The 248,854-nt window shown below is 44.6% G+C and overlaps 5 protein-coding genes and 2 pseudogenes across 11 annotated transcripts; 5 read left to right on the top strand and 2 right to left on the bottom strand.

The window, feature by feature from the left end:
* Window positions 1-76,969: 76,969 nt before the first annotated feature.
* LOC143439519 (importin subunit alpha-1 pseudogene) lies at window positions 76,970-80,151 on the top strand (annotated as a pseudogene).
* An 8,042-nt stretch (window positions 80,152-88,193) lies between these two features.
* On the top strand, window positions 88,194-90,291 carry Izumo1r (IZUMO1 receptor, JUNO). Its single transcript, XM_076925896.1, is given in 4 exon segments — window positions 88,194-88,331; window positions 88,934-89,122; window positions 89,745-89,883; window positions 89,993-90,291. Coding segments are annotated over 4 exon segments (765 nt in total).
* A 32,584-nt stretch (window positions 90,292-122,875) lies between these two features.
* Window positions 122,876-135,404, bottom strand: Gpr83 (G protein-coupled receptor 83). Its single transcript, XM_076926032.1, has 4 exons — window positions 131,852-135,404; window positions 128,742-128,867; window positions 126,671-126,804; window positions 122,876-125,449 (listed from the first exon to the last, which is right to left on the bottom strand). The coding sequence occupies exons 1-4, from the start codon at window positions 132,227-132,229 to the stop codon at window positions 124,825-124,827; spliced, it is 1,263 nt and encodes a 420-aa protein (XP_076782147.1). The 5' UTR covers window positions 132,230-135,404; the 3' UTR covers window positions 122,876-124,824.
* Window positions 135,405-146,682: 11,278 nt separating this feature from the next.
* Mre11 (MRE11 double strand break repair nuclease) lies at window positions 146,683-209,622 on the bottom strand. Of its 5 annotated transcripts, none has more exons than XM_076926033.1 (20): window positions 209,520-209,622; window positions 208,725-208,835; window positions 207,232-207,364; window positions 203,421-203,581; window positions 198,416-198,503; window positions 197,124-197,265; window positions 194,948-195,062; window positions 192,588-192,773; window positions 190,434-190,605; window positions 184,265-184,345; window positions 181,843-181,969; window positions 179,472-179,575; window positions 177,853-178,026; window positions 175,357-175,419; window positions 170,120-170,336; window positions 168,874-168,954; window positions 166,137-166,195; window positions 164,874-164,938; window positions 160,584-160,659; window positions 146,683-156,956 (listed from the first exon to the last, which is right to left on the bottom strand). In XM_076926033.1, exons 2-20 carry the CDS (start codon window positions 208,742-208,744, stop codon window positions 156,900-156,902), a joined length of 2,121 nt encoding a protein of 706 aa, XP_076782148.1. In that variant the 5' UTR covers window positions 208,745-208,835; window positions 209,520-209,622; the 3' UTR covers window positions 146,683-156,899. The 5 variants fall into 5 exon arrangements, with proteins under 5 accessions (XP_076782148.1, XP_076782149.1, XP_076782151.1 ...); XM_076926034.1 differs by having other exon boundaries at window positions 209,475-209,600; XM_076926036.1 differs by having other exon boundaries at window positions 209,469-209,600.
* Window positions 209,623-209,627: 5 nt separating this feature from the next.
* On the top strand, window positions 209,628-214,589 carry Ankrd49 (ankyrin repeat domain 49). Of its 3 annotated transcripts, none has more exons than XM_076926039.1 (3): window positions 209,628-209,760; window positions 211,416-211,766; window positions 212,782-214,589. In XM_076926039.1, the coding sequence occupies exons 2-3, from the start codon at window positions 211,509-211,511 to the stop codon at window positions 213,241-213,243; spliced, it is 720 nt and encodes a 239-aa protein (XP_076782154.1). In that variant the 5' UTR covers window positions 209,628-209,760; window positions 211,416-211,508; the 3' UTR covers window positions 213,244-214,589. The 3 variants fall into 3 exon arrangements, with proteins under 3 accessions (XP_076782154.1, XP_076782153.1, XP_076782155.1); XM_076926038.1 differs by having other exon boundaries at window positions 209,707-209,819; XM_076926040.1 differs by lacking the exon at window positions 209,628-209,760 and adding an exon at window positions 210,526-210,599.
* Window positions 214,590-221,054: 6,465 nt separating this feature from the next.
* On the top strand, window positions 221,055-221,387 carry LOC143439521 (large ribosomal subunit protein eL33 pseudogene; annotated as a pseudogene).
* Window positions 221,388-224,240: 2,853 nt separating this feature from the next.
* C27H11orf97 (chromosome 27 C11orf97 homolog) lies at window positions 224,241-238,316 on the top strand. Its single transcript, XM_076926041.1, has 4 exons — window positions 224,241-224,464; window positions 228,318-228,422; window positions 235,384-235,509; window positions 238,055-238,316. The coding sequence occupies exons 1-4, from the start codon at window positions 224,323-224,325 to the stop codon at window positions 238,057-238,059; spliced, it is 378 nt and encodes a 125-aa protein (XP_076782156.1). The 5' UTR covers window positions 224,241-224,322; the 3' UTR covers window positions 238,060-238,316.
* Window positions 238,317-248,854: the final 10,538 nt, after the last annotated feature.

Here is a 248,854-nt window from a genome sequence, read left to right on the forward strand (position 1 = left end):
TGTACTGTCTGGTGGGGAGCTATTTGGACCATGTGCTAATGGACATGAGCTGGCCTGCTCACCTCTGCTTAAAAGGAGAACGCATCTGCAATAGAAATGAATGCATCTCATGGGTTTAATAAACCATAGCTGTAACGTCTTAGAGTTCCTAGCATGCGCTTCCCGGTCCTCAGCTGGTCCCCAGGGATCTGGATGTTGTGTTCATCTTCTATTGCTCCACAACAAATACCTGTGTACATAAACGCTCAAAGCACCCATTGCTTATCTTGCAGCCTTCTGTATTGAGAGTTTGGACAGAGCTTAGCCAGGCCCTCAGCTCAGGGTCACACAGTGTGCGTCTATGAGCGTGACAGGTAGTGTTACCTGGAAGAGACTGAGCTGGAGAAACTGCTGACTAGTCCCTGGCCAGCCTCAGCAGTTGTTGGTCTTGGGCCAGGCCCACCCTCCTATCTGAAATAGCCGTGTGCTCTGTTCCTCAATGGCCTTTCAGCCTTGGATACTGTGCTGCCTTCTCTTTTCTATCCAACAATCAGCTCTAACTAATAACCCTTGAGGGAAGTGCGGCCACTTTCCCACTAACCTCTGCTGACGCCCAGGAAGCAGGTTGGCTCCTTGTCCCTACATTCCAGCATCTAGTCCACTGCAAGGGTTCCATGCCTGATTGCTGTGAACCCTGAGAGTGCTAGGTGCAGAGGGAAGCATGGATTAGATGTGGACTTTCTTAGACCAATTACTCATCTCTACTACACAACTTGGCCAGTTTAAGGCAGCCAAGTACACACCCCTCTTTCGTCTGTCCCCCTACATTAGGGATTGAGAACCTAAGCCAGAGCCTTTCTGAAACTCTGTACAGTACTGCTTGGTGGTAGAGTCTCCCACTCACACTTGCGCTTGCTGACCCATGCAGCCAGGCTCGTTCTCCTCTGAGGTTTTAATATTCCATGCTGTTAGGTGCAGCTGCGTGCTCAAGTTTCTTCTGTTGCCGTGATAAAATCACCCTGACAAAAAGCAACATGCGGAAGAAAGGGTTTGCTTGGGCTTACAGTTCCAGAGGGAGGCAGTCTATTGTGAAGTCATGGCAACAGGCAGGGAAGGTGTCTTGGCAGGAGAAGGGGTCCAACTGATCCTAGCTCATCTGCAGGGGCAGGGCAACAGAATTGGGAATGGGAGGGGCTATACAGCCCCTTCTCTTCCTGAACACCTCACCGGCTGGGGAGCAAGTGGGGGACAGCTCTCCAAACCACAGCAGAGTGCTGACTCTTATAATAAGAAAGGGGAAGCCTGTTCTTTTTATGTATCCATCCAAGAAAGAGGTTTATTCTATGATACTCCCTCCCGTCACCTGGGGTCTAGCAGGGAACGGAGCTGCTGATTGGCTGACCTGGGCCCGCAGCTCTCTGGGGTTTTCCAGATGAAGCTGGGTGATAGCAGCTAAACTATAGGATTGAGAAATTGTTCACAATCTGTTTCATATGCCCTCTGATAGCACCCGTGTTCTGGCAGGCTCTTCATGAAAGCAAAGCAGAGGAAGGGTATACAGTGTTCCTTTGTGTCATTGCAGTGATGGGACAGGTAGGCCCCTCAGGGAAATGAGGAGGCTGGCCTGTCAGTGAAAGACAGAAAAGCATCCCTTTCAAGAGCCAATTTCTAAAGTTTCCGTGTGTCTTTTCTCAGACACACAAAAAATGAGAAACAAGAGGAACTAAAGTGCTGTCAAAAATCACTCCCAAACCCCAGAAATGAAATCTGCATCACCTCTAAGTGAAGACAGTCTTATAGAGCCCAGGCTTCCATGGAAACTTCAGGAACATAAAAGGAAATTCTGATGGTAATTTCAGAGGTAAGAAACCTCAGATTTTAGCGTTCATCTCATTTGTTCTTTCTGAATATGAGAAGTGCCTGTTATAAAGGAAACATTGCTAAGTACAGAGGCCCTCGAGGCTCTTCCCACATTGTCTAAGTACTTTATAATACCAGCATCACTGGAGAGAAGAAGTTTCATTTTAGAAAAAAGATACCAAAACTCTGGCTGCTGCAAGAGGAGAGAGAGAGAGAGAGAGAGAGAGAGAGAGAGAGAGAGAGAGAGAGAGAGAGAGAGAGAGGAGACGGGCCAGGAGGGAGCCATATGCAAACATCAGGTTTGGACAACTTGTCCGGTGGGATACAATGGAAGGCATTTATGTGATTTTCAAAATTGTTTATCTAGACTTGAAATGGGCAAAATGAATGTTAGCCATCATTCCCAACCATCTTAGTAACCCAGATTAGCTCAGCATGACATTCATTATAAAAATGCTGAGGTGTTTTACATCTTTCATACTACATTTTTTGAAGTTCACGTACAGTCCCCTCTCAGATCTTCCGAGGACACTGGGCCTGTAGTTGATGCCAGCTAGTGGATCTCCCACATGGCCCCCAGCTCATCTGCAGAGCACTTTGCTGGGATCCTGACCCACTTAGTTACCCAGGGGCAGTGACTGAGTTGGTGTGGCGAGGCAGGATGCTTGGTTTCTCCTAGACACCAAGAGCCCATGAGGAAAAACCTCCAGTACTTTCAACTCTATCCAAAGATGAGATTAACATTCATTTTACAGATTTTTTTCAAACCCCTCCTGTACCAAGCTCATCGTGTTTCCTAGGAACAATGGCGGAGAAAGTAAGAAGGCTGGGGAGATGGCTCAGCTACAAAAGCCTGGCCACCTGAGTCCATTTCCTGGGATCCATGTGAAAAGCTAGATCTGGTGGCATGAATATGTGATCCCAGCACTCCTAAGGCAAGATGAGAGATGAGAAGCAGCCAATCAGCTGAGAGCATGCAGCCTAGACACAGAACAGAAGAGACCCTACCTCAAGATGGAAGGCAAGAAATGACTTCCGAAACGTCTGAGGGCTGTGATGTGTTCATGTGCATGCACATATATACTGCTTTTTCTAAGTAAGAAGAAGGCCAAGGAGGGCAAATGCCTGGTTTTCATCTATAATTACACCGAGAAGTAGTTTTCCCAGTGAAGCAGCTTGAACAAAGTCTCTGTAGTGCACTAGTCTGTGCTGTGGGTCTCTTTTTTCTTCAGACAGAGGGAAGAAAGGAAAACAGCATTTCCTGAGTGCTGATGTGCCAGGCATTTACACACACGTATTAGGTCTCCCAGTCTCTGCTATCCAGTAAGCTTATTCCCCTCATTTTGGGGTGAAGCACCCTAGGAATGTGTTCTCATGATAGGCTGCCTGTGATTGCAGGGTAACCTTAGCTCCTGACTCTTGTAGGCTCCACTTTCTTCTTGAGTCTCACAAGAATTAAGGGTACAGTTGATAATTAAAGTAGATTAAATAGAGACAGTAAGCCCAGAGCCAGCACTCACCAAGCACTCGGGAGCTGCTGTAGAAAATATTTGATTTGACTAGAAGATCTCAAGTTAGGGGAGCATAATGGAAAATGCCTCATATGTGGCAGAAAAGGGCTCAGTTTGGGTTTTGACACTGGAAAATCTGGTTTGGGGTCTTCTCTCTAATACCTGGGCTGGCCTTGGGAATCACTCTGTCTCGGTTTTTCAGGGTGGTTGTTGGGAGCTCTTCAGATAGGAGCCGTTTGTTTTTGTTTGTTTGTTTGTTTGTTTGTTTAGAGAAAGGGCATCAGGTAGTCCAGACTGGTTTCAAAATTACTGTGCAACTAAAGATGACTTTGAACTACACTGGGATTACTGGCATGGAGGACCATTCCGGGTTTATGCAGTGCTAAGCAGCAGATTTAGGGTATTGTACATGCCAGACACGCACTGTACTGAGCTGCATCCTCAGAAAGTAGCTTCCTGTTGGCTTCAGAAATAACTGTAAATGCAAAGAAAGGCATTTGAAGGGTGGGAAGTCCATCTTCAGGAAGAACCCTGGAAGGGGCAGTTGCTAAGAGAGACCTCTACTCCTTAGAAACCCACAGCCCTGTTGTATTCAGGGCTCTAGCTCCCAGTCCTGCACAGGTGGAAGCAAAGATTGGGCATATGGATGAGGGTGGTGTGGGTATTGTCAAACCGACCCAGGAATATTCTTGACTCAGAGAACCCCAGAGAATAAACCAGATGGGCAGGAACCTCCCCCAGCCTGAGATGGAAGGGTGAAGGGGTTGGGGAATGGGAAAGCCCACCCTCCAGGACTTGCACAATACTGCCTGGATGATGCGCCTGGCCTTTATCATGCAGGATCCAGGCCTACGCCCCCTGGCATCCTTCCCTGCCTGTTGACTTGGCCAAGCCGTGGCTGCCCAGATAATCTTACTTTATTTTTAATTTTGAAGGATGAGACAACATGACATATTCACTGCAATAATAATAATTTTTTTAAAAAGGCACAAGGAAATTCAGGGAATACCAAAATAAATGGAGCTCTGAGGCTCTCTCTATTCTTTGCTGCTTCTGCTCTGCTCAGGCACAGAGACCATGCGACTTCCCTGCTTCCTGGTCACATGGTTTTCTGTACTTTGTCCTAAGTGGGTACCCCAGACACTTGCCTTGATTGGCCCTGAATAACTTAAGTCTAAACTGCTTTGGAAGGGAGAGAATGTCAGAATTCTCTATGCACATATTAAAGAACATTTTCTACCAGGGTACAGTGGTCCTGGACTGAGGGGGACATAAGAGGGGATAAAGGAGGATGGGAAGAAAGGAGGAGGAAGGCAAAGATTGGTGAGGAAAGAAGAGATGTAAAAAGGAAAAAAATGAAAGGAGGAAGGAAGAGAGGAAGGGAGGAAATGGAAAAGATCAGCCAGGAAGCCAGATTGTAATCCAGGAATAAGGCTGAGCTTCTCTGACAATTCACTCTTGTGAGAATCAACACAGATGCCCCACAAGTCTAGCTGGTCCCTCTAGAGGGCAGCACCTGAGTGACCTAAGGATCTCCCACCAGACCCACCTAGAAGGCCAGCGCAGCGCAGGGAAGAGGCCCCACAAATGATACCACTGAACCACTGTCTGCTCATCTACCCATGGACACCTGTCCAGTCCTGGAAAGGCCAGATACCTATGGCAACCGATGTGGTCTGTGGCAGCCGGAGACCTGGGAGGGGGTCACACCGAAGACTCCAGGGCAGCTTTGGGAAAAGCCCTGGAGTCAAGTTTGAGTCCCACTCTACCATGGTGAGGAACAGGCTTTGGGTGGCCACCACCTGCCCATTGAAGGTGTCTTGTTCCCACTTTGCATTGAGAGGATGAAAGCGAAGTGCAAGTGATGCAAAGGCTCACTGTCCTGGCTAAGAATCCCTGCTCCCGACTGCCTGGCTTGCCCAGAGTGTTGGAGAGGAAAGGTTTCAGGCTCATCCTCTGACTTGTGAAGGACGCCTCTGTAGTGAGCCCTGGAAAAAGCATGTTTCACCACTCTGCATGTACTTCTGATGGGTGAGGAGGCTGGAAGAACCATTCTCAGCTGCCTCGGGGATATTTAATCCCCAGAGTGTGCTGGGTCTTCATAGTACCATTAGCAAAGGCCGTGTACCCTAAAACTAATGGCACAAGAGCTGCCTCGATGGCTGGTATGACCACAGGAAGTGGCCGAACACCCATGTGATCAGCAGCAGTGACAGAGGACAAGGCACTGCCTTTACTGCCGAGAGTTTTCACAGCCTCTTCAGAGCTGCCTAATGCCTACCCTACTGTTCAATCTTGCCGCTTTAGCTATGACTCTGCTACATTCACCATTTGTTACAGAACACTCAGTTCTGTCCTGTCTTTGAACGAGCTGATGACAAAGACTGTGGAAAGCAACTGTGCTGTGTGATTAAAACATCTTACATGGTCAGGGGCAAAGGGAAATGAGGCTTCATCTCCCATAATCTTCCTCAGATTCACCATTCTCAGTAGACTCATACTTACACCACGATTTAAGTAAAAGTATGCTCTCTATATAAATTCAGTTTTTTTAAAACAAACCTTCCATGCATACTTACCTGACTACAGATGCTTCAGATTCATCCAACAATATTCAGAAGCTCACAGGGTTCTGTTAAGATAGACACAATAGGCCAGCCAGCAATTGCTGTGCTTCGAGGTGGGTGGCAGTTGAGAAAGCTGTCTACCCATCTGAACCACATTCAACTTTGCCCTCTTGCAGAATAAATTTGTCACAGGGAAGTAGCCACATCTATACCACATCAGTACTGCACCCTGGGTCACCTTCATCTTTGAATGACACCTGCACCCTCTGCCTGCTGCTCTGCTTCTCTGATGAGCTCAGCTGCAACGCTAGGCTGAGGTCCCAAATGATGCACAGTAACTCCTTATTGGTTGACTCATTGATTCTGTTACTATGGAAGCCAGTCAGACATCGGTTCACATCTTGGTGAGCCAACACAGCAGACCCATATTGACTGAATGACTAAGCCCTCAGAACAATCTAGGGCACTGTTTCATTATCTGGTAGCTTAGAGACACTGGTATCTCTGTATTTATTGGGATGGGATCTTTATAGTTCATTTCTTTCTTCCTTCCTTCAGTCCTTTGACCCAAGATGTCATCCACATCCATCATGGATTATCGCTACATCTTAAGCAGCATTTCTGACTCACTCCTCCATCCTCCTGTCCACTCCCACACTTACATACATAATCATGTCTTCATTAAAGTGTCTAAATGTTACAGTGTCCCAAGGACAGTGTTATCATATAGGAATATAAAGATGAATAAAACAGTTATCTTTCCCTCTCATCCATGTGATCATAAGCAAGAAAATGGCCTTCCACAAGGCAGAAATTGGGTCCTCAGCAGGCACCACACAGTGTCTCCTGGTGCTTTGATTTTGGAATTTCCAGCATCTGAGCTGTGAAAAAATAAATGTTTGCTGGTTAGCAACCTGAACAAAGTAGGTAAGCAAAGAGATACAAGAAAAACACCATCACATAACAACAACAAAGTATGTATGTGCCAATGGTAGGAGATTCCTTTTCATAGAAAAGAATAGCTTCAATTAAAAAAAAAAAAAAAAAAAAAAAAAAAAAAAAAAACTCTAGCCCTTCCACTCCTGTGCCACGAGATGGGCATGGGTGGAAAAGTGATCCTCTTCTCCCACTCAACTTTGCCATCTGTGCTGGTTGGGAGAGCTGGCCCCAAGGCCATGAGGGCAGGAGAGCTAGCTCTGCCCTTCACTGGCTGTAGAACTCAGGAGAGCTGGCCCCATCCCTTGCTGGCTGCAGCACTTGGGAGTCCTAGTGCCTTGACTGGGCAGCGCAGTGGAGCTGGCTCTGGAGGCATGGGTGTGAGTGAGCCAGCCCAAGGGTCATGAGAGCAGAAGGGCTGACCCTGCATTCTGCCAATGGAGGCATTGGTTGGCCTTAGCTGGAGCAGTGCCAGAGAGCTCACCCTAGTAGTGTAGATATGAAAGAGCTGGCAGACTGACCAGCTCTGCTATCACCCAGGTCCAGATCCAGGGCTCTGAGACAACCTACCTCAAAATCTATATCATCTAGGAATGGTTGGGACTCGTGAAAGGGCTAGTCCTGCTGTTCCAAAACTGCAGGATCCCCATAACACAGGGCTACAGCAGGATAACTGGAAGGAGTCTAAATCAGGATCTAATATTGATGGTATCACAGAAGCCAGAGCAATGACTCATTGCAGTGAACATTTACAAGTGAAGATGTGTGAACAGAGGGGTATATGGTGGGACACACTGACACGCTACAGCTTCTACAATGAGTTGGTTTTTTATATCTCTCTCTCTCCCTCTCCCCCCCCCCCCAGTGTTTATTTTGGGAGGGGGGTTGCAAAGGCAAATATTGATATGAGGGTTGGGGAGGTGAGTGGGACTGAGGTGTATAACGTGAAACTCACAAGGAGTCAACAAAAAGTTTTAAGAATACAATTCTAATTAATCTTATTTAAACAAAAACCAAAAAAGCAAGAAGTTGTTGGGCAAAGAATTTGCCTTTTCCTAGTACCTTGCTCGGTGGCAAGGTACTATGTTTTGCCTGGCCCCAAAAGTCCAGTGCTTGGAGCCACATTCCAGTGTGCATCATTCTGGTTCTCCAAGGTCCTGTCTTCAAGACAATAGTGGGTTTCTGGGGCAATTCAAAGGCAAGGGCCAGACTGATAGCTTAATAAGCCCAGGACCCCACCTGTAAAGAAACACTCCTGGGGACTGACAGTTTTACTTGTGTGAGACAGAAAACTGGAACTGACCATAGGGGTAGAGGAGGGATGGCTCAGCTAATGGAAGGCTGGCTGCCGTAGGCCCAGAATGCATAAGTGTAGAGCCTATGTATCTCCACGTGTTGGGATGAGGGCAGTGTTAGGCCTAGATTGACTTGCATTCTCTGATCTTCTGCCATTAAAGGAAGCTAAAGTCACTCAGTAAGTAGAATGGGGGTCTGGTCCAGGTATACCGAGATGATCCATTGAGTAACCCACATACAGCAGAGAGGCTAGGGCATGAAATACTTGTCTTATAAATCGTATTGCTCTCAGTAGTGATAAAAGAAACTCGGGTTACAGATGGTCAACACGAATCTTCTGTGAGTGTTTTCATTATAAGTGTTAAATAGAGAGAATGACTTAAAAGGCAGCTTTGGTAAAAAATATGGTAGAATGGGTGGTTTTACTTCCTGTACCTGGTCTCCATGTGACAACTACCCATGACCATTAATAGCTCTGCAGAATCTGGGAGACCAGCAGAGATGCCCTGGCATACCATTGCAGCAACAACAACATTTGACACCAGATCTTTTGCAGTGAGTCAGAGGGATCTTTTCACTGCAGCCACATGGTCACTAAGGTAGTGTGGTTCTGTATCGGCAGAGACACTCTTGGCCTGAAGTGTCTTCTGTAGTGAACAAGTGTCCAGCTCCCTCAGCCACGCTGCCCTCACTTACTCCCTCTCACCTCGCCCAGATTACTCAGAACTGAGACCCTAGAAGCAAGCATATGAGGCTGCAGATCTGAATTACTTCCCAGAATCCACCAGGAAAAAAAGCCTGATACTGTGGGTGGGAGATCTTACCTGTGTTTTCCCACTCAAAAATGGCCTATTAGGGTATCATTGATAGATATCCTAAGTGCCCAGCACACTTCACCTTCCCTTCAGTGATGGTTAATTATGACGGTCAACTGGAGGGGATATAGAATCAACCAAGAGAGATGCTTCTGGGTGGCTCTGTGAGGACATTTTCAGGAAAGAGTCACTGAGGGGAGAAGACGAGACTGGGCAGCACCTCTGGGAGGTGGGAGGCAGCCAATAAACAAAGAGGTCTTAGGGATAATCCATGATGCTTGCCCTTGCTTCTTCCTGGTGAGTGCATCTTACCTTTGGTGACATTAGACTCCAGCTTCTTCAGCCTTCTAAAGTGGATGCAGGACAGCTTCTATCCAGGACTCCTCCAGTCCCTCTGCACCAGATTAGGACTATGGCAGTGTTCAGCTTTGTGGACTGAGCAGTTGCTGGGTTACCACCAGTCTCTCCAGAGCTTAGATAGCTGTTGTTGAACTACCCAGTCCTGTCAGTTGTAAGACATTCTAGTAAATTCCATCTTATAATAAATAGACATTCTGCTGCTGGTGTTATTCCCAGGCCATCTCCTCAAATGTACCCTGTCATACTGAGTGTGTCTTAGAGTGGCTGAAGTCAGGGAATCGGTCACAAAATTGAGCATTTTAAAGCCATCATCCTGAGAGAACCAAATGAGAGGCTCTCTGTACTTTGCTTGGCTTTGTGGGATCAAGGGACACACAAACATAATTTCCTTCCAAGAAAAAGAAACATTCAGTGTGGACTGGGCACATCCATTAAAAAGGTTGGAGAGAGTCTCAGAATGGTTACTTAGCTGAGATGATTGGTATGTTCCGCTACTGAAGACAGTAAAGAGTAAAAAGAGGGGATGGAAAGATGGCTCTGCAGTTAAGAGCACTGACTGCTCCCAGAAGTCCTGAGTTCAATTCCCAGCCACCACATGGTGGCTCACAACCATCTGTAATGGGATCTGATGCCCTCTTCTGGTGTGTCTGAAGACAGATACATTGCACTCACATGCATAAAACAAGTAAGAGAGAGAGAGAGAGACACAGACACAGAGAGAGAGAGAGAGAGAGAGAAGGATTTCTTCAACTGTATAGACAGTAACACAACTTCTCAGGAACATGGACCATCAACAGAAATGACACTATCAAGGTAACCTAATACTGTGACCAGTAACACTCAAAGAATAAGAATGGAGAGCTAGTGGATGACAGACAACACATTGAGAACAATTGCTTTCAGGCAGCCCAGCAAGCTGCAAGAGAACACAAGTAGTTGTGCAAGCTCATGTCACAGATTGGGAAGTAGAAATGGCCAGGGGCCAGGACCAGGCTGTGTAACCTCAGGGCTGATCCCCACAGTCCAATGTACTTTGGCAACTCTCCAAAACTATGTGCCTTCAAATGAAAGGTTACAGAAATATTGGTAGGTACGTAGGTAGATGGAGCAACACCATCAGGTAAACAATGTTTGAGCAAAAATAACAGTTCAACAAAGGGTTAAACAAATTCTGGAGCTGAAGAATATGTGGCATTATCTTAGGGTTTCTATTGCAGTGATAAAACACCATGACCAAGAGCAAATTGAGGAGGAAACGGTCTGTTTGACTTAGGTTTCCAAATCACTGTTCATCACTGAAGAAAGTCAGAATAAGAACTCAAGCAGGACAGGAATCTGGAGTCAGCCACTAATGCCCAGACTTCCTGGCTTACTGTAAGCCAGTGCTGCTTACTGGCTTGCTCAGCCTGCTTTCTTATAGAACCCAGGACTGTGAGCCCAAGGATAGAACCACCCACAATAGGCTGGGCCCACTCCCATCTATCACTAATTAAGAAAATGCCTAAAAGGCTTGCCTACAGCCTGGTCTTATGGAGGCATTTTCTCAATTGACAGTTCCTCCTTTTAGTGACTCTAGCTTGTGTCAAGTCAACATAAAACTAGCCAGGACAGTCATAAAATTAAAAAGTACAGGATTTAATCTCAATAATGCACTTGGTGAAGCAAGAGGGAGAAAGTGAAGATGGGTCATGTGACAGTATCCAGTCGGAAGAAAGAAAAGAAAAAGGAAAAAACCTGAATGAACACAGTTGCAAGAAGCCTCCAGGAAGAATGGTGTGTGATCACAGGTAGCATACACTGTGGAGGTCTGGGGGGGGGGGGGGGGGGAGAATGGAGGAAGCAGGTGCAGAGCTTACTTAAGAGAAATGATGGCCAGCACGCTCCTAAATCTAGGGAGAGCTGTAAGCCAGAAGTACTGAAAATCAAAAAGACCCAAATGGGTTTCAGGCAAAGAAGATACTGCAGACATGATAACTAACACATTTTTATAAAGAGAGACTATTGACAGCAACGAGAGGAGAGAGCCCGGTCAAATATAAAGGACTCTTCAGCTGACACCTCACTGGTCAGTGGACGGTCAGTGATGCTCAGCCTACCGAGACCCCCCTACCTGATCTTTCCAAATCAAAAGATCTAAAGACTTCTCCAGACAGACAAATGTCAAAGCTCATTGCAAATTCCAGCATATCTCCTTAGGGCAAACTGTGTGGCTTTGGGAAGATTGCACCAGACACTCATGCACACAGTTAGCAGACCCTGCTGAATCCGCCAAGCAAGGAAATCAAGTGGTAAAGGTCTGCTGTGTTTTATGGGGCTCCAAAGCCCAGACTGTCTGTAGATAGCAGTTTTTTATGTCCCTAACGTGTCCTATCACCAGGATAGGAAAATAAATTCAGGCAGTTCTATCACAGAACCTGGAGAACCTGGACAGCATTTGTCTTCCCATGTTAAGCCATACACTGCTATAAAATGAAGGAAACCCCCAGAAACAATTTTGACAGAGGCTGGAATTGTCTGCAACAAAAAAAGATCTGACCATGTTTGACAAACCTTTGCTGTTGTCTTGGTTCTCAGAACCACTGTGTTGCCCCAGTTTTCTTCCTGTCGTTGGGAGCAGGCTGGAACAGAATCCACTGTTCTGTGCCAGGGACCTCGCAGTGCTTCCTGTCCTGCAGGGGCTTGTGTTAACCTTTGTCCCCCTCCACCCCCAACCCCGTGCACAGCTTTGGGAGGCTGTGGAAACCTTGGGCTCAGACTTCTTAAACTTTTTTTGACTTGAACCTCTTTTTATCCAAGAAATTTCAATAGAACCCCTTGTACATAGGTATATAAATTGGCATACAAACCAAACATTTGTAGTAACAAATTGCAAAAAAAAATATTTTTTAACATTTCTGTGGTGTACATGTAATTTTACCATATATTGAAAATGAAAGGAAATTCATGTACAACACAATGGATGTGCTTGTTTGTCTGTTTTTAGAAATAATTTGTTTCTATTTTATGTACATTAGTATTTTGCCCACATGTGTGTCTAACTTCCCTGGGACTGGAGTTACAGGCAGGTGTAAGCTGCCATGTGAGTGTGGAAAATTGAACTCGGGTCCTCTGGAAAAACAGCCAGGGCTCTTAATCACTGAGCTATCTCTCCAGTCCACTTGTTTGTCTTAATGCAAGGCCAAGATCCTTACATGCTGCGGAATGATAATAGAAAAATATTAAAAGTCTATTTCCCATAATTAAACCATATGTTTCTATAACAGCAGAAAATGTGAAGCATTCAGCAAAAATACTGCAGTTGGCAACATGATTGTTTTAAGTCTGAGCTGAGGTGGTACTGCATGGCATGACGGTGTGTGCAGTGCATCATGTATGCAGTGCATGGCATGACGGTGTGTGCAGTGCATCATGTATGCAGTGCATGGCATGACGGTGTGTGCAGTGCATGGTGTATGCAATGCATGGCATGATGGTGTGTGCAGTGCATCATGTATGCAGTTCATGACATGATGGTGTGTGCAGTGCATGGTGTATGCAATGCATGGCATGATGGTGTATGCAATGCATGGCATGATGGTGTGTGCAGTGCATGGCATGATGGTGTGTGCAGTGCATGACATGATGGTGTGTGCATGCATGGTGTGATGGTGTGTGCAGTACATGATGTGGTGTGTGCAGTGCATGGCATGATGGTGTGTGCAGTACATGACGTGATGGTGTGTATAGTGCATGGTATATGCAATGCATGGCATGATGGTGTATGCAATGCATGGCATGATGGTGTGTGCAGTGCATGGCATGATGGTTGTGTGTGCAGTGCATGACATGATGGTGTGTGCATGCATGGTGTGATGGTGTGTGCAGTACATGATGTGGTGTGTATAGTGCATGGTGTATGCAATGCATGGCATGATGGTGTGTGAAGTGCATGACATGATGTTGTGTGCATGCATGGTGTGATGGTATGTGAAGTGCATGGTGTGATGGTGTGTGCAGTGTATCATGTATGCAGGGCATGACATGATGGTGTGTGCAGTGCATGGCATGATGGTGTGTGCATGCATGGTGTGATGGTGTGTGCCGTGTATCATATATGCAGGGCATGACATGATGGTGTGTGCAGTGCATGGCATGATGGTGTGTGCATGCATGGTGTGATGGTATGTGAAGTGCATGGTGTGATGGTGTGTGCAGTGCATCATGTATGCAATGCATGACATGATGGTGTGTGCAGTGCATAGTGTGATGGTGTGTGCATGCATGGTGTGATGGTGTGTGCAGTGCATGACATGATGGTGTGTCCAGTGCATGACATGATGGTATATGTAGTACAGGTGTATGCAATGCATAGTGTGATGGTGTGTGCAATGCATGGCATGATGATGTGTGCAGTACATAATATATGCAGTGTGTGACATGATGGTGTGTGCAGTGCATGGTGTGATGGTGTATGCAGTGCATGGCATGATGGTGTGTGCAGTGCATGGTGTGATGGTGTGTGTATGCATAGTGTGATGGTGTGTGCAGTGCATGGTATGTGTACTTTATGGTGTGATGGTGTGTGTATGCATGATGTGATGGTGTGTGAAGTGTAGTCTAAGTGTTGTTTGTCCAGAACCAAGTCTGCTAAAAGTCACACATTAGGACATAGGTGAGCACTCCCAGAACACCCAGACTCATTCTGTGTTTTAGCTGAATTTGGTTGTTGCACACTGAGAAACCTCTTTTGTTATTTTTTATAACTTCACACTTACGACCCACAGCTTGGGGGAGTTGTATTTGGAGTTGTTCAAGGACATGAAACTCTGGAGATCAGCCCTGATGTTGTAATGCTGGCTCTAGCTCTGGTCCACTCTCTGCCTCCTGATCTGTGCCATGAGCAGCCTTGTGTTCCCTCCACTGTGAAGTCACCTGGTGCAGGCCTTCCCCACCACAATGGCCGAGATAAATCTGTAACTAAGCCATTTTTCTTTTAAGCTGTTCCTTGTCAGGAACGTGGTCACAGTGATGAAGATGGTAGCCAGTACAAGTCTAAAAGCAAGCTGAGGCTCATGTGAGGGATGTAGATGGGAATAAGAGCACCCCTGAGCATCTACGTGGTCAAAATCAAGTATCCAGCCCCAGCATCCACAGCACAGTGGCTTGAAGAGGCAGCCTTTTAAAAGGGCAAGCCAGGAAGGGAGGCAGATCTTCCCTCCCGGTATAGTCAATGCCAGCCCAGAAATGGTAACAGCTCAGAAGTCACACTAAATATTTACATTTACCTCGCTCTTCTTTCCCTTTGAATATAAAAATGGCCCAGCAATTTTTAAATGTCAAAGAGAGAAACAAAGGCACCTATCATCCCAAACATGACCCCATGACCACTGTAACTTTTCGACTGAGCTGTCAGACCTGGCCCCTTGAGTCTTTGTTCAGAAGGTTCCTTTATTTTCACCTTATTGTGCAAGTGCTTTCTGTAGGATGCTTCAAGAACCCCCTGAAATGCTAGCAGAATGCTGTCTGAGCTTTATAGAACGTCGGTGTTCTCCACCTTCTAAAGGGATTCTTACAGCTCTGCAGAGATGGGCTCCAGGCCGTTCACACCACCCCTGAAGTTGTTTGTATAATTCTGCTGTGGGTGTGCACATTTCTATAGAGCTAATGATTGTCTTACATTAGCATTTTAGGGCAGTTTACACTCCAAAAGTTTTATCCATGTTTCTGTTCAGGAGGAGTGTTGTCAGTTAATGGTGTCTCACTGGACTTGACAGGTTTGGGATACGTTGATAGCAATGGGATAACACAGAGACTGTAGGTGCTCTTGAGTTGAGATTATACACACCTGTACATGCAGGTCTTCATTCTGTGTCCATACAATGCATAGATGACAGCACAGAACTGAGAAGTGATTTGTCATCTCTCTTTTCTGCATCCACTTCTTTCAACACATAGAGATGAGACGCATTCCATTCAATTCTAGATTCAGCATTGAGAAATCCACTATTGTTCACCCCAATGCCATGTTTTGCAATCTCAGCTAACTGCTAACAGAAAAGGCATTTCATCCCCCTTGCATGATTCACTTCTGTTGACTGTCCCTGAACCTTCAACATAAGCAACAATAAATCAGCAATTCGTGAACAATAAAACAAGCCAAGGCTTGGTGGCACAATCTGCCCTACTAGCTACTCAGAAGGCTGAGGTAGGAGGATTATAAATTCAGTAACTTAGTGAGACTCTCTCTCAAATAAAAAAAGTTTAAAAGGTCTGGGTGATATAACTCAGTGGTGGAGTACTTACCTACATGAATAAAGCCCAGAGTATAACCCTCAATATCACGCACACGCACATGCACACGCACACACACACACTAATGTGGCCCTGTGTTAGACTAAGTGGAAAATGGACCTGCTCTAATCTTCACTTCCAGAACTATTTCCTGAGGGTGTTTTGTGCTTTGCTCTTCCTCTGTTTAGAAACCCAAGAGTCCTTGTCTATCCAATTCTGAAGGGCTTCCAATACTTCTGAAAATTAACAACTGATGCTTAGAGTTCTCAACACATTGCAAGTACCTTTAGTTCATTTGAGTCTCATCAACAAGAAGGGTAGGTGTCCACTCAACCATCCTCCAGAGAGAGAGAGAACTGGCCCGGGAGACTGACATTTCTGTGAAGGCAGAGGGCAGCTCAGGGTATACATGGCCAGAATGGATCATGGCTCCGGGACAGGCCCTGTGTACACAGCACAGAAACATAGCATCTCCTTACCCTCTACTTCCATGTAGCCTGCACTGTGTGCTCCCCTGTGTGATCCGTGGTGGCCAATCAAATAAGAGCACAAAGGATGTGGGGAGTTTAAGACCAAAGCATTATGGTTTTAGTCCACTCCCCAGCTCTTTCTCTCTCAGTAACAGTTCCTAATACTCAGAAGCACCGTTTTGTATGCAGGAGCATAAAGCCTGTGGTGGCGAGACCCTAGTCACAGTCCTGTCTGGTGAGCCTCGCAGTCTCGCACTAGACTTTGCTTGATCAAGAACTTAGCTGTGGTCAGCTGCAGTCAGTTAGAATATTACAGTTGTGCCTCAGTTTGACCCTACCTGGAGCTTCCTAAACTTTCTCCACTCACAACCCTACTTCTGTCCAAGAACAATAATTCTAAGTGATAGACTACTTTAAGGTAAATTCATTCTAAGTAATGATTTAGATGGTGAGTGACAGAAAGGCATCAGCTCTTGGGTTTGAAGACAGTCAATGTGGTTGTTTCACTTTCTTTTATCTCCGGGTCTGTTCAGCAGTAATTTGGTAAGTTCCCTTTTCAGTCAGTGTAAAGGCTTTTCTGTGTCTGAGGAAGTGACCATTGAATGTCCAGGACCCCTCTGGTGCTCTTGTAGGTGGAGGTATCCCCACTCATAGTATTTAAGGCTACGGCTAGTCTTCTTTACTACCCTGTCCGTCCCTCCACCCCCACTCTAGGAGCCAAAATCCTGCAGCTTCCTTCAGTTGACTGGGCTATTATGACCCTTTCTTTCCCCTTCCCTTTTAATACCTGTGCTCCCACAGCTTTTTCTGTGCCCTTATGGCTTTTAGGATTCTATGCAACCCCGTTCCCTGTCCCTTTACTGTGGATGAGACCTCATTCCTGAGCTCACTTTTTCATTGTCTTCTGCCAAGCCTTCAGGTGTCATTCAGAAGCCCTGGTACACCCTGACCCTGTTGAGTGTGGTGATGACCTGCTAAATGGCTTGATCTCATTCAATCCTTCCTGAGTCTAGGGATGCAATTGACCACAGGCTGCTGTGACCTTCTCCCACTCCCATGCCCCCATCCATACCCTCTCATCTCCCCTTGGGATGCCTCTTAGAAAACCTCCAGCCTCTCCAGAAATGACACCTGACCCGAAGGGGCTCGAATTTATTTGCTTTTGAAACCAAATCTGGCCTCAATATCCCTTGTTGCTGATGTGGGAGCCAGGAGCTGGACAGAGAAGGTGAGGGAGAAAGCCAAGTATCGGCATTCAGCACTCCCGGCTGGCTGGTGCTTCTCTTGGCTCCCTCCTGCAACAGCCTCTATACTTAGGGCTCAAAAAAAAAAAATGTCTTCTCTCTAAGCCCTCTCTGTTCTCAACTTACTGGGCTCAGTTTTACAAAAATGAGGGTATGTTTTAGGATGGGTAACATTAAGGTGTTGTTTTGTGTTACTCCACTTCACTGAAAAGTTGGCTGTGGAGCTGTGTTATGGCCCCCCCTTCTTCTAGACTCATGCTTGTTTAAAGGTTTCCTCCAACGTCTCACTCCTGTGTCAGGCAGGCCACCTGACTGAGAAGGGAGTGTCATGTGACAGAGAAGGGAGAGACAAACAGAAGACTGTTCCCAATGGGGACTATTCCTACCCATCTCATACTCTTTTGGTTTTGGTCTAACCCTGTAAAACGCTTGTTAAGGTATGAATCTTATTTCAAGATTTGTAAGACTATTATGTAAACTTTCTGTACATAAAGATTTGTAAGTATATTGGGTATGGTTAAAAATCCGCAGCAAAAGAGTTAATGTAAAAATCATAACATGGGGTTGATAGTTAAAAATCTATACATAGGTTGGCTTTTGTTTTGTTTTTTTGTTTTTGTTTTTTTTCGAGACAGGGTTTCTCTGTGTAGTCCTGGCTGTCCTGGAACTCACTTTGTAGACCAGGCTGGCCTCGAACTCAGAAATCCGCCTGCCTCTGCCTCCCAAGTGCTGGGATTAAAGGCGTGCGCCACCACTGCCTGGCTAAAAATCTATGCATAGGTTATTTTAAAGGAACCATGTGAGGTTATAGCAAAAGGAACCATTTTGGGATATAGCAACATGTGGCTTGCTACAATCTTAGCTGCTGTCTCCTATCAGGATGGAGGCAGCCACATGGCTAGCAGCCATCTTCGTTAGGGTTAGAGAGGGCGGATGTCATGTAATTTCACTACATCTTAAATAAAGGTGAGCACATGGTGTAAGCTACCCAAGGAGGCACCAACAGGGCTCCGAGATGTTTTAGATCAAGATGGATCTTTGTGTGGTGACTCTTGTCCTGAGAGTAACAAATGAGGGAAAATCATACAAACAAGGCTTACTAAAAATTAAGATTTAGAAACAGTATCTTATACCACTAATCCCTCCACCTTTGGTAAAGAATTCCAGTATATTAATCAATCTTACAGCCTCATCTTTCATGACATTTATATAATTCTCACTAAGAATCTTCTCCCAAAGAGCACAGGTGAATCTAGGTACAGGCAGGGCACATGCAGATGAAATCCACCAGACTAATGCTGCTTACCCAGTCAGGGCCAAGGTGGTCCCCAACCAGGATGCCAAATGGAACTACAATATTCCATGAGGGCATTTTAGGTAGAGATCAGTGTATAACTTGCCTCCTGGCTGGTCTCCACAAAGCTGCCCTTGAAGTGGTAAATTATAAAAATTCCAAGAGGTCATCCTGGACAAATACAAAATCATATACCAGTTCCTAGAGTGCCTTACTTCCCAGGCTCCCAAAGCCTGAGAACCTCCAGTTCTTTGCTTCAGATGTGGTCAAGAGGGTCACAGCATGCTGGCCTGCCTGGCCCTTGTAACCCACCCCAACTATGTCCAAGATGTCATCAAGAGAGATTGGCCTGTCCCTGTGTCTCTCATGGTATAGGGACATCTGGCCCAAATCACCCTATAGCTGACCTCTGAGGCCTAGCCATGGGTGACTGGGAGGACCCCAGCTCCCTTGGCCCAACCACCTCCATCTCTGACAGGGAGCCCTGGATGGTTATCATAGTATCAGAGAGACCCATATCCTTCCTTTGATCACCAAGATCACCTACTCAGTCCTGATGGACTTTTGAGGAGCCATATCACCTTGTTCCCCTATTCTCAGAGTAGGAAAACGGCCTTATCAACGTCAACAAACTCATCACTTAGTTACATCTTTTATGGGTATTCACCTTACCCACTCACTCCTTCCTAGTGGTGCCAACCTGTCCTGTCCTCTAGCTTGGGAGCATCCTCTTAGCCAAAGTGGAAGCCTCTACTTCCTTTACTCCCCAAATCTGCTTGAGCAAGGATTTCCAGCCTTTTCCCTCCTTCTTTTCCAAACCATGTGGTCTGAAACACCTTTCCACCCTGGGAGTGGGATATCCCAAAACTCTTCTATAGTCAAACATCATCCCCTTCTCGCCATTCAGCTATAAAAGTCTACCAATTATATCACCAGGCTCAACACCCACTCTCTGACCTCTTAAGAAAAGGCCTCTGCAACCCATGTTGTCTCCCTTTAACACCTCTATCCTTGCCATTCAAACACCCAGTGGGACCTACTGCTAGTTCCAGACCTCCATTGTTTAACTCTGCAGTGGTTCCTTTCTACCCCACAGTACCCGATTCCTATACTCTCCTTTCTCCCATCTCCCTCAGGGACTACTCATGTTTCTGTCCTAGACCGCACAGGTTCCCTCCCTTTCGATCCCCAGTCACAAAATATTTTTGCTTTACTTGGACTAATTCAGACCCATCTTTCTAGCCAACTCATCTACACCAGCCTATCCCAGGGATTCTGGGACAGTTCACAACTATTTGGCCAGGGTCTGGCCTCAGACTTACTCTCTCTTGGTCTCTTCCTAAATCCAAGTTTACACAACACATTGATCTTCATCTCTGTAGTTTGTTCCTATAAATTAGCCAGAATGAGCCCTCTACTCCTCTAAACTTTCTGACTGGGAACATAGGGTTTTATCCTCTAAGATCCAGCTGTCCACTCCTCAGGTAACTTATCTGGAACTAGATATTACTTCAACTCACAAGGACATCACCCTAAATAGAAAACACTTAATCCAGTCACTCACAGTCCCTAGGAACAATAAAATCCTATCCTTCCTAGGGGTGGATGTCTTCATACATTCTTAGACCCCTTCTTTCTCCCTTCTTACTTATCCCCAAATGAGGCAGGCCTTGGTCTGTCAGATGAATTCCTCCTTGCACCCATTGCATGCTTTCCCATAAGCTTCAGTGGGCCCTCCTAGATCAAACCAGTAATCACCACAATGAACTAATAGCTCTTACCTGTACCTTACAACTAGCAAAGAGATTCAGCTGCTTCAAACCAAGCTTCTGATGTGAATCAGGCAGCTGATCTGACTCTCCTAAGGAGAGACACTGGGCTATAGAAAGAACTGTGGGATTAAGTCAGTCTATATTCCATGAGGATGGGTGACCATCAGAACGGAAGCCTGCAAAAGTTTGGGGTTGGGGATGAAGGTTTGTTTGTATTTTCACAGGAAATGAAAAGCTGTGAATACCATTGAAACAGATAAAGATTAGAATCGAGCAGAAGAGGTCTCCAAGAACCTTAGCCACTGATCCCCAAAAGTGATTATTACATTGCAAATGTCTCTGTTTATAATTTCCTGCTAAACACAACACAATAAAGGCTTAAAACAGAAGGAGGGAAATTTAGTGGGGGTTTTGGTTTATTTGAAAAACACAAAAGTAGTATGGGAATATGCTTTTGTTTTGTTTTAATTCTGGGTGTGGGAGATGGGGCTGTTTCAGACTGTCCACAGCAGCTGACTGTGATTTGTCTCGTGCTCTAGCAGCGGCGTGATTTTGCCAGCTGCGTGTAGTTTCTACAATTGTGTGATGTTTGGAATTCTGGGGACTTTTCAGAGGGTTTATAAATGCTAGGGCCCTGAGAGGTGTGGGTTGTTGTTTGTTTGTTGTTTGTTGCTGTTAGGCATGGTTTGTTAAGTAGTTGTGTACAGATAAGAAACAACAAGGAGAAATTCGATATCCTGACTATGAAGATCAAACTTGCCCCAAGGAACCTGACATCCCTAATCAGCAGGAAGTAGTCTGACAATAATGTTGCCCCCTTCCCGGCCCTGACTTTATTCAGGGATCTCTTTCCTTTCCTCTCTATCATTTTTCTCTCCTATCTAGTGTTAGGGAGTTGAAGGGGTGGAAGAAAAAAGGATAGAAAAAGATGGAAGAAAGAAGAACTCACCAAGTAGCCAAAGACAAGCAACAGTTGCTAGTAAGGGATCTTGGTAACAATTGCTAATATGAGATGTTCTAGGTTTGTGTTTGTTTGTTCATGTAGGCACTTAATGCTGTGATCTTTCCTCCGAGCACCACTTTCGTCTCACCCCATCAGTGTGGGTAAATTATGCCTTCCTTTTTATTGAATTCTAGAAAGTCTGGCAGTAGCCATGTAGCATCTGCTGGGGATGGCATATGTGTGCTTTGCTGATGAGACTCCATGTGGCAAGGCTCATGCAAACTCCTTCCCACTTGGCAAAGACCTGCGGTTGAATTTTGGTGGCCTCTGTGCTTATTACCTAGGTTGGTATGCTACAAGCTCTCTTAGCTTCTGCTACACTGTTTATACTCATAATGATATTTAGTTTCACTTTCTTGGTCACAGGCAAGGCTGGGATCACACAGGTTGAAAGCCCTGTGGATGATTCTATGTTTTTCTCAAAACTCTTTTGAGAGGTAAAACCCTCTTCTCCTCTCTCTACCTCTGTTGATCCTCTAGATGTGCCCATTAATCCCCGGTATTTTGGGCTATGTAATCATGTCCTTAGAGAAACAGCTACAGTCACACTGAGTAAGCCCGTAACAATTTTGGAGAGCAGTAGGTCCTGCTTGCTTAACTGTTCTGGGGAAGCTGTGTCTGATCAACAGAGACTTAAACAATGGTTCTTGGAAAGATGGTATCAGGAATTGATGGGTGCATATCAGGAAAGGTTGCTTGATACAATGAACAGGTCTCTGCAATTTAAAAAGTATTGTGACAGAGGGGTGCTATTTGAAAAGAATAACTTCAGATTGTAATTTCAAAGATAGAGAGGAATGGATTTAAACTCACAAATGGTTAATCCATCTCTCACCTTGCATAAAAGCGTAACTGCATTTGCCGCCAGCTGGGTATGCTGGTGTCCACAGGACACACCTGGCTAGACATTTATTGTTGGCTTGCTGAAATTGTGCTTTGTACTGTAAAGTAATGTTGGGGGGTGATTGACCCAGTAGGAGGGAAAAGAAAGAGGAGAAACTATTTGGGGAACATATGAGGCTTTTGCAAAGATGGGGCTTTTGTAATGCTGATGTTATGATTTCTTTAAAAAAATAATAACACTGCTCAGGCGAGCAGGCTTGTGATTGTAGAAATAAAGACAGCTTGAGCAGAGCCACTTGCTTGAACATCAACTGATGGTCAGTATCTTCATTCTCGCCTATGCCACACATCCATCCTCGATTTCAGAACCCTGCCATGGCGGTGATCACCAGCAAAAGTCCTTCATGTCTTTATTTTGGTCTTGACCAAATTTTCATTTATCCGATAGTTATTCCGTTTCCATGAGTTTGTAGGCTTTCTGTTGTTTTTGTTGTTGAAGCTCAGCTTTAGTCCACGGTCTGATAAGATACAGGAAGTTGTTTCAATTTTCTTGTATCCATGGAGACTTACTTTGTGACTGAGTGTATTGTCAATCTTGGAAAGGTTCTGTGATGTAATGAGAAGAAGGTGTATTCTTTTGTGTTTGGCTGACATGTTTTATAAATATCTGTTAGGTCCATTGGTTTTATGTTAGCTCCAGTATTTCTCTGTTTAGTTTTTGTCTTCATGACCTGTCCATTGGTGAGAGTGGGGTGTTGAAGTCTCCTACTGTCAGTGTGTGAGAGTTGATGTATAATTTAAGCTTTAGTAATGCTTTTTTTTTTTTTTTTTACAAATGTGGGTGCTCTTATGTTTGGAACCATATATATTAAATATTGACACATCATCTTGGTGGATTTTTCCTTTTATGAGAATGAGATATGCTTTCCTATCTCTTTTGATTAATTTTGGTTTGACATGTATTTTGCAGTTGTTAGAATGGCTACATCAGCTTGTTTCTTAGATCCATTTGCTTAGAAAATCTTATCAAGCCTCTGAGATAATGTCTATCTTTGATGTTGAGGTATCTTTCTTGAATGCAGCAGAAGAATGGATCCTGTTTTTACAGCCATTCTGTTACTCTTGCCTTCTTATTGGGGAATAGAGACCTTTGATATTGAGAGCTATTAATGACCAATGATTGTTAATTCCTATTATGTTGTTATTGTTATTGGTAGTGGTAGTATGTGTTTGTGACTGTGTATATGTGTGTGTATGTATGTGTGTGTATGTATGTGTGTGTATGTGTGTGTGTGTGTTTCCCTTCTTGTGGTTTTGCTAGTGTGAGATTATTCATTTCCTGTGTTTTCATGGAGTAGTTAACTTCCTTGGGTTGGAGTTTTCTTTCTAGTACCTTCTGTAGGGCTGTATTTGTAGATGTTATTTAAATTTGACTTTATCATGGAATATCTTATTTTTCTCCATCTATGGTGATTTAAAGTTTTGCTAGGTATAGTAGTTTAAGCTGACATGTGTGATCTCTTGGAGTCTGTAGTACATCTGTCCAGGTCCTCCTGGCTTTTAGAGTCTTCATTGAAAAGTTGCATGTAATTTGAATAGGTCTGTCTTTATATGTTACTTGGTATTTTGCCCTTGCAGCTTTTAATAGTCTTTCTTTGTTCAATATGTTTTATGTTTTGGTTATTATGTGAGGGACTTTTTTTTTTTCTGGTCCAATCTATTTGCTGTTCTATATGCTTTTTGTACCTTTATAGGTGTCTCCTTCTGTAGGTTAGGAAAATTCTCTTCTATTCCTATTATTTTTAGGTTTGGTCTTTTCATAGTGTCTCATATTCCCTGGATGTTTAATACTAAGAATTTTTTGGATGTAACATTTTATTTGAACAATGTATCAGTTTCTTCTACTGTATCTTCAACACCTGAGGTTCTCTCTTGCGTCTCTCCTATTCTGTTGGTGAAGCCTCTGTGGCTCTTGTTCTCTTACCTAGATTTTCCATCTCCAGGATTTCTTCAATTTCTGTTTTCTTTATCGCTTCTACTTCCATTGGTCTTGAACAACTTTTTCATTTTCTTCAACTGTTTGGGTTTTTTTTCCCTTGGCTTTCTGTGATCTAGCTGCACTGGACTGCTCAGGGCTTGCTATAATAGGCTGGATTCCAGCGGTGACATTGCCTTGTCTGTTGTTGTTTGTACTCTCTTGCTTGTATATTTGGGTTTGGGATGATTATAGGTTGTCGGTGCTGATTTCTGAGTTTGTCTTTGTTGGATAGGTGTTCTTTCCTTGATATCTCTTTCCTCTCTGGTCTTCTGGCTGGGATGGGCTATGGTTGAGCAGAGAGTCTTCACCAGTCGGGGGCTGGAACATGGTGATGAGGACAGAGGGTTGGGATAGTGTCAGGGAGGAGGGCACTGAGAAAGTGGGGGAGGTCTGCGGGCAGATGGTCTACCTGAAGTTCAGGCAGCCAGAGAGGCTTCTGGTCAAGCCTTCTGGTTCTTCTCTTGCAGCTTCCTTAGGCCCTTCTGGCCCTCTGCCACCTTTGCCTTCCTGTCTCTCAGCTCCTTCCTGAACGTCTCACAGCTTCTCTGTATCCTCCTGGGCTTCTTTCTAGACTCTCAACTCCCAGTTGTAGCTTCTAAAACTCCCTTCAGCAGAGTCTGTTTTATGACCTTTTCCTCTAAGTTCATGAACTCAGATTTATTGAAGCCTCACTCTGTTGCTAAAAGCTGCTTGGCGTCAATACGGCCCAATGACCGAAACTGGCATGTTCCATTTTTAAGTTCTCTTATACAGTAGCATCCTCTGCCACTACACAAACAAGTGATCTGAAATCTTTTATATCTAAACTTGGTCCCTCCCTCCTCTGTTTCTTCCTATTTCCAAGTATCCAGGGTCGCTCTTACATACGGATGTTTAACGTCCAGGACCCCCTCTAACACCGCTCGTCCTTATAGAGTTGGGAATTTGCTCTACAGCAGGCTGTCCAAGGCTGATCCAGTTCCTTATAACTCTGTTATCTGTCTCTCCTTCTCCAGGGCCTCCCCTCATGCCTGTTTCTTCTGTGACCACAGGGAAGATTACTGTAAGAAGTGGTCAGAAACGTATGGTGGTTTACCACACTGGTCCTGAAAATACCATGGGACAAATATGGGCTGTCCTGATTCCCCCTCTTATCTTTACATATAGGAGGGGTCCTTCCATGTCTACATTCAAGACCCATGAGACACCAAATGGGAGGAGGGTATCACTGGCAAATTGTTTTACATACGACCTTATGTTTATTTAGCAGGTGCCCAGTGGGCACAATCAAAATACAGAGTACACACCCCACTCTCCCAACATCTAGGTGCAGAAAATATGGATGTGATCTGACATTCATCGAAGGCTCTCACCTCCCCACCATCTCCCCTCTTGAACAACACTGGTTGATCCCACCTCTGTTCTCATGGTCACTTCCTCTCTTGTTCTAGACTTATCTCTGCAGATCAACGACTAACACTGTGCCCGGCTGCTTTGGAGTGTACAGGTTATGTGTCTCTTCCAGGTCAAACTCATGACTACCATTTGTAGCCTCCCCCATTGGTCTATTAGAATTTCTCACCTTACCTATCAGTAACTGCTCCGAGTCACGACAACCCCCTTTCTCTCCCACATTTTTCTGTTTGGTATCCCACACTGCTTTAGCTCCTCAGGGACACACTTTAGGGCACCCTGGAGTCCTCAGACTGTACTATCACCTTGGCCCTGAGCACTACCACCCAGGCAGGCCCTATGTCCAAATGTCCACAATGCCTGGACCTCTGCGCCACTCAGGTTTATTCCTGTCCACCCTCTGGGGGGCCCAAGACTTGTGTCCTACCGTTGTTTTTCCTAAAATTAGGGTGGTACTTAGGGAAGAGCCCTTGCCAGTCCCCATCATGGTTTATAACGGCATGGCATGATAAACGAATGGTTCAGGTCCTACCTCTTCTGGTAGTCTTGGGTATAACCTCTGCCGTTGCCCTGGAATAATGAGACGGACTATTTCCCTAATAGCCACTATCAGTTTTCCTCTCAGCTCATCCAGGACCTCCAACTCGTGGCTCAGACCATCCTCAAGCCTACAGGGACAAATGACTCACGGGCTGGTGTAGTGTTACAAAATTGGTAAGGATTAGATCTAATTAACAGCGGAGAAGGATGGACTTTTGCCTCTCCCCCAGGGAGGAACGTTGCTTCTGTGACAGCTAATCGTGTATCATTAAAGACAAACTCTAGACAGATTTCCAAAACCTTAAGGAATAGCTCGATGCGATCATTGAGAGTCCAATATGGAATGGGAGACTGCCTTTTTTTAAAAGCCCTTTCTCCTTTTCCTAAATCTACTAATTATACCCTGTCTTAAAAACTTCTTATCTAGATTTCCTCAACAACAATTTCAACAGATTTTTAACCAGACTTTTAATCAGCTCTTATTATGAGATTATTAGCTCATAACTATGGGACCAGAGGCCCACACTATCCCCCAACCCCATTATGTCCTGACGGTGACAATCAAGCTTGCCCCGTGGACTTCAATGCCACCATGCAGGAAGAAATAGTTCAATGGTAACATAGTCCTCTTTCCCAACTCCTGACTATCAACAGTAAACAAAAAGAGGAGGAATGTAGGGGAAAGAGACCAAGAAAAGAGCACCCTGACCCTGACTTGACCCCAAGCCTGAGACCAGGGCCAGGGAAAACCACCCTGATCTTAGCCTGACCCCAGCTTCACAACCTGGAAATCCTCACCCTTGTGACTCTGCCCTACCACCCCCATACTTTCTATTAGCTCACTGAGTGTCCTCTACTGGCTGGCTCACTGAGCATGCTCCAGACCCCTGTAAAAGCTCCTCCCCTCTTTCCCAGCCCTCTGCAGTCTCTTCCCATTCAGAGACAGCAGCCTCTCTGTTCTCCTCAGTAAATCTTGTGTGAGGTTTGGTGTGTGGTATAACTTTGTGGTATACCTTGGCTTCCAACTGCCAGATACCTTTGCACACTAGAAAACTCCGGTAGAGTCGTGTTGTCAATTTATACATTTGCGCCATTTATTTATTTAAAGACAGGCTCTCTCACTGAACCCAGAGCTTTCGACTTCAACTAAACTGGCTGGTCCAGGATCCATCTGTCTTCTACTCCCTGGTACAGGGATTACAGGTCAAACTGAGGCCTTCATAACCACACAGCAAACACTTTACCCCCTTCCCTAGCCCAAGCCACACTCATTTTTATGGTTCATCTCTTGTTTGACCTAGAAATGTTTCCTTTGTCTATAAGGTATAAAGCCCAAGCTTAGGACATAAAAACCCATTGATCTCTCAGCTCGACTCCCACTAAGCTCAAGCTCAGGACTTGAAAGCTCAGAACTTAAAACCTCACCAATCCCCACCCTGGAAATCTCTGTCCCCAAGAAGTCCCATATAAAGCCTGCCTCCTGCTCGGTTCCTTGTTGCTTCTCTCTCCCAAGCAGAGGCAGACACCCTCCGGTGTTCTTCCCAATAACTCTCGTGAGTGAGGATTGTTGTGCAATGTGACTTTGTGATGTTTCTTGCTGATGATGACTGGTGGATACCTTTCCCTTCAGTACAGTAACGCTTGCATTGGGAATACCTTTCCCTTCGCAATTACTTGTCATTTCTATATCATTTCTCCGTCTTGATTTGACTAGCAGCGTCGTTAGGATGCCACCTAGCATATTTCCTTGGATCCCTTTTTGCTCTCCTGCCAGTAACAAGACAGCTGAGATTAGGTCCATGCTTGTGAGCGTCTGAGGCTGTTTCACAGTTGAGTGGAGTCCTGCAGCTTCCCAGATCTGCCCTTAGCTCTGTAGTATTATTTATTGAGCATTGTCTATGAGCCTAGCTCTACCGTTACCAGGGACAGAATCATGAAAAAAACTGAAGAATCTCTGCCCCTGGGAACTGCATGACCCAGGGAGTCATAAACCGCAAGGTAAATCACAAACAGTTGCCAGATGCGAAAGGCCCCACAAGTTAAATTCCTGTCTCTAGGGCTGACAATGGTCATATTCAGAAGTTGCCAAAACCACCAACTTGCTATGACTTCTGGGAGTGACACCCTTCCAAAAAGAAAGCCAGTTACCTGGGACCCCGGCACTTTCTTGGGGAAGAGAACAAAGAAAAGCAAGGGTCACTTGAAAGAAACCCAGAGCTGCTTCTTTGAGAGAAAATGGGGGCATTTTGTTTTAACCTTTGGGAAATTTTTGTTTTGTTTTGTTTTGTTCCAGTGTCCAAGAGTGGTTTCTGAGGAGGCAGCATGTGGAGAATTTCCTGGTAAGATACTGTTATACTCTTCTCTCTCAGAAACATATTGGCTACCTGTAAAGTGTCTGCAGTCCCCACTGATACACTGTGTATGTCTCTCATTCTAGAGCTGGGGGTCCTCCCAGGTCAATGCCTAAGGAGCAAAATCCAGAAGTGGAGGATGGATTTTTTTTTTTTTTATGGCATCTCCACAGGGCAGATGATGAGTGATTGCTGGAACTGAGAAAGGTTCTAGTCTCCAGAGCTTTGAGTATTCAGAAGGGTCTTGCAGAAGCCCTGGGCAGAGACTCTGGAGCCTTCAACAGGCATGAAGTATCCTAAAGAGAGCTTGTCTTCAGAGATCAGTAAATACCTGGAGGCTGACAACTCAGTCTTCGTCATCTGTGGATACTGTTTAAAAGAGGACTGTGGCCACCACTCTCAGCAGGGCACTATGGCACCGTCACACTGTTTTTGGCAACACTTCTGTGGAACACAAATTCTCTGGGAATAAGCTGGAGGAAGAGATAAAACTCAGTTTCTTGGTTCCAACTAGAAACTTTCACTTCAGGGCTCACACATATTAAGGGTAGGTATTATGAGGATTCTTGTTTTCCTAGAAAATGGAGTTACCACCAAAAACTAATGTTACATGCAAAAAAAAAAAAAAAAAGAGTGACAAGCATAGCATTAGGATACCACAAACAAATCCATGATCAAGAGAAAGATGGGAGGAAAAGGGGGAGGAAGAGGAGCAAGAAGAGGAAGAAAAAGAAGAGGAGGAGAGGAGGAGGAAGAAGAGGAAGAGGAGGAGGAGGAGGAGGAGTGAAGTGGTAACATTATTAATCTGCTCTGAACTCCCTGCTGGCAGCGTGAGATTCTCACTACTGTCCACCAAAATGCTCTGGATTTACAAATGAGAAACACAAATACTAAGCCTTATGTTTAATATGCCCAAAGAAGCTCAAAGGCTGGGCTACTCTTGCTACCCCAGACCCAGTTAGGGAAGTGACCCCTGGGGCTGCTTCTCTGACTCTTACATGGCTGGATGCTTTCTCTCCTGCTTCCTCAAGTCTGATCTTTCTGCTTCCCCATCATGGTGATTCTAAAAACTCCTCTCTCTGGCTCCCTTGCCTGGGAAACCTAAAGTCCTGCTTCTGTCTCCCTGCCCAGCTATTAGCCACAGACACCTTTATTTCACCAATCAAAGCCAGCTGGGGGCAGGAACCCTCAGCATCTCACATGCAGACCTGCAAATTCTCATGAAAGTTTTGGAGCCAAATGACACAAATAACATTACAACCAATCCACAAAGTAGGAAGAAGAGAAGGAGGAAGAAGAAGAAGAGGAGGAAGAGGAGAAGGAGGAGGAAGAGAAGGAAGAGGAGGAGAAGGAAGAGGAAGAGGAGAAAGAGGAGGAGGAAGAGGAGAAAGAGGAGGAGGAGGAGGAAGAAGGGGAGGAGGAGGAAGAGGAGGAGGAAGAGGAAGAAGAGGATGAGGAAGAGGAAGAGGAAGAAGAGGAGGAGGAAGAGGAGAAACTTAGTTTAGACTCAGAACTAAATGTGCAGCCACTACTTTTTGTCTCTGTGTGGATCTTATTGTTGGTGAGTATGGGAGTAACCAACAGCTTTCTGATTGGATTTAAAGCCTGTTACACAAGACAAAACTCATGCTTGCTGCCACTAACTGGACCAAATGCCTCTAGCTGGCTATGTCATCAGCCCTAAGGTAGGACCCATCATTATGATTCCACTAAATGACTATAACAATAAACTGTCCCTTTACCCTTAGAAGCCCGTTTTACAGTAGATAGAGATTAATACAGACACCCACAACTGACTGACAGGCAGAGAATAAGAGGCTGTTGGGTACTCAGCTTTAAATGGGACATCTGTATTACAAACTCTCCACCCAAGGCTCAGAGGTTATCACTGAAGAGGATAAAAAGACTTTAGGAGCCAGAGACAGTGAAACAGCATCTGCCTGACATGTAGGGCTGTTGTACATATGAGCTCCTCATAACTGTGACTTAACATGCAAGACCTGCACTGCATCAAGACAGCCAAAGTCTTACATGGATGAGGGAAGAGCTCTCCCATCTGAGGCTTTATTGGTAATTTATGGCTGCTGGGGGTCAGGGGGAGTAAGTTTTCTTCATAGATTTAGGACAGGAGAGACCACCCATGCTACAATAGATGGTCCTGCACCTGTGCACTTGGGTTGATGGGTTAAAAACAAAGAGACAAACAGAACAGAAAGCCATGAAATTGGAAGGGAAAGTGGTGGGAGTATGCAAGGAACCAGAGAATAAGGGGTGGGGTGCACTTGATTAAGAATGCATTACACACATGTATGAGATTCTCAGATGGCACTAAGTGAAAAGAAACCTCTGGAGCAGTGGTTCTCAGCCTTCCTAATGCTGCGGGCCCTTTAACACAGTGCCTCACGTTGTGGTGACCCCCATCATAAAATTATTTCATTGCTACTTCATAACTGTACTTTTGCTGCTGTTATGAATCATAATATAACTAAATGATATGCAGGACATATGATATGTGACCCCTGTGAAAATGTCATTTGACCCAGAAGGGGCTGCAACCCACAGGTCTAGAATGGCTGTGCTAGAGTATGGAGTCTGAAGCCTACCTATGAAAGCATTGGGAGGAGACTCTGTTTCTCTGGGTATTTTGAACAATCAGATGGGAGAGGAAATTTTCTGGTATGGTACCCAGCCCACTTCTGGGAAAAAGCAATAATTGGAAAAGCACAGTTACGTAGCACAAGCCTGAGGGAGCTTCAGTCTGTCTTCCTCCCCTGGCTGCTTCCCCGCACCCCATTCTGCCTCTAGAAAATGAAGAAACAAAGAGGTTGGCAGGGCAACCAAGGTCGTCTTTGTCTTAAAAATCTTTAAGCAAGCAACTCAAAGCCTTCTTTCCTACTCAAGTAAGAAATCATAGAGAAGAAGAAACAGGCTGGAGACGGCACTGAATTGTACCCCCGGGTGTTTAAAAATATCTTATATGTATTTTAATACAAAGGCTGACTGTGAATTAAAAAAAAGAGCTCTGCCTAGCTTTGAAGAATGGGCAGCAACTGTACTAAGGTAGCTGGAACTATGTAAATGGTTGCATCATTTATAGATACTTCTTGCTTGGAAGTTTGTTCTGCCGGACAGCATAGTAATTATTCATGGTAGTCATTTTAAAAGATTTACTAAGTCAGTATTTTATGTGTCTCCTATGTGTTGCTGTGGGACAACAGAGACAAATAGCCACCGACCTGGTCCCTGCCCTCGCTGCACTTACATTTGAGATATCGTAGTCGAGTGTGTCTATCAGGAAGGGCTCATGGGAAAGGATGGAGGGACACAGGCTTAGAAGAAGAAAGGTCCCAGCAGAGAAAGCAGTGTCTGCACATCCTAGGACCAGTCTACAGAAGCTACTGTGATACACAGATAGGAAGTGTTAGTTATACAACAGCAAGACACTGAGGACAAGGTGATGCCAAGAGTCCAATCCTGGCCTCAGCATCTTCCTTCGTAAAGTGGAGATGTATAGTATTAGGGTGGTAATGTGGATGCTTAAAAGTCTTAGTGCTGCTTCTGGGCCTCTGGTTACTGTTGTTCTCGTCCCACACTCTGCCTTACTGAATGACTTACACATTAAGTCACAGCCACTGTTCCAGGTTTTCACATATCTTGCCTTGTCTCTGACTGCATTATTGATTGCTTAAACTTAGGGATGCTCTGTCTTGCTCATCTTTGAATTTCTGAGGTCTTAGACATGATACAGCCATCATAAATAATTTCTGAATATAGAGTTTTATGAAACTACACAGCATGGTGTGGCTTCAACACCCCCTCTCCCCATTTTCATTTGAAGCCTTGTTTTAAAAAAAAAAATATTTCTTTTCAAAATATAGTACACTTAGAGAAAAAAACCTCACACATGGTCATTTTGATTCAGTGTCTACAAACACATCCTTATAACCAACTGTCATGGCCAGAATAGGCCTTCCTCCCACAGGAAACACCCCGGCCCCATTTCAGTTGCCCCCACCTCCAGCATAATCACCATCCTTACTCCAGTATTTTCACTTTTGTTCTCAAGCACTGCCTGCCCTTTGGTGTCTACCTGCCTGGGCTCATGTTCTGGTGGGAAGTCCATCTGTGTTGCTGTATGTAGCCAAACTTGGTTCATTCCCACTTCTGGTTAGAAGTGGAACTCACACTGCCGGCGCTGGGCATATAATTTACACCACAAATCATATATTCCATTCCTGATGCACCTTTGGGTCGTTCCCAATTTGGGGATACTGCAAATAGTAGTGCTTTCAACATTCTAGAACATGCCATGTGGTGAACAGGCATCTAATTCCTACCATATATGTAGGAGTGAAATTTCTGTTCCCAGACCACACGTGTTTAGCTTTAGATGTGGTTGACAGAGAGATTGTACCAACCAACACTTGGCATTTTCTTTTTCATCTCAACTGTGTAAAATGCACTTTGAGGGATGGGGAGATGACTCATTGGGTAAGAGTGCACACTGCTCTTGCAGAGACTGGTATGACCTCCTATGGGCAGCTTACAACCACCTGTAACTCTAGCTCCAGAGATCCAACAATTCCTTTGACATTCGTGCCACCTGCTTCTGTGTGTCTACGCATACACACTTAATTAAAACTTAAACCCATGTTTGGCTAGGGTAGGTATTTGTACCTGGGAAGTAGGAGAATCTGAGGAAGCCCAGGGAATTTCGCCTAAAAATATGTTACCCCAGTGATATGGCTTAGATTTTAAGTGTCCCAAAGTATATGTATGACTACATTACGGATTAACTTTCTCCATATAGATTCGGGATGGAGAGAAACATTTGGACCATAATACTCACTTACGGGTACCCATCAGTATCTTAACACTTCCATTGAGGCATGGCTCGGTAGTGTAGTAAGGTTTAGAGGCAAGATCTTTGGGAAGTGTTTGGGTCGTGAGGGCTCTGGCCTCATGAAAAGATTTGGTCATTTATGGTTCATACAGGGCTTCCAGGCTTTGTGAGTTTCTTTCCATTTGTTTCCTTGCTGCCATAAAGATCAGCTCTGTTCCCATCATGCTCACTGTGGTGGGCCTTACACAGGCCCAAAGCTAGACAGCCAATCAACCATAGATTGGATCCTTTGAAACTATGAGTCCAAATAGATTATTTTCCTTAAGAAATTATTATCTAATTATTATCTATGGCATTTTGTCACGGTGACAGGAAGCTAACATGCCTGGTATACTAATTATTTTAGATTAGTATCTTGGAGATCTGCAGACATTGGAGCAGGTCTTATTCCAGTGTCCCTTTATTTGCCCAAAACTAGATATGCCAAAGAGAAAAATAACTGTGTCTTGTCTGCTCCCCAAGGCTTTGTGTGATGGGAAGGGAGACTGAGGAATGTCGCCACACATGGGCAGGTGTTTTTAGAAGCTAGAGGACAATTTTAAGGGCTACTGCCTATCCCTTTGTTCAGCTTTTTACCCATAAAAAGTGACTCAATAAAACCCAATGTCCCCTACTTCCCTCTTGCCCATGAAAGAATGGTATACATGTACGTGAATTTCACAGAGGTACTGTGCAGTCACTTTCTCCTGATTAAGCTGTCAACTGTCACTTCATTCCAACCACAATTAGAAGGTACAGGGGATGCTGTCCAGTTGTCTGTCCCATAAGGACAGCCGGCTCTCTAGGACCTCATCTACCAACATCTCAGCCATGAGTACGGTATCCTCACAGTGTAATCAGTTGCTCCAGACATAAAATACATACTGTTGATATAGTCTGGGCATCTGATCATGTTCATATTCTCTGCCAGTCAAAGAATTAAAAGACAGGAAAAGTCTAGAGCACCACAGGTGGCAATGGAGAACTCTCAAGCACAGCAAGCAGAGTCAGCAGTTCAGGCTTTATTGGGGTGAGGAAATGCACACGTGCAGCAGAAGCACAGAAACACTCTGCTTTGCAACAGGGACTTGGAAAGCAGAAACCCAGTCTCTTCTTGAGAGCTGGGGACTTTAAGCCTCTGAAGAGTTGCTCTCGCCTACTTTAGGACTGGTCAGTTTGAAGGAAGCCAGGATGGTGGATTGGCCTGGAACTGTTCTGTGACATGTCCTGGGCAGGCTCGAACTTGTTGAGCTGGTCCATGGAGGTGGGGGCTGCTGGTGGGAGACCAAAGACTACAAAGCTTTTGTTTTGAGCTGCCAGGCTTTGGTCTCAAGTCAGGAGGGTAAGAAAGAGGCTGGTCATCTTGGAAATTTGCCACCTTTATTACCTAGCCATGGCCCTTCTCCCTGTGTGTCTGCCTGACAGGGAGTCTGCCTAACTCCTGGTCTCTTGTTCCCCACTCTCAGAGGTCTCCCTAACTCCTGCTAGGGGCTTCAGGGGTGATGAGCAGTCTTAGCTGAAAAAAGCTTGGCAGTGGAGGGGCAGTAGTCAGAGTGTCTCAGAGAAGGGTCCATCAGAGGGGCCACAGGAAAACTTAACTGATAGCAGTGGTCCAGAGCATAGGACAACCATTTGGTGATGGTTGATTATCACTGGATCTTGTCATACAAGTGAGAGAACATCTGTGACGTAGAAAATGGTATAAAAGGGAGACTGTTAGTAGTATTGTGAGATTCCTACTGAGAGCACAGCTAGAAAATTAGCTCAGGTTAGAGGAAGAGAATAAGCAAGAAAGCCACCCAAAGCAGCTTTAGCTTGTGTGTTCTGTCTGCACTGAATCATTCCTTTGACAATAGGACACTATGCATTGACAATAGGACACTATGCATGTGCCTCCCAACCTTTTGAGTGGCAGGTCAAGCCACCTGCCCAACACAAATCTAGAACAACAGTCCCTTTTCATCTTCTCAGAAGATCCCGGCAGGATGGAACAGGAGGGAGGGCCAACCCCAGCCACCTGCACCTCTCACAGAGGAAGTCAACCCCTGATCTGGCCTGAGGTCCCCATTGCTAAAACAGCTGTCTGATGGAGCCCTAAAAATCACTTCATTAGTGCTGTGAGTGGTTCATGTACCTTTATTTTCTGGTAGGTCACACTGACATAAAATACTTATGATAACCGCCTCAGGAAAACCACTGCTGAAAAGAATCATTTCCTAAGCACAGACTGCAATTAATAGCTGTCTATGAAGCCAGTCACTCCACACTCATCCATGACAACCTGGAGAGGTTTTCGTCTCGTGGTCATCGAGGTGAACGGTAGGCACGGTGCTGGGGATGCTGCAATACTGGGGACTCAGTTAATCCAACACGACTACGTTCTCTCCTCCCCAGATGATTTCGTGTTTTCCCTCTCATTTGAGGCACTTGATGCAGGTCACTTCAAATACCTCCTTTCAAATACAACATTAACTCATAATGGATTTTTTACATTGTCTTCTAGTTTTATAGGGGTTTTTGTAGACATGTTCATTTTACATAAAGATGTTAAGCTTTTTATCTACCATATGCTCAACAGCAAGCTACTCCCTCCTGGAAACAGACTACAGCCCTGACTTTAATACATTTGAAATCTCCTGAGGAAGATGTGGTGGTTTAAATAAGCTTGGCCCAGGGAGTAGCACTGTTAGGAGGTGTGGCCTTGTTGGAGGAAGTGTGTTAGGGTGGGAGTGGGCCTTGAGACCCTCCTCCTAGAAGCCTGGAAGCCAGTCTTCTCCTGGCTGCCTTTGGCTAAAGAAGCAGAACTCTCAGCTCCTTCTCCAGCACCATCTCCGCCTTCACTCAGCCATGCTCCCTGCCATGACTTCCTGGACTGAACCTCTGAAAGTATAAGCCAGCCCCAATTAAATATTGTCCTTTATAGGTCATGGAGTCTCGTCACAGCAATGGAAACCCTAACTAAGACAGAAGTGAATTTCCTGAACTAACCCGAGAGCTATGCTCATACAGAGCCAGGCGTGTTGTTAAGAGGATTAAGGCAAGATGGAGACGAAGGCTGTGGAGAGAGTGGAAGAGGTAAGAGGTCTAGCCAGGACTATAGGGGAAGTCAACCCAGTTGGACAAACGTGGGAGCTGAGTGAGAGCGGGTTATTGTGGAAGCGCATGGTTATGACCAAGGCACACACTGCAGCAGTCAGCACGGGAGGCTGGCAGGGAATATCAGGATGGCGCTCAGGACGGCTGTTTTGCTGAGCAGACAGCACAAGGCTATCCTTAGAGAGGTGTCTACGTGAGAGCCATGAGAGCCGCAATCCTAACACAACACACCTGACTCTTCTCTGGGGGATCCCAGACCCCACATCAACTACCTGAGGAATGTCACACATAGTTCTGCATCTGAGATTCATGGAATGCCTTCCCACACTAATGAGGCATCTCAATAGCCTTAGTCTTCAGCCAACACTGATATTCTCACCCCTCCCCAAAAACTTTATAACCCCTGGTTCACCCCAATAAAGTGTGTGTGTATAAACCCATCCAGAATAAAGGTATATGCACAAGCTAAAATCGTCTCAGCTATTACATTGAAGATGGTCATAGAAGGCCTTCTATTAAAGAGCCATAACACTAAAATCATCAGAGAACCTCACCCCCCAAACTCACTCCCAGCTGGACCAGGATCCTGCTCACTGCAGGGAACTGTTTCATCCTTCTAGCCCCGTGTGCAGGGGCGTCTAGACACCCTGAGAGGGAGAAAGTGGAAGATACATCTGACCCCTTGATTAAGCCTTGTTCTGGGTGTAACCTGGTCAGTAGAAGGAGTTATATGTTCAGCACTAATGAGCATTTAAGAAGCTCTTTGTGTTCTGCTAAGTTAAGTTAGATGGTGTTCTCTGTTATCCCATATCCTGGCTAATTCTGTCAATTTGACACAACCTAGAATTACCTAGGAAGAGAATTTGAGCTGAACTATTAACCTAAATCAAATTGGCCTGTGTTAATATTTCTTCTAGGCTCCACCCCACAGTTACATGGCAACAGCCAGGTATGCCTGACTCACTATAAAAGGGGCTGCTTGCCCCCTCCTCACTGTCTTCTCTTGCTCTCTTGCCCCTCTGTCCCTTCTCTCCCCATTCCCCTCCCCCTCTCTCTCCATAGGCTCATGGCTGGCCTCTACTCCTCTACTCCTCTTCTCCCTCTCCCTCTCCTTCTCCCTCTCCCTCTTTCTCTCTGCCTTTCTCTGTTTCTACTACCCCCTCAACTCCCCTCCCCATGTCCTAAATAAACTTTATTCTATACCATATTGTCATGAGGCTGGTACCTGGGGGGGGGAGGGGGGAGATGCCTCAGCATGAGCCCGCAGAGGCACCCCCCCCCCCGCACCATACTGTGCCTCTACCAAACATATCCCTGCCTTCTTTTTATTTTATTTTTTTAATAAAACACAACAGCCTATGTCTGGTGTGTCTACAGAGATCAATGTGGGAGTTCCCAGCCAACCCTGAGGAGCCGCATCCTTAGGCAGGTGGTCCTGAATGGTTTAAGAAAGCTAACAGATGTAAGCCTACCTACAGGCCAGACAGCAGCATCTCCCATGGTTCCTGCTGCTCTTCCTGGGCTGTGAAGTGAGTTCCCCTTAGAGATAATGGTGCATGGAGTTACAAGCAGGTCTGCCTGCAAGTTCCTGCCTTAATTTTCCTCAGTGGTGGCCTTGTACCCTGGAATTATAGGCCAAACAAACCTTTCTTCCCATGTTGTTTCTGGCCAGGGAGATTTATCAGTGACAAAAAGGAAGCTAGAGCATCACACAGAACATACAGGGAGCTTCACACTTTCCTTCTCCTTTCTATGTCCTTAGCACCTCTGTATAGCAGTGGGACCAGCCATATATGCAAGGAGGATCGGATGTGCCCTTTGGAGCTCAAAGGGAAGATAATAACAATGGTTGTTATAATTAATTCAGCATTTCCAATGTCCTGGGTACCTGAGGATGTACTTTAGAGGTTTTTTTTTCTTCCTTTTAATTATGTATGTATGATTGCATGTGTGTATACACAGGACTGCAGGTGCTCACACTTGTGGATTTGGAGTTAAAGACAGCTGTGAACTGTTAGCAGTGAGTGTTGAGACTAGAACTGGGGTCCTCCTTGAGAGCAGCAGGAGCTATTAAACGCTGAGCCATCTCTTCAGCTTGGCTATGACTTCAGGGTCCTGATGTTCCAACCAACTCTTGTAAGTCTAGGCCCCAGCGATTTGCCTTTCATACATTATAAGAACAGATAACCAGAGCTTTAAATGTCAAGCCTAGGTCTACCAGACCCAGAATTCTGATCTCTCTGAGTCCATATGGCTGCTATTCCCTGGAACTCACTATAGTTCTCAAATTTAGCGGAGTGTCAGTATCTCTGTTCACATCAGGGTACATCACAAGCACTTTAAAAATAAAGCCAAACAGGACTGGAGCAATGGCTCAACCCTTAAAGCTAGACTCACAACCAACAATAAAACCAAACAGACAGGGCTGAAGACATGGCTCCATGGAAAGATTATGTGCAGTGGAGGTGGGCCTGAGGGCGTTTCCAGAAACCACAGAAGAGCCCCGTGTAAGCACCTGTAGCCCCAGTGCGCTGGCACTCAGTAGCCAGCTAATGAGCTCCAGAGTCAGTGTGAAAATCTGGTTTCAAAAACATAAGGTAGAGAAGCACAGAGGGAAGATAACTTGATGTCAGCCCATGGCCTCGACATCCACATGCACAATACGCAGACATGGACACGCACATACACCATACACACAAACAAGCAGCCTTCTACTTGGGACAATTCTAAACGTTCTGACAAGTTGCAGAGAGTCAAGAGGGAGCCCATGTGCCACTCGGCCAGTTTCCCCAGCTGTAGGCTGTGACACCAACGTCAATATGTTGCTATGATTTAAACTCGGGTTTGTAGAGTCCACCAGGTCCCCATGGCCTGTCCCCTTTCTGATTCAGTATCCAGGCCATGGGATGTCACATATATAATGTCTGTGGTGTCTTCTGGTTATGGAGAGGAGACTCATGGACCTGGCTCACAACAGCATCGCATAAAATGCCCAACATGTGTTAGGCACTGAGAGTGTCCAAGACAAGAATTAGACAAAAGGCGAAAGAAACAGTAACTGCAATCACCAAACTATTACCTAAGTATAATTGGGTGCTGCCACAAAAATCTAACTAAGCACAGTGTCTTATATCCTAGACACAGGACAGAAGGGACACAAAGTTGGATAGTACTCCATGTTTAAATTAGGGTAAAAGCTGCCAGGAGCCAGGCCAGGTGATGCATGCCTGTCATCCCAGCATCGGAGAGGCTGACGCAGGAAGGTTGCAGGTTGGAGGACATCCTGGGCTGCAGAGTAAGTCTCAGAACAAACCAACAAGACAATACTTTAATGGGAATGTGGTTAAAGGTGGCATCGCCAACCTTTATGCTGAGCTTTAGAGGAAGGAAGGGGCAGAGAGGACACGAGGCACCTTGAAGGCAATAAACAAGGCATAGTTGGTGACCACTTTGTTGGCATGTTTGGGAGAGGATATATTTCCAGCCGGGTCTGAAGTATGGGTTCACGCTGGGAAGGCAGTTTGAAATCAAAACACTTTCCTGAATAGCATATTTACATGTGCACATTAGAATGGACCATAGCTCCAGAAAGGACCAGTGGTTCCCAGACCCAGCAGGTCTAGTACTGGCTGAATTCATCCTACTCTACAGGGCTGGCAATGGCATGCACATGAGTGTCCCTATCTACAATGTGGAGTACAAGTGTGACTTTATAACACATGATCTGAAAGTGGCCTTCTCTGTCCTACTAACTGCTATCAGGACCAGGGAGGGAGAGAGGAAGAAGGGGGTAGAGAAGGGGGAAGGAAGGAGAGAAGAAGGGGTTGTCAGTGCATAGGAGAGGAATGGTGGGGACCACAAGGGGACAGCCAGGCTAAGAAAACCTAGACAGGGAAATCTTCCAGATCCCACTTCGAGTGACATTTTGTGGTGTTTAGTGGTCAGAAGTTCCCCCCACACCTGAGAATTTGAGATCTGTCTATCTCAAGGTATGTGTATTAAACCAAGTGAGAGGTGGCTTCTAACTGATCCTGGGTCCCTGGCAGCCACACCCTGGCGTAATGTTCCACCCAGACTCTCTCTTCCTCTGCCGTTGCTTCCTTTGTCCATTCTGTAACTGGCTGCTGCTTGCTGTGATTAAGGCAATCTAGAGATTCACACATGGTAGCACTGGCTCCCACAACAGCCAGCAAGAGCCCAAGTCAGGAGCCAAACTTGAGCCTTGAGATGAGGACACAGTTCTCAGTCTTATTCTGGATGCAATCTTGTGAGAGACCTTGAGCCATTTTTACCCAATACGGCTGTATCTAGAGAGTCCTAACCCCAGTAACTGAGACTTAACAAGTAAAAATTTCAGTTTATGCACCATAGGGCCATTTTTTCTGTGGCAGTGGACAGGGAGTGTGCAAGTGGAAACTTAATTATATTGATTTTTTAAAATGCCATTAAAGAGCTAGCAAGAAGGTTCCACAGATAACATACTTGCTGTGCAAGCCAGACCACTTGAGTTTGAGCCCCCAAACTGTCATAAAGATAGAGGAGAGAATTGTCCTCTGAGCTCAGTACATGGGCCATAGCAAGTGTGCCCTGACCTGTCATGCATGTATGCACACTAATAAATAAGTTAATTAAATGCTATTAAAAGGAGAGCGAAACAGCTGTGGCACAGGCTCCTGCTCTTTTCTGGCAAGACAAGGCATTATACAAGCCAAATTTGTTTTTCTAACCCCCTTTTCCTCGGCCTCTAAGTCTGCTGCCAATGACTCACTACCTGGGCAGAACTGTGGCTTTGGACATACAGAGTCAGCCTCCAGAAGGACAAGTGACCAGAGTCAGTATTAAGACACAATGAACCAAGATGGCTATCACAGAGCTGAAATGAAATAACAGCCTGCCTGGGTCCCCAGGGTCAGCAGCAGCGAAGGAGCCTGGAGAGCCAGTGTTTCCATCCATCACCCGTATCTACAGGAGCCCAGAACCACTTCCACGTGTTTTGCTCCAAGCCAGCCAATATATATTGACATACCACAGAGCAGTGCGGTCCACAAATCAAATAGACTCCTGCTATGTTGCCTCCCAACTTAGTGAGATAAGTCCCTACCCTCTTTACCAGGAAAATGAAGAGCTGGAACGGTGAGCTTTTTCGTTGAACCAAAAGTGAGAAATGAACACACCAGACCAAGGGAGCCTGTTAATCTCCTTAAAGTTGCTTCAGGGATGGGCCCAGCCAGAAGCTTTCATCTCCATGGAAACCACAAAAGGCAATTGGGGCAAAAAGACAGGAAACCAGAGCAAGAAAAGGATTTGTTATGCTCTAAACAAGACTGAACTTCAAGGTTGGTCAACTAAAAGGTCCAGGGATCTTCAAAGCTTGAGAGCCAAGCCCTGAGTTATCCAGCACCAGGAAAAGCACCTTGCCCTGGGGAGGGTAGCTTGCCCAGCTATTGGATGCTGCTGCTTACATTCAGGGTTCGTTCTCCTCAGTCAAACCTTCCTATTAACAACATCATGAACACACCCCAAAGTGTGTTTCCATGGCGATTCTAAACTCAGCCAAGCTAACAATGAAGATTAACCATCCCTATCTAATGGCCACTGAATATGAGACCTAGTTTATAAAAAGGCCAAAGGCATAGAGAGTTTCAGAGGCTTGCCCAAGGCCATGCTCCCAGTAGGTGGCAAAGCTGGGATTTGAACCCAGGTCATCCAGACAATGTTCTTCAGCCAGTACTGATACTTTAGTTGAGAGAGATGCTTAAATATAGTTGTTAGTATTCTGTCTAAACTCTACTTCCACAGTTACCTGGCAACAGCCAGGTAGGACTAGCCCACTATAAAAGGGGCTGCTTGTCTCCTCCTCTCTGTCTTGATCTCTTGCCTCTAGCTTCTCTTTGTCCCCTCCTCCTCCCCTTCCCTTCCCCCCCCTCTCTCCATGTGGTCACGGCTGGCCTCTACTCCTCTACTTTTCTTCTTCTCTACGTCTCTTCTTCCTCTCTTCTTCCATCTTCTTCCCCCACCTTTGTCCTATCTCCTAAATACCCCCCCCCCCATACACACACACTTGGAACCGTTTGGTCTCGAGTGGTCTGTTCTGAGCTATGCATGGACGTCTAACACCGGAAGTCTAACAATAGTCATTCTTTCTTTGTCTTTCATTCATACATGTGCACGACTCTCAAGAGTCTTATTTTCTCCTCCCTGCAAGGTACAACTGAGAAGAAGATATGTTCTTCTTCCTTGTCCCTCCACCCAAAGTCCTCCTAAAATTCCTGCATTGAAAATGAAATCAGATTTTTAGGACAAATCCATAGACGAACTGGTCAATTTCTTCAGTCGGTCACCTAGTACAAAGTCTTCATTAATTCAGAACTCCAGTCCTGATATGTATCATTTTTCTTCCCAAACTGATACCAGCTCTGCCATAGGATCTGTGGACTAAAGTGGACACATTTCCTCATAAGATCCAAGGTCTTAATGTCTCATTCAAATGTTTCCCTGTACCTGAGCAGCCTATGTTGCCTCTCCCTGAAATCTCTTCCACCAGGAGAAAACACTCTTTGGAGGGCATTGGAATACTCAACTGGCCAATAGCAGCATCCCGTGCATCAGAGAGTTTAGTTGGCCAATAGCAGCATCCCGTGCATCAGAGAGTTTAGCTGGCCAATAGCAGCATCCCGTGCATCAGAGAGTTCAGTTGGCCAATAGCAGCATCTCGTGCATCAGAGAGTTCAGCTGGCCAATAGCAGAATCTTGTTCACTCATGCCTAACAAGTATCAGCTTCCCAGACGCTCTATGATCTGAGACGCCTGAATTGAGCTCATCCGTAATTTATAATTCATGAGCTCAAGCTTTTCCAAGCCCACATTAATGTGCTGGGGACTGAACACTGGGATTTTCTGAACAAAAGACATTTAACATGGCAAGCATTACCATGAGTGGTGAAGATGGCAGGCAGTAGAGGCAGAGGGATACTGCTCATGGTCCCTACATTTATGGTCTAGTAAAACAACTATGCATGCAGACAAGTGGTGGTTAGCCAGGGGTAAGAGCTATGTGCACACAGCTACAAGCAAAGCCATGAACTCCTCTTTGAGAAGCCCGTAGAAAAGCCAGAGCTATGCAGAGCCAGAAGACCCTGAACCCAGACTTTAAGGTCCAGGACCACTTCCCTGGAAGCATGCATTTGAATAGCTTTCTCCATGAGATTATTATACTCTCTCCTTTTCTGCATATTAATTAGCAAGTGCCCAAAACTTTTAAAAAGTTATATAGATGTTGGGATTTCTCTGTAGATTGCCCAAGTTTATTTTATTGAGTTTGTGAATATTTTGAAAAAAAAATTTTAAGTCGGTCTTTGGTGTTCCCTGTTCCCTGTGACACTGTTTGCCACAGAGACTTTCCCAGTTCAGCATGATCAGATTTAGCAATACCATGCTTTGTGGAAGAAACCCTCTACGTCTTAACAAAGCTCCAGCTCTGCTCTGTTAGGAGGTCTCCATAGCAACTTAAGCCTCATCTTCAACAGCATCACACATGGCTTCTTGGGGCTTCTTAGGGTTCCCTGGCTCCACCTGCTTTCCATGACTCCCTCAGTCTTGCATCTGTCATGTCTTCATCACTAGCATCGCCTGGAAAATGCTGTCAAGTTCCGCTGCCAGCTTGGGGTGTAGCCTGGCCCCTTTGAACCACACTGGTGTTAGCTTCTGTGTTGCTAACCCTGGGGAAATGCTCTCTCTTGCATTCTGAGTATAGACTCCCCCTTTTCAAGTGAATTTTCACTTTCACAAGTTGGAGCTTTTAGTGGGTAGGGTCTTCCCTGAAGATACCTTCTCTATTGTTCCCAGTGCAGAGCACCAGGCTTCTTTTAAATTTTATTGTATCATTTTAAATTATGTGTATGTGTGGGTATGTGCCTGTGCCCATGGAAGCCAGAGGCATTAAACCTGTCTGGAGCTAGAGTTGGAAGTGGTTGTGAGTCACTGGATTTGGGTGCTGAGAACTGACCATGAATCTCCCTCAAGAGGAGAGAGGGCATGCTCTTAACTGCTGACCGGCTCTGCAACCCTGTTAGGCTTCATTCTCAAAGCACTAATTAATCTCTTTAACAGTTATAGCTGACATGTTGTCTGAATGCCCCTTGTTTACAAGTTCTTAATTTAATTTACATGTGTCTCATGGTGCAGCTGTGGCAGGGAGTGCCGTGCACTGCCACACCCAGCTTCACATGGGTTCTGGGGACCTGAACTGAGGTTCTTCATCTGAGCATCGAGCACTTTACCCACTGAGCCATGGCCCCAGACCCTGCCTTTAAGTTTAACCTCGACTGCACACTTTCTGACCAAATCTCACAGCTTTTAGTTCTTTTGCTCCACGTGTTGCTCCCTCTCACAACAGAGCTAAGAGCAGTGAGCACCATGCACGCCCCAGCCTCGGTGTCCATCTTCACACTTCCTTCAGGACACAAATTAAGCCTTTACTCTGAGTTCAGCATCACTCAGATTCAAGTCAGGGGGCGAATGCAGCCAGATTCTTTGCCAGACTATAGTGTAAATGGCTTCCAGCCCACTTCCAAATAGAGCCTTTGATCCTCTCCAAGCCCTATTGAGCCAGCCTCCACAGTCTACATATTTCTCTGCCTTTTGGTCTTCCATACTACCACCAGAATGGTCCATTCAGCTGTTCACAGCATCCAAGGACTATTTTTTAAACTCAAAGTTCCTAAAAACTTTCCACATCCCTCCCACAAAACAGTCCTAAAGGCTTAAGAGCATCATCAGGTTAATCATAGTAACAGCCGCGCTTCCTAGCACCAATGTCCTGTCTTAATCATTTTTCCTGTTGCTGTGATAAAACATCCTGACAAAAGTAACTTAAGAGAGAAGAAGGGTTTGGACCTACAGTTCCAGATGAATACTATCCATCAATCCAGGGAAGGCATGGTGGTGGTAGCAGAGGCTGGTACCAGGAATGACAGAGTGAACAGGGAGCCAGGTTGGACTATTGAGTCTTAAGGCCTACCCCCAGTAACCCACTCCTACAGTGAGGCAACTCCCCTACTGGCTCCACGACCTTCCCAAACAGTGCCACTAGCTGGAGGCCAAGTGTTCAGATAGCTGGGCCTGTCTGTGAGGAAGTGCATGAACTTAAAGGAAAAATCCCATTGTACAATATTTTTGATGAATTGTTGAAGTCAACTGACAAAGTTCTATTTAGCATTGTTTCTTTCTTTCTCTTTTTTCTTTTTTTAGTTTTCAAGACAGGGTTTCTCTGTGTAGCTGTGGTTGTCCTAGAACTTGCTCTGTAAACCAGGCTGGCCTCAAACTCTCAGAGATCTATCTGCCTCTGCCTCCCGGGTACTGGGATTAAAGACATGTGCCAACGCCACCCGGCTTGTTTTACTTTTTCAATTGTTTTTATACAGTAGGAATAATTTTACTCTTAATGCACAGAACTTGATGGAAAAAATATATATACAATTTTAAAAAGGTCCTTTTTATGATTATTAACACAGATGTGAAATAAGACCCCTCAAATGAATACCATCCTGAGCAGTGGTTTACACACAGTACCGACTTGAGGCAGGCTCACCGTGTCACTTAATAAAGGAGCACCCTTCTTACCTCAGATGCCAGAAATACAACACATCACTGAAGAGCAAGAATCCTGTCTACTTCAGACAAGATCTACTCCAGGGGGACGTTCCATTCAGGGTTTACATGGGGGAGATGGTGTGAATTGTTACAGTGTAGCTGTCCCTGAGACACCAGGTGACCATAGAACTGTTTTTGCTTTCATTCATCTGGGAAACACATCACTGTGAAGTCACGACCACACAATTAATTTGACCTCAGGTGAATTCACAGGAATGAAACACTTTTCCTAAATATCAATTTCTCCCTGGTGTGAGTTTTGTTTATAACACCGTACTGCTCACAGCAGTGTGGCACATTTCCCATTTGCAGGGCTCATTATTTTAAGACAAGTGTTGGTGCTGGGACGGATGCTGTGTATACACCCTGCCCCAACATACTTGGCTTTGCCAATTTTATCTCCCAGATAAAGAATTCCTCCTAAAATATGACCAGGGAAGATACAGTGCTGATCAATACGGCTTCTAGAACAAGAACCTTTCAAAAAGAATAAAATGTAGGATGTTTAATATGTTCCCCAAGTGGGGAACGGGGAGGCTCTAGTATTAGTTCATCTTTCCTGGGTTTTGTTGTTGTTTTGTTTTTTTTTTAAAATCTGGTTTGGGCTCCTACATTCCTTTAAAAGATTCACATTTTTGCTTTCATGTTGCTGTTATTTCTTTTGTGTTTTTCCAAAAACTCTTCCTGTCTTCAGCACCTGGAACAGTCTATGTGTTTCTTCCCTTGGCATCTGTTTCCCCAAATCACATGGCGGCAGTGTCTAGTGAATCACTGAATCACTTCTGGGAGGTGATTCTCGAGTTCTCATCCAGGATGTAAGAGGTAATTTAGACAACCACGCAGGGGAACAGCTTGACCTTGTCACTCAGGTTTGTCCTTTTTTTTTTTTTTTTTTTTTACAGTTGAGAAGTATAGTATTCTGTGGTATGCAAATTTCACAGTTTGTGCATAGCTTCACCGAGGACTGAGGGGTGGTCCTGGGCTTTTGCTATCATAAATGAAGCTACCCTGAAGACCTGAAGCAGGTCTTCCTGTGGTCATGATTACTTATTTCTCTGGCTATTAGAATTTCTCATCCATATCATAAATGTGTTTAATTATATAAGAAGCATATATAATGTAATATATATTTTTCTTACAATATATATGAAAATATGTAGAAATTAGCTTTCATCAAAATTGGCTTCTGCACATCGACAGGTACTCTAACATTTTAAAGCAAGTGTCCAGATTGAGAAAAAAATTTCCCAATACAGAATCCTTCAACAGCAGAATTACACTGTGATTATGTTATTCTTACAACCCAACAGCAAGAAAACAGCACATACACACAAACAAAAGTATAATTTAGGTTATATCTTACATTCTTTTTAAAGATTCACATTTTTACTTTCATATTGCTGTTACATCTTTTGTGTTTTTCCAAAACTCTTCTTGTCTTCACCACCTGGAACAGGCTATGCATTTCTTCTCTTGGCGTCTCTGATTATAATTTGGACTATATTATGTATTATATATATGTATATTATATATTATATATTATGTATTATATATATATATTATATATTATATATATACATTATATATATGTATATATTATGTATTATAAATAAAATAAATTATATATAAAAAATTATATTCCAAGTTGTCATACTAACTTAAATTCTGGCTTGTAATGAGACTGGCAGTTTTTCCACCTCCTGAACAACCCATAGTATTGCTCATAAAATTTTAAGACAAGGTATTACTATGGAGACTATGCTGATCTTATCTCAAAATCACAGAGATCCTCCTGCCTTTGCCACCCAAGTGCTGAGATTAAAAGCATGTGACACCATAGCAAGCGTGCTCGCCAGCTTGCATGAAGTGACATCTTAGTACAGTTTGTTTTTTAAATTTTTTATTGGATACTTTATTTACATTTCAGATGTAATCCCCTTTCCCCATTCCCCCCCCAACCCAGGAACCCCCTATCCCATCCCCCTCCTCCTGCTTCTATGAGGATATGCCCCCACCCACCCTCCCACTCACACTTCCCCACCCATGATTTCCCCCACACTGAGGTGTCCAGCCTTCACTGAACCAAGGACTTCCTCACCCACCTATACCTGACAATGTCATCCTCCCCTACATATGTATCTGGAGCCATGGGTCCCTCCCTATGTGCTGGTGGTTTAGACCTGGGAGCTCTGGTAGTTTGGTATTGTTGCTCTCCCCATGGGGCCACAAACCCTTTCAGCTTCTTCAGTCTTCTCTCTCACTCCTCCATTGGGAACCATATGATTAGCAATGGTTGGCTGTGAGCATCTACCTCTGTATATTTCAGGCTCTGGCAGACCTCTAAGGAGACAGCTATATCAGGTTCCTGTCAGCATGCACTTCCTGGCATCCACATCAGCATCTACCTTTGGTGACTGCACAAGGGATGGATACCCAGGTGGAGCAGTCTCTGGATGGCCTCTCCTTCAGTTTCTGTCCCACGATTTGTCTCCATATTTGCTCCCATGAGTATTTTGTTACCCCTTCTAAGAAGGGCCAAAGCACCCACACTTTGGTCTTCCTTGTTCATATGCTTCATGTGGTCTGTGACTTGTATCTTGGATATTGCGAGCTTTTGGGCTAATATCCAATTATCAGTGAGTACATACCATGTGTGTTCTTTTGTGATTGGGTTACCTCACTCAGGATGATATTTTCTAGTCCCATCCATTTACCTAAGAATTTCTCAAATTCATTGTTTTTTTTATAGCTGGGTAATATTCTGTTGTGTACCTCATAAAATTGCAAAGCTTCTATAAGGCAAAGGACACTGTCAATAGGACAAAACAGCAACCAACAGATTGGGAAAAGATCTTTAGCAATCCTATATCCGATAGAGGATAATATCCAATATATACAAAGAACTCAAAAAATTAGACTCCAGACAACCAAATAACCCTATTAAAAATGGGGTACAGAGCTAAACAAAGAATCTCAACTGAGGAAATTCTAATGACCGAGAAGCACCTAAAGAAATGTTCAACATTCTTAGTCATCAGGGAAATGCAAATCAAAACAACCCTGAGATTCCACCTCACACTAGTCAGAATGGCTAAGATCAAAAACTCAGGTGATAGCAGATGCTGGCAAGGATGTGGAGAAAGAGGAACACTCCTGCATTGTTGGTGGGATTGCAAGCTGGTACAACCACTCTGGAAATCAGTCTGGCAGTTCCTCAGAAAATTGGACATAGTATAACTTTAGTACAGTTTTAATTTAGTTTGGTTGCTGATTATTTTGAACACATTCTCAATGGTGTGCGCATGCGTGTGTATGTGTGTATACGGATGCCCTTCGGTGTTGCTCATGTGTGTGTTTTTAGAGTTGATTACTTAGGATTGAAAAATCTATCGGGGGTTCTTCCCTGGAGAAGACTTACTCTCCCTCTCTTAGCACCATATTGGGCATCCATGTATCTTTTCTTTACAAAAGGTTAGAAGCCCTTGCATATATTTATTTGATCAAATTCTATTCAAGTATTTTGTCCATATTTATATACTGGTTTCTTACTGCTGAGTTGTAAGAATAACGTAACCACAATGTACTTTTTCTATTGAAAGACTCTGTATTGGGATTTTTTTTCCCAATCTGGACACTTGTTTTGAAATGTTACAGTACCTGTCAATGTGCATAAAACATTTTTGATGAAGGCTAAATTTTGCCTTCTTTCCTGCTTATGCTACATAGGAAACATTCCAACATACAGGGCAGTTCAAGTTTTTCTCTTGTATTTTCTTCTGGAAGTTTTATAACAAAAGCTTTTAGGTTTGGGATCATCAGTCATTCCCAGGTAACCTTTTAATTTTCAAATTAATTATTTTTTAGTTTCATACATGAGCACTATATTCACAATATTTCCACCCTCTTCTCCTAGTCAACTAGGATATCTTTGGTCCCTTTCAAATTCATAACCTCTCCTCTTTAGTTATTATTGTAAGTAGGTGTGTATGTGTGTGCGCACACACACATGTGTGTGTGTGCATACGTGTGTGTGTCTGTGTGTGCGTGTATGTATTGCTCATGTGTGTGTGTTTAGGGTTGACTATTTGGGATTGAAAAATCTATCAGGGGCTCTTCCCTGGAGGAACTTACTCTCCCTCTCTTAACACCATTCATTGCCTGTTGCTCTTCATCTGGGGGCAGCTGGCCTATGAGAGATTTCCCATCTGTGTTGACATGTCAAACAGTGATGTCATTTTGCAGGTCTTCTTTAGATGACCACATTCTTCAGATTTCATGGGGGCAACTTCTCTGTCATATATAGAAGACTCTGTCTCAAAACAGCCCTCAGGCTCCTATAATCTTTCTGTCTGCTTCTATGATAGTCCCTGAGCCTTACATGTAGGGATTGCACTGTAGATCTATTGGCTGCGCGAGTTTCAGTCTACATTTTGACAGCAACTGTCTGCTTCTGCTGCAGAAAGCAGCTTTGTTGGTGAGGGGTAAAAATTTCCTGTGAACACAAGGAAAGGATTTTAGAATGGAGTTTTAAGAAAGTGACAGGCAGCCAGACACTCGAGAGGCAGGGGCAGATAGATCTCTGAGCTCAAGGCCAGCCTAGTCTACAGATATAGTCAGGGCTACACGAAGAAAGCCTGTCTTGAATTCCTCTTCCCTACCCCAGCCAAAAGAAGTGTCAGGAATGTGGTCTACTCTAGGATCTGTGATCTCAAGAGGCTATATTTTACCATACATTGGTGAATATATTGGTGAGCTGGTCATTCTATCAATATATAATCCATGCAGAATTATTAATGAGGCATTTTTATTATTTTATGCTAATATTTGAAATCAATTTTATACTTAACGAACATCTCAGTTTGGATCAGTCATATTTCAAATCCCAGATACCTCTCTATGTGGACAGCAGAAACAATGGGTCTCTGATGTGAGAAATGCTGGCCCAAACATTCTCAGGAGTATTATTGAAGTATAATCTTATATATGTACAAATGTGTATATATATGTATGTATGTGTGTGTGTACAATTAAATATAATTATATATAGTATGAAAGATAATTAAGTAAAACTAAGGTGATATGTTATGGATATTTCATGTTGCCCAGTGAACAGAAAAATGATGGGCACAAAGGAGGAAGGCTAGTTAAATACAAGAAAACATGAATGATACATGGGCCAGAAGGCCATTGAAGTTTGCTGTACATGGAACAGGTTAGCCTCTGCCTATCTCTGAAATTCTTTCTTTTCTTTCTTTTTTTTTTTTTTAAATTTTACTTTGTTCACATCTCTTTGGGTTTTTTTTCTCCAAAATTACTCATAATTTTCTGTAGCATCAGAGACACGAGAAATAGCAAAACCGACCAGTGTAAGTCCTGCCCTTGGGAACACACTGTAGATAAAGTATTTTAAAAGGGACCACTTGGGTGATGAACATCACCCATTAAAAAATAACGTACATTTTAAAATACAAAACTAAGTAAGATCTGCCACCCAGCAGTTAAAGGGGAAACATCAGCTACTTTGGAGACCCAGGCAGACTGAATGAGGGAGGCCAGCAGGCTCCTATGGGACAGCCGAGCCCTGGGCTTGCTTTACATAGCTTTTGCCACTCTAAAATGTAGTCTTAAATCACTGCCCTTGTGTTCATCTTCCCATGGTGCTTCAGTGTGCTCGGTGAGGCCAGTTCATTTTGCTGTCTGTGGCACCGGTGCCCTGGCTCCACAGCGACTAGAGGCTCTAGTTTTAGGGAGTCTCAGATGACTGACAGCCACTGTCTACACCCAGAACTCTGTAGCCACTGTTGATCAGGGTCCTCACCTCAGACCCCTTCCACACAGCCCATGTGGTTAGACTGGGCTTCTCATAGGCTGTTCTTTCCTTCTTGAAGTTCATACTTCTCTCTGAAGAACCACCAAAATTTAGATTTTAGTCAGTGGTTCCTGAAATACTTCAAAAGAGCACTGACGGACCTCCTTACCTCAGCTCAGACATCACTCCCTACACACCACACTGATCTCTCAAGCTTGAGGCTCACAAACTGAGCTCCTCAGCTCAGAATCTTGTCCATTTTTAGGTTGGTCCATCTTGCCTTATAACCTGCTGAAGTCCAGCTCCTATGAGTGCTTCACTCAATCCTTCACAGGCTAAGTACCCACAAGCCCATTATCCAGATTAAATTTGATCCCCAAACTCCTGGTTTCCATAAATCTCATGTTATTTGGAAACAGTCTTTGCAGATATTATCAATTAAAGACAATGCTATAAGTGTGAGCCTTTGTACGATATGCTTGGCAACCTTATGAAGAGAGGAAGATATCACAAACAGACACATATGCAGAGAGAACACCCATTTGACAACAGAGACACCATTGCAAGCCAAGGGCCACTCAGTTCTGATGGCTGCTTCTAAACATCAGGAATAAAGAAGGATTCCCTCCCACAGCTTTCAGAGGGAACCCAGACTTGGCAACGCCTTGGCTTTGAACATCGAAGACTAAGACGTGATGGATTTCTGCTGTTTCTCAGCAGCCAGTTTGTGGTACACTATTAAGGCAGCCCTAGGAACAATGATTAATTTTTATTTGAACTCTAATGAATACTTCCTCCCATCCCTCATCCTCCTTAAATGCTGCCTCACCCCTTCTAATTTGCTCTTTAACACATCACAATCTTTTTTTTTTTTAAACCTAAACTCAACCCCTTTATGTCTGATTAATGACATTTACTGGTGCCACCTGTGCAGAGGATAACATCTGAGGTCCCCGGCCTGACCTTCCCTTCATGATTCAGATGCTCTCTGCCACATCTTATGCCTGTGCGAGTTCCCGTCTGGGGCTGTCTGCACTCCCCCTTTGCAGTCTACCTCCAACATGAGATGCACGATGTACCTTGTCTGCCTGGTGAGCTACAGCTTTTCCATATCAACAGTCGGGTGAGGCTTCACCTAGAAGTCTTTTCTAACCATTCCCTGCAACCCAAGAAGAACGTCTGCATTGTGCCCACACAGCGTCCTCCATATATCTCTGAGAACAACTCATGATGTCCTATACTGGCTCATTTGGCAGGAGACATGCCACTTTCCTGTCTACAACCTCAGGACCTCTATATGACCCATGGCAGATGCTTAGTGAATATCTCTTGAATGAGTGAATCAATGAGAGGGCAGAGAATGTCAAAGTCCACAATGAATATTGCAGTGATAAGCCTTCAAAAAAAATTTATCCAGCTGAGGTTATGTAATCCTTTGTACATAAACTTGTTGCAAAAATAAATCAGTATTTGTTGATATAAGCAAGGTAATAAAAATAGCACGGTTTCAACCATAAATTTGACTTCTTAGTCATATAATGAATGATACCTGCTTACCTGAGATATCCCTGAAACATTCTTACTTTGACACATAATCTGTTTAGAAATTTCTAGAACACAGGGACAGAGACTATCTCTTCATTTAAACACCAGGTGAATCAGACTTGACTCTGTCTTCAAACAAGGAAGCAGCTTCCTTTGGGTCACACCTAGAAGATGCCTGTGCTAGCATATGGCTGGGAGTGTGGTGGTTCTTGAGTACTAAACAGAACAGGATTAGTTCCAGACAAACACAAGGAGCTGTTCTATTTGGTTCTTTTCCAAAAATGAGGTGGATTGTCCTTCAGGTGCAATTTCATACTTGTGTGCTAACTATTTTCATAGATTTTATCATTTAATTACCCAGCCATGTGGTCATCTATGTGAGAAGAATGGTTCCTGCCAAGAAACAAAATTCCCCAACAGAGGAAGAGCAGCTGCTAGAATTTGTGTAGGTTAGGAATTTGGGCATCAAACGATTTTCAGGTAACTTTTCCATGTATGAGGTGCCAGATTTTCAGGCACCTCATTGTTTTGATTCTTCCTTGGGGGTATCTGTCCTTTCACTTACATGCAAGGATTATCAGATCAAACAACTGCAACGCAGTTTTAGATCCCAGTGGCCTTCAACAAAGGGATGATCACACGTGTGAAATATAAGTTGGAAAGTGTTAAGTGATCTCTCCCATGTGCCTTGCCTCTAGAAGAGCTGGCAGCAGACGGGCTCTCCACAGGGCACCTTTTGTCTTCACTGCATTGCAAGTCCACTCACAGCTGTCACTTTGTGCTCAGACAGGACAGTCACAGCACTGTGACCTGGGAACTCATTACAGAGAAGACTTGTGTGAATTTGATCCTCTGTGAACTACGGTCTACAGAGGTCCACAACAATCAGAAGGTGGAAGCTAGCAATGTCTCCAAGCTGCAGAGAAGCTAAAATGTAAATGTTTCCACCATGCCTATCAGATGGCTTCCGGGGTCAGACTAACACCTGATCAGAAATTGGAAACCTAATGCTAAGTGATTAAGGGCACAGGCTGCCCTTTCAGGGGACCTGCATTCAATTTGCAGCACCCACATGGAGGCTTCTATGTCCAGGTTCATGACCAGTCACTGGCTTCCACAGAGGTCACCTCAGAGCTAGGAAGTTTCTTCTCAAGGAATGCCTTGAAGCTTTTATCTCAAAGTGGGGCTAGGACCAGAATGTAGATGGAGAAGTGGGTGGGGCCAGACATGGAAGAGAAAGGTGATGGTCCATGTAGGGCAGCAGAACACTGTGTGGAATGTGCTGTTTGGCTAGAGAGTGAAAGACTAGGTATATCTATTACCTCCCTGGAGGATCTCAGCCCAGGTCTAAAGACAGCAAGGGGAGGGTCAAGATCTGGTGCCTTCTTTTGTGCTTTGTGAGCACCGTATGCGTGTAATACACAGAAGTACATGTAGGCCGACCTGCATTAAAGAGCTGAGGACCTGCATTAAAGAGCTGAAGCATTAGGAAGGTTGAGAACCACTGGTCTAGAAGGACATGCAGCCATGAAGAGGAGACACAGAATGTTGAATGAAGGGAGGTTCCAAGCCCTGGGAATTGTTATCCAGAGAAAAGACGATCCTGGGTACAGCTAGGACTCCCTGTGATGAGTGGAGCCACCACATGCAGCTCCAGAGACAGAAGCTGGACTCAACAGAATGCTAAAAGGAAAATGAGTCTGGCTCAGGAGAAGTAAAAATGTCCTGACAGCTCAGGCTTAATACAAATCTCACGCCAGCAGCTGTTTCCTGAATAGCTGTGATGTTGCCGACACCGAGTGAGGTGTTCTGTATGTTTTATTAAATCTACACTTTCAGTTCAGAACAACAAACACCTCTCAATTAAGCCCACTGGAATAACAGAAAGGAATTTTTCAAACAGGATAAATTTACAATACTCTGAAAGTCATGGAGTCTGGGTTTCAGTAGATTTCCAGGAGACACAAAGAAAGTAGTTCCCAACAAATGAAAGCCCCAGAACAGAGGATTCCACCAAAAGAACACACTTCAGGGAGTATGGGGCGGCAGAGTTGTCCCCCCCCAACCCCCATGGGGACTCATTAGCAGGAAAGAGATCAGGAGACAGATGTGGGCCCTAATCACTGAACAATCCAGCCACTCGCTCAAGCACATTTCTGCTTTCTAGGTTTATGGGGACAAATCATCTCCCAGCAGGCATAGATCTCAGTTTTGAACTTTGCTGCTGATCACAGTAAACCTCCTGTCAGATAACGAGAGTATTGATGCTCCTGTCTGGTTTTCACATGCCATATATGATCACCTTTCACCTAACATACTCTGTACATGCAAACAGCTCCCAGCCAGCCTTGTGCATGGGGGCAAGCACCCTGCTGGAGAAACAGTGGGGGACAAATGTGCCAATTGTCCCCCAAATAACCTTCTCCTTTCTTTCCTTAAGACACAAGGATCATAAGCATTTTTGAAGGACCAAGACAAGAAAACAAAGAATAAATTGAAGAGTCTGGAGAGGTGGCTGCAAGCATTAGGAACTGAGGCTGATACTCAGAACCCATGCCCAAAATAGAAAGGCATGGTGACTCAGAGATAGGCAGATCCCTGGGGTTGGCCAGCCATCATGGTCTACACGAGGGTCAGGCCAGCAAGAGATCCTGTTTCAAAACTAAGATGGATAAGAAATGACATTTGAAGTTGCCTTTTAATTTCTGTGTGTACCCATAAGTAGCAAATGCACACATGTGTAAACACACACACTCACACACACCCCAAAACAAGTATTCAAAGTTTGAAACAAAATTTTAAAAAGAAAATCTAGTATCAGAAGAAACAGAGTTCGGATGAGAGGGAAGAACTTAAAACCATTCTTATTAATAACTCAGAAATCTGAAGTGAGAAGTTTTTGTCTGTGGAACGTGAACAGGCTGAATTAAAAATAGGATATTCAGAAGGTAATTACTTGGGAATTAGAAGTATAATTTCTGCTATAAAAATCTAATAGCTATACTAGATAATAGTATTAAGAAAAACTGTCGAGAACATATGTATAAGAAAGTAGCTATAGAAAGAAGACATAACAGACCAAATAGGGTCTCAGCATCTGCCCCAGGAAAGTGTTCTAGTTAACAAAAAGAGCCTACAATGAAGGTAATTTCAAAAGAAAAAGAAAGGAAAGAGAGGGAGAGAGAGAGGGAGAGAGAGAGGGAGAGAGGGAGAGAGAGAGAGAGAGAGAGAGAGAGAGAGAGAAGATTCACATTTTTGGTATAAAATACCTTTTTCAGAAGCTACACAAATGGGGGCTCAGTGAGTACTGCACTTCCTTTATAAGCATGTGGGTGGGATGGTGACTCACTGGCAAGCCAATCTGGCCAAGTGATAAGATCCTGGTTCAGTAAGAGGCCCTGTGTAAAAGATAAGATAAAGAGTAATTGGGAGAGACGTCCAACAGTAACCTCTGACCTTCCCATGCGTATGGATGAGCTTACCTCTCCCATATGTGTATAGCACACATGTGCACATTTATTTTATTTCTATAAAAATAAATGAAAAATACACATACAGATGCAACTATGTAATTTTCCATTATTCCATTCCTTACACAAGGAAAAACAAGAGCTTCCATAAAAAGTAAAATAAGGCTCATAGAGAGTGAACCAACCCCCAAAGAGCATGCTCTAGACTGGTGGAACATTGTAGAGTAGTAACAGAGTCTAGCTACAGACAGCTACAGACAGCTACAGACAGCTTCAGACAGCTACAGCACAGCTACAGACAGACAGCACAGCTACAGACAGCACAGCTACAGACAGCACAGCTACAGACAGCACAGCTACAGACAGCACAGCTACAGACAGCACAGCTACAGACAGCACAGCTACAGACAGCACAGCTACAGACAGCACAGCTACAGACAGCACAGCTACAGACAGCACAGCTACAGACAGCTTCAGACAGCTTCAGACAGCTACAGACAGCACAGCTACAGACAGCACAGCTACAGACAGCTGCAGACAGCTGCAGACAGCTACAGCACAGCAGTCCCTCGGAAGTGCCGAGAGAAGGCACTGAGCTGCTATGTTTTGTGCTCAGACTCTCCTGACAAGTGCTTAGAGATATGAAGGAGACAGTAGAGCATCTAAGTCCCTCCACACCCAGGAAAGCCACAACTGACAGAATAAGGAGGGCCAAATGGAGCCAAGGAAGCCCTGCATCACACTCAGGCAGAACACAGGTCCCAGATCTTCCCAGTTCCCCAGAGGAACTGTTGTGCCTGTTCAGGTGAGTACTCCATTCACGAGGCTCGCTGACGTTTTTGTCCTCCTCCGTTCTCTAGTGTCTTTCTCAGAAGCCCACTCAGAACAAAGGAGTGGTTATAAGTACATCATGTTCCAGAATGTTCTGTGAAGAGCTAGGTGAACCTGAGCTTAGGCTCCCATGTGTACCTGCCCTTCAACATGTGTATAGCTCTTCTCTGAAGCCAGATCCACAACAAGCCAGTAAGACAAGGGCTTGTTTGAGGACTTTCAGGAGTCTCCTGAAAAAAAAAAAAAGTTTTCAGGACTCCCAGGGTCTTCATAAAACAAAACAAAACAAATTGAGGATTTACTTGGAAATTGAAAAATGAATCTAGAAAACAAATTAAGGAAAAAAAAAAAATAGAATTGTTCCAAGAAAGCAATGAGAAGGCCAGTTAGAAGCAGTTACATGGGAAGCTTTTGACCAACTGGTCCAAGCTACAATTGAAATCAGAAGACTCCATGAGACAAGGGGTTTTTTTATTCAACAAGTCGTACTGAAGCCTTGAAAGCATCTAGTCATTTAATAAGGAGGTCACGTGTTTAACTCAACAGGCTAGAGAGACAGAATGTTTAAAAGTCAAAGAAAGCAAAGACGAGGAAGACTCCCGCTGAGGAAAAGCAGAGAGCAGCGTGGTTCTGAGCAGCTGGAACTCAAGACGATGGATTTGCCTGGCGTGAATGAGAAAGTGCGGAAACCACACAAGGCTAATGCCATATGATTTCTCAAGTGTTTGGCTTTAGAATACGCTCTACACCAGCTATAACATTGGTCAAGACACTTTGTTTTTGGAATCACCCTATTGACAAAACAAGAGAGACTTAGTTCTAAGTGTAGAGAGGGCCAAGGAGATGGCTCAGCAGGTAAAGTGCCTGCTTCACAGATTGAGAATCAGAAAGTCCAGGGCGGGGCGTGGGAGAGGGTGTGGTAGCAGCTTAACCCAGTGGTTGCTATGGGGACAAGGAATTACCCAGGGCAAGGAAGCTAATCGAACCAGCTCAAATGAAGAGCTGAGTGAGAGACCCTGCCTCAATACACAATGTGGAAAGTGACAAGGAGATAGCCAAGGTCATCCTCAGGATACACATGAATGCATGCACACACGCGCGCGCGCGCACGCGCGCGCGCGCGCGCGCGCACACACACACACACACACACACACACACACACACGCATGGGCATGTGCATACATTATACACACAGAGATACAAAATGAGTAATACAAGCACTTATAAAACAAGAGCTCTTATAAGAATGATTACTTATAATTGACAAGAGAAGAGGCAGGAGATGGGACACTGGTCAACCCCGACGACCCCCTTACCTGGGGACAGTCATCTCGTGTGGATTAGTGCAGAAGTAAAATTTGGGTACACGAGTTCGTTCTGCAGCTATGCACCAAGTACATCCCATTCTCTCACTTCTGAACCAGGATTTGAGAAAATTGTGAGCCAGACAAACATGCCTCCCACCCTGAGCGACCTTGTAATATCTCAGCAGGAGCTGTGCCACCCTTTTTGGCAGAAGGAAGCAGAAATCCTAACTGTAGCTACAGCAAGAACTAAGACAAGAAGTGGGATGATAAATGGTGGAGAGTAAGTTCAAAGCCATCCTAGACCACATGAGACTCTGCTTGAAGGAAAAAAACACACACATAAAGAAGTCTAGCTGTTCAGAGCCCTTCTAGGACTGGCATCTCTCCCCTGTCCCCACTTGGTTGGTAGATTGCTTGCCTGGCATGCATGAAGTCCTGGGTTCATTCCTGGCACTATATAAACCAAGTATGGTTCTTGTACAGTGGGGGGCGGGGAAGAATTAACAAGAATATTAACAAGCACTTCAGTGGGATGTAATGAGAAATTATGATACAGGAAGTGTCTGATTCAGTGTCAGGCTCATGATTCAGAAATATATTGCTCGTGATTCCCAGCAGAGGCATAGTTTTCGTTGAATGAAACATAGTTTTGCCTTTGTTTCCCAGCAGAAAAAAATGTTCCAACTCCAAGAACTAGCTGTCTCCACGGTCTTTAGTCAAACCCAGTGTCTTGTCACCAGCTGTGTATTCTTCTTTGGGCAGTGGCTCAGGCAGGCAACCCTTCTTTCTAGTACATGTTAGTTTGCTGCAAGAACATAGAGTCCTTGGGGTTTCTTGTGTATCCCCCTCTCTCTGAGCAGTCAGATATCCAGAGGCCACTAGGTCCACGTTATAGTGGTTTTCAATCTAGCTGCAGAATAGCTCCCTGTACTACTTCACACCACCCCTACCAACCCAGCAAAACCTGCATCACCACCCCCAACACACAAATACGCATGGCTGCTTCTTGGCCTTCATACCCACCTGCCTCCCTAGGCTTGTGGAGAGGCTTCCTAGGATGAGAGCAGAAAAGGCCACAGCTCCTCACCAGGAGCAGCATCTCAGCCTTTGGGATCCTGAGATGCCTGGGATGGAAGACACGGTAGGAAGCCTGCTTCTTTGTTTCTCTCTATTCTTATAAGCAGTCTATTTTTGAGATGCCAGGAGTTTCAAGACATGCTTTGGCTAATAAGGCTAACAGTTTAAACACTGCATAGTACTTAAAGCAAGATTTGAATTTGGATAGAACTTGATGTTAATTTCATTTTACAGTTTATCAGTTGTGTGATCCTGGCTACTTAAATCTGTCTCATCTAATGTCAGTTAGGTTACATCTAAAGATAGGTAATTAATGTTGTTATAGGTGTATTAACTATTAAATTTCATAGTATTTATGACATTTCTAGCAAAATACTAGACTTAAAATTAATGTTTAATAAACTGTAAAGGTGTCCCTGCAGGTGTCAGACAGGGAAGCGAACCCTGCAAGAGATAAGAATGAAAACTCAGTGCAGATTGACTTTGTCAACCTGGATTAGGCTTTGGCAAGTCTAATAACAGGTAGTTTATTCCCAATGTATTTAAGATCAGAACAACTTGGGGAAAAAAAGATTCCAGGCATAATACAATCCCTGGTGCACAACAAAGCATAATTATATTGAAACTCAACTCAGGGCAGTGCCGTTTCTTCAAGAAGATGGGTTCTAGAGAGATGCTACCTGTACTAGCTTAAGCATTTAAGGGTCTGGCCTGGGTCATACAAATAGCATAGAGGTCATTTGGGCTGTCAATCATCTCTGGTCCTGGGTGTGGAAGCTTGATATGGCCTGGACCAAGAGATAACGCAGATCAGCAGGCAGTTAATCATTTCCAATTCTCAACTTTCCAGATGGAAAAACAGGTTTTTCATCTTTCCCATTGGAAAGACAATCCTCTGTGCTTAACATTCCTGGTTTTCCTGGAGATCCGCAGGCTCAAGGACCTTGGTGCTATGCTCCCAATAGTAGCTCCCAGTTATTAGCAATTGTTAGGAGCCGAAATATAATCTGCCACCCCAAGTTGGCGCTAACTTCATGTCTTCTCCAGATGTAAACAATTATCTGCGCAGTTGCTAGGCAAAAAGGCGTGCCAAAGTCACTGCCAATCCCGAGGCATAATATTGGGTGGTGAGCGAACACCCAATCAGAAGTGAATACGTCACTCTAGACTGTACTTAAGCGAGCCCCCTTCCTCAGCTCTCCCCTTCCGCGCCTCTCTGCGTTTCCCCACGTGTGTGAGACAGATTAAAGCCTCGTTTTGCAGTAACTACCTGATCTCTGCGTCTCGTGTTTTCTCTCCCATGGATGCAAGGCTCAGGGGGGCGCGTTAGAAGCAATGAAATGTATACATTTCCAAGTTGCTTGTCTGTGTCCGATGTGAAATTACTTCTAATGCAATGCTTTCAAAAAATATAAAATTGATAGAATGCAACCACTGTCATTTCAAGAGTATAGCCATTCCCACCAGCCCAGGACTTCCATAACACAAATGTTCTTTTAGTGCCAACTTTGTAACAAGGCACAAGAAATAAGCCATAGGGGGATCTCAGACCTCAGAAATTTCACTTACGATCATGTTCATTCTGAAGGGTCCTCCAGCCCAGTCTTGCAGAGCCATAGAAATGCAGGAGTCTTCTTCTTCTTTAACTTGCTGAGAATCAGCGATGAGGTACACTGAGGCTCCCAGTCTCATTTAGGGGTCTTGAGATCATCCAACTGGGAAGCAAATAAAAATCTCAAAATAGCTTCTAGAGAGCTCTGCACAAAGTCCACACCTCCTGGGAGGCAGCAAACCAAGAATTGTTATTGATGTTAGCAGATCCGTGGGCTGATGCAGGCTGACCTGCCTTGCTGACCCTGAGGACACAGAACACTGGAAGAACCACCAGGCACAGCTTCCTTTTGAGAAGCACCACATAGGCCCTGGAGCCAGGCATAGACCTCAATGTATTCCTAAAGAGCAGCTGAAGAACTTCCTAAAGAAAGCTACGCAAAGTTAACGCATGAAAGAGATCAGAAAACTGGAAGTGCATAGGAGAAAATCCCTCCGTATGAGATCACAGGAGAGGCAGGTGGCAGGTATAGGCCCCATCAAGAGCTATATTCTCTGCATGGCTGAATGCTTCTATGCTCTTTCCTCAGCTCTCTAGCCCACTCTCGCTCTTAGGCACACTTTCCTATTATTAGCAAACTTTCTCCATTTACAGACTATTCCATGGTACAGTCTTTTGTCATTTAACACAGGAGCCAAGAATGAGGTGCAATCTGAGTGTGGTCTTCAGCTCCACACTAAGCTGGTTTCCCTTTACTTCATCTTTTTTGGATACTGGCTGTAAGTCAAGGCATGCTCTCCTAGACACACTGGGCTCCCTCAGTGTTTCTCTGCCCTCCACGCCTAACCTAAAGGTGTTGTCCTCCATCTCCAGACCTCGAGCAGCTTCAGGGACTTTTAGCTTGGCCTTGCTATTGTCTTTCTCTCAAACTTTGATCAAATTGTTTTGGGGTTTCCATCTGAGTCTGTTCTTTAATTCTTTTATTAATGAGAAAGAGGTCTGTCTATAGCACCAGGCAAAGCCCAGAAGGGTTACTGATCAATGGTCAGACACGGAAGGACAAGCCCACAGATAGAATTTAAACATACAACTTCCGGTTCCACATGCTTCCCCTCCCCCTCCCCCCTGCCGCCGATGGATGGCCCATCACTACATGCGTTCATTGAGATGATCCATCAGTGATGAGTGGTTTTAGGCGTTCTGAATACACGTATTATAGAGAAAGTCTGCATAGAGTAAAATTGTCTGCTCTTTGATGGCTGTATTTTTTATGACCGAATGTGAAGAAGTCATCAAACTGCTTCATTCCAACTGCAATTACACATGCATTCCTTTGTCACTCCTACAGCAACTCTCACCTTGTGACCTGTCATTGACACTCTGTGCTGCCTTTTTTGCCAAGAAAGAGGAAGTCATCAGAGATGGTGTTAAGCTCGATGACCAGAACGTTACAGAGAGTCGCCGAATCTGCAGGGCCGGCTTCCTCACTCAACCTTCTTCACAGGGACAGATTATAAAAACACCAAAAATACCACGGAGAATATTCTGGTGAGAGGAGGGAAGAATGAAAATGGCAACTGTGGGGGTCCCTGCAAGCTTCACAACCAGCAGTGAAATTATCCGTGCAAGGTTCAGCAAGACTTAGCCAGGGCTAGCTCAAAACTTCTAGAGCCTGACACCAAGCTATTTATTTCTTACACATTTAAGCAGCAAAACTTCAGGGATAAGTTTCCTTGTGACAATTATCACAGCAAAGCATCAAGCACGGTTGCACTGAAACTCCCTTGAAAAGCACATCTCTTTAGTAAAGCACCTGTGACCTTTTCTACAAGAATGGGTTCTGTTGACTGAGAACACTGCTCAGGATTCTGGAGGATTCGATGGCTTTACAGAAGAACAAAGATTACCAGGTGTTAATACATCCACTCCCAGCCTTCTAGATGGAAAGCAGATGTTAAGTTCTTCTGTTAAAGAAAAAAGCCTGTGTATTTAACAAATCTGGTTTCTCTTGCAATATCTGCAAGCTCGTGCCCTCTACAGGAAACTGTGACTAACAGTCAGCATCTGAAATTGCACACAAAAGGAATCAAGACAAGAAACCCTAGAACAGATGCCAGATAGATTCATTTCCCTTCTCCCCGCCCCCCTTCACCCTTTCAGACTGATCATGAAACAAACTGTTCTCCTCTTGAGACCCTCCAGAGAGGTAGAGGAGCTTTGAGGAGTTGGGAAAAGAATGAAGAGGAGGAAGAGGAGGAGGAGGAGAAAGAAGAGGAGGAGGAGGAAAAAGAAGAGGAAGAGGAGAAGGAGGAAGAGGAGGAGGGGAAGAGGAGGAGGAGGAGGAGGAGGAGGAGGAGGAGGAGGAGGAGGAGGAATTATTTAATAAAGTTCAGGCGTGTGTATGTTTGTGTATGTCTGTGTATATGTCTGTGTGTATGAGCCTGTGCCTATATGTGTGCCTGTATGTGAGTCTGTGTGTGTGTGTGTGTGTCTATGTCTATGTGTCTGTCTGCTTGTGTGTGTATGTCTTTGTGTGCTTGTGTGAGTCTGTGCGTGTGTACTTGTGTATTTGTGTGTGTCTATGTCTTTGTATGTATCCGTGTCTGTATGTGGATATATGTCTTTGTGCATCTGTCTGTGTCTGTATATGTGTGCATGTATGTGGGTGATCCCATGTTTGTGTGTGTGCATGACTACCTATATGTCTGTTTGATTGTGCATTTGTGTGTGTGCTTAGGTGTGTGTGTGTGTGTTTGAGTATGTGACTCTGTGTATCTTTGAGTGTGTGTCTATGTGTGTCTATATGCTTCTGTGAGTGTGTGTGTGTGTGTGTGTGTGTGTGTGAAGGGCATGCATACTACAGCACACAAGTGGAAGTCTAAGGGTAACCTTCAGAAGACACATTTCCTCTTCACATGGGTCCTGAGGATCCAACTCAGGGTGTTAAGACTGATGGCGAATGTCTTTGCTTGCTAAATCAACTCCCATGTCCTTAAGGCTATTAAGTGAACTTTTAAGGCCTATATAATTAACTAATATTATAGGTGAGGACACCAAGCTCAGAGAGATCTAATAAACTTAACAATACTACTACATGTAACAAAAGTGGAATTAAAATCCAATCTGTGGTACCAGCACAGCTCAGATTGGCGCCTCTCAGAGCTGAATTGTGAACTGAAGGTCGGACTTTACACTGTTCCAGTGTTTGCTTCCTTTAGTCAGTGTGTCAGACTGAATTTGTCAGTCATGCCAGTAATTCTTCATTCTATATCTTACCATGTGCAGAGTTATAATCAAGGGCCATTGAAGTCACACAACAGCAAAGCACTTGGTGGCTGACATAACATCTCCATGTTTAGTCTTCCACCCTCCCGTTATCTGTTGTTCTGGGCATGTTGTCACTTCTTCCCCGGTACCTGGCAAGTTAGTGAGAAAAGGTATTTGAGTGTAGTGATTAACTTCCTATAGCTGTTCCAACTCTAATTCACCATGTTCTCCGCCCAGCTTACCTCTGCCTTCCTGCTGCAGGCTGTCAGACTGGGTCATAGCTTCCTTCCACAGTTAGACTATCAGAGAGGCAGATGAGCAGCTCTGTGCATCACTGCCACTCCCAATGAATGTGCCGCAACAGACAGAGCTTATGTCAGGCTGAAAGCCAATAGCAGAGCTCAGGAGGTCTCCCCACCCTCTGTCCTCACTGGAGATGATCTACCACTTGCAACACAACTCCCAGAGTGTCCACCAAGAAAATCAAGCCCTCAATCCATGCACATCCTACTTCATGGCAGTTCTCCAGGTTTTCTAGGAAGCAGAGTCAAGCACTGTCATCTCTGTTTATTCCTAGGACAGTGCCAGGGTCTGCTTCTCTGTGTTGGGCCGGTTGGGTGCCTGTTATGCTTTTGTGGAAACCTGAGGCCAGCTGTGGAGCAAGGCCTATGGACACATGGCTTTAGTAAAAATAATCACAGAGCATCCCTGAAGGCACAGCCCAGATGAAGAACCACATTTTGGGTATGTGAGGCAAAGAAACCCAAAGGTTGGTATAGTGACCCATAGACCTTCGTGGTGCATCTTTGGGTGAAGTAAGATGAAACCGTGGGAAGGGATGTGACTGCTTAACTTGTCCCAGCACCTGTAATAATAGTCTGTCTCATTATTCATTCACTCACTAATCCTTTCTTTTGTGAGCCCTTCCATCCATCCATTCTCTCCTCCATTCTACAGTCAGCACTATTATCTCTAGAGAGAAGCTGGGGAAAGCCTGAGGATGTGCCTATAATCTGTTCCTGGTGAGAGTTAAGGAATTCACAAAAGCTGTATCTTTTAGCTGATCCCTTCTCCCGCCTACATAAACCTGACAAGTATTCAGTTTATAATTCCCTGAACTTCATTCATCCATATTCAGAGTTCCATTTGAAATAATGATGGTCATTGATAACACTTAGTAAGCTATTCATGTGTTAAGCGGTGCCTTATTGTAAATCATTTTACTTCCATATTATAAGACTATAGGCAGACAGGCCCTGGTTTTGCACTCTTTCCTCAGCTAGGAAAGCGTAGGCATAGGGGCTTCTGCAAGCTGCCTGACATTCCATGGCTACTGTGAGTGAGGGCTGAGACTTGGATACAGGTCTATGGATTCAAAGCCCCATTCTTAGCCACTGCACTGTCTACATAATGAGGAAGCGTTGGCCATAGAGAACATGTGACTGTGGACAATGCTCTTTGCTGGCTCTAATGACAGGATTCAAACCTCCTAGAGCGGTCTCTAATGGAGACTGCTGAAGTCATTCATTCCTTCCCATACTCATTAGCGGCCATTCTTGAACTGAGCTATAACCAATCTCTGTTGGCAGGGAAGAAACCAATTTTGCCTGGAAGAGATAAAGGTGGAATCCTGTGAGAACTGTGGGAAATAGGATGTTCAGGGAATAGAATCTCTTTCATTTTCTGTCTCTGGAAGTAGCTTTTGTAAGGACAGGCAGAGTTGAACCAGTGCTAAGCAAGAAGCTGGAGTTTGCAGAAATGGAGGCAATGCCGAGAGAGAGAGCCAAGAAACACAAAGAAAGAAAACTGGCAAGGGGTGGGGCAGGGTGGGGGCTGCCATGTGCACAGCCATGAGAGGAAATGGGAGAAGGCAAACAGCTAAGGCTGACAGGAAATGAGAAGCAAGGCTTCAGTACATGGGCTTGGAAAAATAGAGATGTGTTCAGAGTTGTTCTCATCTCCCCTCATTTTCCTCCTCTTCCTCTTTCTTCTTCTCTCACCTTCTCCCACTCTCGGACCTCTCCTATTTCTGTTCTTCTTCTCCTCTGTGCACTAGACATGTTGTTAAAATATGGTATTACTCTAAAGTATGCTGGAGTGTGAAGATTAGCATAAGAAATAGAGGAGTAAACATAGCCCCACTGAATAACCTCATGGAGGACCAAGAGCCTCTGGATGCCATAAATACACCCCCTCTCATGGCTTATGATATATATATATATATATATATATATCCATCCATCCTCAGGCAGAGCAACTGGAACACAGGGTAAAGAGAGGGAAGGAAGGAAAGGGGGGAGGGGAGGGTAAATATCTTAGTCACAGCTCTAGTGCTATGATAAGACAGAGTAACCAAGGCAAGTATTATAAGAGAAAGCATTTAATTGGGGCTTCTTACAGTTTCAGAGGTTTATTCCATTGTTTTCATGATAGGAAGCATGGTGGCATGCAGGCAGGCACTAGAGCAGTAGCTGAGAACTACATCCTGAACAAGGGAGAGAGAGAGAGAGAAAGAGAGAGAGAGAGAGAGAGAGAGAGAGAGAGAGAGAGAGAGAGAGAGAGAGAGAGAGAGTCTAGGCTTGGCATGGGCTTTTAAACCTCAACGCCTGCCCCAATGGCACACTTCCTCCAACCAGACCATACCTCTTAATCTTTATAATCCTTTAAAAAAAAGTGGCATTCGTTGGTTACTAAGCATTCAAAAATATGAGCCTATGTGGTACATTCTCATTCAAACCACCACAGTAAAGAAGAGGGAATGAAGGGAAAGAGATACAAATGCGACAGCTGATAAACCACTGAGACCAATTTTAAATACAGCAGACAGCATAGTATCCTGGAAAGTATTTATAAATAAGTCACTCAGTAAATATAATTAAGCCACCACAAATCAGGCTGGAATGCCTGTCTAACCCAAAAGTTCATGTCACATCCTCTGTACCAGTGATTAAGCTGTGTGCTACTACTGTGGTGTTGGGTAATGTAAGGGGGAAGGCACGTTGCTGCCAGGAGGATTAGAGCCCGGGACTTCCACTTTGACCCACCCAGAGCATCTCTGTATATACTAAGCTTAGGGCTTCATCTGGAATTTCATGTAAAAAACAAAGCAGCTCCTAAAGAGTGGCAAGCCCCAATTAAATGCTTTCTCTTATAACAAGTGCATCCTGGCCTTCTTGTTACTATTTTGTCCCCTATGTCTCTGTAAAATCTACAATCCCAGGATCAGTCCGCATACCCTATAAAACTACAGTGCTCTGTGCTGGTGAAGGTTGGGGTAATGGAGTTAGCTATGCCCTCTGCACTTCCCCTCTTCCACACAGTGTGGTGCTCCACATCCCTGTAAGAATGAGCTCACTGTTCTAGATGCACTGTTTCCCTTGCCCTGTGCTTCTTTGCTTATGTCTGCTTTCCTACTCAGAGTGGCCACTGCAGTTGGCATATGTGCAAATTTCTTGCACTCAACACAGCTGGATCCCCTTCAGTCATCTGGATGACACAGTGAGATCCACATCACCTCACTTCCCTTCTAATGGAACGTTTGCTGGGTTACTCTGCCTACTCCTGCTTCATAATCCTAGAGTACCAAACTGGTCGCTGTCCGTGGTGCTGAACCATCAAAGCCCCACGGCGGCTTTGATCACGAATGAAACAAAGACTGTCTCAAAATTCAAATATCTGTTATTGAGTGGAAGCTTCTTTGGGCTAAAGAAAAAGCGTACATCGTTTATATATCAACAAAGACCTAGATTAGGAGGGGTCACACGGAAAAAGGTCTGGGGTTCTAAGTTACCCCTCCCACTGGCTCAGCTGGGAAGTTCAGTCTATAAAACTGTGAAGGGGAGTTTCTAAAGAAATTGTGTCCCAGGAAGCCATGGAGCAGAAGCCCGTTTTCAATACCTGAGCTCAGATGGAGACCTGGACCAGGCAAAGTGGCCATGATGCCCACAGAGCACAATGACTCTCTATCTGCCACACTGGGGGTGGGGGTCGCTTGCCACTAGATCCTATTACTATTCAGATTAAGGAGACAGATGCTGAGAATAACCAGAGAAACTGCATATGTCTGCTGCCTTTAACTCAGAACTGGCAAAAAAAAAAAAAAAAGTATTTTAAAAAAGTAAGCAGGGAAGGAAAAGAGAAATAGAAAACAAAAAGTCTACTTCGGTTGCATCTCTTAGCCTGGAGTCCTCAGAATGGAAAGATTTAAAGAAGCTTCTTACAAAAGGAAGGGGGGACGAAGGCAAGGGAGAAGAGAGGTCAGAAAGCATTTGCTTCATTGAAACATTGAACAAAGCCTTTAGCCATTTTATTTTGCGACTAAGGTGGCGATCTTGCAGAGTTTTGTTTCCTTGAGTTTAATTCCAGAACTGAAGGAGGCAGTTGAGCTACAGAAATGCTCCAGAGGAAAGGCTGTGGGAGGATCTGCCCAAAGCACATGTATGGTAATGAGCTCAATAAACTACGGGGAATCTTTCTCCAGCTAGAAATTCTACTTTGAGTTCAGACAAATGCCATCACTTTCTCCTTTTTATCTTGACTTTCTCTTGATTTTCTTAGCTTGACAGATCAACAGTTTTAGCCAACAGCCATCCTGCCCCTTTGGGTGCAAATGATTTCATGCTGGGCCACTTAGACAGACACTTAATGGAGCGGAGAAGTCCTCTCACCAGTGGTGGCCTGCACTCCAAATTCCACAGACAATTATATTACCATGGAGAGAAAGAAAATCAAAGAAAGTTTGCTTATTAGTAAGCCTTTGAATACAAATAACAGGAAAAAATAACTACCACCACCACCACCACCACCAACAAAAAACCCAACAACAACAAAGTCACTCGGAGTTTTGGATGTCCCTGAAAGGGATGGGAGACCTGAGGTGCTGCTGGGTGTTGAGAAGTGACACTCAGGAGCCAAAATGTTGTCAGACTCACTTTTCCTGTCCCATACCAAAGGAGATAATTTTTCTCATTGCATTCTCCCTCCTGCATATTTTCTTTTGATACTTGGCAGACACAAACATAGTTTTCCAAAAGATAATGTCAGCCAGGTAGTCAGTGTCAGTCATTGTCAGTCAGCATCACTTAGTGTCAGTAGGCAGTTGGTGTTAGTTATTGTCAGTCAGTCATTGTCAGTTAGGCAGTCAGTGTTAGTCAGTTAGTGCCAGTCCACATCAGTTGGTCAGTAGGCAGTTGGTGTTAGTCAGTTATTATCAGCCATTGTCAGTCAGTCAGTGTCAGTCAGGCAGTTGGTGTTAGTCACTGTCAGTCATAATCAGTCAGCATCAATTAGTGTCAGTAGGCAGTTGGTGTTAGTCAATAACAGTCAGTCAGACAGTCAGTGTCAGTAAGTCAGTGTCTATAGTCAGTGTCAGACAGTGTGCCAGGCAGTATCAGTCAGGCAGTGCTACTCATTGTCAATCAGTCAGAACCAGGTAATGTCAAACAGTGTCAGGCAGTGTCATCAGTTTGTGATGCTATATAATGTCAGAGCCTGGAAGTCTGCAGTTACAGACTCGTTTTTTGATCTCATGTCCAAAGATCCATGGCAGGTTCCCATTAGTTCTGATTGGTCACAGCTCATCCCTATAGCCAAACAATCACAGCAAGGGGTAGGATCTGAAAGAACAGAACAGTTCTTCTGCATGAAGGGCACTAAGGAGAAGAAGTCTCTGAGGAAGGACTTCACTAAGCCCAAAGCAGGGAGCAGGTAGACACAAAAAGCAACCAGAACTAAACGAAGAAAAAGATAGGAAGACAGAGAAGGGAGGGGACACCTGGCTAGCCTACTTTCTTATTTTGCAGTCTGAAGAATAAAGGTCATAGAAAGTGTAGAGGGGACAGCTGGCTTTTTATCAAGGAAGCATGTGTTTTGATGGACTATTAGAATACCAGATTATTTTTTCAAACACTTAAGAGACTATCCATTGGGAGGAGGTGGCGAAGAGATGCAGACTGTGTTGTCCCCATGACAAGGTAATAACTGGATCAGAGATCAAGGAGCAGAGCCCGTGAATCTGTATCTGCAAGAGAAACTCTGTAGACAAGGTGGCCCCATCTCCTGAGAGCTGGCTTTCATGGTGGCAGAATTTTAAATGGATTTATGTGTCATACAAGCAATTAAAGAATCAAAGGATAGAAAGTACACAGATTGACAGAGAAGCAGGTAAGGGAAAGTCTAGTTTGAAGAATAAACAAAGTACATGACTTTATTTACAAAGTAGGAACAAAAATGATTGTAGTAAGAGTTAATATATTATCTTAGTCACTGTTCTATTGCTCTGAAGAGACACTATGATCACAGCATCTCTTTTAAAAGAAAGCATTTAAGTAGGGCTTGTTTTAAGTTTAGTCTGTTATTATCATGGTAGAACACAGACATGATGCTAGAAAAGAAGCTGAAAGTCTATATCTGGACCCACAAGTAGCAGGAAGAGAGAAACGCTGGGCCTGGCTTGGGCCCTTGAAAACCTCAAAGGCCATTTCCAGTGACACACTTCCTCCAACAAGACTACACTTATCCCAGCAAGGCCACACCTCCTAATCCTTCTCAAGTAGTGCCACTCCCTGGTAATGAAGCATTCAACTATATAAATCTACAGGGGCCATTCTTATTCCACCACCACATATATGGCTTATTATATGCCAGGTGCTTTGTGGAGTAGCTTCCATACACTAAAACACTAAAAGGTTCATAAAGTCCTTCCATAGACTTCAAGGACCTCCCCATAAACTCAATGTGATGAATGCAATCAGAGACTCCAGACTCTTGGGGAATTTGAAGACTGGACATCATGAAAAGTGTCAGAGCAAGGCACACCCAGGATCTATTATTACTCTGAAACAAGCCTTAGGCTTGCAAGCCTGTTCACAATAAGCCATTTGGAAACCTGGACATCCAATTTTAAAGACAACTAATAACAAAGGGGATGCCTCCTGAGAGGCTGCTAGTGTTGGTAGAGACTGGGTAGCACTTGGCTTAGCCTCGTACCATTTCAAGTCCCTCCAGCCTGGTGACTGCTCCTGCTCCTAAGCTTCCTGCTTGCTCGTCATAGCAACATTGGTATCTATGAATTATTATGCACTTTGACCTTTGAAACAGGTCTCTGATGATGGTTTGTTTTGTTGCCTGATTTTTCCTTTTTTTTATTACACTTTTAATTCTTTCTGGGCTGAGGCCTCTTGGGAAGTATTTAACAGCAAGCAGCAGACACAACAACAGCTGCAAAGTAAGAGGCTAAGGGGGAAGCTCCAGGAGGAAATAAGAACCCTGAATGATTTCTGAGAATCCCAGGAATTGTGAGAGCTCCATGCCTGTTGATCTTCAGTCTGTTCTCACAAAGACCAAAGATGGGGCTAGGGAGACAGCTCAGCTGTTAGGCATGCTTGATTCTCTTCTTGAGAACCAAAATTCAGTTTCTAGTACCCACATTGGGTGGTTCACAGCTGCCTCTAACTCCAACCACACACACACACACACACACACACACACACACACACTAAATTAAATGAATTTTTAATCAAATAAATATAAAAGAAAGGCCAGGAATGAGCCAGTGACTAAATCCGGACTTACCTATGAACTTTTGCATAGAGGTAGCGGTGAGGACAAAATCACATATGGCTAGTTGAAACACTGAATGCTTTAGTTTGCACTAAAAATCAGCAAAGACTGAAAATTCCACAGAGTCTGTTTTGATTTATTTTGAGTCTGAGGCATTTAAGGAGGTGTTTCTCAGGTTACTTTGACGCTGACAAGATAATGGGAGGGAGACATGCATTGCTACACACGACAAGGAATCTGAAAAGGGACACTTGCAATATTGTTTGGAAAAGTCAAAAAGCAAATGGATGCCAGCAGTCTACAGCAAGCAACAGTGAGAGGGGAGACTCAGACAGGGGTATATGTATGGGGGAAAATTCTATGAGCTTATGAGCATGCTCAGAAAGAGGAAAATGTGATTAATTCAAATGAAATAAAGAAGTTGAAGAACATTCCAGGGGAGCACAGACGCTAGGCTGCCAGATAGCAGCTTCAATGAATCTGCTCAAATGACTCAAGTAAATTACAGAAGAATAAAACAAAAACAGGACACTGACACCCCTATGTGAGGGTCAGCATGCAGTGGGCCATTGGAGGGAGCTAAAAAGTGTAATAACAAAAGCTAACAAGTTCAGCAGGTTTCAGAGGCAAGCCAGTACCTTGAAAAAAGTTTTACTAAAATTATTCAGTAGAAATTAATAATAAAATACAACTGCACAGAGCCTGGGGTACCCACTGAGCTTCCACAAGCTTTCTAGAAAGACAGAGAAAGTAGAAGAAAAATATTTGAAGAAATCACAGACCAGACTTCACACATATGATTGAAAACAGGAACCCACACATCCAAATTCAGTTCATGACCTTAGGATGTTCAACTTCCTCTACATGGAGATATACTGTCGTCAAAGTGTCAGAGAACAAAGGGACAGTCTTGGGAGTTGCAGGAGAGAGCCACTGGTCATGTATAAACTGTCCTTAATAAACTTCGCAATAATTTCTCATCAGAAATAGTGGACAGCAGACAGTGAACAGTTTACTTAAAGCATTAATATATTTAAAAAAAAAAAAAAAAAAAAAAGGTAACTACGGAGCTGGCCACTATGAAGTACCTGCTGTGTCAACACAAAGACCAGAGTTTGGATCTTCAATGCCAGTGTAAAGGCTAGGCATGATAGCTCATAAGCTAACCCCAGCACTGATGGGTGGAGACAGGAGGATCCTGGGGCTTAGTGACCTCCAGATTCAGTGAGAGAGATCAAGTCTCAAAAACTACAGAGAGGAGCAATAGAAAGAGCTCTCCAAAGTCAACCCCTGGCCACTGCAAATACATGCACCATACAGTGTACATGTGCGTGAACATGAAACATGCACACACATAGACACACGCACACACAGACACACTCACATGCGCACACACAGACACACCCACATACATACAATGCACAAGCAACAATTCTTCAAAAAGCCTTCTTCAAAACTTAAGGAAAAATGAAGGGATTTTCAGTAGATATTCTCCAGTGAGTATATAAAGGGGAGGAGCAAGGCCACATGCACTTTAAACCCAAGTTTCCTTTTGACTGTATTCAGGTGGTAGCTTCTAGAGTTAGGGTATGACAGCCCATATGGCATACTTGGCCCAGAGCCCACCACATAACAGCAATTAGCTCTTGGTAGATTTATAAGACTTATAAGCATTGAACCTAGGACACCTCATGTACTCTGCCACCGAACTGGATGCTCAATCCAAGGTTTCATAAGCTTTATGAGCTGGCCAGCTGAGGGTGGCACCTTTGGTCTAGTACCAGCATTGACAAACAGTTTCTGAAAGATCATGGCAGGTAATACCTGTCAGAGGGCACTGATAAGGGTGGCCTAGGGATGGTGTGGGCCTGCGTACATCGTACATCAGGAACTTAGTTTCCCATGGTACACTGACGAGCAGAACTCTTACTTTATGTACCTCGGCGGACATATGCAAGAACTTTCTTCAAGCTAATCTTACTGTTATTAGAGAACAGAAAAGAATATTCGAACAGAAGAATGATAAGATATTCAGTGCAGGAAATGCATGATGCAGTAGCAGGGACGAACCACTCCATCCTACTACTTGCTGCAAAATATCAGATATAATATCAAGGAGATCAGATATTATAAACGTGACCAGAAATTGGGTTTCCTCTTGTTCAGGAGCCATGGGCATCAACAGTAAATTTGGTAAAACTGCATTTGGTAGTCTTGCACTGATGAGGACCCTTTCGATAATTTGGAGACTATTTGGTGCTTTATCCCAGGTCTTCCTGACTGTCCAAGAACTTCTACCTTGGATTTTTTTAGATTTCTTTTGAATTCTGCTTTCTTGTGAATTCTCAGTTTGCTACATTGCGTTTGATGAGTTTAGAAAATCAGCTGGGCTCTAATTCAGGAGGTGGTGGAAATAAATCCAGAAGGAAAGAAGGGGATGAAATACTTGTTAGGAAATCTAAGAAAATCCTAAGAAATTATACTACTAACTACCTAAAAATACCTATAATACGTGTATGTCAGTGTATAAGTACACATATCTAGAGTAAGTGAAACCTTTTTATCTGAACTAACAATGTTTTCACCAAGAGGCAAGAACCATCTAACAAAAATCCCAACACCAGGCATGAGAAGATCTCTTTTGAGTTGTTCAGGGTCATCCAAGAGACTCCACAAACATAACAGGCTGTTGCTGCTGCCCTTAGTGGCTTCTCAGACATGAAAGAGAAGTCCCTCTTGATGGCAACATGCACTTCAGCACAGTGTCAAGAAGCCCTCAGTCAGAAATTACCTGAAAGCCTCCTCCCTGGAGACTAACTTTCAAGGTATCAGCAGTTTCCATGCAAGATTACAAAGGAGGGAAGCAACCAACAGTCCTTGTAGCTGTAACACTTTTGAACCACGGCAATTTGACACACATATGTTGCTGGTAACCAACAGCTCTCTAGTTGGACTTAAGAACCACTCAACGGGAGGTTTGCCTGGTACTACTAGGAAGCCAGCCAACTACCCAGGGCTGATGAAGTCACGGATCTTAGATGAGAATTTACAATTACTATTTTATTAAACCAGTATAATCCCTAACTACATTAGGAATATTTGTCCTTATAACCACAGGTCAATGCAATCCTCGTCCTACATTAAAGAAACTTCTCTTCCCAACAGAGACCATTACAGAAAACCGCAACCAACCAGAGTGCAGAGTTGTGAAGCCCAGTCACACTGGCTGTGTCTACAATGTACCTGCTGCACCTAAGGCTCGGGGATCACTGTAGAAGATGAAACAGGAACCCAAGGAGTTTGCTATGAGACTGTATCACTGGAAAGAGCATTGCAACTAGTTATCTAATACCTAATGGCCAACCCTAAAAGCAAACACAGAGGTAACATTACACAGACTGAGCAGGCTATACTTATGTATGTAGGGATATCTATAGCTATCTATACAGATGCAGATATATGTATAAATATGTGTGTGTATAACAATAATTATTGAAAAAAAAGAGACTATGGAGCTGGAGAGATGGCTCAGTGGTTAAGAGCACCGACTGCTCTTCCAGAGGTCCTGAGTTCAATTCCCAGCAAACACATGGTGGCTCACAACCATCTGTAATGGGATCTGATGCCCTCTTCTGGTGTGTCTGAAGAGAGCAATGATGTACTCATATACATAAAATAAATAAATCTTTTTTAAAAAGAAAAGAAAAAATAGACTATGAATTTTAAAAGAGCAAGAAGGTATATATGGAATGATTTGGAGGAAGTAAGGGGAAGATGAGAATGATGTAATCTCTAAAATAAAAGAATAATCATAAGTTTTAAATGCTAAGGGAGAGCCCAATGCACTTTGCTCTGCCTCACTTAATGCAAAATTTGGAGAGCATGAATTTTACAGATAGATTTGGACCAAATAGTCATTCCATCGTCCGTGATTTAACAACACACAAAATGTCTCACTGTAATATCTACAATACTATTTTATTTTAAAATGGAACAAAAGTCTAGACAAATAGAATCATAAATTATCAGAGTCTACTTCTCCTTAGGCCATACTTAATATCCAAATAAAAATAAACACAAAATATTTTCAGTTAGCATGACATAGTTACCAGGTATACATCTCGAAATATGCTGACCCCTTCCTGGGAAAGAGGCACAAACGTTTGAGTGGCAGTCACCATTTCCTCTGACATCTCATAGATTAAACACTATGATAACAGAGAGTTGCTTTTACTAAAGTTTGATAAGGACACAAAACTAATAAACTTATTTCACCTCTCCAAGGCCATTTATAAAATAGGCTTATGATCCCTGTGCAGGGTTTACATGCCCATCCATCCATCAATCATGCTTCTAATCAATACTAGGTTGTACATATCACATGTCGTTCACGTATGACCTCATCTTTACCTCCAGCAAGCAGATGGGCAAGGGCATGAGATATGTCGAAGGTTTGGTATAGAATTGGACAGATAGGCATTTGAGACATCTCGGTCATCTTCCCTTTGTGCCTGACTTGGGTAAGGCAAAGGTCTTTGGACAACCACAGCCTTACTCCTTCTAAAAGACATATTCACCCATTTGTAGAGATGATTTCATCAAACAAATTCCAGACTCAAAAATAGACCATCGTGCCTGGGAATTTGAAAGGTGAAAGACTTCCCACATAGCTACAGATACGTGCCATGCTTTGTCTTCAAGAACAGTTCAGCGAGATGACTCAGTGCATCCTCTATGCCCAGTATCCTTGGGAACCAGACATCCCACTGGCGTGAGCAGAAACACAAAATTCTCAACTCAGATATAAGGGGCCACTCAGCAAGTGAAAAGTCTAGCTCTGTAAACTGGAGTCGTTGAATATTCATTACCATCCATATTTCATGGCACTGTAAGTCTCATAAAAACAAAAAAGCTGTTCAAGAGTTTCGGGTTTTAAAAGAGGCCACTGCAGGACTGAGGATCATTGTTCTAGGAATGGAAACTATTTAATAATCACACTACAGGGTCATTTATCCACAGTCTCTGGGGGAGTTCATCTCCGGCCATCCATCATCTTTGCTTCCCACCAAACCTGATGAGCTGAGTTCAATCCCTGGAAGCTACATGATGGAAAGCAAGAACCAACTCCCTGCAAGGTGTCCCCTGACTTCCACACTCAGGCTGTGGCATGTGTGCAGGTGCATACACACAACAAACACACAAACAAACAAATGAATGCACATTTAGCGATTATTCTTTACCGTTTTATTCCTTTAAACTATACAAAATACATTGTGAAATTTCCCAGCCATAGCAGCAGAGACATAAAGAATAAAACAAGGGCTGGAGAGATGGCTTAGTGGTTTAGAGCACTGACTGTTCTTCCAGAGGTCTTGAGTTCAATTCCTAGCAACCACATGGTGGCTCACAACCATCTGTAATGGAATCCACTGCCCTCTTCTGGTGTGTCTGAAGACAGCTACAGTGAACTCCTATACATAAAATAAATAAATCCTTTTAAAAAGAATAAAACAAATAAAAGGTTATTTATTTGCTTTTTCTTACCCATGAAATACAAACTAACTTCATTTTTCAAACTTAAAATCAGGTATGTGCCTAAGAGAAAAAAAAAATGAGGCACAGGTTGCATTTGATGAACTGTCAAGAAGATGAACCTGAGAGGTCCTTCCAGGGATGGGGTTCATGGTATGCTGAGAGGGCAGGACAGACAGAAAAGCACTTAAAACAAAAAGCATGAAGTCTACAGGTTCTCAACACACACACACACACACACACACACACACACACACACACACACCACTTTCTGTTGCCAAATAAAAAAATTTGACTTTCTGAGAATTTTTGCTGATAGCTTCTTGGTTTAAAAAAAAAAGAATCATAGGATCTTTTGTACAAAAATAATTTCTTGACAAAGTCTGAGGGCTGAGGGGTAGTGGAGGTTTCAACAGCCACCGCCCCGAAGCTTGAGAGCCCCGCACGGACTTTTGTGGAAGTCTGAGCCAGCTGTGCAGCTTTCCTTCTTGTTCCTGCAACCATGTCCACCAAGGAGAATGCTAATTCACCAGCTGCAGAATAGAAGTTAATGTGGGGCTTAGGAAAGCTTAAAAGGATGACCAGATGCTGAAAAGAAGAAATGTCAGCTCATTTACTGATGACGCTAATTCTCCCTATAGGAAAACCGAAACAATCAGGGTACTGTAAGTTCGTCTGTTGAGGACATTGTTAAAGGCATAAACAGTAACAATTTGGAAAGCCAGCTCCAAGTTACTCAAGCTGCTCCAATACTGCTTTCTAGAGAGAAACAGCCTCCTCTAGACAATATCATCCAGGCTGGTTTGGTCCCAAAATGTGTGTCCTTCTTGGGCAAAACTGATTGTAGTCCCATCCAGTTTGGATCTGCTTGGGCGCTCACCAACATACATCTGGAGAGACCAAAGCTGTGGTAGACAGAGGTGCTATCCCAGCATTTATTTCTCTCTTGGCATCTCCCCATGCCCACATCAGCGAGCAAGCTGTATGGGCTCTTGGAAACATTGCAGGTGATGGTTCAGTTTTCCGAGACTTAGTTATCAAACATGGTGCAATTGACCCACTGTTGGCACTTCTTGAAGTTCCTGATCTGTTATCCTTGGCATGTGGTTACTTATGTGATCATACCTGGACACTCTCAAACCTTTGTCAAAACAAGAATCTTGCACTGCTCCCCGCCCCCGATGCTGTTGAGCAGATTCTTCCTACTTTAGTTCTTCTCTTGCACCACAACGATCCAGAAGTATTAGCAGATTCATGCTGGGCTATTTCCTACCTGACTGATGGTCTAAATGAGCACATTGAGATGGTTGTGAAGAAGGGAGTTGTTCCCCAACTTGTGAAGCTTCTGGGAGCTATAGAATTGCCCATTGTGAGTCCCACACTGAGAGCCATAGGGAATATTGTTACTGGAACAAATGAATAGACTCAGGAGGTGATAGATGCAGGAACACTTGCAGTCTTTCCCAGCCTACTAGCAAACCCTAAAACTAATATTCAGAAGGAGGCCATGTGGACAATGTTGAACATTACAGCTGGACACCAGGACCAGATACAGCAAGTTGGGAATCATGGCCTAGTCCCATTTCTTGTTGGTGTCTTCTCTAAGGCAGACGTTAAGACACAGAAGGAGGCTGTGTGGGCTATAACCAACTATACAGTGGTGAAACTGTTGAACAAATTGTGTATCTCATTCACTGTGGGATAATAGAACCTTTGATGAACCTCTTGAGTGCAAAAGATACCAAGATTATTAAGGTTATTCTTGGTACAATTTCAAATATCTTTCAGGCTGCTGAGAAACTAGGTGAAACAGAAAAACTCAGTATAATGATTGAAGAGTGTGGAGGCTTGAATAAAATTGAGGCACTACAGTGTCATGAAAACGAGTCTGTATACAAGGCCTCATTAAACTTAATTGAAAAGTACTTCTCAGTGGAGGAAGAGGAAGATCAAAAGGTGGTGTCAGAAACTACCTCTGAAGGTTTCACCCTCCAAGTTCAGGATGGAGCTCCCGGGACCTTTAACTTCTAACGTCAGCCAAGGCACAAAGTCGTCAGCTATGTGCTGTGCCATTCTGTGTTCTCATTCATTTGTCTTACTGTATCTCTACTAAGAACTCTTTTTGAATGTGGTTTGTTATTGTAGCACTTTTTACAAAAGAAGCTATACTTGAACAGTTATAAACTGTACATACTCTCTGAGGCTGTCCTGTGAGTTTATTTCTATGTGGAATTTCATACCCTGTCATGTCCTGTAAATAAAGATTAAGTTCCATTCTTCTTTAAAAAGAAAACAAAACAAAAATAATCTCTGGTTCAGTTGAGAAATACCCACTGTGTTCCCACATGTGAAGCTGCTAGGCAGGCCGTCTACTGCCCAGGAGACCAGAGCCTCGAGGGGAACCTGTCCATCTGTGCCTATGCAAGAGCAGTGTGGTAGGTAGGTTCATGATAACAGTAACAATTGTGTGCCACAGGAATTCCAGGAGGGACTTCTAACTCGGATGTGGGTCTCTCCAATTGAATCCTGGCAATGAGGAATCAACTGAAAAGATTGTTGTGGGTACATCCAGGATGAGGGTGGAATTTCCCACCTGAAAGCGAATCACAGGAGTGAAGACTCAATGCAATGGAAGCAAGGCGGGGCTGCGGGCATTGAAGACAGTCCACTGAGTTAGAGTGTGGGAGCCTTCATTCTGACAACATAAGGACACAGTTGTGGCTTTGGTCCTAAAGCTATCACCATGTCCCTGGGGAGGGTGAGTAGAGAGAGGGTTGGGGGTGCTAAGAGTTAGGCTCTGGGAGGACAAGTCTAAACAGGGCTGTAAATGTTGCAGTCACTGAAAATCCTCCCAGTATAACTTCACAGGTTTAGGAATGTTTGAAGGTCTTTGGGGAAAGGCTCAAGGATGAAACTTGGAACAATGTTTCAAAAGTGCCGCTGATGGGTTAATGCCTTGTCCAAAGACACTTTAGTTTTGAGTATACTAGAGTGACAAGAACAGAACCTTTGCTGAAAATTAACCTATGTGGAAAGAACACTGGCTGCAGACTAGGGCTGAAGCCCTGTGGACTGTCACACCGAGCATGTAGCATTAATTCATTTGTTCAAACATTTAAAGGCCCTTCTATGTAGCACAAACTATGCTAGAGGCTGGGAACAGAAGGACAGGACAAAGTTCTCCCTGTCAAGGGATTCAGAGTGAAGAATAGCATTGTAAATATGCTGAAAACACACTATTACATAACAAATACAATGTTAAAACAAAGTTCTGAATGTCGGGGTGGCCATGGAGGAGGTCTGCACCAGGGAAGGACAAAGGCAGGCCTTTGTCTGAAGAGAATGGCATCAGAACGGAGCCCTGCAGGGCAAACATCTGGTGAAGAAGCAGGGTTGGGTCTTCCAGACAGAGAGCCCTGCAGGTGCAAAGGCAGAGAACGGTGGTTCATTCAGACAGCAGCATGATAAGAACATAGGATGAAGATGGGAAGGAAGGGGAGGTTTCCATAGTAACCAGTGGCTAGACCACAAAGAGCCTTGTATGTATGTTAAAGCACTTGCATACAATGGGAGAAGGAGAGGAGTCTATGGTAACAACAGAGTTCTGGCCCAGGGGACTAGAGGGAAGGGGTCCCATTAATTAGCAGGAGAAAGCAGAACAGAGAGGGAACTGGGTGTGAGAAGCTGGGATAAAAGTCACTGGAGGTCAGGAATGGACAATGGTCTTTAGGGACCCACATACAAACAATCAAGGAAGCCATGCTGCAGGTCAGAGGCCCAGAGACAAAGGAAGAGGCCCTGGGACAGGGCTCAAGAGCTGGCTCATGGGAGAGATAGAGTTACTCAAGGAACAAAACACTGAGATGTGGGCAGAAGACAAGGAGAATGGAGAGCCCAAGAATCAGATGGAGGCAGGGGGATTACCTTAGTCAAAAGCTACAGAGAGACCAAGTGTGCTCTCAGGCCTTGCCCATTGGATCTAACACATGGAGGTGGCTGGCAATTTCAACAAGAGTAGATCACATGGGATGGTAGGAAGAATCTGAGAGGCCCTGAGAGAGGAGCCATGGTAAACAGACACAGGGCTTTAGAAGCATGGCTAAGAAAGAAAAATGGTCTACGGGCATGTGAGGGATGTGGGGTCAGAGGGTAGGATGCAGGGGTAGGCTCCTGAATCCTGCAACGCTGGATAAACCTTACTGTCATACTCTGTGGGGAACTAGCATAGCTGGCTGCGAATGGAAGGAAGAGACAATCCATGTGTCTAATTTTCAGCCGGTCTTTCCATTAGAACTTTGATGTTTTCTATCTGTTGTCCTTGTGCTTGGACGCTCTCCAGTCCCTGGTAGGCTTCACACTCATTTCCGTTTTGTGATTAGACCTAAAAAGCAGGCTTTTTCAAGTGGTGATGAGAGGCCCTGCATTGACACCCAGAAATCTCAGCGCCATCAGAGAATGAGCTTGTGGGGGCGAGAGAGGAAAATTGCCAGAGGGAAACTGGGTGTGTGGGTTGGGGGGGAGAGGACGAGGGGAGAGAAAAGGGGAGGATGATGAGTGAGAGCGCAGTTGTGATGAATCAGAGCGGTGAGGGAGAGACAAGAACGGGAGCAGAGAAGGAAGGGGAGGAAGAGAGAGCAGAGAAGCAAGAAGGACAAAGAAAAGAGGGTGCTGCCAGGCTCCCAACTCAATCCTTGGTACTGCAAAACATGTTTGTTTTTTAAGTAAATGTTTGTTTTTAAGTAATTGTAATGGTCTGGAAATCGCAGAAGGAAGACCCAGACTTAGACAACAAGCGAAGACAAAGAGTGTTTATTCTGCAGAAACAACCAGCCTGCAGGGGGTCAACCATTTTTGAAATGGTGACCCCAGACAAAAACAAGCAACAGACCTTCTTTTAGAGAACCAGGGGAACTATCTAGATGGATTAGGTAATCTAAAATTTCATTGGTAGGTGCTAGGGGTTCACAGGTGGTCAGTGGTCTGCATCCTATGTCATGAATGTTTAAGCATAGGATGAGATAGGACTGCCCAGCACAGATGGTCCATCCTGGGATAAGATGTTTTCCCATTCTTTTGGTGACCCCCAGGCTGTTCTTTGGGAGGAGGTTTTTATGATCTTGTTCTGGATTTTATGGTCTGTTCCTGGAGATGGTGCCATCCTGGAGATGGCCTTCTTTTTGAAATCAGGCCTGGTCCTTAAATGGATTCAAATGGGGTTTATGTTGTCCTTTCAAAATCAGTTCTCTCATGGTTTGAATTAAATAAGAAAAAAAAAAAAGAAACAGAATGAGAGAAGACAGGAGATAACTTCAAAAGATGGGAGCAGGATGTCTGAGAGGAGGCCGATGGGAAAGAAGGGAGAGAGTAGAAGAGGGATGGACTTGGTCATAGTAAACCAGGGAGCTGTGTGGGTCAGTGTTGTTGCTCTCTAAAGGCAGGTCATCCGGGACTGTCCACTCTGGCTCAGGCTTGTGTCTGTCTGAATGGTGTACAGAAGGGAGGCTGGAGGGACTGACAGGTGCTCATGGGGCAGACGGCAGCTCTGGAAACAAAGCTATAGCAGAGACATCAGACCCAAGACAGCATCTCCCCAACCACAGAGAGCATGGAGCTTCCTGCCTGGTGGGCAGGGGCAAGCAGTCCCTTCTGGGAACCAGAACTGTGTAGGACTCAGTAGCTGAGGCTGAGGCTGAGGCTGAGGCTGAGGCTGAGGCTGAGGCTGAGGCTGAGGCTGAGGCTGAGGCTGAGGCTGAGGCTGAGGCTGAGGCTGAGGCTGAGGCTGAGGCTGAGGGGGCTGGGAGAGAGTGAGCCCTGCCAAGGAGCCACCTTTTGGGGGCAGGGCTGTTACAGAGTTAGAAGAGTCAAACGCTCTGTAGTACAGGCAAAAGAACGGAGCTGAGTTCAGTCTGTGAAACCAAGGGAAGGTGAAAGGAGAGAAGCGATTTTGTAAAGTTGTCCACTGACCTGGATACACACCCTGTGGCACAAATGCCCACCGTATCCACGTCACACACACAGACCAACAACAAATTCAAAATAAGAAAAAAAATGGACCGCGGATTAGAATAGAGAAATAAATGGAGACTAGATTAAATAGGGCCCATGAGGAACTGGAGACATGAGTCAGTGGTTAAGAGTGGTTAAGGCTGTTCTTCCAGAGGACCTGGGTTCAATTCCCAGCATCCATGTGGCTGCTCACAACGGTCTATAACCCTTGTTCCAGAAGATCGGACACCCTCAAACAGACATACGAAACAGCAATGTACATAGGTCTTTAAAAAATTATTAAAAAGGGAGCCCACAAACCATAAACACCTACCTTAATGTATACGAAGATTTTAAAAGTGAATGTCTGGCAACCACTTTTATGTTTTTAAAGGATCATTCTGAAGTGGCAGATACTGGACTCTGGCTAAGGATGTGCCTGAATTACTTGGAAATACATGATTTCCCTCTTTGAGATGCTCATGGGACAGATCCCTCAAGAAAGAGATGGACAGTTGCCTCAGACTAACACCCTCCCTCATAAACGGAAAAAGGAACGTATACAATCCCTATATTTGGAAGATTTTATAGTAACGCCCTGGGGACTTTTACCATCTTGACGTGGGTATTGCTGTGAAGGGAACCAGGGAGCCAGGTTGGAGTATCTGAGCATAACCCCAGCTGCAGGAAGAAACAGGAGGTTAAGTCAACAACACCTCACCATGAACAAACCAAGAGTGAGAGGCATGGGGCCCCTCTGCCAGGAGCTACAAACTTGAAAAGGAGCTTTAATTATTCAGGGGGATAAAGAGGATGCTTCAGAATAAGAGACCTTAGTTCCTACCGGACCTTGCCACTGGCATCTGACTTCAGAGACCCTGGGACATCCTAGCAAACGCACTGCTTTGAGTGACCTGATAACCCAAACGGTGGGAAGACGGGACAGTCATCACCATCCAGCATCCCCGTGACTTCAGGTCACTCCACTCACTGCCTTAAACTGGCTGTACCTCTTCCTCTGGTTTTTAATCTGTTGTTTTCAGCTGCTTCGAGTGGCTCCATCCACAGCCAGCCCTGATTTAGCAGCCTTCAGTGAGAAAACACATTTTTCTGGAACACTCGGACACAATAAGGCAAAATGAGCTCTGCTCGAGGGCCTCACACTGCTTCTCCAGGGACAGATGTCTGGCCTGGAGGCTCTCTGAAAGGCAGCCTCTGCAATTGCCCTCCCCCGCTCCACCTGCATCCATGCTGGCTGCAATTTTGTCTCATTTCCTACAGCTTTGTCCTGGAGGTGGCTAACACGGTCCTCCATGTCCCTCTCCCTCCTTGTGGAGGACATTTTTCCATTCCAGTGATGACTTGTGTGACTCATTTCTGGATTCTCCCTCTTGCCACAGCCTCGGTCATTTTAAACTTAATGTTCAATTCCAAATCGATTACTTGTCGAGACTTGTTGCTCCCTAGGTGTCTGTACAGAAGAGCCGTGAGCACCTGCCTCTGCTGTCCCTAAGGACACTGATACAAAGAGACATCCTCGAGGCGGACGTGCCATTTGGCGTCTGACTTCAGGAAGGGAGTCTCAGCTCTGTTGAAGACAGTGCATGGAAGTTGGGCTGGTAGCCATCACTGCTGTGCCCCCTTCCCCCCCTCCCAAAAGCCAGCACATGTGCCCCCAACTCCCCACCCCATCACACACAGTCTGACTGTGACGTTTAACTTCTTTTTAAAGATCTGGACAGTTCCTACCCCTCAGTCCTGGTATCCCCCTCACATGGTCCATAAGCATTAAATACGGAGTCAAACAAGCCTGTCGGACTCCAGTTCTATCAACTTCTCAGTTTCCTCTACATCTGAAAGAGAGTGCTCATTTGGGGGATTCTTGCAGGCAGTAAGCCAGACTGTATACCGGTGCAGTAGCTTCCAGCCCTATGACTAATCCCGTGGATGTTCAGTGCTCTGTACCCACGTGTGGAAACTGCCATCTTCCCTGCACATGATTAATATGCTTTGTACATTGACTGGCAGCTGAACATCGTGTGCTGTATTCTGTCTTCCTCGGCGGAAAACGCAAGGAGTGTTTTATTTATTTACTATCTTTTTTGTATGCGATTTCAGTGATTTGGGATACTTCTTCTTTGGAGACAGAACATAAAAGACAAGCGAAGTTACGGGCATCGCCTCCAATGGAACCTTTGGAAAAGTGGTCAGACCAGGCACCGGGTGCAAATACAGGTTGCCCCTGCTGGTGCTGAGGGGCGGCTTTTGTTTCAGCTTTGATTGTTGCTTAAATCCTTGGCTCTCCAAGCTGCCTGTCTGTGCACCTGTGTGCTGCTGAGCTGGCTCCGGATGCTGTGGGAGGATGCTGTTAGGGCCCCAGGGGCCTGAGCAGAGGAAGGGACCCGTGGAATACTGGAGAGGAAGAGAGCTTCCGAGAACAAAAGATGAACGAACCGTTAAGACATCCCTGTGCCATGCATGACATTTTCATGATCTCTCTTTCCCGACAGTCCCTGCCAACAGCTCCCATTACAGAGCAACACAGGGATAGAATCTAAGTTATTCCCAAATTCTCACAGGTTAGAAGTGGTGCTGAGTTACCACCCACTGCAGGAATCTCTGGCACCGGCACCGCAAGTTCTTGCTTCTCTTTCTCTCTCTTGAAGGCATGGAGGCTGCTCTGGTCCTGGGTACTCCCTGCTTTCTGTGCTCATAGAAGCTGAAGGGTGATAAAAGGCCAGTGGGTGGAGCTCTGTCAGCCTGCTTACCTCTCGGGGCCAGGAAGAGCAAGCAAGCAAGCGGAGGGCCCTGTCTTGAACGTATGTCTGAAGACAACGCTGAGAGGGCTGGTATCTTTCCTCTCTTCATCTTCCCTTCCTGGTTTTTGAGAATAGTTATTCTTTGTGCAAACTTTGTGCAAGCTGGCTCTGTGGGAGAACAGCCTTAGGTTTAAAATTCAGGGTGGGTCCCACAGTAGAGGCTGGGTCTCTAATCTCCATCTCAGACATCCTGAGGTAGACTACTCAAGCTAAACTGCCTGTGTGTAGGGCAGGCTCCCAGCAGGCCTAGGAGACATGGGAGCCATGAAGTCCTGGCAGTGAAGACAGACTGAAGCCTTCCTGAAGCAGGGTGTGCCCTTGCTCTAGCAAAGGGGACCAGGGAGGGGTGTGTTGGTGTCTCTCTGTCCAACCTCTCCACCCCCTACCCATTGCCAGTACAACCCGAAGAGAACTGGAAATGTATCGGCAAACACTAAGGTACAAGCCAGCCTCCATGTTTTGTGCCAGGGTAAGGGCTTAAAGGTTGAGGTTTCCTCAGCTGCTCATGCCTGAATGTGCTCCCGGCCCTGAGAAGCCAGCAGGGGTCTTAGCATTGTCTATTACAGCCTGACACGTAGGGTGTCTCTGAGATAGACTGTAGTTGAAATGAGCTAACGAAAGCTTGTTGGTTGAAGGGACAAGGATGAGCCACTCTGGGAGCCCTGGGCCTGGTGTGGACCCTTCTTAGGGAATAGAATTAGGGTTGGCACTTGATAGATAAAGCTGGCCTTGGCCACCCCACCCCACCAGGTCCTTTGGCCATAAGGAGAATATGCTTACTGGGAATTGGTTACTTGGCCAAGAGGCTGGCTGTGGGCTGGGACCAAACTTCTAAACTCCCAGTCCATATATTCCTGAGCTAGCAAGTCTTCATCTGAGTGAACAACTTGGAACCATCCCCACCTGCTCTCCTCTTCAGAGCTGCTATTTTTTGTTGTTTTGTTGTTGTTTGTTGATTGATTTTTTCGTCTTCTTTTTCTCCTCTTTCCCCCTGTTGCTCAGTTTGGTTTCTACATTTTTTTTTTTTTTTTTTTTTTTTACAATGGTTTGTAGTAGGGTGTCAGATCCAAGTCTTATTCTACATTCTGTGATGCTGCTCTACACAGAAGGTTCTAGGAGCAGCCAGAGTGCTTCCGCAACCTAAGGGAACCCTGGAGCCCCCACTCCCTCTTCAATGCCTGATGGTCGGCAGGAGTGGGGTGGGTCTTACCTTCTTTGTCTTTGAGAATATTTGTTCTCTCTATCATGGGCTCCTCTCTGCAGCAGGTCATGGCACAATGGTGGCAGATCCTCTTGGGGTTGTGGACAGCCCTGCCCACCTTGGTGAGGGACAAGCTGTTCAACGTCTGCATGAATTCCAAGCGCCACAAGCAAGAGCCTGGCCCAGAAGACAAGCTTTATGGGGCGGTTCAGAGAGCAGAGCTGGCCCAGAGGCTGAGGAAGCTTCTTAGACATTATTGGAGAAGGAATACAGGCAAGGTGGTCCCTGCACCCCATCACCCCTGATCATTCAGTTCCTTAGTTTGGGATCCATCTAGGGTTTTGCTGCTGAGGTGCTCTGGCCATGTGGGAAACAGCGGTGGTACTGTTATGTGGTGGCTATGTTATTTAACCATGAGTCAGAACAAGCCTTCCTGCCAACATGGGCTGATGAGACAGGCCTAAATTTGTCTCCTTGTCCATCTCCTAAAGGCTGAAGGAGAAGGAGCATTCCAACTACAAGCCCCTCCCACCCATGATAATGACCCAGCTTCCTGAATCTTCTTTCTATTTGCTTTCCTGGATTTATTGCCACCCCCCCGGGGGGGGGGGGCTGACACCAGAAGCTGTATTTTGTGGCAGGAAGACAGAAGGGCGGGAGCTCAGTGGTCAGGTGCACCCTACTCTTCAGATGCTAGAGTCCTTCCTCTACAGGGGTTCTCACATGTCCCCTCTCCTGATATCCTTCTGCCCAAGACACTCAACCCTAGCCTCTTACCCACTGCCTGTTGTTTCTGCCCCCACCTCAGTGCATACCCTGGAAGGACAATGCCTGCTGCACACACTCCACAAGCTGGGAAGCCCACCTTAATGGGCCCTGGGTCTTGAACTTCAGCATAGTGTGCTGTGGACTGTTGACCCTGGACTGTCAAAAGCACTTCATCCAGGCCCTCTGCTTCCATGACTGTTCCCCCAGCCTGGGGCCTTGGATCCAGCCAGTGAGAAGACGGGAGGCAGACCCATGCAACACCCTTCCATTCACTTTTAGGCTGGCATCTACAGGAGGAAAGTAGGAACAGGAGTGATGTCCCTCTAGGGATAGGAGCAGAGACAGGGATGAAGAGGGATTATCATTTATCTGATGATGGTGGTGGTGATGATGATGATGATGATGGTGGTGGTGGTGGTGGTGGTGGTGATAATGATACCAAGACCTAGGGCTGAAAGTTGGCTCAGTCAATAAAGTGCTTATCAAAGAAGCATGAGGACCTGAGTTCAAGCCTCATAAAAAAAAAAAGCCAGCTGTGGAGGTGTGCAGCTGTAATCCCAGCACTGCAGAGGCAGAGACAGGTGAGTCCCTAGAGCTTGCTAGCCAGCCAGCCTAGCCTGCTTGGTCAGCTCTAGGCCAACGAAAGAATCTAAACCAATGTGGATGGTGCCCGAAGGACAACACTAGAGGTTGTTCTCTGGGCTCTGCAGAGGCACGGGTGCGTGCGGTCGTGCACACGTACACATAGTCACCTGCATTTACAGAATGGAAACACATGCACACAGAGAGAAGAAATAATATTTACAGACACTGTAAAGAATTAAAATCTGCCCCTCTCTTCCTGCACCCAGGTGGTCCCAAACAGGCAGGAAGAGCAGCGGGTTTGGGACATGCCACTGTGCCAGGAAGATTGTGAGGGATGGTGGAAAGCCTGCCGCTCATCTCTCACTCGTAAATCCAACTGGCTCAACAGCTGGGACTGGAGTCCGGGTGAGTGGACTAACTGGGTCCTTGTGGGTCCTCAGCCTGGGTGAGGATGCATGGGGCTCAGAAGGGAAGGGACAATGGGAAGTTAGGAGCCCATTCTCCATCCCCACAGGGAAGAACCACCGCTCAGTCCATGCACCCTGTCTCCCTTTCTGATACTACTTCCCCACCTGTGATGACCTGTGTGAGAAGATCTAGAACAACACATTCAAGGCCAGTCCTGAACACAGGAATAGTGGGTGGTGTCTGCAGAAGTGGTTTGAGCCCACCCATGGCAACCCCAACACGGAAGTGGCCCTCCATTTCGCCAGCTCTGCCTCAGCCAGGCGGCTCTCTTACAGCCTCGAAGCCTTCTCTCTGCACCTGCTGCTCCGTCCTGAGCCCCCTCCCTCTCTTACCCACATTTCCTGATCCTTCTGGGCCATGGCCCTCTCCTTCCTCAGGATACTCATGTTGGGGGCAGGCTCTGAATTTCCCATGCTGCTCAGGGTCCCCTCCACTCCACTCCACTCCAGGCTCCATCTCCACTGGTCTGGATGGCAGCTGGTACCCAGCAGTCTAAGGTGCCTCATTTCTCCTGCCTTTAGGAATGGGCACTGCTGTAGGACTCTGGCTCTTCTTCTGTCCACAGCCATCTCTTTTGTGACAGAGACAATGTTGTGACAGCCAAGCGACCTGTCCTATCGTGGTACCTTCAATAAACGGCCAGGAAACTTTGCTCTCCATGTGTCATTCTGGTATAGTACCATAGTCACCAGCCCAAGATGCATCAAGAGAGAGCTGCCTTGTCGTCATCAAGATTTTAACTTCCTTGATTACTAAGGGGTATGAGAATTGTTAATATTTATTGGCTGTTTGGAATCTCTCTCTCTCTTTCTCTCTCTCTCTCTCTCTCTCTCTCTCTCTCTCTCTCTCTCTCTCTCTCTCTCTCTCTGTGTGTGTGTGTGTGTGTGTGTGTGTGTGTGTGTATCCCTTCCCTTCTTTACTCCCCTTCTCTTTTCTTGAGAAAGACTCTCATGTATCCCAGGTTAGCCCTGGAACTCAAAGACGACCTTAAACTTCTCACCTTCTTACCTCTGCCTTCCAGTTGCTGGAGTTATACATATATGCCACCACCCCTGGTTTTCAGGCTGTGCCAGGGAGCTAGCATGCTAGGCAAGCACCCTAACAACTGACCCATACCCCAGGCTCCTCTTCCTTTTACTTCACAGTCATGATGTGCTAGTCTTGAATTTTGGACCCTTGACTTTTAAGCTGGTTTTTCTACTTTCTGATATTGCTACCCCCACCCCACCCCCCACCCCACCCCCCACCCCCCATGTTGAGGACTGAACCTAGAGTCTTAGACACGCTTTACCGCCCAGCGAAACCTCCAAGGCCTTCCCATTTGCCTTGTAACTCCTGACAATTCTTTTGATCTTCATGTACAACTGCTTTGATTTTTTTTTTCTTTCCCACTGAGAGGAATGAGGTGTTGGACAAGATGATTTAATTTACAAACAAAGTAAGGAGGGAAATCCAGGGGTCCCACTTGCTAGATCCCAGAGGGAGTCATATCCAACTGCATGAGACAGAAGCACAGAAGAGCCAGTGACTTCAAGTATTTCCTATGAGTACATTCATAGTACTGATCTCTGTGCTAGAAACCTTCCAGACCAGAAGGTGACCCCTCCCCAATGCAACATGGTGACTTTCCTGCCACATATTTTGTGACAGGAACTTTCTCAAGAATGCCGATTCTTGCTCGACACAAACTCTGTTCACCAATAAACCCAGCATGTATTCTTCTTGTACTTGCTTATTCATGAAACAGATGTGTCCCCAGAAGAGTGCTAAAATTGTAAAACCGAGTGTGGAGCTCAGAATCTGGAGTAGGGGACAGTGGTCAGCAATAATGGGGACAAACTTGTGTATTGGATATCTAGAATTGGGGCCAGCTCCATGGGTCCTGAGAGAGTCTCACAGAAACAAGCATTGAGTTTCAGTGAGCAGAAAAAGAATGTTCTCAAAGCCCATTGAGGCACAGAGACCACAAAGAACAGCTGCCCATGGTTTATAAATGAACCAATACATACACCTTCAAAATTACCTACAGGAAGCTAGACATGGTGACACATACCATGGAGTCTGAGGCAGAAGGATTGCTGTAAGTTTGAAGCTAGCCAACATATAATAATACAGGAATACTCCCGCCCCCATCTTTCTCGTCAGAATGGAGGACCTTGGGAAATCTGAGGGTGTCTTGCTCTTACAGTCAAGAGCTTAATGATCTTAATATGTTTTCAGTTATAAGTGTAAAACTCACCAAAGGAGAGTTAAAAACTGAGATGAAGAAAACAGGGTTAGTTCTGTTAACTCGTCAGAATCCATCAAGCACTGGATGTTCAGGAAGGGCTCTGAGTAAGTATGCGGCATGACAGATGTTTCAGTTGAGTCTCCTGAAAGCCCTGATGCCTTTTCAGACTAGAACATGGCCAAAATGTGTTCAAAGCCAGCAAAATCTAACTCCCAGCTTCAGCAGACCCCAAAGCTCCACCTGACTCCACAACCTTAGCCTACACACCCAGTCTTAGGCAACTCCCATCTCAAGCTAACTTCTCATCCCAGCTACAACCAACCCCCATCTCGAGCTGAACCCCCATTGCCCCTGATCCCCCTAGCTCCAGCTGATTTTCATCCCCAGCTGACCCCCCATCCCCAGCTAACCCCCCATCTCCAGTGTTTGCACTGTACAGCCTGGCCCGCAGTGGAATGAGGCAGAACTGTAGTCAATAAGGAAGCAAGGATACACCTGAGCCTGGTAAAGCTGGGAGACCTCATGTGGCTAGAGACCGATTCCTGCCCCTTTTCACTTTGGGACAGATACGTGGGAGGTTTTATAAAAGAGAACTGTTGAGTCTCAGATTGTTTTGGTAAGCACTAACACACATGGGCCCAAGGACTTCTGACACGCAGCTCATAGCTCCAGCCAGCACCGCCTTCTACTCCACGACCATGGCTGAGAGGTATCCACCCCTAGCCATTTATCCACACAACGTTAAGTCTTAACCTGGTTTTTCTCTTCTGCTATACAGACTCTCTACACTGTGTTCTGATAGTTTCTTGAATTCATCTTCCAATCTTTTTAATTTCAGCAATCCATTTTTAATTATTTCCAGGAGATGTTTCCTAGTCCCTTGTTTTTCACAGCCTGCTGCTCTGGGTTTTGTGGCTGTAATGTCTTCTTAAGTCTCACTGAAGATCTAATTAAATTTTTTTTTCAAAAGCCTGTCCCTAGTCTCTGAAAGATGCACATCCCCCAAGGTTGCTCTGTTCTGTTTCTGATGTTTTCTGTGCACAGCTGGTTTTCCAAGTCTAGTGACTTTGTCTGTCTGTCTACATTTAAGAATGAGGACTGGCTGCATTTTGTGTAGCTGGTTTGGTTTCATGAATGCTTGTCTATATGTTGCTGGAAAGTTCTAGATATGAGATGGGGCTGTCCACTGGACGACTTTGCTTAATAAGAATGTGGCGGTAAACAAAGGCCACTCAAATGAGTCCCAGGAAAAGCCAATTATTCAGGATATGCTATGTACGAAGGCTGCAGCTATTACAGCTTGCTTTTTGGCAGAGAATCAAAGGCAGAAAGGCAGAGAAAGAAGGCTTTCAGTCTGCCCTGACATCTGTGCTATTGGCAGGGGATGCTGGAAATGAGGTAGTTTGGGTCCCATATGACTGGGTAGAATAATTTTTTTTAACCACTTGGTCCAATTTGGAATCGTAGATTTAAAAACTAGGGTAGGGCTGGAGAGATGACCCAGTGGTCAAGAGCACTCTTTGCACAATTGTTGCGACCAGAGTTCACATTCTATCACCTACATAACAAGCCAGGAGCCCTACATGCCCCTTTGGTCCTAGCTCAGAATCCAGAACCCTTTTCTGGCCTCCATATTTTCTCATACATACCCACATACATGTGTTCATCACCCATCCACACAACTCACTCAAAACTACGGAAGCTTACAGCTACTTTTCTAGTTCTTGCTACATGTGTGTCAGGAATGAAGAAATTCTAAAGAAACACTTACCTATCTTTGTCTTTCAGACTACTCGATAAGATGAAATTTCCCTAGGAATATCAATCTGGGAGAAGGAACAGGCTGGAGCCTGGAACCAGCCAGAGGAGGCTGTTTCCTGGAAAGAGATGTCACATGGTTCTGACAACTTAGCAAACCACCTCCAGGGAGGACTGCAGCTGAGACAAGTATGGGTGGGACTCCTTGAACGTGGCTTTGTGGTTATGCATGCTTCTTGCTTTCTGTTTAAACCTAGACTTCAAGTCAGGACTCCAAGGGTGGACTTGGTCCAGAGGCATTACTAGACCCCTCTGCCCTTCTTCCAACATAGGCACATTGAGTACATCTCTTTTTCACTACAGCTTGTCTCCTTAAATGGCTTATTGAGGAAGGAGACAGGATTCCTGTCCTTGAAAATTGGCAATAAAATTTAATAAAAATAAGTGTAACAATGTAAGAAAACAATAAAAAAAGAAACTTCAAGAACTATAGGCTGGGCAGTGGTGGCCCACGCCTTTAATCCCAGCACTTGGGAGATAGAGGCAGGTGGATTTCTGAGTTCTGAAAGAAAATTTTATGGGTCCCACAAAAAAACTAATAAAATAGCAGGGCCCTGTGATTCCTTTTCCCTAACCTAAATAGTTAAAAAATGCCTGTCAGCAGGTTTGGGCCCAGTTAATTAGTTACAGAAAATGTGGAGTTACAAGACAAAGGCCTGTTAAATCATCCAAAGAACTGACTGACCATGGAAGTTAAAAAGTATACAAGGACATCCTTAGAAGAACAGAGATATGTCCAAATGAGTAATGGGCCATCTGGTGTTCCTCCAAACCCTCCCTCCCCCCTTGAGGTCTTCTCAAGGTCCAAGAAACTGCAATTTAAGTTTAACTCGATACTATACTATCTCAGATAAGCTTCCACCTGCAGGAACTGCCCTCTGCCTCATCGACCGGTACAGTCAGCTGATGTAAAACAACCAATCATGTATACCCACGTAAAAATCTCCCACTTCATAAAAAGTCCTAATCCTGTGAGCCTCAGAATCAGTCCCTCTATCTCCTATGTGAGATATGGAGATATGGGCTGGCCCAGAGCTCTGATATTAAACTGCCTTATGTGTTTGCAGCAAGCTGGTCTCTCATGAGTTTTCGGGTGGGCGCCGTCCTGAGACTTGAGTGTGAATCCCCCTTTGAGTTTTTTCAGTTCGAGGCCAGCCTTGTATACAGAGTGAGTTCCAAGACAGCCAGGGCTACACAGAGAAACCCTGTCTCAAAAAACAAAAAACAAACAAAAAAAAACTATGGATAAGATATCTTTTAGAAAAGGGAGCACAAGAGTCTCTGGGAGGGAGAAGAGGAGCCAATATAGAGGAAATAGATATAGTAAAGACACCTGGAGAAATGATTTACTTTTCTGGGGTGTGTTCTTGGGGCAGATGAGGAGTCCTAGTAGAGACGAAACAAGGGAACGGAAGACAGGCAGAAGAGTCCAAGGCTGAGCGCAGGGTAGTGGGGTTATCATGCTTCTTCTATGGAGACAAAGACAGAAGCTATTTAAATACAGGCTCATGATGAACTGCTTCAGATATAAACTGCTGGCTCAATTAGCACCAAGCTTTGGCCATCTGCTGAGATTAGATGCTCAAACCTCTGGGACCTCAGGGGCTTTCTGGCCACACTGTAGGGTCTGGGCAGCTGCTCCTCGTGGCTAGCTTCCCAAGTTCACATCCCGGACTGCTTATCTTTCCTCAGCCATATGGGAAGATAAACTTTCTAGAGAACCAAAAACCCGAGAGGATTCTTTTCAGGGTAAGAACACATTATACAGATCCTAAAAATTGGCATCAAGAACAGAAAAGTTAAAAAGCTTGCATTATTGCAGCCCCTCTGAGCTCTGCATCTGCCCACAGCAATGAAGGCTGTGTCAGAGGATTCTGGAACAGATGCTCATTGAGAAGCTGATGGGCTCAGGCCCTCTGACTGCTTCATGCAGGAAGAGCTAGTACTTAGCAGGCTGTGGTTATTTCCATTCACTGGTGAGCTCTGGGAGGAAGGAACAATTTTTCCTAAGCTAGAATTCTGTGCTATAGCAAAAAGCTGCAGGAAGCCGGGGCTCTGAAGGGGCTCATTGCTCAAATAGCTTGGTTCAGCTGATCCCCTGTGGAACCTCCTTCCCTCCAACCCCTCAGAATATCACAACAGCACAGGAAGTCATGGGGTGCAATGGGTTCACTAATTCATTAGTAAGTAATCTCTAAGTTCAAAATCCATTTTTCCAGCTCGGGGAAGCTCAGGTTATTTCCCAACATGTCTGTTTTTAGTGTAACAATTTTAATCAGCTCTCTTTCAATAGCAAAGACTATGCAACATGAATTGTTATCAGGCAGAGCTCCGGACGCCGAAACGCTGAATCTGACCAACTGGAAAGAAAGTGGGCGTGTCCGGTGGTTGGTTAGATGTGAGCAGGCTTGGAGGGTCCTGGAGTGGATCACACCCTTATGCTCAAAGGAATGGAGCAGGAAAAAAAAATCATAATTGCTAGTCAGGGTAATGAATCTTGAGTCATATCTCTGGCCCTAGAAAGAGGTGTGACACACTGAATGGCCCTAAAAGTCACTAATGGAACACTCTCTAAAGCTGTCCCCAGGAGCCCTGCACACAGCTGAGGCTAACCTCTTGTCTCAACATTCCACAACACTGTCACCTACAAAGTTCACACTCAGGCAGAGTACCTGTGTTTGGTTCCCAGCATCACCTCAGGCAACTTCCAGCAATGCCTTCTTCTGGCTGTCTCGGGTACTGTACTCACATGTGCAAAACTACATACATCTACGCATAGTTAAAAATAAAAACAAACGATTTTTAAAAAGCCACTCCATCAGGTTACAAACTAAAAGACTAATAAACATCATAGTGTTTTAAGTAAGTTTAAGAGTTTGTGTTGGACCACATTCCTAACTGTCTCTGGGTACATGAGGCCCATGAGGTACAGGTTGGACATGCCTGCTAGCAGGAGACTTTGTTCAAAAGAACAAGATATATTGTTTCTTTATGTAAGACTCAATCTAGACTGTCAACCACTGGGACAAAGCCCTTCAGGAAAGCCATGAGACAGTAGTCTCTTCGGCTACTGTTCACTCTCCCCCCCCTTGGAAGTCTGCTCTAATCTGCAACAGAGTTGCCTTGTCTTCTACATTTTCTCTGAGTTCTTTCAGTGGAGAGACATGAGGAACAGGAAGTCAAGTGGAGTATAGAGACGCTGGTGACAGATTGTGGGTCCCTACTACAAAGATGTGGGAAAGAAGTCGTCCACAGTGCCTCTCTCCTGTCTGCTCTCAAAACGCTAACAGCAAGAGGCATCTTCCACACCACTGAGCTTCACCAACAATCTCACAGCACTGCTAAGGAAAGGTGGAAGCCATTTCTTCCCACACCGTGTCTTGGATTCTGCATCCTGAGCCACATTTTGTGGGGAGTCTACTCCATATTGAGGACTTTCAAGCTTAGCATTTCTGCCGCTCTGTGCACCTTCTGCTTTAGAAAATGGCTCACCATCCAGAATACTTCTGTCAAGACTGCAGAGAGGACAGGAGGTGATAAGGGGACAAGTTAACCAGACAATGCACAGGTCAGAGCCACCGGCCCGTGCAATAAGGGGCAGGTGCTCCTCTTTTTATCCCACAAATAATGCTAATAGCATATCAGGAAGAAGGGGGGCACCATGCCACTTCCTCTTCAACGAGACCACTGTCCCGAGAACACACCCTCCTCACCATCTTGTCTACGATGAAGTCACTGTGTCAGCCAGGTAAATGGACTCTGCTAAACACCTTATCCCTGTCTTCTTGCCTCCCCTGGGTGCTGATGGAGAACTAAGTCGGTCTTTACTCCCTGTGATGGTTACTATCAACTTGACAGTATCTAGAATCACCCAAGAGACACACCTCTGGGCACGCCTATGAGCCACCCTGAACGTCGACGTCACCATCCAAGGTGTGGTCCCAGACTAAAGAATAAAAAGGAGAAATGGAGTCGCAGTCAACTCTCCTCTTCCTGACTGTGGTGTGATGTGACCATGCAGAAGGCAAAAGGTCCTTGTGCCCGCAGATAAACACCAAAGAAGCCAGGAAGACATAAACATGCTACTTCTCTCTCCAAAAGGAGAAGCTATTTAGCTGTTCTCCTGGAATGCTTGGGGTAAACTGTAGTTTACAACCTGGTAATTCTTTGCCCTCTGTTGAGCCAGGCTCTACCCATATCCCCCAGAATACTATGTTCACCTCTGACCTTTTCCTCCTAAATCTTGAGTATTGCTTCTAGGCCATAGAACCTAACCCTATGGGAGATGGCACTCGTATTTTGCAACAGCCTGAGTGCCTTCTGTGATATCTTCATAGCCCTTTATCACGGGCACTGTTTCTGAGTCAACAGAACCCATCTTTATGAAAGAAGCCATACCTACTTTGTAAAGAGCTTCATTGTAAACATGTCTTAAGCTTTGCTGTACTCGTGGGACTGAGGTAACCTATCAGGAAACTTTCTTCCAGAATTGTGCTGTGCTTAAATATGGCAAAACCAAAACAAAACCAAAAAACTGGTGTCGGACTCTCAAAGATTTGGCCCAGTCCCAGTACCTAATTTGGGTTTCATTCTTGTCCCCTTGTGGTTCATGTTTCTGCTACCCAGGAAGTCTGAAGGGAACCCCCATGTGACCAAGCACCTCACTCGTGCCCCACACCTTCCCCGCCATGATTGCACCCTTGAATCATGAGCTAACATGAACCCTCCCTCCTTAACTTGCTTTTATCAGACATTTTGTCCCAGCAACAGAACAGTAACAGATACACACCCCGAAGTCACACCAGATGGGAGGTGAGAGATATTTGTTAATGAATCGGCCACTGATCTGGTTTGTCTGTGGAACAGAATGAAGCTTATTTTCCAGACCTTGAGTGTATGCCAACCTCTTTATAGTCTTCTCTCCCTAAGCACTGATGCCCCTGCCTGAGCCTCCCTTAGGGTAACCCCTCTCTCATGCCCTGGTTGAGCATTGTGGGGTTATGCTTGTCACATATGGCTTGACGACTGGCTTTACCACATGTGGCTCTGCTAGGAAATTTGATGGGAGCAGGAACCTTGAGAGAGCAGAATGCTGGGAGGAAATGACAGAGGGAGTAAGGCTCCACTCTAAGCTGCCCACGATGCCAGCAGCATCTGTGGTAGAACACACTTCACCCCCCCAGGAGCCGAGCCATCCATGTCTCTATGAGCAATTGGAGATGTTAATTTCTCCTCTGGGACTGTTTCTTAGAAAGGTGGTCACAGACAGCACTCTGCTTACAGCTTAGTGTGTCTGTCACCGCCTGTCACCGCCTGTCACCGCCTGGCAAAGGACAGTGTCACAGTTTCACTCTGAACCCATGTTTCTCTTTTGAGAATTCAGGGTTCATCAGAAAAGGACAGGTTACCTTATTCCTCAGCCCCCTTCCCTTCTCCCTATGAAAACTCTGTCCTTCTAAAATGACCAACTACCCAACTCTGTGGGGAGAAACTAAAGACATCCCCAAGCCCAGGGGGGAATAACAGCAAGCAGGCTGTTTGCTCAGATGTTGCCATGACGAGGCCACCAGCCAGCATTCCATGCCAATTGGCAGAGATGCAGAGTCAGGTAGAGGTGGAAAGACTCATCATTTAAAGAAGAAGCTGTGGGGACCACGTTAGCATGCTCAGATTGGAGTTTGCTGGGTGATGAACTGTGGAGTGTCTTCTGTGATTGACCGGGCTCACTGGGTGGGGGGCTGAATGAGAACAAAGAGTAAGAAAGCCAACATCACTGACCGAGTCATCATCAGCCTGGGACTGGAAGTACAGAGCTGTGCTCAGCTTCCTGTTAGGTTGCTGCAGATTTCTTGTGGTTTGCCAGGGATGGGAGGCGGGGCCGAACACAGTGAAACAATAGATAACACTAGGTAACAAAAGTATCAGCAACCGTTAGTGACTTAAGGCCTTCATCATTACACATCTTCTCTGGGTCAGAAATCAAAATGTGGTTTAGCTAATCTTCGGGTTCAGGGACTCTGAATGAATGAAGGTTCACCAGGTTCTATAGTCATCATAATAATGATAGATATTAGTCAGGCAGCTTAGAAGAAAGGACCTCATGTCTTTATGTCCTTGGTTCTCCAGCCACAGGTGCTGCAAGAGAGCTCTGCTTTCTGTCTTCTTGGATTTCTTCCTTGCTGGTGCTATAAGTAAGGGTGTGACTGACACTCTAGCCCAGACATTAATCCCTTCTGGATCTCTATGGTGGACTCTCAATGCTGCGGGAAGGACCATTCTTCCTTCCATAATTTTCTATGGTTCCTTAACCATAAAATAACCTCTTTGCTCTTCTAGTAATCCCTGACTCATAGACAACCTGTCAGGCAAATGATTTCCTCTCTGGAGGTCCATACAGTAAGAGAGAACAAGGAAAGTAACAAAGCAAGGTAATTACATAACAGCAGTAAGAGCTGTCTGGCCTTGGGTAGAATGTGAACCACTTGCTCTGCAAAAGTCACTCGGTGGCCTGAGAGGTGAGTAGAGAAGGGGACAGCACTCTTTCCTATTTTGCAGAGCCAGTTGTGCTCAGAAGCAGATTTATGTAAATTAACCTCTGTCTGCAAAATATCAACAGACATTAGCAGGCATTGTACCCACAGCCCTCGGGGATTGGTATTGTGGCCCCCATTAGTGAATGGAGAGTTACCAAGCTAAAGTGATTGGGGAACACATAGTTCCAAGGTCCCTACGTGGCACGGCTTCACTTCAGAGAGTGCGCAGGGTGCCCATATGTGTGTGCTTCTCTTCCCCAGAGGCAGGGAAGGCATTTAATGGCAAGGACGGTAGACTTATAGAAAGTACCAACCAGCATAGTTTCAAATGAACAGCAGCAAAGCAGCCAACAGTAGCTCCAATAAACTGAGAGCTTAAATTCCCAGATCAACCCAGCTTCTCTGGGTTTTCTCCGTCTCCCAGAATAATATCATACTGGCCAGTAAGCAGTGTTGGCCACTGGCTTCCAGGTCTCAGTTCTTCAGTTTATAGATAAGAAATCACAGTCCAGAATGGTTGAGCGACCTGACAAAAGTGTCTCAGGTAGGTGGCCATTGAATTTTGAACCAAAAATTCAATGGCCACCAAAAGAATCCAAGTTTTTGGCCTTTTGTGCTCCCAAATGAGCATGCTTCAGGCAGTCTGCTCTGTGACCTTGCTGACCTGGGTCTGTAATGCTCACCCATCTCCTCACTTACCCAATAGGTTTGTTTCAACTCCCCTGGGTTTTAATGGCCTTAATGGTAGACATGACACTTCCTGCATTGTACAGAGGAAGAAAAGATGGCTCAATTCAGAGATGACACAGCCTCCCAACATCACACAGGAAGCTGGTGATTGGCATGGTTGTCAACTTCCAGAATGCAGCCTGCTGTTTTAAAGATGTGCTGAATGGAATATGTTTCCTCCTGAGCCTAGAGCCTGCCATAGAGGTGCTAAAAACTCTTGGAATTTCCTGATGAATGTTTTCTTCATGCTTTAAAGTAATTAGTGGTAGCTCCCAAGCTAGTGTTAGGATGGGGCTTGAGAAGGCCCAGCCAGAGTCTCAAAGGAGGAAGGGGCCTGCAGGGACTCTGTGGCAAATCCAGTGGTTTAAGCCATCATGCCTACTGAACAAGCAGACTGAAGTCCTGATGGCTGGTTTGCATACTGCAGCTCAGTGGAGCTTTTTGGCCTGTGAATAGGTTGATGTGCCAGGAGGGTGACACAACCAAGGGAAGGACACAGAAGCTATGTGTCTTTCTTCAACCTCATACAGTGCATGCCTGTTATAATAGAGCCACGTAGTAGACTGGGGAGATAACTCAGTCAGTAAAATGTTTACCTTGCAAGTGTGAGAATCTGAGTTTAATCCCCAGAACCCCCATTTTAAAGGCTGGGCATGGTAGTGCACTGGGGAGGCAGACAGATAGATCCCTGGGGTGCATGACAAGACTAGCCAAGAGAGAAAGTCTCTGTCTAACTAACTAACTAACTAACAATGAAAGAGAGAACAAGGTGGATGGCTCCCGAGGAACAGCACTGAAGTTGTCCTCTGACCTACGCACACACAATGTAATCACATTCGTATGCCTCCACACAAATCACACATGCATGCGCAAGGGAACACACACATGTGGACACACGAATGCTCACACACTTGCACATACAAAATCATATCTAGTAACTGGAGGCCCTTCCTGAGTTCTCTGTGATATTCGTTTATCAAGCTGTCTGATCCTGAAACTGTGGACAGGCAGGCAGTCATGGGTGCAGGCAGGCAGACTGGGGTCACTGGGACTGGCATCTAGTGTCTGAAATTAGGGGTGAGCCCCCTCCAGGTAGCTCAGTTGCAGTAAGCTGACTGATGCTTTGCAGAAGGGTGCAAGGTACCAAACCAGGCCCACAGGCCTCAGAGACCTTCCACTGCCAGGACAGGATAACCCTCTCTTCTCTCCATGCTTGTCACACACATAGCAAATACTCATATCTCTTAACTTCCCACAACTGAATTATCAGCTCTTTGAGGAAAACGATTGCTCCCTGTCGGTTTTACTGCCTTTTCCTGCCACCATCCTTGGCCAATGTAAGTACCTGTGTTTAATGAGTTAATAGCTAAATGGCTGACTACCACGTGCTCAGCACTCAAACTGCGATTTCCACCTCGTGCCTTCTGTCTTCCCTATTTCCTGCACAAACAGGATAATTGCTCCACACAAGCACCACTCTCTCCCAGGTGCACTCTGTGCTCTGCTGAAGAACAGAGGCTGCCCTCCGCATGGAAGATTAACTTCTTCCTGCCCATCAGCCCTGCACCTAAGGAGAAATGATCAGCTGAATGGCTGAACTTCACAGGCAGGGCGTGGCTCAGGAAGGAACTGTTCCCTGAACAAGTCTTCCTGTGCTTTTTGTCTGCTTTCCAGAAAATGGACCAATGCATTAGTGATTTGAATCTCTGGATGGGTCTTTGTGGGTGTTTGCAGATGAAGGAAGAGCTGTCTTAAATGTGGGCAGCACCGTGCCCTGACATGGGATCTTGGAATGAATAAAAATGAGGGCCATGTCTGGGTCTGTGACCCTGCAGCAGCAGAGGACTGTGCTGATGTCCATGGACTCATATTACCACCAGAGACCATATGGACATCTCTGGTCTTTGCCACCACCCGGGGTCATGTTGACCTCTGAGGGCTACATAGAGCTGCCCACACTCCATGGTAGCTGCAGTTCTCGGGGAAGCAGGCCTGTACCTTGCCTGGGCAGCACAGTAGAGCTAGCCCTGGTGGCAAGGATGCAGGTTAACTGGTCCAGTGGGCATGAGTATGAGGGAGCTGGCCCTGCCTCTTGCCTGAGCAGTGTGCAAGAGCTGGCCCTGAGGGTGTGAGAGTGGGAGAGCTGGCCCAGATTGTGTGAGACAGGGGAGCCACTTGCCAGCTGCCACAGACAGGAGAGATAACCTCACCTCTTGCCTGGGCAAAGTGGGAGACCTGGTGGCATAGGTGTGGGAAAGCTGGCAGGCTGCCAACTCAGCTACCACCAGGCCCAGATCCAGTTGAGAGCCTGCTTCAAAAGACCAAATATATAAAATTAACAGGTAAAGGGGAAATCCAGATGACTCCTCTAGGACTCCTGTCTTTGCACTGGACCTGCTCAGATGTGTGAGTAGCCCCACATTCCTGCTGCCAACCAAGGGTGGCTCCAGCTACACACTTCCCCATCCTGTGGACTGCTCCCTCAAACCGTGAGCTAAACTAAAGCCTTTCTTAAGTTGCTCTCTGTTATGTATTTGGAATACAGCAAGAATAGTAACAAAAACCATTTCTAGCCTGCACTGTGAGGATGTGATCCTGATCCAACCCTTAAAAGTCTGGTGGTAAGGAGGAAAGAAATCCATGGTTTGCCCGGGAGGGAAAGTCCAGAACACGTAGGAGACTTCAAGTCAATGATCTGCACAGCGGAATCAAAGGTAAGGGGCATGCAAAAGACTCTTGTTGACAGCAGGAACAGTCCAGGAGGCCCAGGAGGCCCAGGAGATCCAATAAGGGCCTGTGGGGTCTGGCTTTGAGCAAGCTCAATGCAGCCTGGTAAGCCAATAAAAGGCTGCAAGACCTGCTCGGGAAGGCAAGTTTGGGCACCGCCGGGTACCAGGTGAAAGAAATGAGATTCTATGGGTACAAACTGAGGGAGATACTCACGCTCAGTCTGTGCAAGGGCCTCTTTACACTACCAGCCTGCTAATCTACCAGCATCCCCATAGTATAGAGTCCCTGTGGAGCATATGAACCAGTGCAGGATTCTTGATTGTCTGAGTGAGAACCAATGTATTAGTAAGAACCTCGGGCTAGAGACTCTGCAAAATACTAAAGCCCTAACACATAGTACTGTGCAGAAACTCTCCTCCTCTGCAGTTAGAAGAAGTACACACTACTCAGGATGGGATTCTTGGCAGACCTTGGCCAGAATGGGAGGTAGAAGGGACTCCTACGTGGGAGCTTTTGCCTCTTGATGTGGGAAAGAGTTTATCAAAACTGGTCTTGGCGCCTCAGCATGTGGCCAAGAGGTAAGATTCGAACTTAGCATTACGACTTGTGAAAAACCGCCGTGTTTTAAGTGTGAAGTTCTTGTCTTCCAGCTGGGGATGCTGGGTTTCTCTGTATAGCTTTGGCTGTCCTGGAACTCACGCTGTAGACCAGGCTGGCCTAGAACTCAGAAATCTGTCTGCCTCTGCCTCCCAAGTGCTGGGGCCCAGCTTGGTGATGCTGTTTTAGAAAGTTTGTGGAACCTTTTGGAGGTGGGGCCAAGTTGGAGGAAGTGTGGTGGAGTGGGCGGGGCTTATAGCCACGCCCGTTTTCTGTCTGCACTCTTCTTCCTGACTGCTGCTGATACAATGTAACCAGCCATCTGAACCTTCTGCAGCTATTGAATGCTCTAGTGCTGCACCACACCTCCTTCACCAACCTGGACTCGGTCCCCTCAAGTCATGAGCCCAAATAAACTCTTTCTGCATTAAGCTGCTTCTTGTCTGGTGTTCAGTCACAATAATGAAGCCAAATAAACAGTATCGAGGAGGGGGAGGAGGGGAGCTTGTAACACAGTGCTAGGCAGAGCTGGCTTCTTCAGTGTTTACTCACTTTCTTTTCTAAACAAAGTCGACGGTCTTCTATCAATAAGGCTGCAGTTAAGGCTGCAGTTTATAGAACTACGTCTGCCATAATGCAAACACTTCATCTGCTCTATTTGATTCTTCAGCAACCCTGGACTGCTGATAATGACACTGAGGCTCAGAGAACACCATTTGGTTGCATATAGGCTGGGACAAGCTGAGACAGAATTGAGCTTCCTATTGATTGGCCCTATCAGAGCCAGGATACCCACCACTGCCTCTCCTGACTTCTGAGACACAGGAAGAAACCAGCCTTTGCCCCTCCGCCGAATCCTCCTTCCCTGAAGAGCACCTCCAAGGACGGACAGAGAGTGCTCAGCCTCCCTGAGGAAGCAGTTCCAGCCTTTTCTCGCACTGTTCTAAAAAGATTTCCTTTCTGAAGAACACAATTGCTTCTTGCTGTAATTTCAATTCATTGCTTCCTGTTGAGCTTGGAAAGAAATTAAGGAACTAAAATAAAGTGTTATTTTAAATATTACATCTCCATCCTCATCGGAAGCAGCCCCCCTTTCCTCTCAACCCCTTGACAACAGAAACTCATTGTTTACCTCCAAGATAAATGTACAATGGGTATAAAATAAAGTATATTTTTGTACAATGGGTACAAAATAAAAATTATTCATTGCTCAAAAATTGTAGCCGGGCAGTGGTGGCGCATGCCTTTAATCCCAGCACTTGGGAGGCAGAGGCAGGCAGAGGCAGGTGGATTTCTGAGTTCGAGGCCAGCCTGATCTACAGAGTGAGTTCCAGGACAGCCAGCGCTACACAGAGAAACCCTGTCTCAAAAAAAAAAAAAAAAAAAAAAAAAAAAAAAAAAAATTCTAGCCGTCTGCGGCCACGGACCAACTGGGTTCACCTGAAAGTGGGGCTGGAAATGAAAAAGGGAGGATGGAGAGGCGAGAGAAGCATGAAGCCAAGATAAAGTTCTCTGATCAAGGCTCAAAGTTTAATATTCAGCTCTTCTAATTTAAAGGGAAAGCCCCACCGAACCCTTTCTTGTTTCAGCCAGAGATGGGTGGGAGAACCCAACCTTAGTCACTGCCAGAGATGTCTCAAGGCAAGCTCAGTGGCCACTTTATTTTTCTAAGTTCCGGTAGCAAGTTGTACATGCAACCAAGGTGGGTAACTCCACCTAGGTCCTATTATTTGGTCTATTGTGGTAAACAAGGTCTTTCAGGCCTGCTCAAGGCTGTGGGTAGGGCACAAAAAAAAAATCATTTTTCTTCAGAGATGAAAATCGGTCTGGCGTGCTTTCCTGGTGGCTGGCTCCCTATGTATTGTATAGGATTTTTGTATTCCTGTATTTTTTCCCCACATGCTAAAGTTTGAAGGTGACACCTCATTCCATGTCCCTTCAGATAATTTCTAGTGCTGGAGTGGATCTAGAGCCAACTATTCACAAATGAATTTTCATTATGAATTTTTTGTGATTTTACCTTCAAAGGAAGGAAAAACAAATTGCCCTGTCTCTCTGACATGAGACAGTAGATCCTTGACATTTGTGAATGCCAACCCCAAGCCACTGACAGTCCTCCACACACACTGCCCCGTGGTTGCTCTCCAAATCAAACTTTCTAAAATGGCATACTTCCTGTATGCAACTTAATTTTTAAATTCCTTTTTGATTATTTTATTTTCCCCTTAAAGTGTGCCTTGAAGCTGACTGAGAGAACTCAGTAGTGGTCCCATCAAATCTCTCATGACTTCTCATTCTGCCAAGATTGAATGCCTTGTCAACATTACAAGTTAGAGACCTTAGTGGCATTCCCCACTAAATCAGGCTTCTAATTGCTGGCCAGCCACACACTGGCTTCCTCTTGGAAGCATAGAAGCCATTTGCACACAATTTCAAAGCACGTGATGGAAACGTGCTGAACAGAAGGGAAACATTCGACAAATTGTTTGTAAGCACATTGCTCTCAGGTGAGTTGTGACACTCACAACTTCATTTGTTGAAGCCCTCACTTCCAGGGTGACTGTTGGGTGATGAGGTTTTAGGGACATAGTTATGAATGAAGTCATGAGGTAAGCCATAAATAGGAAGGACCACTGTCCTCATAGGAAGAGATGCAGTTTCAGTTAAGAAACTGACGTGAGGATGCAAATACTGAAAGCCAGGAAGAGAGGCCTCACCAGACATCAGCTCTGACAGCTTCCACCGGAACTTCTGCCCTCCAGAGCCATGAGAAAGCAAGCACCTATTGCTTGAGCTGTTTGGTGTTGTGTCAGCTGGAGCAGGCGACTTGAACATCACCAAGTAACTTACAAAGATCATTTAATCAACAAAAGTGGAACGTGAAGAAAGTTTGAGAAACAGGTTGAAAACAAACAAACAAAAACAAACTGAGGACGTTGAGGAAGAGACATTAGCAAGCTTAGGTTAATAGGTTTTTAGATGTTCTTTTCCAGAGTAATGTTAGATTGTAGCAAAATTGGGTGGAAAATATAAAGATCCTTCATGCACCAACTGTACCCCACACACACACACACAGACTCCACCACCATCAGCACCTCGGTCTACACAGTTCTTTTGCTTGAGTTGATGAGCTTGCATAGACATGTCATCACTTTCTTAAGACCTTTTTACTCTTGGTATTCTATGTTCTATGGGTTTGAACCAATGTATATAACATATATCTACTGTTATGATATCATATAGAATAGTTTCACTGCCCTAAAATCCTATTTCCTTTCTTCCTTTCCTATCTAACAATGCATATAAACCACTGATCTGTTTACAGTCTCCGTGGCTAGATCTATTTCAGAATGTCAAATCATTGAAATCACACTGTTTGGCCTTTCCAGGTTTCTTCCTTTCATGCAACACTATGCATTAAATTTTCCTCCATGTCTTTTCCTCTTTTTAAAAATTATTATTTTATTTTATGTGTGGCCTGGGTGTATTTATGAGTACCATGTGTGTGCGTGACACATGGATATCAGCGTCCTCTAGAACTACAGTCATTGGTTGTGAGCTGCCACATGGGTGCTGGAGACTGAACCCGTATCCTCTGCAAGAGCAGCCAGTATTCTCAAGCACTGGGTCACCTCTCCAGCCCCATTACATGTCTTTTCCTGACTTAGCAACTGATTTCTTTTCAGCACTAAATAATATTCCACCATTGCACATGGGTGTGCCCCATTTCTCCACTATTCACCCCATGAAGGACCTCCTGGTTGCTTCTCATCATTGCCAATTATAAATACATGTTCAAAAGCATTCATTTGCATATTTCTGTAGAAAGAAAATGTAAATCCTCTGAGTAAATGCCAGGGAGTCCAATTGCTGGACTGAGTGGTAAGAGGATGTTTGCCTTTATAGGAAGCTATTAAAGCATCTTGCTGTCCTGACAACAGAGAGGAAGAGCCCTGCATAATGCCATCCCCTGATTTTGTATTTAGGACTTCGCCCATTCCCGTGTGTGACCACCATAAATATATTTACCATTTACAAGAGTTCCAAACACCCTCCTAGCTCCCTCCATTGACACATACCCGGAATAACTCCACCATCCTAGTATGGTAACACCCTCCTTTGGATAAGATTTGGAAGGGGTTTAGAAGGGTCCAGACCCCCTCCTTACAACCAAAAGGGGGTTTACGTGTATTTTTCCACAGGACCAGCCTAGGACTATTTGGATCCTTGCTAGAAATGTCTGTTACCACCCCACTGACCAAGAAGATGGCATGCTTCTCGATGACAGATTGAGGACTGAGGAGACAGAAGAGACACTACCCCCAGCAGAATAATAAGATCTCATGGAAGGAGATGTCCTGCTCATGACCTGGTGGCCACTGCCCAAGCCATGTGCCCTCCGCAGGCTTCTCTTTCCTCTGTGCTCTCTAATTCTGTTTCCACCCAGCCTCTTCCTACCCCTCCCACTACTACCAGTTGGAGATTTCTTTGCTAGGAAGGAGCCCAGGACTGCCCACTGGAAGGATGCTGAAAGGGAGACTGAGATCTCCCTTCACTCTGATTCCATCTCTACTATCCCCAACCCTTTCCTCCGCTTGCTTTACTGCAGCACAAGTGACTGACTCCAGGAGGCCTCCATTTATGGTGGTTGCAGACAAGGAATGTTGAGTCGAATCCACCAGTCATGGTGGCACCATGTTCACCAAACTTAAAACTCATTTTCAACTTTCTGTCAGCAATCCCTGGGAAGAAGAATGGGGAATGGGAGTTGTGGGTAAGCTCTACCCTAATGGATATGCCAATGCCCAATAGCCAACCTACACATTTTCTGCCAGCTGGTCCCTGGCTCCAAGTCAGTCTTTACCCACCCATTCTTCAAGAAGAGGACTGAGTCCAGAAGGAGGTCCAGATCACCCTCTCCTGACTACTATACATCCAATATACAGCCAATCTCCTTTCCCTACCACCTACCCTAATTCTTCTCAATGCTTTTTCTGCACTCCCCTCTCCAGGCCACAGTTGACAGCTGTTCTGATTAACATCTCGCTTCAGGAATCCCGTGGGCCCTTACCACATGAAAGTTACAAAGCATACATACCTCTCTTCAGTCTATCTCTTCAGTCTATTCTTCTCCTTTTGCTTCTTAGGACCTCTTCTAGGTTCTATCCTAATGTTCCTGGAACATCACTGTCACCATGCCAGTGTGTGCTAACCCACCCCTTACCCTTCTCTGGTACAATAACACTATCAATTCCTACAACCTTTTAAAGACTTCTGCACCCTGTAATGATTGTTGCCCAGGTTTATCTCTATAAGTCCAAAGAACTTGCACTATAGCTGGAAAGTAACCAAAAGAAAAGGGAGGTCTTTACCTGTCGGGGACCGCTCTGCCAAATGTTGGAACCTGCACTGCCAAAAGTTTGGGGGCTAAATTGTCCCGGCTCATACTGCTGTTCCAGTCTACGGGTCAGGGTTCAGCAAGAGAGAGAGTGAGGGCGGACTCGAAAAATGGAGACCAGACAGAGTGTGATTCAGTCCTGTTTATTCTCAAGTCTCTCTTCTTCTCTCTTTCCAAGTCCCTTGTTCCTAGTCCAAGTCCCAAGTCTCGAGTTCCTAGTCCCTAGTTCCTAGTCTCTAGTGCCTCCAAGTTCCAAGTTTCCAGTTCCCTCTTCTGTCTGCCTCCAGCCTTTTATAAGTCTCACTTCTTAAGTCACGCCTTTAACTCTCACCTATAAGTCTTATCTCTAAATTATACCTTTAATTTACACCTTTAAGTCTCACACACCCAAGGGAAGATCCTGGGTATCTAAAACAAGATGTTATCAGAGTGTGCTCAGCTGTTGTAGGCTATTGTAATCAAGTCTCTTGTCAGGGTATATGGCTCAAGATGGCTGCAAGAATTACAGCCGCCTTCTGTCAGCTCCCCACATTCACCCCTCTGCTCATTGTCTCACTGTCTCGCTGAGCACCATGGGAACCACTGGAGCAGCCTTTATCCAGACACTCCATCTGGCCAGTGACTTCCAGAATAAGCTTGACCAGGCTATGGCTTCTACTACTTGAGTCTCTCCAGTGACAGATCATCTCCCTAGCTGTGGACAGGAGTGGGAAGAAGGGGTAGTTCTTGACTTAGCGACCAGACTTAACTGCTGAACAGGAAGCACTGTGTTGGGGGAGGAATGCTATTTCTGTGTCAATGAATCTGGGCTGGCAGAACAAAGCATACAAATGCCTAAAGATCTCTAGCGAGGTCTCCAGGCATGCTGTGCTCCCAACAGCCCTAGCCCTCAGAGCCTCTGGTAGCTTGGCTTCTTCCCCTCCTTGACCCTATATTGGGCACTGAGGCCCGACTTTTCCTGGCACCCTGACTCACCCAACTTCTAAAATGACAGAAAAATTGCATTGTAAAAATCACTGTCAATTGGGTTCTGGTTCAATACCAAACCACTCCCAATATATAGAGGTTGACGACTGTAATGACATCTCTCCTTTATAAAAGGAAAAGAGGGGATGTGGAGCCAGAAAGCCATGGCTGGACAGGTCTGGAGCAAGAGTGAGTTTGAACACATTCTTGTTCAAAAATCTTACCCTGAGACCTGCAGGAGTAAGGCTGTTTTCCTCCTTGCTCTGGGCCCGCATGTTCCAGGTCTGGTTCTGAATGACTTCAGTGTCTCAGCCTGAGTGGGGAATGTTACAATAGACTTGGAGGCCATTTAGTTTAGGATTTTATCTTCTGTTTCCCTCATCACACTAGAATCATAAGCATCAGCTTTGCTCCTTCTTAGGATTTAAAGTGCACTCTGAAAAGGCAGAGGTATCTGGGTTTTGTTGAAGAATATCAAGAGACCATGGTTTCTTTTGACCTCCTGGTCAAAAAGTAGAATCTAAATTCTACCTCTGACTGTGGCTAGAGACTCTACATTCTCAGCTACTAGAAACATGACACGCTATTGTGTCCTCCTTTTAAGAATTAGTCTAGGAGTTAGACTTTGGTTTAAGAGTGCATGCTGCTCTTGCAGAGGACTTGGGTTCAGTTCCCAGCACCTAGATGGTAGCTCACAACCATAGGTAACTCCAGTCCCAGGGGATCCAATACCCACTTCTGACTTCTATGAGCACCAGGCACACACATTGCACATGGACATACATACATGCAACACAACAAAGCACTCATACACATAAAATACAGTAAGTCTTTAAGGAGAGGTGTTGTTAATCTAGCAAGATCTGTCCACCATGTGGCCAAGAGTCCACTCCACACAAAAGTGGTTCACCCAACAACATGATAGGAAGGGGAGGGACCGATTGTACCTTTAGAGGATGATGGACTTCACCACTCTGGACTGCTTGCTTACCAGACTTACTCAGAAAAGCATTGCTCCCCACACCTCTTTTATTTCTTTTACTTTGGTCACTGACTGAATCCTGGGCCTGCCTAGCATGCTTTCCTGGACACACTGGCCTCTTTTTTTCCTGTTTCTCTGAAACTTGACCCTTCTCCCCCAATTTCCACTGTAGAACTGTCTGTCTGACCTGTTGGCAACTTACAAATGGCATGGCTTTCTCTTATCTCTATCTTCCGTCTCAGGAGAGCTGCCCTCATTTATGGCTTGACTCCCTGTTTATGGGCTTTAAAAAAAAAAAAAAGAATAAGTTTTCTTTAATAAGTTGTCCCCCTGCTTCTTTCCAGTCTGTTTCTAAATTCTTTTATTAATGGAACTAAGAAATTCCACTCCCCCAAAATCAATTTACCCAGTAGCAATAATAATAACAAATAAATAAAATTAAGCTTTGCCTCGGAATTACCAGCATGTTTGAAACATTCATCTTTTCTGCTTGGATTTCAGTTCAGAGTGACTCCTGAAGAAGCTTTTGAGTTGATCAAATTGTACACCTTTTCTTAAATGGTTAAATGTATAAGAGAAACTGGATTTAAGAAATACTGAAGGGCTGTGTGCTTGCTTCCAGCACTATGAAAGATACTAAAAGGAAGCCTTGCATATCTCTCTCTCTCTCTCTCTCTCTCTCTCTCTCTCTCTCTCTCTCTCTCTCTCTCTCTGTGTGTGTGTGTTCGAAATGCATGGTATGGTGGTATGCGTTCCTCTATTATAAAAATATAGAGATGTCTAAAATTACAAAACAAGAAAATACTGGTGTTGTATCAGCCAATGCTAGTGAGTGGTAAAATTAGAGTCAGAGCTGCTTGTGTGAAGGCCAGGACTGAGTACCCTGCTAGGTGCTGAAGTTCTGTCACCTTTGAAAGTGCAGAAGCCACTGAAAGCCAGGAACCTCTAAGAGCAGAGCGCACAGGGGACCAAGCTCATCATGGCTGCCTTGGAGGAGGGATGTGGGTGTGGGGAGGAGCTGCTGATTCTTCCTAACCTGAGGAACTGACGTGGCCCTGGGGGAGTTATTAAATCTGGCTGGTGTGAAGAGATAAGGAGGAAGCTCCTGGTACATCTTGATTCAAGCATGGAACTAAGGTAGCCTACATGAAATTTAAAATCTAAACCAGCCTCACCGTGAGATAGGAGCCAAATTCACAGTGATTGTCAGTACGTGCAGCCTAAGCTGAGAGCAATCTTAAAAATTCATTCAGATGGATGAATAACAGAAGGGCTGGGTCAGAGGAATTCTTCTAAAGTAAAATGCCAGGGAAATTGGGCCAGCAGGGAGAGCTAATCTGATTACAATGGATGCCACTAAAGAGGTGGTTCTTGACCTGCAGGTCCAGTGTGACCCATTTGGTGGTCCAAGGGAGCCTCCTGAGACCGTCCTGCTTATCAGATGTTTATATTACCGGGTTTTATATTCCTTCTTATTTTATTTAATCTTTTTTTACACTCCAGGTTTTATTTCCCACCCTGTCCACCCTCCAGCTGTTCCATATCCCATACCTCCTCCCCACCCTATGTCTCCACAAGGATGTCCCCACCCCCAACCCTCCCCCATATTACCATTTATAACTGTAGCAAAATTACAGTTGTGAACTAGCAACAAAAATAATTGTATGGTTGGTGGGGGATCACCACAACATGAGGAACTGTATTAAAAGGTTACAGCATTAGGAAAGTTGAGAACCACAGCTCTAGAGGAAGGCCAGGCAACAGAAGCCACCCTAAGATAGACTTAGCCATGCCAAGAAGAAGAAGGAGAAGGAGAAGGAGAAGGAGAAGGAGAAGGAGAAGGAGAAGGAGAAGGAGAAGGAGAAGGAGAAGAAGAAGAAGAAGAAGAAGAAGAAGAAGAAGAAGAAGAAGAAGAAGAAGAAGAAGAAGAAGAAGAAGAAGAGAGGAGGAGGAGGAGGAGGAGAAAGAGAAAGAAAGAAAGAAAGAAAGAAAGAAAGAAAGAAAGAAAGAAAGAAAGAAAAGAGAAGAAGGAAGAGGAGGAGGAGGGAAAAATCTAGCCACTATTATACTCAAACAGTTTAAAGGAAAATGTATTTATTAGCAGATGACTCTCTGCAGCAAAATAGAAATTATTTTAAAATCTCAAGTGGTAAAAGGTGGGACTTAGTGGTGGCTTTGAGAGGTCAGCCTATTCCTCTAAAGGAGCAATGGCGTAAAGAACAAGACTGAGTGACCGGAGAAAACTATCGGGCTGGGTGTGGCGGGGCAGGACTGTACTTCCAGCACTTGGCTGGCTGAATCTGGGGTGCTGATGGAATCATTAGGGTAGGAGCCTGGGTTCAGGCAGCCCTAACAAGTTAGGTTACAGCACCTATCCCCAGCAGGCCAATTAAAAAGAGAAGTAATACCAGAAGAAAGAGATGTATTCAATCAGTGCAGACATTTGAAAGGGAAATTCCAAATGACAGAAGACTGCAGCAAGGCTGAGCGCCAACATCAGAGTGTAAATTTTACCCAGATCCTGGCTTACCATTAAAATATTCCAACGGTAGAAACCTCCAGGGACCAGACTCAGCACAGTATAGGCTGGAAGCTGACAACTTTGAGCAAAGAAACCTCAGCGTCTGAAGGCAGCATAACTCCACTGAAGAAGCTTGTTTCTTGTACTGACTATAGATAACAATTATTATTAATGATATTATATTCATTAATTATATCATTTTTTGAGGCAGGGTTTCTCTGTGTAGTCCTGGCTATCCTGGAACTCACTCTGTAGACCAGGCTGGCCTCGAACTCAGAAATCCGCCTGCCTCTGCCTCCCAAGTGCTAGGATTAAAGGTGTGCGCCACCACTGCCTGGCCATTAATTATATTTTTTAAAGAAAAAAATAAAAGAACAGCCAACCACGAACTAGCTATAGGGTGCTGGAGAGATAGCTCAGTGGTTAAGAGCACTGGCTACTTTTCCAGAGGACATGGTTCAATTCCCAGAACCCACATAGCAGCTCACAATTGTCTATAACTCCAGTTCCAAGGGATCTGACACCCTCACACAGACATACATGCAGTCAAAACACCAATGCACATAAAAAAAGAAAAGAATTAGATATGTTCTACAAGGTTCAGTCCTTGTGGCCATGTGCTCACCCATAGATCTGTATAATACAGCTCCATGAAAGTGATAATTAAGGGGTCTTGGGGCTTTTGCCAGCCTTACACCCACCTGCCTTGGGTCAAGGCTAGGCCAAGTTGCAGCTTCCCACCTCGAGTCAGGGCTAGGCCAGGTTCCATTCTCCACCCACAGGAACATTACTGAGTAAAAAATTCTCAGAATGTACTGACTGATAGTTACCTGACCCTCTGAAAAGTCCCAGGTAGAGTTCAAATGTGTGTCATGCTTGCTAGCCAATAATATGCTTAGCCAGTAAGTTGGAACTGTAACCTTGCTGATGTAACCTGTGCCCCTAAAAAGTATAAAAACTGCTTGTAATAGCCATTCAGGGTCACCTTCTAGTCACCTCCCCTTAAGGGACTAATTGAAGGTCGTCTCCAACACTCGGAAAAATAAGCTTCTTGCTTTTGCATCGATCTGCATCTCGGTGTCTTACTCGGGGGCATCTCGAAGTAAGTACCACGCACGGACCAAGGGTCAGGATCTTACAATATGCCATGTCCATAAAATAAAGGAGAAAACCAAACTGTGTGGTCACTGGCAAAAGTCATTTAACATAATTCAGTAGCCACAGTAAGTGAAGGGGAGACTCTTAGTGTGAGAGAAGGCGTCTAGAACAAGATCAGATTCCGTGATGGAAGAATGCGTCCTTTCTACCACACAGCAGAAACAAGGCAAGAAACCCCACCATTGGACCGCTGTGAGCATGTGTCTGATTCTGCTCGGGGCAATCGTAGCAGGTTGGGAAAACTCATCACTGCTTTGGTGATGTAGCAAAGGGAAAGCGTTCTGTTGGAATCATCTGCGTGAAGAATAGCCACGTGACAACCACCAGTAAACATGGATCACATGTGGGTGAAGACAGAACTAGTTCGGGGAAGCCTAGAGGCTCACGCACTTTTTGCACGGGGAGTTTATGGAAGGCATCTTAGTGAACAAGAAGCTCAGGACAGAATGCTTCAGGGACTCAAACATATCTGTTGTTCCTGTGGTTAAAAGAGGCCATGAGGAGTCTCCACAGAGCCACCAAAGTATCCACAAAATAACCGCCTGTCTCACACCAGAAAGATGAAGTCACCCCGTAAGAGTCCTCTCTCCCTTTTCTCTCTTTGACTCTCCCTGATTAGGGATCCAAGTAGGAACAATCAAGAGAGTATTGACAGATATCAGAATAGGAACCAATCACAACATGATCCAGAGGGCGGGGGCTGCCCCGGCAGGTGTCAGCTAAGGCAGCACGGAGACCCAGCCAAGGACGAAGGCCAGGCTGCAGTTCTTACACTTAGCAGTTTGGTTTTTGAACGTAAACATCTGAAACTGTATTTGTCTCATGATTCTATTTACTTCATAAAAATAGTAACAGCACTTACAACATAAAAAGTACTATGTACTAAAAAAAAAAAATTGGTAAACCAAACTTTGTTAAAAATCAGTATTTCTGCTTTGCAAAAGCCACTCCTGGAATGATCACTTGGTAGTGGGTCAGAACTGAGAACCTCAGGATGAACTCATGTGCAACCCAGTACCAGACATGGATGCGGAAACCCAGCTATGTGCTCCGACACCTGGAAGGCCCTAGAAGCAATGATATTCCAGTAGGCAAGGGCACACCTAGCATCCCAATAATTGATGCTTACAATTTTTCCAATCAATGGAGCCAATCCTCTTATGAAAATAGATAATTCTAGAACAAAGACAAGAATATACAAGAAGTCAGGTGGTAGTGATGGCAGCACACGTCTTTAATCCTGGCACTTGGGAGACATAGGCAGGCAGATCTCTATAAGTTCAAGGCCAGCCTGGTCTACAGCACAAGTTCCAGGACAGCTAAGGCTACATAGAGAAACCCTGTCTTAAAAACACTAAATCTAACCCCCCCCCAAAAAAAAGAAAGAAAAAAGGAAGAAAGAAAAGAGAAGGAGAAAGAGAAAAATCCAAGAGAAGGAACCGGTGCCTGGGTTTCTAATGACCTAACTTCCTTCCATTAGGCCCCGCCTCCTAAAGGTTTCCATCTCCAGGGAGCACTGGAGCCACTGAGATCAACTCTGACACATGAGCCTCTGGAGGGCACTGATGTAAACCATAGCATGTTAAATTACCACTGCTCCTTGAGGAGCTCAATTCCCTGGACTAGCTCTGAAGTCTCTTTGTAGCCCAGGTTTGCCTTGAATTCACAACCTTTTTACCTCACCTTCCCAAATGCTGGAATTCCAGCCATATGTCGCTATGCCTAGTAAGTCTCAAGCTTCCAAAGAAATTATTTTCTATTAATCTCTGTAATGTCAAATATATCAGACTGATTTATCTGATAGCCAGTCCCACTGCTTTTTTATAATATAGAGGTGGGAATGAAACAAAAATCAACAACAAAACACCCTTGTGTGCTAGACTCCTTCACAGTCAGTGATATGTGTGTCAACATGTTCTGGAATGGAAGGCAGTCATGAAATTTAGAGGGAAGAGTGAGCTTTATGAAGGCACAGCTGTGTTCAGGTTAAAGAGCTCTTCCCATGGACCCTGAGTTGGAGGAAGCTGCCTCACCCATGGCAACTGTGACAGAGACTTACTCTCCAACTGTTAAGTGATGGCCAGTAGGGTTTTCTCCTAACACATCAACACAGTAACTGAGCACCCCCCTTCAGGTGGCTCTGTTTATAACACATCCAAACCTCATCCCCATTAATCCCAAAAATTTGTCTGATTCTTATGACAACTTGCTTTTAGATTTCAACCTTGAAAAGCATTGTTACAGCTTCCCCGTGGTGTGATCAAATACCCATGAAAAATAATTTAAGAAGAAAATATTTTGACCCATGTTTGCAGTGTTTTACAACCCATCCCCACCTCCCATCCCCACCTCCATGGCTACTCGGTTCTGTTGCTTTGGGACCTGTAGTGGGACAGAACCAGGAGCCCATGGCAGAGAGAGATGCTCACCTCATGGCATTGAGGAGGCCAAGAGCAAGCGCAAAGGCCTGGACACAGCTCACACTCTTTAAGACTGTGCCCCTGATGATATTCTTTGTCCAACTTGGCCCCATCTCTGCAGTGTCTACTGCCTCCCTGTAGTCTGCTCATTCGTGAATACACTGATGGTTTAATCCTTCATAAGATCTGGGTCCCCATGGTCTCGTCATTGCTGCTTAGAGAGCCAAGCTTCCACCACAAGTCAGACTTTGGGGGACAATGTACTCAAGCTATAAAAAAAACCAAATTTGTCCCCCTGGTGAAAGCAGGCTATACACTTTCAAGAAGATTGGTCTGCAGTTTGCCTTCTTTCGTGGATTTTGAGAGCACTGAGGATCAGGACAGCACTGCTGGATGGGGAGGCGTTGGCACTCACGGTGGAAAGGCTAAGCGGTACTTCCTCCAACCGACTGGACTTCTGAGATTATGGGATCAGGTGAGCTGGGCTGCTGTGCACTCATTGTGTGCCCATAAGTCGGTTTCTGAGCTGCCAAGCATAGTTGGGATACTAAGCAGCTGGCAGATGACAAGCATGAAAGCAGCTTTTGTCAGGTGGAAGCCCCTGAAGTTCCTCCTTTCTTGAAAACAGTGAGCTTGCATAACAACACATCCTTGGGGAGCCCCAGAAGCTGGCTCTAACATCCATTCTTGAGTGGCATAGAGAGAAAAGAAAGTATGAGATTTTGGAACAGGAGACAATGGAGCCTTGTAGGCAGAACAATAGCCATCCCCCAAATGCCCACCCTTCAGTGTCCAAGCCCTGTAAATATGTTCAAGATGAGGTGAGTTATCTTTGCAAATGGACTGAAGATTCTGAACATCCCTGGATTACCTAGGTGGGTAGAATATAATTACACAATCCTGAAAAGGTGGTAAGGCAGGATCTCAGAAAGAGCCCAAGGGGAATGTGGTCCTGGGAGAAGCTCAGATGCAATGCTGCTGGCTTCAGCCTGGAGGAAGCAATGAACCAAGGCATGCCTGTGGCCTCTGGAAGCTACGGAGACCAGGAGGCCTCACTCAAGAAAGCCCCTCCCCCCATGTGTGTCAGACAGTGCGACTGTGAAGCCCTGCACAACCAGAAGATGAGCAATTCTGTTGTTTAAGCCACTAAGACTGTGGTAATTTGTTATAGCAGTAATTTAAAACTAATTCAAATGCTTTCAAAATTACAAGAGAAAATGATTTTAACCCATTACCTAAATTCAGACACACTACTGATTAAGTATGAACTTAAGCACATTTTCAGACAAATAAGGTCTCAAAAAATATATGAGCTCCTAAGCACCTTCTCTTGGGTGGGTGGTGGGGGGAGGAGATGGAGTTTTCAAAATAAGGAGACAGACCAAGACAGAGGGCACTAGGAAGCGGCTGGGCTCACCCTGGAGAATGTAGCAAGGAGGCACTCAAGAACAGATGCTGCAGGCGTGGAGCTAAAGAACAGACAACCAAAGAAGAGACAAGCTTCAACCCCAAGCAAGGAGGATTTGTTTAAAGAAGAAAAAAAATAACTGTCCTGTCCTTGTTGTTATGGCAATGGGCTCTACTTGCCTATTTAAAATAGTTTTACTAATTCTTTGAGAATTTCAAACCTTCCCTATAACTCCCTTTAACTTACAAAAAAAAAAAAAAAAAAAAAAAAAGCCATGAAATCTAATCCACATTTCCCATATGCTCCTGGGAAGTACATATACCTCCCCTGGAGGGGGCATGGTCGACCAACCATGGTCATTCTCAAAAAAAAAAAAAAAAAAAAAAAAAAAAAAAAAAAAAAACCAACCAACAACAACAAAAGCCCTCTCACTCTCTCTTACCAGATATCAGTTGCCAGTAGCTCCTTAGCCAGGGGTGGGACTTCCTGACTTCCTTCAGACTCTATACAGGGATTCTGTCAGGCTCCATCCTACACAGGTCTTGTGCATACTGTTAGAACCACTGTTGGGAGTTCTATAACTGTCCTGCTGTGGGAAACACTGTTTCAATGTACACCTCTGGCTCTCAGATTCTTACAGGATCTTCTTCTGATAGGAGCCCCGGGCCTTGTGAGAAACAATGTGATTGACTTGTATATTGTAATGATCCAGATGTAGCTGTTGTTGGGAGCCGACTTTAGTAGAAAGCGGCTAGATGAACTTTGCAGCCATCTGGAACCATATACCCTGATGAAAGACTTGGTTTTCAAAAGCCTATAACAGCTGAAGCACACTCTGATAAATATATTGTTTATCCCACACAGCTTGTTTTGCTGTTTAGTGACCTCAGCTGTATGGTGCACGTGGTAAAATGTTTTCACCTGTGTTCTCCTGCTTGTGTATATAAATACCTCAGAATTCCCTTCAAGAAGGGAGACGTGAGAAAATAGAAGAGACTGAATCACACCTTGTCTTGTCTCCATTCTTCGCGTCTCTTGCCCCAAGAGCCCCACTCTCTCTCTTGACCAGAGCACTTAGCCCCAAAAGTGTTGAGGCAAAGTGTTGAGGCAGAATGTGGGCCTCAACAGCTGTAACCTGATTGAAAAGAACAGGGTAGAAAGGTAGAGGCCTGGGCCTCTGGCTCCCTATTTTCATTGGCTTTCTGTTTGGGCCCTTTGTTGATGGGTTTGGTGGTGGATAGTTGGTAGTCTCTAGGGTTGGGACTAGATTAATTGCAGTCCTTTGTCTATGGCACACTCTAAGCAGGTATCCAGGTATGACCTGCTCTTGGCTATGTGGTTAGTGATTTGATGAATTTCTTTCAATATATAATAGACACCCTCGAACCTGCTGCCTAAACCAAAGGTAAAACCTGAAGAATAACCCATATCTAGCCCTATGGTATATATCCTGTCCTAAGACCAACCCTTCTCCCAACTGTGATAATTCGTGAGCCTCATGTCATCGATGCCTTTGCTGTCTGCTCATATGCAAGCCAAGTGCCTTAAATCTCTACCAATTTGACAATGGTCCCTGCTAGGCTGGAAACAGGAGAAAAGGAGAGGTTGTTGAAGTCAACCACTTTGCCCCTAAGAAGCTGCAAATAGCACACAGTCTGTGAAACAGTTTACTAAGATCCGGGGAGAAAACTAAACTAGCCCAGGCTTTGCTCATGTTGAATCCGACTGTTTTGTGTGTTTTCAAAACTGCATTCAGCTTTGCACCTTTCTCTCTCTCTCTCTCTCTCTCTCTCTCTCTCTCTCTCTCTCTCTCTCTCTCTCTCTCTCTCTCTCTGTTTCTCTCTTTTCCCTAACTACTCCTTGAAATGAGAGAGAATTGTCCATAGAGGGTGCACGGAGATGCCAAATCAAGATGCTGACAACTGTCTCTCCAGCACCAGAACCCGAGAGCGTGAGTCTTTCTTCTACCTTCACCCTACGCTCTGAGACAGGCGTGCTTCTGGTTTTCTCAGATCCTCAGCGCCAGCCAGCCAAGGTGGGCTCTGCAATAGTTACTTTGTTTCTTACGGTTGCCAAATATTTGACACAAGTAATTTAAGGAAGGCTTTCTGTTTGGCTCATGGTTTTAGTATATAGCCCATGACCTTGCGAAGGCATGGCAGCACCTTGTTCCAAGGTAATGGGAGCTGCTTGGTCACATCTCAGTACACTGACCAGGAAGTCCTCTCTGTAATCAGTCCAGTCCCCCCACCCAAGGGATTATGCTGACCCACCAACAAGATGGATCTTTCTTCCACAGTAAATCCTCTCTGGAAACACCCTCACAGATACACACACCCAGAGGTGTGTCTCTTACAGGAATCTAAATCTAATCAAAAAAAGATTGCTCAACAGGCTCACACCACCTTGGAGGTCTTGGTCTCAACAAGCTCAAACTGGCAATGGTAGATTTGCATCTTTCCAAGCAACCCTAGAACCCTGAGGCTCAGGATGGTTCCTGACTTTAGCAACTTGCAAGGTCTCACAGGTACCAGCAACATGGGGATAATTTTGCCTGGCCATGCTGCCCAATCCTGATTCACTGACCTCTGATCTGTGGAGGCCTTAAGACGCACTCAAGCATTTTGCAAAATATATAAACCAAACCCTAGTTTTTATGGTTGCTAACATATTCTATCACCCAACTAAAACCTTTCTATCAAGAAAATTTGGAGAATATGGGATTAAAATAAAAACAGGCTTGTTTTTTATGTTTTCGTAGAACTTGACCCTGTAGGTAATATTTTTCAGTTTAGACTGTGATTTTCAGAAAGCGATCTAAGATTGCTGAGCCTCGGTTTCCTCCTCTGAGAAATACTGATGCCCACTCCAGAGAAGGTCGGGAGAGTGAGGCCATAAGCTTGAAGGCTCGGCATCTACAACATGAGGAAACATCCACAAATCTTTGTTCTCGTCTCTCATCTCATGTTTCTTTCAAATCTCCTTCTGGCTCATCAGATCACCCTCATTTACACCTTTCTTTAAAGCTGACTTCAGCAGTTGCATGAAATGGTAGGTTATTCGCTATGGTGGCACTCCAGGCCAAGGCACGACATCAATCACCGCACATGCGGAGAGGCTGTGTCTGCTGAGTACAGCTACTGAGAGGCTCTGGGCTCCAGCAACAGCTTTGCTTCCTCCCAAGTCACCAGGGACAAGTGTAGCTCAGGGTTCAAACAAACATCATGGTGCATCACCACCAAGGAGGGGACATGGCAGTTCCTGATGAGGAGTCAGAGTTCTCGACACACTCTCTTCACCTTCACTGTGCCCAGGCTCTCTAAGATAAAATTCTGGGCTTCTCATGGAGAATCTCCATGCACTCCTCAGATAATCCATGTCAATCCTGTTTTAAAGGTTACCATCTGTGACACGGTCACCAGTCCAAGAAGCACAGCCTGCACACAGAGGAGAAGTTTTATTTTGCCTACAGTGACTTACAATAAAGCACACTTTACAGCATATTGGAAAAACTTGGGCTTCACAAAGACCACAGTCACTGTTACCAGTTACATCTGCTCAGACGCATACAGGGAACATGGGTAAAGGACCGACAGGAGATGCAGACCTAAGGGCTGACTCTGTGACAGGGCACTGTCTCCAGCTTCCCTCAGGGAGGTGTGACTGAAGCTCTTTTCACAGTCCCCTGAGGAAGACACACTGTGTGTTGCTGCTGCCTGTCCTCAGGTTAGTACCCTGACTCTCCTTGGCCACATGAAAGATGCAGCTCACAGGTACCAGCTGACGCTACAGAGATCAGGACAGATGCAGAAGCGGTGGCCTCAAAAACTCACTTTATATTTGGAAATCTCCTTCTACCCTCTCCAAGACAGTTTTCCCTAGAAATCTGCTGTTTAGTAGATGATTTTTTCTTTAACCTTGGAAATTCTCTAACACTCCCATGAATAGAGTAGCTTAAGAAACCCCCCAGGTTTGTTACAGAGAATCAGACTTCAGTCTTGTGCTTCAGTTAGCAAATGATGAGCCTCTCGTCCCGTCCCCCAAGCCTCAGTTTCCCTCCCAGCTCCACAAAGATGCTTTGTCTCCGTGACAGCTCTGTGAGGAGATGGAGATCCGAAGTTAACACAGCAGCAATCACCACTCTGGGCATGGGGATTAGAGTTCGTTCTGCCTGACACATCTGTCAATGGGTGACACTGAGAACCATGAGCATACGGAAGATGATGAAATCACTGGCTACCTGGAATGAGATTTCTCTGACAAAAGGGTCCTTTAAGGATTAAAGTTGTTTTAAGAAGCCAGCAAGTTTTGAGAAAAAAAAAAATATGACACATGAATTTCTCAAGTGATGTAGACAGGGAAATCTTCTCTCAGGAAATGGTGTGAAAAAAAATTTTCATCATTCAGACAACATAGAAAAGTGCCCTGTCTAGACAGCTCGGGCAGATGAGGTGCCAAAGCGCAATTATTCCCCGCGTATTGGAAAGCAGGTCTCTCATTGTCCATGAAAAAAGAACAGTGATTCACCTCTTCTTGTTCCTGGGGGTTGGGGGAAGGGATCCTACCCCCCAGTTCCCTTGTGTACTGCTCGTCCTGATGGTAACCACCTAGGAGAGGGCCAGGCCCCACCCATCGCTAGTTACAAGATAAGAGTCGACCCTCACCATGCTCTCTTCTCTCTTCTCTTCTGTCTGCTGAGGGACCCCATTCCTCGTGGAAGAATTCAATAGTACTCTGATATACCCCAGTTTCTTGCTGATTATTACAGCCTAAGAGGACATGTGTAGTTCAGGATTTTAAAAGTACAAATGTACACACACAGAGAGAGAAGGCAGATAAATTCACAGCATATTAACAGGCATTACTTTTTTGTTGTTGTTTACAAATTGATGGGCTGAATTCATTTCTTTACTTTTCTGAACTTTTCAAAATGGTGATACTAGTTTCTCTTTATTTTAAGAAACCAAAATGGGTCCTGTCTGGTCATGGATCGACCCAAGGCCACTGAAGCTGTGTGACTAACTTGCTCCAGTGACTTCAGAAAGCTTCTGTGCCTCTTCTCCCTGGCTAGTGAAGTTCTTTTCTGAGCACATGGGTCAGGCCCACCAATAGTATGACTCAGGTCCCCGCTGTGGGTGCTCAGCAAGGTGGCAGATGCTAGACAATTGGAGGTGGTTGACTGGACCAGCCTCTGTTGGAGCTGAGGTGGCTTCCAGAGCGCTTGCTCAAAGATCTACACATAACACCTCAGGTCATCTTCTAGAAGGTTTGCAAATCAGATGGGGATGGACAGGTTCCTAGGAACCCAAGCATCTCACTGCTTCTGTGGAACTTTCTGACTCTGCAAGCATCTGGATAATGTGAGGGCAGAACTCTCCCCCACTTTCCCTAACTCATGGCCACAATGGGTTCCACAGAGGACAGATCTGTCTTCCCAGTCTGGATCTGGGAAGAGGGCAGGTGGTGATGACCTAGCGGAGCCCTCCGACCATGGCTCTTCTCTGTCCATGCCACCTTGAAGGAAGGAACTGGGGAGGGTAGCCTGTCTTCCCGAGGCTTGGGTGGCCTTTGGCACATGCTCAGCAACGCCTTTAGCTCCACCCTAAAGTTCTCATTGAGCCAGCAGTAGATGAAGGGGTTATAACATGTGCTGCTCATGGCAAACCAGTGGAAGGCAAAGTAGAGGGCATTGTTGGTGTGGATGGCCTTGCTGGACAGGAGGAGGACATAGCAGTTGAGGGGGAACCAGCAGAGGGCAAAAAGGACCACCACAAGCACCAGCATCTTCACGGTGGTCTTCTTCTTGCGTCGCAGGGCGAGGTACTGCTCTGTGGTCACGTCACCGATGGTGTTACAGAGCCACAGCTTCTTGGCCACACGAGCATAGGCCACTGAGATGATGACAAGGGGAAGTAGGTAAAGAAGGACGAAGGTGGCCAGGTCCAGGTACTTCCAGAAGAGATCAGCTGGCTCTGGGAAGTCCGGCAGGCAGAGGGAACGGACAATGTCCTCACTGATCGGGGAGAGAGAGAGAGAGAGAGAGAGAGAGAGAGAGAGAGAGAGAGAGAGAAAATGGCTGCTATGGGTGCTATGGGTGGGGGAGTCAGTAGTTCCACTTTCTATGGAGGAATGCTGGCCTCCCTTCCTACTTAAGGCTTGGGCAATCTGTCACAGTCTCCTTGGTACTGTGGCCTAATCATCCCATCATGCTTCCGTCTCTGCATAGAACATTTTATAGAGGTCAGGAAGACTCCAGACTGTGTGCCCTGAGCCTGGCATTATCCCTTGGACATAGTGAGTCCACAGATATTCAATGAACAAATGAATGAATGGATCAGTGAAGGAATGAAGCAGCAATGTTTCTGCTCAGAAAACCAGCTCTTCCTTCGTGGAAGGAAGAGCTTCCTTCGGTTCTCACCCCAAAGGACGGCCATTAGAACAGATGGGAGGTTGGGAGAGCAGGTGGTAAGTACACGTGCCTCTCGAGGTGCCTCACTAATTTCCCTACACATTCTGGAAAGAAACAGAAGAAGGGAGGCAGCTGCTTCCCAGTGGAAAGCTGTAAGATGCCAAAAACCACACAAAGTTCCCTCCTTTGGTTCACCATTGGTGAACATGTACTGCAGGTTTGTGTGTGGAGGTGGAGTTAGGGGCCGACTCGGGAGATCATGAGTTCAAAGTGAGATCATTCTTCCTCCTGTGCAGTCTGCCGTGGAGAAGGCTGTTCTGAAGTAGACTGTGGTTTTCACTGTTGTTTTTAACTGACTGAGTGTTTGAAAGAAGAAGTTTCTCATTTGGTAAGAGCATATGTTAAGGGCCAAACTGGGTAGTGGGGGAGACAGGGAATCTTGCCTCAGAAGCATGTACTCATGCATATTTTCTTTCTAAGTTCTGCAAGACGGGAACTCTTGCTTATTTTAAACAGGGCTGAGTGGCATCTGTGTGAGCATGTGCCTCCTGGTGGCAGAACCTGGTAACTACTTCCTTGTCCTTGGAAACAGCCTAGAGAGCAAGGATGGGTTGAAAAGAGGATGCAGAGACTCAGCGTGGGCCAAGACAACAGGATGAGAACTGGCAAGAACAGCTTATGAGGCAGGTGCACCTGACAGCAAGAGTCACAGCCAGAGGAGGCTCCCGTTTAATCCCAGTGACTGTGGGCCGGGTCTATCCTGGAGAAGGCCAGCATGGTACACTCTCCCTTGAGCCCCAGGCTACTCCAACTAACACATCTCACCTGTACTTGAAGGTAAACAGTTTCTGGCAGATGGCGTGTGGCAGAGAGAAGAAGGTAGCCATGACCCAGATGACAGCAATATAGATGACACCCTTGGTGATGGAGATTCGAGGCTTCAAGGGATGCATGATGACCTAGAAAACATGTGAGAGGCCTCACAGCTGACAGTGAGAGCATCTGAGAATCCAGGTCTTACTGATCAAAGGGTGAGCACCCTTTACGTTCCTTAGTGGTGCCTGTATGGCACTAGGCAGCCGGAGAGTTAAAGGGAGGTCACTCTGACCACAGCTCAACTCCAGGGATGGGAAGAGGGTGTCATGTGGACTCTGTGGCTCCTGGAAGTCCCAAGGCCTCTTGCAAGTCAGAAGGGCAGGGTGGGGTGAGGAGGAGGGTACAAAGGTGACAGAAGGGACTCAAGCTCACCCCCACCTCCTCAAGGCCTAACCATCTCTCTCTGTTTCCAGACCCTGGACGCTATAAAGGGTTCTCACCATAAGGAGCAATCTCTTGTCACCCCCTGCAGAAGAGTGGGTGGATGATTTGATGCCACCCACTAAAGCCATTACTAGATTCCAACCCACACTGATTTCTAAACACTTAAAAGGGAACCAGTATCAAAGACGTGGGGCCAAAATGTGTCTTGGAATTGATATTGTGTTCCAGCCAATCACCTCTTCTAAGAAGCTTAAATAATGGTGGAAATTTAAAAGCATTTCCATTTGTGAGACAAGTTTCTGGGGCAGAGGTACCCCAGATCTCTGATTGAATTGGTGGAGGTTAACAAGAGGGAAGGAATAGTTGTGTGCAAACTTTCCTCAGCTGCCCGTGGCACACCTTCACTCTAGGAAGACCTGATTCTAACATGATCAGGGAATATGGTGATCTCAGATTTGGGCAGTCCATCCCTCAACTGATGTGCAAATTCCTTCGAGAACACTCTTTTCAAGCTGTCACCAGGTGCACTTAGATGTAGCTGGTGACATGGGACACTGTGTCCTAGGGAGCCCTGTCCACTTTGAACATCTATATTTACTAGAAAGTCATTCCTCACATTGAACAGGGCCTTTGGAGCTAGTTCTCTATTGGGCCATATCATGCTTTGTGGGTCATCTCGGGGCAAACTAGATTCTCTTTATCTTGAGGATACTTGCTTTGTGGGTCTGTTTAAATCATCACAGAGCAGGACAGTCAAGTGATAAGAGCATGATCTTGGAGCCAGATAAATGTTGGACCTAATGTGGGTGATTCTTGTGACCCTGGGAAAGTGTGTGCATTTCTGAGCCCGTTTCCCAGTTTTTAACATGGTCTAACCCAGTGGTTCTCAACCTGTGGGTCATGACCATCAGAAAACACATGATTCTGATGGCCTTAGAAACTGAGGCACTGCTCACTGGCAAAATTATAGTTATGAAATAGCAATGAAATGATTTTATGGTTGGGGCTCATCACAGCATGAGGGACTGCATTAAAGGGCCACACATTAGGAAGGTTGAGAACCACTGAATATTCAGCAATATGTACTTATGGATTGTGGAGTTTGTGTGTGCAATATACCTGGACCAGAGTTGGCCCCTTCCAAAAGGGATGACCTTAGGATCTCTTTGAGTGCCTACCACCTGTGGGGTACCACCCCATATGCTTACTCTGGTGCTACCAACCCTACCTGCCCCTGTTATCGGGACACTGGTTTGTGTTCCTCCTATAAGTGTCTGGGCCAGAGACTCCATGTCCCACCTGAAGCCTTCTCTGACCTGCAGTTATCTGCTTCTTCATTTCCATCTGCGATTTTCTGTGTTTGCTTTTCTAACCCCAAAGTCATTCATTACATTCAGAGATGGGAAGCGGCAGAGAGCCGTACCCGACAACAACCAAGTGGAAATATCCGTTTGCAACTACCAAAGGGTTTAACATCCCTCATGTCCTTGCCCAAATTGATCAACAAGCAGACAAGCACACACGAGGGGCTGAGTCACTGTCCTGAAAGTATTCCCTACAGACCATGGTGGTAGTATTCCCACAAGGCAGGCACAGACAGAGAGGGGAGGGTGTTGCTGGGGACAGGTGCTCTCACCTGGTGACGGTCCACAGCGATAGCTGTCAGGGTCAGTGCTGAGACATGTAGAGAACAGTACTGGGCAAAGCGACTGACATGACACATTCCCTTCCCAAACACCCATGTGCTGTTCACAAAGCGGACCTGTGGGTAAAAGACAGATGTCGGGGACAGACAGAATCAATAGGCCTTGACTGGTACCAGTTCACCTCTCAATGCTTTTTGAAGAACATCTTTTCAGGAGACCTCTCAGCTCTCCCAGCCAAGAAATCTTCCGGCTACTGTGCCATGGACCACATGGCTTTCCCCAGCATGACCCATTTTTGTTCATTCACTCATGGCCCTGGGCCATCAGGTGTCAGGAGAGCTTGGGGAGCTTGGGAAGAACACGGGCTCCAAGCTTGGCATTTCTACCAATATTTATTGCCATGCAGCCTTAGCCAATAAAGTCCTCTAACCTCAGTTTTCCCATTTTCAGAAACTGGCTCCAAAATCTCCACCTGAAAAGCTTATTATAAAATCTGTAGAGATGGGAGAAATTGCACAGCAAATTGTTAAAAGGTGGTTTTTAGAAATGGGAAGCCAGCATTTTTAAGTGTAATAAAATTCTTTCTTGACTGAATGGGACATGGCCTTGTGGGAAAACATGTCCACTGTGCTTAGAAGGTGTGTGTGTGTGTGTGTGTGTGTGTGTGTGTGTGTGTGTAAGTGATCCAACTCAGAGCCCGTACATACTGATATACTACTGAACTACACCCCAGCCCCATGTCTATGCCAATATTGCAGCTGATCAGCTGGGACAGAAGAATCTGGGAAGGTGAAAGTTACAGTGAGAAGACATGGGACCCTTGAGGAAGACAAGGTCCTCCCATGGCACCATGTAGGGCTGGGTGCTTACACATGCCTGGAGCAGCTCCTGTGAGGAGTGTCTTGCGCCCAGGAGAAATAGAGCATCAATTCTGACCAAGACATGTCTGATCCAGGAAGGATGGGCTACCAGGTAGAAGTGAAATTGACAGCAGAGATGGAAACAGATGGAAACAGCGACTCAGATGGACAGAACTGCTCCTACTACCTGGATCTGCCACTTCCTACTATCGTCTTAGTGGGTGGGAAGGTGAGAGACAGATCAGAGAACGGGCCAGCCTTGACTGACACACCGTTATGCCTCTCATTGGTATCTGAGGAACATCCTCTCAGGCTTCCCAGCCTTCCCAGCCAAGAAATATTGTATGCTGAAGCATAGAGCACACTTTCCTCAGCACAGCTCACCGTTTCCCACTTTAGGGTTTCTGAGCCTCCACCCCTGCACGTGTGAAGCAGGTTCGCCATTTCACATGTGGTTATAAAAATCATGTATGATAGAAAACAGGTGTAGGGCAGGTACAACATGCCATACTTAGCCCCTACACTGCCATTACGACTGCACAAGGGGGGGTTTAAGATGAGCAAGAGCTCACCTGTGTGGAGACTGGGATAAAAGCCATCAACCCTGGCTCAGGGACTGTTGGAAACCAAGGAGTGGGGCATTTGCAGGGTGTGTATACAGGAAAGTTGGGTCGAGTCTTGGCTACATCTCCACAGGGAAAAGAAGATCCAGGGCTTTGTCCTGGGACTGGGAGGAGCCATTGAGACTACAAAGCAGGGCATCTTCAACCTGGCTGCCTCCTACCTGTCATCAGCAAGTGAGCAAACCTCCCAGAAGGTAGGCCATCACCACCTCCCAGAAGCCCCCTCTTCTCTCTGGATCTTGCCCTCAGGCTGTTCAGGTGGAACAGAGGCTGCAGGAGGTCCCAGTCCTGAAAAAACCTGGCCCATACTCTTTTTTGACCAACCCCAGCTTCTCCCAGCCATTCTGTGCTCCCTCAACACAGGGTGAACTTCAGAGGCTCCTCTTTTGCTCTGACTGCTCCCTCTGTGCTGTGTGGAGATCTAGTTCTTGCAGACCCGTTGCAATGGCACATCCTTTGAAAAGTATCCTTTGACACCCTGGTGGGTTGGGATGAAGACCTGCCTCCTTCAGGCTTCACCACACTGTCTGCATGTCTCTGTCATCAGGACCATCAGCAAGTGTTTGTTAGTGTCTCAATGATCAGGGCCAGTCTTCATAGTGACTGCAATGGGCACAGAGGCTAGGAAGAGGGGCCCAGGAGGAGGTTATTGTCACCGAGCAGCCAAAGGCAGTGCCTTGCCCAAGTGGGAAGGTTGTGGTGAGCAGGCTGAGGGATTTGAAGACCCTCCCTCCCAGTTCTCACAACCTGTGTGCACAGGGCAACACCTTGGATGGATGGATAGATAGATAGATAGATAGATAGATAGATAGATAGAAGGTAGATAGATAGATTCTGCTTGGCTAATAACGTTAATAACAAATTATTCCATAAGTTGAAAAGGGCATGACTCCACTGTAGAGATGAGTTGTCTGTCACTGGGATTGCTCAGCCAGACCCTCACTGTTTCAAACCATATATGAGCTCCCTGGTCACTGAGGGACAGAAGCAACATCAGTAACACCACATAGCAGAGGCCCAGAGGGGGAGCCACTTGCATCCCCTGCACAAATGTCCCAGCCCTCACAGCACAAGCCACAGAAGGAACACAGCTTAACCCACTAGCACAGAGAAAGACATTTCAGACTCCATTGACAAGTAACAGTTGCTGCCTCAAAATGACCCAGCAGCAGCACCCTATGGGTGGGAGGCGGGTTTTTCACAGGCTGAAGAGAGGATCGGGATAGTAGCCTCTGCTAACATTTCAGGGGCCCGATTTACTGTTTGCTACTTCCAAACGCCTGTGACCAAGGAAAATAAACAGAGAATGGTCAGCCCGTTAGAGTCAACTGCAGGCACTTGACTCTACCAGCTGCAGAAACTCTGGCTTGGAAATGAAAGGGAAAAGAGAGAGCAAGGGGGAGACAGAGATGGAAGGAATATTGGTTAGTGACAGAAGAGAAAGGAGACCCAAGGATTAAGACAGGAACGCAAACTAAGGCTGAGGTGGCTGAACAGAGCAGGTGAAGGAGTAGGGTGGGAGAGCCTGGGAGTGGGGAGGACCTGGAAGAGACAGAAAGAGAGAGGACAGAAAGGTGCTCAGGAAAAGAGACTGAGCCCGGGAGGACCTTTCCTTACCAAAGTGAAGGGCGTGTTGAGCAATGTGATCATGATGTCCGCCACTGCCAGGTTGACGATGAAGAGGCTGGTGGCCGAGTGCATTCGCTGGTTCTTGAAGATGACATGACAGACCAGAACATTGCCGAAGAGCGAGAAGATGATGATGAAGGAGTAGGCCACGATGAGCAGGGCTTTCACTGTAGGGTTCTGGGACTCGGCCCCATAGCGTCTTCTGCCCACGAAGTTCTGCCAGTCAGAGAAAGTGTAGTTGGCCCAGAAGTGTGAGGCGTTGGTCAGGGCTGCCTCCATGCTGGGATGCTCAGTGACGACCCGCGGTTGCTCAGTGGCTCGCACCGAGGACAGAAGAAAGAGAAGCAGGACAGGAGGGACCGTCATGTCCAGCCACTGCAGCTCTGGGCACAAGGGCCGGACTCCCTGCCGGGCTTGGTGCACGGAGGTTGGGTGCGGGGCGCTGAGCGCACCTTGGGCTAGAGAAGACCGCACCACAGAGGGAACCTGGCAGCTGGAGGGGCACGGAGCACAGAGGGAGCCCCGACCTCCGAGGGATCCTGGACAGCGCCAGGTCCGGACTCCTCCGGGGATCGGGACCGCAGAGAAAACTCCGGAACGCCAAGGGACCCTGACCGTGCCGATTGCCACCCACCTCGGTCCTCGGTGGCGCTCACCCGATGCTCACAGCACTTTTATACCTCTGCTCCCGCAGGAGCCAGAGCGCCTCCGCCTATAGGGCCGTGCAGCGTCTCTTCGCTCCCGTGACGCGCTCGGCTCCAGCAGCCCCGCTCCCCTCTCGCAGCACCGCAGTTCCCAGCGCAGCTCGCACCGGCTCCCCAGCTCTGCCACCCGGCTGCAGCCGAGACTCCGACAGCCCCCTCCCGCACGCTCACCAGCTTTCTGTACAGCAAGCCTGCAGACAGGTGCAAACAGCCCTGGGGACTATGTGGAGTCACACTGTAAGGCCGGGTCCCAGGCTCCCACGTTGGTTTCCATCTGAACTGTAGCCTCCGCACATCCCCATAGTAAGGTGGCTCCTGATGGGGTGGATTTTGGGATGCGGCAAATCCTAAAATAGACCTGGAATGTTTGCTCTCCAGCTAGACCTTAAGACTTGCTGGAGGGCTTCGTAAAGGCCTATTGTTTTATTGACAGCCTTCAAACACTTCTTGACACATCCACGAAGCAGACAGAAATAAAGACCTCCACTCTGTGTCCACTGCTCTGGAGACTCTGTGTCCACTGCTCTGGAGACTCTGTGTCCACTGCTCTGGAGACTCTGTGTCCACTGCTCTGGAGACTCTGTGTCCACTGCTCTGGAGACTGTGTGTCCACTGCTCTGGAGACTCTGTGTCCACTGCTCTGGAGACAGTAGCTTTGCCACCACAGGTCTCTGGACGCTGCCTCTCAGACACCCACCCATTTCTCCAGTGAGAATTTTTAAATTTTACTTAAAATTTTTATAGTTAGCATACACAGTAGTGGGCTTCTTTATGAGAGTCTCACAAATACACATCATGCATATGTACTTTATTCTTATCCACCCTCATCCTGGTCCCCTTCCTCTGGTGAAATAGTTCTTGCCGCTTTCATGTCACACATACTTTGGTTTCCTTCTTTTTCCTCATCTGCCCCTTCAGTCCCCCTCATAGACCCCCTTTTATGTGTGTATATACCTGTCTTGATAGACAAGCCTCAATTCTTCCGTAGGAACTGCATCATTCACCTCCTGGCTCCCTGTAGGAGGCTTCTTGCAGAACCTCCGACCACCCTACCTAATGCCGGACTTAAGGGCATCTAGTGTGTCATCTGACCCTGGTGAGCAACCCCTTAGATAATCAATCCAAATGCTGCTGACCAAATGATCAGGGAAGAGAAAAGAATTCCCCGTTTTCTATTTCTTTTTTCTTGGCTCCAATCCCTGTTGTTTTTGTCTGCCTCCCCCTCCCCACCACGCCCTTCACAGATTTTACAAATGTCGTGTCTTTAAGTTACAGTTGATGACCTGTTGCACGTGTCCACGTCCACATAGCACGATCCGGAAAAGCAAAGGAGCAGGCCAGCTGCAGTGTGTACACACCCAGCACACACACCCGTTTTCCCCTGCTTTGCCCACTCTGAACCAAGCTGCGAATCTAACTGTGCTAAAGTATGTACAGACCATTTGTTTGCAAATTTGATTCCAAAATCTGGAATCCGATTCTTCAGCTGTTGCTTCCCTCTGGCCCGTTGCGCCCTCAACGTGGGCACTTATGTGTTTCTCTGGCTTCTGCAGTCTGCTGTGCCTCTGTCCACCACATCCACGTGGTTATCTCCATTTTCTCCTGCTGTCTGCTCTCCTGCTGTATCTGCCTGGGTCTCTCAGTAACTGCAGCCCTGCCTGTGGCAGCCTGGGATTCTTTCTTTTTCCCTTGCTTTCTCCCACTCAGAGCCACCTGCTCCGTCTCTCTCTGTGCCCTCCTGGGCCTATACTCTGAATCTCCTGGCTTCCGTCTAGGAGCTGCCTGCACCCCGGCAGCTTCAGCTTTCTGTCTCCTCTTGGAGCTCAGAGGAACACACCCACAAGGTGTTCTGGCTTTTGGCTTCCTTCCCGACTCAGATTTTATAACAGCAGCTTGGCCTCAGTACACATCAATGGCCAAGGACATTGGGGAACTTGATTTCTAAATTCGAACAACTGCTACTGCTAGAAAAAGGATCCCTAAATGTCTTTTATCTAAACTTGCTCTGCTCTACAATTCCGGAAGTCTCTTACCGCTAAGGTTCTACTGCACACTCTTACAAATCTTTTATCTCTATGATTCCATTGCACTCTGCTCTAAAAAAACAAAACAAAACAAAACAAAACAAAACAAAATCTTAAGATTATGCTATAAACTCTTACCTCACAATTTACAAATTGTTCACTGGGTATAGTTTAAAATCTATAACCTATGTAACAAAATTTGGCTTTAAACTTATAACAAAAGGCTTATAATTAAACATCTATATATGGGTTTGTGTGTGTGTGTGTGTGTGTGTGTGTGTGTGTGAGTGTATGTGGTGTGTGTGTGTGATTCAACTCTTCTTTGGGATATGTGTATGTATGTGTACATATCTTGGACCCAGCTCTGTGTATATGTGTATGTAATACACACACACACACACACACACACACACACACACAGACACACACACACACATACACACACACACAGACACACACACACACAGACACACACACAGACACACACAGACACACACACACACACACACACACACACACACACACACACAGAAATCAGACATTTTTAAATAGCAACCTTGTGGCTCTCCTCCATCTTGGCTGGTGACCTCATCAGGAAGTAAGCAACCACATGGCTGGCAACCATCTTTGCTAAAGTTAAAGAGTAAATGCCATGTGACTTCGCCATGTTTAGATGACCACATGGCATAAAGCAACAATTGTAAAACTTCTTAGTCTGAATGAGCTCTGGTTATCACTGTATCTCCCGTTTCAGACTAAGAAAGTAGCAAGTCTCAAATATTTTGAATTGGTATAGATTTTTGTATGACAATAAAAATTTAAGGTTATATTTGCTACAACATAAAATATATGTGATTCAAGTCTGGTTTACAATATACTTTATATTGTGATAAAAATTTAAGGTTGTAAAAGTCTATTCAGATTAACAAAAGCTGATTAGAGGTTCACACCTAAATTCTTATGTCTTTGCTAACTGTTCAACACCAAGTTTCTCAGACAACATGTTTGATAAATAAGGTATATTTAATCAATAAGATATGTTTGATTTTTTAAGGCTAAACCTAACAGAGGTAAATCTGCAAAATCCTAATCTATAAACAAAACCCTAATATAAAAGCTACAAACTTATTGAAAACTGTAAAGATGATTAAGACAAGCAAGTTAAAAGTCACTTTATAAATGACCAAATTCTTTAATGTGTTCAGAACTCTACTTGTAGCTTGAACTCTACTTGTTTTTATGTACTTGATAGACCGATGGCCCACAAAGTCTTTGGGGTATCTGCTGAATATAGTATTTAAAATGTTTAATAAAAATGTTTTCATGATATAGAGACATGCCAGCTCCTGGCAGTACCACTAATCTCCTCCAAAGAAGATCATGAGCACAGAAGAACCTCCACCTGGAGCTTCCTTTAAATGTGGCAAAGCTGACTGCCCTTCACCTCGCCAGCTACCAGGACCCTGTCCAAATTGTGGACTAATAGAGCACTGGAGAGTTGACTTTGCCAGTAGGCCAGTCCCCCCAAAGTTCCTACTCCACAGGAAAATCTGTCAGGTCTTTGGAGCCTGTGGCCAAAGACCGAGGCTGCCCTGGGACATGGAGGCCTGCCCCAAATGACCATGGAGTAACTGATTATCCAGGTAGCTGGTGAGCCTGCCATTTTTAATAGATGCAAGAGCTGTTTGGTCTGTACTTCCTGCTTACTGGGGTAAAATTCATCCTTTTCAGAACTCTGATTGTGTAGACAACTAGGCTAGTGACAGCCTTGTCAGTGGACAGCCGCAGCCAAGGCTTCTGCATTCTCAGTTCTCTTCATGTGTAAAAACCAGGCCTCAGGCCTCACTTTCCTAAGCTAACATGAGTTTACCTTGCTACCAGACACTAAAAAGAGATAAATTCACAAAGCAGATTTCAGTGTAGCTTTTCACTATTCCTTTATTTAAAGAAATTCAGTTTATAATGACTGTTCCCAGTAAGCAACACCTGTAGCTCCTGTAATGACTGCATAGGAAAAAAAAAAAAAGGTGTAAGGTTTGTGTAAGGTCTGAGGATAAGACAGCTTATATTGTGAGGGTCTAAGACGATGTTTTAAGATATGCAAATGCAATTTGTAAAGGTATAGAGATTGTCTTAAGGTATATAAAAATGAAAACAAAAACCTTTCAGATCTCTGTCCCTCTCTGTGCTAGTGTTACATTAAGACTTCAGAAGTGCAGAATTCTAACACTGATTAGTGGAGCTCTGATAAGCTATTAATCTAGCTCTGGTAAACTATTATTCTAGCTCTGGTAAGCTATTAATCTAGCTCTGGTAAGCGCCGACTACTAGTATCATAGTTACAAGTTCAAGATTTTACATTTTTTACGTTGTCTAAGGATAGACTTAAAAGTGCTTCTCGCTGTGCTAAAAACATCTGTCTAACCTATGTCTTCCCTTGTCCTTCCAGACAGAGGGAAGAGTGTTCATGCTTTTCACATAGAATCATTTTGTGCCCCCCAGCTTCTACAATGGCTCAAAAGTATAAGTTTATTGCCGTTTCTGCAATGTGGATTTCAGGACCTATTACAAACAGTGGTAACGCTAACATATCTAAAGCTTTTTTTTTTTTTATCTTTTTTATAAACTTAAAACATTCTTATAAGCTTCAGGGGATTGACTTGAATCCACCTCTAGTGGTCAATTGGCCTGCCTATGTTCCGGTTCTCCCACCTGCTTCCCTTTCCTGAGGGTATGATCTCTCTCCTCCCCTTCAGTGGTCTTGGGACTCCCCTCCCCAAGCTACCAGAACCAAGGGCCTAAAAATTTCAAATATACACCTAAGAAAAAAATTCCCCCCAAACCCCTTAACATTATCTTCTGCCCCTGATACATATCTGTTCCAGAAATTTGCCAGTTCCAGGTGTTCCCTCAAAATCTATAGCTTCAAAGAGGCTAGCCCCAGGTGGTCCAGCCTCACAAACTGCTCCAACTGCTCCAACTGCTGCCTGAATGTCCCTGGCATCAGATGGTCCCACAGAGTCTGCTCTCCCAGGACTTGGCCAGCATCCCAGCTTTCTTGGGTCCCCAGAGAGGTTGACACCCCAAGACAGCAGGAAGAGGTCTAAAGAGCACAGCATCCGCATTCTGCCTAACCATCACGCCTTCCTATTTCCTCACCTTTTATAATAAACAAAAAGGAGGAATGCTAACCCCAGCCTGCCTTTAGCAACTCAGTGCCAGCAGTGACAGCATCACCAGTTACCAAGTGCTATGTGTGCCCTTTCACAGGCCCCACCATCACAGCCCTCCCTTTTAACTCACTCTCCTGTTCTCTCACTCTTGCTATCTCTCTGTGTCTTTGTCTCTGTCTCTCCTCTCTCTCATGTCCCCACTCAGAGATAGGCTTGTACTCCCCTCCAATAAATAAATCTCTTTTGCTAGATGTGTTGCGTGGTGTGATCTCTGATCTCTGCAGCATACCTTGGCTCAGACCTGCCAAGGTAGTCTGCTGTATACATCCTAACGATGGTGAGTGGAGGGGTCTTGTTCAGTTCTGCAGATAGACCTGGTAGGTCTTAGCAGTTTAGCAGGTTAGCATTGTGTGATTGATCATAAGGGAAAGCATCAGACACAATAAGTGACAAATAATTAGCCAAGGTGGGTTTGAGCAGCAGAAGGCCCCTGGGTAAGTCACTTTCGGTGCTGGCAGGTAGAAACTGCACTCTTGTGCTTTCGAGAGATAGGTCATACTAAGCATACCTAAGAACAGGCATGAAGTTCCAACCATTTCCTCTTAAGTAGAAAGTCTGCACATAGCTAGGCCGAGTCTCTGAGCACTCCAGGATCTCCAGGATAGCAACACATTTTACCCTGAACTTGAGCAGCATCTGGCCTTTAACAAGGCAAGGACATCCCTTTGCCAAATCCCATACTAGGGCTGAGTTATTCCATCTTTCTTCAGAGGCTTCTTTATCTATCAGTTACGATCACACTGAGAAGACGGAGAGGCAGGAGCTGTTATGAATGAAGGAGCCAACTGTTTTTCTGAGTAAAACCGAGGATATATGTGCAGTGAGAATGTGCAAATAGCTCTTAGATTCTACATCTCTAGTGATAATTACACAATTAAGCATGCCCAAGTACAGAACCTAGGGTTTATTTCAAGTGGTCTTAATCATAGTCCATCACTTTGTAAGTATATTTCAACAAAAATGAGACAAAAACTTATAGAATACCACAAAAGGGTTCAAAAAATGTTTTTAAATTATAACAATAAATAAAAAAAATGTAGAAAGTGAAAATAGCAAAAAATTTAAAACAGTTTTCTGAGAGTCACACAGTGGTGGTTTGAATAGGAATGCCCCCATAGGCTCAAATATTTGAATGCTTGGTCATGAGGGAGTGCCAGAACTTGAGAGGCATTAGGAGGTGCAGCCTTATTGGGGGAAGTATTGAGGGTGGGCTTTGGGGTTTCAAAAGCCTATGTCAGGCCCAGCGGCTCTCTCTTCTTGCTGCCGGCAGATTTGGATGCAGAACTCTCAGCTACTTCCCCAGCACCATGCTCCCTGCCTGCCATGCTTACAATGGCTTAACCCTCTGCAACTGTAATCAATTTCCAATTAAATGCTTTCCTTTATAAGAGTTGCTGTGGTCATGGTGTCTCTTCACAGCAACAGAACATTGGCTAAGACACACATCAATATCCCCAAGGACATCATGATGGCCCTGCAACAGCAACACTTTTCAGAAAAACTCAGACTTAAACTAACGACACTCCCACTCCCAGATTCATCCTATACCAATGGGTGGCAGCGGGAAGAAAGGGGAATCAGCAATGTTTCAGGCGTGTGACAGTCACTTGGTCACTCCCTTGGCAAGGGAGAGGGAGAGGGAGAGGGAGAGGGAGAGGGAGAGGGAGAGGGAGAGGGAGAGGGAGAGGGAGAGGGAGAGGGAGAGGGAGAGGGAGAGGGAGAGGGAGAGGGAGGAGCGGGAGAAGGAGAGAATGTCTTAGTTACTTTTCTGTTGCTGTGATAAAATACTAGAACCAAGGCAACTTATGTAAAATTAAAAAAAAAAAAAGTATAACGTGACTTTATTTTCAGAGGTTTAGAGTCCATGGTGGTGGAGTAAAAGAATAGCTGGGAGCTCACATCTGGATGCACAACCACAAGGCAGAGAAACACCCTGAGAATCTCACAGGTCTTTTGATACTTCAAAGCCTGCCCCCAGTGACACACCTCCTCTAAGGCCACACCTCTTTCTTCCTGAGCAGTTTCACCAAATGGAGACTAATTATTCAAATGTATGAGTTGATAAGAGCCAGTCACATTCAAACCACCATAGGAGGTTTATGGGCTCACAAGTCTGGAGGCTTAGTCAGTCTGCAAACTGGAGAAACAAAGAACCTGGATAGCTGCTTAGTACAAGCTGGAAGCCTCCAAATACAGAAACCACTGATTCAGCTCAGCATGAAGCTGAAAGCCTGGGGCTGTTTGGAGAGATGCTGTTTGAGTCTACAATGAAAGGCTAAAGAAGCTGGAGTCTGGCATCCCCGGTGATGGCCACAGAGCAGAGGCACTCCGAAGAGTGGAGCTTGCACCTCTGGCTGCCACCCTCTTCTTGCTTTACACACCTGGGGTGCCCAGCCTGGAAGACTGTGCCCACATGAAGGGCAGGCCTTTGCCCATCAGCCTCCCAGACATGTCAGTCATCTCTGAAAATGCCTTCACAGACACCCTCGACAAGTGTACACTACTAATTCCCTGTACACTTCTCCATCCAGTCAAACCAACCATCAAGATGACCCACCACAGGTGATGACATTCTCAGAAAGGAACCAAATAAGCCTGAAATACCAAGTACTGCTGAAGAAATGGTCAAACATGTGCAACAACAACAAAACCAAAAACAGATCCCACGAATAAGCTGAGCAAGACACTGGAGCCAGAGGATAAGAATGCTTACCACAAGGAAGAGAAAGTGTACCCAAAGCCCATTTATAGTTTGTGAATCCAAACTGAACCTGATGTGGTTAGAACATTGTACTTTGGGTGGGTCTCACTCTGCAGTCTCAGCCAGCATGGTGACGCTTCTGCCTCTGCCTCCTGAGTTTTAGAATCACATGCATGTGTCCCCACACTCAGCATTAATCTGTACTTTATATATATAATTTTGTGGGTGTCTGTGTGATGTGTGTTGGTGTGCGTTTGGGGTGCCAGTGCATATGTGTACAGGTTAGAGGACAACTCTGAAGGATTGGTCCCATCCTTCTGCCTTTACTCGGGCCCCGGGGGACAGACCTCAAGTCACCAAGGCTGCGTGACAGGCATCTTTACCCACTTAGCTACTGCGTCAGCTCTCTATTTTTACGTATACATTTTATAAATGGTGGCATGAGTCTTGAGCCAACTCACACCATACTATCTAACCAGTAAAATGGCAAAAGATGTACCCACAACATGGGCAGGGAGCTTTCTCCATGATCTGCTTCTCTTGATTCAAATGTACTTTTGGGTGACCCCAGCCACCTCTATTGGTTTAACATTCTGGCACTCACCAGACTGGAGACCTGTATCTCACTGGCCACCTCTCTGCAAAGCCCAAACTTGTATTTCATGGTGATAGCTGACTGGCCATTTTCACCTAGGAAGCTGCAAACTACACTCATTCTCTCTCATCTCTCCCTTACTTTCTAATAACTTTCCCGTCTCCCATCTAACCTAGTGAGAATCTGAGGTCATCTGCATCTCACCTGTTTCTTAATGTACTTGAAAAATGCCACATCTACCCTATGACCACTGTCCCTGTCACGCAAGGGCCAGAAACAACGTTTTTTCCCACTGAACCGTTAGTTCTCCCAGGTCAGAAATTGTCTTATTCCTAACTCCATCTCTTACTTGTAGCGCAGAACCCAGGCAGAGGGTGTGTCCTGAGGCAGGCAGGGTACCAGGGTGAAACCATCATTTTTGTGGTACTTCATCCATCATGTAGGCTCCTGGACATTAGGGCTCAGCCGTTAAGAGTACATGATGTGGATGCAGGAGAACTAGAACAATAGCCCAACTTCCATAAAAGCTATGTGTAGTTCTATGAAGGACTGTCACCACAGAATGAGGGGTTGGGTGGAGACAGGAGAATTGCTGGGAATTACTGGCTGCCAGCTTAGCCAAACAAACAAACAAAAACAAACAAGAAACTAACCTTGAGTTCCAGGTTCAGTGAATCACACTCCTTCAAAGGAGTAAGGGGGAGGGGAGAGTGGCAGACAAGGATATCGGGCTTCCTGTTTTGGCTCCATGTGTACACACATGTATGCATATACCATAAACATGTACACTTTACATACACGTGCACCCTAGACATGTACCTCACACATAAATCATATACATACACATGCTTGCACACATGAAAGTTAAAAAGCACATACACACCCATCTTCTAGGGATGACTATTCTGGATTCTGCTGTGAGTTAAGCACTTGGACATTTCTTCAGTCCATCTTGGATGGAGCAAAGACACAGTCCCTCCAAGGCAGGCCATGGAACTGGTGTTTAGGGAATTACAATTCCATGCTGACTCATTTTCTCAGCATTAGCTCTAATTTTATGCTAATTGCCATTGAGCTATTTCTCTTATTGAGCTATTTCTGTTATTCCTGCTGTATGCTTTGTTCCAAATAAGACCCTCAGAACTTGAAAGAGGATAATTTTCCAGAATTTTTAAGTTACTTGAGCATTATAGCATCTTATAAAGAAAGAATGAATGATTAAAGTGTTTTTTAAAAAGACTGGATCAAGATTTTATTAAAAAATGTTTCTAGGTGGGGCCGGGAGATGGCTTTGTGGGTAAAATTACTTACTCTTTATCCCGAGACCTACCTAAGTTCAACCATGAGTTCTGATTCCTACAAGTTTTCCTCCGATCTTCACATGTACAGTGGATTGTACATACACATGTGCTTGCACACACAGATAGAGACAGAGAGAGGCACAGAGAGAGAAAGACATACACACATTTGCACAGGCACACAGATATACACAAAATTGAACAATTTAAAAGATAAAATCTTTTAAAAGGATGCTCTAGAAGCATCAACAGACAGATGTGCAGTCACTGTCTCAAGATGAAGCTATAGCTGTTATTTGACATATCCTTTTGAAAAAATGCTTTAATAAGACTTTAAAAAATACCTTTTGGGAAGCATTAATTCTGAGCTCCAGAAAGGAAAGTTATCATTTTTTCCATTTCCATTTCATTTCATAGACTTCTATTTTATAAGATTCGTGCTATGATAAAGACAAATTCTAACAATCATACTTGAGAGCCTTGCTTGCAGGCGGTGGGGCAGAGAATGCCCACTGTGGTGTGGGAAGCCTGAAGACCATACTTTGGAGTTAAGAAAGACTCATCCTGCAGTAAACACACAAATCAGAATGTGAGTCAGATTTTGGCCTACTAGTTAGACTATTCCAAAAATTTACCTGACATTTTGAGAGAGTTTTGTTAAGGGTAGAGTAATAAAAATATAATTTAAATTATGTGAGAAAAACAACCATACCATTTATATGACATCTAGTGGCTTAATTGCTAAATAAAAATTCTGAACAGCAAGTGAGTTCTGCAAAGCTTCTGAATCCCTGGCTGGATTCACCCTGCCCTCTCCCCCTGGACCCCTGGCTGGATTCACCCTGCCCTCTCCCCCTGGATTCCTGGCTGGATTCACCCTGCCCTCTCCCCCTGGACCCCTGGCTGGATTCACCCTGCCCTCTCCCCCTGGACCCCTGGCTGGATTCACCCTGCCCTCTCCCCCTGGATTCCTGGCTGGATTCACCCTGCCCTCTCCCCCTGGACCCCTGGCTGGATTCACCCTGCCCTCTCCCCCTGGATTCCTGGCTGGATTCACCCTGCCCTCTCCCCCTGGATTCCTGGCTGGATTCACCCTGCCCTCTCCCCCTGGATTCCTGGCTGGATTCACCCTGCCCTCTCCCCCTGGATTCCTGGCTGGATTCACCCTGCCCTCTCCCCCTGGATTCCTGGCTGGATTCACCCTGCCCTCTCCCCCTGGATTCCTGGCTGGATTCACCCTGCCCTCTCCCCCTGGACCCCTGGCTGGATTCACCCTGCCCTCTCCCCCTGGACCCCTGGCTGGATTCACCCTGCCCTCTCCCCCTGGATTCCTGGCTGGATTCACCCTGCCCTCTCCCCCTGGACCCCTGGCTGGATTCACCCTGCCCTCTCCCCCTGGATTCCTGGCTGGATTCACCCTGCCCTCTCCCCCTGGATTCCTGGCTGGATTCACCCTGACCTCTCCCCCTGGACCCCTGGCTGGATTCACCCTGCCCTCTCCCCCTGGATTCCTGGCTGGATTCACCCTGCCCTCTCCCCCTGGATCTCTTGCTGGATTCACCCTGCCCTCTCCCCCTGGATTCCTGGCTGGATTCACCCTGCCCTCTCCCCCTGGATCTCTTGCTGGATTCACCCTGACCTCTCCCCCTGGACCCCTGGCTGGATTCACCCTGCCCTCTCCCCCTGGACCCCTGGCTGGATTCACCCTGCCCTCTCCCCCTGGATCTCTTGCTGGATTCACCCTGCCCTCTCCCCCTGGACCCCTGGCTGGATTCACCCTGCCCTCTCCCCCTGGACCCCTGGCTGGATTCACCCTGCCCTCTCCCCCTGGACCCCTGGCTGGATTCACCCTGCCCTCTCCCCCTGGATCTCTTGCTGGATTCACCCTGACCTCTCCCCCTGGACCCCTGGCTGGATTCACCCTGCCCTCTCCCCCTGGACCCCTGGCTGGATTCACCCTGACCTCTCCCCCTGGATCTCTTGCTGGATTCACCCTGCCCTCTCCCCCTGGACCCCTGGCTGGATTCACCCTGACCTCTCCCCCTGGACCCCTGGCTGGATTCACCTTGCTTTCTTGTCTGCACCAGCATACATGGCACAATAGCTGACTCTAGGTGACTTCTCTCATAGCTTTCTTAAGGACAGGCTCCTGCTCTTGCCTTTTATACCATAACTTGGCATGGTGCCTGGCACAGAGTCAGCTCTTACTAAACACTTAATGGAAGAATATGAGAAATATTAATAGACTCTGTTAAAAGAAAAGCAAAAGCAAAGTGTTCAGAGAAACCCAGCAGAGCTTCACTCCCACTCTGTGAGAACGGAGCCTCTTCAGAACAGACTTTGTTCTCCAGGAAGTATGGGAATAAACTAGAATCCTCTCCATGAGCTACTGTTGTCTGAGTATTAAAAGCCTTTCTCCTGGATATAAATGGTATTCGTGAAAACAACAAAAAAATATTCTGAGAAAAACCAAAGAGCATAAAGAAAATAATCTCAGGGCTGGAGCGATGGCTGCACTTGCAGAGAACCAAGTTGACTTCCCAGCAACCACTTTGCTGTAATTCCAGCTCCGGGATGGTGGTGCCCTCTTGTGTCCTCCCCCAGCAACTGCACTCAGATGCACACGTTTTTGATGCTGAAAATCACCATTTTATCATTAACATTTTAGTGTTCGGTTAATGTTTATCTATATAATGGAAATGTAATTTTATCAGCCTCATGTCAGAATTATATTATCCTTAAGATTTTTCAGCATTATTTTTTTAATTTTTAATTCAAAGATTAAAGCTTGAAAGGAATTAAAATTTTATTTTAAATGGCTAGATAGTATTTTATTTTGCAGAATACCATAGCATAATGTAGTTCTCAGTGTAATAAATAATACTTGGTAATTGTTTTATATAGTCTCTCTAGACTTTATATGGAGACATATGTTTACCTTCCAGTTTCATTCATTTGCTTTCCACTGGTCCAGATTAGAGGCTAGGATAGAGTCCAAGGCACAGAGTTCCAGGTAATAGAGATGAAATATTCTGAGGCTTATGGTAATTTGTTACACTGCTTGGTAGAAAGGCTATATAGCCTTTTATACTCCCACCAGCAGTGGAGAGGAGCAGGAGAGAATGTCCCGTTCACTGCAGCCCACCCGGTACATCACCATTACCTGGTGGAGTGAAATGCACTGTAAAAGGATGCTTACATTGACTCCAGGCTCTAAAACCCTTCCTCACCAATAAGCTAATGGTGAAATGGCTGCTTAGGGAGACCTGGACATTCACCTTCCGGCAATTGGAGTGTTGTGATTCATCCAAGTCAGTTTTGGAGACCTGCTTCCCCTTAGTCAATAAAAATATTCCCACCTTAGTGGGCTTTGTGGTGATCTGGGGCAGGCAGGGCTCGGAAGAACCCAGGAAGGCTTTTTTTTTAAATTATGTTAGACTAAAAGCTAAGGCCTCTTACACTGTTGGGTATTTTCCTAGTGCCTGGTACACAGCTGGTACTCAATACTGAAAGACAAAGCTATATATTCATATTATGGTTTGGATTTGAAATGTCTCCAGGAAGCTCCTGTGTTGAATGCTTGGTTCTAATGCATCAAGTGTCCCAAGGTGAAGTCTTTGAGCTTCCAGGACCGGAAAGCATCCATCTTCGATGAATTAACCACTCGTGGCTTCACATCTTCATGGGACATAGCAGGAACTCTAGAAGGTGGGACCTGGTTAGAGGCAGGACATGAAGGGCATGACTTGAAGGGTACGTTTTGTCCTCAGCCTTTCCTGTCACTATGAAGTGAGTTTCTTTCCATCACACACAGCTCCACGATGTCCTGTGTCTACAGAGGCCTAAAACAATGGAGCCAGTGAGCCATGGGTTCCAGCTTCTGAAACTGAGCCAAAATAAACTTCTCTTCTTAACTTGATGTCTCATATTTTTGTCAGGATGTTTACACACAAGCAAAGCTGATGTGTTAGAGTTGAATTTTACTGCTGACAAAGCCCTAGGCTGATTAGCTACTTGCATTTCCAGTCCACCATTTTACCTTCATGCCCTTTTGCTATTCAGCCAAACAATGTAATGATTTGTTACTAAGTCTATGAATACAATTCATATCCAATATATGAATATATGAATACACTTCATATCCAAGTTTGTCCTAAAGGAAGGAGACAGCTGTCCACAAACACACACAGGTACTGTTAATCCCAGACACAGGAGGAGAGAGACCACTGACCCAAATCATCATGGCCGAATTAAAACAAGTAACTAATTAAAGCAAACTCTTTTATTTGTGTACACGGTTGCCTCCCCAAGGCAGGGTTCAAGAGGTCAGCAGGGTGTAAAGAAGGGAAGGCTTTATAGCTCAGGGGTAGGGATTTCCAAATGTGGAATTTGGTGGGCAAAATTAGTGGGGTTATGGGAGCAGAATCATAAGCATAACAACTTAGTCCCAACAACCTCCTGAAACAAAGACTTAGTTGCAAGGTGGGCATAACAAGGTAGTCATAGCAACAGGTCACCAAAATAACCTTTTGAAACAAAAGGTAGGGTTGTAAAATGGTTATAAATATCTTTTTGAAACAAAGACACTGTGGTCAGTTTCCCGGAACAGGCAGTACAGAGTCATTTGTAGTTAATGCCACAGGTGGGGCACAGCCCTGAGAAACAGAGGTTTAATCATAAGCAGGAATGAACCTGGTTTATCTTTACTATAAGATGGCAGCAGGCTGGTTCTTCAGTGTCCTGCATGCCTCTAGTTTTTAGATTTTGTAGAATATCCTACATTTTAATATTTATGGAAAAGACAATAAATGTCATTTGGGTAGAAAAATAAACCACAGAAACAACCCGTGAAAAATCTCCATTACTTAAGTTCTTAACCAATGGGTACATTAAGCTATCTCAAGACTTCCCCAGACCTCACCAATTATAGACTTTACATCAGCTGGAAGCTTCTTTCAGCTTGAACATTCATGAGACCTTGGTGAAGAGGCCACCCATGGTTCCAGCTCAGTGTTCAATGAGGCCTGTGCCACCTGACATGCTTCTCTCCGAAAGGCAGCGCGTTCACCTCACGCAGGCCAGGCTCTGCCTTTACACATGACTTGTGCTCATAGGAGCTTTGACTTTCTTTTCTTCATAGTTTCTGTTCAGGACTTACTTCATGACTTGAGGCTAACGTTTTCAGTTGCAAGTCATGATAAGTTATGTTACAAGCCTCAGTGGAATTGGGGAAGTGTGGCCATGTGGGGAGAGGGGACTGCTGTGGTGGTGTACATCTGTAATCTCACAAAGCCAAGCCCAGAGGAATTTTAGCTTAAGGTTAGCTTAGACTGCACTGTGAGACTTTGTTTCAAAAGGGGACGGGAATGTGGAAACTGCTGGCTGAGCAGCAGCATGCACTGAGTGGACTACAGGTGCACGGTGACCATCTGCCTCGAGTTCTTGTCCCATGCTTCCTCTGCCATGATAGACTGCATATGCTCTTAATGACCAAGGTCTTAATCAGGGTCAAGGTCCCTTGTGCCAGACAATTGATCAGAGATGAGAAAAGTAATTGCTACATCAGGGGCTCAAGAGAAAAGGGGAGGATGGAAGGGCTCAAGCAGGCCCAAGCATGGCAAACATGGTGCCGGCAGGCCTTGCCCTTCCTCCTCTTATAAACCATAGCTTGCATCCCTAAAGCTGGCCACCAAGATCTACTCCCTTACTTGGACACTTTCTCATGCCAGACTCACTCCAAGGTCCAGCTATCAAGGTACTAAAGTCCAGCAACCAAAAAGCCCCCTTAGGCTGCCCTAATTAACATGACCAATCAAAACAAACTACTGCATCTTAGCCTATTCTAATAAGACCTAACACAGACCTCCCTCCCCTCTTTTCCTCTTAAAAATCACACCTGCAAGGCCATTTGCTGCTGGTTTCTGCCTGAGTCAGAAATCAGCCACTTTCTTTCTTCCCTGCCTGACAAAGGATCATTCGGTGAAAATGGGTTTTGGGGTGTGGCTTGTGCCTAATCCAGGGTCCAGGAGGGAGAAAGGGAAGGACACAAAGCTTCACACAGCTTGGGGAGGGGGAGGATGCAATGATTCACACAGGTAGGGGAGGGGGAGGATGCTGCTTTACACAGCTGGGGCTGGGGGGAGACAGAGAATGCAATGTTTCACACAGGTGGGGGAGGGAAGGCAGATGAGGGGTGGCCGTGAGAAACTACATAGTTCTCTCAACTGGGCTGTGTTGCAAATGGGCAAATGAACATTAGCCTGTCAGTGGTCTGGCAGCACTTTAGGGGAAGTGGAAAGAGTCCAGTCAGGACAGAATGCTGCTAAGCTCTCACTACAAGCTTTGGCCCTAGGGAACACAATTATCTTCTCTGTCAAAGGAAGTGTCTAGTAAACCCTGGGAACAAGACCAAGGTTTAAATTAAACCAACTCCAATTGGCAATAGCTATAAACCTTCCTAAAATTGAAACACATAAGATTTTTGTTAAAACCCTGCATTAGGTCACAGTAGTACATGTAATTATTAAATGTATTTGAAAATCTAAAAAGCCCAGACGTCCCAAGGTGGCCTTTAAGAATAAAAATGAAAGAAACAAAGAGCAGTCTCTCAGTTAAACACTTATAAAACTACAGTAATTAATTTCAAATAGGCCCTGAGGAAGGAATCGAGTTTAAAAACATTATTGGTGTGTATGTGGGAACTCAATAATAACCAAGACAGTCCAGCACTACACAGCAAGGAGAGGCCATCTCAGTAGACAGGCTAGCCATCTCTACGTAGAACAGAACAAATAAAACTTGATCCCTACCTCACACCACATATAAAAATCAACTCTCAGTTAAACAACAGTTAAACAATAAAGGGTAAAGGCAAACTCTCAGGAGACTCCCAGAGGCATATAAGAGAATCATGACTTTACGGCAGGGCTCCTTAAACAGGACGTAAGAGCAGTTAATAAACTGAACAAAATCCAACTACGAAATTACATTGTAAAGATGTAGGAACAAAACGTGACTCTGACAGCACTGAACACAAATCACTAATGGCTGCTGGATGGGTGTTGCAGTAAATCTCCGACCCATTGAAGTCCAGTCAAGGAAGACACAACTCAATTAATTACAAATGTATGCTGCACGCCTAGATTGGGCAGATTTACCATTGAACTACTCTATTCCCCAGCTATGAGATCTCTTACAACTTGCAGTTTTCTAGGTCATGATCTTCTTCGTCCTCAGTCCTTCCCCCAACTCCTAACTTCTCCAACCATTCTTCCAGCTCCTCCCCTACCTCCGGTTCCTCCCACTCCTCTTCTACTGCCCAATCACTGGCTCTAGCCTTTATTTAACAAATTCGATTGGACAGAAGGTTCACAAGATTCACTCCTCCTTCTCAGCCCCTCCCAGGAGTGGAATTACCATGACAAGAGGCTAGGGCTATCCACAACAGATGGGTCACTAGAAAACAAGCGGGACAACCTGAGTTCAATGTCCAGGACTCTCATAGCAGGAGAGAACCAATTTATGAATGTTGTCCTTTGACCTTCGTGCATACAGGCACAGGCAAGGACTTTCTGAAAGGACTCGAGCAGCATCAAAAACATTCCCAAGAACATGAAAATGGAAAAGCTGCCCATCAAAGAAAACAATCGGCAGGCTAGAGAGGCAGCTGACGGATGGGAGAACAAAATCTGGCCAAACACACCGGACAGGGGATTGATACCTACAAGACAGTGTGAAAATTAAACACACCCCACCCCCCAATCCCAAACCATCCAGTCAGTTAATTGGGTTAATGAATCGATAGTCAATTCTCGACTAAAGGAAAGAGAAATAAATGCTCCCTAGATAACTTGACGAAGTGTTTGGCACCCTTAGCCATCAGGGAGATGCGCACTAAAACTGCTCCGACCCCATCTCACAAGAAAGCAAATGCTAACACGTGTTGGGTGTGTGGGAAAGGAAGAGGTCTCACTCCGCTACAGGACTATGAATGGTGGGGCGCTGTAGAAATCAGTGCAGGCTTCTTAACTAAAGCAGAACTTCCGCAGAGTCCTGAACATTCATGCTCACCGCTCCATTAGTCAGAGTAGCCAGAAAACGAAATTAGCCTAGAGACGGCCACCAGCAGATTAATGCGTAGCAAAAAATACTCATATACATAATGGGATTTTACTCAGCTGGAAAGAAAAGTGAGATTATGACATTTATAGAAAAATTGGTGTGACTGGAAATCACTGTTAAATGAAACAAGACTGGAAAGACGGGTCCATTTTCTCTTTTATTTGGAAGCTGTATTTAAAGGTACGTGTGCATGTGTATGTGTACATATATGTGTATGCATGCGTGTAGATGATGAAACTGGAAAGAATACCAGAGAAGGGAGAAAGAGCACTTCAGGGAAGGAAGAGAGAAATAGGATGATGGAACAGGTGTGTTAAGAAGGCTTTCTGGCGATAACTAGGGAAGGGGTGGACCACTGGGGAAATGTGCTGGTAGGACCAACCAACTAGAACAAGATGCAGCTTCCTGCATGAGATGCCTGATGAAGCTCCGTATCCTGTGAGCTAAAACAAACAAAACAACAGAACCCAATACATTATAAAAGTGAGTAGAGCACGGAGCTTGGGGATAGAGCAGCTGCCTTGCACACTGCCCAGGGACAGCACTGCACAAGGACAGAAATAACACTGTCACTCCTTTGGAGTTCCCTGAGGTCATTGTCTTACATAAAGGATCAACAAAGGTAATTAAAAGATCTACCCCTCTAATTGGTAAACTCTGTGTGGGAAAATTTAAAAAAAAAATCATCAAAAGGACTTGGACCACTGCCATTTCCAAAAATAAATAAATAAATAAAAATCATAAGATTAACAGTATCAGCACATTTTTATATAAAAATTACATTTTTGTAACGAAGATTTCCCTCCCCAATAGACAAAATATGTGTCTGAGCAATCCTCCACAGAAATAGAAATGGTCCCTGACACATTTAGCACGCCTACTCGTGAGAAAGCAGACATGGCTGCTCTGAGGAGCTAACAGTGCTGCCTCAGAACCAAGAGCAGCACAAGGCGTGGCAGGCAAGGGGCACACAGCCTCACACCGACCTGCGGCTTCTGCAATGGCAACTTGGCAACACTGAGCAACACAACATCTGCATCCACTCTTCTAACAGACTTGTACTTCTAAAACTTTTCTCTAAATTAGTAACTCCAAAACCGTGAACACACAACAGGACGCTAGCATTTGTAATTCTAAGAATCAGAACTATCAAAAGGCACAAACCCAGGATAATAAAATAAACTACTGGTATTTAAATTCAAATGTATATTCAAAGCTACAAAAGTGAGGGAGATTGTATAAAATATGAAGCAATTTCCAGAGTATAATACTCAGACAAAACAGACTCAGTTATAGCAAAAATCTTTTGTGTACAAAAGGGCAAATGATAAAATAATTCTAATTATTTGGCAAAAAGAATATAGAAAAGGCAAATTATAATGGAGCTGGTAAATGGCAGTAGGTGGGCAGAAAGGTTTGGAAGATTTGAGTATATACTGAATGGTTCAGAATTTAAGAAATATGTTAATGTTTTGCATATACAAAGAATAAAATTAAACTCTAAAGGGAAAACAATGCTGTGAGAAAATCATGGGGAACAGCTGCTTCCGAGCAGTCTGCACTGCAGACCCACTACGCCAAGGTCCTAAGAAGAGAAATCCTGAGATTATCCATGTGGAGGGAAAGAAGTGCAGGGCTGTGATCTATTCTGCAAAGATCAGAGAGAAGTCATACAAGTACCTAGGTATGAGTACATGTGTAGATAGGTCATACATGAGCCCATGTATGGATATATCTGTAGAAAAGTCGTATATGCACCTATATATGGATATATCTGTAATACACACACATATACATTGAATGTATACATATATAGAAACATGTAAATACATATATATCATGTAAATATATACATATGCTAAAATAGAAATTTTTTACATTATATTTAAATGAGGGATTAAACCCATCATTCTTACCAACTTTCTGTAAAATAAATATTTCAAAATTTTTAGGGGCTGAATTATCACTCAGTGCTTAACATGTAGGTCTCCCTGAGCTCTAACCCCAACAAAACCAAAGCAATAATGTTTTAAAACTATCATCTGGGGGCTGGAGAGGTAGCTCAGCAAGTAAGAATGCTGGCTGTTCTTCCAAAGAACTGAGTTCAATTCCTTGCACCCACAAGGCAGCTCACAACTGTCTTGTAATTCCAGTTCCAAAGGAACTGAACACACTCACATGGACATACATGCAGGCAGAACACCAATTCACATAAAATAGAAATAATTTATACATATGGCTATATAAATATATATTTGACATAAACTATCATCTGGAATCAAAACACCAAAAAAAAAAAAAAAAAAAAAAAAAAAAAAAAAGCTTAGGGATCAACTGAGAAGCCACTGGAGTTTTCAGGGGTAAGAGACAGACTAATTTGATTAATTTCAGACAAGCACTTACTGTAACATATATATCTTCACTTCCTAGGTCATGTCCAAGAAAAACACAGCTCTGAGTCTCACCATATTAGCTATGTCCATATTTATTTATATATTTCCTGGCTCTAGAAAAATATGCTCAAAGTCAGATATCTGTCATATCACTTCCAATACATTAGCAGAGGGCATTTCAAAGACAGCGGTGTAGGAAATATGTCCTTTTAAATAGGCTGTATCAATCTTGAAGCTAAACAGGCCTTGTGACAAAGCAACTTGAGCAGCCACTAGGGCTGCACAGCAGCTGGCAGAAGCAAGTGTGGCCTGGAATTCCCCATGTGACACTCAATGTCTCAGTGCCAACTAAACTGTACAAGGCCTAGAGCCCTTTAAAACCTGCCTTCACTTCTGACATCCAGGCACTGAACGTCTGACACAAATTCAACAGCGGCATTTAAATAATCTGTTGGGAAACAGTGTGGCTAGTCCTTATTAAAATAGGCAATGATAGTTTAATAGAGGTTAACAAGGCAGATATGGAACAAACAGGGCACCAAGCCGGACATGTAGCCAGGCAGGAGGCCTCTAGAACACTTGCCTGGAGGGATGGGTTCTAATCCAGCAGTCGTCCTGTGAAAAGGATCAGAGAACCAAGTACCTAACTGCTGACCGCTTGTAGCTGAAGAGAGGGTGCAGCCAAACACATACACTTGGCTCGACTTCAGTCTCCGGACTTTGGAGAACTTAATAAGATCTGAAAGGAGAGCTAGTGATCTGAAGGACACGCTAATGGCCATAGTCAATCATGTGCCCAACTTTACAAACAACAAAAAGTGTGGTATGATCAGGTCCAAGAAACCTGCTGTTCAAACCAAGAAACCACATTCAAAATTCAACAAAAACAAATCTTTGTTATATAATTTTCTTTGTAGTATTTTAATGTCAGCTCTTAAAACCCTCAAAATACTAGTGGGAATCAAATATCTGACAGATACAAAAGAGGGCACCTGCTCAGTTTGGGAGAAATATCACTTAATTTTTCTAGTAAAAGATTTTTTTTTCCTTTATGAAGGCATCAACTGTTGATTCTTCTTGAATCTTTCCATGTAAAACGTATCAAATGAGCCACTCTTACGTAATGGGTGGGGATAGGTGAAATACGCAGCCTGCACATATGATCAAAGATAATTACAGGTTTGCTGACCAGATTCTCAGTCAGGGCACAAGTACAGAGATTTGCTGCTGTAACATCTTAAGTGCCCCCAGCAGCAGAAGTACCACGCTGCTCCCTGCAGCCAGAGAGCAGGCTCTGAACTTCAGCCACGCTGCCCCTAAGTGGCAAACTCATCCCACTGGCTCCCTGCATAGTTTAAGGCATGGCTTCTCTACAGTTATTGTCATCGGCAGTTTTAAAGGTTTCTAAGTTTCACATGTTCCTAAATTTAAACTTTGCCTGTTTAGAGGCTTGACTTGTAAGCAGCTAGAGGTACAGTGCTCTCCCCACGTGTACTCACAGGATGAAGTGCCAGAAAGAGATGGATTCTTTGGCTCATCGTGGATCTATCACATCCGTAAAGTCATCTGGAAGGCTGTTGGGAGCCAGGCTGTCCAAGGCATTCTCAAGATGCCCATGAGAGAACGGAGAGCCCAGCTCTATGTCCTCACCCAAGGCACACCAGCACATCTGTGCTAGTGCTGGGGCCTTGAGGATTAAAGTTTTGGCTCCTGAGAACTCATCTTTTCTCTCTGAAGAGACGGAATTTTATCAGTTCCAAGCCACTGTGTGCTGTCTTTGATGCCCGTGAGATAGGCCACGGTTCCGTGAGATAGCCCACGGTTCCCTTGTGCAACACAGCTTGATTAGCTTCTCGACGACTTCATCCAGTTGAATGGTAGCTTTCTGCTTATGTCCTATTTTCCACAACACACTGTACCTAAGATTATGTACATCTCAAGAAACTTGCTTGGCATAAAGACATACCTTTGCAAGACTTCTAGAGCCCAGTGTTCCTATCTTCTTTATTTTCTGAACCTGTGGCACTCCCTCTCAGAAACCTGTCACTGAAGAACAACTTGTTCCAGGTCCAAAGACTCCAGGCAGCTAACACCCACAGGCCTGAAAACTGTCACCAAAGAACCAATGCCAGATTTGCTGTATCTAAACGAACCCTAGGCTTTGTGGTAGTTGGTTACACAATGACCTTCAATCAACATCATTTCCCTTTGTACTTCCCACACTGCTAGGGTACGTCTCATGCTACTCATATGGTAGATTACACACTGCCAGGGACTCACTTCCCCTAGCAGCTATCAGTATCATTCCATACTGTAGCTCAAGTGTTTTAATGGAGGAAAAGCCTCACTAACCTTTCCAGAAGCCTGTCAGAGACTTTTGTGTCCAAATCCTCACTGTTTGCTCACCTAGAACATCTCACTGGCACACAAGACAAGGCACCACCTGATGCTGGCCACAGCTCAGTGTATCAGGGAGTACCACCTCTCACTAGCCCCACCTACAGAGCCCCACACTTCATCTCCTTTCAAACCCTGGGAACACTTCAGATTTAATGTGATAAAGATGTGGGGCGGGGAGAACTGTCTGAAGGGAACTCCCAGGATCAGGCCTTCTGCTGGTAATGCTCCCTTGCTGACAACCCTGTGCTCACACCAGTTACAAAGCTCTAAGCAGCTCGTGAGTGTTGGAGTGTAATTCTTACTCAGACCACTTCCAAGTCATGGTCAGACATGTCAGGTGCTGGGCTCCAAAAAGTTGTCGACTTCCAGACAGGATTAATTTGATGGTCATGAACACCGTTTAACTCAAGCACTGGGGTCTACATCTGTGAAGACCAGCATGCTGTTGTGCTAGAGGGATCCAGATTTTCTCAAAGAATGTTTGAAACACACTTGCCTTATAAAATTAAAAGACCAGCAGAGGTTTTCAGAGTCTGGAAGAGGGAATGAGTTTATTCAACTCAGCTCTGAAGGGATAACATTTTTATTTCCTCCCTAAAACAAGTAAGAAAATATAAACTTGCTGTTTCAGTCAGTTTTGGGATCATCTATTCAGATATGTCTGTAGCAACCAGAGCCATGGTACAGCGTTGCTGGCCAAGGAGGCCTGGCACGGACACTGGACAGAAGCTGTGTTGCAGTCTGTCTGTCAGCCTGAACTAACCACAAGGTCAGCTGGCTGCTTTGCCTAAAAAAAGCTTTTCAATATTTTTAAGAAAACAGAAAAACCCTATTAATCTTTTCTCCCTGACAAGTTTCTGAGAGGGAAAAAGAGCTTGTCATTAATGACAGAGTGATCAAGAAAATGTCAACAGGAACGGGATCTGAATCTCTGCCATACCACGAATAAAAACCAAAACCAAAATAACCAAAACGTTCTTAACAAAAACCTTATACTAATTATTGAAATATAAGGTCCTTCTGGTCCTAGTAGATGGTCCTCTAGCAAGCTCTGAAATCCACACACTCGGGAACAGCCAGGGAGCTCAGGCTGCCCCACACACTACAGGAACGATGACAGCACGTACGTACCAGGCAAGTCTGCAAGCTTTCCCATCAACTCTGCTAGCTGTGGCACAGGAGGCAGACAGTATCTGATTGTGAAGCAGAAATTAATAATGGAGGGGTTTTCTCTAATCTTCATTCAAGAATGGAATTTTAGCAAAGTTCTTACGAGCAGCAAACACAGTTATGTCAGGAAGTTAACATTCTCAATATGGCAGGGCAGTCCCAGACAATGGTAACAACAACCAGGTTAAAGGCTAAGGAGAAGCAGCGCTCTCCTATCACTGGGCTAGAAAATGGCTTAAGCGAGTCATTGTTCAGGAAGCAATGCTTTAAGATATAAACCCCGACTTTTCAGGATCCGTAGTCAGTGGCGCTGATAAACACCTTCAGCTGTAAAGTCAGCATGTGGTGCACTGATTTCTTCCTGCATCACGACAATTTCTAGGTTCCATTAAAAACATTATCTTCGGTTTCTTCTTGGGCAGCTACTGCTCATGAAAGGGTCGTCATCATCGTCCTGAAATGACACAAATGTTATGCTGTGTCAGTGACCACACATCATCTTTGAGCCAAGAAAGAAACTCTTACTATTAAAATGGTATCAGGGAAGTCACATTTATCACACCTATGCCTTTAACTGTGAAATGTAAAGGCCCAAGTCAGTCTTGTGCATTAGAGTAAAAATCTGCCAGGTCTTGTGTGTGATTGCACACATCTATAACACACAATACAAACATTTTTCCCAGTCACAACCTTAATAAAAGCACATGAGGTGTAGGAAAACCAGAACAGAAAATATTCAAGTCATTTCTAGTCTGAAGTTTTCTCATGCACATCATCATCATCATCATCATCATCATCATCATCATCATCATCATCATCATCATCATCACTATGACCACCACTACTACTGTTATTACTGTGCACTTACCTCACATGCACAGTTGTGTGCTCTGTCAGAACAACAAGGCGTTCATTTCTCCATCCTACCTTTGTGGGCCTCGGGTTCCAACCTGGGCTGCCAAGTTGTGCACAGCCACTGAGCACCTCACTTACACTTACACCCTGTCTGCCCCGTGGAGAGTCAGCCAACAGACAAGAAGGTCACAGGGAAAAGTCCCAAGGACTGTGATTCTTGTTCCCTGTCACCCATTTCATGACAGAGTAGACTGCTTCACGTGGGTGGAGGAAAAAGCTGAGTAAAGCTGTCTTTCAGCTTTTGCAGAAAAAAGTAGATGGAGCATTTCAGGTGTTCCCAAGTTGATGAGATGTAGACCACAAGTGTGGTAAGAAAAATAGGAACATCAGACACTAACTAAGAATTTAATGAGAATGAAAACAACTAGCCAGGTCTGGAAGCACAGGCATGTCACCCCAACTTCTAGGGAGGCTGAGGAGGAAAGACCACAAGTTCAAGGCCTGTTTGAGCTACGGAATGAGCTCAAAGCCTCGGCACCTGTGTGAGCCCTGTCTCAAGGGAAAGAGGAAGAGGCTGGAGCTAGAGCGCAGTGGGTAAGAGCTGGCCTAGCATGTGCCAGGCCCAGGGTTCAAATCCCAGTCCTAAAGGAGAAACAACAGCCTCATTATAAAAAGCCTGCTTATATAATCTGATGAAAGACAGCACTGGATGGATTGTACTTCATATATTTGAAAGATAAATATTTTTATAAAATTGTTACCATTAAGACGTTAGTAAACACAGACAATCATTTAGTATTAGATTTGACTTATGACTTTAACAAATCCATGTTTTCTGAAGTTTACTAGTGAGAAATGGATGACGGAGAAGCACAAACTCAACTGTTTGCTAATCCGTTTTCTTTACTGTCAAAGGCAGGCCTTGTTAAACACATACAAAGCAAAACTGATAACCTGCCTTTGGCTCTGCTCTAGTTAAATGCAGACCAGCACACGTACATTGTCTTTTCCTCTGTGTGCATGCATTTTTCTTTCTGGTCAAGTGCATTTATTTGCTCTAAGCTCCTGGAATCCACATGTTCATGCCCAGCTTTTACGTGAGCATCAGACTTCAGGACTCAGGGCTTATGTAGCAGGACCTTATCCAGCAAGCCACCCTCTCATTTGTTGGGATACTCATTTTAAACTCAACCATGCATGGACATCCAGATGTGTGCCTACTTCCCTACTGGCAGCAACATGCCACCACTCGATAGACAGACTGAAATCATAGCCTGAGGTGCAGCAAGCCTGGCAAGCAACTGCAAACTCACATAAGGAACATGACAGCAACAGCAGATGCTCAAAACAGAGAGCTGAGGCACATACAGCAGGAGGAGTGCTAAGGGCACTTTGCAAGTGGGATATACCAATCACACAAAATCAATGGAAATTCCATTACACAGGGGCACACAGCAAACAATGTCACAGAAAAGAGAGCACAGTGGTAAGTGTCAGGGGCAGGGGACCAGCTATGGACATTGGGTTGTGTTTAAGGGATACACTTGTGGTTCTGCAAAACAAAAGCCCTTGAAGTGTGGGTTTTTTTTTTTTTTTTTTTTTTCCTCTCTCTCATATATTACACCCTCCACCTCCTCGAAGTCTCCACCTCCCCCTTTTCCCAGATTCACTCTTCCAAGAGCAGGTCTTTCAGGGACATCAGCCATATATGGCATAATAAGCTACAGTAAGACCAGGCACACATTCTCACAAAAGGCAACCCAGTAAGGGTCCCAAAGGCAGGCAGAGGAGTCAAAGACAGTCCCTGCTCCCACTGTAGGAGTCCCACAAGAACACCAAGCTACACACTCATGACATACATGCTGAGAGCCTAGGTCAGACCCATGCAGGCTCCCTGATCTCTGTGAGCCCACTTGAGTCAGTTTACTCTGTGAGCCTTGATCCCTGTGTCCCCCAATTCTTCCTTCCCCTCTGCAGGACTCTGAGCTCTGCCTAATGTTTGGCCGTTGGACCTGCACCTGTTTCCGGAAGCTGCTGCTAGACGAAGTCTCTCTATGACGATTACAATAGGCTCTGGTCCCAGCATATCGTGCAGGCAGGACAAACTGTAGGTCAGAGGTTTTGTGGCTGGATTGGTGTTCCAATCCCTGCACTTGAGAGCTCGCTTGGTTATAGAGGATGGCTGTTTCAGGCTCTGTGTCCCCATTACTAGGAGTCTCCACTACAGTCACCCTTGTAGTTTCCACTGCACTAGGTGTCTACCTCAACTCTGAAACATCCCCGAGTATTCTCTTCCTCCATCTTCGATCCCACTTGACCGCCAATTCACTCACAAAACCTATTCTATTTCCCCTTCCAGAAGAACCTTGTGTCCCCCCCACCCCCCCCCAAGCTTTCCTTATTATTCAGCCTCTCTGGGTCTGTGGATATAACATGGTTATCCTTTATTTTTCAGCTAATATCCACTTATAAGTGCATACCGTGTTGTCTGGGTCTGGGTTACCTCACTTAAGGTCTGTTTTACAACAAGAATACATTTAATGCTACTAAGCTACATTTATAAATAGTTTGGATGTGATTTTTATGTTATGTGTTCTGACTACAACATAATTGTTTAAAAACAAAAACTAAATGAAAATGAAGACAGGCTTAACAATCTTCTATAGTGCCTGCAGAGGTTCAAGTGGTAACCATGAGGGAGCAGGAAAGACCAGGGTCCTGGGACTCACAGATCTGATCCCGCTTCATTACACAACAGAGGGACACAGAGAGACGAGTCCTGACTACACTTCCTCCCATGCCCCATGAGTTAGAGACCCTGACAGTTCAGTGCAGACCACCACTGTCCTCATGGAGTGCCCGTGCCGAGGCAATATCTGTCCAGGGTGCAGAGAACATTTCATCAAGTTCACCTTAAAAGCTTCTACACCAACGTCACCCCAGTCTCCAAACATGAACAACAGGAGCTACATTAAAAAAAATTTTTTTTAAACCCCAGATTTGATCCCATTAATGGGAGAAGTGAGAGCAGAGTGAATAGTGTGCTTTAAAAACCCACAGGCCTTTCTAGGCGACTACACTGAGGGCACTCACTGACTTTTAGCGATGCAGGTCACAGCAAGGTTATCAGGGAGCCTAAAAATATAACTTGCAGTGCCAAGCCAGTGGTCTCCATTTACATTTCATAGACAGGTAAGGTAAGAACAGCCAATGACACAACGATCACCTCATCTGATTCAAAGTCCACCCCTTTGGCTGTCTGGCTCTGGGACATCTGTTTGCTAGATGTTGTGCCCGACCACCTGAGGAAGAGAGAAAAAACAAAGACAATGAATGAGAACATAGCACAAGCATTCAATCCCGTAGTAACCACTGAGTACAAACACCACACAGGTCTCTTTAATATATATAATAAGTTCGTGTATCTATGTGCATTAAGAGGTAATATCACACACACTGTGTGTGTGCATCCTATGGGCTCTGCCTCTCTGAGGAGCCCTAAGAGCAGCACTGTCAGTTTCTCAGTTATTGAATGTAATCATTCAATAGTAAACATTTTTAATAAAAAAACAAAAACAAAAACAAAACAAAAAACCCAAAGCCATTTCCTATCTATGCTATTCCCTCTGCACCTAAATTTCCTCATCTGTCAAATGGGGAAATGTTTGTTTTTAAAGAGCTATGTGCTAGTCTGCTGGAGCACTAGGCCATGGCCTGATTCGTTAGCACGACCAGAGTGCTGACTCGTACCCCTACTATAGGACCAGTATCCCTCCACAGCTGCAACACTGCAGTGCTTTCCCTTCACCCTGCGGCTGCTCAGAGGAGTGGGGACAAGCGCAGCACTCTCCAGAGTCTCTCCTGCCATCTCCCACATTTGCTCTGTTCCATGAGCACTCACAATCAAGAGCCTGAATCATATTTCACTCACAATTATGAGCTAATTTATTCATCCTTATTGTAGTTGTATGTGCTCAACCCCTTACATGATAATTTAAGTCACCTAAGTCTGGAGCCTTATCAAAATCTGTTCTATACCACTAGACCTAATAGTATGTAAAGACCAAAAGTGTTAAAAAACAAAAGGGAGATATCGATTATTTTCTTTTTCAAAAACATTTTTATTTTATGTATATGGGTGTTTTGTCACAAGTATGTATGTGACAAGGTATATACCATGCCCAGAGGACAGATGGATCTGAAATTACAAATGGCCGTGAGCCATCATGTGAGTATCTAGGAACCAAACCCTAGTTATCCACAGGAACACCAAGTACACTCAAATACTGCGCCATCTTCCTAGCCCCCTCCATTATGTTCTTAAGTAGAAATTTTCATTAAATTTAAAGTAAACAGTATTTGCCCAAAATGTTAATACATAAAAGAGAACAGTGATTTTAAATAAAGTCAATTATTACTCCAGAATTGATTAAGTCTATGTCAACCATGCTAAGTTCTCCAGAGTAAGTTCACTAAGTACTCCAGAATAGGTCCAGCCAGCCACAGAAGTACTCTAAAGTAAGTTCACATTAGCCACAAAAGTAACAGAGGAAGTCAGACAGACACATAAGCACTCCAGAGGAAGTCCAGACAGACACATAAGTACTCCAGAGGAAGTCCAGACAGACACATAAGTACTCCAGAGAAGTCCAGACAGACACATAAGCACTCCAGAGAAAGTCCAGACAGACACTTAAGTACTCCAGAGAAGTCCAGACAGACACATAAGCACTCCAGAGAAGTCCAGACAGACACTTAAGCACTCCAGAGGAAGTCCAGACAGACACATAAGCACTCCAGAGAAGTCCAGACAGACACTTAAGCACTCCAGAGGAAGTCCAGACAGACACATAAGTACTCCAGAGGAAGTCCAGACAGACACATAAGCACTCCAGAGGAAGTCCAGACAGACACATAAGCACTCCAGAGGAAGTCCAGACAGACACATAAGCACTCCAGAGAAGTCCAGACAGACACTTAAGCACTCCAGAGGAAGTCCAGACAGACACATAAGTACTCCAGAGAAGTCCAGACAGACACTTAAGCACTCCAGAGAAGTCCAGACAGACACTTAAGCACTCCAGAGGAAGTCCAGACAGACACATAAGCACTCCAGAGAAGTCCAGACAGACACTTAAGCACTCCAGAGGAAGTCCAGACAGACACATAAGCACTCCAGAGAAGTCCAGACAGACACATAAGCACTCCAGAGAAGTCCAGACAGACACTTAAGCACTCCAGAGGAAGTCCAGACAGACACATAAGTACTCCAGAGAAGTCCAGACAGACACTTAAGCACTCCAGAGGAAGTCCAGACAGACACATAAGCACTCCAGAGGAAGTCCAGACAGACACTTAAGCACTCCAGAGAAGTCCAGACAGACACATAAGTACTCCAGAGGAAGTCCAGACAGACACTTAAGCACTCCAGAGGAAGTCCAGACAGACACTTAAGCACTCCAGAGGAAGTCCAGACAGACACATAAGTACTCCAGAGGAAGTCCAGACAGACACATAAGTACTCCAGAGAAGTCCAGACAGACACTTAAGCACTCCAGAGGAAGTCCAGACAGACACATAAGCACTCCAGAGGAAGTCCAGACAGACACTTAAGTACTCCAGAGAAGTCCAGACAGACACTTAAGCACTCCAGAGGAAGTCCAGACAGACACTTAAGCACTCCAGAGGAAGTCCAGACAGACACATAAGCACTCCAGAGAAGTCCAGACAGACACATAAGCACTCCAGAGGAAGTCCAGACAGACACTTAAGCACTCCAGAGGAAGTCCAGACAGACACATAAGCACTCCAGAGAAGTCCAGACAGACACATAAGCACTCCAGAGGAAGTCCAGACAGACACTTAAGCACTCCAGAGGAAGTCCAGACAGACACTTAAGCACTCCAGAGGAAGTCCAGACAGACACATAAGTACTCCAGAGGAAGTCCAGACAGACACATAAGTACTCCAGAGAAGTCCAGACAGACACTTAAGCACTCCAGAGGAAGTCCAGACAGACACATAAGCACTCCAGAGGAAGTCCAGACAGACACTTAAGTACTCCAGAGAAGTCCAGACAGACACTTAAGCACTCCAGAGGAAGTCCAGACAGACACTTAAGCACTCCAGAGGAAGTCCAGACAGACACATAAGCACTCCAGAGAAGTCCAGACAGACACATAAGCACTCCAGAGGAAGTCCAGACAGACACTTAAGCACTCCAGAGGAAGTCCAGACAGACACATAAGCACTCCAGAGAAGTCCAGACAGACACATAAGCACTCCAGAGGAAGTCCAGACAGACACTTAAGCACTCCAGAGGAAGTCCAGACAGACACATAAGCACTCCAGAGAAGTCCAGACAGACACATAAGCACTCCAGAGGAAGTCCAGACAGACACTTAAGCACTCCAGAGGAAGTCCAGACAGACACTTAAGTACTCCAGAGGAAGTCCAGACAGACACATAAGCACTCCAGAGGAAGTCCAGACAGACACATAAGCACTCCAGAGGAAGTCCAGACAGACACATAAGTACTCCAGAGGAAGTCCAGACAGACACTTAAGCACTCCAGAGAAGTCCAGACAGACACTTAAGCACTCCAGAGGAAGTCCAGACAGACACTTAAGCACTCCAGAGAAGTCCAGACAGACACTTAAGCACTCCAGAGGAAGTCCAGACAGACACATAAGCACTCCAGAGGAAGTCCAGACAGACACATAAGTCCTCCAGAGGAAGTCCAGACAGACACATAAGTCCTCCAGAGGAAGTCCAGACAGACACTTAAGTACTCCAGAGGAAGTCCAGACAGACACTTAAGCACTCCAGAGGAAGTCCAGACAGACACATAAGTACTCCAGAGGAAGTCCAGACAGACACTTAAGCACTCCAGAGGAAGTCCAGACAGACACATAAGTCCTCCAGAGGAAGTCCAGACAGACACATAAGTCCTCCAGAGGAAGTCCAGACAGACACTTAAGTACTCCAGAGGAAGTCCAGACAGACACTTAAGCACTCCAGAGGAAGTCCAGACAGACACATAAGTACTCCAGAGGAAGTCCAGACAGACACTTAAGTACTCCAGAGGAAGTCCAGACAGACACTTAAGCACTCCAGAGGAAGTCCAGACAGACACTTAAGCACTCCAGAGGAAGTCCAGACAGACACATAAGTCCTCCAAAGTTCCTATCAGCTGCTTCTCCTGTTTGGTAAAGCACTGTGTATATAAGGCAGAGAAAAATGTACAGTGAAAAATAAATCTGAAATCCAGAATTAAGAAAAGCATTTTCTATTACTAGGAAGACAATCTTTCATGAAGAAGGGAACTGGGTAATAAAGACAAGAGGACATGAATCACACACTGTGTGTCAGAAGAAATACGTAGAGTAATGCTGAATCATATCTGTTTTTCATTTCTCTACATAATTGCTGGATAAAAAGAATTCTAGTCATCCTCTCCTGCCATAGAATTCTGCATGATTATATTTTTTGTTTGCAAAGGATGTCCCTGGCCTACCTTTGATCAGCCCTGGAACTAGTAGGAAAAACGTCATCTTCATCAGATTCATCCACCTCAATGGTCTACAGAAGGGAGGAAACAAAGCAACAGGTTCAGATGAATTAAATAACAGAATATCAAGATACACATGCAGGCATATGTCCAGCAAACCACATGAACACTTGTGATTAACACAAACTCTGAAGTGCATGTGGCTCAGTGGTAGAGAACCTGTCTAGCAGTGAGGCCTGGGTTTGATCTTCAGATCTCAGAGAAGAAGGTAAACCCAACCTGACGCCCACACCAAGGTCCCTCTTCCTTTCCAAACGTTACTCTCTTATCCATGGCCTATGTCTCTCCTACCACTGCCGAGCCTGAGCCTGAGAAGATGACAGACTGTCAGTGTTTCAACTTCAAGTTTTTCTTTTCTTGAGTAACCCAGGCTACTTCCCAACTTGTAATCTTCAGGCTTCTGCCCACTGAGTGTGAAAATTATTATCTATACTACCAAAACTACCTATTAGCTCCATTAAAAAAAAAATCAGCTCCAATTTTAAATAAGGCATTAGGCTACACAGGAAACTGCAGATAGCTAGATATTTAGTGTTAAGAGCCAACAGAGACACACAGGACTCCACCATGCTCTGTGCTCTGTGCTATCCTGACCCTTGACAGGCGTGTACTATGTTCTCACCTACTAACGTGTAAATGAGGAAGAAGCCAAGGACAAAATCCCAAAAGAGCATCATGCGAGGTCACGGGCTGTGCTACACACCCTGCAGTACGCAGGATGTACCTTCACCAAGCACGGCTGCCTGGCACAGGAAGAGTCCTGGCCTGGGGCTTAAGATTCATGGATTTTAACAGTGAGATAGCAGGTCAGACCTATCCTGAATTTGCTTGAAGAATCCCAAGTGGCAGAAAGGCTGATGTTAAATCTGTAGCAGGACACAAGGATGGAGCCTCTGGTCTGCTGTCTTTAGTCCACAACAGTATGAAGGAGCACCTCCATGTGAGGAGGAGCCTCCACCACGTGAGGAATACAATTTCTATGTCAGGGTTGATAAGTCAGGCCTTTAGGTCGACACTGCTGTCCTATAAAATGCTACCAGACACATGAAACAAATGCACTTGCAGGGTGAACCAGTGAGCTTTGTTGTTGAATAAGAGTCGGATAGTTATCAAGTTCTCACCAGTGCTGATGTCCATACCACACCCCTATCAGGAAGTCCTAACACAGAAAGCACGTTATTAACATCAAATCAAAACCAATTTTCTTACCTCTGAGTAATTCTTAGTGGCTATATTTCTGGAAGGCTGCTGTCGGGTAGGTCTGAAAGCTAGTATGAAAAAGATAAAATGCCTGTTACATAGTTCTTAAAGCAACTAAAAAAAAAAAATGTATTCACTTCCTCAGCTCAAGGATTTTAAAGTCCTACCTGCAAAACTCTGGAATGATCAATTGGAAAACCATTTATATATTCTGGAATCTGGAAGGATGTGAGACTATATACACTTGAAGTCCACAGTCTGCCTATCAGTCTCACGGTGTCCCAGCTTGTTCAAATATAGTAGTAATAAGCAGAATTCATAAATACACTCACATTAAAGTATTTATAAAACAGACCTGAAAGATGAAGTTCACGTAAACTACAGTACTCCTCCCACCCTTCCCAGGTGACCAGGCTTCCTGAGACTTCACCAGCCATCACTCTCCCTTGGAGCCACATTGGGACATGAGAACACACCAGAGGGGAATTCTGCAAATCAGATATCCTTGACTCCTTGATAAAGCTTTCTGTAAATCCTCACATTTTGCTTAATAGACACTTCAGGTTTTGCTAACCCGCCTGTCATTTGATTATCAAACCATGCAATAGATCCAAACACCTAGTTGGCGTTTGCTTTCTCTGATGCGTGGTCATTTGCTAGCATCAGATGTAACTTCTCCAAGACAACTTCCACTCTAAACTGGGCAAAGAGAGAAATTTAAATGTCTCAATGTCCCCTAGTCAGGAGATTTCAGCAATCTTCTACAACTTCTACAGGAGCCCAACTTTATCACTGCTCCTGCTGCACACCTCAGGTTTCTGTGTCGGATATTGTGATGTCCCAGGTCTCCTCTGCCCTCTCACAGGCCTCACTCTACTTTCTACAGTGGAGAAGCAGGTCACATGAACAGAAAGCCAGAGAGTGCAGTGCTTTCAGAAAATGCTGTCAGCACTTACTTATGGCCCCCAAATCCTGAGGTCCTGGAAATCAAGAAAACTTTCTTTTGTTCCCTAGTGCACAGCCAACAATAAAGGAGTGCTTATGAAAGCAGGTAACTTTTATCAGAGGACACTTTTGTCAAGAAGACCACAAGCTTTGGTAGGTCAGAGGTCTGCTTTTGGAAAGGACCCATTCTGACTTTCTAGCTAGCAGCCACTGCCAATTTGCTTGGCTTATTCAGGTCTCACTTTCCTCACCTGAAAACAGTGCTAATATTTCACAAAGAAAACTGTTGAAAAGATAAAGAGGTGCTTAATGCAAATTGCTTTGGCAAGTGTCTGGCCAGTAGCAGGCACTCACACACTGAGTATTAGCATGAAAATGAATGGAAAGGGCTGTAAGTCACACGGGAAGGTCTTTTCTCTGCTCAGTCACCATCCTCTGCTGAGTAACTTTAGTGGAAAAAAATCTGGCTGTTAACTCCTAGTTACAGCAGCTGTTAGCTACACCTGTAATGTCTTCCTTTCCCAACAGTACATGAGCTTGTGTGGAGCTCAAGTAATTTTGTTTACCTGTCCCCTGCTCTCCCACAGTGGACATCTAGAAGTACAGTTTCAATGCTGCACCTTCTTGGGGTGCTGACAGCCAGCACCTCCAGGTTGAAAACACCATATATATACATACATATATACACACACACATATATGCATGCATATGCATGCTTGTAACAATTAATAAAAACAATATTAGAAAGAACATGGAGAGAGGCAGGGGAGGGTTTGGAGACCGGAAAGGAAGGGTAAAATGGTGCAATTATTGTAACTCAATAAATAAAAGAAATAATTGAAAAAAACATGAAAGGATAAAAATAGAAAAAAGAAAACCCCATGAAACTTACTATAATAAAAACATTTTGTGTATCCACACTAAAAAACTCAGTCCACGTTTAGGGATCAAAGGAGATGAATGGGAGTGAGGAGGTGACAAGAAGATGGGGGAACACGTCAACACTCAGACGAGAGTTCAAGACACAGCAGAGAATGGAATACCAATGCACACACCTCTACACAGCCCAGTGAGTCCTAAACAGGATAACGGAAACAAACACCACCACTGCCACCGTAAGTACAAGACTAGAGATCGTAAGCTGAGGGAAGAAGAGGTTTTACTTTAGGAAAGGTAACAGCTGATACCTTAACAACAATGGAAACAGAAAGGTTTTAATTAAGGTTTTAATGAAGATAAGTATACACACTGGTATCAAAGAATGCTTCACACAAAACCATTAGCCCTGAATGAGAAAGGATAGGCTGGGCTGAGACACTGGTTTAGTGGTTTAAACAGGCAGCCTAGTGAACACACTGGTGCTTTGACAGGGAAGCTTACATACTTCAGTGCTCTCTTTTTGTAGTTCACTGCTTCTTTCTTTCTTTCATTCATATATATATATATATATATATATATATATATATATATATATATATAAAATAGCTCTTGTAGGTGCCACCTGATGCACCAGGCATTGGGAGCCATTTGTTTTATCCATGCGATTACTTAGCTCAGCTGAGTCCCCCTGCACACTGAGGAAGTTCCCAGCACGCTATCAGGTACAACCTTCTCTTACTCTCAACTCTCCCCGCCCCCCTTCTCTCTGTATTAGGGATCTGTCAGAAGGAAACTGAAGTTATACTCTGCAAGGCAATCCCTCTACTGCAAAGCTGCCTCTCCAGCCGTAAGAACTGCAGTTACTAAGGAGGCGCCTTCAGCCTTCCAGGGCTGGGATGTACAGCTACAGCTATGTACTCACCATCTAGAATGGACATGTTTCTAGATGTTGATGAGGTGGCCTTTGAGCTCCTGCCTCGAGTAGTGATTTCCAGTCCAGTGTCTGCAAGAGGAATCACAGTGGTCAGTAACTTCCCTCAGCACAATGCAGAAGGGAGAGCTCACAACAAACCAAGCACAGAGAGTCAGCAGCACACACAAAACAGAGTCTGAGGGTCAGATTTCAGACTGTCCTTAGCCACACTGGTCCTCGGTTACAGCTGAAGGACACAAGCTGTAAATGGAAAGATGGTAAAATCATCCACAGACAGATTCTTCAGCGCTCTTTTTTTGGTTTGTGTTTTTCGAAACAGGGTCTCACTATGTAGCCCTGGAACTTACTATCTAGATCAGGCTCACAGAAATCTGTGCACCACCATGCCTGGCTCTTCAGAGCTCTTCTATTAAGTCAGTTCATGTTACCAGCTCATGTTCCTGTGGATAAAATATTCTTTTTAATTTTTTTTATTTTTATGTATATGTGTGCTTATGTAAGCTTATGGCCTCGCATATATGCAGGATCCTGTAGAGCAGAAGCGAGCATAGGATCCCCCTGGAACTGAAGTTACATACAGTACTGAACTGCCACGTAGGTGCTGGGAACTGAACCCAGGTCATCTAGAAGAACAGCTAGTGCTTTCAACCCCTGAGCCACGTATCCAGCCCCACCCCCATGAACAAATATTCAATGACGAACTGTCCCTAGTGATAGACTTATAGACTATACTAGGAAGTCACTGGGTGGCCATCCTCTGTCATCTGGACCATGCCAGGACTACAGTACCAGTGATGACAGCAGTGCGGTGATGGCCTTTAGAAGAGGTAAGTTGTTTAGCGTCCTTTTCACCCTTAAACAAGCTCAGAGAGACTATAACACGTACTTTGTCTCCTGATAGTAGAATATTTCTCTGATCTGCAATTGCGATTTGCTAGCCATTTCCTTCATTCGCATTTGTCACTCATTACTCCTCCACACATAAGAGAATATATAGAGGAGAAGTATACAGGGAGGCCCTTGATTATAACTTAAAAACATCTAAAACCCTATGGCTGCACACACACCCAGCTACAATCATCCAAGCTCTACTATAGACAGCTGTTACATATCACAAAAATAACAAGTTTTAGACACAAAACCTCCCAATTCAATTCTGACAAAAGGGCACGACTGGGCATTTCTCATATAGCTTGCAAATCTACAGTGTTGAAAGGCAAAGATGGGTGCTGACCTCGGCCTCTCTGAGAGCCTCCTCTGGGTGCAGTGCTCTGCCCTCTGCCTCCTCTTCGCCCTCGGCCTCGGCCTCGGCCTCGGCTAGGCATTGCTGACAAGCTGTCATCAGAGTCATTTGCTGTCTGCTCCGTTGTATCAAAACTCAGGTCATCAGCACTAAAGGCTGAGGTGGAGTTCTCTGACTGTGATCTGAGGGCCCGGGCTCTGCTCATGGCCTGTGCAGCAGAGACAGCATCAGTAGAGACAGCATCTTACCCACCACTCATCCTGTCACATCAACCCACTAACACTGTCATGCACACTAAGTGTGCTATACAAATGCGGAAGGGGAGTGCTCTACCCATCAAGTTCAACTACCTTACCTGTACTGAGCTAGGACCTGCATGGGGACCTCTTACAAGGGTCTCCAAGAAACTCAGTTTTGTACTCAACACTTCTAGAACCAAAGAAGATGCTGAAGATCACGCCTACACAATGTCTGTAAGACAGTCAGGAGCTTCTTGTTTAGAATGAGCTCTTGCCGGGCAGTGGTGGCGCTTGCCTTTAATCCCAGCACTTGGGAGGCAGAGACAAGTGGATTTCTGAGTTCGATGACAGCCTGGTCTACAGAGTGAGTTCCAGGACAGCCAGAACTACACAGAGAAACACTGTCTCAAAAAACAAACAAACAAACAAAAAAACAACAAAAAACCAAAACAACAACAAAAAAAAGCTCTTAATTTAAAAAAGAAATTAAAAAAACATGAAATTTTAGGGTGCATTTATTTTTCTGATTTTTGAATATGACAAATTTCCCCTAAAAGAAGTTTTATACTCAGAAATACATGGACTATAAGTTGTTATCTTGTTATATATATTTTATATAAATTGTTATAAAAAGACTGAGAAAGGGGCTGGAGAGTTGGCTCAGTGGTAAAGACCACTGACTGTGCTTCCAGAGGTCCTGAGTTCAATTCTTAGCAACCACATGGTGGCTCACAACCATCTGTAACAGGATCTGACGCTCTCTTCTGGTGTGTCTGCAGTGTACTCACATAAAATAAGTAAATTAATCTTGAAGAGAAAGAGGAGGAGGAGACTGAGAAAGAATCTTAGAACCAAGCATATCTACTTTTTGCATTTTGTAAATCATTTAGAAAAAACAAATTTGAGATTTAGCCAAACACTGTAACTCTAAATGAACAGATTTTTTTTTTTAATTAAAACTAGAATGAAAGCAATTGTGCCTTGACCTCTTCAACGAGATCTGTCAAAATATAACAGAGAGAAAAAAGTCCAAACAGGTTTTAATAAAACTAGAAAATAATTCCAACCCCTACACACTGCCTTTGAAAAGTAAATATAGAATAGATAAATGAGTTGTAATGCAGGTCCTGAAAACAACCTAGAGCCCCAAGAAAAAAACTGTCATCAACAGTCTCATCACCCAAGAATATTTTAAGAAAATTGCTTAAATATACCACCCAGGAGCTGGAAAGATGGCCCAAGGTTAAAAGCACTGGCTGTTGTTGCAGAGGATTTTGGTTAGATTCCTAGCAACCACAAGGCAGCTCCATTTTCAGGAAGTTCAACTCCCTCTTCTGGCCTGTTTTGATACTAGGCTAGCATGTGGCTCAGACATACATGCAGGCAAAACACTCATACACACAAAGCTAAAAACAAAACAACAAAACAAACCAGCAAAAATCCCCAAACACCATCCAGACACCAAGAAAGCTTTAGAGTTGAGCAGAGCCCAGTGCTATTGCAGCAGTGCTGCAGCACAGAACAAATGCCCAGTTCCCCCAAAGCCAGCCCATGGCAGAGACAGCCCTGAACATACACAGAGCAAACAGCAGGCCAGTATTCATGAATACAGCAGAGCCCAGGAGTACCTGGAAGGCTGGCATGCAAGTAACAGTATCCGCAGAGTAGCTCAGGGACCCATACATATTAATACACCTCACATGAATAGAACACAAAGAAGAGGCCCCGTATTTCCCCTCCCTGGATGGCAAAGGCCTTAACTTCCCACCACTCCTTATTTAAGCAACAGGTTTCAGAAATAGGTGGCTAATTCTACATAACAAAATTTGAAGGCGGATGGAAAGAGGAAAAGGAGGAGGAGGAAGAGAAGGAGGAGGAAGGAGAAGAGGGGAGAGGAAAAGGAGGAGGAGAAAGAGGAGGAGGAAGAGGAGGAGGAGGAGGAGGAGGAGGAGGAGGAGGAAGAGGAGGAGGAAGAGAGTGCACACAGAGAAGCAGGAGTTACCCTCTACCCGACTATAAGTAAGTACTTCACATGAATGCTTTATATACATTAAAAAACTGCTCAAAGAGATAGGGAATTTAGCTCAGTGGTACAGCACTTGCCTAGCAAATGCAAGGACCTGGGTTCAGTCCTCAGTTCCAGGAGCAGGGTGTAGGGAATGCGCATTCACTGCTCAAAAAAAGAAGCATGTATCAAACACAGCATCAAGAGAGAATTCCTTGAGAGCCCCAAAGATCAACTTTCTAGTAGTGGAACAAAATGAGAGACGATGGAAACAGGCATTCACAGACACCAGTGATTAGAAGGCAAGCTAGCACGGCACCTCTACAGCAGCAGCAATGGGTAACAGCACTTAAACCCCTATGCCCCACTGTGATGCTTATTTGTAAGTGATCAACCCATTTCCAAATGATCTATTTTTGTTTAAATACCATCTTTATTTTCATTTTCTCAAATATTATAGTCAAAGTGTTCTAACTCACCATTTCTGCACAACAGCTTTAAGTTACTGACTGTAGACTTATTCTTCCTCTTAAACTGAAACTCTATCCATTCTCTACCCCCAAGCCCCTGGGAATCCCAGCTCTGCTCCATCCCTATGACTGAATAACACAGTACCACATACAGATGAAACATCCCGCTAGTCCATTGAGATCTGGCTCTTTCCCACTCAATGTGTGCTCAGACTCCACGCACACTGGAGCGTGTTGGGCTGTAATGATGTGCTAGCATTTCCTTGCAGGAAGATACCACATTTTGCTCATCTAGTGCCCTACTGATAGAAACCTGCTGTGTCTAGCTTGGCTGATAGAAACCTGCTGTGTCTGGCTTGGCTACTGTCTATCACACTCCGTGAGCGTTGGCAGGTGAGTACTCACTTGAGGCCCCGCCTCCAGCCCACCTGGTTGTGTACTTTATCTTTCTCAGGAGTGGCCATACTGCTTTCCAGTCCAGGGCATCAGGTCCTCCGTGTACAGGAGGGATGGACTCCAGGCTGCACACACAGGTGCCAATCCTCACCCTTCTTCTGTTCTGTTCACATTCTCACTCTCTCCCTGGTCTCACTCTTGCTTCTCCAATGTGGGTGGTGTCAAGTCTCTGTGCATTGTGAATACTTAGAATCCTCAAGTGCTGATGGAGCACTTGAAAACCTTTGAAAGGAAAAGATGGCTAGCCAAGGCTTTTGTCCATTTTAAGTTGCTATTATTGTTGAATTTAAGAAGCCCTTTTTAGTGCCATGTGGACATCAATTTCTTATATGTATGTGATTCATAAACCCTTCCTCCCATCCTGTGAATCCCCCTTCACTGTGGGTTAGGATTGGCATGACATTTCAAAAGGGTGTACCAACTCTGTCTAAATTCAGAAAGGACCCAAGAATTTATAGGCCAGAAAAACAAGGAGTGTATGCCAGACTAAGAATAGAGCTAAGTTTTTATAGGACCCTAAGACACAGCAGTGCGTAGAATGGAGATCATGGCAGCCTACAAACCCAATCTTTACTGTCTAGTCCTGGTCCTATGTTTCCAAGTCAACATGTACCTAAAAAATTTTTTTTTTGCATTTTCCCCATGTGAACAAGTAGCTAGCTCTATCGTATATAGTTTTTTAATTTGTCTATTAAAATAACTAATACACAGTAATAGGATTCATATTCCGAGCTCAGAAATTCTGACAAAGCTGTGAATTATATCTTGGGAAATGTCAACTCTATTACTCAAGTTGAGTAGGATTCTGAGGCTGAAAACCTTGTCAGTACCCAAAGCATTCTGGAACTGCTTATTGTTATGATTTAATATATTTTCCAGACCTCACGTGCTGTAAACTTTATGTAGAAAGCCACACTTATCAATAGTATGGAGTGGTGACTGCATGAGGTCAGGCCTCATGTGTGGATTAATCTATTCACAGCATCAGTGGACTCGAGTTACGCAGACAATGGCTCTGTTCTGAGATAAAGCTAGACACTCACTCCCTACTGTGTCATGCGACTTGACAAGTCAGAGCCTTCCAGGAAGACTCTAATTAGATGCTGGCACCATGATCTCCGGCCTTCCCAGCTTCTGGCTCTGTGAGCTCAAACATTTTCCTATACTTTATAAATCACATAGTCTTAGGCACTTTTTGATACAGCAAGAGAAAATTGACTAAAAACACCCAGGAAATCCTGTTACCTGCAATTGTTTTAAAAATCTAGCTAACTTTTAAGCTTTGACAGGCTCCCACTTGAAATGTTACATTTCCATATAAAATAGTCACAATTCCTTTTTCTTTTTGGTGGTGATAGGGATGAATCCCACAGCCTCACACATGCTGGGTAGGCATCTGACCACTGAGATATGCCCTCAGCCCCAGCTCTTATCCTTCAGGGAGACTAAGGAGACTAATGAAGAAGCTCCGTGTCAAAGGCTACACCCGACCATACTCTCCATACCTGTACACTAGCAGGATACTCACACAACAACCGTGACAACCACAGACTGAAAGCAATTCAGACAAAGCCTCGGGAGTCAGTAATGAGTGACATAACCACAAAACAATGACAGTAATCAAAACACAGAGAACACACACCAGAAAACAAACATGCACATTTCAATCATGATGTGACCAAGCACCAGAAACAGTCAGAAGCCTGGAATTTCAGTAAGCAGTTTCAAATCTACCTTTCTTGACACTTAAGGAGACTTAGGAGAATTCCAACATTCTAACTCAGAAATATCTCTACATGTTATTTTCAATAATGAGGATTTTCTCTGAATCTGTGCCCATCACATGTACAAATACATTTTAACAAGAGCAGAAGAGATAAAAGCAATGACAGTCACACACTTGTTGCTGATGTGACCTGAGCTCAGATCAGCCAATAGTGGACAGAGGATTCACTCCTGGACACAACATACCCTTGGGCAATCTGTCCGACTAAACCCACTGGCACTTCTGGTTCACAAACCAACCTACAGACACAGTATGCTGCAGTTGTAAATTACCTCTCGAACTTCATCATCTTCTTCGTTGGTATTTCTCTGTCTGCTTTCTCTGAAACGTCGGACCTAGACCACAACAAAGAAAGTCAGACACTGTATATTCTAATAGCCGAGCCCATCAGAATACAGGTGACAAAGGACAGAGTCATGAACAACTTGGTGGTTTTCAGTCTGTGCCACTCAAAGACTAAAGTGTCCATAGAACTCTACTGGAAGAGCAGGGCAGAGAATGGGCATTTCGCTTGAGAGATCTGTTCTTCATACACAAGGAGCAGGCTATACGCTGCCAAGTCTGGAGCTGAGAGAGAAAGAAAGAGAGAGAAAGGCTTTCTAAAGCCATGAAGCTGGGTTAGAAAGTGGGGGTGCAGATAAATGGGTCCAAGGAGTAAGTAAGCTATGGGAAGTCCACCTTGAGAAGATGGAGAGAAGAAAGTTACCAGGAAATAGCAGGAATATTCCACCAAGAAGGGAACAAAGCATGCCCAATGTGTGGGAGTCCTGTGAGACCTACGAGATAAAAATGACTCAAGAAGTTTGGCAGCAGTCAAAGCAGGTCTTTGACAGGGGTGCTGGCAAAAGGAGTCACTGGAAACCTTGACAAGAGCAGTGGAACCATGCGTCAAAAGCCAGTATGGGAGCCAGGGTGGTGGTACATCTTTAATCCCAGCACTCAGGAGGCAGAAGCAGGTGGATCCCTGTGAGTACCAGACCAACAGTGAGTAGCCAAGGTTACACAGAGAGATCCTGTGTCAGGGAAAAAAAAAAAAAAAAAAAGGTTGACACAGTAAGACATGGTGCTTTGGGTACCACCAAAAATACTGCTTTTCACCCAGAACAGCATGTGGAGCAAGAAAATTACACCAGGTAGGAGGCAAACTCATAGACAGTTTTAATCCTCACAACCGTGGAGACTTTATTACACACTCCATTTTACAGATAATGTACTGAGAGCTAAAGAATTCAAGAATCAGTACAGAGCTAAGGCTTCTGATTTTGAGCAGACAGTACAGAGGCCATGGTCTTGGCTTCCATGACACAGAGACACAAAGACACAGACACACGCTGTGCAGCTCGGCAACCAGTGTAAAGAGAAACCAAACTGACTCAATACATCTAGACTTATACAGTGGGTGGCGCTGAGTACACGGATCTACTCTGACTTGAATAGCACTTGGCATTGAATGATATTATTTACACATAACACAGCAGGCTTTAAGAGGGCCATGCTAAACACACTAAGATGAGAGGCAAGGGACTGCATCTAATAAATAGTGTTTTCTTCTACAGAGAAGGTAACCTCATGGAATACAGATCTATAACCAAGATGCTTGCCAGGGTGTTTGGAATCTCGAAGTATCTATTCACACTCGCATGTTATGAAACTCAGTACATAAGTCAGTGTGTACATCTCTGCATCCTTATAGTCCTGTCTGCCTGTAACATTACTTTTCCATGGCTTTCAAACACATACTCTGTGTTTAAGACAGGGTCTCATGTAGCACAGGCTGACCTGAAACTCACTATGTAGTGAGGATGACCTTGAACTCCCAATCCTCCTACATCCACTTTCTCAACTCTGAAGTCATGGACATGCCATTGCACCTGGCCAAAATCATAACACCTAATAGCTTATTAATACCTAATACTTCATAGAAGTCTTTAGACTTCTGGATTATGTGACAGTGTTCAAAGAAACAAAAGTTTCCTAGTATCCCCCATGAGCACAGCACTGGCAGCTGTTCCGCTGTGTACTGACGTCTGCTTTACTATTTCCTTAGGACAGCTCCAGGGCCAAGCCTTGCTGCTGTCAGGAAGCTGATTCAGTACACCTCCAACAGTGCACCTACAGCCAGTTTTCTCAAGGTAAATTTGACAAACAAAATCCATTTAAAATTAATTTAATGTCCTTGGTTAACTGTGGTTAAATATTACCTTCTCAAGCTTATCAGCCATGCACACTTCCTGTGAACTCCCTTGTCATGTCTTTTGTTCAAGGCTCTACTGAAATGTTTAATATTTTCTAAAGTCTCTATGAGCCTTTTAATACTATAGTGGAAATGTTAGCCTTTTCTTTTGTACGCTTACATAAACCCTCTGATTTGCTTTTTGATATGTAAATCGCAATGCAGTTCAACGGAAGCTTTCCTCTGCTGCCCCTTGGTATGCAGAGGGACGCATGCTCTAGGTGAGATCAAAAGCTCAGTCAAAACTAATGAGAAAAGTGAAGGAGAAGCAATTCTACCCTGCAGGCTTCATTGGGAAGCCTTCCTGGGAGCTCTGAGAGACGCTCTCTCTAGGACAGAGTCAACCTTCACTCTGCACCGGTCACATCTCACTCTCTACTGGCTTCTGCCTAGACACTGCCTCATTTATTCATCACTTTATCCCCGTAACTTTATAGATGAGGAAACCAAACAAATCAGAGACTTAACCAGTCGTGGATCCAAACCAAAGCCAAACCTTAGCACAACTCTTAAAGGCTGTCAGTCAGCAGCTCACCTCCTCATCAATCTTGTCTTCCAGAGCATCGATATGGCGCTCCTTAAGAAACCGCTGTGTTTTCTCCAGCTGGTACTTCACTAACTCCTCGATGGCATCTTTCTCTTCCTTGTCCACGAACTCTTGAACTGCTTCACCCATCCCTCTTTCTGTCAGCAGTGAGAGCTGGACTTTCTGTGTAAGACAACACAAGCTGTTTGATGTACAAGTATTATCTGTTCTTCATCCAGTAACTACCCAAGAGTGAGCCACAATCTACAGTGGGAAAAGATAAGCTGTGGGGTATGGGGTCAGCAGGCAGCACTTAGGCCAGTGGCTAAATATTAAAGCCCTCCCCCCCCCAAAAAAAATGGAAGGGGAGTCAAAGACAGGTACAGCTAGCTGCAGAGACCTAAATGGCTGACAATCCCAGAGGCCACCAGTGACTACTAGAGATAAGGATAAACCATTGGGTTAGGCGAGATGATGGCTATAAAGATGTCCCCACCTCACTCTGGGACCTCTGACTATGTTATATGGTAAAGGAGTCCGAGGCTACAGATGATATTAAGAGTGTTCATCATCCAGCTATAAATTGTACAGGTTGTCAAGGGCTCTCCAGGCAGCCCCATAGAATCACAGGGTTCCAGAGAGAACAAGTGAGAGGCAGGGGAAGACATAACTTGGGAAATGGTCAGACATTCAATACCACTGGCTGTGCACAAGAGACTAAGCCAAGGTACATAGGAGCGCTAGGAGCTGGTACATAGGAGTGCTAGGAGCTGGTACATAGGAGCGCTAGGAGCTGGTACATAGGAGCGCTAGGAGCGGGGTAAGGTTAAGAAACACACACTCCCTTACAGCTTCCAGAGTGGAATATGGACCTGCTGATACCTTGATTTCAGCCCAGAAAGACCAGTGCTATTTCTGACCTATACAACTGCCAGGAAACAAATTTCTGTTTTTAAAAATAAATAATACAACTAGAGAAGTCCAAGTAGCTTCAGTATCATATGGCTGTATCGGTAAAGTAAATAATTAAAAAAAAAAAAGTACTACATTGAAACATAAGATCAAGACTTTTACAGCAGCAGCAACAGAAGAGAAATATAAAGGCAACAATGACTCCTGTTAATTATATTAACAATGTTCACTGAATACTTTGATACAAACTACCTCATACTGGTTACCTCACACATGCACCAAAGAGTCATTTACTTGTGAATTATACACAGTCTACACTAAAATCTGCCGTGTTACCCATTCTTAAAAAACCATGAGTGTGGTGTATGGATAGGTATGGCCCCCGTAGACTCATGTGTGTGAATGCTTGGACCACAGGGAGTGGCATTGCTGGAGGAAGCGTGTCACTGTGGGTCTTGAGGTCTCCTGTGCTCGAGCTCCACCCAGTGTGGAAGACAGCCCCCTTCTGCTGCCTGTAGATAGAGAGCTCTTGATTCCTCCAGCAACAAGTTTGCCTGCATTCTGCCAATGCTTTCCACCATGGTGATGACAGACTAAACCTCTGAAACTGTAGGCCAGTCCCAGTTAAACATTTTCCTTTATAAGAGTTGCCCTGGTCATGGTGTCTCTTCACTCCAATGAAACCCTAACTAAGACAGTGAGTTCTGAGGAGTTACCTTCTCTGCAGTTTGGAAATATTGCTTTACGAGGTCTTCCACTCTGAGCGTTGTTCCTTCTGAAGCAGGCTTTGTGAGGAGCGTCCCGAAGTTGATCTCTTCTCCTACAGAAAGGAGACCAGCAAAAAACAGCAGCTTCTACAACACATTCACATAGTAAACTCTCACCAACCTCTCAGTGGTTCCACATAAATTTCAAGGAAAAAGGAAAGCTGTATTTGCTAATGTTCCTGGGGTTATTTTGGATTTGCTTCTTTTCCCATGCAGTCCACGTTAGCTTTCCTCATCTTAAAGGATCTTGCCACTGTTCTGCTAAGATGTTCCCCAGACCCTTCCTTTCAGAGAGTCTCAGAGTTAAAACACCCACAGTAACAGAGCATTACTGATGTCTTCCACTATGTGCCATTTGCACTAATGATGGAAAGGTGGTGGGAAGAACTTCCAGGTCCCAGAACTCATCACAGAAGCACCGGAAAGTGCTGCTGACGTCACCAGCACAACTCCGCCCACAGTTCAAAGTAAAGGAAGCCAGTTTTACAGGCAATGCCTTTTACAGACAGACTGTATTAAGTCTCAACTGTGAGCACCTGTCAGCATTCTGTGAGAACACTAACAGGAAATATACTTAATGTACTTCTGCTGACTCCCTGTGCAGGGTAGCTTAACAATGCCCACTGGGCAGGAGATCAGCAAACAGGCCCAGCATTTGCTCTGCTGACACCTTCATCGGCTAATTGAAAATGGTGCTGTGAACACAATGTGAAAGGGAAAGATTCCCTACCCATGAGCACAAACGATGGCAGAGTAAGGTGGTGAGTGGTACAGAAACAACACACCAGGAAGGCAGACTCCACATGCAGCCATCAGAGCTACTGTCTGAACACAGAACACAGAATAGAGATGATAAACCCAAGGAGGAAAACCATTTTCCATGAGAGAAAGTCTAGAAAATGACTAGATGGTAGAGACACCGTCTAGTTCAGTGTATCTCTCGCCAGGTAGACAAATACCTTTATGAGTTCTAAGGCAGAAGCTTTAGTATTACTTTATAAATATGATGACTACTCTGCGTTTGCCAAACACTGTGTTAAGGCCATTTACAAAAGACTTTTGGTTTTATAAATGAGAAATTTTAACAGTGGAAGTGGTATTAATTTATACAATATCACACACATAGTGAAGTATAAGAGTGACCAAAATAAGAAACTTTCAGTTAAGGCACATATAGGTGATATCATTTCCACCAAGCAACTCGAGTTTTAATAAAAAAAAGTTATTGCCAAAATCTGCTGGAGATAAAACTCAACCAGAGTTAAGAAGTAACTGACTAAAACGAAGAAGCCATGGCCAGAACAAGGGTCTTGCACATGGCTTTCTGTTCTCTATCCTTTAGTATCTGAACTATGGCTTCAGGTTCAATTCATAGCATTCTTTACTTTTTTTAATTCGATTTTATTTTCATCTAATGTGTATGAATGTTTACCTGAATGTATATCTATGTACCATGTATAAGCAGTGCCTAGAGGTTAGAGGACAACATTAGATCTCCTGGAATTGGGGTTACAGACATTGTGAACCAGCACGTGGGTGCTAGGAACGGAACCTGGGTCCTCTGGAAGAGCAGGCACTGCTCGTTCCCACTGAGCCATCTCTCCCGACCCCATCAGTCTTAATTTCTACCACTGCTGAAAAGTCTCTTACTGGCTATAAAGGGAAGGGTACTCTATAATAAACACGATGGATATTTCTTATGAAAAAACATTATTTTAGTTGATGACTTTAATAGTTAACAGGGCACTAGGTGTTTATAAAATTTAGCTGGAAATGAACTATTTAACCATCAAAATACCAAACTATAGGACACTTTTGACTTCATAACTCTGAAGTCTAAAGCACTACATACACTAAGTCAAAATACTTAATACTGCAAAAGGTGAAAGCATACACTCTGAGCGTTCTTCTGGGGTAGGAAGTAAGCGTGGGTAGTGAACAACAGGTGTCTCAAGCCGTGAGCGCTGTCACTCGCAGTAAAAGCAGTAAAAGCCTTGCCCCAAGCCTTCATTGACCATCACAACTTTAAAAAACAGAATGCAGCTGAGTGGGACGGTACAAGCCTGCAGTTCTAGCACTCAGGACACTGAGGGAAGACCCACAGTGTGCGGCCAGACTGAGCTACACAGCAAGACTTTGCCTCTAAAAGCAAGTAAACAAGAAAATATCCCGAATGTTCAGAAGATAAAATATTCATTTACCTTTTTTTTTTGTCTACATTACAAATACTAAAATCTTCTATTTTGCATTTATCTTATCAAACACTGGTTTATATATACTGCTAGTTAAATTCCTTAACTTTCTAAATTAACCAGTTTACCTGTTTTTCCCTTTTGTTCCCTGTGCCTGAAAAAGTGGATGACATCTTTTGGGTTAGCGACCCGAAGCACAAACTTCTGGCTAAAACGAAGAACATTGAAAGGTTCAAAGCCTCCACTGTAGTCTACCTGGAAAGACAGAATAAACTATTGAACCAGGAAACAGTGTGCCAATTTTTGAGAAATACACATTTTTTTTGGCATCTATAGTCTGATATGTATACTATTTATATCAATCTAAAAGCTCAATATTTTTACATTTCTAAACTGTGTGTGTAATGACCACGGTGATGTTAAACCATCTGCTCTATTGACAGAATAATACTCAGGTGATGTTTACATAAACACACTTCCTGTTCAATAGAACAAGGCAATGCCATCCCAGGATGGAATGAATGCCTGTCTTCCCTGATAGTCTAGGCACACAGCATGGTACTAGCTGGAAACAAGGTGGGACTTTTAGGTCAGTTTCTTAACCTTCAAAATAGAGGAATAAACCCTTAATAAAATAAAACACTACACACCTTACATACGTCAGCTTATTCACCTGGGTCCTAGGGAGACAGCTCCAGACTAGACAAGGACAGTGCCAGGAAAATCCAGACAGTGAAAAATGTCATGTCTGTGGGTTCTGAGAGATGGCTACTTAGGGTGGTTTGAATGAGATTCCCCCATAGTCTCAGGCTTAGGGGGTATGGCTTTCCCATAGGTGGGCTCTGAGAGTAAAAAGCATCAACTACTGCTGACTTGCACGCTCTACTTCATGCTTATGGCTAAGAACGTGAGCCCTCAGCTTCTACACCACCCACTGCGCCTATCACCTGCTGCCTCTGCTCCACCAGCAGACTCTAACCCTCTTAAACCACTGCGCCTATCACCTGCTGCCTCTGCTCCCTCCACCAGCAGACTCTAACCCTCTTAAACCACTGCGCCTATCACCTGCTGCCTCTGCTCCCTCCACCAGCAGACTCTAACCCTCTTAAACCACTGCGCCTATCACCTGCTGCCTCTGCTCCACCAGCAGACTCTAGCCCTCTTAAACCACTGCGCCTATCACCTGCTGCCTCTGCTCCCTCCACCAGCAGACTCTAACCCTCTTAAACCATTAGCTGTCTTGATTGCCTTAACTGTTGTGGGAAAATCTACCCCCAAACCTGGGTAGCATCTCACAGTAAGAGCGCAGAGAAAAAGGGCAGGAAGAAGAGTCATGGTTTCCTCACTTGCCCTTCCTTCTTGCTGCTGACCTGGTTTATCCTGCTGCCGCCGTCGATTCCCTCACTTATATCACAAGCATTTCCAGGCTCTGTCCACTGACTGGGGACCCAGTGGCTCCCCAGATTGGGACTGCTGAGGGACCAGCCTCCTGAACTGTGCAATTGCAGAGTTCTTGGTCTCTACAGTGTGAGACTGACTACTCTGACCACCAAGCACCAGCCTCCTGGACTATCTAGTTCTATCAAGCCCCTATCAAGCACTATCAAGTTCTCAGCCCCTCAGGTATTTCCTAGGACTTCTCAAACGGTAATGTGCACACAAATCTCTTGGAGATTTTGTCAGAAGGCAATAGGGTCAATGTGAAACCTGGAATTCCACATTTTAAACACTGGTGATGCCAAGGCTTAAGCACAGGACTTGAAAAAAAAAATCAGGACTCACTACTACCAGATGCTGTTAAAGCCATATGCTTAGAATTAAAAGATGGCTAAGAGACAGGAGAAGCTGGAGAGAGCTCAGAGAGTAACTGAGAGGAATTCAGTGGCAAAAACTGAAGTGAACTAAAAATTACAGGTTACCTGCTCCATCAGAGCTTGATGACAGTGACTGCAGACTATGTCTGTCTTAGGACATCAAAGATAAAAAACACACAGCAGGGCTCGTGGACAGGGAGAAGCGGTGGGGCAAATGAACACACTCTACCCTGTTTCTACCAGAGTGGGAAGGAAAGGCTGACTCACAGCAACCATAGCAAACCACACACAGTGTGTTCAAGAATTTGTGCTGAGAACAGAAAGGACAGCAGGAGTGAATTGGCATGGCAGGAGAGCACAGGCTCCATCTCATAGCACAGGGCTGCAGGGGGCACTGGAGCAGACTCATGGAGAGTGAGAATACATGCAATTCCTCCCAGGAGCTTCAGCAAGGCCAAGGTGCCCAGAGGGGAGCAGGAGGGCAGAGCAAGGACAGATCAGAAACAAATTACTTAGGAAACAACAGAAGTATGAATACACTACCAAATCAGTGAAGCTCACGGACCCAGCCCACGGCTTCAATCAGTGAAGCTCACAGACCTAGCCCACGGCTTCCAGCTTCCCGTTTTTGCCTCTTCCCATTACTCTAAGCACTTGCTCACTAATTTTCAGGAAAGCATACTAAGTGTACGTTACTGTGGACTAAGAAGGGTTGGTTAATGCACACAGCACTTACCCGTAGTCGGATAAGAGGCTTCTCTGGCTGCTGAGGATTCCCGAGCCGTTCCCGCTCAGCATTGTCAAGCATTTCTTCAATCTCAGAATAAAAATGCCAAAGTGTTAAACTTTGTGTAAGCTGGCTGACATAGTTTATATTACTGCAGAGTTCCACACAGCTCCTCAGCTGTTGGGAGCCGACTTTAGTAGAAAGCAGCTAGATCAACTTTGCAGCCATCTGGAACCATATACCCTGATGAAAGACTTGGTTATCAAAAGCCTATAACAGCTGAAGCACACTCTGATAAATGTATTGTTTATCCCACATAGCTTGTTTTGCTGTTTAGTGACCTCAGCTGTATGGTGCACGTGGTAAAATGTTTTCACCTGTGTTCTCCTGCTTGTGTATATAAATACCTCAGAATTCCCTTCAATAAGAGAGACTTGAAGGAGAGACTTGAGAAAATAGAAGAGACTTGATCAGACGCCCTATCTTGTCTCCATTCTTCGAGTCTCTTGCCCCAAGAGCCCCTCTCTCTCTCTTAACCAGAGCACTTAGCCCCAAAAGCGTTGAGGCAAAAGTGTTGAGGCAGAATGTGGGCCTCAACATTAGTGGTGCCCGAACAGGGACTCCAGTAAGCAGGATACAGTGGAAGACACCCTGCGCTGGAGAGCCAGTCTGACTGACAGAGCCTCAACTTTTGAACTCCAGTAAGCGGGATACAGTGGAAGACACCGTGCGCTGGAGAACCAGTCGACTGACGGAGCTGGCTGAATTCGGAAGTGAAACAAAGGTGATTGCATAGTAACAAAAACGGGGCAAGAAATAAGTAAATAGAAACAGATGAAAAAGGATTTAAAGATGCAAGGAGTAAATTACAGGCTGCTCTGAGTCAAGAGAGCCAAACAGATAGATAAAGGTTATAGTAACAAAAACAGGGCAAGAAAAAAATAAGCAGAAACAGATGAAAAAAGTTTTAAAGATGCAAGGAGTAAATTGCAGGCTGCTCTGAGTCAAGAGAGCCAAACAGATAAATAAAGGTTATAGTAACGAAAATGGGGCAAGAAATAAGTGAGTAAAAACAGATGAAAAAGGCTTTAAAGACTTGAGGAATAAATAGAAGGCTGCTCTAGACAGAGAGCTAAGCAGAATGATAATGTTAATTGATTTAACTTTCAAAATGGGTGTGATTCTGAGTTATATAGTTATATTTTTCTGGATAAAAACTCAATGTAAAGGTTTTTCTGGTTACTGGCTTAAGGAAAGGCTAATTTGGAAAAAAAGGTTTTTCTATGAGTTTTCTGATGAGGTCATTAAGGTAGTAATGTCTTCCAGAATTATATGGATCAGACATGACAGAGGTAGGCCTCCAGAACACTAGATTTCAGAGAATCAAAATAATTATCTTGATACTAAAACTTGTTTTGAGATTTGTATATTGCAGAATACACAGCTTTGGAGAATGAATCTTATCACCTGCATGTTCACTGATGCCCTGGACTTCCAGCTGGATGCAGTTAAGACAGACTTCAGATGCTTATCAATTTACCCTTCCCCTCATTCCTCTTCTAAAAGTCAACGCCCATGTTCAGCTTGAAGAAGTTAATGAAGAGTTGGCGCCCCAATTCCCTGGACTTGGGGACTGAGGTGGTTAATATTAAGCTGTCTTTATCTGTATAATTGTTACTAAGCTGATGCAAAATTCAAGGATTTCATTGGTATAAATTTGTGGGTACAAGGCTTAGACCTTTCACTTCTCCAACAGGGGAAGTTGTGTGTTGCCTTAAAGAGTGTTGCTTTTATATCAATGGTTTAGATATTAAGTCTCTTGTCTCTCGGGTTCATGCTGTTCAAACTGATGGCTTTGGTACAACAACAGATAACAAATGAAACCCATACAGGTCCGCTATTACAGGCTGGAAGCAGGGGACTCTGAAAACTCTGTCATCAAGACTGACGAGGATTAACCCCTAACTTACGTGTTAAGCCAGATAGCCAATGACAGGTAAGAGAACATATCGAGACCCTTGCCCCTAAAATAAGGGAGGCCTCACCATCTTAAGTGAGGCTGGGGTCCTTTGTTCCAACCTAGGACAGGCACGGTTTCCGTAAGTTTTCCCAGCCTTCCCTTTTGAAAAAAAATTTTAAAAGGGGGACCTGTTGGGAGCCGACTTTAGTAGAAAGCGGCTAGATCAACTTTGCAGCCATCTGGAACCATATACCCTGATGAAAGACTTGGTTGTCAAAAGCCTATAACAGCTGAAGCACACTCTGATAAATATATTGTTTATCCCACATAGCTTGTTTTGCTGTTTAGTGACCTCAGCTGTATGGTGCACATGGTAAAATGTTTTCACCTGTGTTCTCCTGCTTGTGTATATAAATACCTCAGAATTCTCTTCAATAAGAGAGACTTGAAGGAGAGACTTGAGAAAATAGAAGAGACTTGATCAGACGCCCTATCTTGTCTCCATTCTTCGAGTCTCTTGCCCCAAGAGCCCCTCTCTCTCTTGACCAGAACACTTAGCCCCAAAAGCGTTGAGACAAAAGTGTTGAGGCAGAATGTGGGCCTCAACACTCAGCCACCCTGGTCCCCATCTTGCTGACTGCATTCTTTAAGTTTGCCCCCACCAATCTCCTCCCTTAACAGTTTATTTTACAAACACTCTCAGTAATCTGTCCATCCCTATTGTAACTCCTTCACAAGAAAGTCTACAATACCGACTCTGCTCCAATTTCCTACTCAAGTTTCAACATGGGTTTCTCCAAACCACAGAAACTGAGTTTTTCAGTGGTGTCATGTAGATTCTGCAGGAATCTATAGGATCTTGGATTGTTTACCTTGGAAAAGCTCAATAAAACAATATGAATGTTTCCAATATGTTAATGCTGTACCAGATCAAGTATATAAAATCTCAGAGAGATCCCCAAACCAAAGCACTTATCCTACGTTGCTCCTGAGACAGCTAAGGTCCAAGAAGGCAGATTTTATTTCCAACACATCTTCCTAATAGTTTGCCAATTTGAGGTCTTTTCTAAGTGTGTGACTTTATAATGCTGCCCTGATCTGCCTGCCTCCACCTGCCAAGTACTGGGATTATGGGACTGCGGCATCATGCCTGCTTCTCAGAAATAATATTTACCTATACAGTATCTGGTGCTACTGCCATGAAGCACATGTGGACATAGGGTACTTGAAATGTGGTTAGCACAATCAAGAAAGTGAACTCTGAATGTATTACAGTGACAGCCACCTGTGCTAGTGAATATGCTCCTGGACGGGAAAGAGCTTTAAGGAGACCGCTCAGTCAGCTCCCCGTCAACCAGCATGCATACAGCATCTATCACCAGGCAGTAGCACAGTGCTAAACAGAAAGGGAGGAAGCTGGGCATGGTGGCCTGCATGCTTGGAACCCACATTCCAGAAGCAGAAATAAGGCTGAGCATTTGAGGTTCTGGTGAGTTCCAGGCCAATTTAGCAACAGAACAAGATTCTGTTTCAACAACCAAAAAAAGTTTAAAATAAAAAAAATTTAACAAGTGAACCTTGTCCTCACAGGTATAAAGATAACAATATCAAAGAGATATCAGAAATGACCAAATTATGTACAGCTTAAATCACTGTTGCCAATAACTACTCTTCCTGTCTGGATTCTTATGACTCTTCTAAGGGTGGGGCATGCCAGTAATCCAGGCGCTTGGGAGGTACAGGCAGGAGGTTCATAGCAAACTTAAGTTACAGGCTAGTCAGGGCCTCATGTCAAAAACCTGTCTCAAAAAAAGAAAAAGAAAGAAAAAAAGGAAGGAAGGGAGAGAGGGAGAGAGGGAGGGAGGGAAGGAGGGAGGGAAAAAAAGAAGACCAGAATTTAGGTGCAGGGCTCAACAGAGCTCAGGCAGAGGTGATTTCAAATCCTGGGAACATTTCACAGTCTGTGTATTGTGACTGCAGGGAAAGGGATTGTGCTGCTATTTTTTGCATCAGCTTGACACAGCTAGATTCATCTGAAAGGAGGAAACTTCAAATGAGAAAATACATTCATTAGATCTGGGCTAAAGGGCATTTTCTTAGTGATTGGTGAGGATGGCCCAGCCCATTGTGGGCAGTGCCATCCCTAGGCTAGTGGTCCTGGGTTCCCTAAGAAAGCAGACTTAGCAAGCCATGGAAAGCAAGCCTCCTCCGTGGCCTCTGCTCCTGCATCCAGGTTCCTGACTGATTTGGGTTCCTGTGTTAGCTTCCCAAAAAGATTGTGATTCAGGACATGTAAACCAAACAATCCTTTCCTCCTTAAGCTGCTTTTGGTTGCAGTGCCCATCACAACAATAGTATACCCTGACTAAGACAGGGAACTACTGGCAGTTAGTGGCAGATCCTGTAAAGCACAGAAACCCGGCTGCGCCCACAGCAGAGAATTACCTAGTCAAAATGCCAACTGTGCCAAGGCTGAGAAACCTTGGGCTGGCTGCTGTAGATACATCACACAAACAGAGGAATTTCCTACCTGTCTGACTTCAGGGAATGCGACACCAATAAAACTATTCAAGGATATTTGGAGCTAGTGGGGTAACAGTTATTTCAGCTGCAAAGACAATGTATGAACCTGGGCCACAGCTGGCATCTTCCTGATAGTGAAAGAGTAACAGGGAAAACAGAGAGCTAGTAGAAGGGGGGTGACCATAAAACCAGAGACAAGCCTATAACCCTAGTAAGCCTGAGTCTGTGACACCAGTCACCGTGGAACATGTACACACCAAAGGTTTTCAGTTATGCAGGCCATGTGTTGCTCCTTCAGCTGTCACAATGGCCAGTTGTATAATCTAAGGTCCGGCTTGTGGTGGAGAACATGGATTAGGAGGCTAAGGCATTCAATGGTAGAGAAATTGTGTAACATCTGTAAATCCTAGAAACAATAACAATGAGGAGGAGAGAGGAGGTGGGACAGAGGAAGACAAGGAAGAGAGAGAAAGCGGGAGGTAGAACCTGTCCACACACAGGTGCTGTGAATGGATTACATAGTAACGTGGGGCAGAGCTCACAAGAGCAGTGAGTACACACCAGTGCTCACCATTATCATCCCCACTTCCTACTTTACATGAGAATAAGATGCAAAGCCAAAACTGGCAGAGAGTGTGGACTAAATAATGTCAGCAATTACGGCTATCACGCTACAGCCTATATGATAAAAAATGTGCAGCCTGACTTCAGCAGGAGACCCAGAACCTCTGCAGAGGCTGAGGGGTGGCAGCAGTCTACACAAGAAAAGGAGGCTAAGATTTATTTGGAACAGTTTTTAGGGCGGAATGAATGTGTAATGAAAATTAGAAGTACAGGACTACAGTGTCCTCCCTTGTCCAAAGTCAGCGTCTGCTTTCACAAGGAAGGTGAGCCACTATCAATCGCAGATCAAAGTGAGGAAACTGGATGTGTGTGCTCTTTAAAAGAAGTTCTGGAGAGATGGCTCAGTGGTTAAGAGCATTGACTGCTCTTCCAGAGGTCCTGAGTTCAATTCCCAGCACCCATATGGTGGCTCACAACCATCTGTGATGGGATCTGATGCCCTCTTCTGGTGTGTCTGGAGACAGCTATAGTGTACTCATAGACATAAAATAAATCAATCTTCATGATGACTTCTCTATATCTAGCATTCTTCTATGTAAGAAAAGTCTCTGCAGTTGACACTCAGCCCTCGAAGTCCAAGTACACATAACGTTCCCTTCTCAGACTTGAGGAACGCTGAGAAGGGTGAGTCGGGAGAATGGAAGAGCCAGAAGTGAAGAATGGTCGTGAAGCCTCACCCCGGCAGGACATAACCACTGCAGTCACAAACTCATGAGGCACAAGACCAGGTACCAAGCAGTTCCAAACTCAGGAGCACACAGATGGCCCTGTTTAAACTCAATGAGTCACAAAACAAAGACATGAATGTAGAAAAGACTTTGTATGGGAGTCGAGGGAAGAAGGGAGAGAAGGGGACATTGTATACATGTATGAGATTGTCAAAGAACAAATATAATCAGTAAAGAATTCAGTTAAAGAAATAAATGAAAGATGAATTCATGTCCTGAGTAGCAGTGAGGTTGCAGCTTCCTGAGCGATAAACACAGATAGCTCCCCGAGACACTGCTCATCCCTGTAACCCAGGGGCAGTGACTTTTCAAAAAACTCAATGCTGCTTTTGGAAACAGTTACCTTTTCCAAACAGAAGCTCTGGATGGCCTGGGTCACCTTTGGATTGTCAGGGTTGAACAGGTTTGGGTGGTTAGCCAGAACCACGTCTTCCATAAAGAACTGTCGCACTGTGCGGAGAGGCAGCTTCTGCATGTTCATCTTCCTCCCTTTAATGCGCAGCAAGCCTACGTGTCTGCACAGAGGAACCAAGAGCTCAGACACAAGCAGGCATCCTCAGGAAGATGAACAAACACATTCAAAGCTATCAACAAGGCTTGGGGGCACATCCTGTGATTCCTAACACCCAGGAGACTGAGGCAGGAGGACAACAAGTTAGAGGCTAGCTGGGACCCTGTCATAAATAAAAAGCTCCATTTTTTCTTAGTTCTTATAAAATATTTGCTTATAAAGTAATACTATTAAAAATAGATGTTCCTGTCAATTTAATTTTAATTAATAGTGAAAAATAGCAAACATTCTCCCTAAGAAGAAAATGAACTCCTCCATCATTTCCTCTGTCTCTCCTATCTGAGCAAATACAGTTTCAAAAAGGGACAACCCTGACTATAGTATAATAAATGCTATCCAGACATGACAGACAGAAAAGCAGCCTGACTTCAGCACACACCCACTGCCATGCTCTTTGTACCTGTTGGTACCATAACCATTGGGACCTAAGCAGATCCACCAGGTAAGACCTTCTGCCAAAGCCCAGTTCACAAAATGTCAACAACTTAGATTGAACTAGAAAGCTAGGCATGGTAGCACACTCTTTGATCTTATCACATTGGGGCAAAAGAAAGAGAAGCATCAGTTCAAGGCCAGCCTAGGCTACATGGTGAGAGCATCTTAAAAGCCATCTCCCAACATGGACACAAAGGAAATAGATATGCAACAACAGTACACTTATAACCACAAAAGGCTCAGCTATGTTACTATGGAAACCTGCTAATATAGAGACTTCGTTAAATTTGTAAATGTCCACATAGTAGGTAATCTGAAATTTATTTTTAAATGTTAAATGTTAGTCTTGAATTTTCCTAAAAGGCAGCAAAATCACCAACAACCACCAAACACTCTCTCAGTAAGAAGAAGGCTTGAGCACATCAATACAGCCATGGCCCTACAACCAACCAAAAAAGAAGTGAGTCAAGTCAGACCTTTAGTGCCATGACACCTCTAAAGGATCTTGCCAACTGCCATTTAAGCTGTCCAAATCTAAACCTAATCACCCCTGAGTGGAAATTCTAGGACAGTGACCCTGCAAGGCAGCAGAACTGAAGGCCGAGAAGAGCAAGTTCAGGAATATCAACTGTAGGAGTGTCCTGAGTGAGCCAAGGCTGAACTGGGAAGTCTTACCCCGACGGAGACCATGTGGCTTACATGACTGCTCTCTGTGATAGTCACCCTTGTGTCCCTGTCACAGAGGAAGAGGGAACGAGAGAATCTACGGGATAGAAAGGACTTTGGCAATTAACTAATTCAACCCTGTTCTCCTGCAGTAACTGAGCAAGACTATGTCCAGACAAGCTAAACAGAAACTATTCAAGATCATGAATTCATAGAAAACCTTTTCATTGTGGAAAAAAAAAAAAAAACGGATGCACAACAGAGTTAGAACTTCGGTAGGAAGCCCATTTTACCCAATTCCCAGATGCTACAGTGAGGTATTTATGAATTATCTACTCAGCCGCCTATGCGCCCTTCCCTAGTATCCTCCACTTTATTGTCTGGATGTATTTCAAAGTGAACTACATACAGTATCTGTACTCCTCTCTTAAAGCAACATTTGTTTCATTTTTCATTTGCCTAGGAATAAATGAGATAATTAAAATGAAAGAAAACAAACAAACCTGAAAACAGAGCAACTGCAACAACCAACCCTCATACACAAAGTGACCTCAGGGCAGATGGGCTGGCTCAGCGGGTTAAGCACTTGACTGCAAGCCAGTGTTTGATTCCAGAACCCAAGCAAAGTGGACGGAGAGACTCATTCCACAGAGCTGTCTTCTGACCTCACCACAGCATGTGTGCACCCTCACACACACATGCACACAGTGATAAATGAAATCTAAATCTTAACAAGCTCTCCTCCGCTGCCTACAGCACCAGTGTGGGATGATCAGACACAGCAAGGGTTTCTGAAAAACTGACTTAGAATATTAAAGGACTCACTTCTTCACAGCTTCTCCAGGAGAAAGGGACGTCACCACCGAGCTTCCAGGCTGAGACACATAGAAGAGCTGCTGCTCGTTTTTGGTTGGGCCAATTTTACACTCATGTTCATGGCCCCAGATAACAAGGTCGATGAAGTCATCCAAAAACTGCTCTGGGATGAAGTTGGTACTTCCATGTTTACTCCTACACCAAGATTTAAAACAGAACGTTAAGTTCATAGCAACAAAGGAAAATTCCACCTTAAATCTACACAAATCTTTTTTCTCCATTCTTGTCAGAAACTGCCTAAGGGTTGGTGATTGTATAGAATTCCAAAGCACAGCCTTACAAACTTGCAGAACAAGTCAGAGGCGAGACAGGAAGCCGGAGGCCTCCAGGTCTGCACTGTAAGGAGCAGGCAGAGTTTATACAGAGTACTGTACTCTGGTCAAGTCAGGAAAACAAGAGCTCTGTCCACCTCAAATCCACAAGTGAACCTGATTACATACCCCAAAAAGGAGAAAAAAAATGGGTTAAATCTAAACATCATGATAAACTAACAAACTCCTAAATGTTTCCAGTGACTTTAACATCCGTTATTTTTATTGATTATTAAGAGTTTTTAGCACACTGAAACACAATGACTTCAACTGAAAGCTGGGCTCTGACTTAGCAGGTCTCTCGAGGAAGGATCCATATGAGAGGACAGAGCATCCTGCAGGGAAGGGCAAGCCTGAACTACATTGAGAATAAGCTCTGTGGATTCACAGAACAGCAAGACATGTAGCTACACTGAATAGCTCAGGGAAGGTGGACAGTGAGTTCAGGGGAGCAGCAGCCTGTGTGTTTCTTATGTCGTGTGTCAGTCGAGCATGTGGGGTGTGAGGAAAAGCAGGACACTCTCAAACACAGCACAATGCCACTGTGCCTTCATAGAGCACACAATCTTTTCTGGAAGAAAAAGATAAGGATACTGGCAGCCTGCTGCAAGACTGCAAAACAGTCTCTCATTACTTCAGTCTCCCCCCTTCTGCAGCAAGAGCCAAGTTGGTCATTGTAAAGAGATAGAAATATAGTAAAATGAAAAGGCTGAAGGACACACACCCAACCGAGCAATCCTGTTTTCCAGAACTCTCACAGACATAACAGCAGATGTGTGTAAGAATGAGAAGGGAAAGAAACTAATCCGTCTGTAAGAATCACACACATGGTGAGAAGGGAGGGAGGATGGAGCAGAGCGGCTGTGGACCGTCTTCTGCAGTGAGATGCACACATCAGCACTCGCAGCAGGGCTGCGCACCTTGCACTATGGATCCACCTTTCCCTGTGTGGTGCAGGTGAGGCAGGAACAGAAGTCAGTGGGCAACAGTGGTGTAAAGGTCCGTGGAATCCAGGCACACCGAACACGCTTGAGACAGTTTCAGACTTGCACAGTGGTGTAAAGGTCCGTGGAATCCAGACACACCCAACACACTTGAGACAGTTTCAGACTTGCTAAGTCTGCTTCCTGAAGACTTGTACTGACCCAGTGTTTAGCCTAATCTGCACTCAAATACACCACAGTCAGGCCCAAATCCCTCAGTGTCTTCTTCAGGACTTCCCAGCTGTCTCTCTCTCCTGCCAGCTTTCTGCAATCACTCCAAGCACCTCATCTCACTTCTTCCCCTGCGGGGATTACAGGAGACGTCATGCTGACTCTGGCTTCTCCTCATCTCAGTCCAAGGACTCTACCAAGAGAAAAAATGACCTACAGCTACAAGCAAAAGACAGCTCGTCTGGCTGTTTCTGGAAAGGCATTCACGTGCGCGCGCACAAGCACACTCGCGTGTGCACACACACACACAGATATGTGAAGGAAGTGATCAATGCATCAAAATTTTTAAGAGCAAAAAATTGGAAATAAAATGTTCACTGACAGAAAAATACAACTGCAGATAAGCAAAAGTCAGTAACACTTCTAAGCACTGGGAAGGATGAAATTCAGTAATGTAATATTAAAAACTTGCTGTCTACAACACACACACAGGCGACTCCTACTATACTAAGTATCTCCTGTGGATAACACAGTCCCACAGTGAAGAACATGGAATGGTTGATGTTTCTAAAGGACATGAGGAGATGGGATGGCAACTTTCTACTCTGCTGCACTGGTGTCAGTTCGGTTACTTACCTGTCTCAACCCATTCCAGGCAAATATTCATTGACAAGTATTAATACTTGTGAACTAGGTTCAGCCTGAAGTCACACAAAACAGAGAGCCCCACCTGAACCGGTCCTGGTGATGGTGAAGGAGTCAGGCCTTTACAAAAGGCCTGCACAAACAAACAGGTCTTGGAAACCTTAGTGCTTCACTTAAAATTTTTCAGAGTATTTTTTACCTGTTCTGATGAATCACAAATAAGTTGAACCATGAATTCTCATCTTCCTTTGGTCTCAACATTGTTACTTTTTTATTGACAAACATCCGATAGAGCCTTTCATCTGGAATGGACCCTGTGGAGGGATGTGACACTATTTTAAAACTGTTTTCCTACTGTGGATTTAAAAGGTAAATAGGGTTTTACTCCTAAACAATACATTCTCAAAAGTATATCTTCTAGTTCAGCTATGTACCTGAATTCTGGAATCACATGTATAAGTGTTATCTATTAACAAATATCCCAGGTTTATGCACAACAGCACTCGGCTGCATTTAAAAAACACTTTCCATTTGGAAATCAGAATCATGTGTAAGGAGAAATAAAGGAATTCCCTATGCTTGCACCCCATTAGGATGTCTTGTAACATCATCCCTCATCCTCTCACCATGAATGTTAAGTAACTGTGCTTTTCAATGATGATATACCAATAACATGCACAGAAATAATGGATGTTTTAAAAGAATGAGATTTTTTTCAACTGTATTTTAAAGTATTATACTATTATATATACTGAGTTTATGCTTTTTAGTAATGTAATGGTTTTAAATAATTCTTCCTATACTAAGAGGTTTGCCCAGGTCTAGAAGACAATACTAAGAAAACAAGTAGCAAAACAGTAATAAATGGGAGCTGGAGACAGTTCGCCACTTCATATGCTGACCACAAAAGAAAAGCCAGTGACTGGACACACAGAGACGTCTGGGTGTACTGTGTGAACTGTGAGGTGAATGTGGGACAGGCCCCGGCCAGCACACAGGCCCAGAGTGCTGGTGGGGAAGCCTACAAGCTAAAGCACTCAAAGTGTTGGTAAAACCTGAAGGCCCAGGCTGAGGGAAGGGCATCCTGCAATGGCAGCAGCTTCCTTGGAGCTGAGTATGTGGAGACAGCAGACTGTGGATGTGAGGGGACCAGCAACACCACACATAATGCTTTATACATTATTTCTAGCCTCAAAAATACTTGAGATACAAAATATACAGAATTTAAAAATGTGTTCTTTAAAAATAATACTTAGTTACTTAGTTTTTCATTCATGTACAATAAGGTCTAGCAAAAAACCAAAACCTTTCCTACAGAACAGTAAAGAAATATAAAACAGAAGCCAGGTATAGTCGCACATGCCTTTAACCGCAGTCAGGAGGCAGAGGATTTGAGGCCAACCTGGTTTACACAGTGAGTTTAGGACAGCCAGAACTACATAGTGAGACCCTGTCTTGAAGAAAAAAAAAAAACAAAAAACAAAAAACAAAAAAAAAGAAATGGAGAACAGTGAAATGAGTGCAGTGCAGTGTCGGGCAACAGGAGGTTTAGGTGAGGAACAGAGGTCAACCTTGAGTATCGTTCTTCGGGTGTCAGCCACCTTGTTCTGAAGACAGAACCTTCCACTGGCTTACAGTTTCCCATTCCACTACACTGCTGCCCAGTGTGCCCCAAGGATTCCCCCTCTTCACCTCTACAGTGCTGAGATTACAAGCACATAATAACACACCCAGGATAAAGCACATTAGGAATCTGCTTTACTAATAAGACGTCAGTTGTAGAACAGGTACATTATGTGAGCACTGATGCAACAGATACATGAATAATTTTCTTCTGGTCACACTGGAACAGGCACATAGCAAAATTAATTTTAATACATACAATCTGTTAATAATAGGTCTTCCTCCGTCTCTTGTATGTAGTATGTCACAACTCACAGTAGCCAGATTTCAGTTTCACAAACTACAAAGGCCAATGTCCCTGCACTGGACAGGATGCTTTCAACTCTGTGACACCAAAATGCAGCTCAGCTAACCAGTCTGCACTTCTGTCATCCAGCTTTGTAAATGTGACGCCAGATAAAAGGTCCGAAACAGTAAATAGAAGCTAAGCAAAGGGCTTTTTTTTTTTTTTGCTTGTTTTTTTTCCTACTGAGATTGACATTAAGTATGAAGAGTTATCAGTCCTTAGAAATACTAAGAAAATTCCACCATCTTTTATAGAAATCAATAAGAAATAATCAAATTTGCCCAACTTTCCCCCTCTGGAAGCCCTTGGGGTCCAACTATCTCTAACACTGTATTTGCCAACCGTACACCCAATTCTCCACTGACATGGACAATGGAATGACATGTGACCTAAGTCAATCACCTACCTAAGCCATACAGAGCGAGTTTTGTGCTTCCTTTCTGCAGCAGAACTGGACTAATGTCAATCTTCTCCACAGACATTGACCGTCCAAAGTGATTCACAAACCCAGCACAGCTTAAAACATCCAGGGCACAGAGGGCATCTGCCTGTGTCAAAGTTTCAAAGAGCATGAGTGTGTCTGTAGAAATGAGTGGTCTGTGTGAGCAGCACAGCCCACATCAAAAGCACACCCTGCACACAAGTATGTCTTACTCACAAAACTTAGGATTAAAGTGTTTTCAGAATTTGGGTTTTCTTGACTTCAGAACATCTGCAGATCTTACCTGGTGAGAACCCCAAGGGGAAAGAAAACCCGAAAGCAAACAGGGTCTATAACGGAAAACGTCTGAGGCCAAACTTTAAGATTTTGTAGCACTTTAGCTTAATAATTCTGGATTAAGGACATTCAACTTGTAATTACAAAAACAAATTATGACAGTGTCTTCCCAAAACTAAATCCCACTGCTGAAGAGGCTGCTACCTTCTTCTAACTACGCATCACCTACAGCAGCTGAGAGCACACAGCAGAGCAAAGCTAGTGCCTCATCACTAAGGTCTCTCAGTAGGTCTCTTATAACATGTTTTTTGTTTGTTTAGAGGATACATGACTATAAACTAAACTAATGACCTACAGTATCAGGAGAGGACACAAACATACTTTCTATTAGGACTGCCAGTCTTGCTTCCATATCAAACAGGGAATAAAATAATTGAATCTAGGTTTAAAATACTAAAAAAAAAGTTACTTTTTACAGTGAGAAAACAGGAGCTCAAGTAAGCTGAGGAGCACTATGTCACTATTGGGGCAGTCGCTCTACTCCTAGCAACTCACTGTTAGCGAATCCCACTGAACCAGAAGCAAGGCTCCAGCAGGCCCTGTATCAGGGGCTGTAATTGCAGGTCCTTCTAGGGTGATGCAGAACCACAGGCTCAAGGCCAGCCTAGGCAACTTAATGAGATCTTGTCTCAAAATAAAAAGGGAAAGCAGATGGTAGAGTTGTTGCCTGGCAAGTGTCAGACCTTCTCTCTACCCTCAATATTGCAAAGAAAAAAAAAATGGCATGGCTCTCTCATGTAAGAATTCTTATTCCATATTAACAAACAAACAAACCAACAAAGAAATATAAAATCATAAATAAAAATAAATTAATTTGAATTCATGGCTCAATTTGACTGCTAATTACTAGAAAAAAAGATCAATGCCTTGCCCTGATAAATTCAATGTCATTTTTAAGATTCCAACAGAATTGTAATTACCCCTGTGGGATCGTCATGGTTGCCATGGATACTAAACACTGGAATGGAAATGTTGAGATTGCCATCTTGGTAGTTCACCCATGGAAACCTTAAAAGAAAACAAAGAGTAAAAGTTTCTGTAAGGGATAAAAGCTGTTTCCCCAAAACTTTCCTTCCAAGAGGTAATGCACTAGGCAGCTACAAACCCGTATCTGCAGACAACCCCAGCTCAGTGCTGGAAATAAACTCAGTTAAATTAAAAAGTTTGAAAGTATCTTCAAGCATATGAATTATATAAAACAGTAGACAACTGATAACTGGCGAGTTAGTAGGCCTCTCAAAATTTTAACCCTTTGGATAAGGGTTCAGGGGAGGGGAAAAAAGGATCTGTGCATGTTGGAATCCAAAACACCAGGCTTTATAGCCCATCATCAGGCCCACTGACTCTCCCTCCATACACAGGTTAGCCCTTGCATATTCCTTCCCCTGGCCATCAGGTTCCTTTTCTCCGTGACAAGCAACTTCTACTACGTCTGTCCAAAACCTTACCTATACATGTATAAAAAAGCACACTCTTCCCCTCTTTTCTTACATATGTTCAACAATATAGCTTTCTGCCCCTACTTCATCTATTTTGAAATCTTTCCACAGAGAGCTCCTCTGAGTTTTTCGTCAGCTGCAGGAGTTCTAGTGTAAGGACACTGCCCAGAGCTTAAGTGGGTGCCTACCGTTTAGACTCTCTCTGGTACTATTTTCCACGTGAGGCCATACCGAAAGTGTACCAGACGGCATTTCTCCCAACCTCAGCGCATGGTTATTATCAACCCTTTAAGCCTACACCCGTGGTTCTGAATTCTCACTACAAACTCTAATTAGCTAATAATCTTTTAAGAAATACCAATGCCTATGTCACCAGTTGGCATGGAGACGAGACACAAACACCCGAGAGTCTCAGGTAACGCACTGAGAAGTGTCTAGCTATACCAGTGTCTGTGAGAAAAATGCTTCAGTGTCAACTCATCTGATGCCTTACAAATGAGGCAGCTGCTCTTGGTAGCTATTAGTGCTCATTCCATTTCTGTACACTACGCACATCCTTCGGCCATGTTTCAGAAACTAATGGATTTTTTAAATCAACTTGAAGGAAACAGTCACCGGAAATTCAGCCGTAATTTGTACGAGCTGCATGTGCTCTTCCTTAGTAAATTATGATTTTTAGCTTTGTTCCAGGATTCCTTTGCCATAAATATATTTATTTTTAAAAAGACAAATGCATCCATCTTTTTTTTTTTCCCTAGCTCTTGGTTTTTGTACTAACTTCAAATAAATTCAAACCACAAATAGTTTGTATGAATTGTGGATAGCTGGTAACTGGGAAGTTAATAAAACCTTAGTAAAAGTACACTCTTTACTGCAAGGAAGGAGACAGATGCTTTTACAAAGCCCCCATACACAAATTTTCTTTAGTATGTAATCAGTTTCTTACAGAACTCTCGATGAATAATAGCCATTTTCCCCAAGTGTGAGCGGCCACCCCTATCAAAGACTAACGGCCTGTGACATGAGGCTCTTTTTGGAGTTCCCAGTCTCTTCCACCTCTCTGCCAATTCATGAACCACAATGTAAATTACTTATAATCTGATCAGGCTACTTGATCTTTGCCAATCCAGTCTTCTTTCAAAATTTCCCTTCTGTGTTTATCCATTTTTCCTGTATGGCCTAAGGAAACCAGAAGAGGAAATTAACCAGAATGCAATCTAGAGAGATGAAAAATGAAGTTAGTGTTCATATCAAAAAAGAGAGTCCCCAATCTTTTGTATCTTAAAAGATGGCCTTAGCCAAAATGTCCAACACTGGGGAAAGGGAACTCCTCCAGTAGAAAGACAGGGCCTCAAATGGAGGGACAGTGTTACTAATCCACAGTCAAAATTCCTGACCCAGAATTGTTCCTGTCTAAAAGAATTGCAGGGACAAAAATGGAGATGAGACTTAGGAAAGGAGGTCCAATGACCCACCCAACTTGTGATCCATCTCATGGGGGGCACCAAGGCCTGACTCTATTACTGATGCTATGATGTACTTACAGACGGGAGCCTGGCATGGCTGCCCTCTGAGAGGCCCTACCAGCAACTGACAGAAACTGAAGCAGATACTTACGCCCAACTATTGGACTGAAGTCAGGGATCCCTATGGTTGAATTAGGGGAAGAACTAAAGAAGCTGAAGGGGATGGCAACCCCATAGGAAGGCCAGCAGTCTCATCTAACCCAGACCCGGGGGAGTTCTCAGAGACTGAGCCACCAACCAGGAAGATACATGGGCCAGTCAGAGGCCCCTGGCACAAATATAACAAAGGGCTGCCTGGTCTGCCTCAGTGGAGAAGATGCACTTTATCCTGAGAGCCTTGAGGCCCCGGGGAGGGGGAGGGTTGGTAAGGGGAGCACCCTCTTGCAGGCAAAGGGGAGGAGGACTGGGAGGAACTGTGTGTGTGTGTGGGGGGGGGGCGGGCAATGACTGGAATGTAATTAAACAAAATAATTTAAATTAAAAGGATTAAAAGATAAAAACATTCAGGAAAAGCAAGGGAAAAGTATTGTTTTAAAAAAGTAATGGATAAGAATTTCCTGAAATTAAGCCAGGTATAGGGCACACACGTTGAATCCCAGCATTTGGGAAGCAGAGGAAGTAGGCTCTCTATGGGTTCAGGTCCAGCCTGGTCTACACAGTAAGATCCAGGCCAGCCAAAAATACATAGGGAGACCCCCATCTCAAAAAACAAACAAACAAACAAACAAACAAACCTTCTGAAATTGCTGAAAAACAATCGTTAGATTGAAATGCAGGATGAAGGGCTGGGGATACAGCTCAGCGGTCAGTGAGCCTGGCAATGTGAGGTCTTGGATCAACCCCAGCACCACTAGACGAGCGAATGAAAAGCCAAGTGTATGCTGAAACCCAAGCAGGTACGCAGAGTTCAGCCTACAGTTAAAGGCTCAAGAGCACAAGGCATGCCTCAGTCACCTACACAAGTTCTTCAGGTCAAAATAGTCTAAGTAGTTTTCTCGCTAACTCAAATCTCTGTAATCATGTACCTGGCACAATTCTGTCCCTTTAAAAACAATGAAACTAAGAGAATGACTAAGTGAATGACTTAGTCATGTGACCACTGAATGACAGAGCCAGGATCTGAACTGACACCACCAGAACCCATGCTCTTTTGGAAGTTGGGGAGACAGGCTCTCACTACATAGGCCAGACAGACCTTGAACCTGATGCATGCCCAACTGGCCTCCTACCTATGCCTCCAAGATGATGAGATTGCAGGCATGCATAACCACACCCAGGCAATCCACGTATCCAATGTTTCTAACCATTATGCTCTATTGGCTTTCCAGCAATTAAATTGACAACAGATTCAACAGCAATAAAAAGAATAAAACCTCATCACTCACATATGCCTAAAGAAAGCTACTTCAGAGAGAAGGTAGGCAGGCATGATCGTGTACACCTATAGCCATAGCTGGCAAAGGCACTGAGGTAAGAGGTTGTGAGAGGTTTGAGGCCAACAGGAATAACATAGAAAGATGCTGTGAAAAATAGAAGAGGTTAGGAAGGAGCTCAGTGACAGGAAGTTTAACAGCAGCCATGGATACTTTGATCTTCCTCCCTCTGGTGGTGATGTTTTGTTTTTTGTTGTTTTGTTTGTTTGTTTGAGACAGGGTTTCTCTGTGTAACAGCCCTGGCTGTCCTGGAACCCTCTCTATAAACTAGGCTGAACTTGAACTCACAGAGATCTGACTGCCTCTGCCTCCTGAGTGCTGGGGTTAAAGGCTTTCACCCCGACCCCAGACAGAGGTGGACTATAATCCTCTCCCACTGAGTGTAGCCTGGACTTAAAGACTCACTTCTAACCAAGAACAATGGGCAGAAAAACAGCTTTGCACTGAAGAAACCTGAAGACATCTTAGCCTAATACCAAGGTCAACAGGACTACAAACACTGACCAGTACCAGAGTCATCAAAGACAAGAAAAAAAAAAAAAACATAATGAGAGCACGTAAGACTAAGAACACACTTCACTCAAAGGTAACATGGTGTCCTTACATTTTTAAAAAGAAAAAAAAAAAGGCAGTGGGAGAATAGATGCTTCTTATACACAAAGCTCTGGGTCCATCCCCAACATGGATGATTTACTTAAAGAGAATCTTACATAGTATAAGACCGAGAGCAATGAGCCTAAACAAAACGAATCCTGTATCTGACTCCATCAAAACTCCACCTGGCAACAACAACAAACCATACCCATCGCTAAAGGCAACTGACTAGAGAAAATCTATCTGCCTACAAAATGGCTTAGTAGCTGGAATATACACTTAGTAGCTGGAATATACAGGTAACTTGCAAAATTCATGTCAAAAAGATAAAAAATACCAAAGGAAAACAACAATAGCAAAAAATACAAAAGAGAATAAGAGATTTAGGAATAAACTTAATGCCAACATTAGTTCAGAGATACAAATTAACAAAATGATATACAGAAAATTCAAAGAACTGAACTACTGCAAAACTGCCCAGAATGAAGGCAAAAGACCTAGTAAATAATGTGTTGGTTTTATCACATGACATAATCTAGAATCACTTGGGAAGAGTCTCAGTAAAGGAGTGCACACTGGCCTGTGACCATGTCTGTGGGAAATGGTCTTGTTTACAGTAACTGATAGGGAAGCCACAGCCCACTGTGAGCAGCACCACTCCCTAGGTTTTAGTCCAGGACTGTATGAGACTACAGAAAGCTAGCTGAGCAGTAAGCATGCATGTTTGCATTCTCTCTCTCTCTGCTCTTGATTGTGGATAAAACTAGCTGCTGGAACTTTCTATGTTGGCTTTCCCAAAATGATGGACTATAACATGGAATTATACGCTAAACAAACATTTTCCTTTTAAAGTTGCTTTGTAAGGGTATTTTGCCAGCAACAACACAAACATCACAACCAGGTAAATCATCCCTCAAATGTAAGCGTACTTACTTACTAAAACCAAAGTTGACTGACTGGTCACTGATGACCTCAAACTGCACAGGGCGGTCACCCATACAGTACTTCCTAAGCAGCTCCAAGCAGCTGTGCAGGGTTTTCCTCGAGGGCTTGTTTTCATGGAAAAGATCACCACCTAACAAAATAAAATCCACCTAATCAATAGAAAACAGTGTTAAAATTAGTAAGTTTAAGGCAAAAATTGTTTAAAATATAGACAAGATAGAAAAAAAGGTTTCCCAGCCTCATGTGATTACTTAAGCCTGCCTGCCTTTGTTCCTTCCTTCCTTTGTTCCTTCCTTCCTTTGTTCCTTCCTTTCTTTCTTTCTTTCTTTTTTTTTTCTTTCTTTCTTTTAAGATTTATTTATTTTATGTGAGTACACTGTAGCTGTCTTCAGACACACCAGAAGAGGGCATCGGATCCCATTAGAAATGGTTGTGAGCCACCATGTGTTTGCTGAGAATTGAACTCAGGACCTCTGGAAGAGCAGTCAGTCAGTGCTCTTAACTGCTGAGCCATCTCTCTAGCTCAGCCTTAGCAACACAGTGAAGTGAGGATACTGCTCAACTTTAAAGAGGGGAAGGGGTAGGCTACTGGTATAGTTTGGCCTGCCGTGTATGATACCCAAGGTAGACCCTAGGCTCAACCACAGCTAAAACGAATGAAGATAGATAAAAAGAGCCAAGATGATTAGTTTTTAATTACTCAGAAGACACTGAAACATAGATCTCTATTGCTGTACTAGTCAAAGGAACTTTAATAATAAGTTCTTCGGGTTCAATAAGAGACTCTTTCAAAAAATATGGTAGAAAGAAATTGAAGATATCCAATATAAACCTCTGGCCTCACATGCACACATGAACACATGCACTCACATACCAATACACAATGTGTGCAGGCAGATTAGAGACAAGGCTAGCCTGGTCTACAGAGTGATATCCAGGACAGCCATGGCTATATAGAAAAACTATTATCAGACAGGTTAAAAAAAAAAAAAACAAAAAAAACAAAACAAAAAAAAAAACAAGGAACAAAGTAATAAAATAAGAATAGTTAGATGGCAAGGGTCTGTATAAAAGAGAACTTAAAAGTCAAGATTTCAAAAGGTTTCAAAAACAAAGTAAATATAGTAAATAAGAAATGCTAAAGGACACATATAATATGCACTTGAAAGATCCAGCATGGGACATGCAGAAGGGAATCAGGAAACATGGAGTAGAAATGGACAAAGCAGTAACAGCCAGGCTCAGGGGGAGCTGTTTCCAAACCCAAAGACTTACAAAAGAGCATGCTCAGGGTTCCGTGGCAGGAAAGCAGGCCTCCTTTGGCCTTAAGTTTTACTCCACTAAGGGAAAGAATCTATCCTGACAGAACACAAAACCAGCATATTCAACCAGTTTCTAACCTTCCTACAGCGGCTGCCTATATCCTTTTCAAGGTGCAAGTTACAGTTTAAATCCACCGGGAAAGACCAAAGACGTAAGCTTCATTTAGATGAAAATTAAATTAATTTCTTAGCTTCCAGGAGAATAACAAGCTTAGACTGAAACTGAGAGCGTGTCAAGCCTTAGACGGCTAGAAGAAGGATACTGAAAGGTGACATTACACTCATCTTGCTTCAGTGGAATCCAAGGCTGTGTAGGAAAACTGCTTTACTCCTTGTAACTGTCTCTCACTCCCATTACACATAGAGAACAGTGCTCTGTTACAGCAAGAGAGCAAGCAGTTAGCTGAATGCACAGAGATCTGCCTGCTTCTGCCTAGCGAGTGCTGGGATGAAAGGTGTGTGCCACCAACAGCCAGCACCCATTCTTCCTTTCTTATCTCATAGCAGAAACATCACTCTGGGAAGAATGCAGGCTGCTAGTAGCCTGTGGGAATTTCAGGTCAAAGATCAACAGCTCTAAGTGGGTGCCTGGTACAGAGCTAAGTTTTCTTAGGCATCACATAATACATTACTAAGCAACAGAAAGATTTTACTGTCCATAGGGGAACACAGATAATTACTAGATAAACAACTTAATATACCAATTTCAGTGAGGCTATGAGAAGAAAAGCAGTGTCATGTCACAGAGTGCTTGGAGGTACGGGGGAAAAAAATCTCTTCAAAAAGGTAAACTACGGCTGTGCACAGTGTCAGATGTCTATAACCCAGTATTTAAGAGGTGGAGGACCAGAATTTCAAGGTTGTTCTTAGCCACATATAATGAAGACAGCATGGGCTATGGGGTCACCTCAATAACTCCCTATCCTACCCCTCAAAAAAAAATAAACTCAAGTGAGAAGTCACCCTGCCTAAAGTCAGGTGGTAAATCAGAAAGGTTGACCTACAAGGTCGCAGAGAAGAACCCTAACCCACCAGAAGAACCCACCAGGGAACAGGCACGGCAACAAATGATCCTGGGCCCTGGGAGAACAGGTCACATTGTAAAGGGCCCAGAGCCCAGGAAGGACCAAGGTCAAGGTATAGCCTTGTATGTGCATTTGACTCTAGATTCAAAACACCAGAAGAGGGCATCGGATCCCATTAGAAATGGTTGTAAGCCACCATGTGAGACAGTGAGGAGGGCTAGCGATGTAGAGGGCACTAGGGGTCTCACCATAAGCTGAAGGGCTCCTGTGTTTATTCTCCTACTCCCTCCCGGGCTCTGCAGACACTCACCTACCTGCTGGGACATTCCCCACTGCAATCTTCAACTCTATTCTGGCTAAGTTAGAGTTCAACACCTTCCCAGACAGATTCTCCTTCAATTAGATGTTTTAAACCAATGCCACCATCAGACACCCACGTTCAACATACCTCACTTTCAAATCCTAAAAACTAACATATGTACACTTTCTGTTATGTCTCTCATATTCATTCTTTTCTACACCCAATACCGCCAGTTTTAAAAGCATTAAAATAGTCTCCAACTCCTGCTACAGTACCAGGCTGCTGGACTTTCCTTCTGCACTGAGCACAAACTGAGTCTGGCAACTACACATTAGTACTTCTCAAACCCTCTCAGGTCTAGGCTTTTGGCATTTTTTTTTTTTTTTTTTTTTTTTTTTTTAAATATGGGATCTCATCCATGTAGTTCAAGCTAGCCTCAAAGTCACTATGGTAATTGAAGATGACCTTGAACTTCCTGCCTCTCCCTCCTTGGTGTTGGGATTACAAGTGTGCCACTGCACTCAAGTCTTATGTAGCGCTGTGGATTCATCCCTTGTACACAAGTACACAAGTACACAAGTAGTCTACTAACCGAGCTATATTCTCAGCCCTCTTTCAGAACACACATGGCCCACAAGGCAAGCTAAACCAGTCCCTAACATAGTCCCCTGTTGTCTTATACCTGGGCCTTGTTTCTCCTTCAACACATGTGTTAAATGTCACCTCCTAGACTGGTCTCATATAAACACCAATCTCCTCTACCTCCAAAGTCCCAGGGAATAATATCCCAGGTACAGTTGTGACCTTGTACTTGACTGCTTGGGAATTGTTATCTCACATTCTGGTTGGATATATGTTCTTTGAAAACTAACAGCCATCTTTTTATTTCAGGTAGAAATCATAACAGGTTGGTACATCATTAAACACCCTGTGTTTCTAAATTTGAAGGTTATTTGTCACAGCAGTTTCTGCCCCAATTGTAAACATAAAGAACTCAAAATTTTAACCAGATTTTAATTTTACCTTTTAGTGTATTGGTATTTAGCCAAGAAATGCGAATGCATGAATTTATATAATAACTCTAACTTAATGGAAAAAAGCCCATTACCAAGGAAGTATATTAGAGCATGCACAATGTAACCCAGACTCACTTCATTTTCCAGGGCAAGTCTTAAAATTTCATCAAATGTCACAAATGTATCATTTCCTCTAACTGCATCTTTCTCCATAAATCCAAGATGAATATCAGTGGCAACCAGGATTTTAAATGTGTCTTCATCATCACTGTATAAAGAAGAGAACAAAATTCAGTGACATCTATTAAAAGGATATTCAAACAAATGGAGACCCAAGCATAAAGTAAACAATAGCAACTACAAAGCAAAGTCATTTCTGTAGCCTCAGACTTGGCATCAAAGTTTGCAGTACTCAACAGATTAGCATCACAGCTTTCTAATCACAAGTTCAATACAGAGCAAATACAGAGTGACACGTGTAAGTGGTCCCTGTCTGATCTGAAATGTATAGCCTTCTTATGACCAGTTTTATGCAGTCAAGTCTGTTCCCTAGACAGCTCCGCAAAAATCCAGAAGGCTTAGTTTGCTCCCTTGTTAAGTATCTGACCGTACACTTTTCTAGGAAAGTCATTTAAAAATCTTCCTCTACATGTAAGAACAGATTTTATACTAATATACTAGTTGCTTACATCCCAAACTCTGATGACATCTGCCTGACTCTGCTCTTTACACAGTTTTCAATAATAAATTTGGCCAAATAACAAAACAGAATTGTTTACATCCAAACAAAGGTACTTTCAGGTAGATCAGCAGCTTACCAGTTACTAACACTCACTTAAACTTAGCATTAAGTTTAGGTCTTTAAGACACTTTATATCTCAGTCCCCATAGACGGTCACTATCTCTAAAAAATAAAGCCAGACACGGAGAAAGCAACTCACTCATCACACAGCCAGCAGCAGAAACAAGGCTAAAGAGCATTAAAAGTGAGGCTAATTTCACTCAACTATAATTAATTCAATTTTGTACATAACTCCACCAACTCACAGACTTCCACAGTTGTCTGCACGAAGCCCTGGCTGTGCCACAACCTTCTCAGCTCCCACAGCTATACCCTTCCACTCTCATTTAGACCTCAAAATTAACTGGAAAGAAATATTATTAGGCTAGTTATACAAATGAAAAATAAAACCAGGCAAGCCGAGAGAATTGTTGATCTTCCTAACACTATACAACTAGTTTTGACCAAGAGCTTGAAACCAGAGTTGGAGACTCCATTCATGTTCAAGGATTTTCTTCTCCTACCTAACTTCTATAGTCCTTCTATTTCTTTCCATTTTGTTCAAATTCACTTCAACTAGGGCAACTTACTCTAAAAGACTATTTATAGACTCGGCACTTTAAGACAAAGCCCAAGGGCCTGAGCTTCCCTGCATGGCCATGTAATAAATTACTGCAACACATTCACCCACCTTATTTTTTTGCTAATAAGCATATAGTATGTGCTTTTAATTAAGCATGACAGGCACGTTTTTAGGGGTACTCTGTCCACTATCAAATTCTGTTGCTGTTTTTATTAAAATGTTATTTTTCTCTTAAGGTCATCACAATTAAAATGTGAGGCTTACAGTGGATCTGCGGGGCTCATTTTTACGGTAGAGTTCCTCTGGCACCAGGTTCCTTCCAAGTACCCTGAGGTTGTGTTCAGGTATGTCAGAAAAGCCAACCGATTCCAAACTCTAAAATAAATACCAAAATGCACATATTATAAAGGTTGCACATATTTCACCAACGTGAGTTCAGCTGTAAAATAGACTTCTTGAACAAGCACTAGCAATTTTGGGAAAGTCCTATGTTCGTCTTCAACACTGATTATAATTGTTTCATGACCTAAGAACAGAAAGTCACATCCTTAAGTGAAGTCCTAATTGCACTATCACGACTACTTCTCTACTATTTTCCTCATGAGATTGGTGTGTAGTAAATCCCTGGACAGGAAGAATCAAACGTGACTTTTTACGTGCATAAATTTAAGCTGCACCGCGCAGGACTTTGAATCTTAACACAGGACCAGATTCTTAACACTAACATGGCTTTATGAGGCAGCCCACATTTAAAGCCAGAATAAATAACCAAATACGGGGTCTACGTGGAACACCTCTTGGATCCACGGTGACAGACAGCTCAGAGTGGTCACTTTGCGAAGGCGGCGCTGCCACGGCGGACGATCTTCCACCCGCTGGACTCCGTGGCGGAACGCAGAGCCTGCATCCCTCCCAGCCCACCCGGCCCGTCTTGCCCGACGGCCCCACACTTTCGGAGCTTCCGCCCGGGACCCGCACGCTACAAGACCGCAGCAAGGCCTAAATTACCCCGACCTGGACCTGTCAGAGCCGACCAGCGACGCCACAGCCCAGCTCTACCTCAGGAAAAAAAAAAGGGCGGGAGTCGCCAGAACGAAAGAAAAACAGCAACCAGAAACCCGAACTAGGCGCGGGAGAGCGGCATCCGTACTTCTCGCGAGAGCCGCTGGTTGCATGACGTCACAGAGTTTCTAGATTGTCATTGGGTACAGGATGGCTCGTCCCCTCGCAAGAGCCAATCCTGAGCAGCGGAGGGGCGAACCCGGAAACGAAGTTCTCGGTGAGGTGCTCTCTGTGGAAGGTGAGGCGCGTGTCCGGAGCGGTGGGGCGGGCAGCTGTGGGCGGCCGGCCACCTCGCAGGTAGCACCGTGGCAGCTTCTTCGCTTTGGGATTTGGCTTGACCAAAGACCTTGCTTCCCTGTTTCCCTTGACAGTCGCCCTAGAATCCCCGGCTCACCACGTCTGCCTTGATTTGTATGCTCAGAGAACCTTGAAGAGAGTGCAGTGAAAATAATTTGGAGCTTGAATTAGATCAGACTCCTCAGGACCCCAGAAGGTCCTGAGGTACCACAGCGTGTTTTAATCTTGTCAGCACGGGTCTCTGAAATGGGACGTGGAGCTCCACCCACTGAGATAAGAATTGGAACAGTTGGAATCACTCTCAAAATGGAGTGTGTTCCCTTTAAGTTAGGAAACATCCTATTCCTCCATAGTAGTATCCATCGAGCTTCATACCCAAAGTCGAGATACATTTGGGTTGGATTTTCGAGTTAAACATCCCAAGACAATTTTAAATGTAGCTTACATCTGAAACGATAAGTTCAGAATATGAAGTTTTCAGGTGTGGGAAGGAGGGCTGAGATCTGTGCTGTGTTTTGGTTATCGACATCTGTTAAGCGTTTGATGAATTGATGTATGGTAGCTTTTTAGAAAATTAGTTTGAGGTGAAAGGAAAAATTGAAAACGGCAAGGAAATAGCAGTGCTGATAGGTCTAAAAAAAAAAAAAAAGACAATCCAGCCAAAACCTTACAAACCCCTTTTGGAATTTATAGGCCCTAAGAAGTTACTGGACATGATTCTGGTGCTCTTGTCACTAGTGATGAAGCTTAATAGGACAACAGAATATTAAGCATGTGAAAGTAAGTAGAACAAAACTATGAGGAGCATATAACTAAGCTCCTCTTAGAGGCCATTCAGAGCAAAATTAAATGATAGGTCTTAAGTTCAGTGATACAAATAGTTCTTAGTGCAGGTTACATACAAATAGCACAGTAATCTGTGTTAAAGATGGCCCTATCCTTAAAAGGTTAATGGCAGAACAACATAAGACATAGCACCTGAAATAATAAACATTAGAATCTAATGGGATCAACAGAATGAAAGTGGTAACATTTGACAATAGCAATGAAAAACTACCAAGTTCAACAAATATAGTTAAAAGATTGATTGTTTTCAAAGTAACTTCTCAGTTTCTTTAAGGCTGGTAACTCTTGAAGCAGATGTCAGTTTATAAATTAATATGGCAGTTTAGCAGAAGACTAATCTTTTAGGACTGGGTAAATTTTGGTTCTCCTGTATTCTCACTGCCTGAACTCTATCAGTCTTAATATACCTAAATTAATAGATTCAAATTAAAGTGGTTGTAGCCATTCTTAACATACCTAAGTTAATAAATTCAAATTAAGATGGTTGTAGCCATTTACCTGGTAGAAGAAAACATTTTTTAAAAGCCAAAGACTATAAGTAATCATAGATAGTAGAAATCTCTGAAGTCCTGTATTTAGTAATTTTAATGGATATTATAAGAAAACACCAAAGCCTTTATGACATAGAATTTATCCGGCTTGCTCATAAGGTTGTGACATAGAATTCATCCGCTTGTTCATAAGGTTGGTATCTGTGCTATTGATATCTAGTTACTGCTGTGCTAACAACTGTTTTGTTTGTGTTTCCAGGTTGGGAAGAATCAAACAATGCAGACATAATTCATCTCTTTAAAGATTGTACCCTAGTACTTGAAATGCTTTTTATTTAGAAGAGTAGCAAAAATGGAAAAAGAAAAAGTAAAGGATGATGAAAAGCCAGACCTGGGAAACTCTGTGGACTTTTCTGAACAGTTTAACCAGCTTGAGTTGTTGAAAACCCACGGACACCTGATTCCCACTGGTACTCAGAGTCTCTGGGTAGGCAATTCTGATGAAGATGAAGAGCAAGAGGAAAAAAACGAAGAGTGGTATCTATTGCAAGAAAAAAAAATGGAAAAAGATCCAAGCAAATTGCTTCTTTGGGCTGCTGAAAAAAATCGGGTAAAAAAAAAGAAACCATTACATGGTTGGAAAAGCATTCGGTTTGAAGCCCAAAGACCTGACCCTGAACCTCTATTTTTCTTTACCTTTGGGCACATTCCACCATTTTTGACCCTTTAATTTCTTGTCTTTAAAAGTGGTAGTTTAATATTTGTCTAATTTATAGGTGTGTCAAATGAAGTAGTGTATATGACAGTGCACATTACATTATAAGCTGGCTATAGATGTCTGGGGGTAATTATAAATAGCCCTCTAATTAAATTATTAGGATCCTTCTACTCATCAGTGTTACTAAGGACAGGTAAGCTGGAGACTGACTTAGATGCAACTCCACCAAGTGTCTTATTGCACTTGTTTATGCCTCACAAAGTCCTGCAAGGAGGCACATGTACTGGAGTCATCCAAAACCACTATCAAAATCTGCTCTTCCCACTTGACCATTTGTACTTAGTTTTACTAAGTTCTCCCATATCTGTGTTAGTAAGTTGAAACTGAAAGGGTTTTGCAGTTTATAATAACTTTTCAATCCCAGAGCACAATGCATTCTGTCTGGTCCACAGACCAAACCCAAACTTGATGCCCCCAGCAACATGATCTCATCTCTAGGAGGAGATGAGTTCTTTAGACTCTAAGTTGCTTCAACATCACTTTATTCTACTGTTAAAAGGAGTTTGATTTTTATTTTCTGGTTACACCATGTATATTGATATAATCTGATAATTAGGCTTGCTTTAGAGGTGAAATATAAAATACAGATAAGCCCTTTGTTTATCTAGGGTCCAGGAATGGGACATTAGGCATTTGTTAGAGTAGGATAATGTAGAGCTAATGGTGATAATCAGAACCAGATTCCTGAGCTGCTCCTGAGTGTAATGAGCTGTAACTTGCTCACTATTAATCAGTTACCCTCCTCCCCTAAAAACATCTTAAAGTCTGAAGCTACTGGATGCTTTAATTATCTCTTCATTGTCTTTTTTGAGTTGGACTTCTTTAAAGTTCTCTTTCTTTCCATTAGCTTGCTACAGTGCAGAGACTACTCTCTGAGAAGGCTGCTGAAGTGAACACTAGGGATGAAGATGAGTATACCCCTCTTCACCGAGCAGCCTACAGTGGACATTTAGATGTTGTTCGTGAGCTGGTGGCTCAAGGAGCAGATGTTCATGCAGTGACGGTGGATGGCTGGACACCACTGCACAGTGCTTGTAAGTGGAATAATACCAGGGTAGCCTCTTTCTTACTTCAGCACGATGCAGACATCAACGCCCAAACAAAAGGCCTTTTGACCCCTTTGCACCTTGCTGCTGGGAACAGAGACAGCAGAGACACCCTGGAACTCCTCCTGATGAATCGTTACATCAAACCAGAGCTAAAGAACAACTCACAAGAAACTGCTTCTGATATTGCCAGGAGGACAAGCATCTATCACTACCTCTTTGAAATCGTGGAAGGCTGTACAAACTCTTCACCTCCGTCTTAATGACTCTAGTAGTTTTCTTAAGTTTTAAAGTACCAGTGCCTCCCATGTGTGAGATGTAAAATATTCCCATGTACAAAGAACAGATGTCTCACTACAGAAATTCTGTTGTATGCATCACAGTTTTCTTCCAAGTGAACTGCCTGACCTTGATGTCACATGTATTTGAAAGGTATTTGGGTGCATCTGTGGTGATTTCTGCAGTTTGTGATTTTTATCAGAAATAATTTTACTGGACGCGGGTGATATAAAACTAAGGATATTTTTTGGTGCTGATCCAAGAGAAAAGTATTTTTAAATATCTCATACCCTGGACCTTTGTTCAGTTTAGCATACTGACTTGTATTTTTATAAGCTAACTCCAAATTTTCATCTTCAGCATACTGGTGCAGTTCAGCTGTCTTCTCTGTATCTCCAGTTGCTTTCATTCTAAACAAGAAACACTAAACAATTAGTGACTTAACATTTTTGTAAGTTAAAAAATAGTAGTGGAATGTTTAGATGTTTTGTTTTTTTAAGATGTAGACCATTTTGAGAAAAGCAGTTAGGGAGATGTTTAATCCTTGAATGTTTTACACTGCCTCCCCCACCACATTCATAATCCTATGGACAGTCCTACCTCACGCTGGTCAACCCATGTGACCTTTACTGTTATGGCCAGACAGTGTCTCCATTTAGACATGCACAAAACTGTACATTGGTCCAAAAGATTAAAACTGCCCTCCGAAGTGTTCACCTTTCTCTCCGGCTGGATTAGACATTACTCATGAGTTCCAGGAAATGTCCAGCACTACCCCCACGGCCCTCATTTTCTATAAGCCATGACAAAAGAAAAAGGACAAGGAATTCTAACAGTGAGGATTGTCATGTGGGACCAGAACATCAAGTGGCTCAGGCTTTCTTAAAATGGAAAAAAGAAAAACAAAAGCAAGCAAGCAAACAAATGAAAAAACTCATAATATGAATAGTAACACAGACTGTAAATACAAATAGAATACAAGTTTTGACAATGCAGAAGGCAACTTGAATATAACTTTACCAAATCTATGGCACATTTGTTCAAATTATCTTAACTTTTATCTTCTTGGTGCCTGCAACATAGTTTTTGATGGACTCCCTAGCCCTTCTGTATTTTTGAGGGGTCTTCTGAACATAAGAACTTGAATCCAGGAAAAGGACACTGGGGGCTCATTGACAACTTAGAATCACCTAGGAGATACACCTCAACCGTGTCTGGAAGGGAGTTTTCTCAAAAAGTTTAACTGAAGAAAGGATGTATATCCAGATGTGGGTGGCACCATCACCTGGGCTAAAGTCCCAGATTAAATAAAAAGAAAGCAAGCCAAGAACCAGTGTTTGTCTCTGTTTCCTCACTAGGTAGTGACCAGCTACCTCACATATGCTCTTCCTTCTCCTCCATGAAGACTGTCTCTTAAGCCATAAGTTCTTACAGCATTTGTTTAAAGTGTTTAGTCACAACAAGAAAAAAAAGTAACACACCAAAACAGTTGTTTTTTTTTTTTTTTTTTTTTTTGGTTTTTCGAGACAGGGTTTCTCTGTAGCCCTGGCTGTCCTGGAACTCACTCTGTAGACCAGGCTGGCCTCGAACTCAGAAATCCGCCTGCCTCTGCCTCCCAAGTGCTGGGATTAAAGGCTTGAGCCACCACTGCCCGGCCCAAAACAGTTGTTCTGTCAATATTTTTAAATGCCTACGTCATTTTGGTTTTGGGCCAGCCCATGTAACTTCTCTACTTTAGGTAATAGTTATTTAATCAAATGTATATGGAGCTAAAGAGAAAAGCAGTGATGACTGTTCTTCCAGAGGACCCATATTCAATTTCCAGCACCCAAAGGGAAACTTGCAACCATCTGTAACTCCAGTTCCAGGGGATTCAAAGCCCTGTTCTGGTTTTCATAGGCATTGCATGTACCATGTGATGTGCAGACATGCAGGCAACAGACATTTCTGTTAAATATATATGTGATAGCTTTTATCAGAACAATATTGGATTGTCTCTTGAAAGCTAAAGAATTGGATTACATGGCATCCTAGAAATTACAATAATTTCAAAAGATTTCGGGATTAAATATGCCTCTGTTCCTAAGTATCTTTAGTACAGGGCTTTGCCAGGAAATGGAAGGCAGCTATCTTAAGCCTGTCCAAGAAAGTAATACAAATGCTAAGAATAGTTGATAGAAGTGACAGAATGAGTCTGCACATGTCTCAGGAAACCATTAAACAAGGCTGCATAGTTACCCGAGAGTCAAGGAGCCTTTGGCTATATTCCTATTTGGAAATGGGCTGTGTCCCTGCCTTTGTTACCTTTCTGTGTAATGTTTGATTTTGACCTTTAAATACAGGGTTCCATGTAACCCAAACTGGCTATCTAGCCAAGGATGATGAACTGATCCTACCTCTACACTTTCCTTATTCATAATAGGGAGCTGACCTGACTACTCTCCAGAGAACAGTAAGCATGTAGAAGTCCATTTCCCCAGATGTCCATTCTGCCTTTTTTGCTCCCTTAGATTGTATTTTAATGTTTATGAAATTTCCTGTCCACAAAAGGCCCTCACTTTGACTTGTGTTATATACTTGTACTTTCTAATTTATGCAGGCTCAGTTTATAAGCAAAGTTTCCTTTAATCTTGGGAAATTATTCCAAAGAAGTTTTAAAGTCTTTCATAAGTAAAAATCATAATCTTGATTTATATGCTTGAGGAAGAAGTAATGTGTTATTGTTTAATGGAAAGAATTCATAAGCCCACTAGTTGGCATTGCCTTTATAAAGTCTGACATTTCTCCAGAGGACTTTCTGGCCCACAGCCTATCACAATGATGTGATTTGTGGAGACTTTTTCTAGAGACCTGAGAGCATAACTTCTCTTTGATGGCATCCCACTACTGAAAGAAAGAAGAAGAAGAAAAAAAAAAAAAAAAAAAACTCAGAGACTGTCTGACGTTTAGTTCTTTTATTAAAATCAAACCAGATTTATTCAATTACACACACACACACACACACACACACACACACACACACACACACACACACACACGAGAATGGATGATTTATATACAACCTGACAGGTAGATTACAAGTCATCTCCACCTGCCTGGATTGGCTCTAGGGACTATGGAGCTACTAGCTATTCTGCAATATGATTCCTCAACTCCTCTATGATGACTTTTCTCTAATTAGGAGACGGCATAATCCTGTAAGATTCCTTGATGTATGTGTTAGCATTTTCTCTAAATCAACTTGAGATCTGTTGAGTCCCAAACACAGGAAGGATCCAGTGTAGACAATTGATGGTTTTAATTCCTGGAAACTTTCCTTAAAATCTTCAAGTGTTTACTTCTTAGAACCTAAGTAGGGCACCTAAGTCAATGCTATTCACATAGAAACATAGCATAAACCACATAAGTAGTTTTAAGAGTTTTTTTTTCCTAATAGCCACAACAAACCAAGGTGAGTGACATTAATTTTTAAGAAACTGTATGTAAACCAATACATCTAAAAGGCTCATGTCAGCATGAGATGCATATTTTAAAACTGAGGGTTGAGCTGGGCGGTGGTGGCACACACCTTTAATCCCAGCACTTGGGAGGCAGAGGCAGGAGGATTTCTGAATTCGAGGCCAGCCTGATCTACAGAGTGAGTTCCAGGACAGCCAGGGCTACACAGAAAAACCCTGTCTCGAAAAACCTAAATAAATAAATAAATTAATAAAACTGAGGGTTGGAGAGATGGCTCAGTTGATTAGGGGCTTGCCACCAAACCTGAGAACCTAAGTTTGATTCCTGTGACAAATATAGTGGCAGGAGAAAATCGACTCCCACAAGCTGTCCTCTGTTAGGAGCTACCTTGCCTAAACATTAACTGCTTTGTCAGCCATACGTGCTTACTGGCACAAAGGCTTGGCCTCTGTGGGAAAGCACTAACCCAGTTAAGAACAAATAGCTATAGATCTTGTGGGTAGGTAGCCTTGGTGGGAAAGTACTAGCTTAGATCAGAACAAATGATCATAGATCTTATGGACAGGTACCTAGCAACCTGTTCTGCTCTGTTTCTTCTGCTGAACTTTTCACCCAGCCAATATCCTGTTTTTGAGAACATTTACACTACCCCCCGCTGAGAACACCTGTGCTCCCCAGAAACAAAGAGATCCTACGTCTTCCCCTCCCCATATCCTGCATGTATGTGTGTGTGTATATATATATATCTCCTGGTGTGGGAACAATAAAAATTTGACAGCCTGATCAGACTTTTTGACTTGCTGTCCGTTCATTGCGTGCCCTTGTCCCCCAGTTCTCTCAGGTGGTCCCCCAGTCCCAGTTCACCACCCCACCAGATGGGGCAGTCCTCTATCTCCTCACATACACATAGCAGGCATACACATAAATGAGTGAATGAATGAGTAAATGAATGGGTGAATGAATGAGTGAATGAATGTTATTTTTAAGTTGAGACATTTTGCTTTATATAGTACATTTTCCAAGTATAGCGTGTTTTGTAACACATCTTGGTTCACACTAGCCACATTACAAGTTCACATCAGCCACAAAATTGAGTGCTGGCTACTTCGTGGAACAGACAGGTCTAGGTGTCTAACATACTCCCTAGGGCAGTCACTCTTACCCATAGAGGGTCCTGCATATCAGATATTTGTATTTCAGTTCACAACAGTGGCAAAGTTACACTTATGAAGTAGCAACTAAATAATGTTATGGTTGTGAGTCACCACAACATGAGGAATTGTATTAAAGGATTGCAGCATTAGGAAGTTTGAGATCCACTGCCCTCAAGCCTTTGCAGGCTGTCAAAATTGAGCATTAAACAAAGTTAAGTCCTGAATGCTATTATTCAGACAACTAAATGCAGATCTTTAGCTATGGCATCTCCTCTGTTGAAATGTTGAGAGGCATACATGTAGTGATAGAAAGTCCTCATTCATCACACGGCAGTTGCTCTCTCCAGCTCTCTTCAGTGCTCTCTCCAGCACATGCTGTTCCCACACTAGGCATCTGCATCCTTGAGGACTGACTACAGCTCTCTCCTTGTCTTGTAGTTTTCCTCACGTTTCCAGTAAAATTAGCAGCATAGAACTTCTCTCAAATGATTCAAGCAACTGGGCTTAAGGAAAGAAATGTCTCCCCCAGTTTGAGAGGCTCCAGCGATGTATCAAAGGTTTCATCAATAAAAAAATTTAAGGAGTAAGAAAAATTAACAATAAGCAAAATAAAAAAATAAGGAGATAATCACAAGGACTGTAGAGAACTGAGATTCTGAGAGAAAATGTATATCTGGAGAAATGCCGGGTCTTGAATGGGTTATGGTTCATTCTGGGTGCATCTTCCTGAAGCCCCCAAAATCAGTTACCAAATTTTTCCTGTTTTTAGTATGAATTCCTGTTAATACTGAGAAATGAGAAAAAAAATCCACAAAGCATTCATTTCTGGTTCATCATTTTATCTATTCAAAACTCAGGTTCATTTAGTAGTTCTTACTGTGGGTTTAATGATATCCTCCAGTGGGTCTCATTGTAGCAAGATTTGTATGCTCCAAAATTAGCCTATGAAAGAAATAGCTCTCACAGTTGGAAAGCGGGCTGCTCCCTCCTTCGTTGTGCCCAGCATTTCGTCTCTATGAGATACACTGTAGCTGAGACAGGAAATGCTAGAGAATTAAATTGAGATCGAGACCTTTTGACGACCTCCATTTTCACACACAGCCACCCTGACACAGGAGAGATTTAATAATAAAAGAAAAGAGGGTCTGGGGAGATGGTTCAGAGGGCAGAGTGCTGCCATCCTGCAGCGGAAGCCACCACAATGTGTGAGTATGTGGTGGTTGGTCAGATGGGAGAGAGGGAAGTGGAACAGCTTGAGCATTGTGGAGAGAGATGGAGACTCGAGGGTGGAGAAGAGTAGCCTGTTGTGAGTGGCCAGCCCTACTTCCTGGGACCATGGTGAGGCCCTAGCCCAAGGTGATGCTGAGGGCCATGTCTGAGTCAATGTGACACTGTGGTCAGTGTCAATGTCCATGGCTCATATTACCACTAGAAAATGTGAGGATGTCCCTGACTGGTACAGCCACCAGGGACCACATAGATGTCCAGGGGCTGTGCAGAACTGGCCCTGCCCCTCACTGGATGCAGCACTGAGGAGAGCTGGCCCAGTGCACTACCTTGGCAGCACAGTGGAAGCAGTCCTGAGGGCATGAGTGTGGGAGAGCTAACCCTGCCACTAGGCACAGAGGTGATGCTCCCTGCTCCCACCACCTCCGTCACTTGGGAAAGTTGCCCCCAGGGTCATAAGCTCACAAGAGCTGGCCTGTCCCTTGCTGGCTGCCTCAACTCAGGAGAGTGAGCCCTGCAGCTCACCTGGTGGAAAGGTGAAAATGAGCTATCCCTAAGGGTGAGAGTGAAAGAGAGTTGGCCCCATCACTTGTCTGCAGTGAGGTGGCATGGATGCAGGGGGTACCCTCCCCTTCTTCACCACCTACTTTCCCACCCTACCCCACTTTCACCCCTCACCACCCTCAGTAGTCTGGAGATCTGGCCCTGCCCCTCACTGGCAGGAGCACTTGGGAGAGTGGGCCCTGTACTTTGACTGGGCAACAAGGTGAAGATGGCTCTGGAGCTGTGGGTGCATTGAACTGGCCCCGAAGGCATGAGAGCAGGAGAGCTGACCCTGCCTCCTGCTGATGGTGGCATTGGATGGACTATCCAGAGTAGTGCGGGAGAGCTTGCCCGGGTGGTTCAGACAAGAGAGAGCTGGTGGGCTGACTAGCTCTGCTACCACCCAGGCCCAGATCCAGGGCTCTGAGATGCCACACCCCAAAATCTATATCATCTCCAAATGGTTGAGATCCATGAAAGGGCCAGTCCTGCTGTTCCAAAGCTGCAGGATCTCCATGACACAGGGCAACAACAGGGTAATTGGGAGGAGTCCCATTGAGGATCCAATATGATGCAGTCACAGAAGCCAGAGATCTAGAACCAGACCAATGACTCATGCAATGAACATTTACAAGTGAAGAGGGGTATACGGTGGAACACACTGTGACATTCTACAGCTTCTGCAATGAGATGTTTTCTATGCTTTGGCTTTTGTTGTTGCTGTTGTTTGGGGGGTTTTGTTGTGGGGGAGGTTGCAAGGGTGAAGGTTGGATATGAGGGGATGGGGCATGAGTGAGACTGAGATGCATAATGTGAAACTGACAAAAAAAAATCAATAAAAAGTTAATTTTTCTCCTTAAAAATACAATGTTAATATATCCACCTATATTTTCACTAAAATACTATTAGAACATCGGTTTAATATAGTAATTTTGATAGTGCAATAGCTGTTTATTTCTTTTGCTAAAAACTTCATGTTTTCCCACTGGGTACACGCGTGTGCATTTGTTTGTATATGTGTCTGTCTGTGAGTCTGTGCATATCTGTGTGTGTTATTCAATTAAATCTTTGGTTTTGCCTCCACCTGGTGGACATTTTGGTCTTTTAATTACAAAGAGGAAACAGCGACTAACCCTGGTTTTTTTTGTTTGTTTGTTTGTTTGGTTGGTTGTTTTTTTTGTTTGGTTGGGGTTTTTTGTTTGTTTGTTTGGTTGGTTTTCGTTTGTTTGGTTCTCCAGAATAAAAATATAAACAGCTAAAATAATATCTTATAGATTTAGCCAATAACTTATATACAAAAGAATTTCAAGTGGCATACACATATGGTGATTGAAAAAAAACTTTAAAGGCACTCTTTCCACCATCTTGGAGCCTGTGGAGGCCTGCTGGGAACAGAACTTCTAAAAGTGAGTATGTCTGGAGGGCTGTGGTGCAAGGCCACTTTTGCTGGCTACAGTCGAGGTCTCCCGAACCAAAGAGTGTGCATGGCTCTTCTTAAAACTGAAGGTGTTTATGCCCGAGATGAAACTGAGTTCTGCTTAGGCAAGAGATGTGCTTATGTGTACAAAGCAAAAACCAATGCAGTGACTCCTGGAGGCAAACCAAACAGAACCGGAGTGATCTGGGGAAAAGTAACTCGGGCCCACGGAAACAGTGGTATGGTTCGTGCCAAATTCTGAAGCAACCTTCCTGCAAAGGCTATTGGACACAGAATCCGTGTGATGATGTACCCATCCCAGACTTAAACTAATGGAGAGTAAATAAATAAAAGTTAAAAAAAGGAAAAATTTAAAAGGCCAAGCCACAGGAGAGAGAAGAAGATAAAGTACCTAAGTTAATACGGTTACTGCAACCAAAGACTAAATGAGCTCCAAGGTTTTGCTGTTGGAGAGAAGAGAAAACAAGAACTGTTTATTTGATCTTTATTATTTGATCAAACAAACCACATTGTTTTTATTATTAACATTTCAGACTAACTAAGATACGCTTAATTTTTAACTCACAGAGATATACAGACAAAAATTTAGAAACCTTGATGAACTATACAAAATAAACAAACTGTGTAGCTACCCTCAAATCAAGGTGCAAAATACAGTTGAGGTCCCCAAAGCCTGCCATGCACAGCCTCGGTATTTCCACAGAGCCAGCCACTAGCACACCCTCGGCTATAAAGCTGCCCACTGCTCGTCCTCAAAGCTGCCCACTCCTCTGACTTCGTCATTGCTTAGTTTCTACCACACCATGGAATAACTTACTATGTGCAACATCACATCTGCGGATCTCCCACATTTCTACATAAAGAAAGTTTGCTGAAAAAAAAAAATAAATAAAAGGAAAGAGTTCGCTGCTTCTCATTGTGATAGTCTAAAAACACAATACTGGACAGATACATCTTAGTTCTAATTTTTCTATGAGCTTTTGGGGCTCTGGTGAAAGGTGCTGTTGGGACCATTCTGGGACACCTTTTGGGTTCATCTATTCCACAGTTCAGTACATGTCTCATATTAGGACTGTGAAGTCCTTATACTCTTTAGTAAAAGCAAAAACGAACAAACAAAAAATCACCAGCTCTTCAAACTGGCTAACATTCATACTTTTGTTCCTGACAAGCTCTCACTATGTTGCCCAGCTGGACGGAAACAACCCTCCCATCTAAATCTCTAAGCCAGCTTAGGTGGTGTTCAACAGTAGGAAGGAAAACCCAGTTGCTATGCTCCTTCCAACCCTTGCTACTGATGCTGGGACTGTTTCTTGTTTATTGGTTTAGCAACCAACCACTCTAGCATGTGGGAAGTAACAGCACCTTGAAGATTGCATTGCTTGGCCTGATGAGTAATGGTTAGGGACAATGTCTCACGTGCTTGTCAGCTGTTCGGATCTCCTCTTTTGTCATGTATCCATTTGTCTATTTTTCCTCCATGCTCTTACTGGGTTGTATACCCTATTCATACTGATCTGTAGGTGTTCTTTATGTAATCTGGGTCCTGATTATTTGTTGGCCAGTGTGTTTTGAGAAAATGTTCTCCCAGTCTGTGACCTGACTCCCCACACTCTTAATAGCTGACTTCACTCAAAAGACTCTTAACTTATCATTTTTTCTTATGGTTAATGTCTTTTGTTACTTGCATAAGAAATTGTTCCCAACTTCAGGGTCATGAACATGTTCAATAGTTATCACCTAGAAGCCTTTTGTGACCATGATCCATCTTAACCTGCTTGTGGTGGTTTGAACATGCTTGGCCCATAGAGAGTGGTACTGTTAGGAAATGTGGTGTTGTTGGAAGAAGTGTGTCACTGTGGGGTGGGCTTCAGATGTTTCCCCCTATGCTCAGGCTCTACCCATTGCAGAAAAGACCCTCCTCCTAGCTGCCTGGAAGATAGTCTTCTCCTGACTGCCTTTGGATCAAGAGGTAGAACTTCTGGCTCTTTCTCCAGCACCATGTCTACATGCTGCCATGCTTCCTGCTATGATGATAATAGACTCTCTGAATCTGTAAGCCAGCCTCCATTAAATGTTTTTCTTTATATGAGTGACTTGGGCATGGTGTCTCACAGCAATGGAAACCCTAAGTAAGACACTGCTGTTTGTGTTTACTGTACACTAGGAGTCAAGGGTCAAGTTTTTTTCTAGATGCGCAACCAATTTACCTAATGCCACCACTTAATAGTTCCTTCTCTCTTAGTCACCCATACACACACATACACACCTTTGTATTATATCGGGTGCTCATATTTGGTTAGGTCAGTTTCTAGACAATTCAACCCCACTTATGTGGATAAATGGTTGCAAACATGAAATTATCAAAAATAAAAGCAGTTAGCACTAGGGTACAGTAGACCCTAGAATTGGGGGGGGGGTGTCTCCTGAATTTGTTAAAAGCCCTATAGAATTATTTAACTTTCTAAGATAATGCACATTTAACTTCTGTAAAATCAATGCCACTTTTAATAACTGCAAAAAAGAGAAACGGAGGTAACCACTGCTTCAAACAAAACTCTTGATTTTCTGACTCATGTTTCCAACTCTGTGAGTTTGTCACCTGAAAAAAAATGGTGATTTTGTGAGCTGTCGTGGATTGAGTACAAAAATCCTTGTAAACTAACTTTGTCACCTGAAAAAAACGGTGATTTTGTGAGTTGTCGTAGACTGAGTACAAAAATACTTGTAAACTAACTACAGCTATTTAGCAACTTACAGTCCCAAAACTTGTGAATTTTCAACATGAATGGTTGAGAATCATGTCCAAGTCCAGATGTGACGGTAAAGCACTGTACAGAACGGGTGACCAGTGGAGAATTGCTGGTCCTGTTCGGGAGGCTCATCCCAACACTCACCCGGAGGTGGTGATCAACTCTGAGGCTTTGGAGCCTTTGCTGAGTCACATGCCAGCTGTGTGGCCTAGGGCACTTTCCCAAACCTTTGTGACGCTCAGATTCCCAGCCACACCATCTCTCTTGAGAAAGCTGGGTCCTTTCCATGGGTCTGAATCTCTTAGAATCGCTGCTCCTACTAGCACGTAGGCTGTCGCCTGCACGCACCAAGGCCCTGGGGTAAGTTGGCAGAGCCCTGGAGGCCCGGAGCATCCGCGGTCACTATGACAACCTCAGACGCCTTCCGTTCCAGAGCAGCCGGTGGCGGAGTTGAGAGGCCTGGTGGCAGGCCGTGGAGACCCTGGTGGCATGAGGCGGCAGGAGGCGCTGGTGGTGACGGCAGGGACAGCCTCGGAGGCGGGGGGCCGCGATGGGGAGCAGCCTAGGCCCGTGGGGCTGGGGTGCCGCGCGCGTGCTGAGCCTGGTGGCCCCCAAGAGTCTCGCCAACAATGTGAGTTCAGCTCCAGCTTCAGACTTTGGCAGTGGTGGGACCAGTGACAACAAGGCCGGAGGGTGGGGGCCCCAAAGTGGAATTACCTGTAGCACTTAAAGTTTCTGGGGGAGGGATGGAGAGCCGCTGTTTGGAGATAAGGACAGAAAGCTACGGTGTCATCTGGGAAAGATAGAGGCAGGCCTCCTGAGTGAGGATAGGGAGCAGGTTAGGCCCTCAGGCCAAGGGCTATGTAGGAGAGGGCTATCCTCCCTTCACCAAGGATTCCTGAGTCCAAGGGCTGGATATCATCCTCAACTGAATTGGTCCTTAACAACATTGCTTTTCAAAGGGACCATGAATTCATTAGCCCAGAGGAATGTGTATAATGGTGTTGGGGATAAAGCATGACCACTTGTCTAGCATGCTCTGGGACCTAGGTTCACTCTCTCGCACTTGTCTGAGCAGCAGGGTAGGAACCATTCACCTCTCTCCAGGCATCCTTCATTCCCCAGAACAGGAAACCAAGGAGCGGAGGGAAGGAGATGAAGTTAGCCAGGGCTGGCAAAACACTTAAAACTTTCAACTCTCATCTCTGGCAGTCAAAGCCCACAAATCACTACCTGGGTTAGAATTTCACACTGCAATCTTTCTTATGTCCTCTGCCCACGAAATATGCAAACAATATTTAAATCAGTAAAGATTGTCTTGAGGCAGTTGTAACTGTATTTCTAAGAGGGTTGCAGCCTCCTTTAGCATCTGGTGAGAGATGATGGGTGAAAACACAGGGCCAAGGAGGAATGTAAGCAGCTTCCAGGGCTGATCAGAGTCTCCTTGATTGCCTCTCTGGGGACCAGCTGGAGCATCTGGAGGCTCCCTCTGCTTTGGCACTCTAGGAGTGTTTGCTCCTAAATACAAGTCATTATATTTATCCGGATCAATTTATCCCGTCCCTCCCCTCCCCTCCCTCCCTCCCTCCCTCCCTCCCTCCCTCCCTCCCTCCCTCCCTCCTTCCCTCCCTCCCTCCCTCTTTCCCTCCCTCCCTCTTTCCCTCCCTCTCTCCTTCTGTGTGTGTGTGTGTGTGTGTATTTTTCCCCTTTTGTTGTCTTTTTCTTTTCTCTGTCTCTAGTCCCCCTCCCTCCCTCCTTCCCTTGCTTTTTCTTAACAGAGGACTTCCCCCTCTCTAGCTTTTTGTCATTCTCCATTTCCAAGGCCTCACAAATCTCCTTCAGCAGTTTCCTCTGTGAATCCTCTTGTGGCCAAACTGCGGTCAGTCAAGAGACCTGCACTTTGAGCGGTTCAGCTCTTCTCTGTGACCCGGTATAAACTTTGTCTCCTTCCTTCCCGTGAAGGTTGTCATTCTACAGAGAAAACCTAAAGCAGTTAGGCTCAGGCAGTGCTGGTTCCTGCTCACCTGACTCCCAACCTCGGAAAAAGAACGAGAACCTCAAAGTGTCTGGTCTTACCTTTCTTTTCTGAGTCTGGGGACTGTCTGAGTCCTTACCATTGGAAGTGGACCAGGGTCATGTCTGAGGCTCTTGTTTTGTTTGAGCCAGTCTGCAGTCAGGACAAGTACACTCATGCTACTTGTTGGTTAACTCGGAATAAGAGAGGTTGTCTGCCATGTCTTTGTGAGATTAACATCAAATCTCAAATACATAACAGATTTTCTTGCATTCTCTCTGGCTCCTTGAATTGTAACAGGCACCCCTTGTTCTCTAGTGTTGACAGACACATCCATCTGTAGTAGGGCGGTACCTGCTCTTCATCTCTTGTGCCACACTCCATTCAATATCCAATCAGTGGGATAGAAAGACTTCTGCCTTTATGAATTGATGGTGGTTTTAAAAAGACAGATACTAAATCGTTGGCTACACAACAATTGTATGCAGATATGCAAATGAAGGGACAATAAATGAAACAAAAGATGAAAGAAAGGTTTCAAGGCAAAAAAAGCAGCTGTAGGTTTTAGAACCAGGGACACTTCCCTGAGGAACTGATACACAATAAAGCTGGCACTTATAATTTGAGTGGCAGTTACTTACCAGCTCCGGAGAGAAGCTGGTCATGCAAAGGTGAGATCAGAGGGGAGCGAAGGTCAGGGGTGGGAGACCAAGCATGGCGAAGCCTACAGCAAGATGAATCTGAAGATGTAGCTCAGGCCAGAAAGCACACAGCATTTCTGTCCTCTTATGGTTCTGTTCTCTGGGAAGAACAGAAAGAACTCAGCAAGGCACTGAGAACAAATGTCAGTGCTGGGCTGGAGCAAACAGGGAGAGATGGGGCCAGCCCCGGAGGCCAGGAAAAGGTCCTAAGTCTTCCCTGCGGTAACTTCTATGGGTTTAATATCTTATTTTAAGATTTATTATTATTATTATTTTCTGTGTGTGTGCATGTTCATGTATCTGTGTGTGTTCATGCATCCTTGTACATGGCTGGCCACAGAGGCCAGAAGAGGGCGTTGGATTCCCTAGAGCTGGAGTTTCAGCTGCTGTGAGCCACCCTGTAGGTGCTAGAAACAGAATACCAGTGTTCTGAAGGAGCAGCAAGCATTTTTAATTGACGAGTCATCAGTTGGGATCAATTGTATATTTTCTTTATTTACATTTCAAATGTTATCCTTTCTCCAGTTCTCCCCTCTGGAAGCCCCCTATCCCTCTCCCCCTTCCTCTATGAGGGTGTTCCCCCACCCATGCCCTCATTCCCGCCTTCTTACCTTGGCATTCCCCTACACTGGGGCATGGGGCTTCCACAGGTCCAAGGGCCGCTTCTCCCATTGATGTCCAACAAGGCCATCTTCTGCCATATACATGGCCAGAGCCATGGGTCCCTCCATATCTACTCTTTGGTTGGTAGTCTAGTTCCTTGGAGCTCCGGGGGGTCTGGCCGGTTGACATTGTTGCTTTCCCCACAAGGCTGCAAACCCCCTCAGCTCCTTCAGTCCCTTCTCCAACTCTTCCATCAGGGACCCCATGCTCAGTCCAGTAGTTGGCTGCAAGCCCTAAAGATGCTGAAGTAAGGCTAGGAAGGCTGGCCTAAGCACTTGCTGTGTAAGCCTGAGGGCCTGAGTTCAAACCCAGCTAGACTTAGTAGCATCCACCTGTAGTTCCATGCACCAGTGGTGAGATGGGAGGCTAGCCCACAAGAGTTCCTGGAAGTTTTCAGAACATGCAGCCTGGTAATATGCAATGGCAAACAACAAAGCGAGAGAAGAGACAGACCCTGTCTCAACGGAGTGGAAGATGAGGACTGAACCTGAGTGTTCTCTCCTCTCCACAGGCACACTGGAGCATATATGCATCACACACACACACACACACACACACACACACACACACACACACACACACACATACACTGCATTCTACATCTAGACTGCAAGATCCAGGCACTGATCTGTCTTACGCTTTACTTTGTCTTCGTCCCCAAGCCAAATGTTAGGAACAGAGTGGGTCTTTAACCAGAATTCATTGCTGGGCATGATGATGCACACCTGTAATCTCAGCAGGTTCTACAGCTGCCTGGGAGACACAAGGAGACCTTGCCACAAAGCAAAGCAAACCACGAGCCTGGAACCCCTCCTCGTTGATACGGGAAAGTTCACTAAGGCAACTAGAATGTTTCATATATTTCCTCACCCTACTTAAAGATAATCCTGAAGTTTGCCCCACACAATCAGGAATTACAGGAAAGGACGAAGTCCTCCAACCCAGAAGTTGTGATGAGAGAGATAATTCCAAGATAGAGCACGCAGGGCAAGCAGTCTATTGGTTCTAAGGAATGACATGTCATCTTTTAAAAAGTTATTCATATAGGAATGACGGCTGGAGGCTGGGCAGAGTTGACAATAAATCCGTTGTGAATGTCTTTCCAGGGAAGACGTTTCTATATTGTGAGCCCCATAAGAGAATCAAGGAGGTTTTGGAAGAAGAACTTTCTATCAAGAGGGATGAATGCCACGTGAAAAGCCCACCTGCAGGTAATCATGTCTCAAGGAAGTACGTTTGCTAAATGAATATGAAACGGTCTGTCTGATGACAGGCTGGTTATTTTATTTGTAACGAAACAATAGTCACTAAGAGAAGTAAGTTCTTGGGAAAGCTTAGAGTGCTTTTTGGCCTCTGTCCAAATATACGTCCACACGTAGAGGAAGATGAACTTAAATCTTCAGCGCAGGCATCGCTGCCCATGCTTTGGCTGCTTCTTTCTGTTTAATTGTAAGTAGACCACTTTCACATGCTTGGGACACACAGTAACATCTTCGGACTCATCAGCGTAGATTTGCTCAATGGCAGGGGTTCCCAATGGCACATTGTACCTGGATGCCTAGACTACCAAGTTCCCAGGTGACTAGTGCTCCTTGTGCACAGCCCCTCCCTGGCAGCTACTGTCACAGCAGAATGTGAGTCGCTAAACCATGTCAGATCACCCAACGACCTCATTTTATCAAAACACAGCATATGAGTGACACAACTGGATATGGAGAGCTCTCAAGATGGCTGGTGTGATGCCCATGCTCAGACACAAGTCTGGGATGACTGGCCCCACGGACCCCTGATTCCCCTTCAGCAGCTGATCACTTGTGGAGAATGTAATCAGGTTTTTATTATAATGCTCATGGGGTCTTGAATTTTATAAAGAAATAAGCAGGTCAGCAGGATGGCTCCTGAGGTAAAGTACTTGCCGTGAAAGAAAGCCTCTCTTCATCTGAGTTCAGTCCCTAGAACCTACGGATCCTAAATTTCCTTCATGCTGCTGGTGTACAGCACCCTGAAAAAAGCAACCTCAGTGGAGAAGGCTTACTTGATTCATAATTCCAGGTCGCACTCCAGCATGGCAGGGTTGTCAAGGCAGGAACGTGAAGCAGCTAGACACACCCACAGTCAAGAGCAGAGAGAGAAAATGCATGCCCACTGCTCAGCTTGCCCTCTGTACTCTAATTCAGTTTAGGACCCCAAGCCCAGGGAGCATGCTGCCCAGTCTGTGGTGGCTCGGTCTTTGCATATTAATTAGCACAATCAAGACAATCCCCCACCAACATGCCCACAGGTCAACCTGATGTTGACAATCCCTCATTGAGACTCTTCCTGGGTGATCCTAGGTTGTGTAGAGTAGACAGAGCTAATCATCACATCATATAAACTTGGAGAGAGAGAATCAGCTCCACAAAGCTGTGCTGTGCCCTTCACATGCTACAGCACATACACCCCCACACACATCATGCACACATACAATACAAATAAAAAAATAAATGAGAGAACCGTGAGCACCATGTTCAGAGAACTGGCAACTTCTGGAGAGGACTGTTCTGGGAAGCTGGGGTCCAATAAGAGATGCTGACAACCTTAAGGCATATCACCGACTCTAGCCCACTCCACGTTTCTAATCAGCCATGATTACTTACTTTTGGGTCTTAATGTATGGCCAATGACATGAAGCATCTTCAAGAAAGACTCTACATTCTGTGAATAGATGTAGAATGGCTTATGTGTAATATGTTTTTGGTGTTTAAGCTACTTTTGTCTAAGTTATTATAATAGTTTAGATTTAGCTTCATTGTTTTGAAGGACCACATAGAAACTAAACAACATATTTGCCATTCTCTGATGAGGAAATGAGTGTTGTATCATTCTTGCTGGGTGCATTTTAATGTGAGACAACCTAAGAGAGTAGGAAAGAAACATTTGTTTCTGTAAGTACTTTCAAATATTCACTTAGCATGCAGCTACTAGGGCTGCATTTTTATGATAGCCACCAGAGGGCGCACAAAGGCACCATTTCACCTAGAAAAAGTCTCAGAGTAAAATTAGATGATACAAAGTTGTGTTTTAAAGGGCTCCTTCAGAATCCAGAATTGGAACGGAGTGCCCAGGGAGAATTATAGACTCTTGGCTACTGCAGTGAGGGGAAGGCCCTAACTGGCCATTGACCTTCTAGTGGGGCGTGCAGAAAACCTGACGACATCTGGAGCTTCTCCTTCCAGAAGACACACATTCCCCCACACAGCCCAGACTCTGCATGCAGCATTTATTTAACTGTGCCACAGTAGCTACCTATAGATGCTAAGAGTGAGTGCACATGGATGGTTACTCCTGTGTCCATTCGTCTTTTGTTCTTCTTTCTTCCCTGTTGTAAGTACACTTTAGTTCCCACGAAACCAAAAAGTTTGTTTGAAGGCCCAAACCTGTGATTTCTCCCCCATATCTGTCCCCTCAGTGGCACCTGGCATGGGTATCTACTCTTTTTTTTTTTTTTTTTTCCTGTTCTCAAAGCCTCAATATGGCCCGGAGAGCATCAGTCTTCATTCCCCTGGCTCAGCTCCGATCTTTTTGCCCTCCCCCCACTTTCCCTTACTTCTCTACCTCCACTTGGCCTCAAAAATATGGATAACTCACCCCCTGTTTTTGAGTCAGGGTCTCTATACGTAGCCTAGGCTGGTCTCAAACTCAGAGATCTACGTGCCTTTGCCTAAATGCTGGGATTAAAGCATGCGCCACTACATCCAGCTGTTACATATGGCCCTATAATAATAACCACTCCAAAACGTCTAGCTTCCGTTTTCCCTCCTCAAACGTCAGAGCCTACTTTCCAACTGGTTGTCTGGTTGCATTGGCAGCATAGTGGTGAGCGTAGCTGCCTTCCAAATGGATGTCGGATAACTGCATCCCCCTCAAGTTAATACATCCCGAAGAGAGCTCTAATTCTGCATCCAGATATATATATATTTTTTTACCCACTCTTCAAGAAGTAGCACACATTCCATTTACTTGATTGGGGCAACATTTAGAAGTCAGGTCCTCAAGCTTCATTTCAGACAATGGCTAAACTTGCTGACTCCATGTGTGGGAGAGCCCCAAGTCTCCCCAGCTGCACCCTGAGCCCCTCATCCTTCTCCTCTCTCAAGAGCAGCAGCGCTTGCAGCTGCCTCACTGTAGTCCCCTAAGTCCGTTCTCTACACAGAAACCAGAATGGTGCACAGGGCTAATCAGGTCACCTCCACACTCAAACCTCTACATTGTCCTTTTACTGTTTTAAACTAAATCCCACCACTTGGGAGGTAGAAGCAGGAGGATCAGGGGTTGAAGGTCATCCTTGGCTCTCTCATAATTTCAAGGCTAGCCTGGACTACACAAAAGCTGATACAAACAAACACTAGAATAAGCCACACACTCCTGCTCACTGAGGCTCTGAGAGGTTTCTAGGTTGTTTAAAGTTATGCAATAAATGACAGAATCAGACCTCAAATTCAAGTCTGATTCCAAAGCCATTTACTTTGGACTTAGGATGTTCTGGTGACACCCAGTCAAGCCCTGTGGGGTTTGTGCCACTGCTCACTGGCTTGAGAGGTCAATGTTGAATGTGCCCAATGGTTCTTCCCTGGACTCTCTGGCACTAAGCTGCCCTGGCTTTCTTCCTGGAGCGCCCTTTCTTTTATTCCTTAAGAGCTATTGTTCCCTCCCTTTGCCCAACACTCAGGTTTACCAGGATGATATCTACCATCTTCTAATCTTGCCCCCCAGCTCCTCCACTGTGATCTTACTAGCACACTCCTGATATTTGTGTCTCTAGGCAGACTCTCTCCTGGATGTCCCTTAGTCACTCAGTATCAGCACTAGAAAAAAATTAACTCCTCTCACCTGACCCCACCCCACCTCACCAACTTACTCCTCCCCCGTATCAGAGGCCACCAAATGACAGGGCCACTCCAAAATCTTCCGCCTCTCCAGGCAGTCATAGCCTATATCTAATAAGGCTTAGTTTAGATCAAGCTCCCAAACCACTGGCCATACACCAACTTTACCCTTCAAATACGCATCTTTCCTCTGTAGTGTATATTTTATCAGAACCAGTTGTCAACATTAAAAATTCAGTCCCATACCTGTAATCCATATGCTTGAGTGGAAGCAGCAGTGATCAGGGGTTCAAAGTCATCTTTGACTACGTCTATGAGGGTTTGAGGCCAGATTGAGTTAGTTATGTTAGTCCCTGTCTTAAAGAACCCAGAAAAGGGGCTGGGAATATGGTCCAGTCATAGAGCACTTGTCTAGAATGGAACAAGGTCCTGGGTTTGACCCCTCCAAACCCCAAGTACTATCAGATCTGTGTGTCTGCAATGCATAAGGTACAATGTACAATGTATAATGCCTAAGCTAGGCCTCCCAGCAGGCAGGTCAAGGGCCTAGGAGTCACTATACAAGGGTTAAAATCTCTTGAAGTTTTTCTTCCCCTTGTCAAATCTTTGGAGCATGTTTATACAGGGAAGCATGGGAGGCAGGGCTTGAAACTGGCCGTTCAGGGCCTCTCATTCACCGCTCAGCCCACAGACGGCCAACCAGAACAAACACATAGTTTTAAAGATAAGATTAACTTCCCTGTGAGATCAACCTGAGGCAGTGGCTAGAGTCTCGAGGGGGTGGTTTTGTATTTTTTAAATTTAGAAACAAAACCGACAGAAAAAGGTCCTTGAATATAAATGATCAAGGGTATGAGGAGAAAAAAATAATCTCCAGAATGTTCTAGGACAAGATCTGCATCTTTGGAGCCTGGTGCTCTCTTCCCTTCCTGGCCATGTATGCAGGCTCTGAGGCTTTGCTGGTACCACCCCTGTCTTGTCTTCAAAAAGGCACATCTCTGGAGCATGGGGGGCGGGGATCACTCCCCCCATAGAGCAATGTATCAAAGGACTCCAGAGCATGGGGGGGGGCACTCCCCCATAGAGCAATGTATCAAAGGACTCCAGAGCATGGGGGGGGGGGTCACTCTCCCCAATAGAGCAGTGTATCAAAGGACTCTGGAGCATGGGAGGGTCACTCCCCCCAATAGAGCAGTGTATCAAAGGACTCCGGAGCATGGGGGGTCACTCCCCCCCATAGAGCAGTGTATCAAAGGACTCCAGAGCAGGGGGGGGGGGCACTCCCCCCATAGAGCAGTGTATCAAAGGACTCCAGAGCATGGGGGGGTCACTCTCCCCATAGAGCAGTGTATCAAAGGACTCCAGAGCATGGGGGGGGTCACTCTCCCCATAGAGCAGTGTATCAAAGGACTCCAGAGCATGGGGGGGGGGTCACACTCCCCATAGAGCAGTGTATCAAAGGACTCCAGAGCATGGGGGGGCACTCCCCCCATAGAGCAGTGTATCAAAGGACTCCAGAGCATGGGGGGGGGATCACTTCCCCCAATAGAGCAGTGTATCAAAGGACTACAGAGCATGGGGGGTCACTCCCCCCAATAGAGCAATGTATCAAAGGACTCCAGAGCATGGGGGGGCACTCCCCCCATAGAGCAGTGTATCAAAGGACTCCAGAGCATGGGGGGGGATCACTTCCCCCAATAGAGCAGTGTATCAAAGGACTCCAGAGCATGGGGGGCACTCCCCCCATAGAGCAGTGTATCAAAGGACTCCAGAGCATGGGGGGGGGTCACTCTCCCCATAGAGCAGTGTATCAAAGGACTCCAGAGCATGGGGAGGTCACTCCCCCCAATAGAGCAGTGTATCAAAGGACTCCAGAGCACCTTTTGTTCTACTTGAGTATCTCAGCTCTGGTAACTTCTTCACCCAAAGTTTCACACTGAATAATAACAGTTCTATTACTAGTTTTCCTATCAGTCTTCTTCTTTGAAAGCAATAATCACTTATGCACAGTGTGTTTTGCTTTGCGGTTTTTAACACTCCCTAGCATCTGCACGTATATTTTGAATGTTTTCTCTGTTCAGTTGTAACCTTTAGCACTCCTGTGATTGTATCAGGAAGAGCACGACCAGAGTTGGCCCTCACAACGCTTTCATATCCAGTTCAATGCGGTGGCTGGTCTGCAGCACCCTGCTCTAGATTGCAAACTGCTTTCTACCTACTAGATCTCCTAGGGCAGATATTTATGGTCCCCTGCCTTTGAGAACCTATTCTCAGTGGCTGAAAGGAGCCTTTTCTCTCTTTAGACAGGACAGAGGAGGAGAGTGGCTTGAATGGGAGGGGAAGATTTAGGTTAGATTCAAAGAATGGCTTTGGTTTCGTAAGATCTTGACAGAAAGAGACTGTGAAGTCTGTCCTTAAGGACCCAGAAGAAGGCTGACTCTCACCTTGACAGGCAGCTTCAGCCACTCTCCTGCCAGTTGATGCAGGAGAGGCTAGGGTAACACTCAGCTTGGCAAGCCCTTGGAGCTGCACCTCTGCAGACGGACTCTGAGGTCACCCTTTGACAGTGAAATCACTGTCCTTGCTAAAACAACAGCAACCATTTGTTAAACAGAAAGCCCTCTATATGCATCCGGTCCACATCCAAGAAGAATCCGAAAAGGCGGTTTTATCCCCATTTCAAATCTAAGGAAACAAACCCAGCGCGTTAACGAGACTTGTCCAGGCTCTCTCAGTCGATGCTGGGAGAGCTGGGACTGAAGCCCCCACTCTCCTATGAGCCCAGAAACTGTGTGTCCCCCCCCCCCGCATTACTTGTGTATTTGCTTCATTTTGTTCTAGAGCTTTCAGGTGTGTTGTCAAACTGCTAGTGTATACCCTCCCCCCTCCCCCCAGTTTCTTTTTGTAAGCACTTAGAGCTATGAGTTTTCCTCTCAGCACTGTGAAAATATTCCCACTTTATGAAGAAATTAAATTAGACTGAGATATGGAAAACTGAATGATTTGTAGAATTTGTCTTGTTTATTCTTGATCTTTTTGTTCTGCAATATATATTACCATAACGACCCTTCATGTCTTTGCGGAGACATAAGAGCACACAGAGATTTAATTTCATCACTGAATGCATGAAGTGTATCAAGGATTGAATAGCTAGCAGACACCTCGTGTGGCTTGATGAGTTTGGTCAAGTATATTCTACTCAGTTACTTGGGAGGCCAATCACCCAGGAAAGTGCCTTTGAAGCACTTTGCACTAGAAGGAGAACACACTACTCACTGTTATTGTCTTGCTCCTAACACGTTCACAGTGGCCCTGGATGGAATCTGGAGCATTCGAAGGAATCTCCCCGTGGGAGGCATGATCCCAGGACAGCAGAGCAGAAACAGCTCACTCCCACAAGCCAAGTACTACTCAAGGCATGGAGGACTAAGAAGTAAGACCTCTGAACCACAGATGGCCCAAGGGGGTTCCACAGCTTACACACGAGGGGCACACCTTAAGCACCTCAGTTGGAGGCCAACCTTTCCCCGCCTTGCTTCTGTCCCCTCACAGTTTACTCATCCATTGTCTGTCATGCTGGGACCCAAACAGCTCAGCTGAGGAGGACACCTCCACAGACGTCAGAGACGTTCATACCTAGGCTTAGACTTCTGACTCCACTTTGTACGCACAAGTGTTTCTTGCACGCAGCCAGGCTCTAGGGGAGGGATTGTGTTTGTTCCTTCCTTCTAAATGGGTGACAAAGGGGAGGTGAGGGAATGAAGGAAGGGCTCTTCAGGTCTCTTGCCTGGATCCCTCAGTCTCCCCTTATTCTAGGTACATGGGCCACTTGGCTGGTTCAAAAACATAAGCTTAAGAGAGGCATCCCTCATTCCTTCCTGTCTCAGTGTCTGTCACAAATATTTAGCAGGACATGAGAAGGAGACAGAAGTCTTGACCAAAGAAATATGTGCAGATACTGTAGGGACATGCAGCTGGTACATGAGTCCTGAATGTCACTTCACAGCTGGGAGGTGACCCTGTGAGCAAAAGCAGCAGCATGTGGAAGCCAAGTATGCTCTCTCCCTGTCCCTGTCCCTGTCCCTGTCCCTGTCTCTCTCCTTCCTTTTTAAAGACATTTTTGTTATGTGTGTTTGCTAAGTGCCCACAGAGGTCAGAGGTCAGAGGTCAGAGGTCAGAGGTCAGAGATCCTTTGATAGAGCAATTCATGCTCTTAACCGGTGAGTCAGCCCCAGCCCATGCACTCTTAACCAGGATATGACTCTTAACTCATAAGTCATGTCAGCAAATTCTATGAACACTACTTGTTTCAGATTCTTAACATAGTATTCTGTTTAAGAATTACACTGGACATAAGGAACGGGCACAATCTATTTCTCAGGTGAGGACACTGAGGCACAGAAAGGCTGAAGAATCTACCCAGTGTCTCTTAGCTATTGAGGGGAAGTGCTTTGAACGCTGGCAGCACATCCCCAGAGCCCATGCCCTCATCTATGAAGTGCTCTGGTGCCAGAGCCCAGAGACTGGTGATGCAGTGGCCATAAGTGACAAGGGGATACAGCCCAAGTACTACAAAAGAGGACCTGGGGATGGGCCTGAGAGACACAGATGATGAAGCCACTGAGGACTGAGACACAAGATTGAAGGACAGAACTGAACAGGACTCAGCCGTGAGCGTGGGTTGGCAATAATAAAGCAGCTGCCATGATTTTACCCCATGCGAGGTGGGACAGCAAGCATTTTATGGAGTTGTGTAGGTCACATGACCAAACATTGAAGATGATAAGCTCCATCTTCCAGGTAGGATAATTTGGTGACAGGAAGGACATTATGATCTGTGGTCCAAGGGGTCGTGTAGTGGAAATTACCAGGCTCTGTCCATCTGGCTTGCAAGACTGTGCTTAACCACTAGCCATCCTGACAGAGATTCTGGTCACTGAACAACAGGGTGGAGCCAATTAAATTGGTGTGGTTAACCAGGCACAAGTGTCAGGGCTGAGCAAGGCACCATTAGAATGTGAGAGAGAGAGTACACCTACAACCCAGACAGTAATCAGAATTTTGAGTAAATCTGATCTATCCTGTGATCCTAGCTATATAGGGTAGGACTGGAGGATCCTTGGAGCTCACTGCCAACAAGCCTTGCCAGTCCAGTGAGCTTCAGGTCCAGTGGGTGATCCTGTCTCAACGACTAGGGTGGGGACAGTCAAATGGCACTTACACTGACCCCTGGTCTCCATTGTGCACATGTTCATTTGTGCATACAGTCTCATGCGCACACACACACACACACACACACACACACACACACGCACACACACACACATGCACGCGCATGCACACACATCAGCTCTGTGAAGACCAGGATGGTGTCTTACTCACCAAGGTGTAGCTCACTATTAGTTTGTTATGAGAATGACAAGCAGCTGAAGGAGCCAGAGTCTGAATGGCATCGACTGTGTGTTCAGAAGCTATTGCTTCCAACCACAGCTCCCTCTCCTTCTCACGCCTGATTGAGAGACTCACAGTAGCCACTGTCATAGCTTCATGACCTTAGGTCGTTTGCCCTCACCGCTTCCTTATTCTGCACCGCGTTAACAAACCGAGAGAGGAGACAGTCATTTAGCCCACTGTAAACTTGAATACACCCACAGAGTAAATAAATGGGTTCCTTATGTCGACTCAGATGCTGCTTCAGGTTAGGCTGGGTCCAAGGCCTTTTCAAGCCAACACCCGAATGTGCTGACATTGCCCAGAACCACACTCCAACACTTGGGGCTTAGGGGTGAATCGGGGCTTCTGAGTCATAAGGAAGTGTTGGCTTTCAGGTCATTAGGAAGTGTATGGCTTTCACATTCTGCCTTGCAGGTGAACCACCATGAGAACGGTGATTCTAAAGTTAGATGGAAATAGGGTCAGAATTAAAGATCATCTCCCCATAAAACACATTTGCTGACATGTTCTTTTTCTCACTCTAGGATAAAATGGGCATCTTTTCACAGAGATGGAACTTCATTCACCTAATGTCCAAAGACAGAAGAAACCCAGGCTTGTTTCTCAATTAAGATGTATGGGAGAAAAAATGGTTTTACCCTGTAATACCAATATGTAAGTCAGCCCATAGCCATGAAATACTATTGGAAAAATATGCTAAGAAAAATACGCTTGTTTGATAGTTCTCACAGTTGGGATGTATTAGGCTTCTGTTCAGCTTATTCTATTAAAAATATCAAACAAAAACCACAGCTTTTCTTCATTTCAAGTTAAACATAAAATTGAAACTTTACCTACTGTATAATTGGCTCACCCATTTCCTGTTCCGTAGAGAGAGTGGTTCAGACATGGGTGCCCCAGAGCAGAATGCACAGTACATGCAGACTGGTGAATGGATGACCAGCATGAAAGAGCTGGGCTTGAAGACAATTATTTCTATATCGCTCAGTAGAGTTCATTGTTCCTCCAGAATTTGCTCACTAAACAGCAAGGAGCCAGGTGCTCACTATGTATCTATGTATCTATCAGTGTATTAATGTATCTATGTATCTAGCTATGTATCTATCTTTATATCTTTCTATTTATCTAATTCTAATTAATTTAAAAAGAGGTTAACAAGAAGAGAAAAGCCCTTTCACCCATTTCATAGGAATATATGCATATCATGTATATATTGGCTTATCATCAAGAGTATTTGCTGAATTCAACACTCACGCTGTGGATCACAACTGTCCATAATTCCAGTTCTAGGGAGTATGACATCCTCCTCTGGCCTCTGCAGCTACTACAAGCATTTAGTATATAGCCATACACGCAAGCATAACACCGACACACATAAAATAAGCATAAATCTTTTTTAAAAATTTAATCTTTTAAAAATTTATTTATTTATTTAATTTATGCTCTAGATTTTATAAACATAAATCTTAAAATAAATTTAAAAAATGAAATGTAAAGAAGGGCTAGAGTGTATCTTGGTAAGTAGAGTCCTTGTCTTGCATGCCCAAAGCCCTGGTTTGTGGTAAATATTGGGTGTCCATCACAGAAGGGGCAGAGGCAGGAGGATCGGAGGTTCAAGATTATCCTTCACTATGTAACGAGTTTGAGGACAGTGTGAGCTACATGAGTTTATCTCAAAAGAAACACAAAGGAAAAATACTTTGTATTTGATCTTCCAGAGTCACAAACAGCACACTGATACAGTTCATCCATTTCCTTTTGTGCTTGCTTTTCTTTACTTGTTCCACATCGTGCTCTATAGCAGTGGTTCTCAAACTGGCCCATTGGAGGGGGAGTCAAATAACTCTTTCATGGCGGTTCCCTAAGACCATCAGAAAACACAGACCTTTACATCACAATCATAACAGTAGCAAAATTACAGTTATGAAGTCACAATGAAATAATTTTATGGGGGGGGGGGGTCACCACAACAGAGGAACTGTATGAAAGGGTTGCGGCATTAGGAAGGTTGAGCTCCACTGCTGTATAGCTTGTACATGTATCATCCTACTTAAGGTAACAATACTTCCAATTCATTTATGCATCTTGAAAAATTGCAAAAAATTCATATAAATCTGGATGTAGTTACTCCAGCTTGTAATCTTAGCATCAGGGTGGGGGTGGGGGGCTAAGGAAAGGGAATTGCCGAGAGTTTGAGGTTGACCTCAAACCTGAGAGGGAGACCTTTCAAGACAACGACAAATTGTATCTAATTTATTCCTGGATTAGTCTGTTTGCTAGGTATCTGGACTTCTCTGGTTTTTAACCTCACGTCAGCTGTGGTATACTTGACAGTAAAGATTCTGTCTCCTTGTTTTCAGTTTTAGGTGCTGTGCTCTCTCTCCTAAAGCATAAGCTCATCTTAAGGCTGCCCAGACCTCCATCCTCAAATTTAGCTCTGCTGCTAATGGGATAAACTGAACAATTATTTACTCACTGCTAGGTCCTGCCCCTGCTTAAAAATACACACCCAGTGAAACAGCCAGTGTCCTGAGGCAAAACCCAAACTTTTCCAGACTTAATACAAAAATTTCCATGTAATTAGAACACACCTTGAATGAGGTAAGGTGTGTGTGTGTGTGTGTGTGTGTGTGTGTGTGTGTGAGAGAGAGAGAGAGAGAGAGAGAGAGAGAGAGAGAGAGTGTTGAAGGCTGGGTGTAAGTGTGTTTTCAGCTACCATCATGTTCAGGAACCCTTCCATCACTGGTTATTTCAAACACAGTACTGTGAGCCAAAAGCTGAACCCACAGGCAGCATGTCTGTCAAGACACTGCCAAACAGCTTAGAGTTAGGACAAAGCACTGACTAATCCTACAGATCTCAAGCTTGTAACTTACCTCTCTCTCCCTTTCTGTGCATGCGTGCATACAGAGGGAAGACAATCATAATACATAATATAGACTTCCGGTCACCCAGGAGCAATGACACCCTCATCCTGCTTGGCTGCCCAATGACTTTATAAACGTCCTCCGAGATTTCCAGCCTCACTACACTCGTATTAATAAACAAGCCACCCCACTCTGACTCCACGAATTTCCAGGCTTGCTGCCTGCTCCTAGATGCCCTGTTCTGACCAGCTTCTAATGCTGGCAAACTCAGAGCTCCAGACATTGCCTCCTGCTTTTTGTGCATATTACTCCAGGGCCAGGCTGCTTTTGCAGCTAAATACTATACTTAGGGCCACTACCTCATTTCCCAGGCAGGTGGATGCATAGTCTTTTCACACCAGCATCATTTAGATCGTGACCCGCCCCAACACCCAGCACATAGGTGATTCTGAGAATCATGATTTGATGTAAGTACTCTGGTCCTGCATTTTAAATAAACCCTTAAAAACAATATATGGGTCAGAGGGATGGCTCCGTGGGTAAGGCGCTTGGTGTGCATGCCTGATGGTGTGAGTTTGATCCTTAGAACCTGTACAAAGCAGATCCAGTGGTGAGCATTTGTAATATCAACCTTATGGTGAGATTGGAGTTGGAGGCAGGAAACCATCTTGGAAGCTTGTGGGCCAGATAGCCTGGAGAATGAGGAGCACAGTAGCGAAAACCTGAGACGCTGCCTCAAAGAAGGTGGGAGGGATGAGTGTGTTCTAAAGCTGTCCTCTAACTTGTCATGCTCTGTCCCTTCTGGCCCTGCTGAGCCCCCCCTGTTCCCATCAGTGTTACCCCAGCCCTAGGACACATCTCCCCCCTGAGGACTTCTACCCGGGCTCTTGCTTTAGCCAGAGCACCCAAGAGCCACAAAGATTAAAGTTTAGAAGTAAAATCATGAAATTAGAAAGATAAAATGACCCCGTCTCTTCTGGGCCAATGCCTTTTGAAAAGCAGACTTTGCAGCCTTGATTGAAAATGCTCCACACTCTGCCCTCTGGTTATGACCTTGCCACCTTCATCTCACAACCGGGATGTTTTTAGAGATGGAAGTTACTCGAAGAGGCTTCAGACTTTGTATTCATAAAAATACACAGTGTGCACATTTTATAGTTCACACTTTTACACTTTTTTTCTCACACAGGTATTCATTATGACCATTTCCATAGGTGATATATGCTTGCATTAATTGTGATTTTCCATATTATAAGGAATTTTTAAATATTCTATGTTATATACTATGTTATGATATTGTTTTACCTTATGTAAGCATGTCTCTTCTGCAAGGCCTGCTGCTAGTGTTTCTAATTTGACATTTTAGTTTCCCATTCACTTAGATCTTCTTCAGGAGTTCATACTGTGGAAGTAATGAGCCAGAAGGGCTTTGAAGACAAAGTCATTAGGTCGCAAGGAGACATTGGTCATCACGACAATTTCCAACTCCTTAGTTCTCAGAATGTTTTAGGCTGGTTTCTGACACACACACACACACACACACACACACACACACACGGAATTGGAGGTCAACATGAATAAACCTAGCAGATATAATGGTACCTGAAACAAGCCCATTTATGGAATGACCACTATGTCAGGATTCTAGTTCTATTAAGAATTTAAATAGTCCAACGCAGAAGAGAGTGGAATGTGACTATGGGGGGGCTGGGGGCAGGAAGGGAGCATAGATAATCTACAGAGACTGGGGATATGACTAGGCAATAAACTGCTTTGTTAGCATGAGGATCTGGGTTCAAATTCTAAGTACCCACAAAGAAAGGGGACACCATAGTGTATGTAACGCTAGTGGAGACAGTAGGACTCCAGGGATTCACTAGCTAGCCAGTCTACTAATCTATTGGTTCTGAGTTGGGTGAGAGACTCGGTCTCAAAAAATAAGGTGTGGAGAGCAACAGAGGAAGACACTTGATATTCATCTCTGGCCTTTGCATACCCACACCTGTGCCTGCACACACACACACACACACACACACACACACACACACACGCATATGCACACACACATGCATATGCACACACACATGCATATGCACACACACATACACACACACACGCATATGCACACACACACGCACACACACATACACACACACGCATATGCACACACACACACGTGCATATGCACACACACACACACGTGCATATGCACACACACATACACACACATGCATATGCACACACACACACACACACATACACAGAGAGACTACTGACTCTATCACCATCATCACCAACAATGAAGTGATTACCTTTCAGATGCAGGATGGGTTAGTTTTGTGGGTCTGTTAAGCATGTACAGCTACAGACAGCATTATAGTCTCACATACTTAAAAGCCTGTTACAAGGGCATACCTCTTGTTAAATGTTCTTTCCACAATAAACTTGGGGGAAAAAATCACAAGTGTTTAAATTCTGATTCAAAATCCTGGTGTATGGACAGGGTTTGTTAGCTGGTAGGTTCCCTGGGTTTTGAAACTGAAGGGCTGCTCAGCGGCCTTTATTTTGGTCTATTTTAATTACAGTTCTTGCTTAGAGCACATGTGTGGCTAAAGGGCTTCCTTCAAATACATAGCTGCTCACATTTCATCCTTATAACTAAAGCAGAGAAAGGACAACTCTGGTCTGACTGCTTCCTGAATACGAACTTGCTTGACAACCCTTGTCAAGAAGGCTGAAATGAAAGGAGAGCCCGTATAGAGTCATGTGCCTAATAGACAGTCTAGGCACAAAGGAATGCCTGTGCCCCAGCTACTTGGGAGGCTGGGGTGAGAAGATAGCCTGGACCTAGAGTTCAAGACCAAATGGGCAACAATAGAAAGACACTCCATTTCAAAACAAGTTCAAACAACAAACCAAAGCAATGCTGATCAATGTACAAGTAATCCAGGAGTCAAGGCAATGGGGAACGTGCAGTCCAAGGGGCGTATGCCACTCACGGACTCTAATGTCAGCCTTTAGACTCCTGGATGGGATTTTCTTGAAGCAGTAACTCTTGTGGAAGGGCTGAATGTGACACTGTGTCCTGTAAGGGCAGAGATTTCTGTTAAGTGACAGCCTGGCACCTGGCTGGCTCACCCTTGCCAAGGAGCAGCCTGCATTTACTTCGCTCTTTTCTGTATTATACAAGAATTTATTAGCCTGCCATCTTGCTCACTTTAATCCAACAAGGGATTGTTGATACTTAAGTGGCTCAGGCTCCCTTTGGAGGAAGGATCACAGGAATGGACGTGAGGGAACCCAGTCAAACCTCCTGTTGCGCACTCATCAGCTGCTTGAGAGGAATGTGTCCATCAAGGAGAACTTCCCAGAGGAGGTCTGAGAGCAAAAGGAGGTGGCTAGCCAAGTCCCAGACCCCCTCCTCCAGAGCACCAGGCAGGTGTCTGTCCAAGGTAGGGGCCAGCCACCTCACGGAACAATGTAGAAACTCCAGTGAGTGGAGTTTCTACATAACTCTGACAAGGTTGGTCTGGGTTCCCGAAACCACACAGAATTTGTGGTAACTCAGGTAGCTGTGGGCTGAAGGGAATACTGTTGAGGAGGTTTGGCAAGTCCTTATCATTTTTACCCAACCCTTAGGAGACACAGTGTGTAACATCATTCATCACCTTACAGTCTAAAGCATCTTGCATTATCTGAACACTTGGACAAACCGAATCACTTAATGAATACTCCACAAAGTACAAAATTAATGGCAGTGTTCATTCATTTGCTTGGTAAGTATTCATTAGGCAGGGGCTGCACTGTGCGACAGTAGCACGTATATACAGTATCCATGGGTGTTAATAATGTTAAAATGCGGCCAGGCAGTGGCGGTGCACGCCTTTAATGCCAGCATTTGGGAGGCAGAGGCAGGCAGATTTCTGAGTTCGAGGCCAGCCTGGTCTACAGAGTGAGTTCCAGGACAGCCAGGACTATACAGAGAAACCCTGCTCAAAAAACAAAAAAAAAATATTTTTTTTAAAAAAATGCTTTTTCTTTTATTAAGAAATTCAGGACACATTACATACTACACAATATACATTACAGCTGCCTATAGTAAGGGGGAGGTGCTCCTAATAGCATACTTTTCTGTCAGTCAGGAAAATGTTTCTTACTCTTCCAAGCCCTTTTCTGTACATAGTGTGGTAGTTTGAATGAGAATGTCAGCTCGCACATTTGAACCCTTGGTTCCCAGTTGGTGGCACTGTGTGGGAAGGACTAGGAGGCATGGCTTGATGGAGAAGTATGCCACTAGAGGTGGTTTTGAGATGTTAAAGGTTCTTGCCATTTCCAGTTTGCTCTCTCTGCTCCCAGCTTTCACTCCTGCTGCAACACCTATTGCCTTGATGTTGCAATGAGCTCCTATCCCTCTGGAAGCCCAAGCCTGTACACACCCTTCCTTGTAAGACTTGCCTGGCTAGTGGCGTTTTTTCAGAGCAGTAGTAAAATAACTACTATGCACAGTAATGTTCAGCTTCAGACACAGCCCTCTGTTTCCACCAAACTGCACTGACCTGGGAGATAAACAACCCTTGAACGCTCGTATTCAATCACTGAACTCGTGGGTATACACACCAGGCACGAGCAAGCACAGGCTCACCTTGCTGAGTCCAGGGAGAATCTCAGCGGCACCTCTGCCTGATTGCCCAGACCAAAACCAGGGCTTAGGTTCCTCAAAGGTGGCTGGGCTTCAGCTCCCTTTCCAGTCAAAATAACCTGGTTTGAGTAAGTCTCAGATTCCACAACCATCTCTTTTATACATGATTTTTAAATGGCCACTACCTCAGGGAAAAGTGTGTGTAAAAATGCAGAGGCAAATGATCGGAGTGTTTACAACAGTGGGTAAATGTTCCTGATTTTACCCAAAATTTCCCAACATTCATTTTGCTGAACACCCAAAATTCTTGCAATAGCTCTTCACTCAAGGAAAAGTACAGGTAGAACATTTGTGCAAAGAGTTTAACACTGTGAAGTAAATGCAACGCATTCTTATATCGACTATAACAACTTAAGGTCAGGGAAAGGGTTCATTTGAGCAAAAAAGGAAAGCACATGCGTTCATCTCATTTTTCTATCAAGGATTTAATGGGGCAGGGGCTGGATGACTCAGTGGACAAGGGACTGCTATTCAAGAGTGCAAAGTCCAGATTGCTATGTTGGATTACAGGATCTATGTAGGGCCAAATACAATAGCATGTATCTGTAATCCCAGCAGCATACATGATTCAAGATGACAGAGGAATCTCAGGAGCTTTACAGGTCAGGCTAGCCTGATGTATATTTGAAGTGGGGAACAAAAGATCTGTTTCACACAAGGTGAATAACCAAGGCCAGTACCCAGGGTTTTCCCCTGATCTTTATATGCACTCACGTACACATGTATGCATGCACACACACACACACCCACATGTGCATACATACACACATATAAACACACACCCACACCCACATGTGCATACATACACACATATAAACACACCCACACCCACATGTGCATACATACACACATATAAACACACCCACACCCACATGTGCATACATACACACATATAAACACACACCCACACCCACATGTGCATACATACACACATATAAACACACACACATACACACACACATACACACACACACACACACACACACACACACACTACTATCACCACCAATAGCGAATATAACATGGCAGAGGACAGTAAATTGTGAGTTGCTGTTAATCTTAAACAATTCCTAACAATTTTAAACTATTGTTTTCCCCAGTTGTGCAGATAAAAAATGTGTGCCTGACAGAAGGGCCCTGCGCATTTGCCATGCCTGACACACCTGCTCACTGACCTTTACCACAAATACATAACTTACATAACACCTGACACAGAACTGGACTTTGAGCTGCCTCCTCCTTCTAACAAAGCAACTGGCCGTACATCTGAGATGTGTGCATTCAGCTCCAGACACCTTACATCCAACCAAAAAATACCAGCCCCTTTGAGCCTCTTTGAGCCCCTGATAGCACATAGACTCTCACAGAGTTTGGGTACAGACTGACGTCATCAGAACATGTTCTGGGGCTTCCCTGAGGAAACACCCACTCTCTCTGGTGAGTAACACCAAGGTAGTCTTAGGGAGAACTGTCATGGCCTGACTTCAAATTCTCACTAGCCGGGCATGGTGGCACATATCTGTAATCCCAGCACATGGAGTTGAGGCAGCAGAATCAGTAAATTTGAAGCCAGCCTGGACACCATAGGACCATCCCTCAAAATATAAAACAAAAACAAGTAGAAAAGTCAAATGCACTATTTCCATGGAGGAAGAATAAAGAATGAGTTTGAATTTAGGAATTCCAGTTGTCCTGGCTCCTTTCCCACAGAGCCTGGTCTTCTATGAAACTGGAGGCAACAAGACAGCCTTCGCATATGTGAATTGATTTCCTCCACCTGCCCATTGACACAGGACGTATAGAGCGTTTATCTACACAAACCTCGGCACGCAAACGCCCTTTCTTTGTAGCTGACCTGGCTGTTAGCTTCACGCAGACAGTTGAAAGCTGATTCCCCCTGAGCAATGTTCTGTGAAACTAGGAGACCTCTAACTATAAAAGCCCCTCCTTGTTACAGAATTAGGACGATTCTCAGGGAAACTGAGAGCTCCGTTAGTCCAGCCTCCTCATCTTCTAGTGGTAGCTCCTTACGTACAGGGGAGGCACATTTTTGCTTGACTCTTCTTTAGGTAGCAGCACTTCATACTATCTTTTGAGGAACTACTTTCTTCCCACTTTTATCCCATGAAATCTAGATGGCATCATTTCTATCTCTTCAGTCTTGCAAAGGTTCTAAAACCAATTCACACCTCCCTGGCCATTACTGTGTGAACGTGCAGCTGGTCCAGGATGCACCAACCCTAGTGGCCTAATTTGGTGGGGTTCGAATTCTGACGAACACATACATGGCTACTGTTTTCTGCTGAAAGCCTATGGGGTGTCTTAAAGTCACAGTAAGCTACTCTCATAGTCACAGTCTTTTGATATTCAGTCACGTTTTCATAGGGAACAGATACTGACAGATAATTTCAGTAATGTACTATGAGCATGAAGTTGAAGTTTCTGGTTATGTCATGTGCTGCAGGCTCACATGTTGTTTTCTGAGGCAAGATCCATGGGAGGACATGTGATGTTTAGAGAGAGTATAAATAGGACTCCACACAGTGACAGTGTGCTTGCAGAGCTACACCTGCAACGCTTTGTTGGTCTCCTATCTTCACTGATCGTCACTTTGTTGAGAGAGGCATTCTGGTGTTACAGCTAGTTCTGGTCTCTCCCACTGACTTGTGCAAATTTGGCAGAGGCCTAGCTGTTTCTGCTGGATTGTGCCATTGCTGCTGATTTGTGTTTGGTATCCTGACACTACTGAACTGGACTGCTGGTATATATCCTGACAGAAATAGGGATCACCTCCAAAAACTACTTTTTTTCTTTCTTTCTTTCTTTCTTTCTTTCTTTCTTTCTTTCTTTCTTTCTTTCTTTCTTTCTTTCTTTCTTTTTCAAGACAGGGTTTCTCTGTATAGCCCTGGCTGTCCTGGAACTCAGTCTGTAGACCAGGTTGGCCTCGAACTCAGAAATCCACCTGCCTCTGTCTCCCAAGTGCTGGGATTAAAGGCGTGCGCCACTACTGCCCGGCAAAGAGGGTCTTGATTTACTGATTTTTGAACCTGGGTCCTTTGGAGCTGCAGTCGGTTTCTTAACCATTGAGCCACGGCTCCAGCACCAAGAACTACTTCTAATTAAGTCTACATCTCCTTGTCCTGTTTACCATCTTGTCTTCCCTACCTTTGGATGGTGGGCTAGAAGGGGATTGAAGCATTTGAGAACCCTTATTAAAAGTAGGTTTTAAAAACCTAAGCCTCCACGAGCCATCATTCATTCATTTGCTCATCCAGTGGGAGGCTCAGAGATAATGACCATTGCCGGATGGCTGGTTTGATGCTATGGAAGAGGTTATGATCCAGGCAGTCACAATCCCCTCCTCATGACACAACATATATATGGGCACACCCACCTATATTCAATTTACAGTGGACAGGTGTATGTGGGTATCCAGAAAGGCTTTCCCAGTGCACCTTCCTAGAGTACTACTTAGCTTCCATCCTTAATGTTCTTTCTCATCCTCATGGTTTTTGCTGAAGTTGAGGCCTTCTTTGGTTCATATCTAAATTACAACAAGTTTCTGTTGAATAAAAAGAACAGGTAGGGGTTGATTGATCTGGAAAGGCCACTGACACATAATTCTCTTCAGAAGACGCTGGCTATTAAGATAAATGGCCTCCAGGCCATGATCAGGTCTCCAGGTGGCAGGACAAGCATTAAACAGAAACAATACAATATATAGGATGTTTAAGTGATGGAGGCCATACTATGAAAGA

Source organism: Arvicanthis niloticus, chromosome 27 (genome assembly GCF_011762505.2).
Source record: "Arvicanthis niloticus isolate mArvNil1 chromosome 27, mArvNil1.pat.X, whole genome shotgun sequence".
Taxonomy (NCBI): Eukaryota; Metazoa; Chordata; class Mammalia; order Rodentia; family Muridae; genus Arvicanthis; species Arvicanthis niloticus.

What these genes read in the sequence shown, in the direction of transcription:
- Mre11 (XM_076926033.1), bottom strand. Translation starts at nt 208,744, where the DNA reads ATGAGCCCCGCAGATCCACT. An exon ending in ATGAGCCCCGCAGATCCACT is followed by an intron (nt 207,365 to 208,724) that starts GTAAGCCTCACA and finishes TTCTTTATACAG; the next exon opens with TGATGATGAAGACACATTTA. An exon ending in AGAGCTTCTGTTTGGAAAAG is followed by an intron (nt 184,346 to 190,433) that starts GTAACTGTTTCC and finishes TTTTATTCTGAG; the next exon opens with ATTGAAGAAATGCTTGACAA.
- Ankrd49 (XM_076926039.1), top strand. Translation starts at nt 211,509, where the DNA reads ATGGAAAAAGAAAAAGTAAAGGATGATGAAAAGCCAGACCTGGGAAAC. An exon ending in GGGCTGCTGAAAAAAATCGG is followed by an intron (nt 211,767 to 212,781) that starts GTAAAAAAAAAG and finishes TCTTTCCATTAG; the next exon opens with CTTGCTACAGTGCAGAGACT.
- C27H11orf97 (XM_076926041.1), top strand. Translation starts at nt 224,323, where the DNA reads ATGAGGCGGCAGGAGGCGCTGGTGGTGACGGCAGGGACAGCCTCGGAG. An exon ending in CCAAGAGTCTCGCCAACAAT is followed by an intron (nt 224,465 to 228,317) that starts GTGAGTTCAGCT and finishes ATGTCTTTCCAG; the next exon opens with GGAAGACGTTTCTATATTGT. An exon ending in CGTGAAAAGCCCACCTGCAG is followed by an intron (nt 228,423 to 235,383) that starts GTAATCATGTCT and finishes ACACGTTCACAG; the next exon opens with TGGCCCTGGATGGAATCTGG.
- Gpr83 (XM_076926032.1), bottom strand. Translation starts at nt 132,229, where the DNA reads ATGACGGTCCCTCCTGTCCTGCTTCTCTTTCTTCTGTCCTCGGTGCGA. An exon ending in TCAACACGCCCTTCACTTTG is followed by an intron (nt 128,868 to 131,851) that starts GTAAGGAAAGGT and finishes TTTTACCCACAG; the next exon opens with GTCCGCTTTGTGAACAGCAC. An exon ending in CTGTTTACCTTCAAGTACAG is followed by an intron (nt 125,450 to 126,670) that starts GTGAGATGTGTT and finishes CTCCCCGATCAG; the next exon opens with TGAGGACATTGTCCGTTCCC.